We start from the raw sequence: 211892 nt of genomic DNA, 5'->3' as shown, positions 1-211892 counted from the left end.
GGGCAGAAAATAGGCGTGACTTCGATACCGGTGTGGTGTCTCGTATCCGTATGTGCACAGGAGTCGTGCCTACAGAGTGCCACAAATCCACAGATCTGTCGGTGCGGTTGTTTTAATCGAACCGGGTGAGGCCGTGTTCGACCCTTTAATAACCACCTCGTACGCTTCTCATTTGCTTTTCTTTCATACATTGACGTAGTTTGTGGCTGAGTGAATAAATCAAACATTTGCCTTCACATAGCAGCACGCCTGAACAAGGGACGTGCCTTTAACACAAGTCGGGTAAACCGTTCAGTCAATCCACTGCTGGATGAGGGGGTCCAGCCCACCCCCACACCATGCAGGCAATGTGGATGATTTGACGATGCGACGTGCAGCAACGGGGGGGGGGGAGGAGCGATGGCAGAGCAGTTCGTGCACTGGCAAGCACGGTCGCCGATTGTTGCACGGTTCGAATCCAGTGGCCGACCCACACAATTATTGCTGCAGTGACGACGTTATCAGCTCAGGGGTGGGGGTGGCGGAAATCGTCTCTCGCACGGTCACACCTCGGCTATTATTTCTATCGCGGCCGCCTCTTGCATAATCATCACGACACCGTTACGCTCGCCGTGTGGAACGTTGAACGCTGTAGGGGGCGCTCCCTCTTCGCAAAATTCAGCCACGACAACTCCGTCGCAGTTCAACCTTTTTTTTTAGCCATATAATTTGACGCGTATTTAATGCAATAAATGTCGCAGAAGCGGGAGTTCTTTGTCCCAACGTTCTTTTTTTACTTCAAGTTGCTGTCATTCAAAGCACATCACGGTCCGTTACCTTGATTTACGGGGACGACAAAAACAGTTTGACTTCCAAAACGAAACGGTTGAAAACGCAACTCATGGTGGTGTTTACGGGGGACCCAACTCGTAGCTTTAGCCACCAAGGAGGGCGGGTAGGGGCAATGCACCCCCTGGCCCCCACGTTACTTACCCTCCAGGAGGGTAAATTAGAAAATTCACGGCAAAATGTTTTACTCCATTGGGATTGTACATAGGCAATCATCGCCCCCTCCTTACTGGCAGACTGAATGCTGCAGAGGTGACATGATTAACGCAGTCGTGTACGTTGAACTTGCGGATTAAAACACCCGCAATTCGTTGCATGCGTAAATGAGCTTCAATAATCAATATTCATCGATTAACAATTGCGCTCGTTGTTGTGAGCGTCGCTCCTCTGCCCTCCGCTGTTGTTGGAGGACGACTGCCTTCAACTTGACAGAAGCGGCGTCCTTCGCGAGCCTCCTCTGCAGAGGCCGATCTTGACCACCGCCGGTACCAGTCATCGGCAAGTCAACTCAGCTCCACATCCTGCCGAACCGCATCAGCTCCATCTCTTCTCCAGCCCGTGTCGTGCCGGTTAAGCCCCCCCTCTATGCGGCCAAACAGAAGCTGCTTGGGCATGCGGTGGCTGGGCATGAGCCAGCCAACGCAGCCTTTCCTGCCAGAGGAGTTCACCGATGGGACTTTGCCCAGATCATTCAAGGATTTGTGAGCTCCTCACACAATCCAGCCTGGTTAAACCCAGGATGGATCGTAGGCAGGCCCAGCCTGAATGTTTGAAACCGGCGAAGATGTTCCGTTGGGAGGGGTCCCGCGTTTCGCAAGCATAGAGAAGGGAGGGCATGGCCGTGGCCGAGAAGACCCGAAGCTTTGTGTGGAGCGACAGACCAGGTCGCATCCACACAGCGTTACGTGGTCGGGTGGAGGCGGGTGTACGACACACGACTTAACTCACGCGATCTGACCCAAGAATCAATGGTGAATCGCAGACCCATGACACCCGAAAATTAGACAAAATCGCTTGGTGACACTGGTTTGGCTATGATAAACAAATAATAATAATAATAAACCTTAATGAATGTAAACAATAAAATAATAAAAATATAGAACAATAAAATTCTCCCGACGTTTCGACTGCAACACAAGCAATCATCATTAGGTGTGAAAACCACAAGCAATCACCTGATGATGATTGCTTGTGTTGCAGTCGAAACGTCGTGAGAATTTTTTTTATTATTGTATTGTTTCCCTTCTACGTGACTTTACCGAAAGAACCAAGAATATGAATCCCTGCAGTCACGAAAGCTTTAAAACTTAACGAATGTGTCAATAAATTCTGCAATGTGAAATAGCAAGAAACTACAACCCCTGACGTCATTATTTTTTCTAGGTTAATATCTGCGAATCAAAATGCATGGATTGAACCTAGCATTATTATTCTTGAATTATTGTATGCGTGAGGTAGCTTGGTTGTTTCTGAAAACACGCCACCGAGGTATGAATCCCGCAATTCGCTTTTTGAAAATGGTTTATAATGCATGATGACGTCACGCAATTATGACGCCCACTGAACGCGATGACGTCGAACGTACGCGATGACGCCACCGCGTACGTTTACACGACCACGTGCGCGCAACGACAGCGTTCTGTAACACGTGGCACCCCTGTGTTTGTGTGAGCACCCAAGTGGCTCGGAGCGATGAGAAGCTGAATCCGAAGCCTTTGTAAAGGTGGCAAGATTAAAATCCCGGCATACGGCAAATTGAACGAATAAACGAGCGCGCAATGCAGAAGTCGTCGAACTGTGTGGGTGGATTTGACAACGGCGATCCCTGAAGAGACAGACAAGGAACACTGGGAAGAGAGAGGATTGGAAGAGAGAGAGAGGCATCGATCACCACATTCACCAAACAAGCTGTTCCAGAAGCAACTCACCATTAAAACAAGTCAATTACTGCAAGCAACAGAGCTAACCAGACCATACACTGCCACCGAAGTGGCCCTCAAGGCCACAAATTCCAACAAGGCACCGGGGATAAGATGCGCTGTGTCCTGAATTTCTAAAGCACCTGGGACGATGTGGACAACAATGGCTTACACATCTCTTTGCCGTCATACACAGGGCAGGCATAATCCCAAAAAAAGAAATGGAAGCAAGCGAAAGTCATGGCCATTCCAAAACCCACGAAGCCGCGAGATTTGCCCTCCAGCTACAGGCCTATATCCCTCTTGTCTTCCACCTCCAAGCGGATGGAACGTGCCAAACTTTCCAGACTTTCCCCCATTATCCACCCCCAACTGCCTACCGAGCAAGCCGGGATGTCGAACTGGCCGTAGCTGCTGCTATGAACAGATCGTTACCGTCACCACCTTCATTGAATCTGGTTTCCAGCCTCAGCAGAGAACTGGCACAGCAAGGATTGACTTCTCTACTGCCAATGACACTGTTTGGTGTGATGGCCTGCTGCTGAATATTCTTATCCGAGGACCAAGGCCTGAAATAGCCCAAGCTCAGTTCCCTTTGGAATGTTTTCAATCCAAATGTCAAAGCTGGCAAGATGTCCCTCTTCCTCAGGCATTTGATTATCAGAACATTTTTTTAGAAAGCACTCCCTCCGGCTCTTGACCTCAACATTGACAATTACATTTTACGGCAAGTGGACTTTCTGAATATTTTGGCCAAACAATCTAAGTAACAGATTCATTACAACGTTACAAACATTTTTGTTGAATTTTAACCGGCTGTGAAGAATGAAAATAAGTATGTTCTATATGTGCAATATATGCACCAACATTTTATCATCATTTTAAAAATGTTCACAAATCATTTGCAAAAAAACCCCCATTAATTTTGGAAAATTGCCAAAACATTGAGGGGGAGGGGGGTAGAGGTGAAACAGCATATGCAGAAAATAATTTAAAAACATAAGGAAATACTATACATTAAAAAAAACACTTAACACTGCCTTAAAAAACTACAACACATAATTGGCGATGTTTCAGGCAATGAGCCTTCTTCATAGCACGTGTTGTGAAGGGCCATTGCTCAGAGGCAGAGCACTGAGTTTTGTTCATTGTGCTTGGTGCACCGATGCCAATGCAGCATCTCCAAATATTTAGTTTTTATTGACGTATATGTTTTTTGATTTAAAGCTTTCGTGACTGCAGTAATTCATATTCTTAGTTTTTTCGGTAAAGTCACGTTGAAGAGAAACAACAAAATAACAAAATATATATAAAACAATAAAAAAATTCTCACGACGTTTCGACCATAACTCAAACGGTCATCATCAGGTGTGTCGGTTTGCATAAATTTATTTTGAAAACGGCATATTTATTTATTTATATATATAAAAATAACGTTTGCGTCACGCGCAACGATTGGCTGTTTGCCAGGACTAGTCCATCTATTTTTTGAAAAGAGGAGGGGGGAGACGAAATTTGTTTTTATGTATGCTGTCTGAAAGCCACTGTAAGCGTGAACAATCAATCAAGAACTGAAATGATTTATCAAATCTTTCCAATGATTGCTAAGATAGAATCCATCTTCTCGGTTGAAATTGTCTCTGTGTTTGTATATGTGGATAGCCTCATGAACGAATCTCTCATGGAAGCCAGATGGCTTACAAAGAACCTCCGTCTTGGAAAAGTCAATGGCATGTGAGCCTACTGAATTAGAACAATGATCTGCTACGGCCGAGGTGTTGGTCCTACCGTGTTTAAGGTCTGCTTTATGTTCACGAATGCGGTCCGAGATATGGCGTTTGGTTTCTCCAATGTAACTACTACCACAGAGGCAACTTAGTTTGTAGACACCAGGGTATTGTATGTCCGGAATCACATCTTTTACAGACGGAACCAGATCACGGATTTTATGTAATGTGTTGAAACGGACCTGGATCTTGTGTTTATTCAAGATTTTGGAGATCTTTTTTGTGATCCCAGCAATGTAGGGTAAAGTGATGGTTTTGAAAGGCTCCTCAAGAGGGTTCTTCTTCATGGTTTGAGTGATAGCTTTGCGGATTGTATAGTCGGAGTAACCATTAGCCCTAAGAGCTTGGTGTACGTGCTTGAGTTCACTGCTTATGTGTTCCTGGTCGGATATGCATTGGGCTCTATGATACAAACACAGAGACAATTTCAACCGAGAAGATGGATTCTATCTTAGCAATCATTGGAAAGATTTGATAAATCATTTCAGTTCTTGATTGATTGTTCACGCTTACAGTGGCTTTCAGACAGCATACATAAAAACAAATTTCGTCTCCCCCCTCCTCTTTTCAAAAAATAGATGGACTAGTCCTGGCAAACAGCCAATCGTTGCGCGTGACGCAAACGTTATTTTTATATATATATAAATAAATAAATATGCCTTTTCAAAATAAATTTATGCAAACCGACACACCTGATGATGACCGTTTGAGTTATGGTCGAAACGTCGTGAGAATTTTTTTATTGTTTTATATATATTTTGTTATTTTGTTGTTTCTCTTCAACGTGACTTTACCGAAAAAACTAAGAATATGTATATGTTTTTGTTCAAAAGTGCTCTTTTTGTACGAACGTGGGAAAACCCCAACCGTTTCCAAAAGTGTTACGAGCGCTATACCAGTATATGTACAACATGAAATATGTAACTTGAATTTCTTCCCAGATTTTTATGTAAAAAGGCAAAAAAATCTTATTTTGAGTCAAAATTGCATTAAGTTCATGTGGTCCATGCAACAACAAAAAAAATTCTCACTAAACTGGGTCCAATAAAAAATGCACCTCACTTCTTGGGAAAAATAAATTGGATGATTTAAATGAATGTGTTGTATATTCTGTACGTGCAGCAACAATTGTAAAAATAAAACTTTACATTGCGCGCCACCATATTGACAACTTTTTTTGAAATGAGATGAAAAATGTAGGTTTCGAACACAGACGTACATTTTTGTGGACATCGCCATCAGCCATGATCAATCCACTGCTGGATGAAGGCCTTCTCCAAAAACCTCCGTCGCCATCTCACGATCCTGCGATGTAGTAATCCACCTCGCATCTGCATGCCAGATGGTTTAAATCACTCCATAAATGTAGAGATCAATGCAATGAATACCCCAGTTGTGATGTTGATTATTTCAGCCATGCCAATACGTTTAACGGTGTCTACATATATTATGTTTTCATCAACATTACAAATACCGAATGCAAACTGTTGCAGTATAAGCGAAAGTCAATTTGCATTGTGTTTTGCTCAAATAATAAAATATATATCAAGAATTTAAAATGCAAAAGGCTCTTGACTTAAAAAAAAAAATCTCCAAATGTCAATGCATATGCATTTGTGCATATGTCGGTCTGTTATATACAAGACAAATCCTTTGCGGGATAGGATTTATTGATATGTAATTTAAGACCCATGCTCACTGAAATTTGGTGTGCCGTAATTCCATAATTTTACATTTTCACAGCTATGCAGGAAAATTACAACAAAACACTCGTATGTTGTGCTTTATATGTAACTTTATTGTACAATAAACCACTCACAGCAGTAGTTTTCGTTTAAAAATATAACCATTACCATTTCGTAAAGCGAGTCCATTTACAGTAATTAAAATTGCTATAGTTTGAGAAGGTGTAAGAAAGGCAGTGCAAATTAACAACGACGATAAGAGATATGTCGAATTTGCGGATAAAATGGAAAATAAGCTAACTTTAAAACACTGAACAGAATTAAAATTGAACAAAAAAAGCAACAGTACGTGTTTTAAATACCTTAAAAATATATATACAAATGCCGGAAGACCTACTTGCAAATTAAATCTTGAGACCAAGTAGAACTGCAGTTGGAATTCATACTGCTCACATTTCAGGCAAGAAAAAGGTTCTGGACAAGTTCAAGCTTAAACTTCGCAGTCTCGGTGATGCCACAATCCCAAGCAGTGTGTTTCCTTGGTATAAAACAATGCATAACTTAACCCAACCGGCTCGGTGTCTTATTACGCAGTAACAATGGCTTTGGTTCGAACCTCAGTAAAGTGCTTGCACATTTTCAAAAATGCACACAAGAGCATGATTGCAAGTACAGCATAATCGCACGACATTCATTCGTTTAGGAGCGAGTTTTGTTTTGCTTGTTATAGAAACAACTTACAAAGGGCGACGCTCCTCTCAACCACTGAAGGAGACGGCCTATCGAGTGCTAACCGGCCGTAGACGCGGTGGGTTTCTCCGGGCTCCCGTGTCCCCTCCAACGTCCCAAACACTCTTCTCATGGAATCATCGGTCAAACATCTCCCACTGCAGGGAACCCTCCCCCAAAGAGAGGGTCTTCAGGTCAGCAAGGCTTTCCTACGTAAATAATTGGCATTGCCGTTACTACTTGCCATTTAGAAATGCCGTTTCATTAATATTTCCAGAAGTGACGTTAATATTGGATCCAGCATGCCTCGACGTATCTGCAGTACACTGCAAGTGTCACATTGGTTAAATAAATGATAATGCGACTGTGAACCCACCACTGCCAAGCTACAGTTCTACGTAATGTCAGTGGCATAACACGGCTGGCATGGGCTCAGGTGTGCATGGAAAGAAATGGGGGTCTAATTCTTCCTTATCCCACCATTCGTAGCCCGGTGCCTGGGGGCCCTGCCAGCCCGTGGGTCTCCGTGCAGTTGCACCGCCTGCACACTGGGCAGCTGTGGCCCGCTGTCCACGACAGTAGTTGTTTCTGCAGTGGCGAGAGGTGCTGTTGTTGAAGCGGTCGTGAGAGTGGAACTCAACGAGGAGCTATCTGCCAGTTCCAGGAGGTCATCGGGTGCTTCCTGCAAACCTCTCCCCTTGCCACCCGGCTCGTGATTCACTCTCCCCACACACGCTCCCTGTGGAACCGTGGCAAGCGGCAACAAGCGGCGAATACAATTGCGCGGCGCTTGAGAAAAAGTGTGGGACCAATAATTTTTCCGTTGCTGAAGGGTGGTCTATTTTGTGCTTTTTACTGCAGCTTTTTTGCATGACAAAACAAGAAGTTACATAAATGAAACGATCAATTGAAATCCTACTTTGCATTGTGAATGCAGAAAGCAAAACGGATATTTGTTGACCTCTGGGAGGAGCATTCCATTCGCTGCCCATCAATATTAGTTCAAGATTTCACCTGCAACCAGAAATGCCCAGGTTCATCAAATACGATGATGATTATTAGGATGATGAATAAGTTTTGCAGGTATAACGAGCGTGACCTTTAAGCTGCGTCCGGTTAAGGCTTCACAACCGAGAGATGGTGATGCGAGAAGGATTTGGGGGGCAGTCACTCGCAGGTTCTGGGAGAAGCAAGTCAGTAGAAGCAGGTCATCTTACAGGAGTTGCCTGGCCAGCGCTCACACTTGAACAGATAAACGCACGACGGAAATTTCCCGGCCGTCCGTCTCGGCTTCGCGATTGCGGTTTTTGTGCTCCCATCATCTCTCCTTGCCGTGGTTGCGAGCGATGCGCGCGTTGCACAGGGCTTCCACCAGGTCGTCAAGCCCCGCGGCCTCCTTGGGCTCCAGGAGGTTGAACTCGCGCGCGAAGCACACAAAGTGGCTGAACACGGAGTTGAGGTGGCCGTGGAGGTCCAGGCACACCGTCTCGCGGAAGTGACACCAGTAGATGTGCGCAATCACATGGTACAGCAGCCGGAAGAACTTGCGCACCACCGCTTCGAACGAGTTCGGGAAGTCCCGGCCTGAGGCAGGGGAGGGGAACGCAATGCGGCAATCGCTGCACGTCAGTCAATCGATCGTCGACGCCGCGGCCGCCCGAGGTAAGCTGCCCAATAATCTGTTTGCCCAGCTCTCCGAGAGGTTTTCGAGTTGCACCACGTATTGTTCGCCATGATAGCCGTCCGCGAGCTATACAGTCACAACCGTGAAATGCTACGCGGTAGCAATGGTTCGCCGGTTACTTTGTTGACGAGGTTAATTAACTTGCATCCTACTGGAATATGAGGATCTCTTTTGGAATCACCAACATGACCAAATTACCATAAATGTGCCCACTCTCTTTACATCTGGAAAGCTTAGAAAAGTGGAGCCTCATTAATACTCAGATCGCAGACTGCACCTGGAAATACCAGGCGCAGTCAGCTTGAGCCGAGAGACGGCCATGAGATGGCAGTAAACAAATGAATTCTTGAATGTCTGCACGGCACTACTAGTGAATGTTCCAGACCATTCCAGTTTCCTCCCACATGCCAAACATTAATTACAAAAAGTGGTCAAACATCGTATTGCAGGACCCTCCTCCAAAAACATGTCTTGACGCTCAAATTTTTGTTCCCTGGATAAATAGAGTGCATTAAATAATGAGCATTGCATTACTTATTCACTGCCAAAGGGCTATAAACATTCGCTCTCCCCCACTTGCAGTACCAGTGGCACGACGATACCACAATGATTTGAGTGCAAAGCTTCGTCATGCGCCCGCAAGGTCCAAACACAATCGTCCAAGCTCACCATATTTTGTCGGGAAAACAGATTCATCGGTGATCGTCGTCTGGATGCACGACATGACGTAGTCGACGTACTGTGGACCCGTGCACTTCACCTTCTTCCCCCTCTCATCCTGCCAGAAGTATTGTCTGCAACACAAAGGTAACTCTGCTGTTACCGAACACCTATTTTCATTTATGGAAAAATAAGAATCAGATTTAACCCTCTGGCAATCAAACTTAGTGTGAAGATGTTCAGACACCAAATAGATACCCGTTTAACAGCAAAGGTCCCATGAATATAACTGCTCAACCCGAGCTATTAATACTTTTATACTTGCTTTGCCTTTGTACTGTTCGACTGTTTGGCGCTCTCTGGTCTAACACTGGTAAGATTAGGCCATAAAGAAGGCTCTCGGTGTAGGCCAATCGGTTTCAAAGACAATCAATATATTATCAGAGCATGTTTCTTTGCAAGTTTTGCCCACAATGTGTGGTCAATGCAGACTTGATGCCTTGAAAAGGGGGTTTTCTATTTGGTGTTTGAACATCTCAACAATTAATTTTATTGCCAGCAAAAGGAAAAGAAGCCCCATTCTCGTTTTTTTCTTCTCTCTCATAATTTCGATACTGGAAAAATGTCTCAGACCTATTCTATTGCAGTCTCAACACATGGGAGAGACGCAATAACATCTCCATCGATTTGCACAGCAGGAAGTTAAATGTGCGCTGCACGGATTGTAAAGCGGTACACACACACACACAGACATGGCCACTTGCGCGCTCACACATATACACGTAATTATAAACATGTAGCCATAGTGTAGTATTTTCCACATCTCTACCCTGGAAATACGTGGGGCATAAAATGATTGCATTTGACAACTCGGCTTTGAAATGAGGCAGCCCAGAGAGCGTGTGGGAATCAACCCTACAGTTTCACATTCCAGAGATCAAGTAAGGCATGTGGCCCAACTTTGAGTTCACACATGGAGTTGTTCTCATTTACACACCATTGGGCTTCAAAAGGTATTCGGCTACCATTTTATAGTAGCCCTTTGAGTGCGAAGATCATAAAATGGAACATTATAAGGTCGATAAAAGAACGCACACCCATTAAAGGAATGTTGGTAACCTGTGTTAGAGAAAGAGCTCTCGATGGCAATACGTTGACCCAAACTATCTAAAGTACGTACAGCCCTTTTGCCCATCCACTGCTGGATTAGGGTCACCATCCATGCTGGGCAGGTCGTGGGAGTTATTTGACCATACTTCACCATGCTGGTCAGTGCAGGTTGGCAAAGACTGGGGAGTATATGCAAGTGCATAGAACAACAGTACAGCAATGGCATTTGTTGCACTGGCCTCTCCGACACTAGCATCTTGTTTTATACGCATGTTCGCCCATTCGAGTCATATCCAGGCTCAGCCCTGCTTAGCTTCTGAGATCAGGAACATTCTGGTTGATTTGCGATTGGAAATTGATTCAACAGGACTATTTTTTTTACCAAACAAAAACTACTCATAAATAACGGCATTATTGAACTTCTTTCTGGTGCAATATGCCTATTTATACAGTTAAAGTTGTTCATTTGTGTTCTCAAAGAACAATTTTTGTCTGCCCCCCCCCCTCGCGTGTTCTGTTCCATTGTTGCCTGTTCCTCCGTATGAACAACTTTGTTGTTCATATTCTTAGTTCTTTCGGTAAAGTCACGTTGAAGGGAAACAATAAAATAATACAATATTATTTTATGAGAATTTTTATTGTTTTGTATATATTGTATTATTTTATTGTTTCCCTTCAACGTGACTTTACCGAAAGAACTAAGAATATGAATTACTGCAGTCACGAAAGCTTTAAATCAAAATTTAACTTTGTTGTTGTTGTTCTTCTTGTTCTGTGCTGATGATGTACCACGGATCCCCCTTGCAGACGTAGCTCGTTAAGTGGCTAAATCGGACTTTCCGTGCAACAAACACGGATCAAATTATTTCTTGAAATGCGAGCATATTGGCAGCCACGTTTTAAAGGCGGCACACACCTTCCACACCCCAACCACCCTTACGCAATTGCGCGAGGATCAATATCGTCCGATTCTGCCCGAATCGGCAGCCTGGAAAATACTCCCACACCCGGCACACCGCATCCAGTATACTCGTCGCTACGCCTGTGGCTCCTCCTTAGGTCGCGTGCAATCTACTCCAGTTTACCGGCGGTGAGAAATTAAGCGCTGGCTGCGCGTGCGTATTTTTAGATATTGCTGTCACCAACTGTGACCCTGTGAGCGTGCGCGGAATTTGAGGGCACCCTGGAGGAGCGGCGTTTTGGATTTCGGCGAGTGTTCAAGGGACGGGGTGGGAGAGGGGGGGGATGGAAGGAGAGCGCGGGAAGGGCAAGTGGGGGGGGGGGGGGGAGGCCAGGAAGGACTTACACGTTGCAGGCCGTCATGAGCGGGCAGGTTTCCGCTGTGCAGAATTCCGAGATGGCGCTGTACTGCAGGTTCACGTGTCCAAAGAATGTTGTAACTGCGTGCCAAGGTACACCGCGGTCCAGCCGTAAGAGGACAAAAAAAAACACCTTCACCGTCCGTTTCATTCGATCACACTAAGGGTATTACTTTAAGCAAATATATCAACTTTTGTTAATTTGATTATTTCAACAGAGTGTTGATAGAGCCATACGAAACACCTCGAATAATAATCATTTATAACATTGTATTCAATGACAAGTATGCCAGAAAATGCTTAGTACAGCTGACAATTTACAGGATTGTACATAGTAGAATTAAATTCATTGAAATTTTCTGAAACATTGCATTGTATTAACCGATTATCAGTTACGTTTACAAATAAGTCACCCACTAAAAAAAGAATCGACGAATCGTCATAGTTGGGCATCACAATTTTACTCAACAATGAAGTTGATTTTTGTTCTCACATTGCGGTGAATGCCAGTGGCATCGAGTGGCTGCAGTCGTGATTTGAACCAATCACACAATGTACAACTTACAGCAGAACCTCCTCTTAGCGACGGTAATTTGGTTCCATGAAACCGGTCGTTAAGAGAGTATAGGAAGTACACCTTAAAGGCTGAATTCGTTCCGATAGCATCGAAAGTTACCCTTTTTAACCCCAAAAATGTGCTTTATCATATTTAAACAACGGATATTAATACATAAAAATACTAACGACAGTATAAACCCTTCATATTAAAAGAAACATGGTTAATCAATGCATTAAGTAATATTTACTGTACCTATGTAGTGACATAGAATTGATCGCCAAGTAGCATAGCGATGGGTACTGGCAGGGAAGGGGATCTATAGCTTAAAGCAGCTCTGACTGACAGCAGGCCACGGTGATAGACCCGAGAGGGATCTAGGGGAAAGGTCACGGAAGGGACACGTCAGGAGCCCGATAGTAGGTTCCAGAAGGGGGGCGGTGGCCGGGGTGTAGCGAGGCCACGCTAACAGAATAAAAGGGGACCCCGAGCGGGAGCTCGAGGCTGTCGTTTGGAGTGGGATCCCCGTCTTCGTCGTTGCTGCTGAAGATTGTCACCATTGCTGCCGTCGCCTCGTGCCTTCGTCGCTGTGGTCTCATCTGATATATTGTGCTGCGAGACGTAGTTGGCGGTCTAGGTTCAGCGCCGTCAGTGTCAGACGGCCAGCGTTGTGTTGTCGGCTCGCAACCAGTGTAGAGTTGCATATAAGCGGGAGACAGAGAGTGTGTAACGGTGGAGGGTGTATTGTATAAAGTGTACAAAGTGTGCTCGGTGTTAAATTAAAGAATTGCCTCCAAGAACTTACGTCTCCAAGTCAGTCACTTCACTTACAACAGCCCGTCGTTAACAGGGGAATGGTCGGTAAGTGCACACATTGGGCTCTATGGAGGCACTACACTACAGTACTATACACTACACTATACACTACACTATACACTACTATACACTACAAGACACTACAAGACACTACTATACACTATAAGACACTACTATACACTACTATACACTACTATACACTACTATACACTACACACTGGGCTCTATGGAGGCACTACACTATACACTACAAGACACTAATATACACTATACACTACACTATACACTACACCAAGGGCTCTATGGAGGTACTACACTATACACTACAAGACACTACACTACTATACACTATACACTACACACTGGGCTCTATAGAGGCACTACACTACTATACACTACACTATACACTACAAGACACTACTATACACTACACGACACTACTATACACTATACACTACACATTGGGATCTATGGAGGCACTACACTACTATACACTACAAGACACTACAATACACTATACACTACAATACACTATACACTACACATTGGGCTCTATGAGGGCCGTCGTTAAGCGATTAATCGTTAACAGAGGTGAACGTTAACAGGGGTTTCTACTGTATGCAGACCTAACAACAACAAAAAACATCGACTCAGATCAACAGAATTCCATACACATGTAATTATATTCTTGGTTCTTTCGGTAAAGTCACGTACAAGGGAAACAATAAAAATATAAAACAATACAATTCTCACGAGGTTTCGACTGCAACACAAGCAATCATCATCAGGTGTGAAAACCACAGCAAGAAAATTTGAAAAAAGTGCGTTTTTTTTCTTCAAATTTTCTTGCTGTGGTTTTCACACCTGATGATGATTGCTTGTGTTGCGGTCGAAACGTCGTGAGAATTTTATTGTTTTATAATTTTATTATTTTATTGTTTCCCTTCTACGTGACTTTACCGAAAGAACCAAGAATATGAATCCCTGCAGTCACGAAAGCTTTAAATCACATTTCATTAGTTCAAGAATGTTATCTTAATCTACGTATTGTTCCCCCCCTCCTTCCCGCCTAAATTTACTACTTTAATATTACAGCTTCTGTCCTAGGACGGGCTAACAAGCTAGTTATAAAATAAAGCGCACGTAATAATGAATTAAGGTGATGTATATACGGACTCTGCGAGAGAGTGGCTTAATTCAGATTAGGATTGAACCACGAATGAGGCGATTGACGAAACGCCCGTTAGCATATTGTGCTTGTGATAGTCAATGTTAATTAGTGTGTATTCAATGGCTCCCACTTCCTAAGTCAATATACTTCATCCTTAATGCCACGGTGTAACTTAGCATTGGATGGGACAGCAGTGCCTCCCCTCTGTCCCATCTCTCAAATCAGGAGGGAGTTTGGATTTTCCACAAATTCGAAATGTATTTTGTTTGTAGTGTAATTTAAAGCTACATAAGTTGTCATTATTTATATATACACACACACACACAGACGCAATGAGTTTATAAAATGAATTAAATGAAGGCGAATTTGAATTAAATTAGGTCAACATGGTGACAGGTGCATTTTTATCTCGGTTGGAACATTTTAAATGACATGCATTAACACCATAAGAGCTGAATGCTGTATTCAATAACAGCAAAAATAATGTCAGGGTGTTTGATAACATTAAGGGTTTCTTTGTTACGTAGGAGAAGTTACTAAACTCTTTTTTTAAAGGAAACCGCTTATCTTTGCCCTTTCAACAAGTTGCAAAATTTCCCTCCGTGACTTAACATAACAATGCTAGCAAATGCAGTGAAATGTCACATTCCTAACAATACATAAAAAAAAAATCTTGTTTATACAAAAGACATAGTTATTTTTGCATGCGTTCTCATACTTAAAGAACTGAACACATAAGCGGTACGGCACACACCAGAAGCAGCAGGCTTATGTAATAAAGGAAATAAATTAAAATTCCCCGGCAGGGGAAAATGACCAGGGGGAAAACGCAAACATGCATTTAAGTCCCTGAAAGTATCTACAAATCCATGTAAACAATTTCCGCCAAAAGTGGACAGGAATTCTTGGCAACAGTTAAAACACTGTTTGGAGCACACGGTGGAAATATGTTCGTGCCCTTATTAGGCCATTCGTTTAGATCTTTGAATTCCCGGTGACGCAAAAGCAATTTTGTTTCTCTTTAGCCATCTGGCATGGAATTTAATGTTGGTGCAGCGCAGAGGACAGCAATTCACCACAGAGAGTGTGTAACAATTACTGCCTTGCGCACACCGGCGCGCCGGTTGTATTTTGCAGGGTTGTACGCTCCCCGCCCATCCGTTACCCGGAATGGAATCGAGCGATAAAAATCGTGGACCTACTTTGGGCTCGGTGGGGGGGGGTAGAAGTATTTTCTCAGGCTCAACCACCTACAACTCTTCTCATCAAATGTCCTAACTTAAAACATGTTGGCAAACAGACCCCGGGGCGCCAGGGTGAGCACCATCGCCCACTGCCGTATTCCTTCCTAAAAATACTGTTTTCATAAATCGCCGCTTTCAGCCTCAACCTAACCGCTGCATATTTTTTATATATATAAAAAAACGTGCTTATTTTAAAACACCACTGTGCTTTTCCGTTCCTGTAACTTTAAACGGGGTAAAGAAAGATGAGCTTATGTGAATGAAATGTAATTCCAAGGGACCCCTGAATGAATGATTAAGTAATTTGCCAGATTAATGAAATTTAAGATAGAATGTGCCCCCCCCCCCGCTCCCAACCTGAACCACGCCCCACCTCACCATCCTCACCGTATACTCCGAACATGTACCGATCACACCTGCATTTGCCTCAAATCATTACTTTTCGCCCCTTGCTATAAATGTCCTCCTCCAAATTTTGCTTAGGTAAAACATGTCAACTTTTAACCAATGTCTCATTAGGCACAAGTGCTTGCTATCGAACTTAAACAAAACCCTCAAGGCACTGTGTTCAATTTGATGCAACAAAATAATATATGGGAATACAACGGAAGCGGTAGCGCAGCCCGGGTTGGCTTGGGCCGTAATACGAGGAATGAAACGGGACCCCCAAACCTTTTTCCCTTCTTCCTAGCCTGGCATTTGGGCCCCTCCTGGGCCCATCATCGGTCCTACTGCAGTCACACCACCTGCACACTCAATAGCTACACCACCGAATGGGATGGTGCGTGTGGGAACTTACCCACGTGCCCCCCCCCCTACTTGTCAATAATGAACTCTCGACCCCGTTGCAAACGGACCAACTGCTCCACCACCGAATACCAGAACAAACATTTTTTACCCCCCCCCCCCCCCAAAAAGTAAACGATTTTAACTTTCTCTCCACAGTCCAGCTGTGTGGAACGAGCACAGCTGCCCTGCTGTCGTGCGACGTGCGCTGGAATGCCTTAAATGTCGCGCTGGGCCTTCCGTCGCGCACCCTACCATGCGTGGCGAGCCACTCGTTGAGCTCGATGGAGGGTGGCAGGGTGATGAGCGGACGGAGCTCCGACTCGGTGATGCATGCCCGCACGTAGTCGGGCTCCAGGTAAAGGCGTCGCTCCTCGGGGGCACTCTTCTTCTCGTTCTTCCGGCCACGCCTGGGCGCCAAGGGTTGGCAGGAGTCATCACGATGGCAATACTACACGAGCCCCGTAGCCAGCACGGACTGTCGGCGCAAGCGCCGTTAGCGAGCACCTGTTAAGGCCGGTGTGGTGTACGAGGGGGTCGCGTGTGGCCAGCACCACGCGCCGACCAACTTTGCATTTCCAGTGACAGCATGCACAAAAAGCGCACCAGGAACTCATTTAAGGCAGAGTTGACCTCGTGGAGACCCAGAACTCGTTCAGATATTCTCCATTAATGCTGGCCCGGGATGGCGCGTCCGTCATGGGGGCCTCTTGCCCATACCTCACCATCCTGGCCATTTGTGGTTTGGTAAGGAAGGATGGAGTACACCCAAAATTGAGTCGTTTGGCTCAGAGCAGCACAGCTCATCGACTTGAATACACCCCCTGCGCTCTATGGGCAATTTCCTCAATGGCCAAAATGTTGGTGCACATTCATGATAAATTGACGGGACTTTATTTTAACAGGTAAAAACTAAAATTATGAGACTTGGTCTCTTTTTTTTGGAATGGCAATCTTGATCAGCGAGTGACAACAATGCAGTGCAATGCACGCGGAACGTACAACATGGATTAGCTAACCACGTGCGGGCATGCATCGCCGAGTCTTTAAATTAAAATAAAGTTCACTATGAATGTCGTGGCTTTTGAAACCACACGAATTAGTGTTGCAGTGTTGCGTACGGATCTCTCATACAGATGTGAAATCTGGACAACCAGAGTACAAAGACCCTAGAGAGCAAACTGGATGCAAGAGATGTGTTTTTAATGAGGACATTTCACGGACAGACAAGATGAGTAACGTAAATGTATTACGGATAGCAGGGTGCACAACGAGAAAATAAATAAGAATAATTATGGAAAGGAAAGTTAAGAGTTCTTGGGCATGTAATGAGAAAATAAGAGACTTAAATAAATGTGTTTTGGCTGGGAAAATGATAGGTGCAAGAAACCATGGAAGTACGTAAGCAATGTGAACAATTGGATGCAACTTGGAGTATCTAACACGACGTTCTTGAGTAAATATCGTGGAGAGAACGACATCGAAATCCATGATCGCCAACGTCTTTGAAAAAGATGTCACACAGAGAGAGAATGGCTATTGAAATATTTTGCGACACATTTGAGGTCAGTTTTATCAACTAGTCAACTGCAGTAAAACATGTGCAATCATCCTGATACAGTAAAACCTCCAGGGGTGGCGCTTTGAAGCCAATTATCTGTTGTTGTTTTTTTTACTAAATTACAGATTGTTTTTGACACGCATGCCATGGAAAGCCCCAACACCATCTCAGCCTGGATCAAAAGGTCATTTCGTCCGAGCGCACCAGTTACCCTGATATATAATGAGCATTTCTCCCTTATCAAGCAAGGTGGACACATTATTTCCATCTCAGTCACGGCCCCAAAAGGTTAACGTGCTATGCCCCGGGTTAAAACTAAAAAAGGAAAAACACACTTCACCATTACGCCAATGATTACGCACATCTTTGACATGTCTCTTGAACTGTATGTACAGTCTGAAATCTTGTGCAACCAAAACGCCCTGGCGTTAGAGACGACATTGAAAGCAAAACGAAATGAGCGAGTCTCCCCCCCCCCCACACACACCCCACAGAGCACAGTTTGTGTTTGAAGAGGCCAGAAGCAAAGGGAGCACCCAAAAAGCCCGAGTGACATTCGGGTGAAACCCGCCGAACGGGTTAATGAGCCCTGCAGAGTTTTTATTCTATGGTGGCACACCTCGCCGCAGAAAAACAGGCACAAACACGCAAATACACACTCAACCGGGGGGGGGGGGGGGGGGGGGGGAGCTGACACACCTCGGAGGCGACCGCATTCCTGATTCGTGTGTGCAGTTTCTCTGGGAAATGTTTTCCTTGAGAACGCGAGGCGACATGTTTTGCTCTGCATCGCGTCGGGATGCCAAGTGAAGTGACAGAAAATAATCCGACTGACCAGAGCGAGAGTGAGGACCATGCAGCAGGTTTTAACGTCTATAATAATTTAATATATATTGTTCATCATTATGTTTAACTCTGCCCCGCGTCATGATGCCTGTGAACAGTGAAAGAAAAGAATCCCACTGACGAGAACGAGAGTGAGGAGCATGCAGCAGGTTTTCACGTGTATAATAAAAAAATAATTTACTCATTATTATTAGAGTGCGAATGTCAATCTGCTGCTGGGTGAAGTACTGATAAGAATCCGTGACAAAGACTCGAAGTCTTGTCACCGGGTGTGTATCAGCGCAGTGCACCAACCACTCTGCCGCTGCTATACCGTACGTTAAACACATTATTTAAACGCTACGTATGTCTCCAAATGGGACCAACTTTTAGCGACCGAAGAGAATAATATTAAAAATGAAGATCCAAAAAATGTTACATTAGTACAAAACCTTAGAAAGCGAATATTCATATTCTTGGTTCTTTCGGTAAAGTCACGTAGAAGGGAAACAATAAATAAAAATATAAAACAATACAATTATCACGACGTTTCGACTGCAACACAAGCAATCATCATCAGGTGTGAAAACCACAGCAATTATTTTTTTATTATTATTTTATTGTTTCCCTTCTACGTGACTTTACCGAAAAAAACAGGAATATGAATCCCTGCAGTCACGAAAGCTTTAAATCCAGCATTTAAACGAATATTCCTTAATGACCCTACCAATATGAATGTTCTTGCACTTTGTTGATCTGCTCACTCATCACGGATTCTCCCTCGTCAAGTACCCGGGGAAACCGACTGAACGCCATCATCCGTGTAACAAATCAAACATTTTTTTTAAACTCAAACGCAACACACGAAAAGAGACTCACCTAAACATCTGCCTGCAACTTGCCAACATCGATACGAGACGTCCTGCGGGAACTCATGCGTCTCCGTGCGGAACATTAGCGCGCCACCGCGCTGGCATGCCCGACACGAATGGACGGACGTGTCCACCGGGCGTAACGTTTAACGAGCAAGTAAATAGTTTAATAATATTTAAAATAATTGAATACAATTGCAGCAGCGGCGGCGTCAGCGGTCAAACATCGGGGTTTGCATCGGGCAAATGTCATTTGACGAACAGCGTACGACACAAAATTACTCGACTTGGTCCATCCCGCGTCACTCACGGCATCGAGGCAACCTTTATGCCGCTTCCCATCCCTCCCTCCCTCCCCCCGTAGTAGTTTACATTCAGGTTGGGCTTCTTATTGATTTGAAGCTTTCGTGACTGCAGGAATCCATACTCTCTGATTCTCTCGGTAAAGTCACTTAGGAAGAAAAACAGATCACAATCATCTATTATAATTTTTTCTACCTACGTGACTTTACCGAAAGAACCAAAGAGTACGGTGCTTCTTATTGTTACAATAATCGTCGCCGTCGTCGTTATTATTATTACTACAACCGGCTAGTCGCATTACACAGGCACGCTGTCGTGAGCCCTCGACACGCCACTCACTCCACCACGCGCGCGCGCGCCCCAACCGAGACGCAACTCACCGCAGCACCCTGCCCATTGCGCGGAAAACCATCTTGCAGTGCGCAGTGGATGGAGCTGGCTGGTGCGGAGTAGCCGTCGGGGCTGACTTAGCGAGTGCACGCTCTACCATGATTGTTCGGGCACAACTCCCAGCGACGCCTCCCTACACGCACGCGCGCGCACGCGCGCGCAGAGTACTCTTTAAGAATGTAATGCCATTAATATTTGATTGATTTTTGTTTCTCTCTCTAAAACTTCGTTCGCTTGATAGGGGGTGTGCGCACCAGCCGATTGCCTGCGTTTCGTCGACCGCTTATGCTCACACACACCCCCCCACCACCACCACTCAGCTATTTAGTAAGCACGCAAAGTGAGTTGCTACTGTCCCGCGCACAGTAATCATTAACGTCTCCCCTCCGCCGACCCCACCTCCTCCTCCCACGCCTCAGTGCCTCCCCACTCCAACAGGCCACCAAAAACCCAGCCGCCTCCTCCCTTCCCCTCCGTGGCGACTCATTGGCTCCTGGAGACCCCCGGCGATGCGCCGTTCGCAAGGCGTTGGGCGGCGCGCGTCTCAGAGAATTCGGTTCGAAACTTTCAGCGGGGCCGGGCGAGTGATGGGCCACATGGCACGGGGCAATGTTCGGTGCGCGTAGGAAACGGAGGCTGTGCGCCGCTAGAAACCCTTCCTTGAACGAGGGCACACACTTTGTATCGTCTGCATTTTAAAACTAAAACACATTTTAAAAAAAACCCTCCCCCACCTACATGATGGCGTTTTTTTAAATGCATTTCAGGCCCACGGGACTGCTTAAAAATATCGAGTTGTTTTCTCCATTTGATTTGTACACGTATTAGAAAAAAACAACTAATGCCTATATTAATATTGATTGCAGGAATTCATACGTTTTGGTTCTATCGGTAAAGTCACGTAGATAGAAAAAAAACTCACGACGTATATAACCACCACAAACGTTTATATAACCTTTAGTTACAGTAGCTCTCATAATAATTCATAATAATACATAACTCATGATAATTCATAATAATACAGAAGCGCTCTTGCTATATTTCCTTAGTAGTCCGCCTGCTGTATTGTTTCACCCGAGGACGATGGCTTGTGTTGCTATCGATTTATTTATTAGTTATTTTTTTCTATCTACGTGACTTTACCGAAAGAACCAAAGAGTATAATGTATATATTGTGCAAGTAAAATATATTGTCAAACCGTTGATAAATGAGGCCCGCGCTGTCTGAAAATGTAACTCAAATAGAAATGTAATGCTTTTACAAAAGCTGTATAGTTTGTAAGAATACGGTCAGAAACGTCAGATTAACACGTCGAGAATTGCGAATATTTATCGCAATTCTCACTCGTTACACTGTCAGCCAATCTGTGGCGCTGCCAAAAACGTGGCACAAACAACACATACCGGCCACTCCAATTGATGCATGCGTGTGTAACAGTAACGAGAGTGAGGCGAGGGGACTGTCGTCCCATCCCCCCGGTGGCCAAAGCTGCGAGTTGGGGCTCCCTTGACAGCTACCATGAGATGTTTTCAACAGTATTGGGTCACCACCTGACCGATTTCCGCACCCCCCCCCCCCCCCGAGCTGATAACGTAGTTACGGCCACTGATGTGTAACAGGCAATGCTTTGTACCCGATGGGAACACGCACACACAACTACTACTACTGCTGCTATACATTCAAGGGGGTTTTTGGACCTTATGCCTGCTCGGAAAACCAATACCGCCACTGGAACCATCGAATCCGCGTGCTTGCCGTCACGGCGACGAGTGGCGCGTGCGTGCGTGCGCGTGTCAGCGCGAGGTATCGCGCCGCGCTGATCGACCCCTCCACCTTCGGACAGCCCGGGTCGCACGCACGACGCGACGCAGCACGGCGTCTTTCGGGAGAGCTGAAGAATGGACGAGGCCGCAGCCGAAGCGACAGGCCGACAGTCGACGAGCCCTCGACCGCGCGCGTCAAAATGCTTTGCCTCTTTTGAAAACGCTGACGCAATGCCAACTTTTTTTTCCCCCCATGGTTTTTGTTATTTAACTTTACGCAGGAAGGCTTAGTTTTTGCGGCTAGTGGTTTCCATCTATCTCACACGGCCAAGGACGAAAATACAGAGAGGAAAACATTTATTATTTAGCTATTTCAATGGTCGTCTTCATGGAAACTGTTTTAAAAGTACCCAAAATGAGTGTTATTTACTTTAAGTAATTGATGCTTATCTACAGTGGCACGTGCATTGTTTAAATGGCCATAAGTTAAGTGTGAAGAGCACAACAGGTTTCAATAAGAATTTGTAATTGGGTGAAATGCCTCTCATCCGCGACAATGTGGATGGCTATATTGCATGCAGATCCTGATATCCGCATTCATCTGTGGAAGTTGCGCCTGTTATCTGCACAGCTATCTGTGGATAACCCCCAGGGTCGCAGGACGAAATTGCTGCCACTTCCAGAACACATCAACGAGTCATTATCAGCAGATAATGGTGGATAATATATATAACTTTCCCTGTGTACGCCTCGAACGTAAGAATCAACGCACAGATACTATACATTTCAACTGATTAATTGATGCAAATAATAGGAAGAGTGGATAAGTGGCAAACAGATGAGAGGTTCTTATCTATAGAACCACAACACATCTATACTGTATTTAAATAGATGATATCAGTCTTTGTTATTCCCTTATTTTCAAACGTCAAGTTAGCAAGGCCTTGCGTTGGGACGCTGTCGAAGAATGCAGCGTGGAATAGTAACGTGAGAATGCAAATGATTGGCGACAATAAAAGGCGAATTCTTTTCCGTTTTCAGCAGTTGACATGGTGGGGGGGGGGCACTGCGAGAGCGTCTTAATTGAACCGAACAAGAGCATGGTGTTAGCAGCGGTCACAACGAACCCGCGGCACACAGCAATTTCGCCAAATTATTAATCGGAATGACATCGGCTTAACAAGCACAGTGGCGCCAAGGGCCGACACCAAGCACACAACTACAACAACAACCGCCATTCGCCACTAAGTGGCGGTGACGTCACCACGACGCTTGTGCCAGGCCATGTGCACCTTGAGGCCACGTGAAGTGTCGAACGCCCGCTGGCAGGAGGTCACGGGGCAGACCCAAGTGCCACGGGTCGACTGACTGAGATGACTGGCTGATGCACCACCTGTGTCCCCTACTGTGCCAACCTGCTGTGCTTTAGCCACCCGGCGCTCCGCTCGTTGTTGTGAGCGTCGCTCCTCCGCCCTCCGTTGTTGTTGGAGGGCGACTACCTCCAACTGCCCAGTAGCGTCCTTCACGAGCCTCCTCCACAGAGGCCGATCTTGACACCGCTGGTACCAGTCATCGGCAAGTCCACTCCGCTCCACGTCCTCCTGTACCACATCACTCCATCTCTTCTCTAGCCCGTGTCGCGCCCGCTTAGCCCCCTCGATCCGGCCGAACAGAAGCTGTTTCGGCATGCGGTGGCTGGGCATGCGGGCTGCATGACCCAGCCAACGCAGCCTTGCCTGCCGGAGGAGCTCACCGATGGAACCGTGCCCAGATCTTTCAAGGATTTGTGAGCTCCTCACACAATCCAGCCTGGTTAAACCCAGGATGGATCGTAGGCAGGCCAGCTTAAATGTTTCTAGCCGGCGAAAATGTTCCATTAGGATGGTCCACGTTTCGCAAGCGTAGAGAAGGGAGGGAATGACCGTGGCCGAGAAGACCTGAAGCTTAGTGCGGAGCGACAGACCAGGTGGCTTCCACACAGCGTTACGCAACCGATAAAAAGATAATGCCGCTCGACTGATTCGGAGTGAGACCTCTGCTGCTAAACTGGAGCACACACACACACTCTCACTCGTGGCCTCAGCTGTGAGCCCTTCCAACGCCGAGCAAACCACCGCTTTCCGAAAATCGGCATTTTTATATCGACGACAAAGCCGTCGTCTCCAGACGGGACCCGTGTCTGCGCACTCAACCAGGGGCCTGCGTTGTTGTCATCACCGGAGCAGGTGCGGCGGGCGCCGTCACGAAATGACACGTGGGCGACGGACACGCGTGGCTCGTCAATAATGGAAAGGCGACGCGAGCGTCAGAATTTTTCTGCCGACGTGCGCAGAGCTCAAGGATTATGTATTCAAAACAAACATTTCCATTGCGTGGTGGGGAGGGGGGGATTAAATAAGCATCGTGCGCTAAATAAAATAACACCGACGTAAATTTAAATTAAAATCCAGTCGTCACATTGAATGGGAAGGCGAGCTCTACGTTATCAGAAATGTAAAGGTGGTCAAAGGTGCAGCCCCTGTAATTGCTTGCTCACCGCCGGAAGAAAAGGTCTCATCTCCAGGGAGCTCCAGAGAACTGCTCGAGTTGGTAACCTTGGCCTCCGCTTTCACGCCGGCCAGGCGTCTTGGATGTTGTGCGAGCACCCGCACGACTCTACCACACGCCAGCTGCCGATCGACTAACTTGTGGTGTTTCCAATTACACTGCTAGGTGGAAAGAGGAGGAGGGGATTTAATAAACTTGCCCTATTGTTTCATTTGCCATGCCATGTGATCGACTCGGTGACCCCTGGATTGCAATTACAGCGCGCTATCCATTTAACACGACGGCAGCGTCCTCTATTATAAAGCATCAATGGCGATATCACCGCTACGATTCTCACACGACTGTGTGACGTACGTACTACGTGGGACTTCTTTCGCACCGTACGCAGCCAAAGCGTGCCAGGTCTGTGCGAATAAAACTGTGCGCAGCGCGAGTGACCTTGGCAGAGTCGCACTACGGGGTGGGTCACCGAGCAAGGGCTCCGAGCAAGGGCACCTGATGAGAATGGAATGTGGCCACAGCCATCACACTACATTTGCCTGTGCCTCGCGCTGTGTGCACACTCCTATCGGCAGTGGTCTATGGTAAACGTCTGAATGAATCCTGGGCTTCTCGTAGGTCGACTCAGCCTCACATGAATACCTGGTAAGGCGTGTAAAAAAAACAACACAAGGACCAACCACTTGGGCGTGGTGCTGACCATATTACCCTCTCGTACACCCTGCCGGCCTTTTTAGGTGCCAATTGCACACTTGCCTAACAGCCTATGAAGGCTACATGGGGGGGGGGGGATCTTGGTCTTTGTACAGCCATATCCTTCCTTGGCTTTGGGCCACGCGTGGGGGCCACACTTCAGGTCCCCACCTCCACCTGGAGTGGGGTGCAGCCATCCTTACGCGGACTAAAGTGACGTTTTTCATGCGCACTCGGTAATTATAACTCCTCCATGTTGGAACCACAGCGACACCCCCCCCCTCCCCACCGCCTGTCTAAGGACGTTCAGCGGCGAAGGGCAATAAGGGAATTGCGATAAAATATGCAAACACCGGCACGCAAGACGCAAGTCTGGAAATATTCCGTCGCAAAGGGGCACATGGAGAAAATGTATCAATCTCTCCAACGCCTCCTCACATTACAACGAAGACGTGCGAAGGATTGCCCGTTTCGGGGACAATCGCTCAAGAAAAACACAACATTCTGCCAGCGGAGCGATCCGTCGCTCTGCGTATCTTCATGCGCGCTGCGAGGAACGCAGCTGCAGAGTTCACACTCGGTTCATTCGAGGCTTCACGAGAAAAACAACGCTTTAATGACCGGTCATGCTCCAGTAAAACAGCGATACTGCCCAGCCAGTCTTTACCAGTCGCTCGGCTATGACTGAACATTCCGATTAGACTCTTTGATTCGGTGGGAAAATTAAAGGCCACGGTCCAGTTCCATTTCCCTCTGTGGCTGTTACGGTGTTGCCTATTCCATCGCAGGAACCTGACATATGGTGTCACCTTGGGGAAGCATTCATCCAGCAGTGGATTGAGCGTGGCTGATGTTGATGACGATGATGCTATGGCGAGCACAAGTAGCATAAAACAAACAAGTTTCGAGTTTATTTTGTCGAACCGGATGAGAACCCAAGAGACCAGGATGATTTAAATTGCAAGAGCCACATTGGGCATTGAATATTGTAATTTTCAAATGTGTCAAATGTGAACCATGACACTGGCATACAATGGCCTACTCTTGGGAATGACGTCAGAGGATCTTTAACGTCCACTCTGAGGCAGACGGTGCTAAGTATTGCCGGCATCTTTACACTGAGGCAGACGGTGCTAAGTATTGCCGGCATCTTTACACTCACAGCAATAATCACGGGGGCTGTCGGATATCAAACCGTGTACCTTTTCAACAAGCGGAGAACACGCTACTGCTAGACCATGTCACTACCCAATGCCACCAATGATCAATTGACAACGATCTGGCCAGTTACATGAAATTCCAAAGTGGAATTTTTCCCGAGTAAAATTTATGTATCATTCCTTTAGTCCCACCAAGGCTGCGTGGTATTCCGCAAATGGACCGCGCAGCACAATCCGCAGCTGTACTGCACTTCTATGCTTCCCACGTCTACACTCCGCACGTTCGCCAAACCCGCGATGACCAGCGTTGTTTAAAGGAGGGTCAAATAACCCATCGCGATCCGCGTGGCATGGGGACGCCATGCGGACTTGTACGTGTGCACGTTTTGTTGCGAGCATCTGAACCGACGGCAGTGGGGGGGGGGGGGGGGGGAAGGTTCGCAACGGAGAGCGCCGAGAGGGTTCGCGTGCCAAAACTGGCGCTCAGTTCGTCATTCACGTGGCACCGCACCGGCCAACTTGTGCTGCAGACTGCACTGGGTGCCCCCGCGAGCTAACACGCTGCGATGAAAGTCGACTTTGCGCCACTCACAGCCATGGGAAGTGTTCTGCCCCTGCGTGGGCTCCCTGTGCACACAGCAGGTGCAACGCATTAAGGAATGGTTATCCAAAAACGATGGTGGGGGGGGGGGTACCGGTAACAGCTCTCTCTCTCTCTCTCTGCCTGCTGTTGAACCCATTTTGCTGAAGGCGGAAGATTGCCTATGCATCGCCGAGCCGTAAAATACTTCCAAATACGACGGTGGAACCAAGGTCGCTTTAATTATTTAAGTCCACTTGGCCTGCGCGCACCGGCATGAACGAGCAATTAGCGCTCACGGGCAAGGCCCTGGCGGACGCGCGGACGCACGCACGACAACGACGCCTCGTGTTTACCCGTTTCCAAAGCAACAGCATTCAACGTGTTGACATTTTTGTTTGTTTAAAACGACATTAAACACCCCCCCCCCCTGCATAATAGCGATGTAACCACGCTTTGCGCACAGCAACACCGCCGATGGATTTCTAATCCGGCGCTTGGGCTTCGTGGCAAAGGGCAACGGGGCTCGAGAAGTGGACGCAGTCGTCGGCCGATCTGGAGAAACCAACGCAGCATCCCCGCTGCCCGCGCCTTGGTTGCCTTCGTTGTCCGCGTGCTTTACGCGAGCCCTGTCCGAACATTTGTAGGGGATCCTTTTTTTTTTCTCAGGAATCATGCTTTTGCCGTGCTGTCGCGACGTGCCAGTCGGGACATGCGTGATTAGTTGTAGATGCAATGACGGTTCTCTGACATGACAGAAATTCTGAATTTCGGTGGCCCAGTGGCTTTGACATCCTGCGCCACCGCGACCCCAAGTTCGATTCTCGCCCATGGCTAACGCGAGTGACGGGTGATATCTCAACCGGCCCTAGGCCTCCGTTGTACCCACCTGCACTGACCATGGTGGTGAAGTGTGGTCAAACAACCCCCCATTGCCAACCCAGCATAGGGAGGCATTCATTTAGCAGTGGATTGACAAGGGCTGTAAATTGTTATTGTTTCAGATGATTTAATATTTAAACAGCGTATGACTCATGGATGACATTTGTTTAAAACAAATTTGACGAAGGAGCTGCTTCCTGGAAGGTTCTAAGCGAATTTCGACGTTTTTATATTTCTGGAACGTGTGTTGCGACTACATTGTTGTAATGAAGTGAAATACTTCACTGGGCACAGCTGTCTTCAAAGTTCATAGCGCCCAGCACAGCAGCATTCCATCTGCACGTGTTCCCTCCCAAACACCATGCAACCACGCTGGAAGAAACGGCCACGACTCATGATCTTTCCTAGAGATCCCCTCTGGAGGGTATATTGGCCTACTCTTCCATGCTGGCGAGACATCTTGAACGAGGCGGGGGTTACCCACACTTAATCCTTACCACATACGACCTGCTGATGGATCGAGGTGCACCCGTTTACCGATTTTAAAATGGAACCCGATATGGCAATGAAAAGAACAACATCGGCTTCCCTGGACCATGACCAAACCACCCTGATATTGCCACTCCTCTCATCATACAGTAGCTCAGAAGTCTGTTTGTACAGTACTTGATTATTGTTGGGTTGAGCCTGGTTCGGGCGCCGCAGTAGCGAGATGTTAACTACCTCGCCTAGTATACAGGAGGTCGTGGGTGCGATCCAAACCCTGTATCCGCGTCCTCCGGTTTTTCTTTCCACATTTAGCAACATGCGTTTAGAGTATGCGACTGCTATACGTTTGCACATAAACCACGTCGTTGAGCTCTCATTTGTGGCCAGGTCGCTTATGAAAAAGAGTTACGTAGCTCATAAAAAGGCTTTATTTTCATAGTTTTAGTATTTTAAGGGGAAACCGATGCTGTAGGCCATGCTCTGCAAAGTGGCCATGAGATGCCAGTGCAGCGATGGATTCCTGAATATACGTGTGGAGCTCTGAGTGCTAATCACACACCAAACACTCCTTAATCAACAACAGACTATTCACTTTCAGTGGAGGAATCCGATGAGCTTATGAAGCTATTTTTCAGATGTCCAGTAGGAGCGAGTCAATTGGCCAAACTGCACATACCTCCTATGAAGAGTTCCGAGCCTCCACGAGGCTTTTCTGGATTAAAGGACACACTTGTACGAGTACAGACACCGCAGTGTGCTTGCTTCGCCAATTTGCTCAATAGCACCACCCTGCATTGCTTGCTCCAAGTACAATATATGCCACCACGACTGCCTTTTAAGTTGCACATCGACGCGTGTGCTCGGGGTCAATTAAACCACCACCGCGCACAGAGCCAACGAAAGAGAACCCCGAGGATAAAGCACGGCCCTTGTAGAGCCGCCTGGCATGGCTCCGTAGCTCGCAACACTCGTCAATTCTCTCGGGCACGTCATTCAATAGTTGTGTTTATGGAGGCTCGCTGCTGGCTACCTCGGAGTACAGTTCTGGAGGCGTACGCACGCTTCGTGGACAAAGGTCAAGCTCATCCAGGAGAAGTCGCCCACGACTGCCAGCTCGGTTGGCCCAGCCTCGGCCTACTGCTTTACTACGGCACAAATAATATTTTGCTGCGATACTTAGACCGCATCCATGGCGGGTGGTCGCCTTCCAGTGTCGATAATCCCACCAAGTAGGGCAGCTTTGGAACTGATGCTTTTTAAAGTGTGACATTCAGCATTGGGACTGCTACCCTTTCTGTCACGTTGCACAACCTTCGGCGTGTACGCCTGTTAAAAAGAGCAATCCAATAAAATATGTCGCAAATTGGGACTTCGAATGCGGCATAATTTGGTTCATAAAAAAAACATCTTCTTTGATGCACGGTCAAAAAGACGTTTGTAATGTACCTACATCGGTCACACTGAACCACTCTTACTTGCTTTTAATTATAATAACTGAAGTGTTATATTTAACATGTCATATAATTTACGTTATATTCCGCGCAATGATGCTTTGAGATAACAAGGTATTAAGGTTGCATAGGGAGTTCCAATATCACACGAGCTGTTTTATTTGCATTAAAAAAAAATCCCACTTCGACAGCAGATAAACCGTCTATTATTTATTAAACATGTATTCTAAAATATCCATATTACAATTTTCTTCAGATAGTTTATATCCACTGCGGAAGAAGAACTCATGACGCCCTCTCCATAGTGGTGGTCTCTCTCTCCAGTGTGTGCCAACCATCTAGTACCATCCCATCAACCATCTCATCCAAAGGACCACAATCCCTTCCAACTATGCGTTATGCCTGGGCCAAAGCGTGTTTAACTTTCCTTCATGGTGACGAGTCCGATTTGTCTGCACCCAGATTCATGTGTTCATCTTCCCACCTCTCAACATTATTACAATTAGGCATCTGGCCATGCTCGTTTGAGTTAAAAAATAAATAAGGCATTATTCCACAATTGCTGTCTTGCATTAAAAAATAAATAAGGCATTATTCCACAATTGCTGTCTTGATTTGAAGCTTTCGTGACTGCAGGGATTCATATTCTTGGTTCTTTCGGTAAAGTCACGTAGAAGGGAAACAATAATATTTTTTTATATATAAAACAATAAAATGTTCACGACGTTTCGACTGCAACACAAGCAATCATCATCAGGTGTGAAAACCACAGCAAGAAAATTAAAAATATATATATTGCTGTGGCTTTCACACCTGATGATGATTGCTTGTGTTGCAGTCGAAACGTCGTGAGAATTTTATTGTTTTATATTTTTATTATTTAATTGTTTCCCTTCTACGTGACTTTACCGAAAGAACCAAGAATAAAGTGTAATTCTCCTTTGATGATGTCCAGTTGTCCCTACCTGGTCTGGGAGCTTCCCCTCTTATACCGTGAAAGGCAGTGGTCACTTCCTCAAATGTGACACATGGAACATCCTCATCGTAAAAAAAAAACATTTTTTTCTAGAATGCATATACAATATTTTTGTTATCGAGTTAAAATATCTCCACAATGCTGTCTATCGTGCAACATCTTGTACTTGAAAGACGACTGTTTGTGATTTAGCAGTCACTAGCTTTCCTTTTGCTGCTTTCATGTTCCCATTGTTTATTTTGTGACATCTTTAATCAAGGTTGTTGTGGTCTGCGACTTGTTTTCCTCCATTTCCTAGCGGTTTTAAAGAGTTCTTGGTATTCTATGCTATGTTTGCATTTTCTTTCTTGTTTTCATATCTGTTCTCTCCGTAATCATCACGTTTCTTGTGATGCCAAACAGCTTGTTCTTCATGTTCTACATTTCTCTCTGCACTCCCAATGTCAGGGCACCGTACACCACAATGTTTAGTTATTTCCTTGATTTGTAATGGTGACATCCATTTCATAATTTTGCATCTTTGGATTGGAATTTCAGCCTTATAATTGGCCTATATTCTCATCTCTGGGTAAGGACTTTTTCCATGTCAACAGATTAAAATAACGAAGCGCATTTGAATTGCCATTCCCTCTTGCCGGTTAAAACAATAATCACATGCTGAGTGTGAATAATAACAGTAAAAAAAACACACATCATTGCATCTTAATCTTCCAAAAACATCGAACCATTAGCTATCTGGATGGTGTTTGTTCGTAAATTGTTTTCATGAACTGGCTTTGAAATGCATAGCCGGGGACAGACCCAAAGGAGGAGACGTAAGACAGTTTCCCTCTTTCCGAGGGACCTTTTTTGCCAGCATCAAAGTATGAAAAATATAAAAAGGTTTTACCCTTTCTGCATTAGCCACATGTACGTGTAGTTAATGCGGACTTGATTCCTTGCGAGATATATTTATTTGGTGTTTGAACATCTTAGCACCAGTTTTATCCCCATAAAGGGTGAAACCTATTTCTATTTTTTCATACTCCCTCTTACTTTCTAATCGGAAATGGTTTAAAGTTGTATTATGACTTGCGTTCCATGCCAGTCTTGAAATCGCACAGACGTCATAGGGTTGCTTAAAGTCCACTTCCCAACAAATATCTCACTTTAAGTCCCTGCAGCAATACTGAACATCGGACTGTCTCTACTGACCCTGCAACTTTGGAGGCAAGCGCTCGTGGTTCGTGCAAATTTGTGAAACTCCATAATTAAAAACCCATCGTTGAGAAGCAAATGGGACCTACAAGCACGTGGTCCTTTTCTGAATATTCAAATGATGTACCACATGAAAAACTCCTTAAAAATACATTTCCCAAACACAACGGAATGCAAACCCCATTGGAAAATGAGTCTCCAGACTTGGGCTTCCCTCGATAAATAAAGTGAAGCGTCTGGCACGTTGGTCTGAAAACTGCTGTTAACTGTCTTCTTTGGTTCTTTCGGTAAAGTCACGTAAAATGAGAATAAAATAATACATTGATAAAATAAAATAACACAATAATTTATCAATTTATTATTTTATTCTCATTTTACGTGACTTTACCGAAAGAACCAAAGAAGATGAATCCTTGCAGTCACGAAAGCTTTAAATCAAAATTTGCTGTTAACTGGTGGCCCTGAGTTTGAGTCCTGGCCAAGTGGCATATGTACCTATCTATATTGCACTTCTTTCGCACCGTACGTAGCCAACCGTGCTAATCGGAGGCGCAACAATTATTTAACTTCTTCAAACGCCTCCCTTTTCCCTCCGCTCGTCCCCACAATTTCCCTTCACCAACCCATCGTGAGCAGCGCCGTTTCCTCTGCCTGAACAACCATCACGGCTAGCACGGCACAGGGAGACAACTTCGTCCAACGTTGGACGAACAAATATAACTGCAAATATTATGTTGTGCGGGGAAACTCCCCACCTCTGCCATGACATCTGCCCATCATGGCAGAGTAGGTTAAATTACTCTCTGGAGCGTCTCTCCTGAAGGGAGGATGCGCCTTTCCACCGTTACCGCGTTTACAACGCACTGGGGACCGGCGGCGTAGACTTGACCGTCGATGCAAGTGCGGCTATCTGCGCGAGCCATCTTCGCCGAGCTTTGTCCCGGGCCAATCTCCGGGTGTGCCCGACGCCGATTTCTGCGAGAGGCAGGCCCTCGCGACGCAGCAATGTAAACAAATACCCCCCGGGGCCTCTCGAAGCCGAGAGCAACTAGACACAACACAGGTACACGTGAGAAGCAGGCGGCTGCACGGAATGTCTCTCGGCTGTGAAAGAACTAAAAAGAATTTCGGGTTGGTTTCCCACGGCCCCCGGAAGGCTGCTTACAGCTTTTGAAGGACTTATCAGCAATCTCTTATCGTACAGCTTTTGGCAGACCAAGTAGTGTATTTTTTATTTTTTGGGGGGATCCGACCGTTAACACTTGTGCCATTCTGAAGAAAAGCTCATCGCGTCACGCCGCGTGCCTTGCCACCCAAGGCCGTGGTTAAAAAATAATCCACTCTCAGAGGCTGAAATTGCTCCTCCCACCACCCCCCATATCCACCAATTCCCCTGGGCCTCCGAGCATCTGGTGGCGTCCTCAATCAACCCAGACAGCGCTCAGAGGAGCTGAAGGCCAGCACCGAGTGGCAAACAGTGGCGTAGCGGAATTCTCGCAATGGATTGCTTTGTATCTCTATTTATGAGGGCAAACAACTTTATTTTGGAGCAAAGCGAGGCGGCTGCTGAGAGAGCACTCTCATGGGTGGACCGGTGGCCATTGGAAGGCTTCAATAATTAACAAGACGCGCTGGGGGCTACTTTTTTTTAAAGTAAGGATATTATCGGTTTAGCAGAATGCAAAACAATGGAGATGCCAAAACGTGCCCGAGATAGAATGACAGCAGCAGAACACCTTCGGGTATGGCTAACTTGTAGATTTCACACGTGCCTTTCGGACAGAACGAAAACACAGAAACTGGCGACAGTTTTTTTGGAGCACACAAAATGCACGATGAGAGCCTTTTGTTGTCGTTGTTGTTGTTAAAAGGCCATTTTTTTGATGGCACGACTAAACATTTGAAACGCAGCAAAACGAGACGCAACCGAGCGAGTAACGGCAAGCAAACAAAACAATCACGCTGGAATGCCCGAACGGTGAACGGCGCAAACAAGCGGCAGGCGGCGTGCCCCGTGCAGCGGCACGCGCCGCATAGGGCACGGAGGAAGCCACGCGCGCGTACTCGCCCGACGGGGCCATCCACCACCACCACCACCTTGGTGTTGTTGTTGTATCGCAGCACAGCAGCATGCCGTGCACACACGAGCAGATCTTCTGAAGAAGCGAGTAGACACCCATGTCTGCCGCCGTCGTAGCAGCAAAGGGACCAACCCCCCCCCACACCCACCACCAAAGGTGTTCAATATCCAGGGAGGGAAGAGAGAGAGAGAGAGACAAAATAATAACAATGCTGCGTTACGTAAGGCACGAGCAGGCAGGAAGGAGAAGGAGGGGGGGGGGCACAATCCTCAGAGCGAGGTTACGAACACGTCCGGGAGACGAGGAGGAGCAGGAAGAGGATGACGAAGAGGATGACGAGGAGGAGGAGCAGGAGGAAGAGGATGACGAGGAGGAGGAGCAGGAGGAAGAGGATGACGAGGAGGAGGAGCAGGAGGAAGAGGATGACGAGGAGGAGGAGCAGGAGGAAGAGGATGACGAGGAGGAGCAGGAGGAAGAGGATGACGAGGAGGAGCAGGAGGCATTTGCTCTGGCGCAGCGTTGCCGAACGCCGGCAACACACAAGTGCGTGCGCACACGATGTCAGCTCTATGTCAGCTATTGCAGAGGCTGCCCGAGACTGCAACCCCAGCAGATTGTGAAGGGAGCACAGTGGGGTACAGTGCGCAATTGCTGGAGCGGTCATCCGTCCTGTGCGTCCGAGGGCACCGCAGCACGTCGATCCGCTTCGCATCGATTATGATCGATTCCCGCCCCCCACCACCGCCCCCCACCACCGCCCCCCACCACCGCCCCCCACCACCGCCCCCCACCACCGCCCCCCACCACCGCCCCCCACCACCGCCCCCCACCACCGCCCCCCACCACCGCCACCCCCCTCTCTCTCTGGGGGGGTGGTGGTGGGTCGCAATCTTGCGCCCTCCATTCGCACAACGCTTTCTGCCGCCACTCAGCCGCCACTCAGCCCTTTTTATCGTTTCATAATAATCATCATGATGAGCCGTTGGCTTTCTCCACTGCTGGATGAGAAGCTCCACCCACCACCCACCACTCAGGATCCGATGCGAACGACATCCAACCAATCACACTCCAGCAACATGAACCGATCTCGGTCGCTCCGTCTCCACGACGGTCAAGCCCTCTCGGACTCCCCAATATTCCATCAAGGCGAAGTGGCACCACAAGGGGTGGGGGGCGAGTGGTCGGGAGGATGCACTCGGTCCGAGGCTGGTTTTACACACGTGTGCTGTGTGGTCTTTTCTATCCAAAGGAGGACATGGTGAAAAGGTTAGAGGGGGATATGGGTAACAGACTGTGGAGAGAGGACTTGGAGCAAAGACAAAGATCCCCCCTTATGGCATTAACGGGCAAGTGCTGTTAGCGAGCACCTATGAATTCCGGCATGGCACTCCGAGGTGGTGGGTTGCCAGCACCATGCCCGACCGCCTTTGTCTCCCCAGTAGCGATGTCTTTACACACCGCACAAGGTAATCATTTTAGGCGGAGTCGACCTTGAGGAGCCCGGGACCGATTTTGATCATCGTCACCGGTGTTGACCGCGAGCGGGAAGCTTCCCGTGCACTTGGAGCCCACCGTAGTGGGACGAACGCTCGAAAAACAACAACGGCCATGGAGCAGCGGCTCAACACTCGCGACCAGAGGCTTACTCTAAGCCCGCTTTCAATAACCGACCACAATAAACACACACACACGCGCACGCACGCGCGCGTTCCTTTTGCCGCAGGGGTGGGAGCGACTGAAGTTGCGCGGATCGTGAGCCGACTCCGCCGCGTGCCGAGTACCTCCGCTGGCTGTAGGCGGCGCCCCCTCGCTTGGTGGATCCATACGGGGCCGTCGTGGACAAGCAGAGGAGATAAAGCATTTTCATGGCGCAAGAAAAGAAGTCCTGGCAGCACGTGGGAGGGCAATGTTTCATTCGTGAAGGGCGAGCGAATAAAATGTCCTCTGGGCTTGGCACGGGTTGAGGTGGAAGGCTCCCTGGGAATAAATTCAGTCCAAGTTTTTTGGAAGAACAAAAAAAAAACAGCTCGCACTACAAGATAGCCTGGGGTTTGTTTTTTTGTTCAGATTAAGAAAAGCATAAAACTTGCTGTCCACTGAACCTTGGTGCATACGGCGTTTGTTTGTACTAAAAATAACGCATTATACACATTTAAAAAATCATTTAAAACAAGTTAAAACCACGAGTGCAACTGCAACATGGCAGCGTTTCCTTCCCCACACTGAAATGAACTTGGTGAACATCTGCCCAAACTGGTTATGTCTCTGATTCAGGAGCATGGAAGTCGAACACAGTCACCACCTCCTCCTAGCTGTGGATGCTCCTGGGCTCCAACTCATGAATTACCTGTTGGGGTTGTTTTATTCTAACCCCCCCCCCCCCCCCCCATGGGCCTATTGGCCAGCATAGAATCTTGTGCCACGGGTGGTGGCAACTATTTAGGTATACCATTTTCTGTGTATGCATAATTAATTAATGTGTATTGTGATAACAAACTTGTTATATAAAAGTCATTGCGTAATTAACTTGTATTGGTGATTTAGAGATGCTGATTTCAAACGGGACATGTTCCATCTCAGGTGGAACCAATCAGTTATATTTCTATATTTTTTTGGTATGGGCCAAAGGACGACATTCTCTGCTTCGGCGGAGATAAGCCTCTTCTGCAATGCATTAAGCCTCACAGGGCCCAACTGCAATTTCCTAATTGCGTTTCACACTGCCAAGTCGTTCCCCTCCCATAGACCTGGAGAGTGGATACTGGTTGTGTCGGACAGGCCATTGTAATTTACTCTGGGGAAAAGAAAAAACAACCCTCGTGTTTGTGGAGATAACATGTTTTTTTATGTGTCCAAATATATTTAAAGATTGGAAATTGTCTGTAACTGCTTCCTTCCTGTGACCCCAAACATTGGACTCCTCGGTGGACCCCCCTGATGCGTAATTTTGACGATGACAATCTAACTACAGTGTGGTCTCGGAGGCCTTGTTACGAGCTCCGAGTTGTTGACTACTTAGTTATTCCCAAAATAAAATGGTTTAACTTCGTATTTTTTCAGCCTCTGACTATAAAAATATATACATTTTAAAAATGGTAAATATGGTAATGCCACTATCAAGTAGTTGTTTAATACGATCCATATTTAAACATCTAAACCACATTTGTGAAACTAAATAAAACACTTCATCACGTACGTCATTTTGTGGGAAAATTAAGCTGGACTATAACTATGGACAATTTTTTAATTGTTTACCTTAACCCCCATAGGTAAAGGTGCAGCCCTACAATTGCTCGCTCACTCAGCCGCTGGTGGAAGGGCCTCCACTAGAGGGACCCCAAGCTGTGTAAATGCCAAGGCAACATTGCCATGGACCCCAAGCTATGTTCCTGGAAAACTTCACGGAGATCGTCAACACGCCAAGGGTCGTGAATGAAGAGTCCCCCTGTGTGGGCTTCAGTGGGGCCGTCTGGTCGAGCAGCAGAGACACGAGAGGCCAAGAAACGACATTCCAGTCGTGGGCTGAGCTCAAGGAGGGCTAGCTTGAGCACCATCCTGTGGCGGGGAAAGGAGGCGGTGCAAGTGGTTCAGCCGAGCCCACAACAGCCAAGAATCTGCTGTCCCTGTCTGGGGGGGGGGGGCGCTGTTCAGCCCTAGCACATGGGCGAGAAGCCGTGCATGTGTGACGAGTGCGGCAAGACGTTTTCTTGCGCTCGGCCTACAAGTATATTTTTTCTTTTCCGCTTGTGTGTTAATGTGTGTTTACCCCGGATATTTTAGACATGGCAATTCTGCTGTGTATCATACTGCTTTCCCTCCCGGCCATATCTAGTGCCACACTCAACTCTACAAACAGCTACCCTCGTTACTTTGCGTCCATACTTGTCGCTCGATTTGCCACTACACCTGCTAATGAAACAGCTCATAGACACTTCTACACTCCATCATTGTATCCTTTTAAACCCTATCTTTGTAACATTACTTCACCAGCACTCCTTCCAAACTTCATTCTGCTCTTATAAATAACACCATCTGCGAGCTACTGTTATTCGTCCAAGGTTCGCCGCTCTTCATCCTTTCATAGAAAATACTTGTGCAAACTATTAATTATACTTTTCTTATTTATGGGTGGTATTGAGCTTCATTCTGGCCCAAATGAAAAGAACTCGTATAATTCTGTAGATTTTTCTGGCAGGAAAGGTGTTGGTGTTCTACATGTCAACATCAGAGGGCTTGTGATTATATTAAGTCAACTAAAACTAGAAGTGGCAAATCTTGACCCGGACATTTTTTGCCTAACAGAAACATTTTTCACTCCTGCCGTCAATGACTTGCAGATTGCGATTGACAACTACAACCTTTTGCGGCTTGACCGAGGATCTAAAGGAGGTGGAATTGCCATCTATGTTCGTAATACTATTGCATGTTCACTAGCTCACTCCTTGTGTAAAAAATGTTGCTTTGAAGGTCTGGCTCTCAGAATAACTCTCCCAAACTATCAACAGATATTGGTAGTGTGCTGCTATCGACCGCCTAGTGGGAAGGATGTTGAAGCTGCATCTGCACTGAGAGAGCTTTTTGGGGGCCTCCCTAAAGGTGAAATAGTTTTAGTGGGTGATCTAAATTGGAATTGGCTAAACCCGCCGGCCGTGGCCACAAATTTTGCAGATTAATTTAATCTGTTTCAATTAATAAATGTCCCCACAAGACCCAACCTAAAAAATTCGGGACAGTCATGTCTGCTTGACGTCCTATTGACAAATGCCCCTCACAATTTCACACTGACTGGTGTTCTGTGTAATAACCTTAATGATCACTCCTTCATTTTTGGGGTGAGATCATCAGCCAGACCCAAAGCCCCCCCCCTAAATTGGTTGAGAAGCACTCTATGAGACACTTCAGCACTCAGGCAATTACTAATGATGTGCTTCACTCGGATATTGACAAGGTCTGTGATATCCCCAACCTGACTACGGCTTGGGAGACCTTCAGGTACACATTTCTCCAAATTCTTAACAAACATGCTCCGTTGGTTAGATTTAAAACTAAAGGCAACCGTCCACCATGGTTTGATCCTTTGATTACAAAGCTCATGAAAACTAGGGACAAGGCTTGGGCATGTGCTCAGAAAAGTAATTTGGTCAATGACTGGCTAGAATACAGGATTTTAAGGAATAGATGCATCAAAAAAATACGGCATGCAAAACATGCCTACTTTTCCTCCACTCTCCTGGAATCACATGGAAATGCCAGGATTTTCTGAAAAACAATCAAATGTATCGAAAAGGCATCCAAAACAGACAATCTGCCCGTTGAGCTTAACTAAAATGGGGAATATTTTTCAGATCCTAAAAAGATAGTTGACAATTTTAACCTTCATTTTTCTGAAGCTGGTAATCTTTTTGATAATGTATTGGGAATCATCCCTGCTCATGCAAATTCCTACATCTCTGTCCAAACATTAAACAAATTTAGTTTCCAGCCAATCCACGAAAGTAATGTTCTGAAACAACTGTCCTACCTCAAAGGGTCCTCCTCTACCGAAGCAGATAGTATTCCCGTCTTTGCTCTACAAACTGTTGGTCACCTAATATACAAACCTATAGCCCATATTTTCAACCTGTCCATCAAAGAAGCATCAGTTCCTCTAGAATGGAAACATTCCTATGTCCGTCCACTTCACAAAGGGGGCCCTAAAGATGATCCAAATAACGACCAACTTATCAATTTTGTCCCCGTTGATGAAATTTTTTGAAAAATTATTGACCTACCAAATTAGCAGTTTCCTGTCCATCAGCAATCTAATACATCTAAAACAATCTGGGTTCCGAAAAAAAACTACAGCACCAAATCTGCTGCATTAGACTCTCTGAATCACATTTACAGTAGCCTAGATAAAAAAGCAGTACTGTGCCTGTCTTTTCCTAGGCCTGTTCAAAGCTTTTGATACAGTAGACCACAACACCCTGCTTAGTAAACTAAGTTGCCTCGGTTTTTCTGAAAACGCAGTAAAATGGTTACAAAATTACCTATTTTTTCACACCCAAACTGTATTCACAGATGGTTGGAGGTCAAACAGTGTTAAGATAACAAAAGGGGTTCCACAGGGTTCCATCCTCGGCCCCCTTTTGTTCTCTCTTTATGTCAATGACTTGGGCACTGACCTGGATCATTCCAGGGTAAATCTTTTTGCAGATGACACGATACTGATTACTGCTAGCCGCTCTCCGGATGACGTGATTGCTAAACTACAGGGTGATTTCAACAAACTACAACATCAGCTAGTTGCTCTTAAACTAGTCCTGAATACCTCCAAAACCAAGGTGCTATGCTTCTCACCAGGACTAAAGCAGGAAGTTATTTTTCCCCAATTACATTCCTTAAATAATTATCAAATAGAGCAAGTCAAGATCTATAAGTATCTTGGGGTCATCCTGGATTCAAAACTGAATTTTGAAGATCACATTGATTATATTGGTAAAAAGACAAAAATCAAAATTGGTTTTCTGTATTGACACTGCTTCCCCCCAATGTTCCGTTTGGAATTGATAAAAGCTACCATACTGCCTCTACTTGACTACTGTGACATCGTGTATAAATCAGCCCCAAGTACTGTACTGAAGAAGCTTGATTCCATCTATCACTCGGCCTTAAGATTTACATTGAACTGCCCATATAGGACTCACCACTGTGATCTCTATATTGGGTCAAACTTAACATCTCTTAATGTTCAACGGCTTGTGCACCAGATCTTATTTATTCATGATGTACTTGTGAAAAAATCCGCAGACTACCTGCTGGATCTCCTCTCTGTTTCAAAGAACAAATTTGACCTCAGGTCTTCGCTCATTTACCAGCTTCACATTCCCTATTTCCATACAAAAACTGGAGGAAGGGCCTTTGCTATTGATGCCCCCAGGGTCTGGAATGCTATTGCCAATAAACTGCAACTTGAATCGCTACCAATGAGATATTCTCTCAAAACTGCTCTCGAGGAGTTGTACACCCCTAGCTGCCACTGCTATTCATTGGCGTAAAATAAAATAAAATGTTTTCGCTCCGGATGACGCAGCAAAGTATTATCTGTATATTGATTTAGCGTGCTGATCTTAAAGGTGCATTGAAAAATTTGATACTCCGACTGATGCTTCTGTTGTTGTGGAGTAACTCATGCAGCCAGCTATGGTTCTAGGATTTGGTGTTACATGTTATTTATGTAGTTTATTGTAAAAATCCGGTCACAGTCCCTATGTTCACTATTACGTTGCAATTCTGGCTTTATTTTTTGGTGATTTCGAAAAGTTTTTTGGTTTGGACGTGTTTGTTTTGTTGTAGTCCGGAGTTAGACTGATGGCCTTAATCTAAGTTTTCTTGTGGTTGTTATTGTTGTTGTTTGACTTGCATCCCACTGGGATTTTTTGCACACAGCGTTGGTGTACGGTGCTTTTTTGAGGAATATTTGGCTGTTTTCTTTCATGGATTTTCTGTTTGCACAGTCACATAGTCACTTTAAGATGTTTTTCTTGTTCGTGTTTATTTTTTTGTTTGTTGCGGTTGCACCCGATTCAAGAGCCGAATGGAGGGCTATATCAAAGTAAAGAAACTGAAACTGAACTGAAACACTAGAGGGAGCTCTAGAGAGTCCCTCTAGAAGAGGGCATTTGGTTTAGTCTTCCATGCATGCCAGACGTCTTGGCATAAGTGGGAGCACCCACACTTAACCCCACCACAAGCGGCCTGCTGATCAACTGACTGACTCATTCTCACACACTCTTTCAATAATTTGTGTTCTCTTTGTTGACGGAAAAATACCGGACGACTTAGCGTTTATATAAAGTTTTAATGCATGTGGTAAACGTGAAAATCGCACCCGTGTCATTGAAACACACGGCATAAAAGGGCATAGAAAATAGTGAAACCTAAGTGGCAAGCAAATCCTAGCATATTAGGAGGAAATGTTTGGGTGAATTTTAAGCAGAAGAGAGAAGAACACACATGTCGAGGTCAGCTGATAATGTGCATAAGCACATGTTCCAAAGCATAAGCCACTTGCCAATGCTCTCTTGTGCATGTTGGCTTTAAAAGCCTTCCTTCTTTCCGTACTGGCAAAGGGGCACGAGCGTAATATCTTCTCCAAAAGCCTTTGCACATCTGCGTTGTAAAGGCTGATAAAAAACGCAATGAGGGGACATTCCTCAATGTTTTTTTTTACGTTTGTAGGAGCTCTGCATTTTTCAAAGAGGGAGCTTTATAAGAGAACATTACATGGATCCTTCTCGGTATTGATTTTGGCAAGATGAGATTGGGCATGAGTGCTGCAGTGGCGAGAAGTCAACGACCTTCCTGGTATATAGGAGATCGTGGGTTCGATTCCTACCCTGGTGCCTCTATACTTAGAGTTTGCAAGTTCTCCCTGTGGTCACGTGGATTTTTCTCCGGGTCCTCTGGTATTTCCCTCCACATTGAGAAACATGCGTTTAGAATATTTGGCTGCTATACATTTCCACATGATAAGCCACTTTGTTCAGCTATCATTTGTGGCCAGGTCACTTCTGAAAGAGCTGTATAGCTCAGTGGGCCTTACCTGGGAAAATAAAAAAGTATTAGTTCAGTTTCGTTAATGGGGAGTACTCGTTTGCGCACTGTGCAATAAACCCGGCAACATGAGTTTGGGTCCTGGCCACAGTCAACATCAGTGGCGAGTGATATCTAAACCGGCCCTTCGCCTACCCTTCATCAACCAGCTCTGACCAGTACATTAAAAAGATGACGGTCAACCAACCTCACTCGCTCACACATCATACACTGACTCACTCATCATGCGCTGACTAACACATCGTGCGCTGACTCACATCATACACTCACACTGCCGCTGACTCGCTCACACATCGTACACTGACTCACTCGTCATACGCTGACTCGCACATCATATACTCACTGACGCTGCTGCTGACTCACTCACACATCATACACTGGGAGTGTCGTGCTGCCAGCTATGGCTGCAGGTTTTGTCGTGCGTGTTATGTATATCGTTTATTGTTAAATTAAAAATCACAGTCCCTATGATTACTGTTGTTACATTGTTTTTATAGCTTTATTTTGGTGATTCCAAAACATATGGTTAATATAAATTGTATTATGGTTGATGTTGTTGGCTTGCACCACATTGATTTTTGCACACAGCGTTTTAATAAGCTTTTTTTGTGTGGAATATTTGCTGGTTTATTCCAGGATGTTTCTGTTATGCGTTGTCGCTTTAAGATGTTCTGTGTTCAAATTTTGTTTGTTGTGGTTGCACCCGACTTAAGAGCTGCATGGCTCACAGGGCTATACCTAATAAATGAAACTTGAAACCTGTTATGTGACTGTAATGACTTGGAAAGGCCTTGATCCAGCAGTGGTTTGACAAGCGGCTGTATATATGATTGTTATTGTATTGTAGATACCCAGTGAAAACTGGAAGGGTGGGAGGTATATTCGCTGCTACATAAAAGAAATCAGCTGAGTTCTATATTGTGGTTCAGGCTCATTCATATTTTTGAAAGAGACATCAACACCCTGGCAAAGTACTATATAACTATGAATGCACCAACCCTGACCTTCCCCCCAAGGGTCATCGAATCTCACGATCAATACATCAGAGCGCATAGGTGGCATTTTGATCCATCATGCAAGCGTAGACCAAAGATATCCCTTTCACTATTTGTCTCTGCTTAGCCACCACAAGGCAAATGCAGTGCTGGCAAAACCATATCCACAACAGCCGATCGATGGCAGCATGCACATGCAGTTACATCCAATATCCTAAAACCCCGTGTGCTGTTGTGACGAACACAATGAATATAACACCGAGACCAATTAGCTTGTGTGCAAGTGCTGGGTGTATTATCATATCACAGAATTGTGAGCGACAGCAGCAGACTGGGGGAGTCCTTAATCCAGCAGTGGATTGACCATGGCTGATAATGATGATGATCACCTAGGCAGGCAGCGGTGACGAAGTGGCTACCACACTGCACTCCAGACATGGCAACCTGAGTTCGAGTCTCAGCCACAGGTAGCGTCAGCGGCGAGCGATATCTGAATCGGTCATACCCACCCAGCCCACCACCTTCACCAACCATCACAAAAGAGCGTGGGGAATTGTCAAACAATCCCAATAGTCGAAAGGCATAGGGAGGCCTTCATCCAGCAGTGGATTGACAAAGCGCTGTCAATAATGATCACTATTCACACCCAGATGATGAGCATAACCTTAATGGCATAGCATAGGAGACCCATTCATGCATTTCTGAATGGGTCTTGTTTCACCATAGACTGAAACTGAGCTGTAAACTTGAGATGGTTCGGGTGCTAACAATACAGCCGCAGATTTTTATTGGAAATCCAGTCAGGATGATTTATTTGCATTGTCCTATAATGACCAAATTATGAAATAGCTTTTTCAAGGTCTAAAAAGTATCGTGGACAGCGCGTCACGCAATAATGAGTTCCGCATTTGTGTTGTGCTGCAATTATATTTAAAAGACGAATGTATTCTGCCGGTGCCGATTGTGCTCGTTGTGTCATGCCTATAAACGCCCAACGGCACATGTGAGCATGCTTAACTTCGAACAGAAAGGCAAGGCGCGCGTTCAAAAACAAACATAAACACGCCGACAAAATTCAACACGGGCTATTGCTGCCCTCTACTGATCGTGCATGTTTAAACAACCATTCGATCATATTCTTAGCTCTTTCGGTAAAGTCACGTTGAAGGGAAACAATAAAATAATAAAATATATATAACAATAAGAATATGAATTACTGCAGTCACGAAAGCTTTAAATCAAAATTTAACCATTCGTTCAGTTTGTCTGCGCCAGGGTTTCTCAAACTCCGGCCTAAGGCCCGCCTTTCCCATGTTTCCCATTCTTCTCCATGCAAATTCAAATAAAGTCCTTACACACGACACACACCTCATTCTTACTAAACAATAACCCCACGTGACGCTTATTAATCAGCTCCAGAGCGGGGCTCAGCGATTGTAATCGGTTTCTTAAGTATTCGACTACTACGCCAACTTTTCCGATTGATAGAGCGGCTAATCGGATGTCTTTAAAGCAGTGTGATAACAATGTAATAATTCTGTTCCCAGGTGTGCCACTGGACGGGAGGTGATGGGCAGGGCGTGGAGATGTCATTGGCGTCATCAGTTGCGTCACTCTGGGCATGGATTGTAGGGGTTTCCCAGCTTCCAAAAGCAAGATGTTGTAATTTTTCAAGGGGGCCCGGTGTAATAAACCACGAAAAAAAGAGAGTCCATGATAATGAGTCAACTATTCGACTTAAGTAATTATCCCGCTCTGTATGTCATGTGGGGCGTCTTTCACAATCATCAGGCGTGCGCGGCTTGCACGCTCAGGGGACGGACACCCTGGTGGGTCGCGGAGAGGGTTGGAGTCACGAGGCGCCGCACACTCCATGCAACCGGTCACCTTGCTAGAGGAGAACGCTCACTGCAGCCACTCTCATGTAGGACGCACGGCACTGCAGTCGGTGACGATGAAATCCAAGGTGCTGAAGAAGTGGCCACTCTGGACTAATTCCATCAAAGCGGTGTGTGACAGGATATCAATGTCACCGGCGGGAAGAGGCGCATTCCAGGCGATTAGTAAACGGTCGGCAAACCTCCCGTAGGGAAAAGAGAAAAAAAACACACGCGGCCGAGGCTGCCAAAGGAAACCTGGGGGAAAAAAATGCATGGCCACACAGACGCCTCTGAACGAACCCCAAATGCACGGAAAATGCACAGCACGTGGCCCGGTTCTGTTTCGCGTCGGTTCTAAAAACAGTGACCCTTCCTTTGCAGTGTGCCAGCAATGGCTTTGCCATTATTCTTATTATTTGCTCCAGCTGAGTACTACAGCGATGCAATTTTAACACCGGACAATTAAACATTGCTGTAAGAATAAAAATATATTTAACGCGTAGGCTTTCGCGATCAATTTGCATCGTATAATTGTTTTTTTTTGGGGGGTGGGGGGGGGGTCAGATCGCGTGAGTGAAATTTGTGTCGTACAACCCTCATCCGCCCAACGCAGCCAATTAATAAAGTTGTCACGTGATGAAAAAACGTGCCAATTTATTATTGCTCCAGCAGCGATAGTTTTTGGGACAGGATAACATCAGTGGTGGACTGGCCTGGCCCCACCTCCTTTCATAAGCCCTGCAATGAGCAGCGTGGTGAAGTATGGTCGTAGATCCCCCATGACCAACGCTGGTATCGGGATACCTTAATTTGCCCTCCAATGCACCGGTGGTGCTGCTGCAGCAGTAATGAATCAGGACGTTTGTTCACGTGATGACTTTCTAAATTGGCTGTGCTGTGTTAATGTTTGTAACACACACAAGGGACCGATCATCTATATTTATTTTTAATGCAATAACTCAAAGTCCAGAAAATTGTAGGGATTTTTTTAAGGCCAACTTTACATGAGTACAACAATAGAATCAAACAATAGAGGGCAACAATGGAGTACAACAATAGAGTGCAACAATGGAAGGTCCCTCTGCTGCCCACAACATAGCCCCACCGCAGCCTATAACTGCCACCTTGTGCATGGCGATCACCAGTCCGAGGACTCTCCAGACGCACACCCAGTCCACGCATGCATTAATGGTTCTAGAATGTGTACAGAAATTGCAAATTGTACACACGCGCGTGGGTGACGTCGCGGGTGGCTTTGCGTGCAGTGGTTTTGTGGGCTGTGGGCTATGAACCCAGCGACCTGAATTTGACTCCTGGCCACGGCTCACATCGGTGGCGAGCGATATCGGACTCTATCAAGCATCCTGCCTTAATTCACCAACCGACACTGACCGCCACGGTGGCGAGATGTTAACTACCTCGCCCGGTATACAAGAGGTCGTTGGTTCAATCCCGACTCTGACGCCTGTATATCTCTCCCAGTGATCACGTTGCTTTTTTCTCCGGGTGCTGCGGTGTTTACATCCACAAGAGGTCGTTGGTTCAATCCCGACTCTGACGCCTGTATATCTCTCCCAGTGATCACGTTGCTTTTTTCTCCGGGTGCTGCGGTGTTTACATCCACATTTAGAATCAACGAGTTTCGAATATTTGGCTGCTATAAATTTCCACACGATAAACCACTTCGTTGAGCTCTCATTTGTGCTTAGGTCGCTTCTGAAAAATAGCTCTATAGCTCAGTGGGCCTTACATGGTAAAATAAAAAAAAGTTTAGCTCAGTTAGTTTAGTAAAGTCTGGTCAAACAACGCCAATGACCAACACGGCGTGGAAGGGACGTTCATCTAGCAGTGGATTGACAACCGGCCGATACAAACAACACGAAAACAACAACAACAATCACGGAATGCGACGACAACAACAAAACCCGACGTCAAAATATGTCGCTATTGGCAGCACTGCAGAACGTGACGCTGTGACGACCGCTCGCTCTGCACAGCGTGACAGCTCCTCCGCACGGAGGGAGATTTCACCGCGTGCAGAGTCAAGCTGTGGTCGTTTGACCCTCGCAAGGGACAACAACAGCAGCGTCGCAGACGGTGGAGCGAATGGGCACGGGGTCCATCTGGAGATCTTGCGTGTATAATCGGGCTGCGATTAATGTGCCCCCCCCCTCTCACTCCCCCCACAGATGCGGGGCAAGGAAAATGGTATGAGGAACGGCCTCCGACTCGAACACTCACCCCTAATCGCTACCCACTAAGCCCTAACCCTGAGCCTTAACTCTAACCTTTGCTCTTTACCATAAGCCCCGAAGCCTGACCTCTAAGCCCTCACTCATCCTAATCCCTAAATCTACACCCTAACCTTAAACCGTGACTAAATAAGTGGCATCCCTTTATATTTCATCAACTGAAAAAAAGGCAAAAGGGTAAGCGCCTACCTGAGAAGGTTCTCCGGTTGAGCGAAACATTATTTTGAGTGGTGGATACAAATCCAGGGGGATAGTAGTCACTCCACGAATCATTTTCCTCTGAGCGCCATGTTTTTCCAGTAGTGTTGTGGTTCACTCCGTACGTGTCACGGAATCGGAGCGAAACCAAAGCGTGTGAATATGGATTTGACTGTCATTCCACAAACATTATAAATAACTAAACTCATTCACAGCCTTTTTGCCAATCAACGGTCGGATGAAAGTCTCCCGATACCAGCGTTGGTCGTGACCATACTTCACCACGCTGGTCATTGCAGGGCTTGTGAAGGAAGTGGGGCCAGGCCAGTTCACCACTGATGTTATCCTGGCCTAGAAACTATCGACCTCAGGTCACCAGGTTCATAAGTTCAGTGCACAAACCACTGCCCCCCCCCCCCACCACCGCCAACGACGACGTGATTACAGTAACAGCATACATATAAATGGTCAAGGCTATCAGTACATCTGTGGCTACCATTAAACATGATTATTGTTACACTTGTTCATACAGAGAGAGAGAAAAAAAAACCTCACTCGATCTGATGACTCACTTTTAGGAGGATTCTGCCAGGTTTTATTTTTGCAGTATAGGATGATAAATGTTTGGTAATTGAGTATTTTGCGGGTATTTTTATATGTATTTCTTTATTTGGCAAATATGGACCATGGTACCGGCACACAATGGCCTACTCCTGATAATTATGTCGCGGGATCTTTCAAGTCCACTGCAAAGGAGACGGCGCGTCTTAGTATTGTTACGGTTAAACACCCGTGAACTTTTGCTGCAAGTGGCAGGCACGCTGCCACTCGGGTAGGCCACCGCCCCTACCTAATATTCGTGCTTTCACGAGAACAACCGTGCCCCATTATTCAAGCTGAGCGTTTCGATTTAGCAAGCTCCACGTTGAGATTTGGCGGCACATTCAAATGATCGAAAAGTATAAACGATCTAAACTTCTGAAAGTGTATTAGTAAATGACACTTATTCTGACAGAAAAAAAGAAATGTTGACCCTGATAATTGACTGGTGAAGCTAAAAAATAAATCAGAGTCTTGTAATTGTGATTCCATGTTTGTCATTCAAATAGTTGGCTATCCATGTAACTACGATCGAACCCTACGGTAATGAATCATCACCATTCATTTGGCTATTTATCTGCTATGGAGATGACCCATAATCCTGGAATTCGAGTTTAACAATGCCTCTTTTATTTCTAAGGCAGTGCATGTACTAATTATGATGGTGGTGAAGTATACAGTACACGTATTCAGTCTGTATTGATAGTATTATTAGTATTATGCATTATTTGTTGGTGTATGTAATAAGTATGTCGTTGATATTCAACGCTTGAATGTTAATTGCATCATTTACTTGTTAGATGTTTTTTTACCAAATTGTAATATTGAGAGCGATGCCACATTTTCGTTATGGTATTGGGTTTTGCCATCACGTGAAACAGATCATATGATGTCACTGTACTGTACGCTTTAGAGCCACGGGGGAACCAGCATTACCAGTATGACAATATAAAAATAGGTTTTAGCCTATTCTTATTGATACTGACAAAACGGTCCAATTTTGTAGAATGCCTGTGTCTTCTGCCGAGAGGCTGGTGAGTAGGAAAAATTGCATCGATACATTTTAACCGCTACCCCGAGCCTGGTGGTAACACCTGGTTCACGCGATCACACCTGTCGTCTAGATAAGGGCCTCCCCCAATGCCGTGTGGGGCTTCTGGGGGTTTCACCATACTTCATCACGCTGATTCGCGTGGATTGACGGACGCGGGGAGCATAGCAGTGGAAGCTTCGATGGACACGGTTGGCTACGGAAGGTGCGAAAGAAGTTGAACGTACACACGTTGCAATGCAACAATAGAAATGGTTGCACTAGCCCCGACTATCCATCGTGTAGGCCCGCAGAAGCCTATATAGCATGTTGTCAACCCAACCAAGCACTAGAGGCTCGAATCTGCTTAGCTTCTGAGATATGATGAGATCGGGCCCATGCCGGGTCATTTGATTGTCGGCGAAAATAGCCATCGAGTCAAGACGACAATGTTGAAGCCATCATTGACTCGACCGCTCTCCACTGCACCCAAATCAGCCCCCCCCCCACCCACCAACCTTTTCACAAAACTCCACCACTTTTTGTTTTTGCGCTCCTAGAAATCCCGTCGATACCATTAGCCAAAGGGCCCCCCCCCCCCGGGACCCCGACGTTTGTAGAGTTATTGGTGTAGGCGACTCGGCTGCAACCTTCTGCATGCATTACCAGACGTGAAGATATCCGGAAAACATACGCAGAGGGCTCGCGTGTGGTGATGATCTCACCACCCCGTGCAACACTCCAGAGGAGGGCTGCATTAGGCAGGGTGTCAGTCACTCGCCATCTCTGTAAATGCGACTTGATGGACACGGATTATTATTAGCATACACTATACATTTCTTGGCCACTCTATATGCTGTGAAAAACTAAACTCTGTTATATTTTTTACAGGGTAAAGCCCACTGCTTTCTTTGGAGAGGCGAAACTGGCCACACACGATGGCTCATCGAAGTGCATTATATCACCATCACATGGTCGGAATTTATAGTAGAAGCCAAATCATCCAAACGCAATGTTACGTCCAAAAGTGTAGGGGATAAAACCGGAGGTACCTGGAGAAATATCCAAGCGGCCTTCCACGATGAGAGAGCGAATACGCGAACTCAAAATATAATCGTACAACAGGCATCGTCAGGGGTCCGAAATCGAACCCCACGAACCTCCTGCATACGAGTCGAGGGAGATGACATCTAGCCACTGCAGTGTTATTGACGAATGTGTCGAGTTGTATTATTATTACTACACAAGACGTGCTCACGTACTGCAGACAATAATCCCAAGGACACGAGGACCAGAGTGGCAGACTTCCTCGCGGGCGCATCGTTCCACCATGCGGTGATGATGATGTGCCGTGTGCTTTCCAATTAAAGCCCCCTAACGCGCGCACGTTATAAGGGATGCAGGCTTTTTGCCGAAAGGTAATCGTTGCTAGCGGCGCGTGGAGTTCCCCCGTCCACGTCATGCCTTCTGCTACGATATCTAACAGCCACCCCATTCCTCGCTCTGCCAGCTTTGTGAGAACGCGTTTTGCTGACATTGCCCTGGCATCGTGCGTTTGTTGCGGTTGCGCAAGGAAACGGGGCTTTTGCGACGCTGGGCGCATTTAACAACAAGAGCTTTCATGCTTAAACTCCAGCCCTAAGATAGCATCACTCAACACAAATTACTCGGCTCAATTATCATGCACCTGCTTGCGTGTGCACAAGAGAATGTGTACATGTGCACTATTATTTTGTATTTATCGAAAGCATTTACACGTGACTTTCACGCAGTCAAGAGCACCAGATACACACAATAAAACTCATATATATAAAAAATGCACCTACAGTATCCTGCATAGCCCTTTTGCCAATCCACTGCTCGAAGGACTCCCCCACGCTGTGCAGATCGTGGGGGATTATATGACCATACTTCACCAGTCGGTGCCGTTTGGTGAAGGCACTGAAGCGTGGATGTGGGAACATAGAAAATACACTGCAACGATTCCTGTGGCTTCAGTGCCCGTCTCCACTGGCCACCGCTGGAGCCTTCAAACAACCCGACTCGCACTTTCCAGACTGAAACTTGCTTATCGTCAGCGATCTGATGGAGATAGCGACACATTTCCCCCGGTGATGTGGTCACTGACAGTTAACCCTCAAATTGTTTGGCCAACAGTACCACGCTAAAACTTCCAAAAAATACATTTTCAAACGGATTAATTAAGCCACCAAAATTAACGATATTCGGCATCGGCAATAGAGTCACCTTGAGAGGGTACACTTAAACTCACGGGGCGATTAAAAAAATGAGTCAATGTAAATATAGTTAAGTTTAACCCCCTCCTCGGCAGCAGCAGAACGCAGCTGCGGGACTGCTTCTTTCCCACCGACAGGCAGCGGAAAGGGCAGGGTAAGGTGACGGGCACACGGCGGATTACGTGGCAGCTTTAATGATGGCTGTAGCCACGATCAGCAGGCAGGGCGAGACTCGCCGATTCTGAGATGCGTGGATGTGCAACGTGCATCCCCCGTCCCGTCAAACGCAAACGTTCGAGCGACGAACATGAGCAAAGAAATACACATTCAAGCTGCATGCGGGGTAGGCCGGAGAGTAAAGCAGTTTTATTTTAACCACCTGACCCTCATGTTGAATTTAAAGATCTCAATTTTGCAAAGAAAAGATTTTCCACAATCCAATAGCACAGTAGTCCACGGATTCTAACAGCAGCCAAATACCATGTATACACAGTTACAGAGACAGCATATAACTAAATAAGATACCTGATTCATGCAGCAGCTATATGTACACGACTACATAAACAGTGCATGGAAAATTCTATACAGATTGATACACCAGGTTTATACCCTTTACCATAGATTTAATACATAGTAAAGTTTTTAAATTTTTTATATAAAAACATTGTATCAATATGTAGAGTACATACATTAAATGAATAAGGAACCAATAACAAACACATTTCCAACATAAGTGAATGATTGACTAATTTAATTATTTAAAATATACCATTAGAAGAAATTAACGTTTGGCCTTTCGTCCTTCATGAAGGACTCCAAGGCTGCCAAACATCAGGGCCGTGTTCGTGGATTCTAGTGCATTACCGCGAGAGATAACAGTTTCAATATTTGGCGAGTCCATAAAAAGACCAAACCAATTACGGCAATTCAATTTGTCGTCCAAGGTTAAATAAATTATGCATATGTCTTGGAATATTATTAGGACAGTGCACTGTCCGTTCAAGTGCCTATGTGCAATAGCACTTGACGAAACGAATCCTTCCACTCCCCGCAATATTTTGCAACTCCTCAAACCCTGCCACGACCCACACGATACAAGGCCCCCTGCCTCCTCCACCCGCACTTCTCGCCACGATTCCTCCTCTCCAATTCTCAGCTTTGTTTTCTTCCCGACATAAATGTCACGAGCACCGATACAACGAGACGTCGAATATATTTCGATTACAAACAGTGCCGGATGAAGCTAGTGAGGGGCCTGACACATATGATATAAAGGGGCTCTAAATAAATAAACAAACAAACAAATATTAAAACATGTTTTTACTTGCATAGTAAAGTAATTGTATTTTTTTCATTTGCTATGCAGCCAGATAATACGACAAATCGCTAACCTTAAACAAGCAGTCGTTCATAAAAGTTGAAGGCGGTATAGTACTATAGTAATAGAGCAAGTGCAGAGTCACTGAACCGGAATTGATAGCTTGAAAGCATTTAGCGCGGGGCCCTTGAAAGTGCGGGGCCCGTAGCATATGTAGCTACTTTTCCTACTAGGATAATCTGGTACCGATTACAACAAGGGGATTATAGAATTATAACGATGCCAAATGAACCGTTATTCCTTAACAACAACAAAGCTAAGAGATAAACCCTGCGTTAAGGAGAGGGGGAAAAAATTCTGATGCGTTTACTAACGCACGTTACCCGAACAGGGCCAAAGCTGCCACGATGCAATGCACCACACATTGATCCACAACTGCCGACCGAATATTTCTCTCTTGCATAGTTCACGCCACTTGATGAACGCACATGATTCACAGACGTTGGCAAAACACCAACTAGCGTCATTACCATCGCCTAGAATCACCATCATCATTATTACTATCATCATCATCATCGTCGTCGTGATCGGAGCGCCAACACAATCTGAATGAAACGACGCCTCTCTCCCGAAGTGTTCTTTCGCTTGAGGGCGAGGAATGTGGACAGTGTCAGCAAGAAGCCCCGGGCGTCCTTCCAGACGGTGGTGTGACACTTCGAAGGACGCGCATCCTCCCACATCGACGTGAAATGAGTCACACGCGCACCACGGGCTGTTAGCGAATCGTGCACACACGCGCTGTGCTGCATGGTAATGAGGGAGGGGGTGGGGAGAGTGGCAGCCACGTCTGCTTGATGATGATGAGGACGATGACGACAATGACACGATCAGCAGCAGCCCACCCAGACTGCCACTGCCCACACGACTGCCAGAGCCAAATACGACGGTGCGGGCCTACAGGAACGGCCACGTTTGAGAAGTGCAAACACGTGCTTATAAAATGCACAAAGCGTCAAAAGCGTGCACCTTCATTTCCTCTCGCGTATATCAGCGCTTTATACAAAGTGCATGCATCGGTTTTCAAGTTATTTGTTTTTAGATTATTTAGTTTCCGATGGTTTTGAGCACATCTCATATGGATGTTTATTTTAATCAGGCTCCACCCACCATCCATGTGCAACTGCAGATTTGCATCACAACAGATCACAGTTTTGCTTATTACCCTTTTGTGTTGTCATGTTGTGCTGTTAGCTGCATTGTGTGATAGTTTGTTAGGTTTAAGAATAACGATCTTGACGATTTTATATTTACCATTTTCAATAGTCTTTACCAGTTTCTTTACTATTTAGCTGTATTGTGTGACAGTTTGTTGTCTTTAGTAATAATGATCTTTACCATTTTATCTTCACCATTTTCAATAACCTTTACCAAATTCTTTACCATCTAGCTAGATTGTGTGACAGCTGTATTGTGCCGTATTGTGTGACAGTTTTTTGGGTTTAACAATAACAATCTTTACCATTTTATCTTCACTATTTTCAATAATCTTTACCATTTTATTTACCATTTTCACTAATGATCTTTACCACTTTAGAAATCTACATGGGAATTGGAGCGAGAGAGTATACAATTTCTCAAGACAGTAATAAATACAATTTTAAAGCAGAAAAAAACATTAAAATAGCTGAGCATTCCAGTGTAAACTATCTCTATAAGAGTATATAGATCACTAAGTCGTTGTAATTTCTGCAGTACCCTAAGATTATTATATGTGTTGGATAGTATTCCTTTACAAGGACTCCTCTATTTACGAACATTTGACTTACGAACTTTCAGAAATACGAACAAACCTGTCCGTACGTCCAGTTGCCTGTTTGAACCGAGAGGTGTAAGTTCAACTGCTGCGCAATAGACGGCGATGGAGGCGTCTACATCTGCAGAACATGAAGAACTACTGGCATCTACATCTACAGGAGATTATACAACTTTTAAATCCATTCCCCGTGTTTAGTGTACACGCCGTACAACATGTTTGGAATCGACGGGAGTAAAGTTGCACTTACGAACACATCGACTTACGATCAGACTTCTGGAACCTAACTCGTCCGTAAGTAGAGGAGTCTCTGTAATGGCACTTTGATCAGTTTGGAAACACTGCCGTAGGTTTTAGCACCGCTCGTGTTAACTGCCTACATAGCAGCCAAGGAAATGAAAAAAAAATCTGTCATATAGCTGAACAGATATTGTTTACAGTTTGGTGTTTATTAAGCTCATAAATGGAATGCTCGGTTGTGTGACACCGGAATGATCGTCGTAGAAAATAAAGTGAACTGAAACGACAACGTTATACCGTGTGTAAAAATAATAATAAATATATATCAGCACTGTCTCAATCCACGTTTGGATGAAGGCCTCCCCGTGCCGTGTCAGTCATGGTGATTGTTTGGCCATACTTCACCGTGCCGGTCAGTGCTGATCGCTGAAGAGGGTTTTGGGATAGGGCCTGTTGCGATACCGTTTTCCGCTGATGACAGCTGTGGATGGGAATCGAACCGAGGTAGCGGGGACTCCAGGGTTCAATGCACGAGCCATGCTCCAACTCTATCTTACAACGCAAGTGGCCTTTTAAAGAACGTCACTTTTTATGATTGGCAAATCCACTTGTTTAATTAAGACGCCTATTTTGCAGGAGAGGAATTGTAATGTCTGTAATTAAAATAGATGAGTGATTAAGATGGGTACATCCTAAAATTGAGAATGGTGTATATTTAACAGTACTAACATGTGTACATTTCCACACAAATATGTTTAAGCAAACCATCACACCTAACCGTTAAAACACCCCATTCATAAGACGTGTTTAAAAGCGATTATATTAAAATATAATGAGGTCTGGCTTGCAGCAGGACTCACTGGGACCAAATGTAGAATATGCGAGTCAAAATCCATTTCGGGAGTTAACTCCTTGTTTCAGACATTGAGTATCACTTTATGGGAGTCAATAATTGTTGTCCTATTCATAGACTCCTACCCATCATAGGAATGTAGAACTTTCACCACTGGCCAAGGGCTAACAAACTGCCACATATTCGCGTGTGTGTGTGTGAGAGAGCCTACCCTGACTTGTGATTTGATTAATAATAAAACGGAAGGAAGAGGGGAGGAGGAGTGCTGGGTAATGGTAAGAAAACGTCACTATGAACCCGGAAACGTGAATTCAATTCTACTGTATGTATGTTGAACGTGTCATACCGTACGTAGCAAACCGTGCTAATCGGAGGTGCGATGGGGGAGAGGATAACAAACTCAGCACAAAAAGCAGATCTAAAGAAATTAGTTTTCAATCTAGATATACAAGTGCACAGCTTCCGGTGGCTGACGAATATCGGAAGGAAGAGCGTTCCAGAAGGCCGCAGAAGCGCATCGGAAAGCGCGCAATGCAGTGACCGTCTTTGTTGGCTATAACCGATTTGAACCGGCGTTAGGCGCCCTAGTTTACCAGCGTGCATTAATCCAACGTGGTTGAGGTGTGGTCCAGCAACTCTCGTACAACCGACAAGGCGTGAGAAGGCCTTCATCCAGCAGCTGATTGCGCAAATGGGTATCAATTGTAGTTGATATTAATAGTGACGTGCTGTGTGGAATATACTCCCGAGTTGGAACCGATGGGGGTGTCGCTGGCCGTGGTGCTGAAGCGTTTTAAATCCTCTGGCGCTCTGAGCTCCCTCCGGTAATCCGAACACAACTTAGCAGACATAAGTATTGGGGCCACGTCACTCACCGTGCACTCAAGGCTTACCAAACCTTTAGACAACAGGGATAGTTGGAACCAAGAATATGAATCCCTGCAGTCACGAAAGCTTTAAATATAAATTTAACTTAGTTGTTCATACGGTATTATTTTTAAACTGTCCAATATCCGCATGTTGCTGATACATTAATAGCATTTACGTAATGTTGAAAATACAAATAGCCATATTTGACTGGTTAAGACTGTTTGTACAAGTGCTATTAGTGAGCAGATATCAATGGTGAAACAGCACACGCGACCGTAGTGTGGCCAGAAATACGCCAGTATGCCTTTGTTTCACTGAACCTAATTTTGACCATAGCACACCATTACTGTATTAATTGTAGGCTGATTCTACCTAGGGGGTGCATATATTTTTTTAAACATGTTTTAGTCTATCAGGCTCTTGGCTTCCAGACAACTATTATCAAGCAGCAGCATTTGTTTAAGCAAGCAACCCCATGGACTGGTTTCGGCCTTCTGGGTCTCATCCGCAGAAAACATCAGGCTTGTTGAACAAATGCTGATGAATATACCCAATCGTATTGGCAAAAAGCACCGCCATATGAACTTTGGAAAGTTCCCTGGTATCGTTGCTCAAAAAACGACGTTAACCCACTCACAGCTCCACGTGATATTCACACACACACGCGCGCGTCTTATGGCACACTCATCTCAGACGTGTACGCGCATATGTAACATTGCCTAGCATCTCTCTCTCTCTGGAGCGACATGCAACCTCTTACCGCTTGGCTCCCCCAACGTGTGACCTTCCCGGGGTAATGAATATTTAAACGAGTGCACAGCTCGGCTTGGGGCGTGCCACGCGCCGCACAAACACCGCTCGCCCCCTGCACGCACCGCGTCTACACTCACGGAGAGGGCGGATGGGGTGGGGAGCAGGGGGTGGGGGGGGGTGGGGAGAAGGAGGTGGGGGGGAGGGCGGGGTGGGGGGGAGGGCAGGGGGGTGGGCGGGGGGGGATCAGGGGGTGGGGGGGAGCAGGGGGGAGGAGCAGTGTGTGGGGGGGAGCAGGGGGTGGGGGGGAGCAGGGGGTGGGGGGGAGCAGGGGGTGGGGGGAGCAGGGGGGAGCAGGGGGTGGGGGGGAGCAGGGGGTGGGGGAGCAGGGGGGGAGCAGGAGTGGGGGGGAGCAGGGGGTGGGGGGAGCAAGGGGGGAGCAGGGGTGGGGGGGAGCAGGGGTGGGGGGAGCAGGGGGGGAGCAGGGGGTGGGGGGGAGCAGGGGTGGGGGGGCTGTTCGCAATCAAACAGAGCGGTTTGTTGGCTCTTCCTGTTTTGCTTATCGATGGAGACCGTTGCGTGCACCGCAACCACACGATCGCACGTATGTTGAATGTATGTGTGTATAACTTCTTTCGCACCGTACGTAGCCAACCGCGCCAATCGGACGTGCGGGGTAAGAAAAGCACGCTAAACACCAAAAGCGGCTCTAAAGAAATGTGTCTTCAATCTAAAAATGAAAAGTGCATTGCTCCGCGTCACACGTCACAGACGCGTGACCCGATGAGCGGCAACGCAAATTAAATTAAAAATAAAACACGGCGCAATACGCGAAGCGCCTTCATTTGGGACACGCACGGCTGTTATTTCTGACGAGAAACGCGTCCCGCGGAGTCTCAAGACCCTTGATCAGACGTTGCGCTGCATTTGCATGTGTTTGGGCAACAGCAGGCGCGAATGTAAACAGCAGGCGCGGTGCAAAACGCGTGCATCGTAGGAGGAGGAGGAGCAGTGGGGGGATGAGTTGAGAGTCAGCAACAGTGCCATGTCCTGTGATACTTGGCGAGGACGACGCCTACATCGGCTTGGCAAGCCCCAAGATTGACAACCCTTTGCGAGTCACGAAGCAGACTTCGTGCCCGCTTGGGTTGTCGATGTGTGATCAGACCAAGTTGGAGTGTTCGTAGCCAGCGACTCGAACTTATGAGTTGCTTTCACCCCTGGTTACTTAAACTATTCGGATGATACTTGGTAGGATATATAGACCCCCCCCCCCTGCAGCGGCTGTACAGCGTGTACGCTATACTTGTTTAAATGCAATTGCGCACATCGCCTAGAACATGCATCACATTCCGTACGTTGAACTTCTTTCGCGCCGTACGTAGCCAACCGTGATAACGGGGGGGGGGGGGGGTGCTGGGGAAGGACAACAAACTCAACACAAAAAGCAGTCCTAGAGAATTGAGGTTTTTTTTTTGTTTGTTGTTGTTGTTGTTTCAATTTAGATTTAAAAGTGGACAGCCCCAGTGGCTTCCTAATCCCGTATCGGTGGGAAGAGCGTTCCAGACGGTCGCAGACGCGCAACTGAAAGCGCGCGACGCAGCGGCCGCCTTTTGTTCGACGCTGCAACAAGACGCCTGTGAACGTGAAGCTGCCACGGGTTGTTGTCGCTTCACCAATCCCCCGTTGCGTGTCAAAGCCAAGTCCAAGCGTCACGTGCCGAGCTCGGCGGCCGGACGCAGTCAGCACGGGGCGCCCGGGATAATGAACGGATACAACAACTCAGAGGAGGTGGGGAGAGGGGTCTCGTGTGCACTCTAGGAGGGAGTGCAGCTTGAAATATAGAACACCGCGGCGCAGGGTGGTCAGAGTGGGCGGTGGTGGTGGGGGGTGGGGGGGCAGAAATGCATAGAAAGCGTGGGGTTTGCGACTTAATGCACCGCCGTCGGCACAAAAACGCAGCGCACGGGAGGAGTCGTTGCAACAACGCGTCCTGACTTACACACACACAGACTCCAGCAGGCACGGAGGGCCCCCGGCACGAGACGCGCAACGTGATAGCAGCGCTGCTCCATGCGCTCACGCCTCCGTTTTAGAGCGCACATCCATATATACACAGACTCACACACTCACACGCACTCACGCGTTCTCCCCACAGCGGATATTTTGGTAACGGTCACAACCTCGTGGACTCGTGCTGCACTGTATTGCCCGGAGGAAGACTGCTTTGGAAGCGAGGCAGAAACACAATCTGCTGTTACCGAACTTAGTAAGAAAGCTCTTCGGCTTTCGGGGTGCAACTCACCCAGAAGCCGGAGATCGCTTTTCAGTTTAAAAAAATCTTCTTCGTGCGCGCGCGCGCAAACAACAAAAAGAGTCTCCCTTGTAACAGTTCCAGACGGCGGGGGTGCCGTGCCGTGAAGTCGACCGGAGAGCCGGAAAATTACCTTGGCGACAAACTCGGGCCAAGAAGTGGTCGCGAAGGCGACTCGCGGAGAGGCAAGGAAAGTTGGTGACTCGCCCCGCTCCACGAGAGTGCAGCAGTAGCAGCAGCAGTCCGCAACACACACACACACCGCAACACACACACCGCAACACCCACACACACACACCCCACAACACACACACACCCCACAACACACACACACACCCTGCAACACACACACACACCCCACAACACACACACACACACGCCCCCCGCAACACACACACACCGCTACACACACACACCCCACAACACACACACACCCCACAACACACACACCCCGCAACACACACACACCCCACAACACACACACACCCCGCAACACACACACACCCCGCAACACACACCCCGCAACACACACACACCCCGCAACACACACACACACCCCGCAACACACACACACACCCCGCAACACACACACACACACCCCACAACACACACACCCCGCAACACACACACACACACTCCACAACACACACCGCTACACACACACACCCCACAACACACACACACTCCACAACACACACACACCACAACACACACACCCCGCAACACACACACCCCGCAACACACACACACCCCACAACACACACACACCCCGCAATACACACACACCCCGCAATACACACACACCCCGCAACACACACACACACCGCGCAACACACACACACCGCAACACACACACACCCCGCAACACACACCCCTCACAACACACACCCCGCTACACACACACACACACACCCCGCAACACACACACACACCCCACAACACACACACACCGCAACACACACACACACACCCCGCAACACACACACCCCGCAACACACACACACCGCAACACACACACCGCAACACACACACCGCAACACACACACACCGCAACACACACCCCGCAACACACACACCGCAACACACACACCCCGCAACACACACACCCCACAACACACACACGCACCTACCCCATGAGCCAGTCCATACTGCCAGCCGGGCACTGAGGGCGGACGCTGGGTCTGCTTTGCTCGTGGTCCTCGTCCCTCCTTCAGTGTCCCTCTTCTCGCATCTCGAGGACGAGAACGATCACCGGCGCACTGCCAAACCCACACCCCCTAACCCCCCCCCCCCAACGTCCCCCCACCCCCTCACCCCCCACCGCCCCAACGTCCCCCCCACCCCCTCACCCCCCACCCACCCCCACCCTCCCCCACCCCCCCACCCTCCCCCACCCCCCCACCTCAATGTCCTCCCCCCACCCCCTCGCTCTCCCCCTCTCTGGGATCCGCGACGCCCCTGGGTGTGGGAGCTGTTCGGAGCTCCCGGCTCAGCTTGTCCACACCCGGATATCCGGACGTTGCAAACACAGGGCTTGCCATGTGTGTATACGTGTATGTGTGTATACGTGTATGTGTGTATACGTGTATGTGTGTATACGTGTATGTGTGTATACGTGTATGTGTGTATACGTGTATGTGTGTATACGTGTATGTGTGTATACGTGTATGTGTGTATACGTGTATGTGTGTATACGTGTATGTGTGTATACGTGTATGTGTGTATACGTGTATGTATATGTGTGTATACGTGTATGTGTGTATACGTGTATGTGTGTATACGTGTATGTATGTGTGTATACGTGTATGTATGCATATGTGTGTATACGTGTATGTATGTGTGTATACGTGTATGTATATATGTGTGTATACGTGTATGTATGTGTGTATACGTGTATGTATGTGTGTATACGTGTATGTATGCATATGTGTGCATACGTGTATGTATGTGTGTATACGTGTATGTATATATGTGTGTATACGTGTATGTATGTGTATACGTGTATGTATGTATATGTGTGTATACGTGTATGTATGTAGATGTATGTATCTATGTGTGTGTATACGTGGGGAGCGATAGTGTAGCGGTTAGCGCGCTGCGCTATGAACCTGGCGACCCGGGTTCGATTCCCGCTCACGGCCAACACCAGTGACGATTATCTGAACCGGTCCCGGGCCTCCCCTAGGTCGACTCAGCCTCAAATGAGTACCTGGTGCAGTGTGTAAACATTGCCACTAGGGAGACAAAGGCGGTCGGGCGTGGTGCTGGCCACCCACCCCCTCTTGTACTGTTCCGGCCTTCATAGGTGCTCGCTAACAGCACTTGCCCCTACAGTCTGTTAAGGCTATATGGGGGATCTTTGTTCTAGTCCGGCAAAACAACCCCCTACCTCCTCGCGGTGCCGGACGGGCAACTCTGTCGTGGACAGCGCTGTGGGGGGAGATCCAATTTTGATTGGCTCCTCCCCTCATGGCATATGTGTCCACCACAGGGGCTAAACGGGGGCTCTGGACGGGTGCGAGGGGCTGGTAACCCCTCCACCTTCAATTAATTACCACGAAACTACGAATTAAACTGAAATATGTAACAACTAAGCTTGTGCCGGAGGCCCCGGGGGGCCAGGCGTCTATGACGTCTCCTGGCCAAACCCCAATTGGCGGAGCCAGGAGATTGAATACCTACCCTCGGGGCTACTCCAGAAACAACGAAAAGCCACTACGGTTGGCCACGTGGAATGTTCGAACGCTCACTGCAGAGGAGAGGCTGCCACTCCTCTGTCGGGAGCTGGACCGGTACCGCCTGGATCTATGCGGCATTCAGGAGGTCCGGTGGACCGGCTCTGGCTCCTGCCACCATGAGGGGTGGACAGTCCTCTACTCGGGGCAGCAGACTGCCAAACAACAGGGTGTGGGTCTTCTTTTGAACAAAAGAATGAAGGGGGCGTGGGAGCGTGGCGGTGAGGTGTGGGAAGCTGTAAGCCCCCACCGAAGATGAACATCCGTGGAGGGATGCAGGCAAAGCCGATGAGTCAGATGCCTTCTATGACCTCCTGTCACAGGTGCTGGCTAAAGTGGCCCCTCGGGATAGAGTCATCATGTTGGGTGACTTCAATGCCCGAGTTGGTCATGATACTGGCACCTGGTCTGGAGTGATTGGAGGGCATGGGCCAGATCAGCTCAATAACAACGGTAGGAGGCTGCTAGATTTTTGTGCAGCCCATGGGCTTGTAATTACCAACACGCTGTTCCGGCATCGGCGCATCCACACAACATCATGGATGCATGCCGGGTCCAAGCAAGAACATCTGCTGGACTACATAGTGACGGACCAGCGAATGCGAGCCCATGTCCTTGACACCAGGACCTACCGTGGAGCTGATCTGCCCTCTGACCATCGACTAGTCATCTGTAAGATGCGCCTGCCATTCTTCCACTCCGGTGGTGGGTGTACACCCAGGACCCCATTCCAACCTAAAGTGGCCTGGTCTCAGTTATCTGATGAAAGTTGCAAGCGAGAATTTCATCATCGCTTGCGGCTGGGATTGGCATCGTCCCTGACTCCTCCTGATGTCGAGGGTAAATGGGCGAGGTTTAGGACTGTGACTCATGCAGCTGCAATGGCTGCTTTGGGTACGCGGTCCAGACCTCCCCAGACACCCTGGATGACAGAGGAGTTGTTCAGGATCGTTGAGAAAAAGCGACAGGCCCACTGTCATCGGCTACAGAATCCCACGTCAGAGAATGAGGAGGCTTACCGCAGCCTTCGCTCGGAGGTTCGGAGAGCCGTGAGGCGCTGCAAGGATGGGTGGTGGTCGCGGGTTGCTGAGGAGATGGAGTCTGCCTCAGTGGCCCGTGATCACAAATCTCTATTTAACTCCATCAAAAAAGTAACCTGCAGCGCCACACCTATTACCATCATTAGGGGAAAAAACGGTGATCCAATTTCCGACCCCCAGGAACAGGTTCGCAGATTTGCTGAGCATTTCTGTGAGGTCCTGGGGGAGGGAAAATCCCTCAGCCAGGAAAACATCGCGGCACAAAGTGAGGATGACCCTGCTGAGGCTGCGGTGCCTCAAATATTGGATGAAGTCACCCCCTGTGAGTGGCTGGCTGAGGTGCCATCTGCTGAGGAAGTATTGAAGGCGATCCGGAGTCTGAGACCAGGAAAGGCAGCGGGCAGAGATGATCTCCCAAGCGAAATGCTGAGGGAGGGTGGCGTTTGTGCACAGACTGCCCTATATGACATCATAACAACAGTCTGGACCACTGGACGGGTTCCGCAGGATTGGAAGGATGCCCTGGTGGTCCCCCTTTTTAAGAAGGGGGACCGCACAGACTGTAACAACTACAGGGGCATCTCACTCCTCAGTGTGCCGGGAAAGGTCCTGGCAAGGATTATTCAGCATCGCCTTGCCAGGCACGCTGAGGAGAGGCTTGCGGAGCCCCAATGCGGTTTCAGGAAAGGGCGGTCCTGCACAGATGCCATATTTTCTGTCCGTCTGCTACAGCAGAGGTGTAGGGAATTCCAACAAGACCTACATCTCTGCTTTATTGACCTGGTCAAGGCCTATGATACCATCAGTAGGCCTGGGCTCTGGGTCGTTCTTCGTGCTCTTGGAGTACCTGACCCTCTGCTCACGATCATTAAGGACCTTCATGATGGTGAGCGGGCCCGGGTAAAACTACGTGGCCGGGAGTCAGAGCCATTCCCTGTACACCTTGGGGTGCGACAGGGATGTCCTTTGGCTCCCACATTATTTAACATCTATTTTGACCACGTAGTTCGTGAAGCCTTCAATAGCTGTACCGGGGGAATCTCCATATGGTACAGATATAATGGGAGGCTAATCGATGCCCGGGTGCGGTCAAGGGATGGCTCCCTATTGCTCAACCACGTTATGTATGCTGATGACTTGGTAATAGCTGCTCAGTCAGAGGAGGAGTTGGAGACGCTGCTGCTGAGACTGGAGCATGCCACTAAGAGGTGGGGCCTTACCATCAGCCCCACCAAAACTAAGCACCTGCCTGGGTATTTTGTACCATCGGACACTCCACCCCCACAACTCCCAATCGGTGATGGGGCAGTTGTGGAGAGAGTGGAGAGTTTCCCATACCTGGGCAGTGTGCTTATGACTGGCTCCAGTTTAACAGCAGAGGTCTCACTCCGAATCAGTCGAGCGGCAATATCTTTTCATCGGTTGCGTAACGCTGTGTGGAAGCTACCTGGTCTGTCGCTCCGCACTAAGCTTCAGGTCTTCTCGGCCACGGTCATTCCCTCCCTTCTCTATGCTTGCGAAACGTGAACCCCCCTAATGGAACATCTTCGCCGGTTAGAAACATTTAGGCTGGCCTGCCTACGATCCATCCTGGGTTTAACCAGACTGGATTGTGTGAGGAGCTCACAAATCCTTGAAAGATCTGGGCAGGGTCCCATCGGTGAGCTCCTCCGGCAGGCAAGGCTGCGATGGCTGGGTCATGTAGCCCGCATGCCCAGCCACCGCATGCCGAAACAGCTTTTGTTTGGCCGGATTGAGGGGGCTAAGCGGGCGCGGCACGGGCTAGAGAAGAGATGGAGTGATGTGGTACAGGAGGACGTGGAGCTGAGTGGACTTGCCGATGACTGGTACCAGCGGTGTCAAGATCGGCCTCTGTGGAGGAGGCTCGTGAAGGATGCTACTGGGCAGTTGGAGGCAGTCGCCCTCCAACAACAACGGAGGGCGGAGGAGCGACGCTCACAACAGCGAGCGGAGCGCCGGGTGGCTAAAGCACAGCAGGTTGGCACAGTAGGGGGCACAGGTGGTGCATCAGCCAGTCATCTCAGTCAGTCGACCCGTGGCACCTGGGTCTGCCCCGTGACCTCCTGCCAGCGGGCGTTCGACACTTCACGTGGCCTCAGGGTGCACATAGCCTGGCACAAGCGTCGTGGTGACGTCACCGCCACTTAGTGGCGAATGGCGGTTGTTGTTGTTGTTGTATACGTGGGGAGCGATAGTGTAGCGGTTAGCGCGCTGTGCTATGAACCTGGCGACCCGGGTTCGATTCCCGCTCACGGCCGACACCAGTGACGATTATCTGAACCGGTCCCGGGCCTCCCCTAGGTCGACTCAGCCTCAAATGAGTACCTGGTGCGGTGTGTAAACATTGCCACTGGGGAGACAAAGGCGGTCGGGCGTGGTGCTGGCCACCCACCCCCTTGCGTACCGTTACCAGCCTTCATAGCTGCTAGCTAACAGCACTTGCCCCTGCAGTTTTTGTGTGTGGCGAGGGCTTTCTCTGCAAGCCGGGCGTCATTGTTGCCACCGCCTTCAGGAGCATCGAGCTACTGGGCAAGGCTTCGATTAAAATTTGGGAGAGAAGGGGCGAAAATCCCCCAAACTGCATCATGAATCATCGCCGATTGACTTCTTGTTTTTCCTCGCCGAGGTATCTGTCATTGCGTCTGAGAAATAACAAACACGTGGCAGTGCGTGGACACGCACCATTGTATATGCGGGTCGTGCGTCATTCACACACAGCTGTGTTGTATGACCGTATCATCATCATCATTATTCCTGTGTCCGTTTAAAATGTCTATTTGGAGATGCGATTTTTTTGTTTTACGCACAGCGAGATACCAGACAAGACGATGACGCAGTGCAGTGAGCCTAGCGGTAGGGTCGGTAAAATAAAGTCGCGCGTAATTAGGGTTGTAAGTGCCAATTACGTTATGATAATTGGTGATTTGGGCAATGACATCGCATTATCTCCTGGTCGTTATTTTAAATCCATGCGGACTACAAAGAAAAAACACTGTCGTCTTGTTCCACCTCGACTTCAAAAGCACCGCATGCTACAGACGGCATTCTGCATATGCTCTTGAACAAAAACCAAGATCCCCCCGTATAGCCTTAACAGACTATTGGGGCAAGTGCTGTTAGCGAGCACCTATGAAGGCCGGTAACGGTACACGAGGGGGTGGGTGGCCAACAACCACGCCCGACCGCATTTGTCTCCCCAGTGGCGATGTGTTTACACACCGCACCGGGTACTCATTTGAGGCTGAGTCGACCTAGAGAGGGGCCGAATACCGGTTCAGATAATCGTCACTGGTGTTTGCCGTGAGCGGGAATTGAACCCGGGTCGCCGGGTTCGTAGCGCAGCGCGCTGCTTACCGCTGCACAGACATTCGAGAAGGTCGGCCTGCGTTGAAATGACACGCGCATAACAGAATACGCACCAGAGGTTAACGAGATCATTCAATCTCTGAAGAAAAATCAGTGGGGGGGGGGGGGGGGGGCTTGGGCAGAACACCGTCGCGGCTAGAAGGGATGACGGCGAAAGGTCGAGAACAATAACGGAGCAGCAGTCAAGGAATGGAACGCGCGTACGGCGGAGACGTGGACTCGGGAGATGGAGCGATTAAATCCGTTCGTGTAGTGGGTACGAAGTGGACTATTTAGGTATTTACCCAGGAAAGCCTCATTGAATTCTCGCGATTAATTCAGAAGGAGGTGCTGTTAAGTTTCGCAAGAGACGGTGAGGTGTCTGTGCACGATGTACACTCTATAACGCGTGTGTGCGCGAGTATGAGAGTGTGTGTTTCAGGACTCGTAAGAGGTGATGGCTGATTGGAGGTGGGAGGTGTATGCCTTCATCCAGCAGTGGATTGACCATGGCTGACGATGCTGATGATAATATACTGCAGATGGTACCTAGCGCAGGTGTGATTCACGCCGGTGCAATGATTCGCATTGACCGCTCAAGCGCCATGCAATAACGCCTCTCGCTGCAAGATGTAAGTGTCGTGCGGACGGCGTGCTCGAGAGACAACGTGGGACTCACGGGCGACAGCCGCCGTCAGCCCTGGGGGCAGGCGAGAGCCGCACCGGGACAGTGCCGGATGATATCCTCGTAGCAAAAGTAGCTACATGTGAACCTGATGGCGGGACCCCGGGGTTCATATAAGCCCCCGGCTCTCGCATAAACCGCGTTGCGACGTCATTTCACGTCTGTTGAAGGCGAACGGCACGACGATCTATTCCTCTCGACGAGCTTTACACTACGCGCTCATCAAAGTATTGTTTCTTCTGCGCATTCGGCCTCGCTGCTGCGCTTGGACGATACGACAACAGAATGATCCGCGCCAGGCGAGTCGCGGCGCTGATGTGCGCGGTGGGACGGAGTCGCCAAAAATAAATTAGTTAATTACGATTTTGACTTCCCGTTTATTCGGGACCCCGGGGTCCGGCCATAAGGTTCAATTGCTACGGGCCCCGCACTTTCAAGGGCCCCGCGCTAAATGCTTTCAAGCTATCAATTCCGGTTCAGTGACTCTGCACTTGCTCTATTACTATAGTACTATACTGCCTTCAACTTTTACGAACGACTGGGTGTTTAAGGTGAGCGATTTGTCATATTATCTGGCCGTATAGCAAATGAAAAAAATACAAATAATTTACTGTGCAAGTAAAAAAATGTGTGTTTTAATATTTGTGTTTTGTTGTTATTATTATTTAGGGCCCCTTAATGACATGCGACAGGCCCCGCACGAGCTTCATCCGGCACTGCACCGGCCGCGCGTGCACGCGAGGTGGCGCCGCGTGCACGCGCGCCGACAGCGTGAGGTTGGAGAGTTTCACGTGGACGGCGTGCGAATGACACTCGAACAACCGAGACCACGCGAACACGTGGCTTACTATAATAATAACACACTGCCTGTAAACCCGGCGTAATATACCGCCCCGATCTAGCAGGTCTTGGTTAAACGTTCGCGCATTTATTAGTTGTTTTTGTATTTTTTTAAATCAAACATTCCTTTAATCCTACCTCCCCTCTTTAGTGTTTGGTCAGTGACCCTGGTTCTGTTTTTGTTTGCTGCTTTTCATGCATTTGCGAATTGTGCGTTTGAATGATCATTATTATTGTTGTTATTTAAATACACTTGTCCATTTCTGGGTTCTTTCCCGACAACGCCACGACGGTCTGACTCTTGATAGAGCAACGTTATCATTGGAAGCCGGCTGAGTTTGTTGCAGACATCTCCGAGCCTTTCATATACAAGATGTAGATGGCTCATTAGGACAGCTGTATGTGTGTACGTTGAATCTTCTCTCGCATCGTACGTGGCCAACCATTGTAACTAACGAAACGTCTTCTTTGGTTCTTTCGGTAAAGTCACGTAGAATGAGAATAAAATAATAAATTGATAAAATAAAATAACACAATAATATTTTATCAATTTATTATTTTATTCTCATTCTACGTGACTTTACCGAAAGAACCAAAGAAGATTAATCATTGCAGTCACGAAAGCTTTAAATCGAAATTTAACGAAACGTCAATAATGTAGTTTTCCACTTGAAGCAACTCGTGAAGGTTAAGGGGCTAGGAGCGGTGACACAGGGTGTTAGCGCACTGCCTGCAACGTTATTACCCCGTCGAGCTGGAGTTTAATTTCTGATCACGTACATTCGACGACTAATATCCGAATCGCTTAAGGCATGTCTTCACCTCAACGTCCTTTCACGAATCCCCACTGGACAGCGTTGTGAAGTATGGTCAAACAATCTTTCATGCATGACGAGGCCTTCACGCAGAGGTGGATTTAACATGGGTTATCGTGTTTATATACCATGCGGTTTACGTATGAAGACCAAAGTTACGAATGAACTCAAATTGATAAACGCTGGCGCTTCCAGGATGTACAGGATTCACCACTGACAATTGTGTGCACTCTTTAAGCTGGATTGCAGGAGGTAAGCCACTTACAAGCAGCCTTTGATCATTTTGAGCATCAAATATAGCCATGATATTTGACGACGCACTTCAAGGCTCGCGTGTTCAAATATCACGTTATGAGACGTGAAAGTACACGGACATCCCTTTTAATCGATCCGCTGCTGGATAACTGCCTCCCCACTAACACACGTGCGGGTGCGTGGGGGATACTTGACCATACTTCACCTCGCCGGTCAGTGCGGGTTGATTGTACTCGCCTGCAAGCAACAAAGAGTAAAATATTACAGGGCTTACCGAACTCTCATTCCTCGCGACCCATCATACATTGTCTCTACATGCTGCACATGCCTGATGATGCTGAACGCATTCATGCCAGGCGATGTGTACGTTCCCGTAAACGAGGCCACATTGCCCCAGGACTGCCGATCGCTCCACCGGTTCCCAATCCAGTCCCGAATCCATTTCAAGATCGCAGTCAGTCCTCTCTGAGATCATCTATGGGCTAGTCTGTCCCTACCTCTCATCTCACTCTACCCCCCTACCTCTCCCCTCTCATCTCACTCTACTCCCCTACCTCTTCCCTCTCATCTCACTCTACTCCCTACCTCTCCCCTCTCATCTCACTCTACCCCCCTACCTCTTCCCTCTCATCTCCTCTACCCCCCTACCTCTCCCCTCTCATCTCACTCTACCCCCTACCTCTTCCCTCTCATCTCACTCTACCCCCTACCCCTCCCCTCTCATCTCACTCTACCCCCCTACCTCTCCCCTCTCATCTCACTCTACCTCCCTACCTCTCCCCTCTCATCTCCATCTACCTCCCTACCTCTCCCCTCTCATCTCCATCTACCCCCCTACCTCTCCCCTCTCATCTCACTCTACCCCCCTACCTCTCCCCTCTCATCTCACTCTACCCCCCTACCTCTCCCCTCTCATCTCACTCTACCTCCCCCCCTACCTCTCCCCTCTCGTACCACTCTACTCCCTACCTCTCATCTCACTCTACTCCCTACCTCTCCCCTCTCATCTCACTCTACCCCCCCTACCTCTCCCCTCTCGTACCACTCTACTCCCCTCAACGCACTCTCCTACCTGTCTCCTATCGTCGCACTCCCCGCCATGCGCTCTCCACTCCAGCAAACCATGGCTTACCATCGAAGCCCTTCCCCCAAGCCATATTCGTTCAGCGGGAGGTCGCTCGCTGGCCATTGTGGTGAAGAATGGTCAAACAGCCCCACACGATCGACACTGCGTCGTGCGGGGCGTCCCTCCTCCAGCAGTGGCTTGACAACGGCTGTAAAACGAACGGCTCGAACCGTGGCTTAAAGAAAAAAAATGGAATATGCCTGGAGTGAGTCCAAAGCAAACAGGCGCGCGCGTGCACACACGCAACCCGTGCTGTATTTATCTGGTTAATGAGCCACCACTCGTGGTTACAAAAAAAAAGGTGGCCAGGCGAGGGGATTGAATGGGTGACTTTCAAATAACCACAGGCGCGCAAATTAATCCGTTCTCGGTCAAGTGACCCGGGGAATGCCAAGTAACCTAATTTAGACACCGACGGTAGCACCCACGTGCCGCATAATGAACTCACCCATGAGATGTGTTGGACTTGGCAGGACAAATTTCGGGGGTGTGGGGGGGGGGTTTCCTATTCACTTGAAAATTAAATGTAGATTAATGTAGCATCTGAATGCGACAGTATCTCAAGACGCTGGACATAAAACAGTAGGTATGTTGTTTTGTTTTGTTTCTCAAGAGACAGTGTTCCGTAGTCAGAGGAAAATAAAAGACTAAGATCATCCGTATAACCTTTACGGGCTGTTGGGGCAAGTGTTGTTAGCAAGCACCTATGAAGGTCGGCACAGCACACGAAGGGGTTGGTGTATAGCAACCACGCTCGGCTGCATTAGTCCCCCCCAGTGACGATGATGTCTGCACACTGCACTAGGTACTCACTTTAAAGGGTGAGTCGACTCTGGAGAGACCCAAGACCAGTTCAGATATTCATCGCCGATGTTGGCTGTGAGCAGAAGTCAAACTCGGTTTACCGGGTTCGTAGCGCAATGCGCTAACCAATACACTGCCGTTGCCTGTGTTTTTTTGTTATTAATAAATAATCATCCATAGGCAGAAGAGAAAACCCATAAACTCACACAGAGACCTGCAGAGTTACACAAATACTCATAAAGAGACCAACAGGTTATATATAGAGACCCTTACAACATAGCATACAATGTGGATGTACATCGCGTCGCTACAATGTGACGCTATCTCAACACGCTCTACAGAAACAGTGTGCGGAATATTTATTTCATCGAGTCGGAAGAAAAACTAAATGTGGAAAAATAGCAGAGATTCGTGAATACAAATTTGTGCATTTTCAAAATAATACTTAAGAATGCAAACACAATATTGCAATGATCCCGCTCAACGTGTCCAGCCAACAACTGAACTCTGCATAATCGGACCAATTCCAAGCGTTGTCTTCAGGGTTGGTCTACGCGCCAAATACAGGGTGTTTTAAAAATATAGACCCGATTTGAAATCGCTATATCTCTGCAACCACGAGCTGCCCATGAATGAAACTCTTACCACTTGAAAGTGTGGAGCATCGAGTTTCAAATGATTACCGCTCGATGCCTCTCCCAGCGCACAAACAGCCCCTAGCCTCAGTCATTCGCAAGACGCGCTGCCTCAACGTTGGATAGATCGCACAGGACCCCAAGACTTGGTGCTACACTCTTGGCCCCCAAGATCCCCAGACATCATCACACCCAGCGACTTTTTCTTGTGGGGATACGTCAAAGACCTGTGGTGTTTTTGTGCCACCATTAGCGACTAATCTGGATGACCTCAAAAACAGAATCACGGCATTGGTGACTTCAGTGGAAGAAGACACTTTGAGCGGCGTTTGGGACGAATTCAGCGATCGTCTCGATGTTGTCCGTACAGCAGGTGAGCAGGTGGAGGGCACACAGAGCATTTATAAAATGGTTAGTAAAACTTGACAACTCATTAAACTGTTTGTAACTTTTTGTGTAATTGTAACATGTTGCCATCGTGAAATATACTGCTTTGAAATTGGGTGCAAAATTTTCAAACACCCTGTATTTCTTCCCTCAAGCTTTTCGGCACGCACTGCTGCGACGCATATCCAGGAGTGAGAATTCGGTTGAAGACACCCGCATTGGTGCGTGGCAAAAGCTTGAGAGTATTTGTTATATCCTCTCAACAAGCATCAAACGCAACGCGTTCAGTCCGTGTACTCGTTTACCCTAAAATTACCCTGCACGCACTCTCAACTCTCAACCTTTGCCCAGGCAACACTGCAGGTGACGCCGGCACAAACGCGGCTGAAAGTGACCGATGCGAGATCAAAGACAATGAAGTGTGGGTTTGAGTTCACCTTTTTATTCGTTTCACATGCACACGTATCCACGGCGCGCTTCTCTCGCACCGTATGTAGCCAACCGTGCTCATCGGAGTTGTTGATCGTTGTAAATGTATAAATGTATGCCCCACATCAAGTTTGTATACCCTGTATTTAGTCACCAACAGTCCCAGTCTCAAAACTCTTTTTTTCTTCAGTATGAGTTTGGATATTTGCCGAATTCCATTCATGGCGAGTGTTTTATGAGTGTGGAAGCACTGGAGAGAAAACACACGCACCGAGAAGGGACACTCCTAAAAAGGAGATCCGCGCCAAAATACATTCAACAATCGCTGTACCCGTATCTCATGGCCTCCTCGCAGTCCCATCCGGGTTGGCAGTTTCACGACAAAGCAGCGGAGAATTGGCGAGCATTGCCCTCTAGCGCGGAATACTGCTGTTCTGAAGAATAGTCACGGAGCCAAATGGGCAGCACGTGAGCCCCCCGAAGCTCAATCGTGATTGGCTGGATCAGTGATTTTTCACTGCAGCGCCACAACGCTAAAGGTTTTATGGGATTTAAATTCCGCTGCGTGGACCGGACTGATAGTGGAGAGAGAGAAAAAAATCCCTCCTCTCACCTAAGTGCTTAGTCGCGTGCGACCGTGGTTTGCACTAATCTTCGCGGTTGTGGTGACGAAGTGACTCCATGGCTGGGTTTCTATTTCACGAATTCACGGGGCTATGTCGTAGTCGGCATGCGACCTCCGTGCTGGTGTTGTGTTCAGCCCCCCCCATCCCCCACTATTCACCAGCGCAGTGACCCGGGGCAGTATTTCTCCACCAGCGCTGCATAGTAGGGTTTCAACTCCTCCACGTTGGGTAAATCCTCGCTCTTCGTGTACAGGTCGAATTTGCTGCAACATTATATATGAAGAAGAAAAAAAATATGTATAAATGAACAGGACATATACGTTGCATCTTAAAGAGTCTTGAGAAGTTATGGTCAAACAACCACCCCACATTACCAACGTGGCATGGGGAGGCCTTCACCCAGCAGAGGTGTGACAAAATCACTCCGTGGATACTCTACCCTACATCCAGCGTCTGGATGTGGGTGGGAGGTTGGTGGGTGTGTTTTTTTGTATGTTATATTTTATTAATTCAGATGAATGCACGTATGTTGAACTTCTATCGGGCTATCATTTATTATAAAGTAGCTGGGTGGGGACCTCAACATCACTTTTAGGAAGCAATTGGAGCTACGCACTTTCAAATCAAGATTTTAAAACTCAGTCATTGCTTTTTGTGCTTAGTAGACTCAAGTCAAGACAGCTTGCGACTTAGAGGCCACATTAGAGTGATAGACGCATTAGAGTGATGTAGACAAGATAAGAGCCATATCACTTTGGGATGAATTTTCAATTGAGGCATGGGGAGGGCTTTGGACGTTTGTGAGGTGAAGTCACGCCTAGAGGTTCCACGAGTGACGTTGTTCTCTTGAAACGGAGCACCACAAACAGCACGGACACCTCTCGTTTGCTCGTCCGCGACTTAGGCTTGCTTGTGAAGAGAGGGGCGGTGTACTGCCCTGCAGCTTTCAGTTAAATTGCTTTACTTATATTTGTACTGTTCGCCTTTTGCCGTTGTTTCTCTGGTCTGACACTGGTGGTGAGACAAGGCCACGTTAAGAAGGCTGTCTCTGTTGTAGGCCAATAAGTTTCAAAGGCAATGCCATATATTATCAGAGCATATTTGTTTGCATGTTCACCACAAGTACGTGTGGTTCATGCACACGTGATGCCTTGCAAAAGTTTTTTATTTGGTGTTTGAACATCTTAACACCTACTGTTTTATTGCCAGATAGGGTATAGAGCCTGTGCTTATATTTTTTTATGATTTTATTGAATTTTTCTGCAGCTGCGACTTTTCACGAACTGTCCCCCAGTAAGGGGGCGAGCGCGTTCGAGTGATGGATGCGTTATAGAGTGACGGACGCGTTAGAGTGATGTACGTGCGTAAGAGTGATGTGGACGCGTTAGAGGAGTGATGGACGCGGTACTCACTTGAACTCTCTCACCCAGGGCAGCATCGCCCTGTCCTGCTCGTTGCACAGGTGGTCATAGTCACCGGCCGTGTGCCACGGGTAGAACGAGTGGTAGCGCACAATGTAAAAACCCTAAGGAGCGCAAAGGTAACAAGAAAGCCTTTAATAATAGAGGGTGTTTTTGTTGGGTTAGATCGCGTAAAAATGCGTCGTGAAAACCTGCCACCACCCGACACAGCCAACTAGTAAGGGTTGTCACGTAAGCAGAACGTGGCAAATTCGTCACGAGTACAGCACACCGGTGTGTTGGAGAGCCAAACCACAACATTTACAATCTGAGTAGGCTGTTAGTGAGCACCTATGAAGGCCGCAACGGCACACGAGGGGATGGGGTGGCCAGCACCACGCCCGGCCGCCTTTGTCTCCCGAGTGGCAACGTTTACGCATCGCACCAGCTGCTCATTTTCTTCAGGCTGAGTCGAACTAAAAGAGGTTCATTACCGGTTCAGAAAATCGTCACTGGTGTTGGCCGTGAGCGGGAATTGAACTCGGGTCGCCGGGTTCGTAGCGCAGCGCGCTAACCCCCCACCCCCGCTCACTCCAAGCATCTCGTGGGCAAAGACAAAGATCCCCTGTATAGCCTTAACAGACTTTGGGGCAAGTGCTATTCGCGAGCACACGTCCATGAAGGCCGGCCCGGCACGTGGTAACCTGACCACCTCTATCCCGGACGCATTTCACGCGACAGGACACCCCCCCACCCCCTGCTCCCGATGTTCACACGCGGTGCTGCTTTGCTGTGTTCTATTCTGAGCTCACAAGTTGCTGTGCGAGTCCTTGCATGCTCTGAATTGATGCTTTCTCAACAGAGTCCAGATCTCCGACCCGTGCCCAACGAAATAACAGCAAGGCAAGGCTTCATCGCAATGGACGTTTTTTTTGTACTCCTACGCAAAGAGTCTGGCAGTGAAACGACTTCACCGTGGCATAGAAACACCTGCTGGTGAAAGCTAAGGAAAATAAAAAAATATGGTTATTTCGGTAAAGTCACGTAGGTATACCCACGTGACTTTACCGATCGAACCACGGAGTATGGATTCCTGCCAGTCACGAAAGCTTCAAATCAAGATACAAATTAAATATGACCCTTGAGCTACAACAATTTTAAACCTTTTTAAACAGTCTGCCTCAGCAGCAGACCATGGCTTTCCCACCTGATGACGGACGCTTGTGTTGCGCCCGAAACGTCGTGATTTATTTTATTTTATACCTACCACGTGACTTTACCGAAAGAACCAAAGAGTATGGATTCTTGCAGTCACGAAAGCTTCAAATCAAGATACGAAATAAAGTTTGAGCATTTTAAAAAAAAGTATCCCCACCTCCCTCGATGAGAATGTTCTCGTGATTGGAAACTCACCTCCTCGGGGATGGTGCACTCGTTAAACTTCAACACCCGGTACATGTACTCTGAAACAAATGCCAGACGGATGTTTTTTTTCTTTCTCACGAGCACACGCGAAAACAAAGTCGGCAAAGTTAGAAAATAAATACACGTTACAGACATTTTAGTTCATCGTCAGTCTGTGGGTCTGACGGACCAATATTTTCCAGCAGTGTTTGGTTTCGGGTTCTCTACGACTCGTCAGCAATACACAGATGCGGCTTGTCTCGAACGAAATAACAATACTCTTTGGTTCTTTCGGTAAAGTCACGTCGAAAGAAAATAAATTAAATGGTAGAATACACCGTTTCGATTGCAACACAAGCAGTGGTCATCAGGTAGAAGTAACTTTGAGAGAGAGACAAAAACACGTCGTATTGTGTTATTACATTTATTTTCTTTTGCCGTGACTTTACCGAAATTCATCCTTGTTGTCTTGCCCAATTAAACCCCCGTTGAGTGTCAATGTTTTTTTTTCTTCCAGGACGGTGCCGCTTGCATTCATAGTATACATTTTTGTTTAATTTTTTGGGGGGGTTAGATCACGTAAATAGAAATGTGTCGTTAAACCCGCCACCACCCGACACGGCCAAACAGTAAGGTTTGTCACGTGAACGTTGCAGAGTAACTCCAATACACCGGTGGTGCTGTACTCGTAACGAATTGGCGCGTTCTGTTTACGTGACAAACCTTACTAGTTGGCCGTGTCGGGTGGTGGCGGGTGTAACGACACATTTATATATTTACGCGATCTAACCCTAAAACAAAAACAAACTTGTATTATAGACGATATTGGTCGCGAGAGGCGACGTGCTCGCGTTGTGTGGCTACACCCTCTGACTGCACTATTTCTCTTGGACGGAGAAAGCCAAAGCGTGCGAGGAGAAGAAACACAGCATGCCGGGCAGCTCGATCAGCAGCCTACTTTCTCTACTGCACACGATGAGCACCTCCGCACGGGCGTCTCGTGCACATGAACGCCGCCTGCTCTCGGCTTCACTAAAACCCCTTTTCGCCGGATAATGTACGTGTGTGTGTGTTTTTTTGTTACGTGACAGAATACATCGCGGGGCATTTTCTTAAGATGCAATAACAAGAGGCTGGATATTAAGCGGACCTCATATCAGCACGATTCTGATACAAGCAACACACGCTTGTAACTTATGAAATAAGCACGCTTTCCTGCGGATGTCAGGACACCCGGCCTTGCTCGCTGTGAGCTTCTGCTGTAACAATGAGTGTGTGGCCACACACGCCGCCTTACCATCGTGACCCCACGACATGGAGACTTTGTCCAAGCCGCAGTTGGGCTCGTATATGCCGCAGGGAGTACTGCAAATGGGCGGGAAAGCCAACAGCCTTAGTTTAAATACATTTGTATGTACGTCGTTAATGAAATTATCCGGCTGTTTTAATGAATGTACTTTTCACGATTTATGCCGTTCATTGGGCGCCTGGTCGTGGGGTTAATTGTTAACAAGCAGACCGCTCCGTATACATAAGCATGCTTAATTAGTCTCTTTATATATTATTCTTCATTTTTTTTGCCCTCCGTATTATTCTACGAGCAAGGGATTTGCCTCCGGACAGCCATGTTGCATAAAGTCCCACTGACTCAATTAGTGGTGCACTAGAGACGCGACCCAGGTGACACACTGGGGTCACTTCTTCATTAACTCCGGAGAAGCTTAATCTGGAGAGTTTATAACGCCGTTAAAGCTATTAAGCTTCATGCCCTCGCCCCACTATTCCCACTCGTGACTCCGTCTTCAGAAGGCTCCCTCATGCCAAGGTTGTGTGACAGCAGCGACATGAAGCACAACGACTGCCCCGAAGCGTCTGAGTGCTGCGACTTAACTCTGTGAACGGCGGTGTGTGTAATCCCACAATCTGTTGCGTGATGATGCCGATCAGTAGAACAATGCCAAACATTTACCCAGAAAAGCCTCACTGAGTCGCAAGACTTTCCATTGTTTTTTTGTTTAGGAAGGTGGAGGGGGGGTCCTCCTGTATTGGGATAGATGGCCACTGCTATGAACGAGGTGTGCAACGAGTGCGAGGATATCTTGAGTACCCAGAGAACACCCACCACGCATCAGAGGGTGTAACACTCAGCACCGCTATCTCCTCCTTCCCGCACCTTGCCCGACAGCACTTGGCAAGCCTCACAGTGATCAATCGTGTAAGCACCCTTGTAAAGTCTTACCATGTTACGGCACTATAGAAATTATTATTATTATTAACCAGCTAAATGCCTGTTTAGCTTCCAATATCTAGGCACACCTCCCACTGGGTGATGGGCTGTATGCCTTACGACTTTCGTGTCTAGGGTAAATGTGAATTTTGGCCCGTGCATAATCCACAATGAGTGTCACGTTGCATTTACTTGTAGCGCACGTCGTGTGAGTCCGGGTTATCTTGGAAAGTGGAGTCTCTGTAGACGATCGATTTCTGGAAAGCGCATCCAACTGGAAAGGTATCTCCAACCACGCACCACTGGAGGCAAAATTATTCACACATTCACTCAACTACAACAGCTGTGTGAGAGACCACAGCAAGAGGTCAACGGCTGTGTGTGATACCACAACAAGAGGTCAACAGCTGTGTGAGATACCACAACAAGAGGTCAACAGCTGTGAGTGATACCACAACAAGAGGTCAACAGCTGTGTGTGATACCCCAACAAGAGGTCAACAGCTGTGTGTGATACCACAATAAGAGGTCAACAGCTGTGTGTGATACCACAACAAGAGATCAAGAGCTGTATGATACCACAACAAGAGGTCAACAGCTGTGTGTGATACCACAACAAGAGGTCAACAGCTGTGTGAGATACCACAACAAGAGGTCAACAGCTGTGAGTGATACCACAACAAGAGGTCAACAGCTGTGTGAGATACCACAACACGAGGTCAACAGCTGTGTGTGATACCACAACAAGAGGTCAAGAGCTGCGTGAGATACCACAACAAAAGGTCAACAGCTGTGTGTGATACCCCAACAAGAGATCAACAGCTGTGTGTGATACCACAACACGAGGTCAACAGCTGTGTGTGATACCACAACACGAGGTCAACAGCTGTGTGTGATACCACAACAAGAGGTCAACAGCTGTGTGATACCACAACACGAGGTCAACAGCTGTGTGTGATACCACAACAAGAGGTCAACAGCTGTGTGTGATACCACAACAAGAGGTCAACAGCTGTGTGTGATACCACAACAAGAGGTCAACAGCTGCGTGTGATACCACAACAAGAGGTCAACAGCTGCGTGATAACCACAGCGAGAGGCCAGAGAGCCGCACGCGGCTCCGGAGCCGCCGCAGCTTTTGCTAACCCCCCCGAACGAGTGGGTGTCTGCGGCGTGCGCGTGGACCTCACCTGGGGCTCTCCCCAGCGGGCCATGACCTTCCCGAGGTCGTGGATTAGGCCGACGAGCTGGAGCCAGTCTGCAGGAGAATGAGCACAGCAAAAAAAGCAGTGAACGTTTGTGTGATGCGGTGTACAAGCACCCCCCCCCCCCCATCCTTGCGTGAGTATAGACAGTCTGAACTATCACAGACCTTCAAGCACTCTCACGTTGGCCAACCTTTTCAGTACGTAAATATCAATTGAATTATTATATTTCAATTCTTTACATTTGTTTGTTAATCCACTGCTTGACCATACTTCACCACGCTGGTAATTGTGGGTTGGTGAAGGAGGGGAGGACCCAGGACCGCTGTGAGCCCAGCAACCTGACTTCGATTCCAAACCCGTGCTAACATCAGTGGAAAGTGATATCTCAACTGGTCCTGGGCCCTACCCCTTCACCAAACTGCAATGGCCATCGTGGTGAAGTATGGTCAAACAACCCCCATGGCCAACACTGCACGTGAAGAACCTACAGTAGAGGATTACCACAGGGCAGTCAGCTGTTATTATCAAGACAAACTAAACCATGGTCTTTAACTACCACATCTAACCCATAAAGACCAAGTAAATAAATGAATGAAATAAATTTACCTCTTTTCTATTTCTGCACATGGACATTATATTAACCAGACTTACATTCACTGGCACCGATTATGAATTAATATAGGTCGCTGAAACATGAATTCTCACCCATCGGTTATAGGCCATGGACCACAGCATAACTGTGGTGGAAATTTTTTAGTGGTACCAATCTTTATATTATGACCATAAAGTTAACTATGCGACAACTTACCGATGTGAAAAGTTCATCACATCGTTCACTTTTATTGGCCACGCAAAGACGTTGGTACCATGTAAAACCTAAACTTTTTATTCGTCAACTTTGTAAAAAAAATGTATTTTTAGAGCCATGAAAAATAATCTATAACTGTTTTACAAGTCAATATGTTCTGCCTGTTCTGTACTATGAAACATTACTACATGTCAAGTATTTAATACAATTGTAGCCTATTTAATATGTGTTTGTATTCTAGGGGATGATACGTTTTCATCTGTTTATAAAAAATAATAATTGTTGTTGAAACCACTCTAGTTCTACCAAGTCATGCGGCACGCATTTGTCATGGCCTGGACTCATAATAGAGTAAGATAATACGCGTTCAGACTTACTTACGATCAAGTAAAATATATATTTATATATCTCGATCAAACGGAGCTACATCATAACTATTTATGAGCGCAGTACTCTTCATTGAGATAAGACACTGCTGAGAATTGTAAAAAGTTGAGTCGTCACCGACACCGGGTCTTTGTTCTAGGCCAATGGACTGCTATTGTTGTACCATATTCTTGGCTCTTTCGGTAGTCACGTAGATAGGTTCAAATAAAAATAACCCAAAAATTACGACGTTTCCATCGCAACACAAGCGTTCGTTTTTTCCTGATCGAAAGTCGTAGTTTTTCGTTATTTTTATTTGAAGCTATCTACGTGACTTCACCGAAAGACCCAAGAACATGAATTCCTGCAGTCACGAAAGCTTTTAGTCAAGATTGTTGTACCATGTCCTGCACGATCACGAGGAAGAGTACCGGCTCGGTTAGAGGAACCAAGCTAATCGGCTCGGCCCTGGGTTTATAAAACAGTGGGGCGGTCGGGTGGGTCGGTGAGGACGCAGAGCCTTGCGGTCCGGATCCGTGCCACGCTTTCGAAGCCGGACGCGAAATGGATCGACGATTCCTGGGTCGCCGAACACGGGTTTAACACGCGGCACTTGTGTCCTTTTTGTGTGTGTTGGCGAGCACACGGACCCTTGTCCGGGTGAGCCTGGCGGATGGCCTCCGCCGTCTGGTACGCGTGGAACGAGTTGGGGAAGTCCACGTCCGGGTCCGACTCGTCCACCATCAGGTCCATCTCGGCGAGCGCCTGCATGATGCTCATGCGCGTGCGCTCCATGCGGCCCCACTGTGCGTACTGCGGGGACGGCGGCAAGGGGTGGAATCTCGCAGATTCATAACGTGCAACATCTGTCACATCTCTAGCCTGACAATGCACCCATGAGTTGCACTTGAAATAACGATTCATCGTGCTGCCAGGTCAATCCATTAAAAGGGAGCCTTTTGAGGGTTGGCGGCGGATCGTAAATACGTTGTGAAACTCCTTTCCCGTGTGCGGAGAGATGTCATAACCCTGACTTTCCAGGAGAGGGCAGTGCAGAAAATGTGGACTCCACCTATTCCCTCTGTATGGGAGAGTGTTTCCAGCCAAGCACGTGTGGGCTCGTTATTCTGGCAGCTCCGGTTTCCTCCCACACGTGAGCACTCATTAATTGCCCAATAACATCTTAATAGGTCGGGGACGGCAGAACGTGGGCAATTGTTGGTCGCGCTGGTTCATCGCGTGGCTGCCTTCCAGCTTGTCTGTGGTTCTTCACTCCTTTGAGTTGTTCTCGCTGTACAAGAGTGAGCGAATACTCTCTTGCTGCGCGTTAAGTTTCAATTATTAATTGTTATTAGAAACTAAAATTGGAGATTCTACCACGCAAAGAGAGGTGGACATGAAAGCACGTGGATGTACGTGCATCGTAGACGAGGTGCACCAAGCATGTTAGTACTCAGCATGTTACGTTTATTGTAAATATACGTATATGGACACTTTATTTTGCTAATCTACAGATCGAGAAATCAGTATTAGAAGCTTGTGTCGTACGAAAAAAATATCCTTGATCGTCCAATGACTATAGAAATAAGCAGCCTATTGTCCTCACGTACAATAAATAATTTGCCCAATATCCCAAATATATCCGAGGCAGGACTCTCCTACACAAAAACACGAAACCTTGAGGTCTCATTGAGAATTTAATCACGCGATAGATCTTTTGCATGATTCAGTACATGAACTCCTCGAGGTATCGATGCACACTTTCCTGCAACATCAATGACTAACCGTGGTTAGTATTAACCAGGAACGATGTGAGGCTGTCGAGACAATGCTCTTTGGACTGTCAGAACTTTTCCTTTTCTTGGTTTACAACAAAGATTCCCTGACAGACTGTTGGGGCAAGTGCTGTTAGCGAGTGGCACCTATAAAGGCCGGCACAGCACACAAGGGAGTGGCCGACACCATTCCCGGCCGCCTCTGTCCCCCAAGTGATGATGTTTACACATCGCACCGGTTACTCATTTGAGACCGAGTCGACCTAGGGGAGGCCCATGCTCAAGTTCAGATAATGGTCACCGGTGTTGTGCCGTGAGCAGGGAATCGAACTCGGGTCTGCCGGTTCGTAGGGCAGTGCGCTAACCGCTACACCGCCGCTCCCCACGCTTATCATCTACAGCTATGACCTCAAAAGTCGTCACCTTTTTACGAACGAGCTCCACGGTCTGGTAGGTGTGCATTTCTTTATAGGTTTTCTTGATGCGTTCCTGGAGCGGGCCATTCTGTAAAGGTGGAGGAACGCGTGAAGAAACGAATGGGCAGTCAGTTCCTAGACATTTGGCTATTCTTGCAGGCATACAGAATCTCTTAAATCGGTGGCACTTCATCTACGTATGTACGTTGAACTTCTTTCGCACCGTACGCAGCCACCCGTGCTAATCGGAGGTACTACGACAAGTCGCTCAAAGGAGGACTGGATTACAAAAGCAAAGAAATACGAAAGCAGGTGCACAGCAACGGTACTGTACAACAATCGTAAAACACGAGGTGTCAAAAATCCACAATATCCTGAAACTAGCTGGATGTGAGATCAGATAGGAACAGTTGCGGAGGAATACAATTCACGTATGAAAAAAAAACACGAGTCTACGTGAACGCGTCCGAGAAACGAGAGGCTCAAGAGACGGAACGATGAAATCGCCTTGTGTGCCGGTGCTTAGGTGGATTATGACATGGCAGGTTCGTGAAAGATGCGGGGGGCATCTTGGGGAGGCCTTCATCCAGCAGTGGATTGTAACAAATGGGCATCAAAGTTAATTGAGATAAATTTTGGCAGCGCAGTGGAGGCTTTTTTTTCCGGGGCCTTACCTCAAAGTTTCGGAAGTGTTCCTTGTTGGATTTGCTACATAGGTCACCGATGTCTGGCCGATAGACATGCGATGGATCAATGAAGTTCTGCAACAAATAAACACGCGCGCGCGCTGTTCAGCAAGCAAAACGTTGACGGGCAAGCGTCCACAATGAGCCGATTGGGCGACACTAACAACCTCGCACAAAGGGGCCCCCCTTGTCAAGTCACCTTCAGCGGACACGACGAGACACGTGCGGTGCGTAACGAGGCATCGACTTCGTTTATCCCAACGGCGCTCTTTTTGTGTGTTCGTGTTCACGGGTTTCACGCGTTGGATCTGGGTGCAGCGGGTTACATGTTGGACAGAGTGTATGCGTGTGCGACTTTCATGGCGGCAGGAGTGCTCGGAACTGTGCAGACGAGACGGAAGAAATGGAAAATAAGACGATTAAAAAAAAAGACGAAAAAAAGGCATTTTTAAAAATGCAAATCTCAACCCTGATTGGTGGCAATCCATCAAACCGCCGTCATCAAATGCACGGCTATAATGTATACACGTTTGAAGCAAATTCATTATCAGCCGTGATCAAACCACTGATGGATAACTCCCATAAAAACACCATCCTCTTTCAAGTCCCACGATGCAACAATCCACCCCACAACCGCAACTCTTAATTATAAATCCCACATACACGTGTGGGGATGCTTGGTGGATTATTAAATTGCAGAGAAGTGATCTGGCGACAACTTGACTTTGGGAGGTTTTCCTCCCACTTGGCAGATTGACCATGGCTGATGAGGATTAAAGCCAGAAATCACCCCAACACGCGACCCGTGTCTGTAATCAGCATCCCTTAAAATCAAGTCAAACTGTCCGCGTTCGCAAAATACAATGCGATATTCTTGTGTCCGTCAATATCTCTGCAGGTCTAGTCTTTATAAATTGTCACTCACCTTGACCCGCATATTCGCGTGGTGCCAGATGGGCACTTCGGAGAGCAGTGGATGGGTGTCCTAGATTTACAACCCCAGTTAAATAGCGGCGATATCGCTGACCATTCCAAATGCGTGGTTTAAAATTAACGCATTTCGAGTTCTCTCTTATTAACGCGACGATGTTACTTGGTCATCCATGGCATGGGACGGGACGGCTTTTGACGCTCGAGATGAAGTTGGCTGTAACGCTCAATTGAGCACATCTTCTGAAAGGATGTTACAAAATCTCGACAGATCGTTCTCACCTTTGGCCATTGACAAGAGTCGTTGCGACTCGTCGTCTCTCCGTTCTGATTTTGGTTACAAAACGTTGGAGGGTCGCAAGTTTTGTCCCGCCTTTTGGGAGTTAATATGGATGTTCCATTTTGTAACTTATCTTGCAACAAGTGAAAAGTGCTGACGTGACTCACCTTCGATACACAATACGGAACGTTACAAAATCCTTATGTAAGCGTATTTGTGAACACATCTTGCAAAGTACTCAATTGGAAATCATGGCACACGCACACAAGTGACCATTTTTATATTTTATTTGTTCTTTATGAACACATAACATTAGCTTAAAAAAACCCACTTAACTGCACCATATATACTGTACTTTTAGTAACAAATGGAACATAAAGACCTCTATCACAACTATGTACACTTTAATTACATGAAAATTAAACTCAGGTAGCATACGACCAGTTATAAACACAAGACTTTCTACACAGAAGCTTACACCCCGCATACAATTTACTGTAAAGTCTGAAAATCTGACTGCTGCAATGGTTATAAAGCAGCAAATATAGATGACTCTATATAGAACTCCACTCCCAACCACGAGTTATGACACTAATAACGTTATCAAAGGAAGACCAAGGCAACATTAATAAAATTATCAACATTGTAAAATAAGTCATAAATATACAAAACAAAAAAAGTACACTTTTATACATGCACATTATTTCTGTACAAAACGTGTAACTGCTAAGAAGGAAATACTGACCCTCTAGTGGTGCTATGCTTTTGGCTATTCCACACACTGAGAACATTCATTCGTAAATGATGGCGGCGGGGGTGGTGCGCAAATGTAGTAAGAGTTCAGCTGATCACGGTAACGTTCAGGATGCTAGGCGAGGTTCATAAAACGAGGCAGTCTGCACGTGGACATCATCATCATCATCGTCGTCGACACACACAACAACACGTGCTTCGCAAGGACATCGACACGATCTTATTGGTCCAGGGATGAGGCGCGAGTTCAATTCTACCGGTGTGTGTCCCCCGGTGCCATTCACCGCCCACGTCAAGTTGTGGCCAGTTAAGGCAAGTGAAAACTGTATGAAAACGATGTTCCAACAACCGCATTAGTCACACCTGACGATGGGCAATGGATGGAATGGATGGACACGCAAACGTTCCTCTGTACTCAACTCGCACCTCGGTCCCTGTGCGATGTGCAGGAATGGATTACGGAGGCCCCTTTAATCTCCCAAACCCGGGTGCAAACGCGAGTGGCTGCAGAGGCGGAGGCGGCGGAGGTCGGGGCGGCAGAGGTGGGGCTGGCAGTCCATTTGTGCCTGAGCGTTGGAATCCACCCAGTGTGCCACCTTTGTACGGGAGCATTTTTGATTGGTCATTTAATGGCTGACCTTCAACAGCAACATCACTCGCCGTTTTCGTGCGTGCGCACAAAGCATTTCACAACCGCAAGTTTTAACGGCCAAACTCCACCCCGGTGGCCGGTTTGGCCCCAAGACCACAGTGCAGCATCCGTAACGCATTACATAAAGCAGTGCTTTTGAGCTGTTAGATGGAGGAATGTTGGCCAAGTGGCCGATGGCCACAACACTCAAGTGTCACCTCTACCACGAGGTGTTCATCACAACACCGAAACAACCCAGACCCCACCTACCCACAGTCAAGCTTTCCATTGGAGCCAACTGACGGTTGTGCAGAACGTATAATCACAAATCACATGCGAATGAAGAACACAAATAAAAACTGTATACCGGGGATTATTTTTTTAACTGCTGCCTTAGACTGTAACAAGCACTCACTACAGGTGGGTTGCACTTAATTCAATAGATGACTCGCATTACAAGAGCCTATCCCGACGGGGTTAACCCTACTGTGAATATCAATCCAAATGCCAGGGGGTGGGATGAATAACAAAACATAATCCTCACTGTCAGAGCAGAATGCTTCTCCCAATTGATACCGTGCACGATATAAAGCATGCTGACCTAAGTTTCTTTCACAAGACAGGGTGGTAAGTTTGACCTCTAACGTGTGTCAACATTGCACGTGTGCCACGGTGTAAAATCAGACTCTTTGGTGGGCTGCGCAAATGTTACGTATAGGTTCCCACATTGAGAACACTGGCTCACATAGTGTTTCTTTGTCCAATGGATGTTGGGGGTGGAAAGGTAAACAAGAGACGTGCAGGATTTTCCACCTGTAGCCGTTTTATAGGCCGATCACACGAAACCAGTGGCTTTCGATGGCACATAACTGCACCATGGCAAGCATCCACTTAATACAATATGTTCACAGAAGACAGCTTAGCCGTGACATTCATAAAGAGTTTAAAAAGGTGGAGTAAAAATCCAAATAAAAAAATACATATCTGATCCGACACCTACTGATTGTAACTCTCTTCCCCTACACTGGCCAGATTTGAGGCAAATCACATTTCCATTACACAATGCAACGAACATTTCCAAAAATCCATCTGTATCTAAATGAAAATGGACACTTTGGGTAAAACAGCTGGGGTTTAAAACTCATCACCTTTCTGCAAAAGGTGACTAAGCGACATGAACGTAAGTGTGCATTTCTCGAATATGCTCTGCTCTCTGTATGATGACAGAGTGGTACACAGTGCAGGTGACTCCAGTGCTGGACGGTTGATCGTTGGCTACATTTACAGGTTAACATGCAAACATGAACGTCGCTGCCTCATCTCTTGCAATCGATTATGGCAAAAAAAACAAGATAAATCAAACGCTGCAAGAAGCAAGCAGGCAGGGTTCGTGTTGGCGTGATTTCGTGTGCACATGGTTAATGCAGCCAAACCATTCCGTCAAGATGGTCCTACAGTTTACACACAGTCGGGGTCAGAGGGCGGGTCGCGGAAAGGAAGAAATCTGGGTTCTACGCATCAGAGATGCAGCCCTGAATCTTGTCAATCCACTGCTGTGCCAGCTGTGCATCAGGTGCGTAGAAGTTGTAAACACGTTTTGTGGTTTTAAGCTGCAAAACACAATGGTGAGAATTACACAAGCGATTGAGTCAGCAAGCAGATTGTCAAGCAAGAGTTCACAGCTGCTCACGGACTGGTAAAATACTCAAACCCATAAGGAGCCATTTAAAAAAAAAGAGAAGCAACAGTCCAGAAAAGAACACCGTTGGATATGAAACTGATTATAAAGTGGTGAATGCAAAACGAGTAACAATGCCAGATTACGTGTCAATACCTAACACCACCAATTAAGACAACAGTGTTTTCCAAACTTTATTGGTGACCCATAAAGATGTTATCTCTGCGCAGGGTAGATGATTGCTGGGTGACAAAGTGGCGGCGGTGGCTTGCTCACGTCAAAGAAGGCCTTCTCATCCACGGTCTTGGGCGCTCCGAGACTGGGCGTCCCCACTGCCACACTCTCCACCTCCGCCAGGTCGATGAAGCCCTTGCAGGTCATGTCCTCATAAGAGTCGTAGTAGCGCAGCTGTGGTGACGAAGGGCGAAGAGTGGGAGAGAACCCGGCCGGTGTACATCTCATAGCTCAATCCAAAGATAATGATGTGAAGTAGAGCATGGCAGGGCTGTGTACCGCGATGATCTTAGTACACTTTTGTTTGAATGTTAAAAATCACTCATAGGGGCTAAAAGCCACAGAGGATTATATTCCCTCAACTTTTACACTACGCTCTCTGCTAAGGAATGTGCTTAAATGATGTATTCATCTGAGTGGCAGTGGTTACCTTTATCCAATAAAATGGAGCACAATGACGTAAATGCTGGTTTTAAGGACTTAGCGTCTCCACATTCCGAAGGTTCTGTTCAAACTCACTATGCACCTAAGATATGCGTCAAAGTGTACAGAGCCACGTCATTGTGCACCCTTTACCTCCATTGGGCCATTCCACCGAAGCAAAACATAACAAACACATCTCAACGATGCTATGTGCAACCCCGCATGAAGACCACTGCTGACGGCTTACCAAAATTCACGGTAAATTGGAAATCAATTTCTCAATGCTCACGGACACGCCAATGCCTTGTTATTATCTAATATGCCAAAACATCCGATGTACCTGACGTCAACATACCTGGATTTCATGGGAACATTATTTTATGTACGTGTGCATGCGCGTTCACAAATGCATGCAAGCATAGGTAATGCAGCTCATAAGATTACCTGATGCTTGGTTTTGTCCAGAACAAATAACCTCTGTTTCCATCCCTTAAGCAAGGCTCCTCGTTTAAAGAGAAAGCCTTCAAAAGACCTGAAACAAAACAACAAGAAAAAAGTTAATGGAGGCTGTGGGTAGCCTGTTATGAAAGTCCAATGAATATTAATACAATATATGCCGACAATTGATGGAACGGTTTGGGCAATAGCTTTAGTATTAACACTTTTTTTTTTTAACAGCAAGGTGTCGTGATCTGTTACTATGTCACCTAAAAGCTCAACTTCTGGAAAACAAACGTGTCAAATGAGCAGTTGCTGGGGGTGAATGATTGATTGGACGCGCAAGCGTGCCCCCCCCCCCCGCCACCACCAACCTGTTTTCGGTGTCATTCGAAGGGAACATGTAGTAGGCCGACGACATCTGCGGGACGTTCCGCCGGCCCAACGTGCTGGAGGCCGTAGTGACGACGGACGCGCGTTCAGACTCCGCGAGAAACGGCGGTCCCTCTCGCGCCGGCGAGAACCCAACTGCCGAGCGAGGGCGTCCGGCCATCCCCGCCGGCAGCGGCACGCGCCTCTTCTGTGGACGGGAGCGCAGCGCCGCGGGATCCACCCAGCAACAACCGGCAATAATGGGGGGGAAAAAAAACCACACACGTCGGCACCACCAATGGCAGGTCGCATATGGTGGGGGAAAGGGTGGGTAACTCCAACCTCTTTCAAGAACGTCTGGCCACTGTGAACGTTAAGGCCAAATAAGTTCTGGAGGGACCATCTAGAGTTCTGTCAAGTGGAGGCCCTTCAGGCAGCAGTGATATAAGAATAAATTTGCAGGGCTGCATCTTTACCGATCAGCACCACCAACGCCTACCACGACTCATTTACTGATGACAACATACTGCTTTATGCTGTTATATTTTAAATATGTACAATGCTAAAGAAAAAACAGTAACCATTACTTCTATTTTCATTTGATTAACATGTATGATTGCAGAAACAACTATTTAATTTATATATATAACAAATCAATCAGAATATAATTCTTCAGCACATGTGTGTTAACACAAGAACAGCAGGCTAAGAATTATAAACTTCTCACACCAAAGTGTCAGCATGGAAGGTTGTAAAACAGCAAAGAAAACATATTTGATCGTCATTAATGATTTGTGCATTGTACCAGCTGAGGTTTGGTCTTTGGCGCAACTTTGACTTTGTCCCAAGTGTCCTTCCAGCGCTCACTGCTTGGCTTGAGTTCAGCTTCCAAATGCTCTATCTCCTGCATCCACACACGTAGCAAGGATTTACCGTGACCGTAATTTAAGGGGTTTCAACAATGAAAATTAATTAAACTCCCACAGTAGTGCGCTCGTTCATGCAATAAAACTGTCAAATACGTGCGGTGTGGTTATACACTTGTGGTGCCAAAAAGCCACTGTGTCAGCTGTACAAACTGAAGTTCTACTTTCCAACGATCTTTTAAAGTGCCAGGGGCGGGAATGCTGACATGCCAGCAATCTTCGCAAGTGGCGATGTTGGTGGTCACGAATGCTGACAAAAGTGAAATAAAAGCTAATGCACAGCATTGACGCTGCAACATGAACACCGCCAAGGTTATGGGGGGGAAAAAAAAAACCCACATTAATTACACACGTACGCACACTGCAATTTGCACTGCCCCGAGAACCACTCGCACCATACCCATCAGCGCTCAGGCCCCGTGAATGCCTCTCCAACCTTCCAGACCTTACCAGCAGCAGCTGCGTGATGGCGTCCGGCTGCAACTTGGCCAGGTTGCTGTAGCAAGGCCACACGGTCTTGCGCTTGCTCTGTGGCACGGTCCCGTCCGGCTGCTCCACCTCGCTGGCCACGTCGCAGCGCCCGTTGATCAGCTCCCAGTCGAAGGAGGGCCCCTCGCCGAGGCTCTCCTCCACGTAGTAGTCCCACACTCGGAGGCAGGCCAGCATGCTGAATGGCTGCAGCACCTGCAACGGGCGCACGCGAGCGAACCCGGCGATGCACATTCACACGCAACAAGCTGTGGTTTTATGTTGGCTCTCGCATATGCCAATGTGGCGTTGGTTGTTTTCACCAGCGGCAGGTGAAAGCAACCACGATAAACAAGTCAACAATGACAACATCAACACACCCAGACACTGTAAAATGTGTTTTTATCAGTATTTGAATAAGATGTAAAATCATTTTCTTTACAAGTAATACTATATTCGGTACTGTTATCACCATTACCACAACCGTTTCTCTTATCTTTACTCTTGACTTAATGTTTATACTTGATTCTGATGGAGGCAAAGGAAAAGCAATTTCGATTTTAACGAGGTGTTGGCAAAATGTTGAAAGCTCAATGTACACATGTTACTGTCAATATTTACAAGTTTTGGCTTGGGAGCTCAACAGCATAATGTCCACGTCTAAATTCTGAACCAATAACTCTAAACTACTGAGATCAGGACCTCTGCCAACTCAAGTTATAAAAGGTTGTCATGCATATCATGTTACTGATGACGGAAAAACTTTATGAAATTGTCCAATCTCAGAGGCTATCAGGATTTAGTCTTGTTTAGTACTAAGATGGGTGGTTGGCTGGGAATACCACGTGTTGTATGCTTGGCCTGTGAGATGGCAAGATTGAAATAAAGTCTTGAATCTATTTTTACGTGTGTTACCCCCTTGTACTCAATGGCTTCCTTCAGGTACTCTGGATATCTCCCACAAGTCCAAACTCTCTCGTGAATGGATTTGGCCCAACATCCCAAAGTCTAAAGACTTGGTGAGGCTTTCCTGGGTAAAATATATTACTTATATTATATATGTGGTCTTGGTGCTATAGCTAAGTGCAAACAAAAGACCCATTGCAAAATGAGGTAAACGTGTGTAATTTTTTCCAGTGATCAGCACTCAATCAACCACTGAGTCGACTACACAAAGGAGCAGTGTAGTCCAGTACGTGGCTGATAATGTGGCCCCTATTGAAAGGCATCCAGGAGAAATACAGTGAGGGAAAAAGTATTTGATCCCCTGCTGATTTGGTACGTTTGCCCACTGACAAGGAAATGATCAGTTTGTAATTTAGGTTTATTTGAACAGTGAGAGACAGAATAACAACACAAATCCAGAAAAAACGCATGTCAAAAATGTTATAAATTGATTTGCATTTTAATGAGGGAAATAACTATTTGACCCCCTCTCAATCAGAAAGATTTCTGGCTCCCAGGTGTCTTTTATACAGGTAACGAGCTGAGATTAGGAGCACACTCTTAAAGGGAGTGCTCCTAATCTCAGCTTGTTACCTGTATAAAAGACACCTGTCCACAGAAGCAATCAATCAGATTCCAAACTCTCCACCATGGCTAAGACCAAAGAGCTCTCCAAGGATGTCAGGGACAAGATTGTAGACCTACACAAGGCTGGAATGGGCTACAAGACCATTGCCAAGCAGCTTGGTGAGAAGGTGACAACAGTTGGTGCGATTATTCGCAAATGGAAGAAACACAAAATAACTGTCAATCTCCCCCGGCCTGGGGCTCCATGCAAGATCTCACCTCGTGGAGTTGCAATAGTTCATGATAACGATGAGGAATCAGCCCAGAACTACACGGGAGGATCTTGTCAATGATCTCAAGGCAGCTGGGACCATAGTCACCAAGAAAACAATTGGTAACACACTACGCCGTAAATGACTGAAATCCTGCAGCACCCGCAAGGTCCTCCTGCTCAATAAAGCACATATACATGCCCGTCTGAAGTTTGCCAATGAACATCTGAATGATTCAGAGGACAACTGGGTGAAAGTGTTGTGGTGAGATGAGACCAAAATGGAGCTCAACTCGCCGTGTTTGGAGGAGGAGGAATGCTCCCTATGACCGCAAGAACACCATCCCCACCGTCAAACATGGAGGTGGAAACATTATGCTTTGGGGGTGTTTTTCTGCTAAGGGGACAGGACAACTTCACCGCATCAAAGGGACGATGGACGGGGCCATGTACTGTCAAATCTTGGGTGAGAACCTCCTTCCCTCAGCCAGGGCATTGAAAATGGGTCGTGGATGGGTATTCCAGCATGACAATGACCCAAAACACATGGCCAAGGCAACAAAGGAGTGGCTCAAGAAGAAGCACATTAAAGTCCTGGAGTGGCATAGCCAGTCTCCAGACCTTAATCCCATAGAAAATCTGTGGAGGGAGCTGAAGGTTCGAGTTGCCAAACGTCAGCCTCGAAACCTTAATGACTTGGAGAACATCTGCAAAGAGGAGTGGGACAAAATCCCTCCTGAGATGTGTGCAAACCTGGTGGCCAACTAGAAGAAACGTCTGACCTCTGCGATTGCAAACAAGGGTTTTGCCACCAAGTACTAAGTCATGTTTTGCAGAGGGGTCAAATACTTATTTCCCTCATTAAAATGCAAATCAATTTATAACATTTTTGACATGCGTTTTTTTGGATTTTTTGTTGTTGTTATTCTGTCTCTCACTGTTCAAATAAACCTACCATTAAAATTATACACTGATAATTTCTGTCAGTGGGCAAACGTACAAAATCAGCAGGGGATCAAATACTTTTTCCCTCACTGTATTGTGGTCTTGTGATGTCTTCCATGAACATTCATCGACAATGACTGCTGTCCGTAAAGTATTCCAGATCAGATTAGCGTAAAGCGTGGCACTCATGGACACACACACAGGGTGGATGCGGGTGTAGGTCACCTCTTCGCCATCAGCGGGCATGTACATGTAGTTGTAGAAGACGGGGCTAGTTTTGTGGATGCGCTCCACGTAATCCCAGAGGGAACGAGCTGGCTTGGAGCCCAGCTTCTCGCCTTTTTCCTCATACATCATCCCTGTCAGCACAGACCGGGCCAATGGAAACACGGGTCAGATGGCCTGCCTTTCGCTCGATACACTTCTGCTTTTTTTGTTTTATTTGTGGCACCAAAGGGCATTTCGGAACAGTTCAATATGCTTATGAAGTTTTGTTGTTTTTTTGTCCGCAAAAACTTCTAAATTCAAATTACGCTTTGTTAGGTCCGCAAAGTGCTTCTGCGTATTTCTACGCGGCCATACTCAAAGCACATCTGTACAAACACATCACAGACACGCGGCTCTGCAAATGCTAAAAAAACAATGACGAGAGCCCCGAACATCTTTTTGTGATATTTTTATTTGGATAGTCCAAATTACCGATACGGGTTTTAAAAAGGAAGAGGGGGCCCCATTTTCTAAGTGTTTATATAAAAGCAAGTATAAAAATAAATGCAAGAACAATTTTGCCTTACACAAAGCCATCATTACAACTTCCCAAAAAAATCACATTCTTATTCTTATTTGTCTGCATCTCGAAGACGAATACTGACCCATTTCTATCCTCTCGTAGTCCGAGTCGAGAAGGAATGTTCGGAATCGGTTGGAAACAAAGTGGTATGCCAAAAATTTCAGGTAGTATTGGTTGAACTCAAACTCTGTAGGAAACTGGTTGTGTACCTTCATCAAACACAGAAAGGTAAAAAAAAACATAACCATTGTTATAACCTCACAATGTTTACACAACCATGGCAGAATTATTGAGTAAAGCACATTACGCTATTTGTATAAGACCAAGAGCAAAGGATGACTGAACTGAAGCTGAAACCACGAGTGCCATAATTTCACAGAGACACGGGTGATAAGCGCAACTCGAAAAAAAAAAGTTTTCATTTAAAGCGATCTGGTCATTACAGATAAAAAAATGTAATTGGTTTAACACATTTAATTTGAGTTCTGGTAAATACCAGAAATGCCAAAAAGCCATTTTTTGTCATGTTTATTACTCACTATAATTTAAAAGGAGAACATTTTTATTTACGTTTGGGCGGATTATGCGGTAATGAGAATCCTTCCACTCCCAACGGTATGGCTCGCCGGCAGGAAGGCGCAATTATCAGGGCCATGTGTAAATCTTATGATTATTTATTTTAAATCCCCAAAGATGCCAAGTGAGGGACGACACATTTAGAGAAGGAAAAAAAAAACCCACAAAACTACATTGTGTTACCTCGTGTAATCACAGTCACCCGGAAAAAATTTAAGGGGAAAACATTCCCTACGAATGTACACGTTAAAATGTATTTGCTTTATGTAACAAAGATGTATATATTTTGAAACAAGCGTTTTCTCATTAGTGTGAAATTGTCTTTCAATGGCATCACTCATAACGGTAATGTTTATGGGCTCGTGCCATTTATACAACTAGACTTCATAAATTACAAAATACTGACAACTGCAAAAATATAAGAGGTTACGAAAGTTGTCAGAAATTACAAACAACAAAAAAAAACGAATGTGAATTTAGCAAACCACAAAGTTGATTGGTATTCATAGCTCTCCAATACAACTATTGCAGACGACCTCAACGGTTGTGTGTCGACACTGTGCAGCACCACGCCTTTGACCGCTACGAGATCTTGACCATGAAAATAAACTGAAGTCATCCGATGAGTAAAGTAAAAATGATTAAATCAATGAATCCGCTCAAGAGTAAAAGCAAGTGAATGACCACAGGTGCATAATGTGGGGCAGAAGCCTGACCTGGTGCACACAGTCAAGGAACTGCAGGAAGAGCGGCGCGAGGCCACTGCCCTGGCTCGCCAGCGTCTGGTTACTACGATGGCTGAAGCGGTGGCCAAAGGAGATCCACTCCTTTTCCACCAGCAGCCGGAAACCGTCCAGGGTGCGGTAAAACGGGTCCGACAGCAGCTGCACCATCGACACCAGCTGTGGAGAGAGTGCACGGTGTGCACCACAGCCTCCGATTACGTACGGCGCGAAACAAGTTCGACATTCGTACGCACAACAAGGTTTGGACCGCTGGAGAAGTTTGTCGCAGGAGATAAAGATGAACCGAGGAAGAGCATATGTCCCCCTCGCTAGCCTTCATTCTACCCGTTCATACATTTAAGAATTGTTTATCTTCATAAAAATGATTAATTGTAACTATTTATCATATTTTATCACACTCATGCCTAGCTCTGCTGGACCTTATCCAGAACACATTAATTAAAGGAAATAAATATGGTTACATTTGCCACGGAGAAATATAAAGGCAAATGATTTATTTTGTTTATACATTGATGCGTGATAACACCGTGTGGATTCTCGTTGAAGAAATATGTCTGGCTTTGTTTTAGGATATACAACAATTATTCATTGTTAAGCTGAATGACACCTGCATATAATGGCCTTTCATAAGCAGTGCATCACTGTTTGTAACATCTGCAAGCGGGCAACCAATATGCTATTTAATACTGCTCTTGGCAGAAAATTATCACGGCAGATGTGCGGTGGTTTAAAAGAGTGAGGTCAAGCCACCAGACCACCCATCCGCCAACTGAAAGCAGAACACAAATTAAACAATTCTAGAGGTGCCAAAAACCGCAAAAGGTAGCAAGCACAATGTGGCTCAATAAGCGAGTGCGATAACACGCAATATTACCTGGGTAGTGATGTCCCATCCTTCCTCGAGGCTTACCATGACAGAGGAGCCTCCGTCTAAAAGCTCAACTACAAGCTCTGCCAATTGCAGCAGTCTTTGGATCTGAAGAGAAAAATCACCCAACGGAGCCAGCATAGAGTTATTCTGCACAATACAGACTGCCATAATAAAAACAAATGCCAAGAGCCAAAAGAAAAACAAATCACAAATGAAAGGGAAAGCATTTGTGTATACAGTCGACTCTCGATTATCTGGGCTACTCGGGGGGATGGGGAGGCTCCAAATATAACAAAAACAAAGAAAATACAAAACGTATGTAAATTGATTTCCTATCTAGAATGGGGGTGAAGATGTAGATGTTAGACTGTCGTCTGTTTTATTGTTTTCCTTTTTGGGTACCGAGTTACGATGGGGGGGGGGGCAGCTAATAATAGAACCAGCACGCATATAAACAGTATGAATACGGATTCATATTCTCTATTTTTGCAAACACAGTTACTCTGCAGCCTGTATAATGCACCCCATGGATAATCCAAAGAGTGAATTTTATGTGCAATAGTTGAGGTGGAAGCATACCTGTTGCAGCCATTCGGATTCTTCTAACGATTTGTAGAAGGTCATGTCCTGTGAAGGAGAAGTGCTGGGCACACAAGCTCGTAAAAGCTTCTTGAAGCTGGCCTTGACTGCGCGGACATCGGGGTACTCCACCAGTAACACCTCACAGCCATGCACCCCTTCAAACTTAATGCCCTGCCACACATACGCGCCACCATTGTGAGAAAACGATACATTATTAACACGCAATGGAAAACGTAAAGCACCCCTTGTAACGTGAGTGGCAGGCAATTTGAAATGGGAAACTTCCATGCAAGTGGGAATTAAAATGACCCGGTCAAAAAATGGTGCACTATTTCTTCCCCCTAAGACTTGTTTTGATTATAAAAATTAAGAGAGACATGTTGCAGGGCTGTTCACCATCCAATACATTGCCTGAATCTGGGGATTAAGTGATCATTACTCCATGAATGCATCAAACAGCACCTACATGTACAACCAGGACTTGTTTTCTCACCGAATATACCATATTCTGGGTCACTGGTAGACTGGAGTAGACACGTGACTAGTCGTGACATTCATACCATAAGGTTTATTGGATATGGTGTGCCGGGTGGGAAAACATTTTCTGTCTGTCTGACCCAGACATACCTGGCTGAAATTAAGCCCTCTGTACAACCCTTTGTCAATCTCCTGGCCAGTGCAGGTTGGTGAAGGCAAGAAGCATAGAGGTGGGAGCATATTAGTAGAGTACAACAATATATTTAATGGATGCCCTCTACTGCCCACTCGGCAGCAGGCATGAGGCAGGGGAAAAAAAAAATCACCTTTCCTTGCGACTTGTCGGCTAGAATGTAGAGCACGGCGGCCTGACAGCGGGCAAAATCTCGCTCGGTGGGAACACCATTGTGGTTTGGAGATTGCAGCGGTTCTTTGCCTGCGAGCCGGGCCCCAATGTCCCCCGAGACAACCAGTCCACTGAACCTTCCACTGCCTCGCAGGGTCGCCCACTTGCCTGCAACGAGTCACAAACGCTGCCATTTCTCCACGGCCCTTCCCCTGGGCATGACGAGGCACACACGTGCATAAATAGTTGAGGTGGGCTATGAGTTCAATACATGACAGCTGGATTTGTGATCATAAATAACCAGCTTTTAGGGTTACCGTTTCAAAATATTGCAAACCCCCTGCTGAATTTGACACAGTTCACATGCATATGATGTATCAACTAGTGACAAAGCATGGAGCCATTGCACGCAATATCCTAATCTTGTATGTGTATTCTCTCCAGCGTGGTAAAATCCAGTTAGCTGTCGTGGCTTGTTAAATGGATCGGCAATGAAAAACAGCAAACCCTGCAGAGCATTACACTTGCGCACACAATCACACAGAATCGCACAGAGAGGACATTGACAAAACAGCTATTAACCACAAAGAATGCAGAGGGAAATAATAAAAGCAGGCGTGGGACGGAGGGAAGTTGGGGAGGGCAAATCATAAAAAAATGGTTATCCAGGGGGTGAAAATGCATCGGAGCGTGACGGTCGGCAAGGCGAGGAGGTTAGAGCCATGGGTGGCGGTGGCGGTGGTAGCGGCGGCGGCGGCTGCAGCGGCTACACATGGCACCGAGTGGCGATTACCTTCGCGGAGGCGCCTCCCCTTCACAGCCCCTTTGGGCGTGCTCACAGTGAACAGCTTATCTCTGTAGCCGAGCACTGCGGGGAGCGCGCAGCGGCCACAAGGGGGAGAGGCGACAACACAGCAGTCAGAATCACGCGCACAAACACGCAGGAACAACGGGACCTTGCTTTGGCTTGGACTTTTGATTCTCTTGTAGTTTTTTTTCTTTTTTTAACCCCAACATACGGCCAAAAGCTGACATTTTATTATTCGAAAACATCAGATTTACTTTGGTTAGAAGCGCTGCGCCAAGATAAGCTCTCTTTGGCATTTTTATTCAGTTTATAGTTATAATGCAGGCCAGTGGGTTTTTAACACAAACAAAATATATCAACTACAAATCAAAATATGTTTATTATCTTATGTGTGCCCAAAAAAAGAAAATACGTGGGTTTTTTTCAAATTCAGTGCTTCTTGTGAAAAACTGCTAGTTTACATTGAATAAATACCTATAGTTTTTCATATATATTTTAGCAACTACACCCAAGCACAAAGCAAGGCCAAAAGATCCCAACACTGCAAAGCTCAAAAGTGTAGATGCAAACTTGTTGCATTCTCAGAGTAAAGAAACCAACACCAACTAACCAAAGTTCCACCACCAACACAGACAACAGATCACATGTGAAGAAAACCTGATTCCAAAGATTTCTCAAACCCAAAAAAGAAGAGAGTCAAAACAGGTGTTTTCCCGAATGCCAGAGATCAGAAATTGACACGAAATATTCAAAAGCATTGATATTAGTGGGTGTCAATTAAAGCAAGCCAAGCAACGGAAGACCGGGAAGCACATTTATTGGAAGGCCAGCATAGAATTTGCTTGGCTCATGTTAGATCCACCTGGATATTTTGTTGGGACAACATTGGGTCCCATTTTTTTTTTCCCAAGTGTGGGACCTGCTGTGTGAGTCACTCACCGCCTCGTGTGAAACTACTAGAAAGCGTAAGATCCATATTGGTCCCTGTTGCCTGTTTCATTAGCGTCGACAGCCTGTTCTGCCTGTGCTTGTCATAAGCAGATTCTGTAAAGAGGTCACCCGCATACATACACACACCAGTGTGGTGAGGGGCCCACATCAATGACAGAAAACTAAGCCTGTTAATAATGAACCTGGCCCTGATGCACTACCACCTCATTCAACATTTAAGGTTTCCTCCGGAGAGACGGACTTAATTTCCTGTGGACGTGCTTAAGTCCACGAACCCAACTCCCACACAGAAGACATGGGTACAAAATGATGACACGTGATATTAGGTGACTAATTAAGGTAGTTCGTATAAAGGATAGGTTAGATCCAATGGTGTGCATTTTCCAAGCATGCACAAAAAGCAACGTCAGATCTATGGTCTGTTTCAAAAAGTATTTCCAGGTATTTTATGTTAATTGTGGAGTTTAAGAGTGTCAGTGCTTGTAATAAAAAAGTCCCTTCAAATAAGCTATCGGTCATCACAACTGGTCCATCAGTTTTTTTGGAGTGGAGTTAAAAATCTGAAAAAGATTAAAAGTTGGTTAATACGTTAGCAGATAGCTCAAAGAGTGCCCGATAGAGGCTCTTGAAACGGTAATAATTTCCTGTATTAGTGAAGCGAAGTTTTTGGTTTTTTAGCAGGAGAGGGCAAGCGTGCGCACGCTGGCTGCGCGGAGCACGTGGCACCCGCCGCCTCACCGGACTCGAGCGCCAGATAGGTGGAGGAGTTCATGCTGAGCCGGTTGCGGTCCGACTGGTGGGGCATGGCGTGTATGATGGCCTGCAGGTACTTCTCCTGCTCCACGCTGCTCGATGATTCCGAGGAGGAGGCACCTTCCGGGGGAAAGGAAAAAAAAGAGACAAAACAAGGTAACGTCTCGATGTTTAGTGCACGTCTACAATGGAACCGTTGCCCGGTGGCCAACCACAATGTACATTCGTAGTAGAAACATTGTATATGTATATAAACAAACACGCACATGTAAAATACTATGCTGTGTATATGTAATTGCACACAAGAGGGTAAAAATTTTTACCGCATTCTCCAGATGATAAGATGTACTGTTTTATCCATTGAAAGCAAAAGTTGGGGTGTGCATGTTATAATCCGGTGGGTATTTTTGTGTGACCAGATTTGTTTAACTTTATTGGCACCAGGCACAAGTTTGGGGTTTGCCTTACTTTTCTGAGCATCTTAAAATCCAAAGAAAACGCGATGAACAAGAACCAGAGTGATAATATTGTAACTCCTATAATTAAAAGGTTGATGTACACACATGCATTCTGGTCATTAGTACACTGTATATATGTGTATATAGTATTGTCAAAAAACTCGATCCTAATAGGTTGTGACAAGTTAATGTTTGGGTTATTTTGAAGCCTGACTCTTACATGCTAATCCTGTAACAAGAATGTTGACATTAAAGGCTACTTTCAAAGAAAAATAATGTTACAAGTATAAGCCTGTTAACACTTTTAATATCCTGTACCAAATCTCTAACTGCCTTTTCCACATACTGTATATATTGTAAAGTATAAGAAAACAATTTAATCCTGTGGGAAATATCATCCCAGAGGAAATAAAATTAAAAAACGAACGACAGGCTAAACATATGCAAGCTTTAAGAGCAACAGGTGGCAATTTTCCTAATGGTTTATTATGAAAGCATTAGCGCAAAGGTAGGATGCAGGTGTACACATTTTGTGTTATTTTGACCGCGTGGTCATGTTATTTTGTACAGCTGCCAAAAACAGAGACCAAATGTTCCTATTAAAATCAGTAACAATTACAACAACAACAAAAAACGCTCGATTGCCCATGTTTTCCATCATAGCTACAGCCACCCGGACCAGCAATGGCCTTCACGCACCAGAGGCATGCTGGCCCTGGCCCTTGAAGAGGCCAACCACGCCCTTGCCATGTGGACCGCTCGAACGCAGCAGCACCGCCTTGGTCTGTGAGTGACGCCAGCAGATGACGGGAAAGCGGTTCTGACGGTAGCAGCGCGAGATCTTCTGCAGCGTGCTGTCCTGCACATTCTGTGGCACTATCAGCAGCCCCGGGTAGCTACACCGGCAAAACAAAAAAAACAGGTCAGCATTTTAACTTTGCTCTAAAAAGGAAGCATGTTGATGAACAGGATAGATGAGATTTAAGTGAAGGCAGAAGTAATTCAAAAGGGGGGGTTAAATATCATGAAATGCATATCGCTTATTTCACCTGTTTGTAAATGCACTCGGAAAAGACACACACTTAGTTGTTTTTGTTTGTTTGTTAAAAGTTTGGTTTGTACCAAGATGGTCAGATGGGTCAAGGGTAATCTTGAGCAGTGTGCCAACACTACTAAAAATTCCTGGGTTTGAATCTGGGTTTTAATCACCCGTGGCTAAAAAAAGGGTGGTTGTTGAATGTAGGGAGTTGATGATCTCAGCATGTTACTTAATTTGTATACATTTCAGCTGAGAATGTTTAAAATGATTAACCGCTATACCATAAGTATTTCTCCGTAGCAGGGAAAATAGAAAAGTGCACCTCCTAGTGTGTGGATAACAAAAGGCCCTTGAAGGAATTTCAGAATTACATTTAATTTCTGGTTCTCAAACACAAGGGGGGCAGGGGTTTCACTACTCTGCAAAAAATGATGAGGCCCCAACATCGCAATAAAAATGTGGAAATTCCAAAATAAATTATAAAAGCTGCCTTAATGTCAAGAACGAAAAAAAACAACTGCCACAAAATCTTGGTGACAAACAATAAGATGTGCATAATTGCAGAGCAAAAGTCGGTGTGATGAGGAACCCTAATTTACATATGATCTATATCGAAGCAGCACATCTTCTCTGAAACTGGAAAAAAAAGCAGTACTCCCTTTACTGCGGGACATGAGATGAACGCTGGGTGCAAGTAGCTGTGCCGGGTCCTCACCTGCGGCAGGTGCCGTACATGCGGTTGACCGTGGAGATCCGGTAGATCTCAGACTTGGACCTCGTTAGGCTGCTGCTCAGCGTGCCGAGCCCCAGCCGCTGGTAGTCCTTGCAGCAGGCGCGTTCCAGTGCATGGTCCACGGTCAACTTCTCCGGGGACTTCATGGTGGATGATGTTGTCGCGGTGTTTGTTAACGTTTTGTCTCCCTCGTCTGAAACTTCAATTAATCACGTTGGAATGTTACGTCTAAACTACTCTGGAATGCTTAATGTTTACAACAGATTACAGTGCTGTATATCAAACGTACATCCAGACGGTTCAACAATAGTGAAACATTTCATCTGGTACGAATATCACTTACTGGAAATCTCATCCTCTTCTTCGCTGCCGTACACAGACTGCCGGTCAGCCCAATTCGGAGGGGTGAACTTCTTCCGAGACACATACTGCCTTCCAATCGTCTTCATCCCTGCCTTCTTGGCACTTTTAACCAAAGTCCTACACGCAGGAAAACAAATTATCCTCCTCCATATAAAGTGTCAGCCATCCAAAAAAAAAATTCTCACAATTTGCATCCGTGATATAGAAATGTGCCAGTTCAGCAATGTATTAGTGCAGATCACGTGTCCTATGGCATTATGGGCTGTGAGTTATAGATGAGCGTTGGTCTCTGACCGGAGGGAGGTGTTGGCCTCCTTCTGCTTCTCCTCGATGTGGATGGGCTGCAGCTGTGAGGTGGCGAAGGCGAAGGTGTGGTAGACAGTCTGCGGGTAGCGGAGCTTGTGGATGTGCTTCCGGAACATCTCCACGGTCTCCGAGCTCACCTCCACGTCGAAGGCCACCTTCAGCAGCTGGAAATGATACGTACGTTATAACGAAACAATCCTGTTTATGTACGCAGCCAACTGTGCTAATCGGAGGTGCAAGATCCTATACATAGCGCTGGTCTTTCGTACGGTGCCAGAATGCAGCATGGGTATCTACACCGAGTCTGGTTGGTGAACTGTGAGATGCGTCACGCGCAATGCAATATGTACTTTGAGGAATAGGTGGTGAGGGTTGCATGCGTGGTGTGTTTGGTGTGTGTAGTGTTTGTGGTGTGTGTGTGTGTGGTGTGTGTTGGCACAAGCACTGTGGTGACATTATCGCCACAGTGGCAAATGGAGGCTGCTGTTGAGTTGTGTTCTGCATATGTGCTTATGGTGAAGCACTGAGTGTGTTGTACAATTTATATTTGTGCTATATTTTTAATTTATCATGGGAAAGTATTTTTGCGATGCTTTATATTTTCTGCATTGCTGTACTTTCTTTTTTTGCTTTTGTCATTTATGTGACCACGGTAACGACTGCAAATTAGCCTACCCTGATCTCTTTGAGTTGTCACCTGATTAAACAAAATAAACTTGAAACTTGATACCGAGCAGGGCTTCAGTCTAAGCAGTAACCCACTCGGTATGTGGACTACGTACCTCCCTTGGTTCAGTGTGGTCTCCCTGGCAAGTTGTACATGCGACTTGCTATGGTTGTCGCACAGGGTGCACACATGCCTGGAAGGTGCAGGACCGCAGCTGTAGGCCTTCCTGCACATACTGCTCGATCTGGGACGTCACGGTGATCTTCTTCTCCTTGGTGAGCGCCGCCACTGGGAAGCTGCGCACCACCGGCTGCTCTCCAACTGCCGAGCACACATCGTCGTGACCCCAGACACGCACCGCACATGCTCAGCTCACGCAAATGAGCATGTAAAGTGATGGCAAGAGACGCAACATACTTGTAGGTCACTGTCGATGAAATATTTTTAAGGTTTCAATCAATATTCGCTTGACTTAAAAAAATTGGCTGAATATGACTGTTTTTGTATTTGGCTGAATTATTGCAAGCGAAAAAAATGCGAAGCCGAATATATTTTGAGCACCGCAGGCCGCTGTAGTCATAGGACCACACATGACCAACACAGCCCGCAGTTGGGGTGATGCGGGAAGGGTGCAGAGGGGCACAGAGAGAAAGACAGACGCAGAGAATGAGAAATAGACAGGAGACGAGATAAAGCGAGAGAGACAGTGTGATAAAGGGAGATACGTAGAGATAGACACATAGTGAGGGAGACACAAGGGGGAGAGAGAGAGCGAGGTTTTCCAGTTTATCGCCTACGTACAAATAAAAAAGTTATTTGGCATTGCATTTGAAGTCGGATGATTACTTAATTAGGTATTTGATATTTCAAAGAAAAGTGAAATACTATTCAGTGCAACCATGCTCATTTGAGTCTACGATGAAAGTAATACGATGGCATAAAACTTGGTCTGAATTCATCACCGAGCATGTCTCGTTACTGTTCATCTGTTCTGGCAAATGCAACTACAGCCATTGTGGAAAGATAGTTGTAGCAATGACACTACGGTACTTCGGTTTTGTCATCCAAAACCAGGTTTTCACAGAAACCAGCGCATGATAAATTACTCATGGCACTAATTGGCTACAATTACGTGAGCATATGCTTATTCTGAAGACTCCATACAGGCCAAGGCAACCATCCAATCACAACAAAATGTCAAGCATTCGCAAGAGACTTTGATAGTACATGAATGCCAAATTTACTGTATGCACTTAGCACAGGAAAGCTATGGACACTAATTATTAAAAATACACGTAATGCACATTATTAGGAATTATCGAGGGAAATATTGCTTAACAATTTCAACAATGTGGGTGAACAGCCCCGAGGTATAAGTGTCGCAAGGTTCAATGTGTTTGCCTTGGCTCCGTATATTCTGGCACAAAATCTGGCCAATTTGCTCCCTGTTTTGGAATGCCCATCTGCTCGCCATAACCATACAGAAAACCTCTCAATGACCGAGGCACTGCAACAGCTCGCCAGTCATTTATTGGCAATGCACATGATAGCGCAAAGGTCAGTCATAGTTACAAGATTTTCAGCATAAAGGCCATAAAAGTCATCTGTGCTCAGTAACACAATTACCAAAACTTTGGCTCCCATGTTTGAAAAAAAAAAGCCCTAATGAGTGTTTTTCCAAAAAAATGACTCAGGTGAGGCATTGAAAATGAGAAGCAAATTGTACATGCAGAAATATGTTCATTAACAAATGGAATTCTACATGTGATTTGAGTGATTTGTCTGGGACAAATTATATTTTGATAGCAGTTTGTGAAAAAATAAACAATACATGATCCACCTGACAGATATTTTTACCTCTAAATGTATAGCCTGAAAATATGTCTGCCTTAATAACTACAAAACTGAAACCTGCATCCAATAGAAACACGGATTGTAGCTTAACAGCAACACGTACTATATTTTCACTAAAACGAAGAAGTTAAACAGATGTATTTTTAAAGGCTGTAAAAACGATTCCATTAATTCTGCAATAGGCTTAAATGCCACGCACTTGCATTTAGCACCCACTGTGGATGAAATTTCATCGACCATTAAAATCGGGAAAAACCCCTACTATTCCATTTCTATGCCAAAGTTAGGGTGGGGGAAAAAACAAAACCATGGTATAGTTGAATTAAAGGTGAAAGTGTGATGCCGTGGCTATGAAAATGAGCCTTCTGGTAATGGTCCATTGGCAAACATTCTTACCGAGAGGGTCTACTGGCATGCCCCTGAAAATGATGCGGTAATTGGTGAGGAAGATGGCACCCTCCGCTGGCAGGATGGGAGGGCCTCCCATGGCGCCCCCGGAGACCTCCTCCCGGCCGTCCATGAGAAGGTAGACTCGCAGCCCGTCGACGATGAAGTTCTCCCCGTGCAGTAGGGCAGGCTTCGTGATTTTGGGCTGCAAGAAAGAACGGCACCAATGGTTTGGTCGTAAAGGTAATTCACTGGAGGAGTGGAGAGTTGATTTCGCCAGTTTCCATATCGTAGAGCGGGCAGCACGGCACTTAAAATAATTACCTCTTTTCTGAGTAAAGCATGACAGATTTGATGCGAGCACTCACAAAAGGCTGAGCTGAATAATGTTTCCATAATATACGAGGATTTTATTTAAGACCTGCACACCACCAAGGCATAGTATAAAGGTACCATAAATTGAAAATGTTGAGTCAGTTGCCGTGGTTTTAGAATGTATATAGACTTGAATAAATACATGAAACTATACTCAGTCTCAACCATAAAAATACAGATTCATTATCATCATGATGAGCCATGGTGAATCTACAGCTGGATAAAGCTGTTCCCATGTGACTGTCATGCCTCAAGGTCTTGCTATACCACAATCCATCTTGTTTCTGCATGAGTTAATCTTATTGCTACATCACTGGTGATTGTCCTTCCACGCGTGTTCCGTGTGTTTTTCTCAGATCCACATGTTCTTCCTTCTGTCTCCTGGAGCAATTCCCAGCATGCATCTTTCCATGGTTGAATGTGCACTTCTCAGCTTTTGATCTATTCTGGAATTATTGATGTTGCTGCTCTACGTATTGCAGGTATATGTATTCCTTTTCTCATTTCTATTTTTGTTACTTTCTTCATGCAATCAACGTATAGCTGTTCCACCTTTATAAATTGTTTTGATATATTTAAGGCTTTGCTTTGTGAGAAATTGGATAAATGTATCAGTTTCCACTCAAATCAATGCCTTTTCGTAGTTTACAAAAGGCAGGCATTATTTACATAATACACTTTGCCTCGGTTGTGCCATCGTTCCTCCCCAGAGTCCTCATTGGCTAGAGGTCATGCGCCACCCACCGTGCTGCCTTCTGATTGGCTCCCACCCCTTTACTTAACATCGAAGCAAATAGATGCCCGGCGAAAGGGGAGGGCCACAGGGGATAGAGATTGGTGATACTGGTGGTGGGTGCTAATTGATATGATTTGTCTTCTCGAAAATGTGACTTGAGTCGTTGGTTGACCCATAAATTGTTCATTATTCAGTTATCTGCGATATGTGAACAAATTATAAATTTGTGACCAGAGGCCAATGGATCTGTCATATTCACATCAGTGTTGTCTCACTTGTGAAAAATGATTGAGACATCACTCCATAATTAGAGTATGTTGAGTGTACACTGTTATTAAACACATCCACTAGTTTCCATCTAGCAGCTGTTTGTGCTTTTTTGATAACATCTATAGCAATTCCACCCGCTTCGAGAGCTTTCCATTTTGTACATATTGCAAAGGGTGGTGGTTACTTCTTCAGGTGTAACATTTGCAAAATCCTCTTACCCACCTGCAAAAATGATTTGTTTCCTAGGAAATATGAAATTCTTTGCTAAAGGCATCCGCATATAATTTCACCACTTATTATATTATCCCACCTCTATCCTGAACAATGGTTCTATCTTAACAAATCATCAACTTACTTTTTGCTGCTTTCACTATCCCAAAGCTCGTCATGATTTTCAACCACTTCCGCACAGTTATTTAATTTAATTTATCATTAATTCCTCATGGCTTGACAAGAGTTCTATGTAAGCTGTTTTGTGAGTTTTTTTATATTTCATTTCATATTTCTCCTTTCCAAAAACATTGCTGTTTGTGGTTTTCGGATAGCTTTTCTTGCCCCACAATGTTAGTGACATCAATTTCATAATTAAGTTTCTCTCGGGATTTGAAGCAATACAACTTAAAGAAATGGAAAAGCATTTAACTTCTTGCATCAATCTCACCTTCTCAATAGGTGGCAGCCTCCTGCTCTCTCGATGGACCGACTCCAGAGTTTCAATATGAATTGCAACAGTTCCTGCAAAGGAAGCAGCCCACTCTTAACCAACACGCTATGCAAACAGCGAAAAGCACATAATGCAATGACAGTAATTTACAGTACAGAACTTTGTCAAGACACTGCTAGATGATAGCCTCCCCATTTATTTTTGGTCATGGGAGTTGTTTGACCATACTTCATCATACTGGTGAATGCAGGTTGGTGCAGGGGTGATCCGGGGCTTCTCAGACATCACTCACCACTGATATCAGTAATGGCTGGGACTCAAAACTCATGTCTCCGGGATCATAGTGAAGTGCACTAACTACTGCCTCAATGCTGCTCCACCCTTACAATGATAGCCGTCATCACCCCTTTGTCAATCATGGGGGTTATCTCATGAGATATCACCACGATGGTTATAGCGGGTTGATGACGGTGTTAAGCAGATGCGCTGGAACCTAGAAGTGCAGCACTACAACAGATTCGGCTGCACTGCCCTGTACGGTCGTTTCCCATCCAAACACCACTAAGCTCAAGAGAAGAGGTGTATGGTGGGTGATTTGATCACGGTGGTAATAGCGGTAACCGTAGTGATAACACAGTGAAATTTACCTATTTTCTATGAGAAAACGTGTGCATTTGTGTCATTCCTTCACATAAAGTCCTGGTCACAAAAGCAAAGTTTGTGGGGAATAACAGCCATTTTCTATACTTTTGAGGCATAATTAGAAAATAACACTTACTACCCAGGAACAAAAATCGTGTTACATAGTGTAATGCTTCACCGACAGGGGTCCCCTCACCAGGAATCATGCTGTTGAGGGCCCGTATGTGCTCCGTGGTGACCTTGCTCTCTGTGCACACTTTGTCCACGAAGCGCGTGATGAACCGCACCACCGAATTGGCGACGTCGGTGCCTTCCGAGTCTTCGAAGCCACTCTCCGTGTCGTAACTCTCCGCCACGCTGCCGGCAATACTGTTGAGATTTAAATGAAAGTGGGGTGGGGAGGGGGCAAGGCCCATCTAAGCTACAGATAACTACTTCGCAAATACTTTTATAAAGCAAAGTTCTGTCAGGTAAGGATTCAGAAAATGTACATTTTATAACAGAGACAACAGATGTGGTCATACCAAGGCAGATTTCCAAAGAATATAGTTGGATCGGTGACTACCATCTGGAAATTGTCACATGCCCAAAAAGCCAAAAAATATGTGATGAATGTATTTTGGTATATTTTTTTACATTTGTCTTTTTGTAAATACTGTATGAATTGGCCATACATCAAGCTAAAATGTTGTTTCTTGAAATTTCAGCGAAGGGATTTTTCTGACTCTCTCGTATCATGTCTGGGCACAGGTTCTTTTTACATTAACACAGCCAGATGATTTTTGACTCCGAACACAGTATATTGGCACTGAAATCCCAACTCCCACAAGCTCAAGAGCACAGTTTGATTCAAATACCACATTCCATGCACAGTTTTTTTTTATCAATATGAACACTTGTAAACTGTACCTATTGGTCAGGAAACTATTGGAGACGCTCTCCCCATCGCCCAGGCCTGGCTTGAGAAGCAGCCGGTTTTTGCTGGAGTCAAGAGGCACCAATAGGTAGACCATTCGGTTTGCGTAGTGGATGGCCTGGCTGTATACGATGCCCTCTTCGCTGGATATCAGGTCTTGCCGCTTCTCCTCCTCGAGTGTTGGCCACAGCCGCAACTGCTCTGCCGCTATCTCCATCGGGGTTTTGTCAGGAACCCCTGATGTCTAAAAGCCATGAATCAAGGCAAAAACGACAGACACAGCATGACCCTTTGTAAAAAAAAAAACAACACACGTATGGTGTTTATGGACAGTGCATGTTGGATTTTTTGTTTAGCCCTGAATTTAACCTCAACTTAAAATATTTAAGGACGTAGGAAATACATTTATATTTGATAACATAAATCAAGAAATACAGTAGGCTCACTTATTACTTTTGTATGTATTTCGAAAAAAAACCGGCTTGTTTGATTCTGAAACAGGAAATATCAACGACAGCAGAGGCAGGCCAAGATCTGGGGAGTAAGAGATTTATTAAAAAGCGACATTCCCTTGTTTTAACCATCATCACTCATTGTTGTGCTGCAATGCAAGCGGGGGTTTATCCCTCCACACCAGGGGGTAGGCTAACCCTATGGAAAAGCAAGATAGCGGACCACAGAGGGACGTAAACATGAAAGTGCAACGCATCCATTGGGAATAAAGGAATGACAGCATTGAGAGGGAGGACAGAATTTTTTTTTAAGCACGTAACCATCTGCCTTGTGTCAAAGTGCTGAGCCAAAATATAAGACGTTCCGCTGGAAATTAAGACTTTTTTTTCATTAAAGAATGGAACAGTAAGTATAGTACTCATGCAATAAAAACAGTAAAGAATTAATACAACTTCCACGAAGCCCATACAGATTGTCAATGCGCAAGCGTATAAGGTTTTGCCAGTATCGATTAGATAAGGATTGGAATTTGAATCCTATGGAGACAAGGGCCTTCGGTGTGCAGCTTACTATTTCCAGTGCCATTGAAAAAAAAGACATACATCAAGACCATTTCATGTTAAGGATAGGCAAGAACAAAGAGTTGATTGGTCAATGAAGACAGCAAATAATTTCAGCAATTTTTATTTCTCTTAATGCCTGTAGAGTTGTAGTTTCTTGTCAAATTGATTAATTAACTTTTTTTTTTGGCAAAACAATTTCTAGTGCTAGCCAAAACAAACATATTTGCACAATTCAGGATTCCCTGATTTTTTCGTCACCTTTTTTTGGTCCAGCCTCAGGTCACAATTTCCACGAGTTTATACAAGATATACAAATAATGTTTTAAAAGTGAAGCCTCTCTCACTCACCTGCCGGTGCGCAGGACTGCCGTCATTCATGGACAGATACAGAGACTGGATGTGCTTCTGCACATCGTCGTAAAAGGTGGCCTCCCAAAACTGTTGGCTGGTCCAAACGGGATGATCTTGAACGCACGTGTACGCAAACTGTGTAACGCCTTGACAGAGTTTCTGATGGGAAAAAAGAAGCCGTGCGCGCACAAATGGTGGTAAGAGTTAGTCCCAACAAAAATACTACACTCATGCACCTCGGGCTTGTCCCCGAAGCTTGTCCAATATTATAATGCACATAATAAAATAAACTCAAGATTCTTTTGAAAAGAATGTATAATATACACACGTATGTTAATAATTAGTTAAGTAAATTATTTTCACAAATTATACATTGCATTGCCAGCAGATGGCAGGCTAGGATGATACAAAATGTGCGTTTTCCTTTTTCCATTTTCCTATGCCATAAAAGACAAACAGGTGAATTGTTCTTGAGGATGCAGCATTGTAGTTGTTTGTTCCTTGAGTGGAAAATGTACAATGGGAACACTTCCAAAATGAGAACTTATTATCAAAATCACTGCAAGCAATCCATCACGCTGCTACACTACCATGACCTTCCTGCCACGTTTTTACCTAAAATATTTTGGCCTCAACGCCAACATTCATATTTTGAATTCAACCGTTTGTCATAAGGAAAAATGACCAAAGTCAAGTTATTCTCCATAAACACATCACAGATGTTACAACATCAACCACGGTGCTGATATTGGCTTGTATTTATTCTGTTTGGTTAACCATGCTCAATTAAGTCTGCCTTGTATGTCAACAGCATTTAGATTTTTTTTTTTACTTTTAATGTCATTAGTTTCCACTGGTTGGGAATGCAGGCCGGTGCTTTATAGCTCATAGAAACCGAAGAGTTCAAGAAAATCCCTACACAAGACTGAAACCATGAAGAAGCCAACAAGTATTGTTTGATGCATTGACGTGTCAAGGCCGCAGTGCGCAGCTGGCTGGAATGTTACGTGCGCTTTGTTCTGTTACGATGCTGTGACGTGCACACACACAACCTAATGAACCTAGGATATTGCTTTTCAGTCCAAATCGGATAAAAAGACTAACAACACATTTGTCATGATACTTTGGCTGCCACAAACAGAGTTAATTGAGACAATGAGGTCGAAATACTCTCGCAGTAAATGTATTCCACACTGATTATATCGACGCTCAGAGTCTGGCAGAGGAGCATGTATTTTCCATTTACTCGAAATACGCTGCATCTATGGTCTGTGCACAACAGTCTTGTTGTCCCCGACTGCTTGCACTTGTGACAACCCAAACCAAATGAATTATGTGCAATGTTTATATTTATATGAGAAGATTTATGTAATGACAGTCAACGCACTGTTATAAAATATGGCTTATATCACCAGGCCAGTGTTTCCAGCTTATTTTCCCAAAGCTAGCTAAACGGAGTAAAGTTGACTGAACTACAGTCATACAAGTTTAAGCATGCACCCCGTAAACTCTGATATCACACTGGAAAAAAGTGTGAAAAAGCATTTAGTTGTAATTGAACCCAAGCTCTCGTTCTTACCACATATCTCAACGCAATAGAAACTCTAAACTGCATCTCCACAAAATCTCCAGCATTTGCAACTTCCTTACCATAGCTGGTGCTGAGACCCTTATCCCATGCCTTCATTGCATCTCGACTCGACTATTGTGACTCTCTCCTTTCTGACCTGCTAAGATGTATCACAAGGTTCCAAAAATCCATGATCTCCAAACTCAAGATGACCAAAAATGTGACCACATCGCCCGGCTACTCAAATAGCTCAACTGGCTCTCAGTGCAATGCTAGTTCAATTTAAAGATCAATCATGGTCTTCAAGATCTTCCATGGACTTGCCCATACCTACATCTCCCCTCTCTTACCACTCTATCCCACTCTCACGCACTCTCTTGCTCCAATAACCGAGACTTTCTGTGAAAGCCCTCACTTAACCCTTTACTCTATAGGCCATATATTCACCTAAACTGACCCCCCCCCCCAAGTCTAGAACTCACTTCACTCCCTGTCAACACACTCCCCATATTCAAGTCCGGGCTTGGGACTTGCCTTTTTCCTCTGCTTATGACTGACTGTCTCTCTATATAAACAAGTATGTCCAATATTCTGCACAGAATATTGAGATGAGGTCGCATTTAGATGGTATATTGATTCAAATGTTATTGTCCCACCAGTACAAGTTGAAAATTTAATTAAAATTGTTTAATTTAAACAGGTGACCACTGAGATAAAATATATCTTATCAAAGAGACCAGGATAATAACAGGGGACTTTTGTTGAATTGAGTTCCAGGTTTATCATTCCAATGTGAAATTTGATAACAGGTGACATTTCAGATTAAATCTTTAGTAATACCACAAAACAGTACAAGGTGGCTGTGGGAACTGAAGCATCATAAGCTGGCCACTATGCTATTTGGCAACACATGCAAAGGCTTCAAAAGGTGTTTGGCTACCAACAAAATGATGCAACAGAGGCTCTGGATGAGTAAATGTTTTGGAAATTGCATCAGCTGCCAGTATGATATTAACGTAAAGGTAGTTTTTATTTGTAAACAGACAAAAATTATGTTCTGTGATGCATTTCCTCCATTCTTGTCCGAGAAAAGTGTAAACTGGAACATCCTGTTCACATATGAAGCACGACATGAGAAGTGCACTCGGCTTACCCGACAGAAGGTGGTCACCAGAGGTAACAGTGCCGAAGCAACGCTGTGTTCATCCAAAGTTGAGCAGTCCTGAAAGGACATACAGGCAGATGTAATACCTAATGCGTAACACTTGGCAACTACAACATGGAAAGACGGCAAGAGTGGCAGAAACAAGAAACTGTGCAATACGATAAGTGCTCATTATGATCATAATCAACGTTAATGTCACGTGTGCAGTTTGAATAGCGCAATTAAAGAGCAAAAAAACCAAGACAAGTGCCCAAATAAAACGTGGAAGGGAATAATAACGTGAAGCAAAATCCTGGCTTCGCAAACTTTGCCGAGTGCGTTCGCAAACATTCCTGTGGCGCTTTTTGGCACCGGACGTAGTGGCAGAGGCTGCCATGTGCTGTGCAGGCAGGCACGTACCTGCAGAGCCGAGTTCATCATGCGGATGACGTACTCGAACTGCTGGTGGTCCAGCACTGCTCGATTTTGCTGAGCATACATGCCGAGCTCTTGCATGAGGCAGTGGCGAGCTGCACGCCCCTTGAGCGCACGCAGCACAGCTGGCAGTGTCTAACACGCAAGACGCGTGGGGATCAAGAGCAGAAGACCAGTGAATCGGCACTCAGTGTATTTTAATGTACGTGTTAACTTCTTTCGCACAGTACGTAGCCAAACCGTGCTAATCAGAGGTGCGGGGGAAGGACAACAAACGAAACAACAACAAAATTCCCAGGAAATTGAGTTTTCAATCTAGATTTAAAAGTGCATAGTTACAGTGGCTTCCTAATATCGGAAGCAAGAGCGTTCCAGACTGCTGCAGAAGTGCATCTGAAACTGCGCGATGCAGTGACCGTATTTGTTCGATGGCTAGCCAAAAGCAGCTGCAAGAATAACCGGAGTTCGCGCGATGGTTTATGCTGCTTGACGAGCATGCGGGCTCAACGATCCTAACGGGGACCTATGCACATATGTTATAGGACTAGACAATGATGATGTTTTAAAAATGAGGATCGTCGGAAAAAGAGAAGACACCGCTGGCCCTCGTGACAAAATACTATTTCTCTAAAGGTTTTGTACATTTCTACTTGTGGGGATTATAATGGAAAATCAATGCAGCCCAACAGCTGACTTTTAATTGTTCATGTTCCATGTTCACTAAAGTAGAAAGATGAACATTAGATTACTTCAAAGGAACCAACAGAAAGAAACCCTAGACAGACCAAATATATATTGCTGGTTATCAATTGGGCCACTCTAAGCAAAGGCAAGAACTTTGGGTCCAAATATCACAACTTAAAATCAATGTCCATTGTAATGTAAAATGTAAACCATTCCAATTTTGTACAAGTTGATAAAAAAAAATCACGTTAAGCATACTCTTTGGTTCTTTCGGTAAAGTCACGTAGATAGGAAAATAAATCATAGATCACGACGTTTCGATTGCAACAACAAGCAATCGTCTTCAGGTGCGAGAGAGAAGCATGCCGTTGTGACGAGGCATTATATAGATCCGAGAGGTGGGAGATGGGGAGGCCGTAACGGGCGAGAGTGTGGGGGTGAAATTCAAAGAGGGCTTAGGTGAGAGAGAGAAAAAAGGAAACGTAGATATCAAACTTACTTAAGCATATTCAATTGTTTATTATGTAAAGTCAGTCAGATTTAGACTAATTGTAAAATAGAAAGTTAGTGAAGACTATCTTGATTTGAAGCTTTCGTGACTACAGGAATCCACTCTTTGGTTCTTTCGGTAAAGTTACGATGATAAAAAAGTATTTCAATACTACATTTCTAAGTGGAATGCGTTATTTGGAAGAATAAAGACGTGAATATATTTGTACACACGATTATGCAACTTTAATTGGAATAGTATTTATGAAAAGTGAAATCAACATCGACAATTATGAATATTCCTGTTTAGTATAACTTTATCAGTTTTACAAAGACAAAGATCTCCCATATAGTCTTAACACTGTTGGAGCAAGTGCTGTTAAGCGAGAAAATATGAAGGCCGGAACGGCACACGAGGGGGTGGGTGGCCAGCACCACGCCCGGTCGATTTTGTCTCCCTCGTGACAACGTTTTGACACATTGCACTAGGTACTCAATTGAGGCTGAGTCGACCTAGGGAGGGGCCAAAGACCAGTTCATCATCACTACCACTCCACCCTGGCCACACACACATCAATTTACTTTTGGTTATCATCCGGTGCCTTTCTGGCATAAATCTGCCACCCAAAGTGCTGCACACGATAACATGAGTAGACAACACATGCATTGTATCAGCCTGTGCACGCTGCACTACGCTGACTTAAAAGGATATTAGATAGGTCGCAATATATTGCTTGATCTTGTAGGATCAATTCAGCATTACAATGTTTTGGCTGTTCTGAAACGGTGTTTAAAAGAAGGGATATATGCATGTTGCTCTGCACTACAACTTATTGTTCCACAGAAAAATGTGTGTAAAAGCACCATGAGTCTACATTTGTTGTGAATTTAGACAAGTTCAGCTTCTGTTTATAAACTTTGGATCACCACTGCTTCTGTTGGAATGTCAAAAACATAAAGAGCGTGGAATAGAATTTGAGACATCTTAAAACTTCACAAAATTAAGCAACTTCAATCAGATTTTCTGATCCACATTGCCTGATGTGTTGGAAAAAAACAACATATGAAATAGATTACTGCGTTCTCCAGCCAGCCCCACACAACCAAAATGTTGAGCATTGAACATGTTTGGGATACTGGAGGGAGTCTGGGCATTTTGTAAGTGTACACAGCGCACCATAGCAATATCAATGTTTATCACATTTTTACATGCTATGAGTCTGCCACTATCTGGCCAAAAACAACTGCATGTCTGCCTTTCTAGTAAAACAAATTAGCGTCAAAACACAGCGGCGAAGTGGGGAAAACACAAGCCACATACTGCTGGTGACTTCTGATAAATGAGCATTGATGAAAGGTTACGGACACATTTTCGCATGTCTCACCATGTAGTTGCCTAATCCTCGTACGCCCTCCTGCCCTAATAAACTATCGTCATTCAAGTGGATGAAAGTATGGCAGCAACTGATAGTGGAATGACACAGCAGTTGTGAATACATTTGAAAGTGGATACCTACAAAAAGCATCTTCCATGCACTATTTGAAGCTAAGCTCGTACAATATTACCAGCTAATCACACTGAACTGCCAAGTCATTACAAGCCAGCACAGAGTGTACTGCATGGATGCAGAATGCAAGGAAGCAGCCAGCAGAGCAAACAGAAAATACTCCGTACCAATTGTCACAAACTCGCATACAAGTTACGGTGTTGTATTTTTTTTAAGTTTATCATGTACATTTCTTCGTATATCTTATCTGAAATGACATTTGAACTCAGGCTGCCGCCAAGACTGCAATGCTAATGAGACGATGTATTACAGCTGTGTACATCCTGGTAAACTGCAATAAACATATCAGCATTTTCTAAACATACAAAAGAATGTTTAGCATGTTTAGGAATGCTGACCATTTTACATAACACAAATTGCACATGCATTAAGAGACGGGGATAATATTACAGCTGCTGCTGTATGCAAGCAATATCAATACAAACTTTTAAAGCACCTTTTTTGCGTCGAGGAGTTTGTTTTCAAAGATGAAAGTGACGCAGTTTCTAACCACCTCCAGGCGCCGAGCACTGTTGGCCAGTGCGTGGGTAGCAGGCCCATAGTCCATGGACACTGCAAGACAACGTCAAAGGTTTATCATTTAGGCAGCAATATATGGAGAAATTCGTTACATTCCATCCTGATTGTTTTTTCTCCAGCTAATCCATGCAGGTATGACCAATAAGTGTTTTTGCTCCATTAACAGCGGGTGTTAATGTAGCCCAAGTTATAGGTTCATATGTGAGTGTGCACGAATGAGAATTGGTGTACGCGTGAATGTTTGTAGCGGGCGTCAGCTTGTGATACACGATCCAAATCACACGAGGTTTGATTCCTGCCCGTGCACACCATTTAAAAATTGTATCTGAACCAGGACTGGGTTACCCCGAGGCTTACTTGGCCCACAGTGAGTGTCTGTTGTAACGTGTTAAAATTAGCTACGGTGAAACAAAAGTCAGCCTCTGTGCTTCTGACAACTATATTACCTCATGTGCCACCACAGCCTACACAGGTAATTGTCTATACACATACTATTAACATGAAAAATGGTATACTCATGCCAACAACGCAACTAAACTGTTAACATCCACAAAAAGCACAAATACTTGTTAATGATATCCCTGAGACGGGTCAATGGCGCCATTACTTCAACAAGACGAACCTTGAACTTACATGCAATTGCACTAGCTCTAGCCCATGCAGTTAATATTAATCTATCCCAGATTATAAGTTACGTGTTGAATACCACATAGCCAAACAGGAGGAGTATACTGGCCTATCTTGACGTTATTCGCTACAAATATCAGCTTAAAGTGTGACATGACACACACACGTATTAAAAAGTCTAAATTGTAAATATGCTCTATTACATATTCTTTGTTCTATTACATATTATTACATATTCTTTGGGTCTTTCGGAAAGACCCAAAAAATATTAATTACTGCAGTCACGAAAGCTTTAAGTCAAGATTTATGCTCTATTACAACTTTAAATTACACTTATTTATAATAATTTTAAAACATCTTCAAATTCACTGTGTCACTTTGCATGGACTAACAGCATGATAAAAATAACATGTATTGCCTTTGTGTTGAACATAGATATGGCAAGAGACTGACATTATCAAGCGCAAATACAACTGGCAATTTTAGATTTGAATTCGATGCCAATGACATAACTACCATTCTTACGACCAACAATAATGTTAAGAAAAAGGCTCAAAGGGGAAAACTGAAAACAAATGGTTGAAGGGGCGGCAGGCGGGATTGTTATAAACATGGGGTTTAATATGCAGCACTATTGTGAGATAACCCAAAACAGACCAGTTTAGAGGAAACTAAGCCACACGATGACATCCACACACAATGGAGACAATCTAGGGCCGTCTGCACGTGCGATTCTCCAAGCACGACTGGGCGTTAAGAAAATATGCCCCGCTGAAGCTGGTGCCAATGATGAGTAGCCAATGGCTTTCTGCCAGCAGAGCCTCATCTCCATGATCTCCTCTATTACACCGCATACCAAATGCACCCCTCTCCACTGTAGCAAGGACCATTTACAGATTGCCAAGGCAATAATAGCTGTTAAAGCTGCAGGATTAGGCTAAGGCAGTTCCTGGCACTTCCACGAGCCTTCAGTATACACTGAGGAATGTAAGTTTTTCTCATATACATATAAATATCTTACAGCCGTTTGGCAATCCGCTGATGCATGAAGGCCTCTACACGTCGTGTTAGTAAATAATAGTTGTTTGACCATACTTCACCATGCTGATCAGTGAAGGTTGGTGAAAGAAGTTGGGGGGAAGAGGGTACCCAGGATCATTAAAACCTTGGGAAAGTGTTGCAATTTTTTTGTCCATTTGGATAATTTGTTCACCTCACTGGATTCATTGCAAGAGTTTTAATTAATTTACTTTGTGATTAATTTCCAAAATAAAAATAAATATTGCATAGAACGTACACCAAAAGATAAAATTATCACAAGATATGTTATAACTTATACATGATTAAGTTCCTCGAGGTTCGTTTCTGCATGTAAAGGCTGGCAGTGTTTTGCCAAATGCTGGCATGCTCCTCAACATCAGGATAAGTTCAGGCCAAAACGCAACAGTTATTTCTGTTACCATGTTACTCTTGGCACACCCACAAACGAGTTCATTTCAGTGGCTAACATCTGCCAAAAAAATCTCCCAATCAAATCCAATCCACGCTGGAGCACACTGCCATGCAGGGATGTCAAATATTTTTGGTGGCACAATATCGGCGTCAAAGTGTATGTCGTTAAAAATGCAATGCAGGCACCACTCGGCACATCTCGCCAAACTCCACTATATTATTTCCACGATTCTAACAACTGATGTCACATTTGGATGCAACGTTCTTCTCAATGCTGGCATGGGGTCCATTGTAGTCTAGTGGCAACCGAAAGCATCTGCACTCAATCTGTGGAGAGGCTCAGGAACACACCGGCTATACCATGTGCAGATATCCAATCACAGCTCAGAGGATCGAGGGCCACGTTGGACTGAAAGGAACGGTTCTCATTGTGAGACACGCTGCAGAAACATCTCTAGAGGAAACTCCACTGCCAAGTTTCACTAATTAATCTATCCGTGCAACATGGAATGGCCGTTGTTTGAGATGTCGATCCAGGAGCACAACATGTACCTGTATCAGTGCACACAACATAACATTTTAAGCAATTAAATAAACAAGGTCCAAGACGACTGTCAGCTGACCAGCGGTGCATGTCCAGATTTTTCCATCAGCCCCACGCCACGCTCACTCACCGATGGCGTCTCCGGCTGGGACGTTGCACAGTTTCTCTGGCCGCACAACAATCTGTGTTCCAGCCAGCCGAGCCAGCCCTTCCTCCATCAGTTTCTCCACCACGTGCTCAGCTATGAGCGGGTAGGGCTTTTGCTGCGGCATGGATAGAGCGCTGTCCGACGGCCGGTAAACGCGCTGCACGGGGGTCAGTGCGCTGGGGTTCTCCTGCGAGCGACCAACACACAGACATAAATACACCTCTTACACACAATAAGCATGTGCATGGCATGCACACAAACGCGTGTGCATGTTAATGCTATGGTTGACACCACTTACATTTAATTATAAAACCTATACTCAGCATGTATGGTATAAGCTGAATATAAGAACACCCTTTGAGAGTAAGGCCAGCTGTGCTTACATCCGACGTGTGATAATATCAGAAGTTCCCTTCACCTTGCCCCCCCCCCCACCTCAACAGTATAATGTATGCATGTGTTGCTTCTAATCGAACAGTGATATTAGGTGTGCTTACATCCAGAATATATTCTATTTAAACTGCATAAAATGCAGAGCAATTTCAGGTCATCAAATGAAAGCACATATATTACAAAAGTGGGCCAAGGAATTGCAGTTGCTTAATAAGCAAAGTCCTGATTGATGATTAAAACTACAAAACCATCTTAAAATCGAAAGAAATCAGTGTTTGTGGGTAATTTTCTTGATTACACAAGATAACCTATGCAAATACATTAGTATATTGAACCTTTCACGATTAATTAGCAAACTTAAAAAAATGTGTAATCACATTTAAAATCAATATTTAAGTAACTGTACTCCCCAGATAAACAGCACTTGGACTATACAGCGCAGTCACTTTGGGCATTGTTGCCAACAAGTATCAGAAAACACTGTAGAGGCGTTTGGAAAGGGATTTCCAATTTCCGTAATGTCAAGAATCACACTTCGGCAAAAAGCATTGTTAAGAGAAAGGAGTTTCAGTATGTACTATTCAAACAGGCTTAATGTGACCTTGGCAAAAAAAAACCTGCCGTTTTAAACTCTAAAAAGGGTAAACATAACTGCACCATAACATACCGTGCACTTTAACACAGCGTACCAACATTTTAAGATGGCTTTTATTACCTTCTACGTTGTATTTGTGAGTTTTGTAACAGCGTAATTCACGTAAGATTCAACAAAGCAGTCTCACTTCAATAATAAGCAGAATGGGACCATTTCACAAACGAGATTTTCAATTAACGTTGTGCACATAGTGCAAGGTCAAACAAAAAATGCAAACAGTGGTCAAAGCTGCCTGTATTTCGTGTGCACGTTTCGTACAAGCTGAGATAAACAATGAAATGCCAGACTTGGTACCATTCTGCAAACTGCTAAGGGTTGTTTTAAATTAAGTCGCACAATAATTGTGATTGACAGAACCTCATGCAGCATCACAATCGTCACCAAAACACATTTTTTTTTAAAAATGCACAGCCCGCAGTGCTCATGTCGCCAGCGGAGCGTGGATTCGTCTTTTACATTAATGGGTCATTACAGGCAACTCACGAGGTTCTAACAAATAGTTAACTTGTGTCAAAAATATCTCACTTCATATTCTATGGGTACAGTTCCAAGGTATTCCCTACCAAGAGAAATCTAATGAAAGTATTTTCACACGAGTAATATAGTTCGAGGTTCTAGCTGCACGAAAAAATTAAATACACTGGCAAGGTGAAAAAAAATGTACAAGCAGTTCTCAGCAGGCTGGCTCATGGTGCCGAAAGGAATCGCTCACTTTTGAGAATTTTGAAGGCTATGCAGGTGACAACACTGACATTAAAAAGAATGTGAAAACCGTATGCTATGGTATTACGTTGTCATAGAGCTTCTTGGCAAGGTGGCGGATGTTTTTGTGGACCAGCTCTTGATTTCCTTCTTCACTCTTCACCCACTCCACACTTGAGGCTGCCAGCTAAAGAGAATACATCATCATTATCATATCTAGCACCTCTCTTAACGTGCTAGGGGAAGACTCGAACCAAAACAAAAACAACTCGTATGCTATGGATACGTAACTATGCTCTGTACCAAGGGCTGTCCAACGTCAGTTTGACGCTTTGTTTATGAGAAAAGACTTTAAAATCATCCAAGTGCATCTTTACGGCAAGCTGGTACCCAAACTGTGACATCATTTCAATATGGGTTGGTATTGACGTCAATGCAGTGACAGCAGCCCACATGAAAGCAATTTCCAAGTAACTTTTTTCTAATGACTGTAGTGTGTCCGACAGCTTAAGATCAACACGCTATGTGTGTACCAACGAGATAAGAGACATTTGTTTTTTTTACCGTGCATCTTCCTTTAAGCTTTAAAAACAAAAATATGAATTGAACTATTTGTTGTAATTAAAAAGCAAAGGTGAAAAACTGAAGTAAATTTAATTCTGACGAGAGGACGTCTGCCAAGGCGATGGGAGTGATGAAGATTGCCCTTGTGCAACTGTGCTGGGTGGATTGTTACATTGCAGAACTATGAGAGATGGCAACAACTGGGGAAGGCCTTCATCATCGAGCAGCGGATTTGGCTATGGCTGGTGATAATGATGAGGACACGCAGACAAGTAGCAGACTATGCTACCTCATCAAAGAGGTCACATGTGCGGTAGGGAGGCCCTCTCTCGGAGACGAAGCCTGCAAATGCCATGCTGTCCAGGAGTTTGGGAATGAAGTCGTTTTCCACGAGGCCTCGCTGTCCGAGAAAAGCAGCCTGCACATCAAAAAGTCAGAGGCAAATTACTTAAAACATCACCAAGCTCAAAGGAACCCTAAAAGTACTCTTTGAACATTGTCAAACGTCCAAATCAATTTCTAGCAATCAACCTGAAGATGACGTACTGCAAAATAACTAGGAGCCTCCCAAGTGCACAAAAAATTTACATGGCACTTTGCTGCTACACATTCGAAGGAAATTATATTGTTCAACGAATGCCACGTTATTAATAACCAGTACAAATGTCTTCACAATTCTGACACCAAACTGTTAAATAACGATACAGTGAAAGCTATGGGAAAGGCGTTTTCACGATTAGGGCAAGGTTTAAGGCCCACCCCCCCCCCCCCCCCCCCGCTGTCACACTGGGACAGCCCATGGCATTTCCCTGTCTGGATTCCTGAGCACTCACTGCAAGTGCTTGGGATTTCCTGCCCTGACCTTCCTGCCCCAGACCTCTCACCGGCACCGGCCCACCTTGGCTAATAAATACCACAGGGGGAAAATTAATAGCAAACTCCTATTGCTTTCACGTTTTCACAAACCGCAGCGAGTGATATTCAGAAAGTAAAGGTATTATTTGGGGTTTTTGGTTTTGCTTGAAACAAGCTTATACTGTTTTCCTAACACTCTCCAATATGTTCAGCTGATTCAGTAGAAATTGCTGAAGGTTTAAATGCCAACCTCATGGCTCACATTACATCAATTAATCTATGACTCTCTTAACCTACACCATATCTGAAATGGTGTCCAGACATCTTTAAATCTTAATCTTCTTCCATTTATGGTATACAAAAGCGGTGTGTCTTTACCCAAGAGACCTTTTAAAAAAATGAGTTATTATCCTTGGCGGACTCCTCATCAATACAGCTTGGCACGCCGGCCCGAGTGATCTCTCTAAATATGCCTACAAAGCCATCTTATGGGACTCAGATGCAAACTTCACTAAATCCCCAGAAGAATTGAGGAATGTGTAGGGGAAAGGTTCTGAAGGAAACTCAAAACTTTTTACAACCAAGGCTCCTGCTTCACTCAACTCAATTATCATCATCATTCTCCAAATACCAGTTTAATTTTTTTTTCTGTATACAAAAGATGTTCGTGTTATCCCTCCAGACGCATGTTGCTGTTTTTTTCCCACTTGCAATGACTGATCCATCAGCCGGGGGCCTCACATCAACTCAACCACGAATAAATCTACCCACAGAACACGCAATTGTGTTGTTTTTCTGTCTCATGTTTTTTCCACATTCGGCCTTCTTGCCAGAAACACATTCCAGTTTATTTTAATCGATTAGGGAAATACTTTGTCATCTACTTCTAAAATAAATCTTTCATAAATTCTGACAGTTTGAAATGGGGAAAACAAATAATAATGTACTAAGAAAACAAATACGCTAACAGATGTAAAAACGCTTCTGCCGATAATTAACTTCAGCAAAAACAATGCGTACATGTGATCAAAAAAAATATTAAATGAATACTCCTTTTCCTTTAAAAAAACACTCCTAAAAGTTTAAACGAACATTTTTTCCCAAGCACAAGCAAAACCTCATGATTATAGTTTTGTTGTATAAGACTAAAGAAGCCTAAACCCAATCACAGTGGAATCCGATCACAGTACTTTGAGGTTCAATCCCATGGAATAATAAATAACAGGAGGAGGTTTTCTGCACGGGCTGGCCAAGGCGCGTGCTTGTTGAGATGAGGTTCACTGCTACGCGGGCGGGCAACCGGCAAAAATAGTGGCAGGGAGGGAGGGAGAAGTGATGAGGGGAGGACCTTGTGGAACCGAATCACGGGCTCGGAGTGGATCCGGATTAGCTGCAGACACGAGCGGTAGCCTTGAAGGAGCTGGGCAAACAGCCGCAGCATCGCAGCTCGCACCTCCTTGTCCTAAGTGTAAAGAGGTCAAAATCATTAAGAGAGATAAGATGGTGTTTTTTAACTTTGTCAAAAACGAAATTCCTGCCATCGAGTAATAGCTTCAACCTGGCAATGTTTTCAAAGTATAGTATAAGCCTCGGCTTCAAAGGTATCTTAATCTGCAGTGGAATGTCCAATGTTCCTATAAAAATGTAGCAGATCAATTTGAAACAGAAGTGCTTTCACTAAGCCCAAAGAAAACATTTTATTTTTGGATTTAAAACAGGAAGATTAGACCGAAGTATAAAAAAACAAGGAAGAAAAAAGTGAATGGAAATTATGAACCGGTTATTTATTCAAATAATGTACACTTAGTCTCTGAGAAATGTGATCACTCGCCTGCATTTCAGGCTTGATGACGCTTGGGGAAGTTGGAGAAAAAGCCATGTCTGCCACCTCCAAGTCTGGGTAAAGAACCTTAAAAAGGTAACAAAAATTCATAATAAAACAAATTAAGCACCTTCGCTGCAACGTTATGACATCGTCAACATTTAAATATTAAGCGTGCTTCATTTAGCATTTCCTAAGAGCTACTTTATTGAGAGCACCAATGCAATTGGCAGCTGCATACCATTGATAGGGCAGTCTGGATGTGCTGCAGGTAAGGTTCAGGCAGGGCCGAGACTTGCACACACTCGGGGATCATGACCGTCCCACCATCAAGGTCAGCAATAATAACGTCCAACTGTAAGGGTCAAAGTCCGCACGTTATATGTGTGCGGCACTGGTAAGCGGCTGAGCACGTGCATACTGATGTACGATTCACACACTTGACAATTACACGTAAGATGCAGTATCAAAAAATCGCCTCGCTAAAAAAAGCGAGGCTACACAAACTGTGAACGGAAGAGGTGTGTCCAACATACCAGCTCCTGGAACTCGCTGCGGAAGGTGGAGTGCACGCCAATAATGAAGGGAGTCGGGGTGCTCAGGACCTCCAGAAGGCTTCCTGGCAGGATCGGGATGTATGTGTAGCTGCAATGTTCAAACGGGAAAAGCTGATCAGCAACAAATCCCTTTTGGTGACTCATCTCTTCCCAAATCTTACGCCATTAATCGTTGTGGAACCGTGGTTATGAGCTCCACTTTTTTAGACCAAGAATGCTCAGGAGCGAACAAGTTAACAATTAATTGCATTCTCAGGTCTAAATGGTCATGTGGTGTGTATAAACACTATAACGATACAACACAGGTTCCATTGAACAGTGTGAAATAGTGACCTTGTCCAACACACCAATAATTTGCAAACACCAACGTATTAAACACTTACATTGAGCATACTGCTCGTAAGCCATGTTTTGTTTTTGAAATGCAACATTACAGATGGGTGCTGCAAGTTCCATGGCTGAATGACAGTGAGAATGTTTGTTCAAATTTAGAAAGTAAACACAGTACTAAACATGCCAACATGGTATAGAATTCAAGCTTTGATCAATAAGACCTTGGCCCTGGACAGATTGCATAACATCACATGGCAGATACAGAAAAGACAAGTTGCTAAATAGTAAGCGCAATTTATATCGCTGACATTATAGAAGAATGTTAAGCACCTTTTCGCAGTCAGCCAAACATCCTGTTTATGTTCAAGTAGTTAAAGGTCCACATTCTCAGGCCCACTGAGGTCTGATGAATTGCCATGGATGCAGCAAGCGTATTGTCACATGATGTGTATTACCCATTTCACTGACAGCTAACTGCTACTAAACACCAATAACAGCTGCGTAACACTCAATCATAAACATAGCTTTGTTAAATATGAATATGAAGGGGTTACAATTTTTTATGTCACTGAACATTTGAACATTGGTGAATTACGCAACTAAATAAATGTACCATCAGGTGTAGTTTAATTAAGTCAACTACACCAATTGAAAGTGTTTTACATTATGGTGGCTGCTATTAACTGAATTACACTCCACTTAAATTAGAGGCAGGTAACTCAATAAAGTTTGTAAAGCAAAATTTTGTGCATGTACGCCCGATTTATATGATTGCCAGGCATTTAAAATTAACAAACAGCTAAAATGTTGATAGTTGTACAAGCCAACATACCATCTAGATGCAGCACGTATAAAATAATTTGGTAGAGTTTAAATTTTATTCTGGATTAATTGTACTTATTTACAGTTAGAAATGTCAAACTTATTTTGCCAGAAGTTTAACATTGCCAAGTCAAGGCTTGGCACACATATTTTAATATAAACCAAGCAATATACATTACAACGGATGATTACGTGTCCAAGTTTAGAAATTACAAACCCTATTAAAAAAAATTAAATACTTCGTTATAAAAACTAAATAATGTATTTTTCTTCAACCTCTATGTTTGTTTTGTTTCAATAATTCACAAACATGCATAAAGACCCACAAACACCAAACAAATCTCCACATGCACAAATTAATCATGAGCACTTGAACTCAATACCAAGGATTGATGTGTGCAGACAAAGTGTTTCATGCATCCTGCCTTCAATAACAGCGTAATCTACTTATTATGCACTCTGGTTTATTTTTTTTATCTCGTCTAAATTACCCATTTTGCTTATGGCGTAGAAGAAGGTGCCGTTTAGGCACGTAACCATGGTGGCTCAACCTGTTTAGTGTCAACTCTGTTTATAGCACGCATTTTTGAGATCCCTGGGGATAAACTGAGGCGGGTCCTCGCTGAAACACACCGCTAGCTCAAGCATGTGAAGTCCTTGTTACAAAAATGAGCTAACTACTGGAATTGAAAAACATGCAGTGCATTATTTACATACGGTAAAATAAACAACAATGTAACAGGCTACGTTAATTTGTTAAAGGTGATCTTCACATTCAAATGAATTATAATTGGCTACAAGGACTTTTCTTCTGGGAAACACCTGACTGTTTCCCTCTGAGTTATAAAAGTTATAGAAATAACATTACAATTGTGGATATGTGATTAACATACATACAGCCACATAGGGCTTCTTTTGTCAGTGCTTGAATGACTGCATCAAGATACACTGTCTACAGAAGCTCAGCACAATAGTACACGACATTCATTAGTCTCTTCCAGAATCTGATTAAAAGTATACATGTGATCCGAGAGAAACATTTTCTCAACCCAACTTGCAAAAGAGTGAAACAGCTCCATCGAGATTGCATCAAGTACCAAAAATGCACGTTTGAGTCACACAAGGAGACACGTTTTCGCAAAAAAGTAATTCACAGCGGCATACGAAGATGTTTTCCAAAATTTGGATGGGAGAATTTGTTTTTATAAAAACAGATGAAGAATGTACGGACCGTCTCAGATTTTCACGTTCATTAAGTTCTTCAATAATTGGTCATTTCCATTGTTTGTTATAATCACTGTCGGCAAATCCAAGATGGCTAATATATTCTCCATTTATAAATCAACCTTTGCTTCATCATCTGTACAGTCGTCTACGAACGGTATGAATGAAGTTCATCGTACATACATCAAGTGCATGTCATTTCTCATATCACCATTTGGGCTTTTCCAAATCCATTTTCTAGACTCCTTTTAAAAATGTGTTCAAAATCTTCATCTCACTGCTATCTGTAAACTCTAATAGATGTTATCTTCTCTTACCATCACAGTGAAGTCTCCAATTAAAATGGTATCGTATGTTTTACATTCATTTAGAAGTTGGCTAATATATTCATACATTGTCCACTTCTACCTCTTCTCTGCATGCAGTTGAGGCATACATTTTAATTAACTTTAACCTGTAGCAGTTTGAGAGAAATGCTATTAACTGGGCAAACATTTGAAAATAACTTTTGAATCATAAAAGTCTACGTTTTATTCCCAGAGAGACTAATAATTCGACTCTGCCTCTACGATCGAAAATGTTGGCACCATTTAACTACGTGAAGTTCTCTGCTTCCTGCCTCACCTTACCGGGGGGGGGGGGGGGTCCAACTGTGCCCCAATGTATTTCTCCCAGTTCTCTTTCCAGTTCCAATATAACACACTTTTGTAACCTGCACAGTATGAGCCCACCTGTATTTGAGTGGGAAGGTTAGGGCCACGAGCGCACGGCATGCCTCGGTCAGTCGCTGGTAACTGCTGGAGTGAAAGAGAATCTTGTGCTCCGTGAGCACAGCACAAAACAGGTGCAGCACGTTGTTGATCCCTGTTGTGGGGATGAAGAATAAGCAAAGAAAGAAGAAACAAACGAAAACAGATTAATGTCACTCCATAACAGCATGTGACATTTATTCCAAAGTGACGAATTTCGTGGGACTTGTGTTTGAAGTCAAGTCTAAAAAGGATAATGAGGTTATATAGGATTGTGCAAACAGGTTGAAATTATCATCAGACCCGCGTTATTTCATTGAGCATCTGCCTGTGTTTGCATAATGCCACAGTGACTCGTTTGTTCAATACAATTGTTACATGCATGTTTATTGTAGAGATGAAGACAAAGTGCTTCAATTATTGCACCCACGCATGTTTAATAGCCCAAAGCTCCAGCCATAGTAGAGACAGTGCTTTAATTATTGCACACATGACAACGAAGGCATGAAATTAAACTATGCACAGCTTAGCTTGGCTTGAATTCTACTGTTTGTAAGCGAAACAAAATGACCTCCGCTTGCAATATTAATGAAATTATACTGTAATTAAATGATCATTAATATAATTTAAAAAGTACCACTGAGTTAAAACAACACAAAACACACCCCCAATGAAATCAGGACTTTCAATGGAAAATTTCAAGTATTGTAGTTGAAACTGATGATACACGATACCATTTGAATAAAAAAACACAGCGATTTTGATGGTAACGTTGTGAGTCAAATCTTGGCTTAAAGCTTTCGTGACTGCAGGAATTCATATTCTTTGGGTCTTTCGGTAAAGGCATGTAAATAGGTACAAAGAAAATAACAAAAAACGCCGACGTTTCGATCGCAACACAAGTGGTCGTCATCAGGAAAAGGGGGTTTAGCTTCTAAAGGCAAACTGTTTATGAAGGTTTGAAATGGGCGTAGCCCAAATGTCAGCAGCATGGGCGGGGCAGCTGATGTTAATGTTAGTGGTGGGTGGCGACCGCGATGGTGGTGGGTTTTCCACCAACTGAAGGGTTGCCAGGTAAAAATTAGCATGTTAATGTAAGATCGGTGAGCAGCCTTCACGGCGAGCACGCTGGCGGTGGCTATGTTAATTTGAGAGATTAGAATGTTAATGGGAGATCGCAGAGCCGCCGCCACCTCGAGGTCGGCGCGCAAAGGTGGCTGTGTTAATGTGAGAAATTTAACCCGTTAATGTAAAATCGGAGAGCCGAAAATAACAACTAATATCGGAAGGTGGTAGGATGGGAAGATCACAGCCAGTTATGACTTAAAACTGGTTGATAACGTCCTTCATACGATTGCTCAGTATGTACCCATCTTCTTAGTTGAAATTGTGCCTGTGTCTGTATTTATGGATGGCTTCATGAACGAATCTTTGTTGATAGCCACTGGGTTTGCAAAGTACCTTCGTCTTAGAGAAATCAATTTCGTGAGCCCACCGCATTAAAGCAATGATCAGCCACGGCCAAGATATTGGCCCTACCGTGTTTCAGATCTGCCTTATGTTCATGAACACGGTCCGAGACATGTCGCTTAGTTTCCCCAATGTAACTACTGCCGCAGACACAGCTTAGTTTGTAGACGCCAGGGTATTGCATGTCAGGGATAACATCCTTCACAGATGAAATCAGATAACAAATTTTATGTACTGTGTTAAATCTAACCTGGATCTTGTCGTTGGGAAAGAACCATCCGAGGACCCAATCAAAACCATCACCTTGCCATACATAGCAGGGGTCACCAAAAATATTTCCAAAATCATGAGCAAACACAAGATCCAGGTTCGATTTAACACAGTACATACAATTCGTGATCTGATCCCATCTGTGAAGGACAATATTCCTGACATGCAATATCCCGGCATCTACAAACTAAGCTGTATCTGCGGCAGCAGTTACATTGGGGAAACTAAGCGATCGTGAGCATAAGGCAGATTTGAAACATGGTAGGACCAATACGTCTGCCGTAGCTGACCATTATTTTAATGCTGCAGGCTCGCACGAATTTGATTTCTCTACTTTGCAAGCCTACTGGCTATCAACAAAGATTCGGGTCATGAAGTCATCAATATAAACAGACAATTTCAACCGAGAGGATGCTTATGAACTCGGCAATCATTGGAAAGTCATCAACCACTTTGGGTCATGACTTGATTTGTGTTTTCTTGTCAACCTCCACCGTCAGCAGTGTGGGTTGCGTGGAGCAAGGTGCAAATGGTCGCTCGCCGTGGAGGCCGCTCACCGATCTAACATGAACATGCTAATTTTTACCTGGCAGCCCTTCAATTGATGTTAACTTACATTAACATCAGCTGCCCCGCCCATGTTGCTGACACTTGGGCTACGCCCACTTCAAACCTTAATAAACAAGTTTACCTTTAGACGCTAACCCCCTTTTCCTGATGACCGCTTGTGTTGCGATCGAAACGTTGTAGTTTTTTGTTATTTTCTTTTAACCTATCTATGTGACTTTACTGAAAGACCCAAAGAATATAAATTGTGAGTCAAGTGATAATGCCTCTGGCCCACAAGCAGAGCGTTATTTTTTTTATATATATTACGTGTGTAGGATTGGCCCAGCGCTAAGAAAAAGAAGTTAACATTGGCGAGTGTGGTCTTGCAAAAAAATACTACAAGGTACCCGAGGCTTAGAGGCACCTACTCTTGGCATTCAAACATAAAATACTCAAATGCATCACAATTTGAAGAGACCGCAAATCTTCCAGCAAGTCAGATCAATGAAAATCAATATATTTTGAACAATCCTGCTCGTAAAAAGTTATTGATTTAAATAACTATTCGGCTTACACAATTAAAGTCAAATAAAATCCAGTAAAACATGACTGTTTGAATTTTTTCAGTCACTTAAAATGTAGAATGAAACACTTAGTTTACCACGGATATAAACCAAGCTTATGATATACCATGGAAAACACCTCCAGTCAAAAAATAATATTGCTTTGGAAAACCTAGGATCGTTGGCACCAAAAAGGGGTCCCACAGGGACACTCACGTTGGGAACACCACACCGTTATAGAAGTCTCAACACTATGACCTTTCTCCAAAGCCTGCCGTATGCGTACCGTCTGCCATTGAGCCAAAGACCTGACGCATGTTTTTAAAACCGGGACTTCCTGCGCGATTGTGCCGCACTGTTTGGTTACGATATCCTGCCTTGGGTATTTACATCAAACGGTTGGTAAACAGGAAGTGACATTCTGCACGAGGAAGCCCGCTTCCTCCAGCCCAGACTGCAAACGGCTCCTGCTTATGAATCAGACGCTCTCCAGCAGAGATAGTGTTACCGGCGAGACGGTGCGTACGTGCCACATGTCCTACATCCACATATTACCTTACGCAAAAATGTCCATCAGTATTTAAACCTGGAGGCCACAACATCTGCTTTGCGTAATTTTCGGATTTTTTTTCTCTATTTTTTTTAATGAGTAATGCTATGAAGCCATCATCACCTACTCATACAGGCCACAAACCACAAATTGCTATGTCCATGCTTTTCGTCTTAGCATTTTACTCTCGCAAAAATTACAATGGTTACTATGATCACCAGTATAAAAAATATTTCACAGAATGAAAGCCAAAGGCATCCAATCATAAGGAATTTTGGCTCTACTAAAATGGTCATATGGCAACACGAAATCAAATTGCCGAGCTCTGGATTTATGCCTGCAAGTTTTAGCTCTGCTGTGAAATAATAACAGATGGCATTGTTTTTACTACTGGCATCATTTTAAAAATTTCACTCGTACAGTTTCAACTTACTTAAAACTTCCAACGCAATACAGTGCACAGATATTCTTTAAGCAGCTGATTTATTTTATCGAGCTAATTTTGTTCCGAAGTATATAAAATACCACTTTAGTTTTACAGCAGAATATTAACAGCAACTCATTCCTGTAGCAAAACTTCACAGATGCCAAAAAATAACCAGATAGTGTCAATGCATTTCTATGTGAATTCACACCTATCAATGTGCCAAAAGAAAATACCTGGCACTCACTCTAAAATCCATGGCTGGCTCACAACTATAAATGAAAATTCATTTCTTTAAACTACGAACCTAAGTTTACTTGTTTTTACTGTGTGCCCTTTTATTTTTTACACATTTCCTGTCAATGTCATATAATTTGCACTTGACAAAAGCAATGGCTTACACAAGTGAAGGGCATCCAACAAGCATGTTGACAAGCCTGGAGGATTGTCACTTTGATGGGAGGGTTTAAACTAATGATTGTGGGCCCCAAGAGAAGCACTGTAGACACTATCTTCAACATCCCACAACCACCCCACTGCACTCGAGTTAAAGGCATCCCATGCAGAAATGACTCAATCTGGCCAAGTAATGCACATTCAAAAATGCAGTATAATAACAAATGTGGTTTTGCGATGTTTACCGTATATATAAACCCACCATTGAGGTCACCACTGAATTCACTATGAACTCTGTTTTACCCTGAAATTTCTGACTCATTATACTATTACATATAAATCGCGTAATGTCAGTGGAACAGGCATGCTGAAACAAAACAAAAAACATTACGCTCTCAAGTGAAATCCAGTTGTACTTTCTGTTATTAATTTACAAGAGGGCACTGTTGAAGGGCATCTTGAGATCACACCCACAATACAGCTTAGCAATGCCTGTCTCGCCTCAAGGAAGCCGAGGGAGTCCAATAGCTGAACAAATTATTTCGTCCAGCGGGAACCAATTCATGAGGCCCTGGAAGGACAGCCACAGATCTTCAGGCCTATTCCATCGCCTGGGAAGCTTAATATTTGCGAAAGCGAGGAAGGGAATTGAAGCACAAGTGGCTTGGTCACTGCCAAGGAAAGTGATTAGTATGGAAAGAGCGCAAGGAAGCCGTAATTTTTACTCAAATTGTCTTATTGGTGACATTTATATTTGAAAGGATATGATTAAGAGGTGAACGTGTTTTTAGTAAAAAATATTGCGGTGGGGGTTTTTTCCCCTATCACGAATGTATTAATAGCATAAGGCAACGATTTATAAAAAAATGCACGAAAGACAATTTGTTAACATGTGTGCTCAAGTGTATGAAATAATTCCCATTCGCCCCAAATTCTGATGCTTACTTGTAAACATATAACACGTGGAAATGTGGATAACCATTTAAATCCAATATTATTCTGGAGGTCCCATATATTAAAACAGTCGTAGTAATTTTGATTTAAACCTTTAGTGACTGCATGGATTCATCTTCTTAGTTCTTTCGGTAAATTCACGTATTATTTTATTATTTCCCTTCTATGTGACTTTACCAAAAGAACCAAGAAGAGTCATAGTAATATATACTTTTTTAATTCTCAAAAGGAAAGCCTAAAAGTTTAAGCGTGTAAGTTTTTGTGAACATTTATGTTCATTAGAAAATGTGTTTAGCTTCTATACGAAGTCAATTTATCTTATACAGTAAAACCTTGGATTGCGAGCATAATTCGTTTCGGAAATGTGTTTGTAACCCAAAGCACTCGTATATCAAAGCGAATTTCCCCATAAGAAATAATGGAAACTCAGATGATTCGTTCCACAACCCAAAATATTAATATAAACATGATCAATACAAAATACCTTTTTCTATTTTTATTATTTAAAATTAATATAAAGTAATCAAATTGATTAATTAAATTTAATCGTGGCTGGTGTGAGGGAGACGAGAGAGAGGAGAGGAGGATGGTTATTGTGTAGGACGACTTTGACTGTCACTAACGGAATCACTGCTACCTGTTGGCTCACTGGAATCTTTTTCTTTTTGTGCGACTTTAACAAGGAACCTATCCAATGACACTTGCTTTTGCCTCCTTTTGAGGAGCATGGGAGACGATTACCCACAATCCCGCAGCGAGAGAGAAGAACCATCGCTCAGTTGTGATCACGTGACGCTCGGCAGACAAAGCGTATACGTACTACTCGTATTGCAAGACCTCGCTCGTTTATCAAGTTAAAATGTATATACAAAATTTGCTCGTCTTGCAAAACACTCGCAGACCAAGTTACTCGCAATCCAAGGTTTTACTGTAATTTCAGCAGGTTTTGTTTAAGTTCTGACTGCACTAGGAGGTAAAATATCATAGTTTTTGATGTATGCATGTTCCATCCAAGGCTTTCTCTAGTTATGTTTGCACCTAAAGCACTACAATGATTTAATAGAAAAAGATGGAGAACATGACACATTTTATCTTCACAGCAATATGATGTGGTCTAGAAGTAAAGAAAAATCATGGCCTACCCACCAGCCAACCGTGCTAATCAGAGGTGCGGGGGAAGGACAACAAACTAAACACAAAAAGCCGTTCTAAAAAAAATGTCAGTCTAGATTTAAAAATGCATAGCTCCAATGGCTTCCTAATATCTGAAGAGCATTCCAGAGGACCGCAGAAGTACATCTGAAAGTGTGCGATGCAGTGACCGTCTTTGTTCGATGCCTAGCCAAAAGCCACTTAGAGAGGATGACAATGTCTGTAACGTGCATTTTCACGTCGACAACACTGACATTGCAAAAACAGAGTAAATAATACATAGAAATGAAGTAAAACAAGACAGTAACATTAAAATAAGCTTTCAAAACATGTAGTGGAGAAATAAAGGGAATAAATATAGGGAGGGATTATATTATATTATCAATCTCAGATTTGCCGAGTCATTTTAAGAAACGATGTAAATTAACATAAAACGTACAAATTAAAATTATCTACTCTTACATGTGTGATTAAATGCTATTTTCATGAGCTGAGGAATCATTATAAATTGATTAACTGATGCATCGTTCGACCTCGAGTGTGGTCTTTTGGTTCTCGCCAATGAAGAAAACATGCATTCATATTTCATACATAAATGCATGTCTTCCGTTCTATGGGTGTAACCAATGCAACTTCAGCATACAGGAATGAAGTGAGGCGCTCACATCTGTTGAGTTGATTAGAAGCTCTCAGTGGTTGCTGAATGTGTGTTTGGATGAGTGATGGTGAGAAGAGCAGAACTGGTAGACGTCAGAACTAATCTCAACCTATTATCCAAATGATTGACATTTTAGTTGAACGGTACAACACTGCAAATTTGCATTCAACCAATAAAATCCTTTTTTTAAGGAATACATACCATGGAAGGAATATCTTGGTTACATTTTTTTCTACGTTTACATATAACTACATTTAACAAGAATTGGCCTGCAGTAACATTTAACCCTGCCACAATTTCTGCGGGGTTAACATGCACATCGATTATAATCTGCACAACATAGCTAGGCTCACGGGAGCTATGAGGAACACTTCCACCAAACCATTGTCTCACCACGCCAAGCATTTCCTCTGCTCAGACAAAAAAAATGCCATTCTATGATAAATATTATATAACCAAGAGACAAGTGGGTCAGTGCGGGGTAAACGCGTTGGGGCAGGACGGAGACTGGAATAAAGTTACATCCCTAGAGGATTATTTTTTTATTTGATCAGATTCTTCCCTTTTAACTGATGAACATGTCACCATACTTCCGAGAGAGAGAGGAAAAAAACATCGCCGACAGTTATGCGGTATCTACGTTAACTCTTCTTCATTGTCTGCCAATATGCTCCCCACACATACAAAATTGAATTAACATGGCATAGTCGATCAGTTAGTCGGGTCTGTTACGAGCATACCTGTCAATAACAAACACATTCAACTCCAGTATTTTCCTCACCAGTGGCAAATGTAATGTGTAAAAATAGTGGATGCACTGTTGATGCAACAGTTTTCTAGACATCAAGGGGCCATAATCCATAGCCAAGTGAACATAACAGTGGATACCAAGAAGAGGCACCAAACCGTTGTTTGATCAACTTCCGGCTTTTAGCAAGCTGCTTCTGCTGAACAAACACATCCAGCTTTCACAGGCTTCGTACAATTGTTCAGTCAGCCCTATTTTATAAACATGCACTTAAATTATCCCTTTTATGGGAATGCATATATCATTGCCTGTTTATCCACTTGCCAGATTTCCACAAGTTTAATGCATGCCGTAAATCCATGTTCACACCACACCAATTTAGCTATAACTTACAGCCTTTCTTACATGCCGCATGGGAAAGCTCGTAAAATGTTATCAAATTTTTAATATGACTCGATTTTTAGTTATCCCCCCCATAACTCTGAAAACAGCAATGCGCCACTGTGATAAAGTAATTTTTATTTCCCAAGTCTTAGCAAGGTTAAGAAAACTTTCCAGCCACCAAATGACTACCCGTGATGTTTATAAGACTTGCCAGTACACCAGAGCGACCTGTTCCATCCTGCTGTCTGTCAGGCTGTTTTTAAAGAAAACGTTTATGTCTTTGAAACCCACATTTTTGACTTCCGGATGTAGAATCATGAAACCTACAAAACAAGAGCCTGTACGATGACAAACAGTTCATACTTAGTATTATAATAGAAGCCATTCCAATATCAGCCTACAATTTATTTCCTTTGTATGTATGTTTAACTTATTTCGCAACGTACACAGCCAACCGTGCTTCTCGGATGTGAGAGTAATGTATGAAATATATATTTTATATATTAATACAATTTCATAAAAAAGAGTAATATGTGCATAATCATTGTGAATTTATGTACAATTTATAGGCATGCTTGTTTAAGAATATGATTACATTTAAGGCCCATTGTCAATGCACGTATGATTTAAGGCATCCCCACACTATCAGTATCTGTTGAGGGGTTTTGACCATACTTCACCATGCTGATCAGTGTGGGTTGGTAAAGGTGAGGGGGGGGGGGGGTAGGGGACAGAACTGATTCAGATATCACTCAACACTTATGTTTGCCATGGTGAGGAATCACATTCAGGTTTGCTGGAATCATAATCCAGTGAGTGTACATGCTTTGTTACAACCATTGCCCTACCACTCCGCACATTTATTAAATCGAAAAAAATCTAAAAGTCTAAGTGTTTTCCTCTTCATCTCCTGCTTACGACCCATAGGCAATGGTGGAAATTCTGCATTCCTATGGCATAAGACAACCACCAAACTGCTTGCTTGCTCTAACCACTGCACCACCCAGCAAGAACATATACAACGCACATGATTTTAATTCAACGTGATACATGCCATGAATGCACGCTACCCAGAAGGCTTGATTTAAGATTGTTATTTCATACCAACTGATCACATTGCAGGGATATGAAATGGAACGAGCAATAAAATGTAGAAATGTTTCATTGTTATTTTATAGACGTCCAAAAAATAAATGCTTCCATTACACGTGGTGTAGAAAATACAGTATCTCAAATACTTTCTATGGCAACAATATAAAGAGTGTGAAAAGTGTTTTCACTTTCAACCACTTTCATCATAAACATCTTTATCACCCGCAGACAACTGTGTTATTCTAGGTATCATCATCCCAGGTTGTTAAACGTTCCAAAAATGTTCCACTGTTGTGCCGAGGGAATATCCTAACGCGCACAAAAAAACGCACACACTTGGGGAAGAGAAAAAAAGAGAGCGCCTCCCTCCGCGTGAGCTCGCGCAAAGCCGGTGTGGCGCCTCCACGCGTCCCGAAAACAGCCACGCGATTTTTGGCACGCGGAGCTTCCGGCGCGCGCAGGGAGGCCCCCTCCGCTCACTCTCCGCATAGAGGGAGCTCAGCTCAACCTCGGGAGAGGTGGGGGGGCTCCAAAAGGGGGATCCCGTTTTCACTCCTGCTTTTCACACACTGGTGGATTTAGACGACACCGTGACCAAACAGGGATGTAGTCAGGGTGGGGAGAGGGGGAGGGGGCGGCCTTCATCCAGCAGTGGATTGATAAAAGGGTGTTAAAAGCTAGTTAGCGAAGATAGGAGAAGAGTATTCTTTGGGTCTTTCGGTAAAGTCACGTAGAAGAAAAATATTAACAAAAAACTACGACGTTGCGATCATAACGCAACAAAGGAATATGAATTCCTGCAGTCACGAAAGCTTTAAGTCAGGAGAAGAGTAATTAAGACAATCATGTGTATGCATGTGTGTTTTGAGGGTGGATCAGAGACGCAAGGGGGAGCGCGGTAATGTAGCGGTTAGCGCGGTAATGTAGCGATTAGCGCGCTGCGCTACGAACCCGGTAACCCGTGTTTGATTCCCGCTCACGGCCAACACCAGTGACGATTATCTGAACCGGTCCTGGGCCTCACCGAGGTCGACTCAGCCTCAAATGAGTACCTGGTGTGGTGTTTAAACATTACCACTGGGGAGACAAAGGTGGGCGGGCGTGGTGTTGGCCACCCACCCTCTTGTGTGCCGTGCTGGCCTTCATAGGTGCTCCTGAACAGCACTTGCCCCAACAGTCCGTTACAGGCTATACGGGGGATCTTTATGTTTGCAGAGATGCAGTGTTTGGGACACTATGCTATAAACCTGGTGGTATGACTTTGATCCTGTGGTACATGATATCTGTGCCGTCCTGCAAAACTACCCTCTTTATCAACCTACACTGACCAGCGAAGTGAAGTATGGTCTATTTTAACAACGGACATCGTGTGATAAGGCTTTCTCTCCAGCAGAGGATTTGACGACCTGTAGAATGTGTTTGTGTTAAATGTGAATCATTGTAAAGTGCTATGCTTCAATTACAATTCTCATTGTACCTATCGACATTATACTCATAATTAAACTGTGTTAATAATAGCGCTAAACAAATTTGGGCAAACCCATTCTAACACTTTAAGAAATGTGTGTTACGGTAAACACTTTACTAATCGGTGCCAAAAAGTTATTTTTGTTTTAAACAGCTCAGGTGTATATAAAGCTGCTAATCACAACTGTCAAGTAATACGGCAGCCTGTGGTTTAAGGACTGACTTAAGCAATACTCTATGAGATGTTAGGTCATTAGCGGTTTTTAGAAATAAGCCTAGAATGTTTTCCATAGCAAAGCACAGTCAAGACCTTCGTCACCAAAATTGATCAAGGCACGTTTTAAACATCGTATTCAATGAGCCTGATTAGAATCACATGTATCCACCCAAGTGTTGTGAAACACGGGCGGCAGCATCCGAGCCTCTTGTGAAAAGGGCTGCAGAGTTTACCGAGAATGATGTCCCCGACGTATGGATGGCCTGGCTGTCACCACGTCTTATCCTTGGAGGATAGTGACAATGAACATTTGTATGCCTTTTGTTCAATTCTACCGGCCCACACACATTCCTATCCAAGTAAAAATTATCTTCAAAGCTAAGCTACTGGAAGATTAATGATTCTACACATAATGCATTCTAATATGTCCAATATTTAACAATTAAATGTCCCACAATTGATTCAAAGAATTCTTCCAGACATTTGAAAAAAAAGTGTATACCTCACCCTTCCTTTATTTTGTTTAACTCAATGAGAAATGCGTCAAGAATTATTTGAGAGAAGATATTAATACCCACAATTATATACTGTGGATTGGTTTAGCGGTGGATTGATCAAGGCTGATAATACTGTAGTAATAATAATGCATATAAACACATATTTAATAATTTATTATTCCAATTGTGTTGTCTCTAATATATCATGAAATCATGATATTTGCAGCTAGCAGAGCACCACCCCGTGTCAGAGAACAGCCCTAGAAAATATCATCACAGTACTGCTGAAGACACTTAAAAAGATCCCTTTAGCCACACGAGGGGCACAGCTTTAATATCCTGGGAAAGACAGCTCATCGCATGTCAACCAAACTAACATTTTTAAGTCTCAATAGTGGAATAAATCAAATTAAGGGGAAAAGTGTCATTGATAGGTTATTTTTTTGTGCAGACGTTGGTGAATAGATAGAGATCATCAACTCCATACGTTGAGAACCTGGTTTAATCCCAAGCAGCAATCTGTAGAGTGCTGCATTCGTGCTCTGAACCCTGTGCCACCCAGCCACAATGCGCCCATCTCAGCACAATTCGCTGTTAATCATTCTGTGCTTTAACACGAAAAATCAAATTTACTGTATTTGTATACACGTTTGTGTTTCTGTCGAGTTCAGACAGAAATAAAAGTATACACAATTCGGTACACAGGTATTAAAGGGTGACAACAACCATAAACACATTTGGTATATAGACATTTGGTATCCATAATACAATTTTGTTGATATTGGTTGTGAAAGCAACGTGTTACACTACATTTGGTATATTAGTTAGCTATCCAAAAAATCATGCTTACTTAAACCGAGAGAGATGCACACCCACATTATGAATATATGCTTACGATGTAACTGTAAAAGTATGCGCGATAGTGATGAGCCTTACCAAGTTGCCTGAACAGCAAGATGACACTTGATCCGGTGACAGGAATCTCATTGTTTAGGGCTGGTTGAATCACCTGCCTGTCCCCAGCACCGAGCGAAAACACCTTCTGTTAACAGAGCAAAAATGAAGACGTTCGTTATTTTGAACTTAAAACCTCCACTGATTTCCCAAATATGTTTTGGACTAACGAAGGAAGGAAAAAAAACACAGGAATTAGAACATTTGTGTTTAGGCCAAATATGAGTAGTGTACTCATGTCCTACTCATGATAAATATTTCCTAAACAAAGTACAACTGAGAACATTTTTCCCCAATAGTGAATGCCAAGAACATTTGTTTAGTATTGCTAGCATTCATCAACAGTTAGTAGTCATTGCTTGCTAATAAATCAAATAGTACAATTATTTCTCTAATTTCAAATGTTTACTGCTGCCACAAAAGCAACATTATGCATTGAAAAATACTGTTAGATAAGTCAGTCCCATGTCAAAAGTGAGCCTTTGGTGGTGCTTATCTCCTGTTTACAGCACTGACCCAGTGGATATAATGCCATATTCCTATGACAGGGTGAGTACATCCACAGGACAAACACTCTTTATAGAGGCAGCCTGAAAACCAATGTTGTAGCTAATGAAACTGCTGTTTTTTCCTGATTCACCATGCTTTAAAGTCCATATCCATATCATTATGTAATTAGAGTACGTGTGAAAATATATGGTAATACTCATACCCCATATTCCACATTATCTCCTTCTGGCTGCTCGGAAACAATGAGAGAGAAAAAGAAAGAATTAGTAAAAGAAAAAGTTTACAAGCAATAGGAGCTGTTAAAAATATCGAATAAAAAAGGACTGTAAAGTTAAAAAAAGCAGTTGAGTACTTCATCCACTGGGAAAAGTGTGGGGGCGAAGGGGGTAAGTATGGCACACATAAAACTGAATAAACCTCGCATATCACCTGCAGATGGTGACGACGATAATGATAATTATGGTAGTGATGGCCGTGATGGTGAGGGGGTAAGACTTAAACACGTACATACTCAATATATTTTATTCTGTGGAACCAATTCTAAATGTTCCAATGCAAATGTCTTGGAATAACTGCCCACGTTATCGAAGCCTATTAAATTATTCTATTTGACACAGTGCAAAGAAATGGAAAAAAAACATTTGGACTCACGTACGTCCTTTGGAAAAAAAATCCCAAAATATGATGCCGAAGAGAATGGAAAGTATACCTCAATTCCAGTCTGCTAAGTGCAAAAAGCAAATTATATGGCCAAATACAGGCAACCGCCACACGAGGCTCCAAAAACAGCTTTGTTTATGGACTGCTCATCGAAAAACATTAACACTCTCGATGACTTATACAGTTAATTCAACACTTGGGAAGAAACACACACTTGGGTGTGTTCTATTAATACTTGCAGCAACACCGACACGTGAATCGGCACTGGGATTGTACTCATGTCTTTCTAAATCAATTGCATGCAGAGCACAAGCTTTTCAGGCACGATTGATTATAATAACTCAATCGTGCCTGAAAAGCTAACCTTTTGCTTTATTAATGTCCTTTAAAACAAGAGTGGCCACAGAGGAGCAAAAAGAGTACATCTGGCAGTAACCGTGTATGGCTTAATCGCAAGTGGTATTTATCCAGCACTAAAAAGCTGGAATCAGCCACTGGTCTCCGCTAATCAAATAAGACAGACTTGCACAAAACAAACAGAAGCAGACGTGCACACGGGCATATGGTTGGGCAAATGGTTCTGCCGGCAGACTTAAGCATTAACTAGTCTCTTGGTAATATTGACCTGGCACAAATAAAATAAGTTATTTTTTGTTACTCTCAACAGCAGTGTTGGCATTGACATTCACTGTATGTGCCCCACTCTCTCAATCACTGATCACCCACCGCAAAGTGCTGTTCCAGTTGGCAATGCTCTAATCCACCACCAACATGACACCCGTACATATTTAGGATCCTTTACCTTATTTAAACTAATGTTAATGAAAAAAATCTATAAACGTTGATTTTTTTAAATAAATGTATATATTCATTTAAAATCAACAAACAAGAAATGTAGCTGAGTAAATTAGATGCTCTATGAATAAACGACAGGGACTCACAGTTTGCCACAAATCACAATGATGCAACAGCAGGTGAAGGTTACATTTAGGTGACCAGTTGGAAGTAGCTGTGTGTGAATTTACATGACTGGTGAACATTATAAAACACATGAAATGTTCACCTCTTCATATGAAAAGTGAATAAATATTAAAGTAAAAAAATATTTATTCTTTCTTTTTACATTTTGTATCACCAAGGGTGGGGGGGGGGGGGAAGCATGTCACAGTTGGCGCTGTAAGGTGCAAAAAAAGTTCAACATACATAAGTATTTTAAACCCGCCGACCTGACCTTGATTCCCAGCCATGCCTATAATCCGGTGTTCTTCACTAATTTAGAGAATGGGGGGGGGGGGGCACTTTCGCCAATAAGACATCAGTGTGAGGGCCGCCACACCGCCTGCAACGGGTGTCAGGGGCCGCATTAAAGGCCACCAGGGGCCGCTAGTGGCGCGCGGGCCTTGCAATGAAGAACACTGCAATAATCAGTTTAATCAATGACGAGTGATAACAGGCCCCTTCAACATCGTCACAAATTCAAACTGACCAGCAGCGGTTTAACAAAGGGTTGAAACGTACATTTATGACCATTAATTTTAAATAAATGTGGCAACGGGATATGTTAATTCTCAGTAAGAGGATGGGGTTTTTTTTATCCACCAAAATGTTTCGGTTCCCAAGAAACAAATACAATGCAGCCACCACCTGTTGCCAGCTCATCCCCACAACATGTACACAAGCGTTCTGCAAAACAACGGAAGTGTAACGTGCGAGGTTTAAGCACGTGAGCGTGTGCATGTTGCACAAATAGTTTCCCAAACAATACAATGCTCACAGGACACCGAGGGACTACACAGGAAAACAGTTTTTCCAAAAATTCACGTCAAACTTGACATTTTTACAAAAAACTAAAAAAAAGCACTCTCATTCCTGTAAATAAAGCCATTGAATTTATCAAATATTTAGACTTTATTGTGCAATTATTATCACTTTAATTTTGTTGCCATTTTTTCACGACAAAGGGCGGTTAAATCTACACGTATTATTACCACTGGGTTCCAATCAAACAGATGTTATAACTGTGTTGTTTAACACTGGAAAATTGTGTGGGCGTACATATGGTCTGATTAAACAGAACCCACTAATGTCCATATATTTACAACAGAGCTAATGGAGGTAATCAACGCGAAAAAAACTCAAACATTTTTTCATTAACTTATTTTAATGCACACATGCTTTTAAATTGTAAATAATTTATGGCACTTTTTTGCGGCAGTAAAGTTGCGTCAATATATATTTAATTATCAAAGATCCCGTAATCCTTCTACCGATACTGCAATTGCGTTTAACAGCTCAAGGTAATCTTATTTTTCCTAAGGAGAACTTCAAAAGTGCAAAGAGGCATTTGGGTATTGTTTTGTTTAGAAACTCGCAGCTGGAAGCCTGACGTTTCCAAGGACTCGCTGGGCCAGCCAAACGGCGTGCAATTGGCTGCACAAGGCCAGCGAGGATTAGGCAACTCGGGACGAAAGCAAATGCCCCATACTCCACTTGCACTGAACTCCTACACTGATATATTGTGTTTTGCTAACACACCAAAAGAAAAAATGGCAGGAAATGGTCATCATACCAAGCCCTGGTGGAAACTAACAAACGATCAAAGATTATTTTGAACTTTTTTGTTTGGGGCTATTTTTACATAATACAAACTCGATAATGATTGATTAAAAAAACATGACATTGTCAAGAATTTGTTACATAAAGGCAAATATGTAAACAATAAAACATGCAACATAAACAAGAGCAGTTGAAATTAATTTGTAAATTCAGTTAGTTAGCAACTTGTTTTTTTTCTGGTTTGTTGTGTAGATCAACATCGTATTTGTTCTGCAATCACTTCATTTCCGAGTCACTATCTCAAATACACCTTGCTCTGACAGCACGAGATGTACAGCATGGGAGGAGTGGTATAACTAATAAATGATGATGATGACTATAACAGATTTACGGAGTAAAAACTGACGCATGTGCACAAAAAGATATATATAAACCACAAAAACAGACCATGCAGGAATAAAATTGTTTACTCTGAAGAATGATAAACGTAAGGCAGCAACAGGCTTGCATAAACTCCCGCAAAGAAAAATGGAAAGGTTGACAAGGAGCGAAGGCTGTTAAATCCCACATACGGGTATTTTATTCATTTGAAGCTTTCGTGACTACAGGAAACCATACCTACGTGACTCTACCGAAAGAACCAAAGACTATGGGTATTTTATTCACGGGTAAGTCTGAACATTTTTACCATGCACTCTTATTCGTGATGGACTGGACTCATAAGAGTCCAGTCCATCACGAATGTTATATGCAGGTAATAACACGGGGCTGCTTGACAGACGAGCCACAGTGCGGCACAGATATTCGCATTTCACATAATAAGTGAGGACGTGCACACGGCTATCTAACAAATGTACGTTTATGCAACGGTTTGTAAAACTAGTTTGTCAAAGACAGAGCCCGTCGTATACTGGTTGGTTGGTGGGTGCGTGTGTTGCTGGTTACCTAATGCGGCAGGTAAAGGTGGGTGCGACAAAAAAGCACGAATGAGTCATGGTCACATGGCAGCTTCTCACGGCAGGTGTATTGTTAGGCAGCTTGGGGGCATGGCTCTCGTGATTTACAGACGCATTGCTCGCCTGGGTGGGAGACCACATCACGGGGTGGGGTCTCCTAAATTACGCATACGCCAGGAAGGCCGGCTCAGGTACTCGTGCGCACGCACACGCCAAAAACGTTGGAAACTGAGCGCACAGTTGCATCATGAAGCGAAAAGGGTATGAGAAAACAACACAACTCTGGACAATAACTATAATTAACCGTGGCCAAAGCAACGCTGCTAAGCAAATAACAAAAAATAGGCAATCACAACAACTGTGTATAAATACGGCTACAACGTATGGAACAAACTACGGAGCAAGAACAAGTAGGGTCGGTTTAAGTCGGTATTTAATCTTGGCAACAAAACACGTGCTTTATAACGCCATTAATAGACAGTCTGAAGTGAACAATGGTTACCTGAGCACCTCCAGACGTAGGTATCATGCACGTGAGCAGATTTCCCACCACGTTCTCCAAGGTAACTTTGAGGTCATCCACGTGAATCGCATAAATCAAACCTAGACTTTGCTGGACTCACACACACATCCAGGTAACATGAGTAACATCACGAGTTGCACTCAAAGTGCATACATACATGTATTCATCATAATACACCCAAAATAAGAAATATAATAACTTTTCTCAAACTATTGCAAATTTGGTTAAACTACTTGAAACACTTTTTTATATATCTAAACAAAATTAACAAAGAAAGCATATGGAACAATAACAAGTTTAGCTGCTAAATATGTGGTACTCAATGTTTTGACAATGTTCCTAAGGACATCCTATCCAGACTAGAAAAGGAATTCAGAACATGTTTCAAAAAAATCCCATGCAGTCCTATTAAACTACAGCAATTAATGGTAGAAATGGGTTTCATTGCTTGTGTAGTGACTTTTTGGTAATCCAAAAAAACCATCACAAGCAATGGTTATAAACTATTTATTGAGTAATTGTCAATTCTACATTTTAAGCTTTCATGAATGCAAGGATTCATATTCTTTGTTTTTTTTCGGTAAAGTCACGTAGGTAAAAAAACGAAAAAAACAAAGAGTATAATTGTCAATTGTATTTCACATTGTCTTACTAATTATCTTGGAAATTCTAGTCATAGAATAGAATTCCTACAGCCTTGGTAATATGAATATAATCTAATTACAGTAGAACTCCTCTAAACGAGCACCCCTGTTAATGACTAATCGCTTAACGACGGGCCTCCCTAGAGCCCAATGTGTAGTGTATAGTAGTGTAATGTCTCCATAGAGCCGAATTTGTTTGCTTAACGGCCATTGTTTCTTTCAATATTATGTGTTTCTAATGTTGTTAGGATCTTTATGTTTTAACATCCATTGCTTAAATATTATCAAGTACGTTGTTTGGGTTAAAAAGGGTAACTTTCAATGCTATCGGAACGAATTAAACCTTCAACATGTATTTCCTAAACTCGCTTAACGATCACATCAACGACCAGTTTCACGGAACCAATTACCATCGTTAATTGGGGTTGTACTGAATCGAGATGCTGCTGAACCCCTTTGTAAACTCAACTCTGTTTATGGGAGATGATACTCGAGCCCTACATTGACAACAAACGTTTTGGGCATCCTAAAGCCATCTCCTCTGAGCTAGCTTGACTTCACTATTTAACCATGACCTATACTTGCCCTCCAGGGAAGAACACACTAACTCAGCACTGTTCTCATTATTTTCATGCTGCTGGTGGTTGAATAGTCAATTCCTGGAGAGTTGGGAGATGGAATAGCTTGTTAGTCAAGTTGAGTTGGCTCAAGGTACATGGTACAATGCAACAAAAGCATGCTAAAGAAGCCAAATAACACCCCTGCAAATCAGCTCCACACAATAGACCTCAGGAATGTAAAGTCTATAATCATATGTAAAAAAATCAACAATTGAGGTTCGGCATTAAAATGTTTGACATTTAACGATGAAAAATATTTATGAGCACCACAACCAATACCATTATAGCAGTATTATTATAAAATCCAACAAGCATGAGGCATTTTATCATGACCTAACGGTGACATTTTTGTTAAGCCAGTTACACTTTAATCACTTTCATTGAGCAAAGAAACTACTTTAACACATTCACCCTTTTTCTGCAATCAGCACTATTTTACATTATCTGGCGGTAAGCATGCAGCAAAGCCGATTACTAACTGGCAGTGTAATACTCTTAAACGCAGTTTGCCCAGAGATCACAGTGGGACGGTAAGTGCAAGGAGAGTTCGTTCTTTTGTCCTCCGTCTGGCAGCACATCAACCAATAACATTTCAGTTTCTTCATCAGAAACGTTTAGAAAAACGTGACAATTATTTGTACATTCAAAAAGTTATTTTAAAATGCATTCATGGCGAAATAAATTTTAGAAGTGACTTTAAAGGTCATATTATGCGGAATGTCATTTCTCTTAGCTTTAGCTTAAAGTCATAAGTGAAAGCATATGGCATTAGGTAAAGGATTGGAATTTTGTAAAAAAAAGTCTTTAGAATATCCCACGTAATTGTCTTTACATTTTACTTTTGCATGTGATCATATTTAAAAGCAAACACACGGCCGGCATACCAACTGCTGAATATTCATTTCTCAGAAGAAGAGAATATTATAGATTTTCACCAAACATAGCCTTCTGAAGGGGGCAGGGGGAGCTCAACATACAAAATCACACTGTGCAGAACTCACTTAATACAGTCTTTACACCCGAGACAAAATTACTTAGCAAATAACGGTAATGATTCCACTTACCCGGTATATCTCCGTGTAGTCGAGTCGGGAGACAAGGACCAGGCTTTTTGGCGCAAACCTCTGCATGTGATGAGACTCATCTTCTCCTTCTCCATCGCTCTCACTCTCTTTCTGCTGAAAACAAAAGATAAACGGATTTTTTTCCATGTTTTGAACCGACCAAGATAACGCTATTAACAGGATCGAAACACTGAAAAAGAAACACGTTTGCTAATTCTAAATGTAACATTTTTATTTACACTTTGAATAAACATTAAAATCCACCAGCAGTCAGTCACATGGCCCTTTTGCTTGGCACCTCAGTCCTCTTCATCTGTTTTTCATTCAAAAATGGGAAACGGGCGCTTGATATCAGAGTTTGCTTTTTTTTTATTCCCACCCCCTCCATTTCCCTAATCTAAACACCATGTCCCTTCATTCACTTAATGGGAAGTACAAACATAGCAACATACCAATGACAAACACATAGGGAGTTGACGAAAATAAAATGGAATGTGAAACTACGTACCACAGGTGGTCTTCATTATTGGCCCAATCATCATCTTTAACCCATTTTATCATCAAGCCGTGTACAGGGAATTAAGGATACAGCCGATAACTACTGCGTGTTTGTGTGCATGAAATTCCTCCATGAAAATCTGCTTTAAGTTATATAGGGAGCTTGCAGCAAATTACACCTCCTGTTTTCAACAGTTTTTTGCCGACTCCATCCATCCGTACGTATTTGCTTGTTTTCTTCGCTGTCTCTCCCTCCCAACACTTCGGAACCACTCGTTAGCCTTGAAAGTCTTATTCCATCCATTGTTAACACATGTTCAGTGGGCATTTGTTGAGTGCCTCTTCTGAAATGGCTTTGCACTCCTCCTTCACTTTCTAATGTTTCTGATGCTCATCCCTGCCCTTCCATCGCTCCCGTGTTTGTTTTGCTTCACGTTAACCCTTTAATACCCCTGCGGCAGCAGGAAGCACCCGTGATCTCATCCGTTCTCCATGCCCTTCCGCTCCGCAGGCACAGCCATCCAAGCAGCGCGTGTCCATCCATAAACAAGCATGATTCAACAATAGATCGACGGGCCTTCAAACATTCCTCCTACATCCAAAAGGCAACTCCAACCAAAAACCATAAGATGCAATTTCACTGTCAATTAAATGCATCTCTTGCTCTTCCAGAAAATGAAATTCAGGCAGATAAAAGTTGTTTGTGGATTAAAGGTTAAAATGGAGCAATAGAAAGGCAAAGAAGACAAAATACTGCACAAGTTGTGACAAAATATACAACTGAATGTAGAAATGTAGGCCAGAAATAGGTGCCGTGGTGGCGGGATATTAAATATCTTGCCTGGCATACGGAAGATTGTGGGGTTCGATCCTGACCCTGATGCCTGTGTATTTGGAGTTTGAATCTTCTCCCCATGGTCACGTAGATTTTTCTCTGGGTCTTCCGGTTTTTCCCTCCACATTTAAAAACATGCGTTTAAATTATTTCGCTGCTATAAATTTCCACATGTTGATACGCCACTTCGTTGAGCTATAAAGCTCAGTGTGCCTTACTTGGTAGATAAAAAGTTTAGTTTATATTTTAGTTAAGAGCCAAGACCTCTCTGATTACTCGGCTGTGCGATGTAGGTCAAGGGAAATAAATTTACTTGAGGAATATAGTGGCGACCCTGCAGATCTGTAAGGTGTAAAAATATTACGTGAAGGATGGTGATGATGTTATGTAAGGGAAATGCATTGACAAAAGGCTCATTGTACAAATTAATGTTAGCATAAAATTGCAGCTGAATGTAAGAAATTTCGTTCTACTAATACGGTCACCATAAGACACAATTTGCACCGAATGGATGGTTTTCTTGTATGGACCAACATTTTTACTGATACACTAGAATCATGCTCAAAATCAAACACAGTATTTCGGTGGTTAGGCACAGGGTGGCCTGTGGCAAGTCAACAACAAAGGCCCCCATCTTGCTCATGTGCAAGCATTCCAGTTATTAAATTTGCCTTTACAAGCTCCTGGCTGTAAGACAAACACAAACGACAGAGTTATCACGCTGCATTATTTACAAGTTCATTACAGTGATGACGAACCTATGACCCGTGACAATTTCATACGTGCTATGGCCACATGAAGCACCTATCACTTTTTGTCAGCCTGCAAAAAATAGTTATCAATCAATACCAACGTCTTAATCGCACTAATTTGGTACACGAGGTGAACACGTTTGACCTGATAACATGGTGTTTCTAATTTGAGCAAGCTCAGTCACTTCTGTCATTGCAAGGGTCTCTTTATACGTGTCAACAGACAAATTATTTCCCCATCCAGAGTTGATTGCTGGCATTTGAAGCCAAATGCCATTCATAGGGCCAAAGGAAAATGTGGTTTGCTAATTAGTGATTTCGCAAGGCTTTACTTCAATTGCCTAGTAATCACTCATTGTGAATGCAATCTGATGGGGTTAGGTCAAGAGCAATGAGCTGCTTTACAGATTTCAGCAGTAAACACAGCCTCCAAATCACACGGACAGATGAGCTCATCTACTCAAGGAAACAGTGGGTAAAGGGGAGCTCAATTTACATACAACAGAGAATAAAGGACTTAAGCAACCACTAACTGGTACTACCAGTTTATTGCCATCCAAGGAGGTATCTGTGCCAAGTGGCAACTTGTTTCCTAAGAAATGGTACCTACGTGGTTTCACAGAACACATACTTACACGGGTTTCTCCTTTCTCCCACCAAGTCAAAAAATACCAAAAACGGTGGCTTTTATGCAGTACAAGCTATTGGGCAGTTTGACCAAATCAGCTGGAATGTGCCCGATTTCGTCAGATTTCGGAAGCTAAGCATGGTTGGGCCTGAACAGTGTTTGGTTGGATGACCACCATGCACACAACAGGTGTTGCAGGCTTCTGCAGGGACATGTTGTGAGCAGAGGGCAGTGCAGTTAAATCCATTGTTTTGCTGTCCTGTGTCCCAACGTCTGTACCACTCACCTTCACCACCCTGCAATAACTAGGGTGGTGAAGTATAGTCAAGTAACCCCCACAACCTGCAAAGCTCAGAGTGAGTCCCCATCCAGCTGTGGATTGATATCTACAAGCTACTGGCAAGTAGGTCCATTGTATAATGAATGTAAAACATTTCGATTTAAAGCTTTCGTGACCGCAAGGATTCATCTTCTTTGGTTCTTTCTACGTGACTTTACCGAAACAACCAAAGAAAATGTAAAACATCTCCGAGACTTTTCCATTATACTTGGATTCCCATGCTCCCAATTTCATATTGAAGTCAATAGTTACCAATCAAGAGATGTGTGCAATATATATTCCCTATTTATATACAGACGATTATAAATGAGAAAACCGTATAATATTGGGGCACAGGGGCTTCAATGTGAGAGGTAATATTTTCATGCGTAAAAACAAAAAACAATGGCTGGCCACATTAAACAATTTCTGCCATCAAAGTGTATTATTAGACAGAAAATATTTCCTTAAAAAATACAAATATATTGTACTTTATAAATGTTTTAACCACATTTAGAAGTGTGTTTTTTTACAACAACTTTGTTGTCGTTCTCACGTATCCATATTTTGCAAAGTCATACCACAGCATCATCATCTGTATTGTTCACTGCTCTCGGTCCTCCATAATCGTCCTCAGCCATTATAATCAATCCACTGCTACATCAAGGTCTCCCCAAGTCGCCACCATCCCTCATGGTCCTGCGATGCACAAAATGCACCCAGCACCTACACACGTGCCGTCTCATAGCTCTTGGGTACTTTCATTCCTTTGGCTTCCACTCAGTGAACATATTTCTATCTATTTTATATTTATTTTAAGTGATTTGCTTTCCTTTCATATACTTTGCCATCCGATAACTTTATACTGTTTGTTGTTGTAACTTTCTGACCAGTTCCTACTGGACATCTGTGAAAAAGAGCTTCATAGCTCATAAAATTTCTCCAGGATAAAGATTCTGATTCTGTGAACAAGAGCTTCACAGTTCATCAGATTTCTCTCGGATAAATAAAGATTCTGATTCCGTCATTCTTGCCCATCGGCCATCATTCCTTGCAGCAACATGTCATGCCCAATCCCATTACCTTTTCTCAACAGTCAAAATTACGTCTTCAAGTGGAGTATGTTCTCTAATCCACGTGTTACTTTCTGCCACTCAGTGTATCTCTCCATGCTCCTTTGTGCATTTATGAGCTTTTGGTCCATCCTCTTCTTTAGTATCCATGTTTCTGATCGGTATGTCATAACATGTAACACTCCGTTGAAAAGCTCTCCTCTTCAGATACATCGGTATGTTGCTTTTCATTATCGAGTTCAGCTTTCGAAACGCTGTACACAATCCGCTCCAACCCACTCACATCCGCATTTTTATTCCGTGACATCAAAAAAATACAAAGTTGTCCGATTCCTCTTGGAAATAAGGTCATGAAAATAACACAACATTGAATTGTTCAATGTGTTTTTCATCTAAAAATGTTTCTTACGTAACCAGTGCTTTTGACAGATGATTATTGAAATGTTAAATCCAATATTAATACAAGTTTTTGCAAATACACACAAATTATTGTCACACATAAGCGCTTAGTAATGAATCAGCCATCCGTGAGAGCTGGGCGTATTATGTTGAAAACAAGCATTGGCAGAAGTTAATGTTGCCCTTGATACCAATTTGTATTTGTAGAAGTTTCAAGCAATCTGTATTTTGTTAAGGTTGTACATTTTATCAGCATTTTGACAATGGCATAATGATTAATCATGGAGACAAGCAGGGCCCCCCCTTTCCTAAGTGTGCTGTTAAAAAAAAATACAATGAAATATTGTCCAATCCTTTCTGCTTTATACCGCGGTTTCTGAAAAGTATGACACATCACCCTTATTTCCCGAGAAATGTCTTTCCAAGCATGTGAAAATAATTATAATAACTTGCTTGGGATAAGATAACAGCCATTGCATGAATCGCTGCTAAAACAAACAAAAAACGGTGCAGCTGTCAAATTACATAAAATGTCGATGGGAGTGGATGCTGTCAAACCTGCGTCTCATCTTCGGGCTCGTAGAAGGTGAGGCAGGCGCAGAAGTGTCGGTCCGACTCTATGTCCGTGAGCACCGCCACAAAAAACGTGGGCTGCTTCCACTCGTTTGACAGCTTCCACCCGCTCGGCTGGCAGAACTGCGAATGGCCGAGGGTTGGGTTGGGGGCATCGAGAATGAGGATTAGACAATATGCAAAGCACTTTAGTTAATCAAGACACAGCAGCATGATCAATTGTCGTAGTATGTAAATTCAAGTGGTCAGTGCTAGGAGAAACCATGGAGGTCAATCGAATGCATGCAATTCAAAGCTTTGCATATCTACTTTAGAAATCCATAATATTTTGAAATTTACTGTAATTCATTCACCTACAAGATTTATTTCAACAAAACGTAATCCCACGTGGAAGATTGTACTCTAGTAGGCAAACAAAACCTGTAGGGCTTTAAGTAAAACCGGTAGAGGCATCGCAGATGATACCTTTACTACAGCAACGGAAGTGCCTGCAAGTTAACATGTGCTGGTTGGCAAAAAAAGAGCGGGCAGTCTCCAGTGGGCAGCAAAGTGCCATGCCCAAAGAGAAGGCAGCTGGTTGTGTTTACCCAGCACAGCCTATACCAATGTAAACCTGCTGGCTGACTGGCTCATTTAAAAGCAGTATCTTTTTGTGCTCATTAAGTAACTGGTACAGACAGGTGTTGCTATTAAACAAACAAGATGTTAAACCGCTCCCAAGATAAGCCTCACATCTGTAATAAACAATCAAAATCTAAGGATTGAACAACCTATGGCATTGACATATGTATCAATTACTTTCTTATGCATGACAAACATTCCTCTTGCAAAACATCACAATGCAGAACCCCCTGAAAACAGTCTTGACACAAAGTCAGGCTTTCCTCGATAAATAAATGACAATTGTCCAGTAGAATTAAGATGAAATCACTCGAAGCAGCTCAAAACCAATGACTAACGAACAATGTTCACCAACTTATTATTTGTTTGCATTACACTCAGTATACAAATTAGACCAATTCATTCAGGTCACCCGGTTACTAAAAACATCCGTTTCAATTTAGATAATATCAGATTTGTACCTCTAAGAACTTGATAAATAACGCCACTTTCATTATTTGTCGAAAGCAATCGAGTGAAGTTATAACTTAATGCCGCAATGAAAACGTTTACCACAACAACATCTGTACCATATAAATGTTAGATCAGTAACGAGAGGATATTTATAATTAACTGTATAAAAATATTCCCTAAAAATCAGAGTGCTTTGCACTGTTTTGTCCTACATTTAGAATTATCTTCCTTACATCATTCATCACCATGATGATTTAAATATTTTGAAGTCCCACTTGAAACAAATCTGCTTGACACTGCTTTTGCTTGAGATAATCTTTTCAACACAAAGCAGCTTTTGGTTTTGGCTGGAATGGGAAAATTAGTTTAGTGTACATGCTCTATAATGTATTTTTTATACTTCAAGCACCGGATGACTGGATATTGTTCCAGGTTGTGCCTGAAGATCACTCAAACTTTGCCAGTCACTTTTGGTTTAATTTGACATACACTAAGCACTGTTTAAACAAATGCCATTGACCACAACGGATGGGCATTCAATGACTGCTGCTCGACACAAATGGTCAAAACATATATTATGACATGCACGAAGCATGCGGCGGTGGTGGTGTCACGAGCCACTCCCTTGGCCATTAGTATCTCAACATTACTGCATGAAGCAACACAGCCAAAATCGATGAATCATCGCCAGGTTGACATTAAAGAAGGAAAAAAGAACGTCACTCAAGGCAAGGGCCACTGCAGTAACACGTCACTTGCACCCCCACCAAGCTGAGTGCACCCTTTTGAATACGGAAACAAGTGCAGATATCAAAACCACAAATACAATTCTATCTTTTCCTGCGGATGATGCACTACACTGTGACCTTATTATGCACGGTTGCCTTGGAAGTTTTTTTTTGTTTGTGGTTATTACTCCGACATGGGTGAAAAAATATGGAAAATGTCAGCCGTGACGCTTGGGTTCTCCGTGGTCATGGTGAATTAAGGTGGAATTCATTCAAAGGTGTGCCTGCAGAGCGTGACTACACGCCTACACGCTACAATCACACCTATCACAAAGAATAACGTTCATGCAAACTTTTAGGAAAAAAATTCAATTTCTAACGTTTGAGTACACCTTTGGCACAAGGGGAGGACACATTGTAAACATATTTCTGCCTAAAATTAAATTAATAATTGGCACAAACTTTAACATATAAAAAGTTTTCACAACCACTTGTAATCCAAGTGTGGTTTTCCAGGTTGGGATCCGTGTAGGGCATTTCCTCTCAAGATTTTGTCATGCACTGCTACGCACATCTTCAGGAGTTCAATAGAGGATGCTTTGGTGGAGGGGAGAGCATTGCAATTCACAAAAATTGTGCCTTACATGAGAGGAGGCTACCACTTGGACCACCAGCACCTTAATTACCACCCTTGGAGTTGTTGACAGGCTGAGGGGAAGCACCTGAAACCGAAAGTGCTGACCTACGTCTAGCCGAAGGATCTCCTCAGGGAGGGCGCTATTGGAATGTTACGGAGACATCCTTCAAGTAAATCGGCGCAAACTTATCGCCTGGCCTAACCACCGTCCATGTACACCCCAGCGTCTCGATATTGACATTTCATGGTGCTCACATTTTGAATGCCAAGGTTATAACATAACGCAAAAACCCCCGAAGGCTTTGAGATCGGGAAGTACTGAGAGGAAAACCCATGGCCCTTTTGCACTGGGGGCACCATCTCTATGTTCCTAAGTGACAGGCATCTGTTGAACACATCCGACGTGATGTTATTCTGGAGGGCTGCCACTACTGTGGCTGAACACTTGTCACCTGGTTCACAAATCCCAGAGTATAGCCCCTCCCCGGTACATCCAGGATGCTTCATCGGTATGCAATTAACCACTGCCAGTGAAGGCTGAAGGCCTCCCTTCCCAGTAATATTTTACCTATCAACGACTAATTACCCATTTTAATTTTACCAGGTAAGGCCCAATATAGCTGTTTTTCAGAAGCAAAACGAAGTGGCTTATCATGTGGAAAGTTATAGCAACCAACTACTCTAAACACGTGTTTCTACATTTGGAGGGGGAAAACCGGGAGACCAAGAGAAAAATCCACGCCATCACGGAGAGAACATGCAAACTCCAAATATGCAGGCATCAGGGTAAGGATCGAACCTATGACCTCCTGTATAATAGGCAAATTAACATCTCGCCACCGTGGCACCCCTATCAGGGGGCAAATGATGCAGTGTGGCCTCACATAGCACCCCCTGGCTCTTAACTCCTTTCTTCAAGAAATCTAAGTGGAATATTCCATCTTCATCAAATATTGTTAATTTATATATGTATTTTTTTAAGACCCCGGTTATTGACAGCTCGGATGACTACATCAGTTTACACTGGACAAAATGCCTGATCATCTTCAAAATATAGGCATAGTGGCATCTAAACATTAATTTGTATTTTCTAGAAACTGATTTGATAGTGTATGTGGTCTATGGTGGGAAAGCATGTCTTAAATTCCAGCTGGCTAATTCATACACTTGCTTGAACCTCAAAATTGTCTATTAATTCAGTTCTATATGATCTTCATTAATATATAAACCTGCGATAACATATCAGCAGGTCTAATAATTAATTCAAATAATTTTCATATCCCTTATAGAAAAAAATAAACAGTGAAGCATCATTGCAAAATTGAGTTGTCTTTTGTGTAAACATTTTAATTAATACGTCGATTAAATTTGTTTAAACAGCTGATTCCACATCTTTGATGATGATCACAGTTATTCCATCTGGTCCAGAAATGTTTTCCATTTTCATAAAGTGAGCTGTCGTGGTTACTTAAAGTTTAACGTCTGGAACATCTTCCTCCTCATCTGAGAATATTTTTTGACGAGGTCAGATTGTTTTTTGCTAAAGATCGGCATTAATTTCTTCCACTAGTTTCATCATCGTGTTTAATGGTTCCACCTTGCTCTCTAGGGGCTACCGTATGTGATATACCGATCATAAACGTCCATTTTGCTTTAATTATCCCACTATTCACGTCATCTTCAATCCCATTTTTGTTGTTCTCCCGATTTATATTATTCTTTTCCTCATGGTTTTAACAGAGTCCTGTATGTTTTAGCATGTTTGGTATTTTTCATCCTTTTCCATATCTATCATTTCCTAAAACATATTTCTGTGGTTCAGAGAGCTTGTTCTGTTTTCCTAATTACTGTGCATCTCACTTTTACTGCACTTTATATTACAATGCTACTTATTTGTTCATGTTAAACATTTAATAGTTTTGCTTCTCTAGGAATTTTAATGTTGCTTATAATTAGAAGACATTTTCCTGCCTCTTGAATTAGACTGTTTTACATTAGCTATCTTGCTTCAGCCACAAATGGCAACTTACCTTTAATTGACATTTGATTAAAATTGGCATTGAACATTATAACAAAAACATTTCCGTTTTAGGTGAAAAACAAAGATGCCAACTTGAACAATCTTTGAGTACCCTTAGTTTTTGAGCATCTTTAAAAGCATAAACTTTGTCCAACTACCCATCAAAACATTTATTTCATTATTTGCAATGCAATAAACAATGAGCGAATGGGGACTTGTGCATGTGTGCTAAAGCAATAATGGGCACATTCCCAATAACTGGCAAAAAGCATCCCATTTCAGGAAAAGCAATGCATTTAAGTCTGTTTCAGTTCCGAGGAGCCTAAACTATGGGGCTCTACTGAAGGGGCTGGCAGCCTATCATATATCAGAATGCTTTATCACATGCAGTTTCTAAAATGATTCAAGCAAGCTGTAACAGAAATTCGATAAGAGTTCTCATTATAGCACGATATGAGCCATTTCCAACAAGCACTCAATCAGAAAATGCTCCAAGTCATTAATTTGCACAATGCCTCAAATAAAGATCTTCCACTTAATGAAGCAAAAGGATGAAATCTGAAAGTGACCATCGCAACACCTTGAGTTTCTTGCGCTTGGCAATAGATTTTCTACTCTATCACCACGATACTTTTAAGTATGGATTTTTTTTATTAATTCTGCTCCAAAAAGCAACATAGTACAAAAAAACACTGGTTAATAAGTTGTGTTGGCCACACACGTGATATGTTGTGACATCAGCCCTGAGAGTTGACACATTAGGCTAATTGGGGTGGTGTTCGGGTTAATCCTCATTTGCCCTCCTGATGGTTCTGCTAATATATGCTTAAAACTTTTAATTAACATTTACTCTAGGCACACGGCTTGCCATTATACTCCTATATATAAAATGATCCTTCGTAAAAAAAAACAAGCACCAAAATGATTTGTAAAAACCATTATACAATTTGACCTTGTCTGACAATGTAAAATCGAGAATAAACTTGTCCAAAGCTCCTTCACTGTTAAATATGAAAGTTATTGTGGTTTCTTACTCATTCCAAAATATTAGCATTTCAAGAGTGAAATAATAAAAAACGGGCATTCATTTGATTGTTAAATTAACAGGATGCTCCAAATCCCAGCTGCATCTTAACAAAACATTGATATCCCAGTCTTGTACACAAAGCAGCTATGCCAGAAAGAGAAATTGCTTTTTCACTTGAACACTTATTTATTTTTTAGTTGTCAAGTTGTACTTTTGGGGAATTTATTTAAATACAGTGCATCAATGAAAAAGTAACTGGTGAAAAGTTATTGTTTTCTAATGCCAACTTTTCTATTAGTGTCACTGTGGCGGCCACCGTTCGATGCCAGGTTTAGCCATACGTGGAGTAGTTTATGTCCTGTTTTTGTCTTTAGATGGTTGATACATCCTATAAAAAATCTGCATTTTTTTTTATTAAAAAAAATCTAAATACGTTTGCATGCATTGCGGTACATAAAAGCTATGACAAACAACATTATATTCCTGAATGTTCTTCCTTAATACCAAGCTACAAAAACCTGAAAGATATACGTAATAAAAGCCCTACCTCAGCTAGTGTGGCATAAGGAAAATTACTTTGCAAAATACAGCTTTAGTTCAGCGAAACAAACATTCCATTTATTAAGTCTGTTTTCATGTAATTCTTAACACAATAGCATACATGTGCTAGTCATTGTTTTTTTAATTATTTAAACACTTATGTTGGACACCTATAGCAGCCATCTCAATTATCTTTAATATAATTGAATTGTTCAATTGCTTACACTAATCATTTATAACATCATATATTGTTAAATAATAGAATCAGGAATTGAATGTCCCCTAACGTGTGACGATTCGCACGCACGCGACAGAGTTGGATAAATATGGTACGACTGCACAAACGTAAAATGTTGGAAAAGAGTGTAATGAATTTATATATTGATCATCTTTAGGGTCACTTCTACTCATGAGGGCTACGAAAATGGATTTGGCAGCATGCTTGAAATAATAGCTTCAATGTGTTGTTTTCCAACATATGGCATGCAGTGTTTCAGATTGCTAACACCAATAAAAATGCAACAAATGTTGTTCATCGAGACAGCCCCATGTGAGCTTCATGGATGCTAAAAAAAGTATTTAACCAGGATAATTGTAAGCACATGTGGCGGACTTGCAAAGATTCTCACATTAGCCGGTGGTAATATAACTTAGGATGAAAGTAAAACAAAAAATCTGAGGTCTGTGAATGTCAATATACTATACCTCCATGTGACAATGACATTACTTTGAAAATGTTCAACGTTATACTAAATATCTTTAAAATGTATCTCATGCTTGGTTAATGAAACGTTTTAAAGATATCATATATAATCATGATGGGTTTTCCCAATTGTGAGCATATTTTTGTTTACTTGAGAACTTCCGCATAAACTAAGCTTGATTAACTGTGTTGTTACTTTATTCAATGGCAGTGGTGAGAAGTAGTCCAAGTGTCTGAAATGTTCCAGAATGATGGTACATATCATTTCCTGTCCACTTGCTGCACATTGCTTGTCACTTCGCCAGCAGTGCTATTAAACGTAATATTTTTACATGACAGAAATCGCCTCCAGCATTGATACATGTCAAATGCCACAGACTTGAGGAAAAATACAATAAACGGTATGTCACATGGTACTGATTGCACATGTACAGCCTTTTTGTCATTTCACGGCTGGATAAGGGCCTTCCCACAACTTTGCAGGGCATGCGACTCAACGATAGTTCACCACCCCGGTCGGTGCGGTTTTGCGAAGGCAAGGATAGATGGGGGGGGCATAGTAGAATACTGTACAACTATTTATTTTTGCTGCACTGCCCTCTGCTGCCCCCCACGTAGCCCCGCAGCCCGATGACAACCTGTCTGTACAAGTGGTCACCCTAACAAGCGCTATCCAACGTCACCACTGCTTAGCGTGCAAGGTCTGATGAGATCAGGTGCATTCGGGCCGAGTATAAAAAGTCATACCTTGCCCAACGCGGCTTTATCAAACGCGTGTTTCGGCTATTGCACGCGGGGGTGATGTTTCGGCTATACGCAGTTTACTTACTGAACAATGGGGGAGACGTTTCGGCTATACGCGATTTGACGCTGCGAAGATTCTCATCTCCGCGTCCACATGTGGTGCGCAATCCGCTTGTACAGTGCTCGAAATGCAACGCGGATCAATATCTCGTCACCATCTTCCCACGCCAACACTCATGCGGTCTCACTCAACCCTCTAAGACCCCTCCTCCCAAAACCCACACGAACATCATCTTCACCTTCATCATCATCGGCCGTAAGTAAAAGGAAAACGCTATTAAACTTTGTTTTTACTTCATTTTAAGTCCAATTTTATTTTATTTACCATGTATGTTGTGGTTTCTGTGACAACATGCGGGGGAAATCACGGGAAATTCTCAGCTCATCAAAGATGGAGGATGATATAATCATCACCATCATTCGCAATAGGTAAAACAAACATCTATTTCACTTGTTTTTATTTCAGTCGATATAGTAACACATTTTACGATATTCTATCTGCGTGTACCATGCGTCCGTTTTTATTTTTATGTGATACCAAGTGGGGGAAAATCACATAGAATTAGTTAAACAGAGGGAGGGGGGGGGGTGATCATTTTGGACCCAGGAAGGAAAACCCTATTTTTCCCATAAGGTCTATTATTAGTCAAACATTGATGTCCCCCCAACAAGGCATTTTTCAGGGACATAACCCCCACGTTCGGCGAGGCATTCGTGTGTGTACACTCTTTATACATTCATGAAGCAATAGAAGGAACACGAAACCTTCTGTTGTGACTCACAAATTGTATTCAAAATAATAAAATGCACACATGACTGCAACTTTACTGTGCTGCAATTTTCAAATAAAACATTGGTCAAGTAGTAAAGGTTTTATCGAAATTACAGTAAAATACAAAGCAGTTCGAAAACATCCTGTCAGACACGCATCAGTAAAAATTGTTATAGCCTCTGCTACTAACCAAGTTTAAATAAAAAATGGTTACTCACTTATATGTGCAAATCATTAGCTTCGGATTGTATACGATGTATATAAAAAGCATACACACAGCATGGCTGTGCACAGCATGGCTGTGCATAACTAGAAAAAGTGAAATACTGGTCATGAGGCACTCAATGACATAAATAAAATAACATTTTGGGACGTGGCTAAAATTAGAGAGAAAAAAGTGAAGATTATTTTTGCATGTGGCAAAAATATTTAAAAAGAGGCATCCATCCAGTGCAGCGACCGAACAATTTTGTTTTATTGTTTTAACAGGCTTCCTAAAAAAAAGTGAGATGCAAGCAAATAAAAAAATAAACACGTGAATTCAAAGATTAACAGAAGAATGAGACGATCACGGGGGCTGTAATACAGCCTGCAAATAATCAGTGTGGATTACAGCAGGGACTGGTTTAGAGGTAGGGCATGAAAGACTGGGAGGGGAATACAAAAAAAATTCTGCATTTCTGGGATTCCACGTCAATTATTCATATACATGCTCATTACTACAAGCATGGGAGTAAAAGGAAATGTCCCATCAGCTCAAGTCCTATTTTTTTAAGTCAGAAGAATGTATAGTCATTGTCTCATGAATGAAGGTTAAATAGAACCAGGCCAGTCTAAATTAACTGCAGAGGGTGCTTACTTAGCCTTCAGCGAAATGTCCATGTGATACTGTAATTGAAAAGTTTGTTGTTACAATAGTGAACTCACTTTCCATATGCACGTCAGGGAATGCACTACACAGGGTACACCAATAGGTACCACCAGCTGCCAGGGGATTCAATCACCAGTGGCACACAGAAAGGCAATGCGTTTAAATAAGATAATTAACACACCTGCAATAACGGAAGAATAATTTATAGGGCAATTTTAGAAGACTACATGTGTCACATATGTAAACAATACCAGCCGGATAATCAATGTGAGATGAAGAATGAAAGGGTTTTTGGTGTTGCATCTTCACAAAGCCAGGTTTTGTTTTGGAATTCCTTCACTTTACCCTTCCATTTTATCAGTTTCAATTATGACATACTACAGAACTCATCTTACCTGTGTTGAAGTGGGGGGTGCTATTTACGTAAAAGCAAATTCATGAATGAGAACATTCCTCAAATTCCTTATCCATGGAAATCCGCAAATAACTTGGGGATAAAAATTTAAAATTTGCACCGAATTGTGGATAAGAGACAATTTGTTTTGGGAAAACTCGATACCACAGAAAGGAGACTATATATTTGTCTACTCATAATAAGCCATATTTACAAGAAAATTCACAGTAGAAAGCTACACTAGTTTCATTCATGCCTTAAGATTACACAAACATTTTTCTGTTGATTCTCTTGGAAGACATTCACTTTCCAATACCGTCATTCCTCGTGTGCTATACCGACTGCCTGTACGGGTAGATGCAAGCCAGACACTGCAATGCAGCTTGCTCGCATTGCCAACCCCTATTTCTGTAGCCAACAGATGGTTTAAAGCTGATTGTGCACGGACCAGCTTATCGTGTCGATGCCTGCACAGCCACACTTAAGCGGTTGCCCGTAAGCTTTCCTGGCTCCCCATACTCAGCATGAGGCACAGACACTGCCAACATCGAGCCCACGGGGCAAAGAGCTGCTCCAGCGGCATCATGTCTGGCAGGCTGGCCGCCCGCTGCAAAACCTAAAACTGGGAGCTCTGCCTTGACTCGGCCTTTCATATTTAATTTAGGCAGCAACTTCCAGTCAAGGGTCACTCATCAATACATCACCCACTTTGTGCTCGGTGCCACATTGCTGAAGTTAAAGCACCGTACAGCTGGCCATTGTTTACAAGTGCTTCCTGTAAACGAGCACAATTTCTGCTCGCTTTGCACTTTGCAACATACTTAGAAAACCTCGTGGAATCCACGTCATAAACATTGACAATCCAATTGTCTCAAACGACCTCACGACTTGATAATGAAACTCGCTAAGCTTTATATATAATGTGTAGTCAAGTTAATACCCATCCCAATGCCAAGGCATGAGATAAATGCAATTGACTCTTATCAACGAAACAATTTATACACTTATATTGTTTAAGCAGTAAAAAAATTCAAATGTGCAGCCCTTTTATCAATCCACTGCTGGATGAAAGTGTGCCCACACATTTTGGTCATGGGGGTTGTCTGACCATACTTCAACATGCGGGTCTATGCAAATTGCTGAGGGTGGGGGAACAGCACCAGTTCACGTAACTAAGGATGGGAATCAAACTCAAGTTGCCAAATTTATAGTGCAGTGTGCTAACCAATGTGCCACTACTCCACCCTGCTAAAGCAGTGATTAAGAATATACCATTGAGTTAAAACGAGTAATTGTTTATACAAACAACGGATATATAATAATGTACAAGATGGTTAATGAGGCCATTCATCTGGCAAAGAATGACCTGACGTAACAAGGTTCAATGGACCCTGTCAATATAAATTACTACAAGTATGTGCAAAGGTACATATCCACACGAATGTGTAAAGTTACCTATAAAATTACATTGCGGTCAGTGAGAATGTGCCCACATAAACGCAACGAGTGGTCCATGACAGCAGGTCAAAGCAATAAATTGGTCAGTGCAGATAAATCGCCAGTGAAACCTGTTACGATTAAATATTTTTTTTTAAACGTGCATACGTACAATTCTAAAATGTGTCCCTCCTTATGCACTCAAGGGACAGACCAACGGCACCTGCAAGTGACATCCATTAGGGCACAAAGAACACCCTGCCCAAGACCAACGATTGGACTAAGTGACTGTTTGTGGGTGCACGATAATAGGAAATGAGCTTAGGAATGTGTTGGGCACTGGGGGGGGAAGAGGAAGGGTTTAAGCGTGGATGCAACAACTGTGTCACACTTTAGAGGTAATGATGGGCTCCCAGCAGCCGCCTGCGCGCACTGGAGGAATGTTTCACCAGCTGCTATTCCTACCAGCCTAGTCAACGGGCATGACTGCACGCCAGCTGAGGACGTTAACAACACGAGGGGTTCACATATCCTGTTTTACGACCATATTACGGATTAAACAGCGCACAGTCATTCGATACCAAAAAAGGTTTTCAAATGTATAACCACATTAACCTAAAGTTCAAGAAACACAGCAATGAATTGTATGTCCTACATCCAAATTGAACCTTCCACTCATTGAATATTAATGGTGTACATTGTTATATTTTTTTTATGGATTGTTATTTTATATTGGACCATATTTTTAAAAAAGCATGTAAAAATATAAGTTAATGCAACAACATTTACTTTAAACAATACAGTTAACTTGATTTATAGCACTCTGATACACACGTGAAAAAATAATTTTTGAGAAAATATGCAAGCTTATAATCGCCCCTCTTATGCGATGCCACGATGACACCACGTCAAAGACAGAGCAAGTCTTTCATAATGGTGACGCATGGTTGCTCGAGTTCAAACTTTCTTAAATACGGTCCATTCCAGCGGCAAATTGTAGTGCCAGAGCATGCGCGAATTTGTGCACGTGAATATGTGCACGTACGCCGTTTTAACCTCAGACAGATGAAGTGTCGGGGAAACCACTTTATTGGGTTTCATAAGCAATCATTTCCATTAAATGTGATAGGAGTTGGGTCATCTGCAGTGGGCGAGCTGCCTTATGGTGTGACCACGCATTCTTAATTAATTACTAAACTAGCATCATACAGTACAGTACTTTGCTAAACTAGCAAAGTACTGTACTGAGGTTATCTTTTGCACTTCTATTCTGCTTTAGAACAGGGTACTAAATCTTAAAATATCTTTACTTCATTGCAACACTGATAAGACAACTCAAATGGTCACAGAAGCATTTGAAGGTTTTACTATTTATCCGGAGAGGAAAAAAACCTATGACTATGCTGAATTCCTTGTTATCGTATTTTAAGTTTCGGCAAAAATAACAACTCATCGCTTTCTTTAGGGCAATTCAATATTATCTTGATGCAAATGAAAGCAAGTGTTCCTCCAAAAACCATGCTTAATGTCAAACTAGGTATCCCAATATGCCCTTTAATCTTCAAACATGCCCTATATTTTTAGTATTAAGCATCACATTTTCAATTCGAGCACATGGCTGCACTGTAATATGATTGGAGTTATCTCCATGCACTATGCAAAGAAGCCATTTTCCAATGTGACATGCCTAAGATAATTTGTAAAGCATGATTTCAGGCAGTTATCCCAGGAGACTATTAATCAGCACTTAGTAAGGTATCTTAAAACATAAATTGTTCACCTTCAAGATTTAGTACCACTGCACGTCCAGACATATCATGAATGGTGGGCATGCACGTGTCCTGCTAGTTTCACTTTGCTCTTATTCGTGATAGGTTTTTTTTTGTTAATGCTGAAACATAGGTGAAGAAATACTATTTCTATCAATGTGAAATGTCAGTGCAATAATTTTATGTTTTTTTTTTCCTGCAAAATGTTTTATGGACGCGACATTTAGCATAATGCGCTGCAAATCACCTTTGGTAATGAAAATACAAAATGGAGGGGGGATATACTCAAATATTACATTACAGTTCCAGAAAATTACAGACAGTGCTTCTTTACATAGCTTAAAGGTGACACGTTAATGCTTTACACTGCCATATTTAAGTAATGCGATTGCCAATTGGTACGGCATCATAATAGGTCACGCAATTGTTTTCTGTTAGGTTATGCATCTTGACGCAGGAATGCTTTTTTTATTTCAAAACCTCAGCTCATTATGTGTTCCCAGCACCACTTGCACATTTTTTTTTGCTCGGCCAGAGCTGGCATGACTGTCGAGGCATGTTAGTGCAAACCGGCACGTTAGTGCAAACCGGCACGTAGGCAATGGAGACTTGACACACGCCTCTGTGTAAGCTGTGCACCGGGGGAATAAAATATTTGAAGAGATGCGTCGTTTTTGTCTTTATTTCCTTCCTCGCTCAATCCTGTAGCAGGCATGCCTGGCATATTTTTAAGTAACATAATCTTGCAGTAAAGAAAATCTAACAATGCTTAACATAAAAAAATTTAATTCAAAACATGTCATGGAAATACGTTCCTATAATTATAAACCAGTGCGCATGCTGTACCTTGCTAACATAATCAGTTGGCCTGTCCCATATTTACAAAAAGCATTGTGAATTCCAAAATGTATCCCATTAAGTTTAAGGAATTACAGACACTAGTTAGGTTATTTGCCGAATACTGTTTATAAACTACAGTAACAACTTCTATAAACAGTAATTCATTTCAGAGATGTTCTACTATACCAAGAGCCACCACTGACAGTTTTCATACAAACTTTGAAAAAATGTCACCCTTGTAAAAAATACAGAATATGGTTTAGATAATCTCTTGGAAATGCATGTAGATTTTGTGTAGCTGGGTAGAAAGATTACAATGGTATGTTCAGTTGCAAGGGTTAGTTTATTTAATGTGCCGGAAACAATTATTTTTTTTTTGCTTTTTTGACCCAGTGGTGTGTCAACCAGAGGACATAGGAATCTCAAGAATTCAGCACAGTCAGAACTTCCTTTTGGCCATCTTTTCATTTCCGATTTATAGGATGTACTAGGCATGACATTGCACAAGAGCTTATAAGCTTCTACACATGTATTTTGACATTTAAATTGTCCATGGGATTGGAATGTCAGTTTATACAGTCATGGTTGAGGTTCAGAAGCATTCAAAATGATTAAGAAGGCAAACATGTAACAACCCGATCCCTACAAAGAGCAAATGATGTGCACGTAATAACACTCAAACTTAGACAGCATTAATATAGTTAAACATATTTCGGCGTATGTAAGCCACAATGTTCATATATAACCAAAGATAAACATTATTATACATTAACATTAATATTTGCACAATAAAGTAAATTACATCACATGTAAATTGCAGGGTTTAGGAATAGGTTTTACCCTTTTAACTGGCACAAAACTGACACCTTTATTCAAGGCATCATGTTTGCAATAACCACAACACAAGCAGTCAAAATGCAAACAAAAAAGACAACTCTGATAATAATGTGCATATTATTATCAGAGTTGTCTTTTTTGTTTGCTGAAGTTGAGGCTTAAAGGCCGTGATCTGAACGTGGCTCTTTCACTCCAGCGCTGTCCTACCAGACAGTCTCGTCCCTTCACCTGATGAAGGCCGCTTGTGTTGTGGCCGAAACGTCGTGAGAATATTATTGTGTTATTTTATTTTATCAATTTATTATTTTATTCTCATTCTACGTGACTTTACCGAAAGAACCAAAGAAGATGCATCATTGCAGTCACGAAAACTTTAAATCGAAAAATAAAACAATCAGCAAAGTTTATATTAATTGGTGGCACAAAATTGTACAATTAAAGTACAAAATTCTCAAGCATAGAAATTAGTCAGTTATTCATGACCATGTAAGAGTTCCAATGGTGGAGCAGTGGTGGTAGTGGTTGGCGCACTATACTCGGCCACACTAACATCAGCGGAGAGTGATATCTGAACCAGTCCTGGGGCATCTTCCCCCTCTACATCATCCTGCACTAGCCAGCTTAATGAAGGTCACAAAATCTCCATGACCGACACAGTATGCGTTTAGTTTGTTGCCCTTCCCCCGCACCTCCGATTAGCACGGTGGCTACATACGGTGCGATAGAAGTTCAACATACGTACATACGATGCGGCAGTGGATCATGACAGACCTGTAAATTATTTTTTTATAATAATTATGAAGAGCTCATTAAAACTCATGAGAGAATGGGGCTACAAAGGAAGACAAAAGAATAATAATAATAAAGTAATTGTAAAACAGTAAGGCAAATTAAAGTGCTTATTTCACATGGTCCTATTCTTGGCATCACGTTTTTGGTCAAATCAAATTTGAGATCATTTTGTTTTGCTTGCACAGCTCGATGTGGATTGGTATGTGTCACTGCACAGCAAGAGCAGTGCTACTGACATCCTGGAATTAACACCACAGGCGTGCTGACAGGTGTTTGGAAATAAATATTGAGGCATAGACATCTCTACTCTGCAGCCACCCTTGATTTAGTAATTCAGGTTAACCAGGCATATCCGTCTATAAAACTGCAAGAACAAATGTATTTAAAATGAGTTATTCCACGTGAACGGGTAATGTATCATGTCCTATACATAAGCACACACAAGTTTTGCACTTTGTCCTTTATACAAGTAGTCAGTGGCTGTCCTATGGATTAGACTCACCCCACCGGTGGAATGTGGAATTTCCACCACTGGCTCAGGGCTAATTTCAGCAGGAAATAGTAAAAGTAAAAAAAGTTTTTTTTTTTTAAATAAATGAATCAGGAGATCAGTGGGTTTCTGTGGGACTTATTGAGTCCATACCAGTTCAATTCCCTGTGGGAACGGTGTATCCTCCCATTCTCGGTCCGGAAAACGCTGGATGATCTTCCCCTGGCCCTCTCCAGTCCCTAGATGGTGAAACAAACGGCATACATCATGTCAAATGAACTAAGAAAAATGCTCACGTGGTCTGTATTTTTCCCTGAGAAGACATTTTCAAACATTTGGTTAACAGTATACATTCATTGTACAGAGATACCAGGCCTATGGAAAAATAACGAGATGCATCTGATATCATTAGATCTCCAAAGCCAAGCATAAACTGAGCCTGGATCGTGAATAAATGGGTGACCATCACGCATGTAAGGTTATTGTCGACTGCTGCAGAATTACGGGGTTAACAGCAAATACCAGTGCAGCAAAATGCATTGCTGTAAAGTACGATGCTCCCCACATTCATCAACCAGCACGGTGATGCCCGATCAATAACGCCCACGACTCAGTGTGGGGAGGCCTTCATCCAGCAGTGGATTGAGAAAAAGGGCTGTGCAAGCAAATGTGCATCCAGAGTTACATGATAGACTAACAAACCAGCGTTTTACATGTTGACTTTTCCTTATATACCATGAAATTCCTCAAAGTGGAACGCATTTTCATGATATAGCATGTTGGGGTTTTTTTTTACAAGTTCATTCATTCACAAAAGTGATGACACATATAGTGCAGCACTGAGACACTTATTCAAGCCTGAGAGCTCTTGGCTGTTATGCAGTGTTTGAAAACAACTCTTTCATTGTAATAATACAAGTTTCAAAAAAATTAAGACGTCTGTTTTTCAAACTATAACTGTACTTGTCCATGCCTATTTGTGACGACATCACTTAGATATGATTCCGGCATGAATAAGTCAGTTTGGGACTGAAAACCCAAGCACAGAGACCACGATTTTTACTACACAGCAAGTGTCATTCTGCAATGCTGTTTACATGTACTCTGACTATTCCTATGAAATAAAAATAAAAACAAATAAAATGGGAGACATTTGTAGAGGGTTAAACACATGATTAAAAACTCAAAAGAAAACCAGGAGCACTCAGTGGAGCCAAAGAAGTAGAACGCACAATCCCAATGGGCCCACGCATTTTGGTGGGGGCACTACTTTTGAATAATTTGTCTTTTTTTAAGAAAACGATTTAGAATTAAAGCGTTATTTCATACTTTCCTTACCGATATTTAACTCATGAAGCTCATTATACAAATGGGCTGCTTTCCAAAACCAGCAAAGTCAAATAATACAGCTAGTCTCCTTAACAGTGAAATGTCAGTAAAAAAAACATTTTTTTAAATGCAGTGCTGATTAGTTTACAGTGTCCTGGTTTTTATTTAAAAAAAGGTCTTGATGTTGAATTGAATGATTAATTGCTGAACTATGGGTTATGTAACTGCTACTGGAGATTTACTCTGAGTAAACTGGCAGTGACGCAAACAGGCACATTTCTCAAACGCAATCTCTGAATTACAAATCCATGTAAGTTTGGTGGTTATAGCCAGATTTATTACCAGCATACATCAAGTTTTAACGATTAACATTTTCAAATGGCTACCAAAAATTATACTAACCAATATATAGATATGAAACAGTATTCATAATTTTTGCACTATTGCACTCCAAACCAAGGCCGTAATTATTATATTCAAATATGCTCAAAATGTCCCCCCCAATAAATTGCTATAAAAATATTTCAAAAATTCAAAATTGCGATACTATGTAAATAAAAACAACAATTTGCTAAAACTTTGGCCACAATATCTGGACTTGTCTTCATATAACAATGCATGGATTTATGTTTATATGATTGTGATTATGGTTGTACTTTATGAATCCCTAATCTCTGCCATTACATACAATGAAACAAGAAAAGGTAAAAAAAAGTAAAAACAGAGCAATGTAATACAATACACGATTAGACAATATTGTAAAATATCAATAAAGAGTCCATCCCATGTGTTCGTGAAATTTTTAATATTTTAGGCAAGAAATTCGTTTTCAAATTTCGATTTTTTTTTTCTGGGGAGATTTGGTTCCCCCCCAATGTTGACTCCATGGCTACGGCCTTGCTCCAAACACATTTGATGTTATGTTTCACATAAAGTTGGTCCGGAGTATTTATTAGTTTAGAGAGAGGAACAAGAGGGCGACAGAGTCACAATTCTATCATCCAAAGAGACACATGTCTCGTTGTACGCCAAAGCCCTGATGTTGGACCCACTCACATAGCAGTCAGCATACCAAGCAATCATTTACCATATCGTCCACGTGTCAAGCAAGTTCAAGTGAGGTCTGTGTTCTTGGTGATCAGCATACCAGGCTTGCACTCCATCAGAATATCGTCTATCAGGATCAAGACTTAATTACCAAATACCGAGTCAATTTAGTACTTCAGACCCCCCACTGACCCATTAAATAAACATGGTTCATGTCATTAGCAGTCAAAGCCAACAACTGATAAGATGCAGTTGTCTCCATCCCTGCTGGGATACTGACCAGGGTTGATATGAAGCCTTGACCAGTGACATGTGTATGTCGTACTGAGCCACTGGCGCCAGATAACTGCTACAGAAGCTATTCCACCCATACTGCAGTTTATAACATGAAGGTCAGTCCCATGTCAACATTTGACAGCCACAGTGGGACAGTGAAGAAAGGGTTCTCACATTCCTCTCGTGTTGAATTATTTTCCAACCGAATGTTTCGAGAATTCTTCACGTTACCGAGACATCTTACTTTCCCTATAATTTCACGACAATTAGTGTACGTAGCTTTAAACACTCAGTGGTTGTGTAAATGTATTTGCATGAAAAAATACTCATGATTGTTCTTACAAAACTAACCCATTATTGCAGTAAATTAGCTCCGAAGGGTAGTAAATGCATCAAGTCATGTATCTACTACGATTAACCGGCATGATACAGCAAAAAATTGTAATTTTCCATTCGCGTTTCTTTTTCAGACCTTAAATAAAAACAACTGGAAAATGTTACAACACAAGCTTTACTCAGTTGAGCCAAGTATGCTGAATCTTACTCACTAAAATGTTAAATGTCAAGCTACAAAAAAGTTAAGTATTTGCTATGCACACACTTAAGTTATTTGCACAAAAGAAGCAACTCTGGAAACTTTCATGTGCCAATGCCTGCCTATAGAGTGGTGAAACAGATTGATCCCTCACTGCTTTACCTGATAAAATAAAAAAAAAATTGATTGTCTTACCCTTCTTATACTTTGCATTCTTATCATGTTTTGGATTGTTTGGTGTTGTAACTTTCTGATTAACCCCTTCTGGACATCAGTATAAATGAAGCCAATTATGATTACAGACCAGCGTAAATGTATGTATATTGAACTTCTTTCGCACCGTACATAGAGAACCATGCTAATCGGAGGTGCAGGGGGACGACAACAAACAAAACACAGTTCCAAAGAAATTAGTTTTCAATCTAGATTTAAATGTGTATAGCACCAGTGGCCTCCTAATATGGGAAGAGCGTTCCAGACAGCCGCAAAAGCGCATCTGAACGCGCGATGCAGTGACCATCGGTGTTCGATGGCCAGCCAAAAGCCGCTGCGAGGATGACCAGAGTTCACGTGATGGTTTATGCTCCTTGACAAGATCAGCGAGGTTTTGTGAGTCATTTGTGGCAAGCAATGTGTATAATAAATGCGACCTTAGAATGTATTCGTAAAGTTGAAATCATTTGTTTTCTTCAAAGCAAACAATATAAAACCTAAAAAATACATATTGTTCATTGTAATTTCGAATGTTTCATCATATTTTTAAAGCAGTTTTAAAAGGCAAAATTATCAACAAATTAAAGTGCAATCACATTCCGATCATTTGAACCTATGCTACAAATAAAACACTCCACTGTTGAGAACCACCAAAAAGTAGTGTGCCTCTGCACATCCAAAAATCCTCAACGTTTACAAAACAAAACATATATGACAGGAATACAATCGATACAGGCAAACCTCGCTTCACACAACCCCGTAGAGCGCCAATTTGTTATAGCACTCTTTGTACTTGGGAAATGTAAAAAATATATATACAAAAATCTAAAACGCACTTATGAGTGAGAACACAGAGCGTCGGGAAATCATTCGCTTGGCCATTGAGAGCGCCGTATGCCCTCAGCCAACCAGACTCCACCCCCCACAATAAGTTGATCACAATTCGTAGTCAAGATTTAAAAAAATCAACAATTTGTTAATGTTATTTCAGTTTAGCCAGATGAAAACTCACGAGACAGGATGGGAGCCTCAGGCACCACCTCAAAGAAACCTTCGCCACGGAATTTGAGACTGAGGGCATCACGAAGATCACGGAGATCCTGGAGCTCTTCACTGAGAATGACCCAGATTGGGAGCACAGCAGCTCCCACAACCTCGTCTCCCACCGCTGCCTTGCACGAGTACAATATAATGCAGTCGTGAATACAGCATTCAATACTAACTGATGTTATTCTAAGAAGCAATTTAATTTATTTACGAAATAATTTTTACCCTCTGTATTATTAGCGCTATTACCAATACCTCAATGGGCCCCCCCCCTTAAATAGTGCTCATACGAAAGAAATAACGTATGAAAAAAATTAGAAGAGGTTTCACCCTTTCTGGCAATAAAACAGTAGTTAAGATGTTCAAACACCAAATAGAAACATTTTGCTGTCTCTGGGGTAGGCCAATCAGATTCAAACAATGCATATATTATCAGATCATGTTCGTTTGCATGTTCACCACAAGTACGTGTGGTTATAATGCAAACTTGATTCCTTGCAAAAGGTTAATATTTGGTGTTTGAACATCTTAACACCTATTCTTGTTTCCCTTCTACGTGACTTTACCGAAAGAACCAAGAAAATTAATTCCTGCAGTCACTAAAGCTTTAAATCTAAATCTTACCACCTGTTTTATTATCATGAAGGGTAACAGCTATTTTTTTTCATACTTTGATACTGGCAAAATAGTCCCATTTTGTATCTGCTCATCCCGAGCTATAAATGCTCCGATAGTGCACTGTCTCTGTACTGTTCGCTTTTTGGCATTCTCTGGTCTGGCACTGGTGACACTAGGCCCTAAACAAGGCTGCCTCTGGTGTAGACAAATCAGTTTCAAAGACAATGCCATATATCATAGCATGTTTGTTTGCATGTCCACCACAAGTACTGTGTGTGGTTAGTGCGAACATGATTCCTTACAAAAGGTTTCTGTTTGGTGTTTGAACATCTTAACACCTACTGTTTTATTGCACGAGAGGGTATTTTTTTTATCGTCTGATACTGCCAAAATGGTCCCATTTTGAAAGAAATAACGCCGTCGGGAATGCATCCTCATATATACAATGTTATCATGGCCCCTTTTAGCACTGCTTCAATTAGCGCTCACTTTTCTAGGAACACATCTTGAGCATTAAGCGAGGTCTGCCTGTACTTAAAACGAGTCTTCAAAATCAACTGTTATTGCAGTTCAACTTTACAAGGTTGTATATGTTATTGTTCTTAAATAACAAAGCTTACCTTGCCTTTAATAGTTTCAGAGTTAGTGCAGGTGCAGAAAATTTTTTTAATTCTCAATAGGCAATGTCCATCGTATACTTTTCAAAAAATTAGACCGTCATATTTATTTTTAAACATAGCAATCACCTATACAAATGTGAAAATGCTAAAAAAACAGACTATCTCGACTTGTTGGATATGACAGTGATCAGCATTATCTTCATCAGTAATGACCAATCCACTACAGGATGAAAGCTTCCCAAAGCTGTGGCCATCTGTCACAGTCTTGCGATGCAACAACCTATCTGGCACCTGCATATGAGCCGATATCATTGCTCCATCTCTGTCGTAGATGTCCTGTTGGGTGTGCGCCCTACTGTGACTGCCACTCCATTGTCAATCTCACCACCGACCTTAGACAGCATTTGGCCGGTATGAATTTCCACGTGATAAGTCAATTAGTTGAACAATCATTTGTGGCCAGGTCGCTTCTGAAAAAGAATATATGCCTCAGTCGACCTTACCTGGTAAAATTACGCTTTTTTATCCCGTATCGTCAAGTGTCTTACTGAAATCCACTTACTTTTTGTAACAGTTAATGTCTCCAAGTTGCATATGTCCTTAAACTCATATATTCCCCTTTCTGGCTCTATGTGTAATTCCAAGCACGCACATATACCAAAATGCAGAGGTCCTTAAATTTTAAATATTCTACATTGGTCTTCTTGCAACTAAATGTACAATGGTTCAGAGAACCAATCTGCAATTTCAGCAAAACAAAATTACAAGCATATTTTCATGGCGATGCTGCCCTAACCCAGTTCGACATTGCTGCAGCATGTACCTTTCAAAAACATGTTGAAAACATCCAGCTTTTATGCATTATAAGCAAAGTCAAAACAATTATCAAACTGTTTGCCAACAGCACCTGTCAGCTGCATCTTAGCTCCAAGTGTGTGTTTTTTCACTTTTTTTTATTTGGCCCATGGGCTCAGAAGCAATTTCACTACGGAAACTCCAACAGAAAGCCAGCAGCCAAACCTCAGCCTCCGATAACCCAGGCAGCAGTTTCAAGGTCAGGCGTTCAGGTGAAAAGGTCCAACCGAGACTATAGTTATATCTGGTCTGTCCACACAATGAAAACAGGAAAGCAGGATATCCTGTGCACACTCCATCTGCTTCCAAAACCAGCTAAATTTTTTCACTGAATGAAGAAGCAGACACATAACAGCAGTAAATGACTGGAATCCACTAAGCACTTGTCATAATTACGTCAGCAAAGGCAGCGTTACGGTGCAACGTGTCTAACATCACTTCCGTATTTACATTGTGGAAGTTTAAGTTTAAAAAAAAAAATTATACACAGGACCAGTCATCATTAGATATACCATTCAAAAACCAACTGACTGCAATGCATTGCGATAACCCAAATCAATTAAATTAGCACAGCTCTGCTTTATATCAAGATGCATACCAGCGCATGCACCCAAGTGCTGTTAAACATAGAGGGTTGCCCAATGCTTGCCAGACTCTCCCACAACGGGCTTCATTAGCATTCAGGACGAATAGCAGCAGTACCCATGTGGGGTGCATATTAAACATTTACGTTATATCCTGCTTCCCCCATTCCACTGAAAATGGGTTTTATTTTTACAAACAGTACGCACAGTACACTTTCCATTTCCAGTGGGAAAAGCAATGTTACTTAAATAGCAGAAGATCCCATTCATTTTACATACTGTACTCACCCATGACTCTTTCTACATGTCCTTATTTAGGCATTTACCAAAAAAGATGTAATTTGTCACAGAAAGTATGAAGAAATCAAACACTTCAAAGTATTCTTCAATATAGCATGCTGTAATGTTTAACCACGTGAAAAATGACGGTGACATGGGAATTTTTTTTATTTCTAAACAATTTGCAAGTTAATTTCACAGCATTCAAAAAGCTATTTTGGTTTCAAAATAACGATGCATATTGATGATTTACATGTTTTCATCGACAAGTCAATAAACAGACAAGGCAGAGTGCACCGAGAGAAAGGTTGAGGACCAGACTCCCACGCTCGGGGTGCTTGATAGCTGCTGCTTATTGCGACCTCTTCTTCTGTGTGCCTTCTGGCATTAACATTTGCCACGCACGCAGGCATCCACTCTTAACATTGCCTGCCAGGATCACATGGTCACAGTGGAAACAGAAGGCCGACCACGAACGCGTCCCGCTCAACATGTATCCTGCCGTGAATAGAACGTGCAATGGCGTTCTTTTATTTTATTTTACGGCACGCTTATTCAGTTTCAGCCACGCCCAAGTCAGTGTATATTCACAGACAGTGCCCCGTCAACTCAAACACTGTATCATGGGACACACCCACGGGATAGTTTTAAGTGTCTAAAATTCTGCAGTTCGCAGCAAAAATATTGACGTTACTTCTTTACATTGTATCTTTGGGCCTCGGTTGAGAAACATTACACAATTAAACTATGGACAAACTGCTATAATAACTATGACAAATAATGTGAAGCAACTAAAAAATATTATTCTGTCCGATTAATACAGGTGTACATAAGCAATGATGGGAATATAATGGACGACTATCGTAAGCAGCTTGAAAGTCAGGAATAGAAAGTGGCAAGAACATGTTACAGATTTAACCAGGAATAAGTTTATGTATTGATGCAACATGTGCTCAACAGAGGATGACTGGCTGCTGAGAGAAGCATTGGAATAGTACAAATTGTTGGTGACCAACGGGAAGAGCTAAAGCCAGATGCAGTAATCGGATACTGTAACAGTGGATCTTGGAGGTCAGAGGTCGACTTTACATTAATTACGGATGAATGTAATGGCTGGGTGTGGTGGCATCACAGCAATGGCATGTTAACCTATTCACCTTGAGCTTAAAAATACTACATACATGACACTGTCTTGCCAATTTGTAAATTGATTAATGTTAAAAGACATGTCTTTGGTCAAGAACAATTTGTCCAATACCACTTTGCTCTAGTCATATGGAGCAAATGTTAACTCTAGTTTGGAGAGAAATTATGTCTGATGAGTGTTTTCTAAGCACCCTAAGGTGTGGCACAATGAGCAGTTGAGGGAATGATTCATTGTGCATTGGCATCTATTAGTAATACCCAATGTGGGCACTTTAACACACTCAGCTTGATCTATGTTCAATGCATTATTAAGTAAAGATCAACCACTTCAGTGTGGTTGCTGTATAAGTCTACTCATTGAAATAAATAACGCTATTGTAAGTGTAATAATTATCCTATAATCTGATGCATTGTATGGTGGTTTGATATTTTTAAATGTATAAGACTGATCTTTGAAACTGCTGTAAACTTGGTCAAAATCATTCTACCCTATATGCCAGCTCTTTTGATCTGTTGTTGGCTGCGAGGACGTAGCTATTAAAACAAATAAACCACATCCCTACACATAAAGAAATGGCTTGCATATGTGTTTAAATATGTGTATCATATTTAAACATCAAAACGGGTACAGAAAATATAATTTATTCAGGCCAACACTGTATAAGAATGAGCACTCAAGACCACAGCAAATTCCAAGAAAACGTTATTCGTTTCCTTTATATAAATGTATTGCAGTTTTTGGAAAATGATTGCTTGTATTTGTCCACACTAAAAGTACAAATGCAATATTGTACTGTACTGTCCAAAAATAAAGTACTGTCAACATTAATGCGAGAACAGGTTTTTTTTTCGAAACTAATAATGCACAAACACGTTGTCGTGTAAACGTAGCCCAAGGAATGAACAGGAGGTGCATAAAGTAACACAGGGGGAGGAGGATTACTGTACCGCCGGTTAGTCGTGAACGCAGTCAAATTTTGTAAATAAGCAGCGTCATCAGTTGTTTAACTGGAACCTCCTGATCGGGGGTTCTGGTCTTCACATTCTTCACGAAAATAATGGTATGCGCTTTGGAAGTACTGTGTGATTTCAGAATAAAATGTGAACATTTGCATTTTAAGAGTAAAAACAAAACCCCACATCAGTTGGCTTATACAGGCTAAATGCCCACACCCACGATTGACCAAAATGTAAAACTGCAATGCATATAGTTTAGGTTAAAATTTGAAAAGAGAGATTTGTATCGAAGTGCTTTTGACCACAGGATTCCTGCAAAAGGTTATCACCACGCAAAAAAAAAACCCACAATGGAGTAGTGTACTTGGCGTGATGTATTTTATTACACTCGTAACATTACCTCAAAATGGAAACATCAGTACATAATTTCACATTGGTTGCTGCAAAAGATGCTAACGTCAAATATTGCCTCGACGGATAACGCTGCCTCACACGCATTAACTCACATAGCACTGTACAGCACTTCAATGGCCAGTGACCACTTGCACACAACACCGTTATTACCGTCTTTCCACCAGCTGTGCCACTTAAAACGGTGCAGCTTAATGGGACATAACAACAACAACAAACAAAATCACTAGGTGTTCTTAATGCAACTGGCCACAGCAAAGACATCGCCGACAACGCCGTGCTTCAGAGAGGCACGTCCTGTGCAGGAATGTCGAACGTCGTTGTTTACACAACAACGCGACAGCTGCATTGCTAAACACGCGCACAACGAACAACACACTGCCACCTAAACGACCGTCCTTTCAACAAATACCAACGCACACTTTCGTCGCCACTCTAGGCCCCTCCGCGGCATTGCATAACCGCGTCGCCTCAGCGCGACATCGCGCGGCCTTACCGCACACACCCCGCCAACGACGCCTCGGCCTCGCCTGGATATCCAACCCAGCCAAGGCGGTCAGGACCCCGCCAGGCGCATAAGGCCAAAGGCACCTCCACCCCCCCCCCCCCACCGCCACCAAACCACACAACACCTTCCGCTCCCCACCCCACCGGCACACACCGCGAGCGAACTCCGCTCGCGGACGCGAAGGAACCAACTCACCTTTCTTCTCGCGATCGTACCCGACGATCACGAAGTAATCGACCAGTCTATCCATGCTGCTGAGCGGCGGGCGGCCCGACGGGAGCGGCTGCGCTCAGAACGCATCACTCGTCCGGAGGGGAGGCCATCCTGCCATAGCGCCTTCACGGGAGGGGGGGGTGTTGGTGGTGTTGGTGGAGGGGTGGTGGGGGGGGCAACGGCGCGGGCCACCACATTCCCTAGCGCGTATAGGCGCACTGCCCCCTCAGTTTCGGCTCGCGCCATTGGCCGACCGAGGGCGGTTCGCGCCGGTGGGCCAATCGCGAAGCGCGCCGAAGCGCCGCGCCTATGCGCGCTGGGGAATACAATGGCGCATCGGGGAGGGGGGGGGCGGGTTGGGCGTGCGACGTCACGCGCACGACGACGAGGCGAGCGTTCAGGCGGCCCCAGGCGCATGCGCACTGCGGTACTGGGTAGCCCCCCCCCGCCCCCCAACTGTGACTGGCAGTGGAGGGGTCGCACGGGTGGGGTGGAGGTTCTGGTAGCTCTGAATCTTGATGGGCGAAGTCAGTTTTAACACCTAGCAGGCTTTCACGACACAATGTCATCCACTATAGGAGGCTTTTGTTTTGTTTATTTTTGGTTAGATCGCGTTCAATATATATGTGTGTGTGTCGTTAAAGCCGCCGCCACCACCCGACATGAATAATTTCGTGAGGTTTGTTCACGTAAACAGAACGTGGCCAATTCGTTACTAGCACAGCAGCACACCGCTGTGTTGGAGAGCAAAGCCACAACATTTACAATCTTGAGTACGACGTTTCGCCAGTAATTGCGACTAGCTTCATCAATTGGCTGTGTCGGGTGGTGGCGGGTTTAACGACACACATATATAACTACGCGATCTAACCCCCCCCCCAAAAAAAACCCCTTAATTATGGGTGAAAGGAGAGAGAAACGGAGGGGGGAGAGTAGGGCTTTAATCACTGGGGATTAGGTCACGGAGTGAGTGAGGGCAGGGATCAGGGAAAAGTGGGAGCAGGAACTTGTCGGTGGATGAGTTAAGTCGCTCGATGGTGGAGGTGGGGGGGGTCAGAGTTGTGTCAGTGGAGGAGTCAGGTCACTGGGAACAGGGGAGGGTGGGAAAGGGATCAGGTTAGAGGAGCTGGAGCAGTAAGGAACTTGCCGTTTGACCCTGGAGGACTCAAGTCACTGTGAAGACTGGGGAGAGCAAGGTCTTGTACCTGGAAGGGTCAGCTCATGGGGTGGGTTTCGGGGGTCAGGCGAGGAAGAAGGAGGAGTAGGGGAATCAGATAAGTATGGGGGAGGGGGGAGATCACAATGTTATCAGTGGATGGGTGGGGTCACGGTGTGGGAGAAAGGGGGAGGGTAGGGGAGCAGTAAGTAAGGGAATGGAAGTGGATCAGGCTTAATCGAGGGAGCAGGGTCTTTTACCTAGAGGGGTCAGGTCACCTGGAATTGGGGGGGGGGGAGAAGGAAGGGATCAAGGAGAAGGGATGGGGAGGGCTTTACTACTGGAAGGGGTGGAGTCGCTGGATGGAGCAGGAATCAGAGTAAAGGAGGAGGATCAGGCACTTCTTAGTGGACTGGAGGAGCTAAGACACGGGGATGAATTGGGGGACCGGGATCTTGTCAAAGGATCAGGTCAGTGGGTGTAGAAGGAACCGTCTCTCCGCCTGGGGCAGAGTGCAAAGGGCCCTGGTTGAAGAGACACTAATTCAATGGTAAGCGGAGGGGGGAGCAGCAATTCCGAAATCCAGACTCAAGCAGGTTTAAATCACCCAGGGGCAGGGTGGATCCAGGCCCTGTCCTCACAAGGGATAAATCATCACCAGGGTGAAGGGCATAAGAATGTTGGACCTTCATTCAAAACCCGTTCAGATGTATATCTGTTCCATCAGCTCGTGTGTAGTAAGTGCTTGGGGGTGATTGGTACATTCCAGGACCGTAAGCGATGGCAACGGCTTTGGGGAGGCGGGGGGTGCATCATCCAGCAGTAGATTGATCATCGCTGACAATGATGATGATCTCGACCTCTAGCAAGTCCATTACCACGTGTTTAAATGGTCCCATGAGCTTGTAACATGCATTCGAACACATCCAGATTATGCTGGCTGTGCCTCGTAATTGTAACCACTTAGTGTTACTGGACATTTAACACGACATGCTGTTATAAGTTAATGCTATTGCATTAAAATACGACTACGTGGTAGCTGCCTGCTGGTAAATGTGCTGTCGTGTGCTGACAGCATTGTTGCAACACCAAACACTGCTTGCTCTTTCCCCTACCAAGACTTGTGTCCCCATCACACTAAAACCTCTGCCCTCCCACCCGTCCTGTATGTATGTGTACTGAACTTCTTTCGCACCGTACGTGCTAATCGAAGGTCCGTGGAAGGGCAACAAACTAAACGTAAAAAAGCAATTCTAAAGAAATTAGTTTTCAATCCAGTGGCTTCCTAATATCGGACGGAAGAGCGCTCCAGACGGCCGCAGAGGCGCATCTGAAAGGACGCGATGCGGCGACCACCGTCTTTGTTCGATGGCCAACCAAAAGCCACTGCGAGGATGACCGGAGTTCGCGTGATGGTTTATGCTTCTGGACGAGATCGGCAAAGGTATTGTGGTTCATTTGTGGCAAGCACTTTGAGTGTATGCTGTCGTCCTGACGACAGCATACAGTATAGGTTTGCTATATGCCCAAAAGTGCTAGCAAAGACAAATGCCTGCATGTCAGTCCAAGGTGACGCGCCTACGAGGCATTCTACCGTCTGCTCAGACACGTATAATGACATCACGAGGGCGGTTGTGGAAGGTTCGGGTGTGAGCATTGTTTTTGTGTTAAAAAAATTCTTCTGCATGGTTTGGATAGAACCCCTTTAACGTCTCCCGTAAACAGGCTGGAGGCTGCTGCTACCTTCCTGAGGACACACACTCTCCAACGATAAAATGGAATGGACACGGCACCAAACAGATAGCTTGTGATAATGTATCATTTTTACGGACCCGCACTGGCTAGAATAGGAAAGTATCGCCACATAAGCCCCATGACCTAAATAGCGTGGCAAGGCCTGTTCGTGGATTTGCAAAGGAGTTTTAAGGAATAACATCAAAAATGAAAGTGTCTCTTACATTTATGAGCACTATAAGTGCTTTGTGCCCCTTATTTCCATGAGTTGCTCTGTAGTGGTGTTGGAAATTCTGACAATTCGCTGCATAGGACAATGGTTGTTCACTTCCCACTAATCGGTGCTCTCTGGAGAGTTATTGTGTTGGGTCCAGCCTAATAGAATTTGAACTTATGACGTTGCAATCATGAAACTACTGCTCTCTCGGGAGAGAATATGTATGATCCAATAAAATATTAACGAGCACTGCCCGCGCATTTGTGGGGGATACACGGTGCCGGGATGGAGGGAAGGTGGGGGAAGGCGTAAACATCATGCACGCACGAACCCAATTCAACACAGCATACCTTTTTTCTTCAAACATAGATTTAAAAAAAATAACTACTGAAACTGTTTTCTCACACGTAGCGATTTAGTTTGTTCTCTCCTCAAGCAGTGGATCCCTCTACTAATTCTCCTAGACTATTCTGCTGCTTTTGTCACAATAGCCCACTCAATCCTCCCTTAAGAACCTCCATTAGCATGCATTCATCTGCAGTACACTCCTCTCCTGGTTCAACTCTCACCTTTCAAACCACTTCTATTGCACTTACATAATAAGGCATGTATTCCTCTCAGAAACGGCTGTGCTATGATGTTTCACAAGGTTCCAAAAAATCCATCAACTCCAATCTCCAGATGACCAAAAATTCTACTGCGAGACGTCTTATCTTTGTATCCATAAATGTGACCACGTCACCCGAATGTGGCTCTGTGGCTCTGTGGGCTAACGTCCACTCACAGATCATTGGCGTATATATTTATACGTATCTATTTATCTTGCGTATCTGGTACTCTAACTATGTGAAAGTCACGTGTAAAAGCATTCGCTAAACAAAATAAACCCAAATACTCCGGTAGCTCCACTGGCTGCCAGTGAAATTCTGGATCAATTTCAAGATCACACTCATAGTCTCTACTCATTGGTTCTTTCGGTAAAGTTACGTAGGTGTAAAATACAATAAATCACGGCGTTTTGGGCGCAACACAAGCGTCCATCATCAGGTGGGAAAGCATAGTCTTGAAGATTATCCGTAGACTAGCCCCTGCCTACCTCATCCGTCATCTAACTCTAGTCCTCTAAAATACTTTTCAGTCTAGTCATCTGTAAAAGCCCCCAGTCGACCTTTTCTCAGTGGGCATTCACTCTTTCTCCTCTGTTGCTCTATTGTCTGGACATACCTTCCTCAGCCATACCTACTGTTGACTCCCTATCCCCATTCAAATCCAGGCTCATCACTTCACAATTTTCCTATGCCTATGTATAAAATGGGTGCATAAATATGTCTCCATTCCCCAGGACGCCCATGTTACACTGTTCAGTACAGCATTTGTTTTGGGATACCGCTGCATTTATACACTACATGAGTCCAATTGGTGTTGTACAGTACTTCAAAGCTGTTAAAATATGAATTATCTAATCATTTCCTCCTTGCAAAACTTTTGGAAAAGTTTGTTCAGTAGCAAAACATGTTTCACTCATTGCAATCTCATGCCATACAAAGTGCGACCATCTGTCCTCTTGGGACCCTTGCACAGTCTGGATTTTCCCCATCCATAACGCTTAAGTATGGATTGCTTTACATTTTGGCTGGCAGCCACAAACCCCTTGTCATGTCATCAATGCATCCTATACCACGTAGGCACTCTTCTGTGATCTATGCAGCTGAAGCCACTTTACATTGTTCTATATATTCATGTGTTTGCCTTTTATGTCAGAAGAATTGTGCTTATGAACATACATGTATTAATATATGTGGGATTTTGCTGCAAAGTAATTAAAACTTAATCAACAATTTGGCACTGTGTGCACATTTCGAATATGAGGTTTGAAAACTTCTTCTTGGTTAAATTTTGATTTAAAGCTTTCGTGACTGCAGGGATTCATATTCTTTGTTCTTTCGGTAGTCACGAAGAAGGGAAATAATAAAATAATAAAAAGAAAACTATAAAAATAATAAAAAAAATATTTCCCTTCTACGTGACTTTACCGAAAGAACCAAGAATATGAATCCCTGCAGTCACGAAAGCTTTAAATCGAAATTTAAAGGTTTGAAAACGTGTATTATTTTGTGTGGCCATTGTATCGTCGTTGATGGACATGACCGTAAAATCATTGATAATTTACAGTCAAGTTATTCGTTGCCTGTCTCCAATAAAAAAAATTGAAACAGACCCCACCCATTTAGCAATACGTCACACTTCGTGAGAACAATTACGGATGAAGTGAAGTCCAAATAAAGTTGACAGAGCACGAATAACACACAGGCGTTTATTTGCATCATTCAGTGGCGAACAAGGAAGTTCCGGATTGAGGAAACAATGATGTCTGTCTCTCGCTTTATGTTGGCTGTAAACAATACCAAATGTGGTTAACCAGGCTAATCTAGACTGAACATGAACTCGTAACTTATTTCACCTGGATTAAAATTAGCCACACATGGTACAGTTAATAATAATACTAAAACACGCCCTTTATTTTTCGATTTAAAGCTTTCGTGATTCATCTTCTTGGTTCTTTCGGTAAAGTCACGTAGAAGGGAAATAATAAAATAATAAATATAAAAAATACGTGACTTTACCGAAAGAATCAAGAAGATGCCCTTTATTCACCAAGAAAACTCTCCCTGGGTCATATAGCTCTCTGTTTGAGAAGGGTCCTGAACTGAGATGTTTGGCCATTTCCATGAATGAACACTCCGATCTCACACAGATTGATTTAGGAATCAATTACTGTCCTGTCATCTCTTGGTCACCGTGTAACCTAGGTCGACAACACCAAGTGTTCCCAGACAGTCTCCCATTATAATGCTTCACCAGACACACTCCGGCTTAGCCAACGAGACCTAGTGCATAAGGGGGCAATTTGGCCGTGAGGAATATTTCTCAGCAAAATTAACATCGGACAGCATTATCCCCCTATAATCGATCTTACGTATTCCATTTACGCTGGTGTGAAATTAGACTCACAATTGCTGTATATTTGTTTTGCTGCTCTTTTTTTTGCCATCGGTTTCCCTTGGACGTCGGGTCTGTCTAATTTAACGCGCAGTTGCAACCCACGCAACGTATCGGTTCATAGTAAATCTCGCGACTCGCTCGAGAGTTTGTCGAGCGCCTCACGTGCGCGAAAACCGCAGCGCATTCCACCGACGTCGAGTCGTTCAATTGGCATCGGCCCTGGCACGTTCCGTGGTCCTGCCCTGCGGTCTGTGGCTATTTCAGCTCTCGTCCAATTCCCGAGGCTCCATTTCGCCTCTCTCCACCCTCCGCGCCTTGTCAAACGCGCGCGTGTTCTTCTTCTTCTCTCTCTCTCTCTTTTTCGTCGTCATCTGATGATCAACGAAGATGGATTTACAGTATTCAACAACAACAACAAAAAAGCCGCAGCCAGACGCGGCACCGTGAATCGCACATTCGCACGCACGTGGCTCGGCTGTACTGCTGCATCAATGTGAGCAACAACCAAAACAAAAGGTAAAGGCGCAGCTCCGCGATTGGCTTGCTCACGCCACTGCTGGCGGATGCGCCTTCCACTAGAGGGAGCCTATAAAAGAGCCCCCTCTAAAGGGTATTCGGTCCTACTCTTACACGCAGACCAGGCGTTTTTTTGGAAAGAAATGGACGTGTACGAGGCCACACTTGATTTACTCCACCACGCGCGGACCTGCCGATCCACTGGCTCTGTTGTGCCACTTTATTCTGCTCGTTGGCCAGAGGCAGCGGGCGATGTCAACAAACACTCCAGTAGTTTCAACTGGTGCCCACTACCGTGGGCACCCTGATATTTACTGTTCGTAATGGTGGAAGCATTTTAAATATGCCGCTGCTAATGCGCGAACGTTGAGATCGAGAAAACGATGCCGTGTTTGGGGTGAATTGACTTCGGGCTTTTCACGGTACACTTGCAATCGTAGTCAATGATCAGCAATAACATTTACTGCGCCCCTATTCACTCACCATGCAACACGACCACGCAAATACAACTGCTGCTCCTGATCGCTGTGGAACACTCCAGTAGACGAGCACGAATGCAATTAAAATGTAATTTGCGTGTGGATTTAATTAGGCACCGCATGCAGCGAGTTGTTGTTTGCAGGGTACACTTTTTTTTACACTCCTCGTTTCAATCCACATACATTACACATACTGTACATCACGCATACCGAGCCCATCATTCATCCGGGGGTCGTTAGGACGTGCACCACTTTTTTGTGGAAAGTCACCTGCAGGTGTCATATGGAGGGACTTGTCCCGCCCATGGGAATGTGGTATTTACACCACTGGCTCAGGGTTTTCGGTGGAGACGAACGACACCTTAGCCCGAATAAACAACAACAATAATAATAATAACTTATTGGCTCAAGAGAAGAAAACCGCAAAGCTCTTGGTAAAATGACGACCACGAACTGAAGATCTCGCCGCGCTGTGTCGGCCAATTGCGTGTTGCTTGGCCATACTTCACGCGAGACAGTGCACGGGTTTGTGGAGTGCAGTAGGGGGGTGGGGGGGGGGGTTCAAATGTCGCTCTCCCATTGATATTGGTCGCGATTATAAACGGAGCTCAGATCGCCGGGTTCATAGTGCAGCGTGCGATTCAGAACGACCACGCTCCATCCCCCTCCCACCCACCCAGAGAGTAGTAATGCCCGTTCTGGGTTATTTTCCAAGCCAGAGTTTCATCCCCCTGCTACTTAGTGGTTTGGGGCACAAACCAACAGTGCACCACGTGCATTTTTGTTTATTTACTCTTTACAAAAACTGATGACTGCGGTTATGTCCTTTGAGACATATTTATTTAATAGAAATGGCATCGGAATGCGATTATTCTTTTAGAAAGCGAATGCGTCATCCTTTTACATAATCGCAACAACGTTTGCTGCATTACTAACAAATGTTAACACAATGGGGTTTTAATCGACAACCCGGTGAACCTAAAGTCACGTAGAAGGGAAACAACAAAATTAAAATAAGAAATATATAAAACAATAAAATTCTCACGACGTTTCGACTGCAACACAAGCAATCATCATCTGGCTACCATGAGAGATTCGTTCATGAGGCTATCCACATATACAAACACAGAGACAATTTCAACCGAGAAGATGGATTGTGGCTTAGCAATCATTGGAAGGATTTGAAAAAACATTTCGGGTCTTAATTGATTGTTCACGTTTACGGTGGCTTTCTGACCGCATCCATTATTTTCGTCTCCCCCCCTCCTCTTTTCCGAACATTGATGGACTCATAAAGTATTAAAGCTTTCGTGACTGCATAAAATGACTCATTGTTTTTTTCGGTAAAGTCACGTATGTAGAAATACAATAAAATAATATTAAAACAAAAAACAATCAAGACGTTTCGATCACAACGCAAGCGATCTTCATCAGGTGTCAATAACAAATCACAGAGGTAAATACAACAAAAAGATGAGAGACGAGAATTCTACAAACCTGAAAAAACATTATGTGAAGCACATCCAGTCAGGCCAACAACACAGTTAGACACTTCCTGGCGGACCACGAATTTCAGAAGAGTGTTAAATTTCGTGTTCAACCTTTGGATTACACATACCAGCATAGATAGAATGAAAAATAAGAGGTACACGGTCAGTAGAAATACATATACAAGTCCACCAAGAGGTAAGGAGGGAGGAAAGACGGACAGGGAGGCAGAGAGAGAGGGGGGGGGGGGCGGAGGTATGAACAGAAGCTTAAATAGGAAATACGGTTGGAGGGGGGGAGGGGCCAGAGCGAGAGCGGCAGCTCAAACACGCACATCTTACAAATACAAAACGGCAGCTCAAAAAAGGACCACCTCTTGTAAATACAAAACGGCAGCTCAAAAAATGACCACCTCTTGTAAATACAAAACGGCAGCTCAAAAAAGGGGCACATCTTACACATAATTACAACGGTAACTTCCCCGTAGAAGTGTGATAATAAAGTATTAAAGCTTTCGTGACTGCATAGATGGACTCGTCCATCTGAATAACTGCCAAATCGCTCTCCGTGGTGCTAACGTTAAGAAAAAAACGCCACTTTTTCAAATTTTCTTGCTGTGGTTTTCACACCTGATGATGATTGGTTGTGTTGCAGTCGAAACGTCGTGATAATTTTATTGATTTATATTTCTATTATTTTATTGTTTCCCTTCTACGTGACTTTACCGAAAGAACCAAGAATATGAACCCGGTGAACCGTTCGTGTAATCGGTTACCGGTTCAAAACGTCAGGAACGGGTGTATATAGTCGTTTCCTGCGGAATTTTTAGGAATGACGAATGCACAGATTGGCATGCGCGGACATACAAATGGCACGGCGAATGCGAATCTGGCCAGCGGCAGCCGTCTTACAACGCATACGCCTACAGTAACCGAGCTACGTTTCCCCTCGTGGTGCGTTCATTTCTCGGTGAAGATTTAAAAATATAGAGATAAAGGTGCAGTCCTGCAATCTCTTGCTCACGCCACTGTTTGTGGAAGGTCCTCCGCTAGAGGGAGCTAAAGGGCCCATTTGATTTACTTTTCCACGCTGACTAAATGTGCATTCATGATTTAGTTTTTTTTGGGGGGGGGGGGAGGGATAGATCGCGTAAATATATTAATGTGTCGTTAAATCCACCACCACCACCCGACACAGCCAATTAGTCTTGTTGGTCACGTAAACAGAACATGCCGATGCGTTACTCGTACAATTGTAAATGTTGTGGATTGTAATTGTTGTGGATTTGCTCTCCAACACGCCGGTGTGCTGTGCTAGTAACGAATTGCCATGTTCTGTTTACATGACAAACCTTACTAATTGGCTGTGTCGGGTGGTGGCCGGTTTAACGACACATTTATATTTACGCGATCTATAACCCCCCCAAAAAACCTCTATATTATGGATTATATTGCTCGGGAAAGCCTGCTACGTGTTAAACAAACGTGCATTGGAAGAGGTCGGCATTTCAACAACATTTTACCCAACACACGCGACTTTGCCGATCAACTAACCGTGGCGAAACCCACTTAAACTGCTGGCTAGACAGAAGCGGAGGGAATTAAAATAACTTGCCCCATTTGTTTTAACTGCCACGTTTGGGAATTTGAATCGAAACGGCGATCTTTGGATCGCAAGTCCAATGTGCCAACCAAAGCACCGCGAAAATTCCCTTCATTTCTTAGCTAAAAGTGGAAAACTGCTGTTTATCGACCTCGACCATTCTGTACGTGTGGCCAACGGTAATCGATTTTATTTGAGGTTTTATTTTATTTTATTCGGTTAACGATTATGTAAAAAATAAATTTTAAGAACCCGAAATATAACATCGATAAAAGGCACATCCCTATGTAAATCCACTGTTGGATGAAGGCCTCCCAACCGACCATACTTCACCATGCTGGTCAGTGGTGAAGTCCAAGAGGTGGGGGGGGGGGGTAGGACTGATTGAGATGTCACGCGCCACTGATGTTTGCGGTAGCCGGGAATTGAACCCTGGGGTTCAAAGGGAAGTGTGCTTACCACTGCGTCGCCGCTCCCATAGGAATACACGTGTGTGTCTGTGTGTGTCTGTGTGTGAGTGGTCGTGTAGCGGTTAGCGTGCTGCGCTACGAACCTGGCGACCCGGGTTCGATTCCCGCTCAAGGCCAACACCAGTGACGATTATTTAAACCGGTCCTGGGCCTCCCCTAGGTCGACTCAGCCTAAAATGAGTACCCGGTGCGGTGTGTAAACATCGCCACTAGGGAGACAAAGGTGGCCGGGCGTGGCGTTGGCCACCTACCCCCTCGTGTGCCGTTACGGCCTTCATAGGTTCTCGCTAACAGCACTTGCCCCAACAGTCTGTTGAGGCTATACTGGGGGATATTTGTCTTTGTCTATGGGGGCTCGTGAAGGACGCCGCTACTAGGCAGTTGGAGGCAGTCGGTCTCCAGCAACAACGGAGGGCAGAGCAACGACGCTCACAACAACGAGCCGGGCGGGTAAAATACAGCAAGTTGGCACAGCAGGGGGTACAGCTGCCTGAGATGGCTGGCTGAGATGACCGGTAGTGAAATCTACCGGTCATCTCAGTCAGAGATGACCGGTAGTGAAATCTACCGGTCATCTCAGTCAGCCAAGCCATGACACCTACGGGGTCTGTCCCGAGACCTCCTCCTGTCAGCAGCGAAGCCTTCGACACTTCATGTGGGAGCCTCAAAGTGCACCTAACCTGGCACGGGCGCCACTCAGTGACGGTGACGTCACCGTCACTGAGTGTCGAACGGCCGGTGCTCTACTTGCTCCGCGTGCTTTGTATATCGGGTAAGGATCGGCATTTGTATTTCATGAACAGGCTGGCACCAATAAAATTGACCTAAACTGACATTACCGATATACCTTAATGACCCCGCACAAGTGACCACGCGTTACATCATTAACACTGTACACACGTGCGTTTCCAACACAATTTGTACCGGTAGTGAAATCGATCGACCGGTAGTCCCCTCTTGTGAACAATTATTAACATGTGGGCGCAGCGGTTAGCGCGCTGCACTATGAACCCCGCGGTGGCCGATTTTCGTTTCCTGTTCACGGACACCTCGTGAACGGGCTCAGTTGGCAACGCGTAACGGTCGGATGCCATCGTGCCCCATCTCATCGCCGCACACCGGAGTCACACGAGCCGCGTGACCTACCCCCGGCGTGGGGAGGAGGCCTTTATCATCCAGCAGTGGATCGACAAATCGTTACGGTTATAAACAATTCCCATCGTTTGATCGTTTATCCGCACCCCCCGGTTTTTGGCGTCTTGCGTCCCGACTGATTCTCGAATAATGAAATTATTTCACCGCACAGCAAAAACGCGTTCGAAATCAAATAAGAAAGTGGTTTTTTTTGTTATTTTCTTTGAACCTATCTACGTGACTTTACCGAAAGACCCAAAGAATATGAATTCCTGCAGTCACAAAAGCTTTTAAGTCAAGAATAAACGTGACATTCTCAGGCCACCAGTCGATGCAGGCGTCCATCCGCACGCCACGTCGATAATGTTTGCGGGGGCGTGGGGCTTTGGGGGCATGAGACCATACTTCGCCAGACTGGTCAGTGCGGGTTAGCGATGAGAGAGGTGCCCAGGACTGGTTCAGATATCACTTGTCACTGATGTTAAACACGGCCGGCACTCATTCTCAGAGGTTTGTTGTTGTTTTTTTTCCGGGTTCATAACGTAGCAAGATAACCGCTGTGCCACTGTGCTAGGAAAAGAAGCCATCGCCCTGATGTCGCCGATGTAAAATATTTTACGTGTCATGTTGCTTCGCCTTCAAGGCAGCGTCGTGTGACGAACGCGTTCAATGTTTCTTCTTAATCGCGACTGTGCACCATTAGCCAACGCAGCAGCAGCAGCAGCAACAGCAGCAGCGTCGGCACATTATTTAATTCGGCAACAAGAACAGCAAAAAGCAGTTCGACTTAAAACAGCAACGGCTCGGATCCATTGCCATCTGCACTGCGGCGACGGCGACGCGTTACTACAGAGTCGTCGTTGCGCCGATATGAGCCGTGAAAAATCGTCTGCAAGCGGATTTTTTTTCGTTTTTTTTTGTATGTGTGTGCCCTGGGCTCGCTACCAATCATACGAGAGCGGTAACCCTGCACCCCCACCCGCTCGCCCGCGCGTACATAAGCGACGGCGTCCTCACGGGTGAGGCAGTGCGCAAAAAAAGTGCCCGGGACCCCATCGGAGCTTGTGCGAGCGCGAGTCAACGTGCGTTTTAAGACGCGCGGCGGCAGCGTCTATATCTCGAGGTGTACAGAGAGAGAGAGAAGAGAGAGAGAGAAGAGCAGCGAGTGAGCGACGCAACAATCACCGCACCGTCGGAGTGTGTTTCTTTGGACTCTATATAAACATCGTCGGGTCGTCCCTTGCTCCACGCCGAATCGGTAAGAAGATCTTGTACGTGGACTGAAGTCTCCCACCCCCCCACCACCACCACCAACCATCAACACCCTCCCCACACACACACACAAAACAGACACCTCATCATCATCTCAACCATCACGCGCAGCGACTGCTGAGCGCATTTCGAGTTTCGGTCTGAGAGAACAGCTTTATAGCGCGCCCGTTGTCTCTCGTTATTTATTTTAAAATTGCTTATTTATACGAAGGTGGCACACTTTGCCGATGGGGTGAATTGTAAATATCCTCGTGATGTAAGCGGTCGACGTGCGTTTATTTTTAGTTAACTGGACAGTAACGGGTAGAGAGGAGTTGGGGTGGGGGTTTGGAGGACGTTATTTGATCTCTGATGGACATTCCTCGCCTCTCGCCCCGCTCTCTCCTCCCTGGGCGCGTGCACGCTGTGTACCAAGCCACCCCACACACGCGCGCGCGCGTGTGCGCGCATTGGGTGCACGCGCACGCGGGGCCCACGAGTTCTGGCCGAAAGCGTTGCCGTGCCCTTTTCTCAGCTGTGCTAATCTGCATCGAGGTTTATAATTACTCTGTATACTGACATCACTCGGCAACCACATCACGAGAGCTGTTTGTATTTTTAGTAGGGTTTAGTGTTTTGGAAACATTGCGGACTTCGGTTTGGGAAGTTGGGGTGGGTGTGGGGGTGACCGCTGCTATGTAGAACACAAAGTGCCATTGAGTTATCCTGACGAGGTTTCAGATCGGCGTGGAGGTAGCCCACATTCAGCGTAACGTTTATTGCGCGGACACGGACTGATCTCGAGCTTCCGTCGCAATCGCGAACAGCCCGGGTCGCGACTAACATTGTGCAGACGAAGTGCGTAAATAAGCCTGCGCCACTACCAATCAAGCTGCCGTCCATCGAAAACACCCCTCAAAAAAAGAAAAGAGAGAACACGTTCGAGATGCGCTTCCGGCGTTTGCAAAACGCGAGAGAATTCGCGGGGAGATTTGCGGGGAGACTCAAGCCGGGCCGCGTGGGCTTTTTGTTTGTTTGTTGCAGACGCGATGAAGCCGTCCTACGCGTGCCCGTGGATGGGTCTCCTGCTCACCACAGCCTGCCACCTCGTGCTCACGGCCACGATCCGCACGGACAAACTCGCCGAGCTCAAACGGTAAGGAGGAGGCGGACGAGGAGCGTGCGGCGACGGGGATGGGATGGGGGGGGGTTGGTGACAATGACGATGCATCATTGTCCGGATAGACCAGCGTGGCCCTTGCCGCGCTGGTAAAGGTCATAGTGACCGTCGTCTTCTTAGCCTCCTCACGCTCGCAGGGTCTTTGTTTACTGACACAGGTTCCAGGGCAAGTTGTCGCCGCATTTGGAATGTTTTGTGTGTTTGTGTGTAACCGCAGCCCGCCCCTCTCGCCCAAACCCACCCCAACTTAACATCCTATTCGTTATTTTTTTCCAGGCTAAATGCGCATGGGGTGGCCAGACTAAAGCGCGACCTTGAGACGCTCTCCCTAACGAGGCACGTGCGCGCCAGTGCGGAACTGAGCGTTGCCGGTCACCTGTACGTCCGCCTGGAGGAATTAAAAAGCACCTTGCGACACGTGGACAGGTGCGTACACACCGCGGGCTACTCGGGGAGCTATAGAACAACACCCAGCGCGAAGGTGTCGTGGTCTTCTCGTGATCAGCATGTGAGCACGCGCGCGCGTGAATGCAATATTATTGGAATGGAATTCGTGTCTGGTAGGTTTACTCTCCCCCCCCCACCGTCCACCGTCTCTCTCTCTGGGGTCGCTCATCGCTGTAGAACGCACGGCTTGCTTCGCAAGCATGTGGCTATGCTTATGAAACAGATTGCATCAAACTCGTATAGTGTGTCCCAACTCGCATTCTACGGCTGAATTATTCAGAACATTTGAGCAGACGGAACGTTTTTTGTGTTTTTTTATAAAACCGAGAGAGAGAGACCCCGCAGCTATGAATGGGAGGGGGGAGGGGGTGAGGAAGAGTCCAAAAATGCAATATAACTGCTCCCAAATCCCATTAGTCCGGGACGGGTTTAGTATCGCGCAAGGGTCGAGCAGATTCCGGCGTGGCGTGATGATGGAGCAACAGCCCCGGCGGCCAATAGTGCCTGGCCGCTCATTCATGCCAATCGCGCGTCGAAATCATCCAATTTAAGTTTTAACCTTTTGAGCGGCGACGTGCGGATTCACGACGCCGCCACCGGATGTGCATGGTGCGGGGTGTCCGTGTGCCATCCTTAGAAGCTCTGGTAAATGTGGCAGGCGAAAGGAGTGATATTAAGCTAATCGCCGTCCTCTTCCCCCCACCCCCCCCCCCCCTGTGCCTTGACCTTGGATCTACAGCAGCAACAGCAAAAGCAACGAGCCGCGGACAAGGGCAAAGCGTTACGCCCACGCTCACCACTCAAAGTCGATGAGGGCCGGCTGCTCGCTGGGCACGTGCCAGGTGGTGAACCTGAGTCACAGGCTGTACCGGCTCCTTGGGAAAATAGACAAGGATGACGCGGCGGGGAACACCACTTGGAATCCAAACAGCTTCGGCCGCAGGCGACGATCCGCCGACCTCTTCCAGCCGCCGAGAAGATAGCCTCTCCGGGGAGAGTGCTGAGAAAGAATGGATGCTCTTTCAGTGGTGGTGGTGGAGTTGGGTGGCTGGGTTGGTGGGGTGGCTCCCTTAGGGAGGGCTGCAGTCTTATACCTTGAAGACGTATTCGCCGAGTTTACAAGGACGCACAGGCTCCGACCAAGGACTGACTGTGAAGAAAAGCAAGAGTCTGTGGCATTTGTGAGCCGCTGGGGGGTTGAGGCCACGCGTGAATGAGGCGGCAGCACGACACGATTCCACGCTCTTGCCGCTCTCGTACACGTGGAGCCCTGGCTGCGGGGAGTGCGGTGGGGGGGGGGTGCAGTCCGTGGATCGGCGTGTGTGCTCCATCTGCTGGTCCCTGCAGAAGGCACCAGACTCCCCGAGAACGTAGCGTTGTATCGACGGCGTGATAAGGAATGTAGACGCATCGTAACCTTGTTGGGTTTCATTTTTCATTTCGCATTTCTTTTTTTTAAACAATGGACCCCTCTACCCCCCCCCCGCCTCGGTTCGGATATTGCAACCACTCCCCCGTTCTCACTTACGTCAAAGTCCGACGAGGTGCCGCATCTGGCCGGCGCAACGCAACGCAGAAGAGACGCTTCGTGGGTGCGGTTTCCCTATGAATGGACTGAGCGCTCTCTCTCACAAAACGTGGTACAGCCCCCCCTTCACTCACGTACCGTGCCATGTGCACCCCCCCCCCCCTTCCAGAGCTGTGTGCACCGCTGGCAGCTTCAGAGACGCCCACAGGCGCGTGGGGGGGGGGGAAATTGGCCCAACACCGTGCCATTTTCGTAGCATTTGATTATTATTTTTTTCCCTTTACTTTATATTTTATATTATTATATTTCCGGAGTTGAGAAAGCCAGCCCCCCTTGTTCCTCTTCTCCTCTACCTGCCTCCGCGGCCTCGGCGGGAGGTGACACTGAACTGAAAGGGACCTTTTTGGAGGAAAAAAAACAGTTACTTGAATCGCAGGAATGTTCGGCACGCTGCAATCCTGTGCAATCTAATGTAGTTTTATTGGCGGAGAGGAATTCCGAGACGCGTGTTTTTGATGTAACGTGTAAATTATACGGGGCCGGTGTGTGTGCGTGTGCGCGCATGGCTCAGCGCGCACGCTGCTTTTAATTTATAAATGTTTGTCTATAAAAACAAAACCACTATTTAATTTTGATATGATATCTTGAACATTCCTTTTTATCCCCTCCTGTAAATCCCTTATATCGTTATATTATTATTATTTACTACTACTGTACAGATAAATAGACTTTACAAACCATATATATTGTGCGAACGTGGTGAGTATGTTTTGCAAAATAATGGTGACGTGGGTGTTTTTTTTTCATCCCAAAGAAAGGTTGGGTTCACTGTGGGTCAGGTTCGACACCTCAGCGTGTTGCATCAGTCGCAAGAGCCAGCTCAGTAATCCTCCCGTCAAGTACTCCATGTGCCTTTGCGATTCCTCTTCGTGTAAACCCCTTCCTTAATAAATTTCCACGAGTGGCAAATGATAGCCCTGTGAATTTGAATTTATTGATTAAATAAGCTAGGCTCAAGCCTATGTTTGACCGGTGCCGCGGTCCCTTTGAAGCAATACATGATATAATTATTATTTAAAGAAATAAATACATCCACTCCTATAACACTACTTGTCAAGTTATGCTTTTGTTTTGGTGCACTACCGACCAACGTGCGTGATGTACGTCGCACTGCAATCACACACGGCGCATGTCTGTCAACGAGGGCTCATGTTGAGAATGAGTAAATATCTATCAATGCACTGGGGGATTTGCTGCAGACACAGCCACCCATTGCCGATACAAACTCTTCAGCTTCCTTGTCTAATTAGCCATTCAAACAAAGTCATATTATTAAGTTGTCCATGACATAATTGACTATAGCCTCAAGTCTAATTTGACCTTTTGTAATAAGCCCCCGAAATCTGCCCATGTTCACCATGCAAAAGGGAACAGTGAGTTGACATTATACATAGAAGAGGTTATGAATGAGAGAGATACATATTTCACGAGCGCATCTGTTTGCGGACTTCTCTACTCTTCAGCTGTAAGGACTAGAGGAAAGAGTTCAATGTCCTAATATTTGTTGTGGATACTGGTCAATGTGGGGGAGCGGTGATGCAGGGGCGAGTTAGAGCACTCCGCTTATGCATACGGCAACCTGGATGTTATTCCCGTCGATGGCTAACATCAGTGTGGGAAATTATATCTAAACCGATCCTGGGTCCATCCCTATGATGTTTGACAATGCACGCCTCAATAAATGCCTACCCATGCCGTGGCAGTTTAAATATTTGTTTGACCATATTTCACCACACCGGTTAGATTTTGAGTTTCAAGCGTCTGGGTTGAGGGCAAGGGGGAAGTGTAGGAAAAAGTTTATATACGTCGCCACGAATGTTAGCCACGGCCATTAATCTAATTCGCTTTGCTCGTTCATAGCACAGTGCGTTCACCACTTGCGCCACTACTCCTCCTCAAGTTATGCGGATGGATGACCTTTATAACCGGGTAAGAGCCCATTGAGACCAGAGGTCTCTTCAATGGAGCCCTGGGTTTAACTCAGTACTGCAATGCAGCAAGCATATTCCAATGCATAAACACAACAACACAGAAATATACACGAAACATAATCCAGTCAAAGTCCCCCAAAGCATCTGAATAGTAAAACAAGGTTGTGAGTTCACACGCTTGTTCAATATTTTAAAGACTGCTTCGGGATGAGGTTGAAAATGTTTAAAAAATCAAGACGTAAAAAAATATGTATTGTATTTTTGGAGTTTCTGCATCCAGTTTAACCAGCAATGATTTGATGGAAATCTATGATTAGCAATGGCCAGATCCAGAAGACATAATTTAAGGTTTGGATCAGAAACGTGGACACTGACAAAGGAAATTAAACATCGGTTAAAAATCTGCAAAGAAGCGTGGTCGAGGTGTAAATCTGAAACTCCACTGAGAGAGATCAGAACGATGAATATGCACGTCTCTAAAGAACAAATGAAAATCAGAGACATACTGACTGTTCAATGTTTAGGTAGGGTACACGGCTCGAAGGGATGATGACCCGATGGATGAGACTGCTGATTGGTAGCCACAGCAGATAAGGAGCCCGTGAGTATGATCCACCGCAGAGGTAGAGCGATGAAATCGGGTCACGCGGAGGAGCGAGACGGATTGTGCTATCACAGTGACGTGGGGAATAACAGCATCGTGGGCAGACGTTTCATCCAGCAGTGGATATACAATGGCTTGATGCCAACGATGATGATAAACTCCGTAACGTAATAAATAACCAATCATTAAGGTTTCTTCTTCGGTACCTTCTAAAAGAGCGCCTCCGGTTTGCGCGGTTGACCTACGTACGGTGCGAAAAGAAGTTCAACGTACATACACACATTGATACATCGATTTAAGCAACACACATTCAATTGTATCGTAATAGTCTACCTACTTTTGCAATTTCAAGGCACAAACATTTCCTCGGCAACTCCCAACAGGATTTTGCCACATCCAGTGATACTCGGCCGATATTCTCTTTTCAAAGAGCGATGACACAGGGCCGATCGAGCATGTGGGGGCCACGGTTTGAACGAGACGCGCTGGGGTCAGCCTGAGCCTTGTCTCACAGCGCCCCCACGCGGTAGAGGCTAACGAACCTTCACGACCAAATACTATAATTAAAAAACTTTGTAACGGCGCTGTGCAGAGTATTTATCTCACTCTCAAAGAGAGAGAGAGGGGGGGGGGGGAACCCCGACTAAGAGGCGCGAGGATGAATCGCAGCAACAGCAGTTATGCAATGAGCTGGCGCCAAATCCCCCTGCCCCCACCCCCACGCCCCTCCAAGCTCTGCAATCCTTCATATATAAAGGTGTTATCGACCGATTTGCGAGTTCAACCCTGATGAAGCTTGGAGAGCCGAATGGAGTTCAAAATAATTGACAAACACCTTGTTGTGAACGATCTAAAACAAAACATCCATGGGTTTAATGAAGCTCATTGGTACACCCTAAACCGCATCAGCTGCACAACCACGGCAGACACAGATACCGGGTGCACAAATGGAACATGGAAAACGCTCCAGTGTGCGTCTGTGGTCATCCAGAACAGACATTATAAACACATAGAACGACGCAATGCCCGATCCACAACGACGGAAGGAGACATCGAAGCGACTGCTGACACGGCTCACTGGCCTGACCACCTGAATGTGAAATTGTAAAAGTTGTTGCTCTGCATCTACATCGGCAGCAATACGAAAGAGAGATCAGCCAATTAATTAGCGTTTTGCATGTGAGAGGGGGCAACACTTTATCCCGTACAGATGGACTCGACGGTGAACTCCACAATTTTGCTGTACCGCATTCTCCTGGCAAGCCAGGGTTATAGTTACCTCGTCGACGGCCACGGGAAGGGAATATCACGCATTTGTGTGATCCAGCAACCCTCGCTGCCTCCAGAGGGCTGGATTAGGGGCTACGTGTGGAGCCACCATCGCCTGGTTAATGAATATCCCGTGGGACACCAGGGGTCAGGCATTTCACCGTGTGTGACGAAAACCGGCACAGAATTATATTGTTCTGCTACACTGTCATACCAAAATTAATAGGCATGCTATTTGTCTCTTTCATATGCCTGTCTCTCCACGTGATAAAAGTTACCATTCTTTAAATAACCCAAGGGCCCCCCATGGTCTTCTGGAAGTCCATTATTTTAGCAGCATCGATTCAGTACAAGCAAACTCTGGACTGGTTTCGAAACATATTGTCTCACCAGCAGAGTCAGCTTGCCTGAAGAAATGCTAGTGAACAGATATCATAGGCGAGGAGGCTTCTCTTTCAGATACGGTGCCTACTGTAGTTTGACGCCCAATTATATAAATAAAACACATCGCTGAAAATAACCAGGAGCGTTGTTGTGGAGAATATATATAGAAAACATAGATTGGCAAAAAGATAATTTCATGAGGATTGTTCACGATGATGTGCACATGTCCTCATTACCAACAGTTGTGGCATTTTGCCAAATCAATGTTTTGGCCATGCGTCAAGAAGGAAATTTGGCGCCAGAGGTCTATTTTCAAGGGAGACCTGTGTTTTAAACGGGTTCAGAAAATCAACCAGCCAAATCCCACCGTGTAAATAACACTGAGCAGAAACAACCATTTGAACAAAAAAAAGTGCTAAACACTTACGAATTGATGTGAGGTAATATTTGACTCACGTTCGGTAACACTTTATGTAGATGGGAAAGTGGCACAGTGTTTAGTGGCACAACGCTGTGACCCCGTGACCTGAGCTTCATTAGAACGTGGCTAACATCAGTGCTGGTATATATCTGAACTGCTCCTGCCTCCCCCATGCATGTATGTTTGTTAAACTTTTTCCGCGCCGTACGTAGCCAACCGTGCTCAACAACCAGCACCGGCCAGCGTTGTGAAGTATGGTCCAAACAATATCGATTACTGACATGGCATGGGGCAAGCCTATATCCAGAAGTGGTTTGAAATTACATTTAATACAAATATGCGCGACAGTTGTGTGGAGGTGACAAACTTAATCATTAATGTTATTAATAATTAAAAAATGTATTTTTTACAGAACGGCTTCACTTAGCATTGAGACTTATGAGGGCCATTTACTTTTAGATCAGCATTTTTTTTATTGTTTGTTGTAGAGTGTGGGAAGAATATTTATGATCCAGGTTCGCCATTACAGGCATGAGTGAATAACACTCAGCGGTCTGAACAGACGGGGGTGTCCCACTTTCTTGACTGTCTCTTCTGGAACACCTCACAATCCTGGGAGCTTGAGGGAAGTTTTGCAATTCGTCCTGAGTCAGCAAAATCTCGCCCTGCGAAAACGTGACATCGTATTCGTGCGTCGGCATATCCGGCGGCACCTCACACCAATACATCCCCGATGAGTCGATGGCACCAGAGTGCACCAGAGTGCACCAGAGTGTCTATCGCCAGCCTTCTAAACAATGCCAGGGTCACTCGTTCTCCCTGAGCTCTTACGCTCGCGAATGGCCTCACCCTACCAGTGTTGCCAAATCTTTCCGTGTTAAGTCTGAAACCCAATGACAGCAACGCGCGGCGTTGCGTGTGATTGACATTTGTTTTTACTTAACATTTACTTTGCCTGTTTATACTGTAAGAAACATCTGAATGCGTGATATTTACCTTAGTTTCGACACATTCCGGACCGCATTACCTCACCTACGTGAAGTCTCACTTAATTCGTGCATCATGGGGGTTACTAAACTTAAAAAAGGTTGTTTAATGTGTTGTAGAAGTAGTAGTCATAGTAGTAGTCAACTTGTATTTATGACTAGCGCAGAGACACTGGGAGGAGGAGTGGCACATTGGTGAACGCAATGAGCTGTCAACCTGGTAGCCTGAGTTTGATGCTGTGTCTGCCATAGCTAACATCAGCGGCGACTGATAACTGAACTAGTCCTGGACCCCACCTTCTGTCCCTTCACCAACCAGCACGGACCAGCGTGATGAAGTATGCTAAGACCCTCATGACTCCACACTGGGGTATTTACAAAGGGGCTGAGAATCTAAATACGTGCTGCTATTGTTTATATAGCATGGATTGGTTTATTATTCAATAACCTAACGTCCGTAAATAATTCAGTGCGTTTCACTTGTCATCTATGCAAAGTACGCCTATTGTTATTTCAGTTTTCTTTCCTTTTCTTTCATTGAACCTGTGCAGAGTGGCAGTTTAAATAAAAGTTTCCGATTCCGACCACCGTTGACCTGCCAGTTGAATGGACGAGACACAATGGGGCAGGTTTCCCAGCCCGGTTATTGTCTCGGTGTTTTATGCATTGTGCGGTTGCGTTTAGACTGTAGGACACTAAAAATCACCCACGCCTGGGCCATGGGATTTCCTTCGGCCACAGCGTGCGCACGCACGCACCCGTTACGATATGCCGTTGGCAGCCACGCATTGTAGGCGCTGTTGTCCAAACCTTGGGATAAGGTGCCCCCTCCCACCCCACCCCCCTCATGTGGCTCATGACAGGGGAGTCAGCCTGCAGTGCGAATGGACTCGTGGCCACGGGAACGATCGAGAATAGGAGCGTGGCCAGGTGATGTAAGAGGACGGTGGAGTCTGCCGGTGGAGCGAGCGGTTGAGAACCAGCGAGAAGGTTCGGGAATGGGGGCGTGGCCTCGGACCGTATATAAGGGAGATACGCGGGAGACTCGGGGCTGTTGCAGTGGGGGTCTCCGCCTGTCCGAGTGTGAGCACGCGGCTCCTTAATCAAATAAACCATCTCAAGACAAGTGCGTCCAAGTCGTTTTTACACGAGCACTAACCAGGCTCAAACCTGCTTAGCTCAGCTCCGATATCTGACGAAATCGGTGTCATTCTGGGTGACTTGTGGTGCTTGCTGCGTGTTGCATCGGTTCGCGGTTCGAGTCCTTACAGCCGCCCTGATTAATACCGTGCGTGTATTAGCTGTAAAAAAATGTATGTATATATATAACCACCGTCTTCTTCACAGCGGACAATACAAAAATCTCTCGACGTCATTCGAAAACGAATGGGCCATGTGTGCCGGTTCCAATTTGGCAAATTTTGAAAAATTACCCCGCAAATTAGGCAATTGGGAAAACACGACGCAACATCGCCCCCCCCCCCGCCCCCCTGATGCGAAACTGAACAGCACCTTGCTGACAAAGCCTCTCGATACTCGAGAGGATTCCCTGGGTAAATACTTTGTTTTTTTATCAATCAATCAGTTTGGCCGTAGCACCATACTACTGCCAAATGCCATGTGCTGTTCACGCACACCGTTATAGTTCTGGAACGCCCCGGGGCGAGGGGTGGTTGAGAGTGGAGGGTTATCTCTCATCACTCACGCACGAGCATCCCAAAGCGAACTCGCGTGCGTAAACATTCTAGATTGAAAACTCTTTTTTTTTGTTCTAGATTGAAAACTCATGTCTTTACAACTGTTTTTTTTTTGCGTTTTAGTTTGGTGTCCTTTCCCCCGACACCTCCGGTTAGCGCGGTTGGATACGTACGGCGCGAAATAAGTTCAGCATACATACATACATACGTACGGATATACACACCAATAGCTTACGCAACCCGTTGTCAACCCACCGATGGATGAAAGCCTCCCACACCACGTCAGTCGTGGAAGTTGTTTGATCACTGACCAGACTTTAGCACGCGGGTGAGTGAACGGGGCAGTCACACAGGACCCCAATCCAGATTGTCACTCGCCACCGATGCTATCCCTTGGCCGGAAATCTTAACTTGGGTCGCTTGAGTTCAGAGCACAATGCGTTCTCCGACAGCAATATCCACGTAACTATACGTGGCATATTTACCAACGTACGTAAAGCCACTGCTAGATGAAGCCATCCCGACGTCGCCATCATCTCCCGCGATGCTGCGAGGTAAATGATTCACGCACGCAAAGCCGCACACGAGCTGATTTCATCGCTGCCAATTTCCCCTCGGTGGATGATGTCCTTAATATTAACAACCCATAATAACCCCTCCCCCCCCTCCTCCTCCTGCACAGATTCCTCCACGTGTGCACTCGAGGCGACTGAGTTTCGTGCGTGAGGAGTGAGACGGAGCGCAAGACAAGCCAGTCTCGGGAGAAACGGGCCACGGCACGGGAATTTTTTTCCTACAATAACTTTTCGTCAGATTAATGAGTGCGGGGAAATCGAGGACGCGTGCCGAGAAGCATTTTTCAAATCCCGAGACACGAAATGATCCTATGTGTTGCACGAGCAGTCCACTCCGTTATGAACTGCGCGAGAGTATGCACTCCTTTAAAATTGCTCCACGCATTGATAGGTAACCTTTATAACCAGATCAGGTGTTGAACCGTTGAACGTAAACGATGGTGAAGTACAATCCCCCGTGACCGATAGTGTATGGGGAGGAGGCCCTCATCCGGCAGTGCATTGACAAAAGGGCTTTACATGTGTACGATATAATAACCCATGCATCATTCACGTATCTGTCTCTCCCAATAAAGCGCAAATAATCTTACATAATTCATCAACCGCGCGGCCTTCTCGGAGCGCATCGTCCCAGCAGCACTGATTACAGACAAGTAAACCCTGGACCGATTTCGAAATAATGTTTCATTCAACAGCGTCAGGCTTGTTTTGAACAAATGCTGGTGAATTGCTGATCTTGCAGACAACATGGGTCCGAGTTCGACGCAATATTATGCTCTATATAATACATAACTAATATACTGAGTTGTGAACACGTACTGCGTAACCTGTATGACCATCGTGGGCCCATGCCTATGACCGAATCACCCGGAATGCGCACAAAGCTAAGCAGGTATTTTGAGCCTGGTAGTGATTGGATAGTCGACCGTCTACCGTCTATAAAGAGAGTAACATCGGCTGCGGGGCTATACGTGGTGCAGGAAAGCAAAGAGGCCACGGCAGTACAACGAAAATAATTGGGGTTTATTGGTTTTTTATTACAACTCAACGCGAGCCCCGGTACAAAGCGCCGGTCGCAGAACGGAGGGGGGAGTCGTGTCCAACAATTCCGCGAACAGCATCCCGAGTTCGGCGCGACAGAGCTTGATGAAGAGGGGGGTGGTTGCGGGAGGGGGGGGGAGTAATTTGGCTCACTGACCCACTCAGGTGGGGACCAACCACCACCGAGGACGTGAACGTTTATATGGGGATGGGGAAAAGGGTAGGGGGGGGATATAACTAACAGACTGGGGGGGGGGGGAATGAGACAGGGTGGGGGGCCCGAGGGGGCGGGGGGTAGAGAATGAGAGGGAGGGCAAAAGAGGGGAAGACCAGTGCCGGATTATCCTCGTAGCTACAAATTCTACGGGCCCCGCACTTTCAAGGGCCCCGCACTAAATGCTTTCAAGCTATCAATTCAAACGTCGTGAGAATTTTATTGTCTTATTTTGTTTTATTGTTTTATTTTCATTCTACGTGACTTTACCGAAAGAAGCAAGAAGATGAATCCTTGTAGTCACGAAAGCTTTGAATCGAAATCTATCAATTCCGGTTCAGTGATTCTGCACTTGCTCTATCACTATAGTACTATACTACCTTCAATTTTTATGAACCACTGGATGTTTGAGGTTAGCCATTTGTCGTATTATCTGGCTGTATAGCAAATAAAAAAATACAATTACTTTACGATGCAAGTTAAAAATTTGTGTTTTTATATGTACGTGTTTTTTTTATTTAGAGCCCCTTTATAACATATGCTACAGGCCCCGCACTAGCTTAATCCGGCACTGGGGAAGACATGTAATAAAACTCCCAAATTAAGTAATTGACGCCCGACTTGCGTACTTGTGAACCGACGTCTCTACAGAGCAGCACTCCGCTCCGGCCCGTTCAAGTCGGTGCTCACCTCGTGACTGAATGGCTGAAACGTGCACTTCTTACCAATACATTGTAATTTGGATTGACATCGCGTCTCAAACTGCAGTTGCATCTCAAGACGCCGTATACACGTGCATCTGGTGAAACCATCAGACATTGCAAGGCATCTCGTAAATGTGTTCTATTTACAATGTTTTGATATATATTGGAGTGGACGGAGTGGAGAGCAGAAGACACATTAAATAATGCAAAAGTCTTGAGCTTAGCCTTGAAAATGGGGCAGGGAGCCATTAGCACGGATGATGGGGGGGGGGAATTCCAGACTTCGGGGGGGGGGGGAGGGTAAATTCCAGACTGCCGGCGGCAGCAGAGAAGCAGCGACCCATTCCACTGAGCACTCGAGAGTTGAAATGAAAGTTTAGAAAGAGCACGTGGCAGTATAGAGCGAGATGAGAGTGGAGAGCTATGTTGGGGATGAGTCAACGGAGGATCTTGAAGACTGCACGGGCCAACTTGTAAGTTGATTCAGGCGCGTTGCACAATGATCTACAGGATGCGCTTAAAACAGAATTCTACAATGGGCCAGATGGGTCAGATGAGATCTCATGAAGAGTCTAAAAATCACAAAATTCACGTATACTGGAGGAATCCGATGAGCTATAAAGCTCTTTTCCACAGATATCCAATCTGTGTCGGATGAAACCCAGCCTGACAACTGTGAGCCCAACAGAAGTGTGTCCGAAAAAGGGCTCCACGGTGGTGAGGTGTTAGCTATCTCGCCTGGTATACGGGAGGTCACGGATTAGATACCGATCCTGACCCCTGTATATTTAGAGTTTGCATGTTCTCCTCGTGGTCGCGTGGCAAAAAAAAATATGAAATGCAGTCATGATTGGTCGGCCGCGATAGGTCTCTATGAGATGTCGATTGACGGTTGGTTGACTGAATTGTAATATTTTTAAACTCATAAAAATCTAAACATTCGTCTTGTGCGGCTAAATGGGCTCGTGCACCACTGTCAACGCAGCATCACTAAATAATTTGTTTTAAACACAACCTATCACGACTGATGTATGGAGAGAGTGTCGAGTATTGACATTTTTTCATCATTGAAAAGAGTTTCCATTATTTGCCGTTAGGATACCACTAAATGAAGCTCTGAAAGACGTTTGTCAGGCATTCCGTTTTTTTTTGTTTTTTAAACTCGAGAGCCACAGGATTCCTGTGTACACGGTCGCGCTGGCGAGCCGGCGCCAAAGTCGGGGTTTGATAATAAAATTAAATAAATCACCTTCCGTTTTGTCTCTCCTACTTTAGAGGGAGAAATGTTATTCAGCCTATCGACCTACGGCACTCGGCTTCCAGGCTCACGCTAAAGCAGCGGCTTTTTTTTTGTTCAACACGCAGCGGGATTCACTCGTGTGGCCACTCATCGGCAGTCAGACATCCTGCTGGTTAACCCACCGTTATTGGTAAGGGCCCTCACTCTGCACGATGAGAGCCTTGAGCCTTTCACAGACGAAACAAAAAAAATCTACATCTCACAGAGCCCTATAACAGGGTGCTTTAAAAAAGAATTTTAATACTCCTGAGAATTTGCAACAATACCACGAAGAAATGTGCTGCCTCCGGGCTCTGGAGATCACCTGGAGAAGACTTCAGGCCACGTGTTGACAACGACGGCGAACAAGTGGAAACTCTTTCACTTTTTTAAAGCTTTCAACATTACAATTGTTATTATGTTACAGTGTATTATCCGTTCTTTTTCCGTTAAAAACGATCGTCCCATGTAAGTGTTAACATTGTTTTGAAGCACCCTGTATAGTAGTTATTGCATTTTAGGTAATACCTTAAATAAATCACCTTCAGTTACGTATGTATATCCAGGTGGCACATTCATTATGATGAGTCCACACCGGGACCGGACTTATGTGAACCAAAAGCATTTGTATACACACGCAAACTGGACCGAATCCAGCCAAAGCAAGGGTTGCTGTCAGCATAACCATATTCTCTCAAGAAAGTTAATACGTTGAAACAACTGGAGCGTCCAAAGAACGCGCGTTCTTGCACGTGAAAGTACACATTTATTTCCAAATTATTCTTTGATTATGCTGCGTTGGCAGTGCTGCACAAGTACGAATAACAAGAAACGAATTTTCATCAATGCTACTGTCGTGTAACAAAGGATATACAATAGGCGACGTTTCGGGCAATGGTCCTTCTTCATTGCACAGAAGGGCCAGCACCTACGATACCTTTTACTGTTATTATTAACGAATGTTCTTAAACATATAATTATTTCCAAAGTTCGTTTAAAAAATAATTTCAGGATTACGATTTAGAACCAGCAAAAGCCTATATAACATAACCAATAAACTCAAAGTACGCAATCGGCAGGAATTGGTTTAACCACATTATGGTTAACACTTTACTCCTTCAGCTTTCTGGCCCTCGAAATGGAACTCAAATTAAGCGATGCTTTTGGCCCCAGAACCAGTGCGCCTTGCCGTGGACTAGAATGTTATTTAATGTTTACGTGCTGAAATAGACCTTTCATTCATTACTTATTTTACTGTCCACAATCCTCCAAGACAATGCATAATTTCGCGTGCATTTACACCAGCGCAGTGCATTACGAGTACGCCTACCTGAGTTCTATTCCGGGCCACGGCTAACATCAGTGACGAATAACATCTGAACAGGTTCTGCATCCATGCCTCCAACACCTCTCCCCTGCCCTCCCCATATCATTGAATAGCACGGTTAGCTACGTACGCTGCGAAATAAGTTCTACATGCATACTCCCTCCCTTCACCAACCTGCACTGACCAGCGTGCTGAAGTATGACCGACACGGCATGGAGGCCTTCATCTGACAGTTGATTGACCAAGGGGTGTAAATTATTACAACGGCAGCTTTAGTGGATTTTAAATGAACATTCATCTCCGAAGAATTAACAGTTTTTGCCAAGAGAACGGGCAGTAAAAATGTACAGGGAGTTCGAGGTAGATGTGTAACACATGCTTGCTTTCCATGATCTATTCCTAAGTTTGAATTCCAAACGTTATATTGTCATCACTGGGATGCCCGTCGTTGAAAGAATGCATTCATAATCCATGTGTTAACCCCCCCCCCCAAAAAAAAATGCATCGTCAATCAATCCCTATGACTGACACAACGTAGGGATGACTTCATCCAGCAGTGGCTTGACAAAGGACACGCGAAGTTTACGCTAGGGTTGTTGCATAACAACCGCAACATCGTTAAATGGTTTCAAAATCTATTACCGATTCAGGATCAGATAACCGCTTCCAGTGGAATGTGAGTCACAAAGAATGCTGCGATTGGCGGGCGCGCGCGCACAGATCGCACGGTGGCCTCAGTCACTGTGCCCTCGTTTCTCATCGCAGCGATAACGGTGCAGCCCTGGCAGCTCAATGCGAAGGTCTGAGACATCGCAGCGACGCACTCCGCTGATCCTGACGCGGGTTGTCCGGCTCGTCCGCCAGAATGTGAAATTGTCGTTGATGCTCTGCGTCGACATCTGTGGCGAAAAAAAGTTAAATCTGTTAAAACGAACATCATGGCCCATCGGATTCCTCCAGTGTAATAAAAGGATTCTGATTTTGAATCTGACATCAAACCGCGTTGCTTGCTCACGCCGCTACTGGCGAAAGGGCCTCCGCTAGAGGGAACTCTAAAGGACATTTGGGCTCCTTTACACTATGCACGTACTGCGAGGATCTGTGGGTCAAGGTGGGACGGGGGTGTCATAAAGGTTCAGGATTGCAATTCATGTTTCAACTGTCGCGCATGGATGTGAAAGTCCACTCGGCTACCTCGCGCTTTGAAAGCCCAGCGTGCTCACCAGTAACAAAGGCAGCAGAATTCTGGCGTTTCTTTGTTTAAATACCAAATAATATATAAACAACTAAAAATGCTATGTTCATTGATCTAGACATTTCTGTATACAGTATGCGACAAACTGGTAACCCCGTTTTTACCGGTTTTAATTCGGTTTACGATCATGTAAAACAAGCATGTTCCCCTAAAGTGGCGTGGCGTGGTTGGCATTGGCCCTGGTGAAACAGGTTAATGATTGACGCGTCCCTCTCCAATTTTTCCACGAGTTCTGCACGCACGGAGCCTGGGTTCCTCCGGTACACGAGTCTAGGTGCAGGCTGCGAGACCTGCACACCCGATAACCACGCAGCTTTGCCCCCTGAGTCACTGGCAAGCTACCTTGGTCTCTTTGGCAATGATTGTCGACTTTACCGAAAGACAAAATGAATGTACATTAATAATGTTTGTGTGTTTAGACAACACATTTTTCTATTCCTCACTTCTTTCGCTCAACACATGTACACAGAAACCTGGTATTTTTATAATCATCTTGCAAACATTCACACATATTTTCGTTCGTGTGCTCACAACTAATAACGTATTATTAACTTGCTCTGCAGTGATATATTTGTTATTGTGTCAAATCACGTTGATATAAACCTAATTTTAAAATAATCACCTTGCAAATATTTCAATCATAGAGTTTGTGTGCGGACAACTAATATTTGTGTTCCTTGCTTCTTCCGCGAAACTCATGTGCATAGAAAGTATGTGCAAGTCGATGTGTGTGTCTGTCTTTTTCGCCCGGGCAACGCCGGGTACTTACCGCTAGTATAGATAATATACCGTCATTGAGCGACGTTTCAACACACACAAAAAACACCCGGTCAAGCCATCACCGTTATGCAAAACCACCAGTTCCGGAAGAAGTTCATTGTCGGGCGGTGGTGGCTATGCACGCCTGTAACCCAGCATGATGACACTGTTCACACCTTTTCTTTCGGACATTCACTATTTTACTCGTGATATTGAATTAAAAAATGAAGTTAAATAAACTAACCTCTTTAAAAACTTGCCCGACTCTAATATCTAAATGACTACCTTAAAAATCCTTATAGCGCCGTTTAAAAAAAAATAATGTTTATGTCCCGCCAATATTAATCAATTAATATCCCTGGTATTTAGAGATAGAAGTGAATGCGTGTTGTCACCAGGGTTGGGTGGAGGGGGGGG

At 44.4% G+C, this 211892-nt stretch overlaps 4 protein-coding genes across 19 annotated transcripts; 1 reads left to right on the top strand and 3 right to left on the bottom strand.

Moving 5' to 3' along the window:
• Positions 1 to 6311: 6311 nt before the first annotated feature.
• LOC116939981 (MOB kinase activator 2-like) lies at positions 6312 to 61277 on the bottom strand. 6 transcript variants are annotated; one of them, XM_032949128.2, is made up of 5 exons: positions 61141 to 61277; positions 16550 to 16704; positions 11709 to 11802; positions 9302 to 9426; positions 6312 to 8532 (listed from the first exon to the last, which is right to left on the bottom strand). In XM_032949128.2, exons 1-5 carry the CDS (start codon positions 61155 to 61157, stop codon positions 8267 to 8269), a joined length of 657 nt encoding a protein of 218 aa, XP_032805019.1. In that variant the 5' UTR covers positions 61158 to 61277; the 3' UTR covers positions 6312 to 8266. The 6 variants fall into 6 exon arrangements, with proteins under 6 accessions (XP_032805019.1, XP_075921506.1, XP_032805017.2 ...); XM_076065391.1 differs by lacking the exon at positions 61141 to 61277 and adding an exon at positions 35847 to 36416; XM_032949126.2 differs by lacking the exon at positions 61141 to 61277 and adding an exon at positions 34079 to 34707.
• An 11847-nt stretch (positions 61278 to 73124) lies between these two features.
• MIOX (myo-inositol oxygenase) lies at positions 73125 to 85102 on the bottom strand. Its single transcript, XM_032949124.2, has 10 exons — positions 84968 to 85102; positions 84031 to 84117; positions 83364 to 83444; positions 81816 to 81978; positions 79974 to 80041; positions 78977 to 79086; positions 77855 to 77922; positions 76567 to 76616; positions 75166 to 75278; positions 73125 to 74016 (listed from the first exon to the last, which is right to left on the bottom strand). The coding sequence occupies exons 1-10, from the start codon at positions 84977 to 84979 to the stop codon at positions 73908 to 73910; spliced, it is 861 nt and encodes a 286-aa protein (XP_032805015.1). The 5' UTR covers positions 84980 to 85102; the 3' UTR covers positions 73125 to 73907.
• Positions 85103 to 85521: 419 nt separating this feature from the next.
• LOC116939979 (myotubularin-related protein 5-like) lies at positions 85522 to 180932 on the bottom strand. 10 transcript variants are annotated; one of them, XM_032949113.2, is made up of 43 exons: positions 180747 to 180932; positions 170280 to 170365; positions 154377 to 154514; positions 149315 to 149428; positions 146966 to 147076; positions 142494 to 142520; positions 141764 to 141869; positions 129419 to 129551; positions 126288 to 126396; positions 125993 to 126106; positions 125761 to 125838; positions 125278 to 125391; positions 123364 to 123492; positions 122599 to 122697; positions 120743 to 120947; positions 117907 to 118022; positions 114715 to 114864; positions 114304 to 114372; positions 111578 to 111739; positions 110207 to 110457; positions 109494 to 109666; positions 108653 to 108726; positions 106620 to 106815; positions 104563 to 104690; positions 103691 to 103866; positions 103377 to 103513; positions 103016 to 103232; positions 101961 to 102157; positions 100789 to 100923; positions 100039 to 100143; positions 99085 to 99159; positions 98272 to 98459; positions 97466 to 97639; positions 96890 to 96991; positions 95986 to 96171; positions 94776 to 94902; positions 94129 to 94262; positions 91158 to 91391; positions 90587 to 90685; positions 89784 to 89989; positions 89416 to 89503; positions 88591 to 88722; positions 85522 to 88246 (listed from the first exon to the last, which is right to left on the bottom strand). In XM_032949113.2, exons 1-43 carry the CDS (start codon positions 180799 to 180801, stop codon positions 88148 to 88150), a joined length of 5748 nt encoding a protein of 1915 aa, XP_032805004.2. In that variant the 5' UTR covers positions 180802 to 180932; the 3' UTR covers positions 85522 to 88147. The 10 variants fall into 10 exon arrangements, with proteins under 10 accessions (XP_032805004.2, XP_032805005.2, XP_032805008.2 ...); XM_032949114.2 differs by having other exon boundaries at positions 149315 to 149425; XM_032949117.2 differs by lacking the exon at positions 99085 to 99159.
• Positions 180933 to 193473: 12541 nt separating this feature from the next.
• LOC103091706 (pro-adrenomedullin) lies at positions 193474 to 198073 on the top strand. 2 transcript variants are annotated; one of them, XM_032949110.2, is made up of 4 exons: positions 193474 to 193834; positions 194859 to 194970; positions 195271 to 195420; positions 196181 to 198073. In XM_032949110.2, exons 2-4 carry the CDS (start codon positions 194864 to 194866, stop codon positions 196422 to 196424), a joined length of 501 nt encoding a protein of 166 aa, XP_032805001.1. In that variant the 5' UTR covers positions 193474 to 193834; positions 194859 to 194863; the 3' UTR covers positions 196425 to 198073. The 2 variants fall into 2 exon arrangements, with proteins under 2 accessions (XP_032805001.1, XP_032805000.1); XM_032949109.2 differs by having other exon boundaries at positions 193482 to 193821.
• The last annotated feature ends 13819 nt before the right edge of the window (positions 198074 to 211892 follow it).

The sequence above is a fragment of the Petromyzon marinus genome, chromosome 7, assembly GCF_048934315.1.
Source record: "Petromyzon marinus isolate PM22_M1 ecotype Great Lakes invasive population chromosome 7, UKy_Petmar_22M1.pri1.0, whole genome shotgun sequence".
Classification (NCBI taxonomy): domain Eukaryota; kingdom Metazoa; phylum Chordata; class Hyperoartia; order Petromyzontiformes; family Petromyzontidae; genus Petromyzon; species Petromyzon marinus.
This window is presented reverse-complemented; position numbering and strand designations above follow the sequence as displayed.

What these genes read in the sequence shown, in the direction of transcription:
- LOC116939981 (XM_076065391.1), bottom strand. Translation starts at nt 35,980, where the DNA reads ATGAAACATTGCCCTCCCACGTGCTGCCAGGACTTCTTTTCTTGCGCC. An exon ending in GCCGCCTACAGCCAGCGGAG is followed by an intron (nt 16,705 to 35,846) that starts GTACTCGGCACG and finishes CTTGGCGCCCAG; the next exon opens with GCGTGGCCGGAAGAACGAGA. An exon ending in TGTTTTCCCGACAAAATATG is followed by an intron (nt 8,533 to 9,301) that starts GTGAGCTTGGAC and finishes CCCCTGCCTCAG; the next exon opens with GCCGGGACTTCCCGAACTCG.
- MIOX (XM_032949124.2), bottom strand. An exon ending in CCAGGCTCACCCGGACAAGG is followed by an intron (nt 80,042 to 81,815) that starts GTCCGTGTGCTC and finishes ATTCTCCTGCAG; the next exon opens with ACTGGCTCCAGCTCGTCGGC. An exon ending in CATGTCGTGGGGTCACGATG is followed by an intron (nt 76,617 to 77,854) that starts GTAAGGCGGCGT and finishes CATTTGTTTCAG; the next exon opens with AGTACATGTACCGGGTGTTG.
- LOC116939979 (XM_032949113.2), bottom strand. Translation starts at nt 180,801, where the DNA reads ATGGATAGACTGGTCGATTACTTCGTGATCGTCGGGTACGATCGCGAG. An exon ending in TCCCACAGGGAATTGAACTG is followed by an intron (nt 154,515 to 170,279) that starts GTATGGACTCAA and finishes GGCCATTCGCAG; the next exon opens with TTCTGCCAGCCGAGCGGGTG. An exon ending in GCAGCGAGTTCCAGGAGCTG is followed by an intron (nt 126,107 to 126,287) that starts GTATGTTGGACA and finishes TGACCCTTACAG; the next exon opens with TTGGACGTTATTATTGCTGA.
- LOC103091706 (XM_032949110.2), top strand. Translation starts at nt 194,864, where the DNA reads ATGAAGCCGTCCTACGCGTGCCCGTGGATGGGTCTCCTGCTCACCACA. An exon ending in AAACTCGCCGAGCTCAAACG is followed by an intron (nt 194,971 to 195,270) that starts GTAAGGAGGAGG and finishes ATTTTTTTCCAG; the next exon opens with GCTAAATGCGCATGGGGTGG. An exon ending in ACCTTGCGACACGTGGACAG is followed by an intron (nt 195,421 to 196,180) that starts GTGCGTACACAC and finishes TTGGATCTACAG; the next exon opens with CAGCAACAGCAAAAGCAACG.